Consider the following 265,694-nt stretch of genomic DNA (forward strand, 5'->3'; position numbering starts at 1 on the left):
ACGACATTGAGTAAAACATGACATTATAAAATACTGTTTTAATAAGCTTTATTCATGACAACATGTTGTTTACAAACCTTTTTGAGATCGATATTTATTGGGTTACGATTTGGCAGGAGGGGATTTGAACGTCCATCGGAAAACACTCCCTCATTCGAAAGGCCACGAAAACCGACTTGTAAACAAATGTCCCGATGGAACTGAAGTCACAGCACAGGAACTTGATCACTAGCTTATCATTCATGATGAATTTTATTTAAGAACACGCAATTGCCGTGAAATCTTGAAACCGACAGGTCACAAACATGCAATCCCTCGTGTCGTTAAATGCCGGCTCGTCTGCCGCCTAAAACGGCTGTTAAGTCCATACTCCAGTTCCATTGGTAATCACGTTGTACCAGCAGGCTCATACCCAAAACATCTACAGGTTAATGTCGAACCATATGATAGATCGGGGTTGTCATCTTGCTTCTGTAACATAAAATTCAGAGGCACGGATTGAGACTGTCAACATTGGCAGCCATATTGACAGTCGGGACGAGTGACCCAGATGTAGGTCAAGTTCTGCCACATCCCAGTTCCTTTTGGAGAGCTATGTATTTTGAATTTGTATTATTTACTTAGGGCAGCTGCTAACTAAATACTATTCCTGACACATAAAAAACACATAGTAGAATGTTAAATATTAAAGCTTGTTGGAGAAATAGGTTTGTTAAGGAAACCTCTTTTTAACCAATCAAAATCAAACATTCTTTCGATGTCATGGTTAAAAAAACTATTTCTGCAACCTGTCACCCCTACAATATGTTTTGAACCCTTATTTTAATCTAGTCAAGACTATGTGTATTATAACCTTGATATTGCTACATTTTTAACTTCCTGTGACCTCTATTCAGAATGTTTTAAGACAGCGGACCTTTGAAACTCGTGTAGGTAGTACTACGCAACGGCTCTCGTCGTCATGGTAGAATGGAGATAAATCTACTGTGTTTTGAAATTGATGTAGTCCCACTGAAGAGTAGACACCTCTTATTTATACATTTAAATAAAATGTTCCGTTCCAAATTATAATAAGAGGTATCTACTCCACACTGGGACTACATCAACTTCCAAAACACAGTAGGGTTTTCTCCGAAATAACCCCAACGGATACCGTTTCGCGTCATTCATACCGAAAAACCTATACATCATATGAATATTATATACCACACATAGTTCTCCTGAGCCATTTCCATGTCATCATCGAAATTACTTCAAACCAGACAATCACACCCACTTTACATGACATCTATGCGTATCTTTTACATTTAAAATTCTGTTGTGTTGTGATTGGTAATAACATTAGTACTGCATTAAAAAAAATTAAGGTCATGCCATTTATAACATACTGATGCGCCGATTTGTTGTTACATCATAACATATCAACCGCACTGGTAGCATATCCTCCAGCATTAAAAACATATCCACTCGCTCAAGAGCAGTTCGAGCGAGGAGAAAAATTAATTTACTCAAAAAAGTTTTAAGACATAATTGGATATGACGTTTGTGACGTTGTGAAAGGAGTCTGTGATGAGTGAGTTGGTTTAGCGATGCTTTGACTTGTATTTCAATTCTGTCACAGGATGTCAGCTTAACGTGGGAAGACGGTTGTAGGGTTTACCACTTTTGTGATATATGAGTACAGGGGGCACGGGTAGCCCAGTTGTCTAAGGCGCCGCGATTTGCTGTGCAGAGTTGCGTCCCTTGGGCACGCCAGAAACCTATGATTGTGGGTTCGAATCCTGGTTCGCCCCGATTATGTTTCTAGGTTTGTCAGCACAATACCCGTGCTCGTGGGTTTCACCGAAGTGGTAAACGTCTGAGGCCTGCATCACTTCGGGCTTTCCTCCCACATTAAGCTGACACGCCGCGATATAACTGGAATACTGTTAAAAACGGCGTTAAACCCAACTCACTCACTCATATGAGTACAGGTTTCAAGCCGACAAAATGAATCATAATGCACTTGGCTGGGATTCGAAGCCACGACCATCGTATTCTAACACACCTATATACAAGATGCACCTGTCTGAACGGATGCAATTTATGGCCTTCAATGCCTGTGACGTACACCCTCTTGTTCTTGCATCTGACGATTAAAACACCGTAGTCTGCCAACAGATCTGCACGATAGCGCCGATAACACCTTCCACGAAGCCACCAACTGTACATCATAATATAGCGTGCCCGATGCACATAATTCACGAGGACGCAGTCTGATATTCCTTCTTTGGTGGCAATAATCGCGAGCGGTATTCCAGAGCGCTCCTTATTGAGCGTGTAAGCGGCTCTCAGTCAGTTGTCGTGAGGACTATCGCTTTCAACGCTTGTACTTAACAAAAGAGATGTTCATTTATAACAAGTGGCCAATTTAGATCACAACACAACATTTCTTTTCTCCGAAACATTCTCATGAATTTATGTACATTTTAAAATGTTTTCCCTGGAATCAATTAATTATCGCACTGATGCAAAATAATGAAGTCGTTTAATTAAGATTAATGTACACAGCCGCGCTGACGAGGCTGTTTAACTTGCTAAACGACATATAAATTCTGGCTAAAGCCGAAAAAGAGGAGGAAATCTTGGGAACACCGATCATGTGCAGTACAATTAAATAAGCATGACGTTAACCTTACCAGCCAGCCTACCGTGCAACATTTTCAACAGTCATTTACAAGCAAGAATGTGCGTCAATAATACAAATGTTATCTGTCACGTTTACGAGGTACTCAAAATCATTTATTAACATGTACATGTCTTAATCAGGGCGAACTGGGATTGAAATCCACAACCCTCAATCTGTGGCATATTTTAAGGACGAAAATCTTCACAGCGTACATGTGTATTGGGGCGCCCCATGGCATCAGACAACATCGGCTTGGTAGAATCCGACCTCGGCAATGTCGGACAAGTTCATTTTATGCACAGGGGAGTATTTCCCTTATATTCTCACATATTCCTCAAGTCGATTACCTTCACCTTTTCTCCCAATGACGTTTTCCATATCTCTCCCGCTTTTGGGTGCGATCGTTCGGGTACTGGGTTTATCTGCGTAGCCCAGCTTCATCAGTTGGGAACAACTAACCACACACTCCCCTTTAAAACATAACGTCGTCCTCTATACGGCATCATCAAGTTGCGAGCGCGTGTTCGAATCTCCAGAAATGACGTCATGATTGAACAATGTTTTATCGTGAAATATTTACACTTCGTTCATCATTTTTCTCTGCGATTTATCGCATAGCTATCTTATAGTTATCAATACACCCAAATCGGCCAGCAACATACAGTTGACCGTTGCCAAGGTCATTATAAAAAAAACACCTCTGTAATAACACAATAAGGTAACCCCTCTACGTGTGTGATGATAATAAAGTGTCAATTAATGGTTGACAATGGAGTCAAAAATAGAAAACGCCAATGCCAGAAAACAGCAAGTCTCGATTATCCGCCGAAACATTGCATTTTGGGTAAAGGGGAAGATAGGGAAAGGGTGAAAGTTATATGAATGATCACTGAAAATCAGTGACGACACTTAGAGTTCGCGTGAGTCATACCTGTAGCACTCGCCAATCACACTAGTTGTATGTATTGATATTGAGTCGAATTTCTGGCTAGGGTTCAGCAGTCGTATCAATGTGGAGACGCATTAATATCCACATTTACAGTACAGTAAACTTCGTTTATAACGAACACGCTTAAAACGAACTGACGGATATAACGAACTTACTTTTTTGTCCCGACCATTTGCTGTAGTTGTGCTGTATATATGCTCATAACGAACTACGGTTATAACGAACTAAAATTGATGGTCCCGTTGAGTTCGTTATGACCGTAGTTTACTGTACTTTATATACGTAAGTGCTTGTTTGTTGAATGACCCCGCTCATTAGAACTCATGCAAAAGGCGCCCTGCAAACAAACCAGACAATGAAGTGATCCAGTGACACAATATAGTGTATTTACTGGTTTTGTTAAAACTAAAAACAATACGTTCATTTTTAAATTACGTCTACTGTGTAGAAGTGCAGATATTCTGCCGCCCAAATGTAATGAAAAAAACGTTCAAGAAATATGTTAGATTTGCCTCGGCCCAAACATTTCTCCTGTTGTTGACTCCATACACCATACAGAGAGTTATACATATATTCACACATCCTTAACCAAGCAACAGAACTACAGCCGAGTGACCTCCGTCAGTCAAACCCACTTCGTCAGTGTTAAAGATTTACCCGAGAAGATCCGGGTTAGAATTGATCTTCAGCAGCCCATGCTTGTCGTTAGAGGCGACTAACAGGATCCCTGACTTAGTTGATGCATGTCATCGTATCCCAATTGCTTAGGTCGAGGGTCATGATGTCAATCAATAGATTGTCTGGCCTAGGCTAAATTGATTACAGCCGCCGTCATATAGCTGGAATATTGCTGGGTACAGCGTTAAACCACAAACAAACAAACAAACAAGCACTTTATACAATCCACCTTCACACAGTTTCAGATTACACCCACATCATCATTGATTTACACCGCCAGTTGAACACCAACACGTGTAATTACAACTTAATTAACCCCCTCCTGAAATAGATGTCCACTATGCAATGAAATATCGTTTAGAAAACAAATACTGCCCATCTAGACCCTATGTGGCTGACCTTTTGATATTTAGCAGTCTGAAGTAAGCAGCAGGTTCGTTTTCAGTTGTTCAAATTTCGAATAACACAAACAGACTGTATATTAAACAACCACAAATAGTCAATGTCATAACTACTTAGATGTTACCATGAGAGCAGGTTGTTAAAGATATGATTAGCTATTTCACCGTTAGTCAATCTTTGTATGAAACCAACAGGTGGTTTGATATACGAGGGCTGGTGAAAACGTTCTAAGCCTAACAAACGAAACCAACAGTTGTGACAGAATCTCCCGGCTTTTCAATAGACTTCTCGTATCGATTGTGAGGTTTTTCAATTCCAGTCCGGAAGAAGTTTTCTGAAGCCACCCCGAAAAACCCAATCACGGCAGCTTGGAGGTCATCGTTGTCGTCATAGTGCTTTCCACGAATGCGTTCTGTCAGTTTAGGAAACAGGTTGAAATCACTTGGTGCCAGGTCTGGCGAGTATGGAAGGTGAGAAAGCTCTTCGAACACACATTGTCGCAGAGGAGCCTTTGCAAGTCGAGAGGTGTGAGACGAGGCATTGTCATGAAGTAGTAGAACTCCAGCAGTCAGCGTTCCTCGCTGCTTTACTTTCATAGAATTTCTCAGGCGACAAAGCAAATCAGCATATAGTAATCGTCTTTTGACTTTCTAAGTAATCAACAAGGATCACACCCTTTGCTTCCCAGAATACAGTGGTCATAACTTTCTTCACTGATCTTCAAGACTTGAATTCCTTTGGTGCCGGAGAAGTGGAATGGTGCCATTCCATGGAGTGACGTTTTAACTCGGGATCATAGTCGATTAAGTTGACGAAATCGTCCTCAATTACCTCAATTTTCTCTGTTTTCCTAAAGATCAGAATTTCAAAACTTTGGCACCAAACGACCAGATATCTTATTTATCTGTAACCGTCCATGAATACTAATCTTAATGGATCCATGACTTAGACATGTCTTCCTCAAGTTCAGGAATGGTAATACGTCTATCTGACAGTATAAATTTTTCTATCGCCATGATTGAATCTTCATTGACGGAAGTTGAAGGACGTCCAGACCTTGGGACATCATCAAGGCTTGTTCTCCCAGCCTTAAACATAGCTACCCAACGTTTAACAGAGGAATAGCTAGGGCACGCATCCCCATACACTTGTGACATGCGGTCATGAATTTCTTGGGGAGTACTTTTCTCTTTAGTCAAAAACGTGTCGACTGCTCGGTACTTATCCATTTCTGTGTCCATTTGGACACCTATCACGTTCAACTGGCTGTCCCTAACATTCAAACGGCCTCAACAGACCAAATACACTTGCAATGAACTTCTCAAACAATGTACAACATTGACCAGTTCACTTTGTTATGGCCCATAGTTGAAACTTAGTTCGGGCTTAGAACTTTTGGACTAGCCCCCGTACAGTCACCAGCAGGAGGTTTGTCATTCAGTCTTTGTACAACCAATGTACAAATATCGGATAGTTTATCTTCCGACAACTTTGTACAACCCTTTACTTATTCAGTACTTTTTAATAACTAAACCGTGAACAGCAACGGGGTCCACATATTTAGACTTGGTACATATCACATGTACAAATATAAGAAATAAGAAAGTCTATCTTCCAACAACATTATACGATATTGCTTAGTGTGGCGTTAAACACCAACAAACGAAACGAAACGTAACGAAACGAAAACTTATATTTACTTATGAATAACTAAAACTAAACCAGCAACTTGATATAAATAAAGCGACAAAACCCTTTCCATATCTAATAGAAATCTGTGCATAAAGCAGAGTCGATTGTGCAATTCCGACTATATCATTAGCATGTGTTTATGAATCACTATCAAATAGTAATGATGCCAGGTGTTCGCGAAAAGGGGAGAGTATCCTGCCCCACCGATGGCACCCGTCACAAACACATTCAAAGGCAAGTCAATTGTATAATGTACAATGTACAAAACACGTATACAATGTACGTATGTCAGACAGTCTTTCTGCCTACAACCTTGTTCAACTATTTACGTTTACAGTTGTTTTTAATAACTAAAACTATACCGGCAGCAGTTATTCAGACATGTATAACACATATAAACATATAAGAAAGTCTATTTGCCTACAACATTGCACAACGGTTTGGTTTTTCAGTACTTTTGAATACTGGACTTAAAATACTTAAAGTGTCCACTGTATCACCAAACGCGTGTCTATATTGTAGACCGCCTCCGTGGTCTAGTGGTAGAGCGTCCCCCCGGAGAGCGGAAGGTCCGGGGTTCTATCCCCGGCCGCGTCATACCAAAACACGTTAAAAGATGGTACTTGTTGTTACCCTGTCTGGCGCTCGGCATTAAGGGGCTAAAACAAGGACTGGTCGGCTCGGAGTCAGTATACTGTGTCTGAGTGGGGTATTCATGTTAAACTGCGGCATGGTATCTCAGTGAGCTAGCACTATAAATCGGCATCAGTCCGGACTAGTACAAGCAGCCACACAAACACACACACACGTACATGCACGTCGCTATATAATTGCAATAATCTTGGACGCGACGTTAAACCCCATTTCACCTCACCTGTATATTGTAATCTGACCTTTAATACTGTTATTAATCCTCTAAACAGTAGCGTTTCATCTGAGAAACCAAACTCCCTTGGCGTTGGAAGGCAAACATGTCAATAATACGGATGTAACAATACCCGTTATCGCTGTATCGTCATGGCAATCTGTGCAGCCTCAAGGAAATTAGGAGATAAACATATTTTGTTTTCCACGTAGAGCAAGGTTACCTGTAAATTTAACTGCCCTAGATTGAATCTGGATCAGAACGCACAGCGAGGGGTTTCAAATGTTAAGTTATAATCATTTAAAACGCAAAGAAGAAAGGGTTTAGTTTCTTTGAATTCACAACCATTCAAAGTGAAGGCTAAAAGAATGAAATATCTTCAAAAACTTTCTGTTCCTAAACGTTTATGATGCTGTTAAATATGTATATGTATATTATACATATGATATGTTATTGTTAGATATCTGCGCACTTGTAATATCCAGGGAACACTGAAGTATAATAATTCTTAATGTTTCTTACACAAACATATGTCACGTCTTTGCATATATCAATTTACATGTAAAAAATATTTCTCTTTTGCCTTTAGTATCATTACTTTATGACATAATTTTGTTTTATATGTATGAGTTATGTAGTCAACATTTGACTCAGATGATGTATCTGATTCTGATCATCCACAAGGCAGTATCTGCGCCGTCTCGTTGACGGTATTGTTCTACTTCAAGAACATCGAATTGTTTGATAGGCATTACTTAGAATTTGACGGATGACAAAGTAGACACAATTTATGGATAACAACTTCTTTGGCGACGTTTCGATTTAGATCTATACCGAAACCCGCCTTTACAGTAATTAAAAAAGTTGTTATCCATAATTTTCTTCTACCTTTTCAAGAACATTATCCTCAGCTTATGCCATACCTCTAGTGTATTCCCGGTAAGAATCAACTCTTCAACTTGTGAAAACCCTTTACAGTTCCCCCAAATAAGCTCATTGGTTTTGAGTTTACAATGAAAGACGATGAAAACACATAATAGAGCATGTCCTTGTTGTGCAGCCGACCCACCTGCGTCGATCTGGATAGGTTTCATTTTCAGACCCAAGGTGTGATCATGGATGACGTGACAATAGATAAATAAGTATTCAGTACCGCTAGTCAGATACAAAAAAATCTCAGAAAGAATATTCTGTCCCTAGATTTAGTTTAAACATTTAGCTTTCTGTGTGGAAGTCGCTACATTGGGCACATCTCAACGCATCCTGGCTGCGAATGCTGGGTGAATTCTGTCACAAAAAGCCAACAATATACCAACAGGTGCTTCCCTTCGTGAAAAGCAGGGACCAGGGGAGAAACTCACTGTTTTGAGATTTGTGGTTTATGACATAATCCCTATTTTAATGTTCAGAGTCATGATTGGGTTTTGGGTTGTGCGACAATACTTGGTCGTGGACATTGTGGTTGTCATTGTGGTTGTCATTGTGGTTTACATTAGGGTTCGTGAGATGTCAGTGAGCAGTTTCTGATGTTCCACCAATAGATCAATTTCCTGGTGATAGTCACGCCTTTCCTTAAAACAAGCTCACATCTATTCAATTACCCCGTATTACGGGATCCGGCGTGCAAGACAATGACATGACAATTACCCTAACCAGATGGTACCATGGGCGTTTTTTTATCTGACGATTGCCTTGTGTAGCCAGACTGTGTTATTATTGTTAGAACTATGTTGAAACACGACAAGCACATGTTATTTTATTGCCTAGATTATTAAGTCCTCTTTTCAACAGTGTACCAAAGTCTATGGTACTGTAGAAATGCAACCTACGCCGAAAAAGTATCATACAGTTTGTTTTGCCCGGTATTATTAAATTTTCATTAAGTGGCAAACCTGCATATTGATTCTATACAAAAACGCAGCGTTTTGTATGTAAAATAATATGTGCAATTATATTCATTTATCATTACTGTTTTATTTTTTAAACGTTAAACAGTCTCTGATAACTCGTGTCGGGGTGGCTTCGTTCCATGTGTTTATGTATAGCGTTTAAGACTGAGTCAAAAGTCTGTCTGTCTGTCTGTCTGTTTGTGAAATTGTTTTTATTTATCCGGGTGTCATGAAGATAAATGATTTGGAACCCCAAATAATAATAATACAGCCTATCCAAACTGCAAAAAGATTACCCATATCTTCCCCAAATCTAAAGAACGTAAACATATTTACCACCAAGACTCCAGAGTCCTAGCTGTGCACGTGGGGAAGGTATTGACAAACACATTGTTATGTGGCAGTAGAGATTGCTGTAAGTTTATTTGTTGTGATTGCCAGTGGCAGCAAGTCATTGAAGCGCGAGTATAGTGTTGAGTGCCGTAGTGGCCTTATTTCATCCGGAAGTGGGACATGTTTACTGTGAATACGATGCCCAGGACAGGTTTACTGTGAATAAGATGGCCAATATTTGCATATTTATAAAGTTTGTTTGAGATATCTGTTCTTGGGGTAACAATTGAAAGAAATTCAGGGGACCAGGACATAGCGCCATTAGTGGCTATTACTAGTTAAGTCCCATCTTCTAACGTGTTGTGGTAAGACGCGACCAGGGGACCCAAACACCGACCTTCCGCTCCCCCTATCAGTTTATGAATAATCAATACTGCATACATGTTCAACAAATGCATTATTAGTTCAACCGATAAAAGACCAGAAAGGTTTGTGATACTGAGGCACAGCCACGGATTTTGACGTTTCCCTAACACCGTCCTTTCATCGAACGTAACTGAATTTTATTCAAATTTGGTTTATGAACATATATTGCAGATGATATCAAATTTTAAAATGAGGACGCCAAAGCCGGTGCTCATTGGCGCCGCCAAACTGATCAAATCTAAGATAGCTACCAGTCCCTATTTGATTTTGCCCCAATTTCATAACCAAAATTCATAGGATCATGAATGGAGGCTGTTCTTATACGTTTTTGACCTCAAGTATTTCAAAGCTGAGCTTCGTTTTGACATAGGAGAGCGTTTTGATCAATTTAGTGGTTGAAAACATATTTTATCCAAATCAAATGTATTTTTATGGTCATTATACATCACAGAAAAGTTCACAACTGAGAACATAATATAAAAATAAAAACAAACTTAAAGGTTTCTAGCGTAGGTTAAACATCACTGTGGCAATTGTTACATGGCAGTGAATTCTGTTGTTGGACAATGGTTGTCACTGTCTTACAAGAGCGTGCCTCTCCGTATCTCTCACACATTTCATTACATCAAGACCAGCTTTCGTGTGAAGATCACTCATCACCCCGGATTCCCTGCCTAGGCCTTACTCGACAGCTTGACAACCGTCGACGCTAGGTAAATATACTATTATCACTGACCTTTGCTGTCCCCACTGTATTTTTGTATTTCATTCTGACCTCATATAATACCATTGAATAGTGTACTACCACTCTATTGTGTACCACCACTGTTATTGCTGTGCTGTAATTTATATTGATTTGTAAACCTAGTGAATTTTGTTATACATTTGTTGATTGTATAGCACTTGTTTGTTGGTTTCACACTAAAGTAACAGGATATTGTATATATAGTTTTTAGGAATATAGTTTTAGCTTTTTCATTTCAAGTAGTTGTATATATCTTCATTAGCTGTAGCGCAAGATATATATGCTTGGGTTTAGAGTCCAAGCGGTTGGTCCATTTTATATGAAGGGTGGACGGGTTAGTTGCACACTCTCTAGCTTGAGAATACAATAGCTTTCAGCTTCCGAGCTGATTAACATTATGTAACTACAGCTTTCTTCCCTATCATTTGCACACTTTTTATTCACTGTGCATATAACTTTACACAGCCATTACATGGACTACAAGCACTTCGGGTTAGTTATTAACATTATTTTTTCCTTATCGATTAAATATGTTATCAACAATGTAAAGTATTGTAAAAAACCTAGATATCTTCTATTTTATCAGTATAAAGTGTTTGACATGTAAGTAAGTGTCAGAGCATGATTTGATTGGTAGTTTTGAATGTAAAGGTTGAATTAGAAGTTTGTTTTCTATAATTTAAAGAAATGGTTGTCATGATGTATGTACGTATGTATGTATTCAGGCATGACAGTTATGTTATATTTACTTTTTATAGGAATGCCATAATCCTATATGATGTGGGTTTATAGACACATCGGGGGCACGGGTGTCCCAGTCGTCTAAGGCGCCGCGATTCGCTGTGCAAAGTTGCGTCCCGTGGACACGCCAGAAACCTATGATTGTGGGTTCGAATCCCGGTTCGCCCTGATTATGTTTCTAGGTTTGTCAGCACCATACCCGTGCTCGTGGGTTTCACCGAAGTGATAAACCTCTGAGACCTGCATCACTTCGGGCTTTCCTCCCACATTAAGCTGACACGCCGCGATATAACTGGAATACTGCTAAAAGCGGCGTTAAACACCCACTCACTTATAAACACATCCTGTTGTCACCCACAGAGTATGTATAAATCCGTTATTTTATCACTCACTTATGAATAAAATTATATGTATTATCTATGTGTTATAATTTAACACAACGTGGTAGCATTATATATATATACACACACACACATATATATATATATATACATATATATTTACGACTCCGTACGACTACTAGTATTCTTCTAACTCTATATTCAGTTATGATAAGAGACATTTAATATATGTATCACTGATTTGAAAGTTCTCCAAAATGTATATTATATAAGTTATCTACAAGGAACAGTAAGTGATGTGTAACTGTATGTGTTGCATGTATGGATTAATGTGACTGCTCAAACTAGGATATAACTAATATGCCGCCGTATCTTTGAATGCTATAGTATGTATAGTATATCATGTTATATTTTATTACAGGGTGATTCATTGGGGGATTAATTGCTAAATCATGGAATAAATGTCACCTCTTCACACAACCGCAGCTTGTCATTTCTCATAATGAACTACCCCTGCAACACTAAGTTTTTTTACGTACAGATTTCTGGGTTGACATATTGTTTCAATTTGGGAATCGACACGTAACACAATCTGTAATCAAATTGATCTAGTTATCATGATTGTCCACACATCCACCTTCACAATTACATAACCCGGTGCAGTAGACTTCAGCTCCACTACATTTACAGGTTCCGGTGCAAGACCTTTCACAAACAAAATGGGACATGCTTTATTGGCATCTTCAAGAGTTGTCCAGTATGGTCACCAGATACCACCGTCTTCCTTTCGCCATCACTATTCACTTAAGTCTGGTATTTCCTGTCGAACTCAGGCTGCTTGATTCCAGTAGAAGCTTGCCTGAAGCAGTGTCCTCTGTATGTGTTTAAACAAGGCCACCTGAGTTGGTGTTATAGTCTCTAGAGTGTTTTATCTGTTGTGAAAAGATGAGGTCTGGCTTTGGTGACTTTAGCCAAACCACACCCCATACTATACTCAAGAGAGTTTATTGCTTTGTGTCACTCGTGTTTCGTGTTTCAGTGAGTCCTGGTGTGTTTTGCAGAAGTCCACGGGCAGTCTTGCCTCACTTAAGGAGCTGTGATATCATGTCGCACCCTTTGATGGAATGGAAAAGTGGCAGTGTCAGAGACCTCGCAGGTACAAGATGGGAATAGATATGGATGGGAATACCGCTTCCCGTTTTCCACAAAAACCTAGTGTGGAGAAGAAGCGTATGCAATGGAGCACCACGCCATTATCAACGGTACGAAAATGGGCTACCTGGTGACCCTGTGCCAGATCCTTGTATCTGCTTCAGAGTGGTAACCGGGTTGGAGAGCTGATACATAACATGGTCCATTGGAAAGAACACTCTCAAATGTGGTCCTGAGAGAGAGTTTCCCCTCCCAAATCATTCTTGACGAGCTCCTCACTGAGGAAAGAGAATAATTCTCATTTTGAGAAATCCACTGTTCCAGTCATGCTTTGGGATTCATGAGTGGCCATCCATTATGTGTGAGGGATTTGAGGCTGTTTTCTTGGTTGTTGTCCCATATGGCATTTATACATGCAACTGTCTGGGTTATCTGAGACTACAGGAATGGCACCATGTGTGGTGTAGCATACTCAGCAAATGTCTTCGCTAATGTGGGCCACACCATATGAGCAACAGTTGTCATATCCAGCACAACAAATCTGATTAATTTGGCTGGAAGTGCTCGACCAATTTGTGCTTTGATGTATTCCAGAGTATCAGATTTGTTGCCGTATCGGAAAACATCACGATCAGACAAACATTTCATAGTGATAAAACTCCTCAACACCTACATGTTGTACATGTGGTAGTGATTCTAGTTAAAGGAAGAGATTTGTGATTGGAGAAATATTTTTCTTCTGTATACCACTAGTTTTATATCCTTATTAGTCAGATCAGGATGATTGGAGAATGTCAGGATTGTATTACGTCGCGTAGTGTTTGGCACTGGCAATGCGTGCGGTGTTAAACAAGAAACAAACAAGAGCGCTGTACCGGTGAAGCGGAAATGTACACGAATATTCTTTATTCTTTATGGTGAAATCATGTTTTGTTAAAATGACTGGGATTTTAGTTTTAGTTTTGTTAAAAAATATGACACAAACCGAACTTCACCTTTTCGTAATTCCTATCAAGAACCACAGGACATAGAAAGCTGAATCGTTGTGTGATTGATTGTGTCTGAAGGTTATCCCAGGTATCATGTTCGGCCGATAGGTGCAATAGACTATGTTACAAAAATAAGTTTTTCTTAGAATCTATAGCGCCAATTTTGCTATAAATCGTCATGGAGTATTATCGCAATAAGGCTGAAGCTTCATACAATCAACAAAATATATTATTCATCTTTTTCAAAATAATTGCTAACTATTCAGAATTAATATTTGTTTTCAGAAAACACATTGCGGGATTGGAGTCATCAGTACAGACGTTAAAGCCACTAGACCATATCTGTATGGTTTTCTCTTGAGGTTTGATTGTACTTATAACCAAACTTGGAAAATATAACTTGTTGGATTATCCTAATTTCCAATTTGAAACGATTTTGATCAAGGTTAATGGTGGTGAATGTTTCTAGTGCCTGAAGCCTTTTCTCGGGCATAACAGAGTGAATTATTTCGATATTTTATGTTGAGCTTTGTTTTTCAGTTTAAGGCGTCAAAATGGAAAGTTTATGTTTGTGAAACAATTGAAGACAATTGTATATAATACGTTAGATATATCCACCGAAAAGCCCAGAGTTGTGTATCGCTATACCATTGCCCAGTAAAATCATTGTTTTAGATTAACAAATGGTTTAGCAATTTGATACTTCTTCAAGTAGTCATTACCTCATCCTCGAAGAATGTTTTCTTGATATTTTAGACCGTTGCCGCATTGAGCTACAGTGTGAAATGTGAAAGACTATTATTGTGATCGATTTAATCTTCTGGCATACCTATTCGTCGCAGATAACCGGTGACAACCTCGATCCGATGTGGTCTGGCATTGTCATCTTGGGAGTTTATAATTTCTGCCAGAATTGGTCTTCAGCAACCCATGCTTGCCGTAAGAGCCGACGATGCTTGTCGTAAGAGGCGACTAACGGGGTCGGGTGGTCATGCTCGCTGACCTCGTTGATGCATGTCCTCGTATACCAATTGCGTCTATAACTTGATTGTCTGGTCCAGACTCGATTATTTACAGACCGCCATCATATGACTGGAATATGGCTGGGTACGGCGTCAAACAACAAAGAAAGAAAAGAAACGATAATTCAAGTGAATGGAACAACGACAGGATGCAAAATTACGTCAACATATCGCTGGCCTATCAAATGTTCATTCACAATACCAAATCAGTTTGCCTATTATTTGTGATACCACCCCCACCCCATATCGATCATGGTCAAGATTTGTTGCCACATCATACCGCTCGCCGCTACATCGCCAACAATATTTTCTGCCATCTGTAAATCGGAGGCAAAACCCTAATGCGTCTATAACATGATGTAATGCCATTGGCACACAACCTGTCCTTGGTGTTGCCTAGTCCACCCCAATCTTTGCCGCCTGTGGTGAGGTGTTTGGGTCACGCCTTTCACAGGACGCGTTGCTTTCAAGCCGGTTTGCATTGAGTCGGTTTTTAAAGATAGATGTTGAAATTCGCCTTCCTGTTTTTGTAAGGGATTCTCCGGATGATAATAGTAGCAGATTTGAATCTATGGCGTATTGCATTTATTTTAATGAGACGATCTTGTCGAGGTGTCGTTGTTTTAGGCCTGCCACTCCCAAGTCGCATTGCAACCTTGCCACTTTTGACGTTCCTGCCCCACAGTCGAGAAATTACTCTTTTTGATTTACCAAACATTCGGGCAACTTTGGATAGCCCCCTCCATCGCACACACAATTCGCAATTTTGTGTGTTCATTGAGATACTGTCGTCGAGACATTTTAAAGCGTATTTAGCTTAGCTGCATTAGTGATTGTGAGCTCCCCCTACAGGCGCACAAACGTTGGCTTCTCTGTGCCCGTTCATGACGCACTGTCCATGCATGATGTGAAATTTCAGTGTTTAGATGTTGCGTTCAGATGCAACGTTTCGGTATTGAAAATTTAAACCTCGATGATAGCTACATTCAAATAATTAATTCCCTTATATTTTGTCGATAGTATATGTATATAATATAAGTAATGTTCAGAGGGTGTTAAAACCAATTAACTCACCCAAAGCGTTACAATGGTGCAGGCGTTAACTAACCACCGTCGCGGAACGATGGCACAAACATTATTCTGACCTGCAACACATACGGGCATGACTTATTTCTGAATACGTATACGAAGCTACCACTGCGCAGGAATGTAATCAGTGATCACCTGGAGGTGCTGTCTGCTGATCAAAGCGTTTCTCCGAGTCATAAAATATAATCTTGTTCCTTGATTAGAATATTTTGCCAGAACTTCTTGTTGTCTAATGATACGTTTAAAATTAATCGTGAAATTGATGACTATTTCTGATTTACAACATAATGAAACTGAAAAAATAAAAATAAAAACGTTTGTGAAATGGGATACCAACGCTAAAATAAGCCTTAAGCTTTATGTACTGAAGAACACAAGTTCCTGTGACAATGAATAAGATTTAATTAAAAGTTATGTTTTTTTACCAAATCTGAAACAATTTCGGTTTGCAACAGATAAAAGACTCCTGTAAGTGTTCAAATGGTTTAATTTGCCATACTGACTTCAGAAAATGTGTGATTTCTTTAAAAACATGAACATGTCAAAATGTCAATTTACAATTCAATAGCGTGTGTGTCCACCTCTGGTTGCGATGCAAGCAACACATCTTCGTCTCATGGAATGGACCAGGCGTCGCACAAAGTCTTGTGGGATATCTGTCCATATCTGCTGGAGCACGTTTCGAAGTTCCTGGAGTGTCTGTGGAACACGTGGTTGACGTCGAAGGCGCCGATCCATCTCATCCCACATGTGCTCGATTGGTGAGAGATCAGGGAAGCGAGCCGGCCAGGGGATGACATTCGTTGTTTTGTTGAAGAGAATCCTGAACAAGTCGAGCAATATGAGGCCGGGCGTTGTCATGTTGAGAGGTAACGCCTGGGCCATGACGACGCAAAATCGGTGGAACAACAGGGCCGACGATCTCGTCGCGGTAGCACTGTCCATTGAGATTTCCTTCTACCACTATCAAACGGGTCCCCTGTCTTGCTGTAATCCCACCCCATACCATAACGCTTCCGCCCCGAACCGATCTTCTTCCATGACACAATGATTGACGTAACGTTCATCTCGACGTCGGTACACTCGAATCCGTCCATCGCTGTGGCTGAGGTGAAAACGAGACTCGTCAGTGAATTGAACTTGTACCTACTGCATGGCCATCCAGCGCAGACGCTGTCTGCACCACTGTAGACGTGCTTGACGGTGGCTTTCCTGTCAAAATGGGACGTCTGGCGGGTCTTCTGGCGACAATCCATGCACATCTGAGGCGACCACGTACGGTTTGTGAAGATATTCGTCGAAGGCCAGAGATGCTTCTTGCAGTCACTGTTGCTGGCTGGAATCGATTTCGTAGGTGTGTTGTTCGAATCCAGTTGTCTTGTCGATTATTGGTTACGGGTGGCCTGCCACTTCGAGGTTGGTCTCTGACTGCATTCGCCTATTGCCAACGTTGCCATAAACACCAAATGGTGTTTCTGTGAACGTTAAATTGTCTTGCAACATCACATTGACTCGATCCTGCTTCAAGCATACCAATGGCTCGCAGGCGCTCATTTTCGGACAAGCGTGGCATTTCGTAATGCTGAATAATTGCGTAATTTTGTTGTTTTTCTGAGTGGTTGTTGTCAGCACGATGCTAAACTATGCACATGGAATCCCGTTAACGCACATGTTGTTATACCCATTCTTGGGTAGTGAAATGCATGGGGCTTGCATAAAAGTCAACTTTTGCATTGAATGCATGCTTTTCTGTAGCAGGTTTTGTGTGACTTGATTCCATACATGTACTACAATATTGAAAACCAAACTTTACTTGTTTGAAAAATACACTAAAATATTGGTGTCACAGGAACTTTAATGTTAAGTATAGTTTCTTTGTGACGCTTCTAAATCATGTAACCTGTCACAGTGCCAAGAAGAATTGCTATGCCTATTGGATTACTGGCCTCCAAGTACCGAACTTAAGACTCATGTCTCATTTTTCTCTTGATTGTGGGTTCGAATACCATATTCGCCTTTATTATGATTCTTGGTTTGGCAACAACCAGTTTGATTACACCAAAGTGGTAAACGTCTAGGAACTGGATCACTTAGGGTTTTCACTTAAGACTTGTAGAATCCATCTCACTCTGGGCACAATTCCGTTCAGGGGACGACATTGTGCATTTATGCGTATCAGTATATTTGAGGTGGAGTAAAATGGTGGTTGTCGTCGCGTTCAAGGTTTTTACACTCACATAGTGACGTGCATGCATGTGTATGTGGCCTCTCCTTGCTAGTCCGGACTTATGCTGGTTTCATAGTGCTACTCCATTGATACACCATGCCGCAGTTTAACATGGATACCCAACTCAGACACATTACGCTGACTCCGAGGCGAACAGTCCTTGTTTCATCTCATTAATGATGAGCAGAGTAACAACAAGCCTTATCTTCTAACGTCTTGCGGTGAGACGCGACCAGGGCACCCAAACACCGACCTTCCGCTCCCGCTATCAGTTTATGAATAATCAATAATACAGAAATGTTAAACAATGCATTATTAGTTCAACTGATCAGAGACCAGTATAGTTTGAGATACTGAGGTACAGCCACGGTTTTTGACGTTTCCCAAACACCGTCTTGTCATCGAATTATTTACAGACAGCCGCCATATAGCTGGAATATCGCTGAGTGAGGCGTTAAACAACAAACAAACAAAAAATTAGCACAGTTGAAACTTCAGTCTCAGTCCAATCTGATGGGTAAGTGAGGGAGTTGAGTTTCACGCCGCATTGAACAGTTCTTCAGTAATATCACGGCGTGTCAGCAACATGTTGTAAGAAATTTAAGTGACACAGGTCTTAGACGTTTACACTTCTGGGGAAATTGGTGATGATACACAAAGGATTATTATCTTGGCAATTCTGGAATTTGAACAAACATCCAGGGACACAATAATAGATATAACGGTGGCCATGATTAATATTCAACGATTTAAATGGCTTGTTTTGACGGTGCCTGTATAATGACATCGTTTGGCCAATAAACTTATAAAAACGGTCTACGTAGATTTCTATTTTAAAAAGCGGTTTACTGTGGTACAAGATTCTAACGTTTATCTTTGTAGATGGACGTGGAATACCATTTTTACCTAAATGGACATCACGATATATCACAGAGAAGACTGTTGGTTTTATGGGAGCAACAGTAATGATGGCTCATAACAAATGTAATGATACAGAATGTCATATGCGTGCTTCGCGAGACACTGATACCTTTAGATTAATATTCTTATATAGAGTTCCTAGGATTAGTGAAAAATGCTAAGCAGTGAAAAAAACTTGGAGGTAGTCATGTTTAAGTCAGTTGCGTATGTATAGCGTGTCGAGTTAATAATGTCATTGCTTGTCATCGTCAATAATAATTATGAGTTTTTAAAATATATTTCTATATTCAAGTTACTTGCAATAGGAGACACCATATGTAACGTGTTTCAGTGTGGAACAGAATTGAAGCCCAAGAAAGTCTCATGAATCAAACTTGCATTCCATCATCCATCTACTCTTTGCTTAACTTCGTCTAATTTGTGAGCCGTGCGATGTACACAAGAACACGTGCCGCTATCAAAAGGTAGCAACGACAAAATGCATAGCCCAAACCTAACACCCATGAGAACCACGGGGTCGATGCACCTGTATGTACTGCTCGTAAAACATCAAACATTGGCTTATAAAGGTAGGGGGTTCTCGGTGGCCAAACTAACTGCCATGACTAACTGAAGTACAACAGAACAACGCCGTCGGACTATTGGAAGCAAGGGAATCACATGTCGGCTGTGTTCAGGGTACCAACTGCATCGTAAGCCACGTTGCCGACATGTCCCTACGACAGGTTACGACAGCTTCCCTTGACCTATTCATATATGATTATTTCTTTTGATGCATCTTTTACAACAGCAGCAACTCTATGATTGATCAACCGTTGAGGCAGGTTTGTCTGAGGTGTTGGTTTTGTATAAACACATGCTGAACAACACCATCTATGGAGAACGGTTTGTTTCAGTGACAAATCAAAATGTTTGCTGCGTCGGGCTTATGGAAGAGCCAGAGTGTTGCGCCGTACCGATGGACCTTTTGTCGCCAACTGCATACGGTTTGGAGAAAGATTTGGTGGTGGCAGTGAAGTGATATAGACGCAAAATATCCCTCACTAGACTCCAACAATCCTGGTACAAGTGCTGACAACTTAAAGCAGACCAATGTCCCCATAATGAACATTGACAGCATCATCTTTCAACACGACAATGCCAGACCACATACAACTCATGTATGAGCAGCATTCATATGCAACGGCACTGAAAAATAGCCTTTTGGAACACCTCGTACGACAGCGCCATGCTGAACCACAGACATGTCAGTACTTGACACTGATGGTGGACGAGATACTGAGTTCTCCTGATCTGCACCTTTGTCATTTTCTGTTTTTGTCTCAATATCTGACACTTGTCTTCTGTTGAATTGATTGCAAAATGTCATCACTAAGCAAGTGTTCAGATGTGCAGTAAATGTAGGTAACTTTCCACATAAAACTCACGTTCTTTGTTTCCATTTTCAAGGAGTATTCAGTCCTCAATGATATGTGAGGTAATTATATAAATGTCATCAGAGTAAGTGAAATTTGAATATATTTATATAATGTATATTACCAATATAATTTCGAAACATTATGACAAAGTTGTTCTGACTTTAATGGTATTGAATGTTTTTGGGTAACACGTAAAGGTCTTCTGCATCAGAAATCAACTGAATGTTGTACATGACACTGTCAGACACATTCATGAATTAGTAATGAGCCAAATCTCCAGCTGATGACAAGGGACGGCATAATGGTTCATATGAAACGTCGATATATCTGAACACTGCGCCTCTGTGCCCTGCCATTATAACAGATATAAAGCGTCCATGTTGGCGAACTGTAGAGACACGTGGGCGGCCACGTGCATGCACTGATTGATACAGTAACGGCCTGCACTGGACTGAACCCGTTTTGAGTGACTTAATGTTGTTAACCTGTGCACATCGATTACTAACCAGACTGATTACACAGGTACAATGAGGCGGAATCTGACCACCGTTTTCCATTTTATTCGGTTCTAACAAGGTGGAGGTAATGGGGACCTTTTTCTGATCCAGAATCCTCACACGGTGAATTCCCAAATTAACACGAAGTGCACTGAGATATTTTGTTTTGATATATCTTATTTTCTAATATGCAATTATTATTCTTGCATTTCAACTTCTTGTACCGTCATTTATGAAGTTGTGGTAGTGATACATGATTATTTATCAATTTTAATTGAAACAATAAGTTAACCCAGAAATATACACACAAAAGAATTCAATATGAAACCAACAAGTGATAAGGAATTGTTATACAATTAACAATTGTATTGTTGAATTAACTAGGTTAACAAATCAATACAAATTACTGCAAAGTAATTACAATTGAAGTACACATTAGAGTGGCAGTACAATTTATAATTAGAGTATAAAATACAATAGCACTGGTAATAGAAATAGAGTCAGTGATAATGATATTCACCTCGCAGCAACAGTGGTCAAGCTTCCAAAATTGGCCTTGGCTAGATATCCAGCATAAAAAGTGATTTTCATACAACCAGAGGTCTTGATGTAATGTGAGATCAGAGAGACACGTTTTTGCTGGCTTATTTAGTCTAAATCTCTTCTAGAGGTTCCAGTTCACACTTCACTCCAAAAGCAGCATCTAAATGTTATAACTTCCACACCACTGCTTACATTAGATATCACTTCATTTCTGACAACTACAACTAACCATTGTCAAATCATGCTATGAGCTTCTACAGAATGTCAACAGAAATAATGTAAAACAATTAGACCATTGTTTAACAATAACTTACACTGCCATATAACAAAAGTCACGTTCAAATACATGAATAAATGTAATCAGTCCATTAGTAAAAGCCATTTTGAGACTATAGTATCAAAGCACATCAGTTCTACTGACGATAAAAAAATATTTTCTTTGCTTTTTGTATTTTGATTTAACTTTTAAATTCCATCATTCGCCTAAGACAAGAGTGAAATGGACCAAACACCAAAATGAAGCCATGTGGGTCGCACATGTTTATGTGGATAGACGCTGTGCACGCACTGGATGGAAGTCTGTTAGACATGTATGTCACATTAGAAATAAGATAATTTCCCTTGAGTCTGCGCTGAAGCAGAATTACGTGGCCCTACAACGCACAAACGAGCTAATTGATTTCAAGGTTACAGTATCGGAAATTCCAGAAACTGTACGTTAGTTTAATTCTTAACGACTAGTCCCCGAAATCTGTAGCAAACAGGATGAACAGCGTGACACTAACAAAACTTCAAAGCAATAACCTTGAGTGGGAATCTTCGGGTTTTCTAATTTGTTTGAATTTAGAGGGGCGTATATCTAATTCAATCAACGACAGTGCGTAGTTTTCCGGCTTGTAATCATATTTGCTGTTTTTACGTGTATCCTTGTTTTCCTTGTAACTTCTAGAGGAAGCCCAGTCGTCTAAGGTGCCGTTATTCGGTGTGCAGAGTTGCGTTCCTTGGTCACGCCAGAAACCTATGATTATGGGTTCGAATCAGTTCGCCCTGATTATGTTTCTGGGTTTGTCAGCACCATACCCGTGCTCGTTGGTTTTACCAAAGTGGTAAATGTCTGAGACCTGCGTCACTTCGGGATTTCCTAACACATTAAGCTGGCACACCGTGATGTAACTGGAATGCTGTTAAAAGCTGTGTTAACCCTAAGTCACACACTAACTCCGACTATTAAATGTCTGTTGCGACACACTCGAGACTTCAACACTTTCTGCAGTTTTTAGTGACAATACGAGTGTTTTATGGCAGAAGTATACTGCGCGGTCTTCTTTTGCAAAGGTCGTTCGTGGCTAATGTCAGACTAGAATAAACAAAATATGCAGTCAAGACCATATAATATATAATGCCAAACTACACGTGATATTGGGCTGTTGCCTTTAATATTTCGGTCTGTGCTGAGAATTAGTCAGTTTACTGCGTACCAATTACACCTCTGGACTGGGGTTCGATTTTCCGAATGAATAGGTTCCTTCAATGAAATGTCTGAAGTCTATTTTGTGAGATGTCGATTAATGCAGACGAGGGCCTACTACTAATTACAAGGCTACGTATATACCTCTATTGATCAAGTGTTGATACTCTCAATCAGGTGACGCCAGGCCCACTACACACACTTATATATAATATAGAAGAAAATGTTGAGCATAAATTATTACATTATCTTCAATTCATGTACAAATGCCATTGTTTGGACATTTCGATACTTGATGAAACCGAGAGGTTTTGCTTGTGTATTGTTTAACGCTGCACTCAGCAATATTTCAGCTATATGACGGCGGTCTGTCAATATTCGAGTCTGGACCAGACAATCCAGTGACTGAAAAAACATGAGCATCGATTACGCAGGTAATACATGTAAGTTATGTAATGCCAATTAAGACGAGGATGGGCGATGTGAAAGGAGAGCGAGATCAGTCACTGTAGTTGGTGAAGATCATCAGGTTATCTCAGTGATATGATTGGATAGCGAGAATGGTCACTGTGTACGGATAGTTGGTGGAGATCATCAGGTTCGTTTTGTGATATTATTGGATAGCGAGAATGGTCACTGTGTACGGATAGTTGGTGAAGATCATCAGGTTCGTTTAGTGATATGATTGGATAGCGAGAATGGTCACTGTGTGCGGATAGTTTGTGAAGATCATCAGGTTCTCTCAGTGATGTGATTGGATAGCGAGAATGGTCACTGTGTGTGGTTAGTTTGTGAAGATCATCAGGTTCTCTCAGTGATGTGATTGGAAAGCGAGAATGGTCACTGTGTACGGATAGTTGGTGAAGATCACCGGATATTCTCAGTGATGTGATTGGATAGTGAGAATGGTCACTGTGTACGGATAGTTGGTGAAGATCACCAGGTTCTCTCAGTGATGTGATTGGATAGTGAGAATGGTCACTTTGTACGGATAGTAACTGTTGGTGAAGATCACCGGATATTCTCAGTGATGTGATTGGATAGGGAGAGTGGTCACTGTGTACGGATAGTTGGTGAAGATCACCGGATATTCTCAGGGATGAAAATTGAGAGTGAGAAAAGTCACTAGTTACGGAGAGTTAATGGAAGATCACCGGGTGTTGTCAGCAATGAAAATGGATAGTGAGAATTGTCACTGGTTAAGGAGAGTTGATCACCCAGTACAGAAGCTTCCAGTCATTAAAATCGGATAGCCACCTTATTAATGTTTGTGTCTGTTTGAAGGATTCTTGTTGCTCTCGTGGTACTGCATTGACGTATTGCATTGAGTATGTTCACCCCAAAGTTTGTTTGCTTGTTTGTTGTTTAACGCCGCACGCAGTAATATTCCAGCTATATGACGGCGGTCTGTAAATAATCGAGTCAGGGCCAGACAACCCAGTGATTGACATCATGAGCTTCGATCCACGAAATAGGGATCAATGACATGCATCAACCAAGTCAGCGAGCCTGACCACCCGAACCCGTTAGTCGCCTCTTACGACAAGCAGGGTCGCTTTTTACAGCAAGACCTATTCTACCCCGGATCTTCACGGGTCTCCCCACCAAAGCACTCTGTTTATATAGAATACAATATCCTTAGTATCCTAAAGTACATGTTTCGTAACGGTAGATATATTTGAGACGTGTATTCATCAGATATCCATCATTTGCAAATAGTCATAAGGTTGAACTGACCGTTATCATGTGATTGCCTGAAATGAAAATGTAGACCGATTAACACTACCACGATATGTGAGTCACGTCTTTGGCTATCACGAAGAAGGGATTTCCGTGTAGCTTTTGCATGTAGCTTGATTTTATTCAACGTCTTTTCTATGTCTCAAGCAGTAAGAGGTTAGGATTCTTACTTCCGTGCAAACAGTTTTCATGATTCCTTTAATAATATACCCATTTCATATTTTGAATCGGTTAAAAGCGAATGGTTTACACGCTGTTTGACAAAATCAAATTTAACGATAGAATCAGAGGTATTAAATCACAATATCATGGAACAGATGATTTAACGGGCGTCACTCCGTGACTGAAACAAGGCGGATGTCGTACTTTTGTTCATCAAAGGTTGCAGTTATGCAGGAATAAAGTGATTGTTAACAACTAATGTCTTACAGGTGACGTCTCTATAGTTGACAACAACCACCCTCGTCCGTTATTGAAATGAGGCCCAATATATCGGGAACAGCCTGCTACCACTTAGGATCGCAATGTCATTATGGATGCTGTTGAAGTATATCCCAAGAGTGAGCCAAATGAGGAGATGAACGTGTTGGGTGTCGTGTAGAGTCATAGGGAGATGTGTGCAGAGTCATAGGGAGATGTGTGTAGCGTCATAGGGAGATGTGTGTAGAGTCATAGGGAGATGTGTGTAGAGTCATATGGAGATGTGTGTAGAGTCATATGGAGATGTGTGTAGAGTCATATGGAGATGTGTGTAGAGTCATAGGGAGATGTGTGTAGCGTCATAGGGAGATGTGTGTAGAGTCATATGGAGATGTGTGTAGAGTCATAGGGAGATGTGTGTAGAGTCATAGGGAGATGTGTGTAGAGTCATAGGAAGATGTGTGTAGAGTCATAGGGAATGTGCGTAGAGTCATAGGGAGATGTGTGTAGAGTTAAAGGGAGATGTGTGTAGTGTCATAGGGAGATTATGGAGATGTGTGTAGAGTCATAGGGAGATGTGTGTAGAGTCATAGGGAGATGTGTGTAGAGTCATAGGGAGATGTGTGTAGAGTCATATGGAGATGTGTGTAGAGTCATAGGGAGATGTGTGTAGAGTCATAGGGAGATGTGCGTAGAGTCATAGGGAGATGTGTGTAGAGTCATAGGGAGATGTGCGTAGAGTCATAGGGAGATGTGCGTAGAGTCATAGGGAGATGTGTGTAGAGTCATAGGGAGATGTGTGTAGAGTCATAGGGAGATGTGTGTAGAGTCATAGGGAGATGTGCGTAGAGTCATATGGAGATGTGTGTGGAGTCATAGGGAGATGTGCGTAGAGTCATAGGGAGATGTGCGTAGAGTCATAGGGAGATGTGTGTAGAGTCATAGGGAGATGTGCGTAGAGTCATAGGGAGATGTGCGTAGAGTCATAGGGAGATGTGTGTAGAGTCATAGGGAGATGTGTGTAGAGTCATAGGGAGATGTGTGTAGAGTCATATGGAGATGTGTGTAGAGTCATAGGGAGATGTGTGTAGCGTCATATGGAGATTAGGGAGATGTGTGTAGAGTCATAGGGAGATTTGTGAAGAGTCATATGGAGATGTGTGTAGAGTCATAGGGAGATGTGTGTAGAGTCATAGGGAGATTATGGAGGTGTGTGTAGAGTCATAGGGAGATGTGCGTAGAGTCATAGGGAGATGTGTGTAGAGTCATAGGGAGATGTGTGTAGAGTCATAGGGAGATGCGTGTAGAGTCATAGGGAGATGTGTGTAGAGTCATATGGAGATGTGTGTAGAGTCATAGGGAGATGTGTGTAGCGTCATAGGGAGATGTGTGTAGAGTCATATGGAGATGTGTGTAGAGTCATAGGGAGATGTGTGTAGCGTCATAGGGAGATGTGTGTAGAGTCATATGGAGATGTGTGTAGAGTCATAGGGAGATGTGTGTAGAGTCATAGGGAGATTATGAAGGTGTGTGTAGAGTCATAGGGAGATGTGTGTAGAGTCATAGGGAGATGTTGTCATTGGTAGAATGCACAAATTCGAAAAAGAGGAAACCGAATTGGAATGAACCAATTCTATCCAAGCCAAATGTCGTTTGCATGCCCTTCGTGAAATGTGAGTAGTTGTTCCCACTGACAAATACCATATACTAGTTATACGTAACCCCCGGGCCTTCAGAAACTCATGCTTGTCGTAAGAGGCGAGTAATGGGATCGGGAAGTTAAAAACTCAGAATGGTTAACCTTTACTGTGTTCAATTACACGAAGTGCATTTTTACAACAATGTTCGAAAAACTTGAACAATGTAGGGATTTAATCTTTTAATTCGTTTAAGATAAGCATTGCTATCGTCAGTGTAACAATTAAATGACTATAAGAAGTCAGAACTAACATCGAAGTTCTATTTTTATAGTTTTAGGATACGATGACATGCATCGACCAAGTTAGGGAGCCTGACCACCCGATTCCGTTAGTCGCCTCCTACGACCGGCATAGACGCCTTTTACGGCAAGAATTGGTTGCTGAAGACCTATTCTACCCCGGATCTTCACGGGTCTGGGGGAAAGCAACACTATCCAACACTATCTCCAATGTCTTTGTGATGTATATCTGAAGACACTGTTTTCAGCCAGTTATTACCCACACCATCATCGCCATCACAATCATCGCCCATTATCCTCATTTGATTAAAGTAATGAATCAGGGGCGATGAGGCAACCAGGTTGTTGAAGCGTCATACTTTAAGTCCGTGAGGGCAATGGCATAAATGCATACCATACGTTTATCTGCCCGTGAAGATCCAGGGTAGAATAGGTCTTCAGCAACCCATACTTGCCGTAAAAGGAGACTATGCTTGTCGTAAGAGGCGACTAAAGGAATCGGGTGGCCAGGCTCGCTGACTTGGTTGATGCATGTCATCGATCCCAATTGCGTGGATCGATGCTCATGTTGTCAATCACTGGATTGTCTGGTCAAGACTAGATTACTTACAGACCACCGTCATATAGCTGGAATACTGCTGAGTGCGGCGTTAAACAACAAACAAACATACGTTAGTCATCAGTATATTTAAATGATAAGACCAAAGACAACTACAAACAAAGTGGTTGCTTGTATGAGGTACTATATCAAGCTCGTACCATCCCCGGTCATCATCTCGTCAGTGTAAATAACGTCATCAGGCTGCATACATTACTCGTACTGACTGATAGATAACAAATTCAACTGTCAAAAACGTATGCATAATCAATCATGTTTACAAGCACTATAGCGTCTTTACCACCCTCGAAAGTGAGGTTTATCGAGTTTTCAGCCACCATTAATATCACGGCCCGTGGGGATGGGGGTTAGAAAGAATTCAGCACCCCTTGCCGTTTGTAAGAACCCCTTGCCTGGATTGCGTCCCTTCGAGGATGAATGACTTGATGGTACTGGATACATTAATAGTTTTCCTTTCAGGTCTTTGAAAGGCATTTAGAAGTGATACACATAAGGAAGAGAATATGTATGTCAGCTTCTTTATTATGAGGAACACAACGTTTCGGAGTATATGCTTACTCCTTCATCAGTTGAATGAATGCCACGAGGCAGTGAGCATATATATGTACATGTACGGACAACACAATTAATAGGATAACAAAAGGTGAAAAATAACAAAGGGTAGAAACTAACTAGGGAAGCCAACAGATGATTGGCGCTGATTGGTGATTAGCAATAAACAATGGAAACCAACACTTTACAGTAATTAGCGCTGAAAGTATCGAAGCCAGTACATATGTTTTCCCCTGCCCAACACACTACCTGATCCTATTTTGAACGAGACGGGTGACAGAATTGGCCCGGTGCTATTATTCGACAATAGACACCAAGCTCTTATCGCTTATTTGACTTGTGCTTTTGACTCGAAAATATTTGTTGTTCAAGAATATCTCGAATTACACACATGTCCATTGCATTTCGAATTTTCGAATTTGCCTTAATGCAAGTGCAAAAATTCGGGAGCAGGTGGATTTTGCTATATAGACCTGCATTATATGTTTTTCACTTGTGTCGGTCTCTTTGATATCCATAAACTCTAAGTCACTGTTTATTTAGCATTCGGTGGCGGTTGCGGTGTAGAGGTGTCGAACATTTAAATGTACAATGTGAATTATAAAACTTGGCAATAGTCAAGAACATCAAGCACTGGTCACGATTCTTATTGTTTTAAACAACCGATCACTTGAACCTTTCGCAATATGTAAGGGATCTAATGGCATTGCATGCGAGGTCAAAACGAAAGGTGATTGGGATCAGGAGCACAATTAATTGAATGAAAGAAAAACAACAGCCTGATGTCAATTCATTCGTTGGTTGGAGTACGGATTTCGGTCTCTATACATAGAACTGTTAACGCAAGCAAGCTATTGTAAGATCGTGTCTGGTGTAAGGTGTGTCAGAGCTTGGTATATGAAACGAGAGTACTCATTTCCTGCATTAATAATCGGAGAAATTCCCGAAACTATCCTAACTGATACTTACGTTTTTTTCCAGTTTCAACTCCAAATAAAACCCAATCGACTTTAACAGGCTACTGTAACCTTCACGTACATTTCTTATCCTTTTCATATGTCAAACGCCTAAAGTTTGTTTTGTTTCTTAGTTTCTTTGTTGCTTAACGCCACATTCAGCAATATTCCAGCTATATGACGGTGGTCTGTAAATAATCGAGTCTGGACCAGACAATCCAGTGATTGACACCATGAGCATCGATCCACGCAATTGGGAAGCGATGACATGTATCAACAAAGTCAGCGAGCCTGACCACCGATGACGTTTTTCACCTTTTACGACAAGCATGGGTTGCTGAAGGCCTATTCTTATTCGGATCTTGACGGTACAAACGCCTACAGAGGCTGTGGTACTTGTGTTCACAGGCGTGAAGATTCTCACGTAACAGGGAAATGTGACAACAGCTTCTAAAGGAGTAGAAACTGTGCAGGAATGCATCTGCTTTACCTGAAGAAGAAGAGAAACGGAAACTACAACATACGAGTTACAACATACATGCGTCCTACGGAGGCCGAAACGAAAACCCACGACTGACAGATGTATACTTCAGCTGCCATAACATAATATTGTTGTAAGCACTGCTTCATTTGACTTGCCATGGATTACTTCAGTTAATCCTAGTCCTATTGCACCTGAGATGTTATCACCTGCCTGGATAAGCCTTCTACTCCTGCATCACGCCCCCCTACACCAATACGATCTCAAGTTTATTTCATATCAGGTTGCCAAGAGGATTCATAATAATTACAGCAGATTCATCATCTCAACCGAGGTCTCATCCACAATCTAGATTCTTCTTGAAGGAAAGAGAAGTGGAGTCTAAAGGGTGCCAAAAAACCATATCCAACTTTAATAGGTTTTAGTCCCTTGAGGAAAGTTTGTGTCTGAGCCTATCGATCATAAGACTAAAAGTCAAACAAAGGAGGTATATCCCCAATTAATCTACCAAAGAAATTGCTTTTTCACAAAAAATTCTACAGTGTGGAGAATTTGGGATTATCACCCAAATGGTAGACAGATGATGTGAATTAGTTTTCGGTAATATTTCTGTATGATCGGTGATTTACTAAATGATACATTAAGCTAATTGATTTGCTAAGATTTAACTACTTTTACATTCATTCTACCAATTTCACTATCTCCGTTGCGAGAGTATTGGATCCTAGAAGGGACATTGCCGCCCTTACAAACACAATGACAAAACTGTCAAAATTAACCAAAGCGTGACAATGAGACATTTGGGGCATTTGTCGCATTGTCGCGCTTTGAATAATATTTGTTCTTCACCAAAGGGTGACAATGCAACGAATGGTAAAATTATTGCGTTGTCGTATTGTCTCTTTGGTTAGTGATGATACATTTTGCTTGTACCCTCGAAGGAGGTTGACGTAGCGTAACACTGGTGATTAATCCTAGGGTCGTCTTAGCCTGACTCAGTTTTGACGCCATGGACATAGTTGTGATTTGTTTAAATTAAAGGGACCAAAGGGAAGGTGTAAATCCTGCTGGGATATGCTGCAGGTAACCGAGCTAATGTACAATGTACATGGAACTCCCATGGCTCACATCGGTGGCTTGGTGCAGTTGGTTGTTGGCGAACTATAGCCACAATTCCTTGTTTTGTTATTGTTTTACAGATCATAAAACTTCAGTGCTTTATGCCAGTTTTACGTGTATATAGACTATTTTAAACTGTTTTTGTATGTCCTTTCTTGAACATTTCATATAATTCTTTGTCATACGAAAACACCGTAAACCACACACTGTACATATACAGTGGAACTTGGTTATTCCGGACTCTGTTGATCCTAAAACCTTAACCATTTCATGATTTACATGTGTAGGATAGCCTCAAAAGTTTGAATCGTTAATCCGGACGATTTCACGGACTACGCTAACGTCCAGATAATCATGCGACCCGATTTGGCAATCGGATGGTCATGTTGTAGGTTGTATTTGTCGTTTTTACTTTGGAAACAGACTTGTACAAGTCCGAACCAGTGTCGGTTTTATAGTGTAAGCCAACTGAGATACCATGCCGCTGTTTAACGTGGATACCCCACCAGTATACTGACTCAGAGCCGGGCAATCCTTGTTTATTCCCTTTATGCTGAACGCCAGGCAGGGTAACAACAATTACCATTGGTTTAATTTATTTTGGCATGACGCGGCCGGAGATCGATCCACCACCCTTCCGATCTCCGGGCAGACACTATCCACTTGACCACGGAGGCATTCTTCAGAAGCAACAGGTATAGTAATGTCGATATACGACGTGACACAATAGTCTGGTACTTCATGTACTTAGTACAATGTATTTGTATACGGTGCATAATGTTGTAATTATATTAAGCAAGAATTGTAGCACTGGATGTGATTAAGAAAAGTGAAACATTATATTTCGATTTCGGCATTTCTATTACTCGGAAACATGTATGTCATTGGCTGAATCGTGTGAGGGTAATTGATTTCTAGCCTCGTTACATGTGACAGGACCCCATGGGGATTCCCAGCGGAATGGGTCCCGGTATCCCACGTTTGTCGTAAGAGCCAAATTGCCTTGTGATCGAGTGGCCACAGCATTCGACCTGACTGTGTCATGGTGACCCAACAACGATCACGGTAAATGCCAACACGTCTGGGGTATCCTTTTCATCACTTACGAGTTTCATACAACCTAACATTGATGGAAAATGCTGATTGTGGCGTAAGGAATATATCTGGCTAATTAATGATGATACGAATAGTTTGCATTAATATTCATCATAATATGCCAATCACAAAGCGCACGACTCACAGATGGGTATGACATTATTAGCACATTAACGGATCAGTGTGCTTTCAAATTGCATTCTCAGTTCACTGGGTAGAAACAACCAAAACTTCTGATAGGCCATATGTCACCTGTGACCTGTGCGCTGTGTACAAGACCACATGTCACCGTCACATCATATATAAAAAATAAAACGTCAACGCAAGAGAAAAACCACACTCGATTATCCGAAACAAAATCCATTGGGATTAAAAGGCAAAATAGTGGTGAAAATTATCTGAACGGATTACGAAAAATCAGTGATGACACCAGAAAAGTATGAAGCATTTACTGCCCTACCGGTGTCACATACTATGTTACAACATTGGCGTTGACAACTGTTTCCGGAATTCGGGACCTGCATTCAGTAGTTCAAGGAATGAGTATGATTTTAAGCCGCTTTTAGCAATATTTCAGCAATATCCTGGCGGGGGTCACCAGAAATGGGCTTCGCGCATTATACCAATGTGGGAAATCGAACCCGGACCTGAGGCGTGACGAGCTAACGCTCTAACCACAAGGCTACCACACAGCTCCCTTAGTATCACTACAAACCCCATCACAATCCTTTAGTTTTGTTTAACGCTGCCATATGAACATCATTAATTTGGGAATTCATCAACGTCTTTTAGTGGCTGAGTGAGAATGACTTTGATTTAGTACCGCCTTGAATATCATTTCCGTTATACGAGGGCTGGTAAAAAAGTTGTAAAGTCTGACAAACAAAACCAACAATTGTGAAATGTCACTGCTTTTCATTACACTTCTCATGTCGATAGGGTAGCCTTTCAATTATTCCAGTCAAGAACACGTTTTCTGACGCCACGCCGGTCGTCTACATCTAAGGATGCGATTCGCTGTGCAGAGTTGCGTCCCTTGGGCGCGCCAGAAACCTATGGTTATGGGTTCGAATCCCGGTTCGCCCCATTATGTTTCTAGGTTTGTCAGCACCATACCCGTGCTCGTGGGTTTCACCGAAGTAGTAAACGTCTGAGACCTGCATAACTTCGGGCTTTCCTCCCACATTAAGTTGACACGCCGCGATATAACTGGAATATGTTAAAAGCGACGTTAAACCCAACTCACTCACATACTCACTCAATTATTTTTCTGGCAATGTCAGTTCTTTTTTCCTTAACATCAGAATTTAGAAACTCTTGCAACCACCGAACAGATATCTTATTCATATGTAAATGTTCATGAATGATAGTTTCAATGGATCCATGGCTTAGATCTGTGTCTTCTTAAAGTTCAGCAATGGTAATACGTCTACGAGGGGATATCAACAAGTTTTGAGCCTCACACAGAAAAAGTAAAAGAATTGGATTGTTACTACTATATTTTTCAACATAGTCCCCTCCCAACTCCACACACTTGTTCCACCTAGTTTGCCAGTCACTGATGCCCGATCGGTAGAAGTCAACATTCTGGTCCCCTAACCAACCCTCCACAGCAGCAGTTAGCTCATCGTCATCTTCAAATCTCCGGCCCCGGAGGTTTTTTTTCAGCCTGGGAAAGAGGTGGAAGTCACTGGGGGCTAGGTCTGGAGAATAGGGTGGGTGAGGGAGGAGTTCGTAGCAACATTCTTGCACAGCTGTCATCGCAACACGGCTCGTGTGGACTGGTGCGTTGTCCTGGTGAAGCAGAATCCCACGACAGATTTTTCCGAGGCGTTTCACCTTGATGGATTGGCGCACCTGCTTCAATAACTTGGCTTAATACTCCCCATTCATTGTGGTGCCATGGGGCAGGTAGTCGATGTGAATCACTCCTTTGCTGTCCCAGAAGATGGTCATTATAACCTTCTTGGTGGATCTGGTGGCTTTGAACTTCTTTGTCTTTGGAGAAGTGGCGTGTTTCCATTCCATCGACTCCTGTTTGCTCTCCGAATCATAATGATAAACCCAGGTTTCATCACTGGTTACAATCCTAAAATGAAAATCATCTGGGTTGTCGTTGTACCGAGGCTCCACTGATGGTGACCCTTGATAGCTTCATGCCATCTGTAAGCATTCTCGGGACCCATCTGGCACACACTTTGGACATGTGGAGTTTGCCATGAATTATATTATGTATGGATCCATATGATAGGCCTGTTGTTTCTTCTAGCTCATGGAGAGTAATACGGCGGTTTTCCATCACTAGTTTGTGTACAGTGTCAATGTTTTCAGGGCTGGTTCTGGTTGTTGGCCGTCCGGACCGGGCATCATCTTCTAAGCTCTCTCTGCCACGCTGAAATTCCTTCACCCACCGTTTGATAGTTGCAGACGATGGAGAAGACGTTCTATAAACTGCAGTCAATCGCTCTTCAACCTGTTTGGCAGATTGACCCTCTAGGACAAGGAACTTTATCACCGCTCTGTACTCAGATTTGTCCATTTTGCCAATTCACTAGGGCTTGGTCTCTTTTACGAAGTGTTGTGACAAAATAATTGCAGCCAGCAATATGTTTCTACATAGCATCAGTAGCTAAGACATTCATGTACATCAGGTGTAGCGCATTGTACCATTCGATCAGGAATACTGTGTGAGGCTCAAAACCTTTTGATATCCCCTCGTATCTGACATTATAAGTTTTTTTTCTATCTCCTTGATTAAAATCTCCATTGAAGGAAGTTGAAGGACGTACCTAGGGTCATCATCAAATCTTGTTCTCCCAGCCTTAAACATAGAAGCCCCACATTTAACAGTACAATAGCTAGGGCACTCATCCCCATACACTTTTGACATGCTTTTTTGAGTACTTTACTCTAAAGTAAAAAATGTGATGACTGCTCGTTCTTTCCATTTCTGTGTCCATTTGGACGCTTCTTACATTCAACTCGTTGCCACTTATATACGATCGGTCGCAGCAGACCAAATACACTTCCAATGAACTACTCAAGCAATGTACCACACGGACTAGTTCACGTCGTTATGGTCCATAGCTGAAAGCTGGTCAGGCTTAGGATTTTCTTATCAGCCCTCGTATCATGACTTATATATCAGCATAATGCGGAAGAAAGCGTGAAAATGATACAGGACTTAGACATGTACAACTTTGGTGACACCTCTGATCCCTGGTATGGTTATGTCAAACCAAGGAACATAATCACAGAGAATATCAATTCGAACACACGATTATAGAATGCTAGCATATATAAGTGCAATAATCTTGGACGCGACGTTAAACCCCATTTCACCTCACCTCACCTCGTAGCTGACCATGCAGTGATTTACATGCCTTTAAAATTCATTTACATGTATTTCTGAATTTGGTGGCGGTATAGGTTAACAAGGATATTGCGTGCATAGAGCTGCGGGTTCCCCGGTACAGTTTAGAGAGAGACAATGGGCATATGAACATAATATCAATCGATAAGTTATTAGCCGAACATTTCCATACATGAACCTACGTAACCTCGTACACTAAAACGGTCTGGTGACTACAAAACAAAAGGCTTAGTCAGTTGTAACAAGTAGCATGATTTTAAAACAATGAGGTTCGCTGGTTGTCTTTTAGAGCAAACGGTTATACGGAGCGTGTGATTCCATTTCATACAAACGAGTAATCTGTACAAAATATGACCGCGAATAAATATGTACATGTATACATTGTAATAGGCCAGTTTTGAACTAGGTGTTTGCGAGTACTTACACACAGAAACGGGCACTTCCGAACCACTTACCCACCCCCCTCCACCTGTCTAGCATAAGACTATTCAGTTACAGTCACGGATAAGACTTCCATATCTTGGCCCAATAAAGACAAAGTAAGGTGATACAACTATCAATTCATTATTGAAAGTATAATTGCAACATTAACTGATAATGAATGGTACAACCACTCTCAATAATAACATTAACTTTTGATAGACACATCATTTTGCATTTGATGTGGTAGGATCTATTAAAGGGCAAGTATAAAGTGAAAAAAAATATTTGCAATTTTGTTGCGAATATCAATTTTCCTAGATGCATTTCGCCAATTTCCGAGAGAGAGAAAGTCATAATGTTCGTTGAAAGTATTTAAATGTCCATCTGAAAGGGCGGAAATCACACGCTCCACAATCGGTTACCAAAAAAGAACCTATTTGGGGTCGTGGCCTATAGCTACCGCCGCAGAGGTTACAACTGTTTTCATGTGCTGATATGTTTACGGCTTTTATCTATCTTGTGATGTTTAGACGTTATTCATATGCTGTTTCTGTTACTTCTGTTACATGTACTTCTCCAAAAATAAACATTGCATACATCGTCGAATGTGTTATTTATAATATGTATAAAAATATCAAATCATGTGTCCCCTTGCTCAATGTGGATGCGACAAGGTGAAAACTTGTCACCGTTACTATCCTCACTTTTTGTAATATATTTAGAACAGTACTTTAAAGATCATAATTGTAATAGTATTTGAATTAATTCGCACCCAAGTGCTATATGTGTGCTTTTAAATGCATTTATTGCTTTGTTGTATGAAGACGATACTGTCATGTTAGCCACTAGTGCTAAAGAACTGCACAACACGTAAGATAACTTTGAAGTGTTCTGTAAATCCAACAAATTAACAACGTTGCTGGGACAAATGTTGTTACTTAAGTGGCTCATATACTCTTCAAAAAATGAAACGCAAAGCCAGATTTGCGTGAGGTAGGAACATACATGTATACAAGAAACCGTACAAGGTATTGAGCCAAAATGTTGTGGAGAGAACACTTGGTAATTGTAGTCATCTCAGTTATAGGTATATAGGAAAAGTCAAAGGTGTTGGTCAGCTACCACCAATAACGCGTATTACCCCCGTTGGGATCGATAGCGGCCTGACATCTCCTGCCCATGGAAGAGACGAGTATGCGAATCACATCCTGGGAAATGGTAGCCCACGCGGCCTGTAACGCCAAAGCGAACTGTCTGGTCTATCCAATTCATCCCACAGGTGCCCTATCGGGGTTCACATCAGGGGATCTGGAGGGCCAGGGGAGAACATCAACGTTGTTGTTGTGTAGACAGGCTCTTGTGATCCCTGCTGTATGCGGTCGAGCGTTGTCCTGCCGGAATACACCGTTGCTGTTGGCTGCAAACCTGTCCTGTCGTGATTAGAGATAGCCGCCCACATTGTAACGCTACCACCACCAAACCTGTCCACTTCCTGTCCGCAGTTTCCGGCGTGACGTTCTCCCCGACGTCTGTAGATCCGTGGTTTTCCATCCCCTCGACGGAGGAGAAATCTTGATTCGTCGCTGAAACAGACATCTCTCCATCTCTCCATCACCAATGCAGTCGTTGTTGTCCCATGCAGTTGAAACCGATCCCATAGCCTTGTGATGGTGCTGGGCGCTACATTTAAAACCCTGGTTACAGCTGATCGGGATTCCCCTGCCTGCAAGCGGCATATGGCGTTGTTTCTTTGCACTTCTGTTAATCTTGGCATGTTGTTGAACTGTAACTGTTCGATTGACGCAGATGCCAGGCAATCAAAAACCCTGCACTTTAATATCGTTCATAGTGCTGCTTAAAGTGCAGTGCTAAAAACTCGAGGGCCCTTTTGTTAATGCACTGGGTGCGTCTTTCCGAATCGTACGTGTTTCCCGACTAATGGTTTGCATGTCCTTGTTGTGATCATTTTGATCCGGGAAATTTGTCACTGACACTATAACACATTAAACCTCTTCATTTAGCACCTTTTGGTCTGCTAATGTTGCTTTTATGGCCCCAAATATCCGTATTTCGTTTCATTTTTTGAAGAGTCTAGATTATTCCTTACTATAAATGAATCAGTTGTTGAAAATACTTAAACTATTTAGGATAAATACATTCCAAAAATAACCAATTTGTCACATGTAAGAAAAAAATTGCGGATCAAGCTACAAACGCCATGTTTGTGCTGGAACAAAGTCGTTTACTTAATTAATTATTTCAATACCAAATTATACTATTTGAATGTATGGTTAAACCACCATTACTTTACGGCACGGAAATATGAAGCGTAACTTGAAAATCTGCAATCACGCATCTTAAAAATTTGGAAAGTTAAAAAATGCCCACCACTCACTATGGTATATAGGGAAAAATCTGTATACATGAAATTAAGTGTTCTTTGTTACTTGTCGAAATAAATGCAATCAAAAATTGTCACATATCGTGTATACATTATAACAAAATGATGTGAATTCTGGCATCTGTTTACATAAATTGGTTACTAATGTTAAACCAACACTAGAAGATCTGGGATTTGGTAAAATTTGGCTGTCCAAATATGGATTCTGTATAAGTAACCAGAGATCCTTTATATCCCAAAGACTTAAAGTCCAATATTTACAGGTCTGGAACAACACACGTCTTACTAATCAGCGACTGATAGAAGAAAGTACCATCGTATGAAAGAAGCTGTCCACTCTGTAATCAAGGGGATATTGGTGATGAATGTAACTATACTTTTGTCTGTATTTTTTTCTGTAAAGAACGCATTAGACATCTGCCAGCATACTTCACACATCACCCGGTCTCTTTTCTTAAGACAAAAGGTTTGTATACTTAAAAATCAGTATTCTGTTTATTCTAAAAATATTTTGCAATTGTATTTACATTTTTTTAAGTCTTCCCGATAATTTCAATATCTCTGTACTTATGTTACTGTTGTATGCAATGTCTACCCTCTCCGCAATCTTGTATATATTAGTATACACATTAAGTACATGTATTGTAACCCTCGTATGTCGTGATTCACTGGCCTGAGTGAAAATAAAGTTCTCTATTCTCCTATTCGACCCTTGGTCTTGACTTTGTATTTATTTAAGATAAAAATTTAAGATTGGTAATTAAAGAATTATTACTAACGTTGTGTTTGGGTAATAAGCACCAGCTGCCCTTGCCCCTATTCCACACATTAAATGCCTGTCAGGTATTAATCCCCGAGTAAACAACCAGAGGCCTCTTCTGTGTTGTTGCCATGGTGCGTAAGTTGTAGACATGGTTATCAAATGGTTGGCGCGACAAAATACATTGTGTATCACAAAGCCTGAGGCAAAAGCAGGCAGACAGGGCGTCGGCCCGATCATCATCATCGTCGAAATTGCGGGGGCAGGGGATTCCACGCAGTGGGGGAATTGTTCGTTTTGGGCACGATTTCGCTTGTTGTTTTGTGTATCGTCTGTTGTACACAATTTCCGGTTTTCAAATTTAATTTGGCCAAGCATTTCTAAGTATGCCTTAAAATAATAAAGTTGCTATGTTGACTTTACTTGCCCTTTAGGATACATGTTAAGTTTCAAAGAATTAACCATGCCTCAGAAGCTGACAATTATATGCTCGTGTTTTCCAGAAAACACAATGATGAAGTTGACCGTGGAGTTATTAAAATTACTCCAATCCTGTCAAAGCTGAAGCGTAACCACAAATCTTTTGAGTGAGACCTTTCGCTAGAGATCTCATCTTGACCTTTGCTCTTGTCATATCATGTGCAAAAATGACCAATTGCAAGTCCGTGGAAGAATGCCTCCTGATGTAACAAGAAAATGTTCATAGTAGAAATAATTAAACGGCGGCTATAAAATCAAGATAACTCTTATAAAAGCAGTTCCATCTTTATTGGCCAGTCTTATTTCAAAAAATAACTGTTGAGAGAGTTTAAATATGTGGGTGAATGCGGGCGACACATGTAGATTTAGTTGGAAATCCTATGGGGAAACATTTGTCCAGACAGTTCTGTATGACTATCAGCTGACAAAGAGATAACCATGTACTGTTGACAAATACTTGTATTCAAACAAAGAATCGAAATTATGTACGCCAAATAGGACAGACAAATATAGAAGTACAATGTATACCCTAAAGCAAATCAGTGCATCATCTATTGTGATAAATTTTTGTGGAAGTCACCGATCATGTGTATGGTACTAAGGGACTAATAGCTCAATATTATTGAAGCGTGGGAGCTTTGATTTTTGAAAAACACGAAGTAAAATAATTGTTTCAGTGTCCTCCAAACATTGAGCGTCGCTGTATTAGTGCAACAATCTTGGACACGACGTTAAACCCCATTTCACTTCACTTCCCATCCTTGAATAATATGTAATGATGGTTCAGTTTCAACATGTGGTCCACGGTACACATGGTCCGGTACTGGCAATGATCTTCCACTTCTGAACAGAGATACCTGTACATTGCCATTGGAAATTTGGAAACACATGTACACTAATTGTTTAAGGAAGCAGCCTAGGAAATACCAATAATAACAAAGTTAAATGTGTATCAGATAATTTGCAGTTATCTGTGCCTATTCATATTTTCTACTGACGGACGGTTACATGATGGTTATTGCCAGTATTATGCCATTGCGGTTAACCAAAGTCTGCATCCTGCTTTTAACGACACAGCCACGGTTAGGTCAGATCCCTCGTAAAACCCGAGCCACTTACAACGTGTAGACGCGGAGAGTTCTGATTAAATCAAGAGGTGGTTTCACGACATGTATAGGTTTCGCTGTTATGTCTTGGTGAAAGGGTCCAAGATGTAGGCTATGGTGCTGAGTGGAACTGTGATTAGTACTTGACATGGCGTGCCAAAACAGATACTTATGTCCCAATCATGGTGATTTGTATAGGCTAGTAATTACCAGTCGTACATGAACTGATTTCTTGTAACGTCTCCAGGCAGTACGTACCACAGTCGGTTATCCCCATATATGTCTATCTCATTTCTCCGTTCAGTGAGTGAGTTGGGTTTAACGCCGCTTTTAATAGTATTCCAGTTATATCACGGCGTGTCAGCTTAATGTGGGAGAAAAGCACGGGTATGGTGCTGACAAACCTAGAAACATAATCGGGGCGAACCGGGATTCGAACCCACAATCATAGGTTTCTGGCGTGCCCAAGGGACGCAACTCTGCACAGTGAATCGCGGCGCCTTAGACAACTAGGCTACCCGTGCCACCCTCCATTCAGTATAAAATTCGAAACTTCAGGCTTTCAATTGCAAAGAAATTCATACTATTCTGCCAAGGGAACAAGGAACAAACATATTTGAAGCGAAAACTTTAAGCACTTCCAGTGACACATTGGCGTTCAAGGACAGGAGAACAACCACATTGTATCCATAACTTTTTAGACAATGTTTCCTGTATGAAGGAGAACAGAAGGAATTATTGATTTTTGTCAAACAAACAACTGGTCCCAGTGATGTTATACACTGGAAGATAACAGTTTGGCTGTATAATGTGTGGAATGGTAGATCTTTCGTGTGGACATATGACATGAAGTGTACATATAAAACTATTGTTGTCAATGACCCTTAAAGCTTTGCAAAAAATAAACTCCAAGCCATAATGACATACCTGCAAATTTAACCTTAAAAATCGCAACACTTCATGCGTTGTCCTTGTGCGTCGCACATGTTTGTGTCTGAGATCAACAACATTGTGACCTCGCCATTCACTCACAACAGATGTTGCAGGAGCGTTAGGAAATCACAACCAGCTCTCGAAAATCTGAGGCCATCACTATAAGTTTTAGATCGTGTTGTGAGTGTAGGTATTTTTCTTAATGTTACCGTGGTATTAATTTCATGATGAAATCTAAGCATCTCTCAAAGACCGTATATGTTTTTCAGTACTCTTCTGTAAAGTAAGTTGAAATCATCTCAATGTCTTCAAACTGAAACATTATCTAAAGGCCTCTATCGCATATAATTATAATCTTACCATTGCGACACAGAATGTCGATACATAATATGTTTTTAAGTGTCTGCATTATGTGCAAGTCGTGATGTAACAGAAGCTAATATGTTTGTAATAGTAATTGAGAGCCATTCAGCACGCTGTAATCATACATTTAATGTACAAGAAAATGATGAAATTGGAGAGTGTGCTTATCATATTGCCAAGAGGAGCTTTGGGGACATTCGTTAATGTTATCAAAATGCCAAGGCCATCTCAACAGGCACTGACGAATCACACGTTTAGACACACATCTCTCATTTGATTATGTGGTGCAGTAAGTGACTAATGAAATTCCCTTGTTTGACTTGTACCATATGATCCCGTGCTTTTTCAGAGGAACAATTAACTTGTGTTCGTGACGGAGGCCACCGATGGGGTACGATACGCTCACCCTTCGCGAACACCTTGTATCGTCACTATTTAATAGTGATTCATAAACACCTGCGGTCGGAATCGTACAATGGACCTTTAGAGGATCATGGAAGGTTTCTGTTGCGTATATTTTCGCCTCAGATTGTAAATAATCAAATAGGACAAGACACACTAAATTTATTAAATCTGATATTTTCGTACGTTTCATGATTCACTGACGTTATACACAAACATTTAAGAATTGAATGTAGTATCGTTATGTGACTCTGTGGTGTTTGCCATTATAATGACTTAATTCATCTGAAGCAATCCTCTTATATAATTAATGAGAAGAAACCACTCAACAACAGTAACCTGCATCGAGGTTGTGCACTAAATGATCACAGTAATAACAACTGATAAATGGATATTTGTAATGCGTTATAAGCCATCCGTAAATGCCTGCTCAAAGCCTTTATTTAGCCCGATCAATGGATCAGTGTGAACTTTCTCTGGAGTATACAACCCAAGCTGCTTGTGAGGCGCTAAAAGGTTGACAGTCACATAACAGTCTCATCCTACTGCGTACCCATTCACTGCAGGGTGAATAGATCCCTAGCATTTCATGCTGGTCCTGCCACAGGAGCCGACAAAACAGAGGATCGGATGGTGGCTATGTGTGATTGCTGGTAATGCGTTCCACTCGTACCAGGGTGGGTGAGTGAGTTTGGTTTTACGCCGCTTTTGGCAATATTCCAGCAATATCACGGCGGGGGACACCAGAAATGGGCTTCACACTTTGTACCCATGTCGGGAATCGAACCCGGGTCCTCGGCGTGACGAGCGAACGCTTTAACCACTAGGTTACCCGACCGCCCCCACTCGTACCGGAAGATGCGAACCCTCGCATATGTTATCAACCTTTGGTATGCATTCCTAATACTCGATTTATTTACAGGATGTTGTGAAAAAGCTTTATTACAACTGAGAAAGAGGTACTGTCACTGCCCCTCAGAACCTCTTATCGATGCGGCCATCTCCGTTGTCTAGTGGATAGAGTGTCTGCCGGAGAACGGAAGGTCGTGGTTAGATCTAAGATCTGATAAAAAAACACGTCAAAAGATTGTACTTGTTCCCCTGCCTGGCGTTCGACAGTAAGGGGATAAACCAAGGACTGGTCGGCTCTAAGTCAGTATGCTATGTCTCAGTCGGGTATCTATGTTTAAACTGCTGCATCAAAGCCCTCAGCAGAAGCAGCCATATACACACGTACACAAACAGTGGCATGCACGTCGCTAAAGAAGTGCAGTTATCTTCAAGGTGACGTTAAACCCCATTCCACCTCACCACCTCATTGTGGTCATTCAGTATCCAAAGGTCATTCGGTATTCTGACGACCTTTGAAGATCCGGGTCAGAAATGGTCTTCAGCAAATCCATGCTTGTCGTAAGAGGCAACTGGGCTTGTAACAAGAGGCAACTAAAGGGATCGGGTGCTCAGGCTCACTGACTTGGTATCGTATGCCAATTGCTCATGTCAATCCCTGAATTGTCCGGTCCAGACTCGATTATTTACAGACCACGGTCATACAGCTGGAATAATGCTGAATGCGGCGTCAAACAACAAACAAACAAATAAGAAAACAGTATTGAATAAACAAATTATCGAGTAACTTACATTCACTCATTGTCATAGGCCGTTAAAGAACCAGATTCATTATTCAAATTTACTCAAAACCTCCCACGGTGGTACTCTACTGTGTTTTCAAAGGACTAGTTTATCTTCAGATTTAACCACGCTAAACTGAATTTGAAACCGAACTAGTAGCGGTTTCAAATGTTAAATTTAACTAGGTTAGCTATAGGTTTCAAATTTAGCGCCGTTAAATGTACAGGTAACCTTGCTATACATTATACACACAGTAAGTTTATCGCCATTCCACCATGTCCGGTTTAAGAACTCTTTGAGGTGTAACGTTTTGTTGAAAGCAGGACACTCCATATTATGGGGTGGAATACTCTATCTTATGCCAACTTGAAATAAATAACAGAAGATGTATAACTTATAACAATGTAACTATTTATTCAAATTTGTATATCTTATGTGAGAATGTTCACTGAGATCTTCAAACAGAATTGAAATAAACCCATCCACCCTCCAGTTATAATGCACTCGACCAGGAGCTGCTCCCGGCGGAGCGAAGCAGATGGAAAATGTCGTTTACGTGTTTGTTCAACTAAATTGTTCAAAACATATTTCTGAAGACGTTTGTGCCATTATATTTACAACAATTGTCAATATTGGATCATGTCATGTCAAATTCTTCGTCACCCCATTCATTTGAAGGACCAAGATGGAAATCGTAAAAAAATCCCTATAACAAAAGTTCCCATTGATACACAATTCGTGAGCCCCGCCATATTGATGGGCAAACACTAAATGTAGACGATGTAAAGTGGCCCTCAAATCAGCAGTTTTAATCAGAGGGGGCTTATTGTGGTTTGAGACCTATCATTGACCAATCAAACGTGAGTATTTTCCAAAATCATGGTAGAATAAATAATTAGCATCAGATAAATTGAACAACCTAAGACATCATATACATACAATGCATGTGGGAGTTAACATCAAGATGTGGAATTAATTTAGTATATTGATACATTACCACATGAACGGATGCACGTGTGTTTCCCTCATGCACACATAAGCAACACATGAAGACAACGCAATGAACCAGTCGCCAATATATGTTGCAGGCACTGTGCACAGTCGGCAGTTTATCACAGCCGTGGTGACCATTATACAGAGGCAATCTTCACTTCATGTGCGGGCCTTACTCCAACGCTGAAGATCCGTCATTGTCTGGAATAGCTCACTTGGGGCTCAATTTCTGATTGAGGTTCGTGTCACAATAAGGCACAATTTGCATTGTTGGTGTGGTGCTTTTACTTTTAGGCTCACGTGACTGTGTAGAACAATGAAATAATAGATTAAAAAACATTCAACCTTTTTTGTGAACTTAATGAACAGTGAGTTAGTGTGTTAGGGTACCGCCGCTTTGAACGTTATTTCAGTTTTATCGCGACGTGTCAGCTTGAAGTTGAAGGAAAGCCAGAACGTTACAGGCCTAAAACGTTTACCAACTTAGCAAAACCCATTCTTAAGGATATGATGCTGACAAAATAAGAATCACAATCACGGCGCATCACAACGGATCCTGGCATGTCGAAGGGCGGTAACTTTGCAGTTGCTTATGAGACGACTGGGACACACGTGTCCCGAACATGATGAGTGAATTATCGAGCTTTTAAGAAGGTAAATGTCTGGGCATGATTTATTTCCAGATCTCTGTTTCATATCTTATCTGAAGTAGATGTCCAACAATTTCTTTACCATTTTATATAATTGGTACACAAAAGGTACATGATCTCCATGAAGAGGTACATACAAAATGTCATATCAACAACCACATATGATCAATCAACATCCAATGCCTGCACTTCCATGTGACTCGTCAATCATTTGAATTACATAATTATCTTAAAAGTATAACAATTCCTGCATGTACAAAATGCCGTTTACGGTGGAAGAAAAATACACCGTGTCCCTGTACAAAGTAAGTCATGGTCTTCCTTCCTTGTACTTCTTTGAGCATGTAAAACCTATTACTTGAGTGGTCTCCTTTCATGGCGTTCGTTCACGCAATCCATCTTGTGAGCACTGAAGGGCGCTGGAATATAAATGTTTAACACTGAATAAGTGTTAGCTATAACCCTAAAGGTCACAGAGCGTTTTCTCTCGGAAAGTATCAATGTCGATTTCTCAAAATGTCACGTGGATCAAACGTAGCATGCTCAAAGGTAGTTCATTTTCTCTAGTCTATGAATAATTAACATACAGCAGTGGGCCAGCCTGTTATAGCTGAGCAAACAAAAGTACTTTCCACACTCTCAAAGTAAATACCTGAAAAGCTATGAATACGTTCTCTAGCATATCAGTACGGTTAAGTCCTTCATCAGAACCCGTACTGAGTCACTTCATATCGAGGAGGGGGCACGGGTGGCCCAGTCGTCTAAGGCGCCGCGATTTGCTGTGCAAAGTTGCGTCCCTTGGGCACGCCAGAAACCTATGATTGTGGGTTCGAATACCGGTTCGCCCCAATTTTGTTTCGAGGTTTGTCAGCACCATACCCGTGCTCGTGGGTTTCACCAGGTGGTAAACGTCTTAGACCTGCATCACTTCGGGCTTTCCTCCCACATTAGGCAGACACGCCGTGATATAACTGGAATAATGCTAATAGCGGCGTAAAACCCAACTCACTCACTCACTCATATCGAGGATCCTATACTTCAACTTAAGACTCGCGTAGTCGTCCACGGGTGTAACCACGTACAGGTCAAATCATTTGTTTTGTGCTGGTCATTGCGTCGAATTCTATATTCACCCTGATTGCCAGCACCATTTCCGAACTCGTGGAAAAATATAAGCTGCGAACCTCAGTTTGGGTTCTCCTCCAACATAAAGCTGACATCCATGGATATACTTGAAATAGTGTTCAAAGTGGCAAAAGTGGGGCCTTTTTCAGAACTGTGCAGTCCGTATACCCACCATTTTAATAGACTCTTCTCCCTTTCGTTTAGCTGAATGTCGCATGTTGGTTGTAAGATATGAGCATGGTAAGTTAGTATGCTTATCAGTAGATAGTTGTTTTTGTCACCTCATAATCTGTTTGTTTGTCCAAAGTATAACAGTTACAGAGAGAAATATCTATAACCATTTAATATTTACTAATGTATCAATACTATATTTAAGCATGTGTAACAGACAAAAGGAAGCGTGGAAAGTAGGAACTTTTTTATCTATCAGCTTTGACCAAAGAAAGAATTGGATAGATGAGCGTTTTTGAATGTATTTACTGGAGATGAATTTATTTCATATTTATGAATGCTGTTCTGAACACAGCATATCACTTTGAGCAACTTGAATTTTTAAATGTATCTTCAGTTTTTTCAGATTGTGTAATGTAATCACACGAAACAACCTACTGTCGAGAGGTTAGCAGTGTGTTGTCCTTTGATTATACGCATTGGTAATGGCAATTACGATAATGTATAATATTAATTATTTATCACATTAACTGCTTGTATTGGGAATTATGGGCTGAGAGGCTGACATTCTGAATACATTATATTGATTGATCGTCACCTCTCAACTTTAATATATAGACACTCTCTTCATACATCCTCACTAATCTATGATCACAGCGATGTATACATAAGCTCCGTCCTAATGTCCTTTTAGCAAAAAATACCACATTGGCAATTTCGGGTTAACATCGTCAACCCTTTTTGGTATTACCAACGTCTGGAACACTTCTATATTTAGCTCCAGAATTTACTTATAGCTGGTAGGATAAACATCAAACATATACTTCGTGGTATCTGGCAAGTGTTACTTCCTGCAAATTTTCATAATTCTGTAGAATGACTGTACATGTATTCTGTTTGTACAAACACAAGAAGTATCAAAGTGTTTTGCCATTCCCGGAGAAACGTTGGTTATATCCGTTAATATCTTTACATTCTCCGAAAGGTCCTGGGTGGGTTTGACTAGGCAGCGCTTCCTGGGAGAAGTCTCATTCACTGTCTGGGCTGCGTGTAGAGGGGACAAGGGCCCTGAGCTGATGATGAGCCTAACCAGCCTGACTGTGCTAGGATCACCAAAACCCTCTTTGCTGCATTTTTGTATTTAAATCTGCAAATATTTATGATAATAAGCATTCCACAGTTTTCTAAAACGAGCCAAAGATGTGGGAATCTCAATGTCGAAGTTGATTTTGTTGATGGTTCTGTACTGCTCGACGGTACAGAAGTGTGTCAACCAAGCGAAGTGCCATATCAAATCGGCCAAGACTAAGTTTTTCAAGGAGAGGCTATCTGAACGACCACTGCATCGAGTTTATGTGCAGTGTGTTGAGGAGGTTACCAACCCCACAGATGAGGTCGGCTGGTCTGAAAAGTGAAACAGAAGGTATTTTGTTTGCTGCTCAGGGCCAGTCACTTCCCACTCGAAACCGTCAATGTGTCATTTTGCATCAAAATGAAGATATGTTATGTAGGTTATGTTATGAATTTAATGAGACTATCCAACGCATTGTCAGTGGATGCCCAGCTTTGGCACAAATACAGTATCTTAAGCGACATGATGGTGTAGCTCGATCATTTTATTACCGTCTTCGCCATGCGTGTGGTTTTGACACAGTGGTCCATCCAGGGTACGACCCAGAATATGTAGAGGACGTTATGGAAAATGATACATACACAATTCTTTGGAATAGGCCCATTTACAGCCTCTGACGTATTCAGGCTAACAAATCTGATCTTGTCCTTTTTGATAAATCCAATGAAATCATTTATATCATTGATTTTTTTCTGTCCCTTTTGACACGAATGTGATTGACAAGATTCAGGAAAAACATGGCAAATATATATGCGGACCTCGCTTTCGAAATGTCACGCTTGCATCCCAAGTACCAAGTTGTCCGACTCCCATTGTTCTCGGTGCCTTAGGGTTGGTATCTCCCAATCTGTTGACTGACATTTGGAGAGTATCCGGGTTTGCTAGCAGAAATAAAGACAATCTGGGTAATGCAGAAGGCTGCAGTGTTTGGGAGTCTTCACTTTCTCCGAAAAGTTCTGGGTAGGTTTGACTAGGCAGCGCTTCCTGGGAGAAGTCACATTCGTTGTCTGGGCTTCGTTTAGAGGGGACAATGCAAGGGCCCTGAGCTGATGATGAGCCTAACCAGCCTTGCTGTGCCAGGATCACCCAAACCCTCTTTGCTGCTTTTTTATAATTTAATCTGTAAATAAGCCAGTCTAAAGAGATAAGATTTGAGTTGTGAGCAGAAAGTATGCAGTTCACTGCAGTCACGGAGGTGTTGTGGTATAACAATCGGATTCAGGAACACAGTGTTGTATAGAACACTATGAAATATCGGCATTTTTTAATTCAAAGTTTAACACCGCTCTATTCAAAAGACATACACATTTACACACACAATAAACACTTCATGTGTATTAACAACATCATGTGAAAGGATGTTCATGTAATTTCTCGACTTTCTAAAAATACGTTGTACATACCACAAACCTATAAATAATGTTCTGCTGGCTAAGATGGACATATCAATCATACGATGCGAATATAAAATAATTTATTGGTAATCCAATATAAGGTGTTACGAGATGCTGTCAGACTGCGATGGTCCGCTCTCTACATCACAGTAACCTGTCACATACATTGACACAAAGTAGACTATAGCCCTGTCAACATGAGAGGAAGCATATTTTATCCTTCTTCGTTTGTGCACGCATACCCAAAACATGTTGTTACTTACATATTATAGGAACGTGTATTGTAATAAATGAATATATATTATTAGATATACATATCTTGCACAGACCTCATTATTTTAAATAAATCACTACATGAAGCTACAAAGACGCAATTATATAATTATATATGTTTCAATTTGTCATATTGTGTCCCGATATCCATCTCATATTCAGATATAGAGGATATTTTATGTGTCGAGTGACGTAGCCTGTTTCTCTCTCATAGAGTGACGGGGGAAAGGAGATATTTTCAGGAGTGGCGTAGCCGAAGTGAAAATATCTCCGTTTCTCCCGTCACGAGAGGAGAGAAACATGACATGTCACGAGACATATTTATTTTTGTCAAGATATCTACCGGAAAATAAAATATTTCATTACGAATGTAAAACCTTGAAACGTAAATTCTCTCCATCTAACACACAGGGACGGTTCACCACCCCTTGTATTTGCGACTTAAAAAGTAGTTTCTTGTTTGCAAAATCTTAAACAATATAAACAAAAGTATAAAAAAATATATAGGGTCGCGAAAATTCTTTATCATACATTTAGATATGATTATATACCAAATCACCCTTAACAAAAAATGAAAACTAGGAGACCGCTGTTTGAAGCGAAAGAATACACGCTGTTCAAGTAACAAAATTGGCGCTTTGTGAGACGAACAGTCTCGATTGACGAGTTAAATGATAAATAAATAGTTTATAACGAAACATTTTTGAGAGAATAACAAGCGGCAAGAAGTGATGTTAACTCCACAAATGCCCATCTGTCATTATTTTGCCTTGTCAATGTGGAACTAACGTAAAAAGGACGTCAACAGTTTGTGTACGGGTCAGACGAAGTGTCGATGAAGGGAGACAATTTAAGGGGAGGTAACTCTTGTATGACAATAGTTCCGTACAAGAGAAAGTACACCTCTAAGTTGATTTATTCATATGATTTTCAATTGAAAACATTTTAGTTAGCATTATTATATTTTTTTAAATTAAATGTGCTGGCGTTAGTCATCAGCACTCAAAAAATACTTCTACATGGTTTTATTTTTTAAAATATATTTTGATTTAAAAGTTTTAAAAATTAAAAAATGTAATTTCGCATAATACACAACTGCTTATGGGTATCTTAAACATCTTATCTTAGGAAATAAAAAAATGGCTTTTTCTGGCACACATTTACAACATTACAAACATGGTAGGGGTCATTTGGTTGCAAATTCGTTTCGTTTCCAAGTAATCATTGAACCCATTTATTTTTACACATAATTCTCTAGCCACAGATTACTTTTACAAACTAGTGCAGGAAAGAGTGATGGTGAAATAGACATTATGAAATTTACAGCAGTACTTCCCATTTTAAATTGCATAAAAATCAAACCCGGTATACTTTATTTTGCCCCTCACTTTATAAAACCATTATGGGAAAACCAATATGGGATAAACTGGAAAACTGTTACAGTAATAAAAATAAAACAGGAACTAAAATATATGGAACAAGGATGGTGGTTCTGTTTGAATATTCGAGAAGAAGAAACGATGTAATAACTCGTATTACAACTTTTTGTGATATAGTTTTAATAGGAGATGTCTCAATATTTTATATACAGTAAACTACGGTTATAACGAACTCAAAGGAGCCACTTATTATAGTTCGTTATAACCGTAGTTCGTTATAAGCATATGCACATCATATATATATAGAAACTGTCTTGTTGGTATTCATTGGAACATCCGATAAACTGTTCGTGAAACATTTCCGACAGTTATATGTGTAACTGCTTGAAACTTTGTTTTTCATCAGCCATTAAAATGTTGAAGTTTTCAACTGATGCACTCGGAGAACTCTAAATGAATGTTAGAAGCCAAAATGGTTATCGATTCTCAGTTATGTTAGGTCGTTACTGCATTATTTAGACACTAATACGGACTTTCAAATGGACAACAACATATCGTTTTTTCGTACGGCTGTTCTGGAGAAAATATTTATGAGAGCGCCATGCCTTCACTGACTTCCGCTTCGATTTGGTTAACAAAGGTAACATGTGTCGTTCTCACAGTTTTAAATACCTTTATGATATTTAACAGTAAATAGAATATTACATTCGCTTCAATTCCATGGTCCCTCGTGAAATAATGTCGAGTCTGAAAATTATTTAACTTTGGATATAAACTTGATATTTGATTAAATCTCATGTAATTTTGACATACGAGGGTTGATTGATAAGTGATGAGCCTCACACAGTAGGAATTGTGTAACAGTGAAATCTTTTGTGGACATTACATGACGTAATAAAGGTACATTCACACAAAAATCTTGAGTCAATCTTTTTGTTGTAACAAGGAAGTAACATAAGCAGGGGTCTGTGATCATTGGAAAATGGACAAACTCATGATCAGGTACTTGCAGAAAAAGGGCTTAAACATTCAAGAAGATATGAATACAATCCTAGGGAAAAATGCCCTTTCCTGTGCCACCGTAACCAGGTGGCCAACAGAGTTTAAGTTCGTTGGTTGGTTGTTTTGTTGTTTAACGCCGCACTCGGCAATATTCCAGCTATATGACGGTGGTCTGTAAATAATCGAGTCTGGACCAGACAATCCAGTTATTAATAACATGAGCATCAATCCACGCAATTGGGATCAACCAAGTCAGCGAGCCTGACCATCCGATCCCGTTAGTCGCCTTTTACGACAAGCATAGTCACCTTTTACGGCAAGCATGGATTGCTGAAGACCTATTGTACCCCGGAATCTTCACGGGTCAGCAGAGTTTAAGAGTGGCAGGGGGCCTTGAAGACAACCTGGAAGGCGGGTGACATCTCAGCACCAGAAATGACCCAGAGAATCCAAGATATGGAGAGTCCGACCGGCGGAATGACTGAACGTCATATTGCTACACGTTGTACATTCCATCGTCACAGATACCTTGGCAATGAAGAAAGCTTGTAACATCTGATGACACTACATATCTAGCTCTGTTTCAAGCTGACCCAGAAGTTTATTGAATCGATTTGTAACTATGGATGAAACCTTGGTTCACCACTTCAGTCCAAAAGACAACCTAAACAGTGGAAGCATTTGACATCGACGTCAGCAAAGACTGTCCCATTCAGATGGAAAGTTTATAGCCTCCGTGTTCTGAGCTGCCGAGGGTGTCATCATGGTGTCATCGTCTTCCAAAAGAGCAGATAATTAACGGGGCATATTATGCTGCAGATTTCAAATCCCTACAACATCGTTGACAAAAGTTGTCAATGTGCAAGGGGATTATGTTGAATTCTTTTTTTTTGTAATGTCTTCAGGGGTCAAGCCTTTCTATGTGAGGCTCAGAACTTATCATTTACCCTAGCACTGGAATTCCTCCCCACACCGGATTTGTGGTCTTCCTGACATCGTTTATTCAAAATGAATTCAATAATTATTATTTCCAGCCTTATTCGGACACAAACATCAGAGAAGGTAACGCTGTCCTACATGCAGACTGGTTTGCCTGCCCTAGAATGTTTGCGCTCCCCGCCTGCAGCCGAGAGGAAGCGGAGGGCAAGGTACCAGTCTAGTTCGATCCCCATACAGCATTTCGCTGCGGTGAAACGTTGACCCATCCGTTTAGCGGATCAACCTGTCGAGAGGATCGGGGACAGGCCTACAACCTACACTGAGGAAACATAATGGCATTATGGAGGTAACTCTCATGGCGAAGTACGGTTAATGGTTTATAGCAATTCACACTCACAAATGTTCTGGGTATCAGTTTTAACAATATCAGCATGTCTTCACTGATCTCGTTCATTACAAAATAATATGACAACAATGCAACTATAACTATGAAAAGATTGATTATGAAAAAATATCAATATCTTTGCCTCTGTAGATATACATTGTGTCAACCTAATACCATTGTTCCTTGACATCAAATAACAAATGTTTCATCATTACTTGTTTTGTTTTCATAATGTTTGTTTGCTACCTTTATAGTGCATATATTTTAATACTTAATTGTGTCATATTCTCATTTCTGATTCCCAAGGTACCACAAAATTTGTTTTACCTTCTGGCTTACACAAGTGAGCTTTCTGTAACTAATCGTGTCTGGACCAGACAATCTAGTGATTGACTGTCTGTCTGATTACCCTATAATTATCTATATGAACCCAACTGCTAAAAATGATGTGTATTTTTAGCAAAACAACAACGAGAATGTTATTGAAGTTTGTATCATTGGAAATAACTGTATCATGTTCATATATATGCCTGACATTTTTCGTGCATGAATATTTCGAATGCATTGCATTGTTAGTCTTGAATCGCTTGCATCACTGCACCCTAACATTAACGATTCCGGGGTAGAATAGGTCTTCAGCAACCCATGCTTGCCGTAAAAGGTGACTATGCTTGTCATAAAAGGCGACTAACGGGATCGGGTGGTCAGGCTCGCTGACTTGGTTGATGCATGTCATCGATCCCAATTGCGTGGATCGATGCTCATGATATTAATCACTGGATTGTCTGGTCCAGACTCGATTATTTACAGACCGCCGTCAAATAGCTGGAATTTTGCTGAGTGCGGCCTTAAACAACAAACCAACCAACCAACCCTTACATTAACGCTCTGAATACAACATCTTTAATGACAGCGGGCGTTGTTCATTCATTGTCTGATTGCAAACTGTGCTGACAGCGGCATGACAAGTTGACTTTTCCGACAGTCATAATTGGTTATAACATAATAAACTTACGAAGAGCCGCTCATGTGATGCTGGAACTCTATGGAAATGCAAAATGTTCACGTTTCTCTCATTGTGTTTGTAGTAACCATTGAGCAATGATTACAGTTGCTAAAAAAGGATTATCGTAAAACAGCGTGAAAAGGATTTCTAAAAGCAGTTGTGTATTGTATAAGCAATCGTAGTCCATACTAATATATCCCAGAAAATATATTATAATACGTTCTTTAAAAGTGTTTATAATTGGTGCTTTCGTGATGTGTCAGCATAACGTTGCATATGTTGTACATATGTAATAGTATAGAAACTAGTATGACCTATCTTCTCGAAACAACCAAGAATAAGTAATGATTTCCCCCAAAGTTTCACACAACAACACTACCTGTACCTTAACGTTAACCCTTTACCATATTTTCAAAAACGTAATGTCAGTTGACACTACTGGAAACATTTTTGTTGATAGCCGATCTATGCAGGCTAACTCGTGTCGAAAAATTATGTTGCGTCTCTCCAGAAAGAAAGGCTAATCTAATCCATGTAAAGGAGCCTGTAGCCACATGTGATTTTGGGGTTAATTGCTGAACATTGATGACATTTTCAAAAAGAAATGTTAGTCAATGATTTTAGAAAACATTTTGTAATTTCAGATAGTTATATTATGTTTGGCAGCCACTGCAGTTCATAAAACTAATTGGGATGAAGTAACGATGTATGTTGGTTTAAACAAAGGATGGGCATATTTTCAGAATTGGAATGTTGTATGACACATTTGGAAACATAACTGCTGATGCCTGATCTATGCTGTTTGAATCGTGTGGATAATTTCTGTTGTGTCTCTCCATAATAAAACGTAATAAATCAATCCACAAAGGACAAAAGTAATGCCACTGATGACGTTTTTATTGCACTTAGCAATGTTTCATCTATGTGACGACAGTCATGTAAAAAATCAAGTCTGTACCAGACAATCCAATGATTTACACCGTGAGCATCGATCTTCGCAATTGGGATACGATGACATGCATCAATCAAGTCAGCGATTCCGTTAGTCGCCTCTTACGACAAGCATGTTGCCGCAGACCAATTATTTTGACCAGAACCTTCAGGGGTGATGTGTGCTCACTTAGCTCAGACACATATGTGAACGCGCAGATAGTATAATCACTTATACTGCTGAAGGTATGTTAGAATATTATAAAAGCGGCGTATATTAAAAAAACTCGAGATGTCTATTTTTTTCTCATTATTTCAGTTATTTTCTCGAAATTATGTGTTTTTTCTCGTCACTTCGATTATGTTCTCGTTCATATCAAGTTTATATAAAAACTCGAAATTTCGAAAAATGTATGAAATAACAAGAACAAAAATAGAAATTTCGAGTTTTTGAAATAAGCTTGAAATATCGAGAAAATAATCGAAAAAACGAGAAACTAATTGAAGCAACGAGAAAAAAATAATGAAATTTCGAGTTTTGAGATAAAGAACTCGAAATTTCGAGAAAACTATGGAAACAACGAGAAATATCGATTTAAGATAAGAATTAATGCCACCAAAGTGGCACCATAGTCTTGCCTATATATAAGTATGCACACAAGATAGAATTGTATATGGTTGCGTGTTTCCCAAAGTGAAACAATATTTACGTGAACGAATTTAGTGTGAAACCAACAAACTACCAACAAATTGTATAGAATCAACACTTGTATTACAAACTTAACAAGGTTAACAGATCAATATAAATTACTACACAGCAGTTACAATGGTAGTACACAATTGAGTGGTAGGTCATTTTCAGTGGCAGTATAAAATATGAGAGCAGTGGAAATGACTCCATCTGCAGTTTATGATAGAATACGTAAATGTATTTGTGATGAGTTGTGTTATTACTTAAACAATAATCAGAAGTAAGGAAGTTCTTACTGTACTTAGAGATCATTGAGGTTTACTGAGAAGTACACCAGTCATCTGAATAGTAGTCTGGTGTCTGGAATGCCACATCACTGGCGTGATCAGTAAACAAGTCGAGTGAAACTCCAAGACAGTGAATTAGAGAGAGAGAGTTAAGCCATTTACTGCACTTTAAAGAAATCTTCAAATTTCAGTTGCGCATTCAGGTGAGATTCCCAGGAACTAGGATACGTTCACATTCATGCTGCTCGGAGAGATCCTGAAGTCGCTGCATGCAATTAGTAAGTGAATGTGGCAACCGTTGCCACGACACTTTTGGAGGAACATACGCACAAAAAAATGCAGAACTTGCCAACAAGAAAGGAACCGTATTCAAAACTGCAAGATGACGTAACATCACACTGTTCTTGAAACACATACACGACAATACCATGTGTTGTTTCTCCTGTATAGACTTGATATCCGTGGAGGTATTGATCTCAATTAGGTAATTATGGTAACGGTTCTCAGACAACCCTTCATAGATCTTTTTTGTAGAATGTATAATCCGGAAATGAGCACGACCGCCCTTTTCAGTCTAAGTCAAAGTCGTTTCTATGGAAACTAAAAAAATATCTGTTTCAAAAATCCTAAACTATCAAAAGGCACCAGTTCACCATTAGATCTATCTATGTGCCAATTTTGGTTAATATATCACTCACTGTTTTTTTCACGGTTCTTTTACTTGAACTTGAACATGTCCCTGCATGGACGTCATGTCATGAAGGTACGATGCGTTTGGAATGGAACGCATTCCATGGTTGCTGGCCAAGGTTCATCCATCTGATTTTCGGACAATTTATGTCACGTGGGATGCTTGCAACCAGGATTAAACACCGGTGCAAAAGTTTAATCAGATAGCCTCAACAATGGCCAGTATACAAATGGAAAGATGCTTCCCCATTGCCACCTTAAGTGATTCAAATACTCGTAGAAGGTCATGCACATAAAAAACATTGATAAATTTTCTTTTACGCCTTTATAATGTCTTTGTGAATTCCATGCAGATTTTGAATCTGCTTTAATATATAACAGTTCCTCAAAATGATTTCAACACTTGAATATCCGGGTTAGAATTGATCTTCCGCAACCCAAGCAACTAACGGGATCGGGTGGTTGGGCTCGCTGATGTGGTTAATGCATGTCATGCGATACTGATGAGGTCAATTACTGGAGGGTCTTTTCTAGACTCGATTATATACAGTCCGCAGTCATGTAGGTCGAATGCGGCGTTAAACAACAAGTGAAAAAACAAACGAAAAATTTCTTCTTATAACACAAAACATTTTAATCAAGATTAAAAAGATTTCAAAACATTTTAATGATCTCTCCTCGACTTTATTGTCGTGATTCACAATTTACACGTGCATATTAATGCGCAACGTACGTTGGATGTTTGCATGTTTGATGCCTGCATGGTATTCATACACATGTTTTGGTAATGTGAACAGTACACAATGATTGTTTAGCTACAAGGTACTCAATAAACCACTTTTAGTTAACTTTGAATTAACCCTTAGTTAACGCTTACGCAAATGCCACGACTTTGTGAAAATTAACGTCTACTCGCCGTTGGTATGCCGGAAATAGGGATGTCGTAAATAGATGTTACCAGACATTTTAATGTTCATCGAAACACAATATCATCTTTTAAGAGACGTTATGTACAACAAAGCAACCCTCATGGCTTTCCACAGGCCGTTTGCCCACGTGTGACGTCACGTCTACAAGAAAACATATACGGTTTGTGCAATTACGGAATCGATACCAAACTGCCACATCAATAGCTTGAACAATTCCTGGGTTAAGACCAATAAGTGGCAGAGCAGCGCAACCGGTTGAGGGTGTATAACCTCCAGCCCCGACGTCTAGCGATACGCGGAATTTTGCCGTCGACATCAGACACGCCCAGCTTGGTGTAGACAGCCTTTAGGGTTCAGAAGATAAGACTATAATAGTATACTGTTCACAGATGAGTCCAGGTTTCATCTGGGGAGCTCTTATTGTCGTGAAAGGGTCTACAGGCGTCCCGAGGACGCTTGCATATCACTCAACGTCGTCCGTGTGGTGGTGGAAGCGTACTGGTGTGGGGTGGCATCATAACTCATGGGAGAACACAACACACCATTGAATGTACTCTATCGGAACGACATCGTCCGAGATCATGTTCTACCCTTTGTGGAAATGCAGGGACGTTGCAGCAGGATGATGCCCGCCCAAATGTTGGACGTGTTGTAACACACGTTTTGAGGCAGCATAACATTGCTGTACTTCCATGGCCGGTTGTTCCTCCAGATTTCTCCCTAACAGAACATGTCTGGGATGCGAGAAGGAGACGCCCACGACAGGACCAGAACCATCCGGTAACGCTAGCGCAGTTGGGACAATCTTTGGTTCACATTTGTAAAAACATCCCCAAGGCTGTTTTAAATCATCTGGAGTCTTCCGAAGCTGTCTTGCCTGTATGAACGCAAACAGTGGTCACACCCAATATTGACATTGTTGATGTTGTTGTAACACCATCCCTCTTTTAGGGTACAAATTCAATATTGATTTAAGGACGGATTAAGGTTAGGACATGTCTCATTCCTCTAGGGATGGGGTGGGGTACTCGCATTGATACTGGGTCGCATTTTTGGCTGGGGATCAGCAGTCGTATTAATTGAGACGCATTAATTTCAAGAAAAACAGTATGTCGCTTTGTCTCCTGTCACGAAGGTATGCGTTTTGTCAAAGAATTTGTTTTGATAAAACATGGATCAGACGAAGGACCAGATATTATGTTGTTCTTTTCAATAACATAACATTTACACCTCTTTATATGAAGCACAGTTACTTTCCCCCTGATATATTCAACACTCAACTTTCTCGTTTAACTTTGAGCAAAGTTTAATGATGCTTTTACCTTTAAGAAACAGTTATATTTGCAATCATATTTACCAGATATTTATAATGAAAGTTTGAAAGTTTGAAACTCCAAAAGTAAAACTGGATAACATTTGAATGAAATTAGATCTCACCTGAAGTAGTTTCCAAGGAATGGCCTGAGGCTGACTCTAAACACAGGAGACGGAGTATTAAGTCATACAGCAAGCTGAACAGTTTGAACCATTTATTGTTTGTGCATGGATCGTGTCCATAAGAATATATACGCTCTTAAAAAAGTAGTATGTGCGTTTCCTTTTTTAAAGAGTGTATGTATCACATTTAAATTTATAATTTTGCATTATTTTCACTGTTTCTCACATTTCAAATGTATCTGACTACTCTTCTTCATCCATTGTCACAGTCTATTACCGCCAGGCATCTACTACTTACATCTTTTTGTCAGAGTTTAAGTAGTTAACGTGGATGGAATCGTCGTGTTGTCACTGCACAGATCATCCAATATAAACATGCTTAATCAAGGAATACAACATGCCTCTGAATCCCAAATGTTATGAAAAAATATATATCTGATTGATTGTTTCATGTTTAACTCCGCGCTCAGCAATGTTGCTGTAAAGGCCCGGTCTGGACCAGACAAACCAGTGAGTGATATTGTGAACAACAACCAATGCTGTCGGGGAGCGATTTAAAACGAAATAAACCAAGTTACTGAGCCTAACCACCCGCGCAACATTGCTTGGGACCTATTCTAACGCAGAATGCCCAAGAGATATAGAGTGAGTGAGTTGGGTTTAATGCCGCTTTTAACATTATTCCAGGTACAGTTAATGTGGGAGGAAAGCCCGAAGTGATGCACGTTTACCACTCCGGTGAAAACAACGAGCACGGGTATGGTGCTGACAAACCTAGAAACATTATCGGGGCGAACCGGGATTCGAACCCACAATCATAGGTTTCTGGCGTGCCCAAGGGACGCAACTCGACGACAGGGCCACCCGTGCCCCCAAGAGACATAGAAACATATAGATAGATGTACATGTCCGTGCACCGTCCACGTTGCAGTAACTGCGACACATCATATGTTCAAATGCGAACAAAAATGGCACATGCGGGATACAGAGGAGGCACAAGCGTTGGTATTTCCTAATACGGTTACATCAGAGCGGTGTTCGATGTGCAGAGCTGCATCCCATCAGGTGTCCCACAAACCTGTGATCGTGGGTTCGTATCCTAGATTCGCCCTGCTTATGGTTCACGGTTTGTCAACACCACATCCGTGATTGCTCCTTTGTACTGGAATCCAAATCTCCATCCAAATCCGTACAAAAAGATATCCCCACGTGACAAGTTTTCGAGCCCTCAAACAATACTTCACGACGAATTCAAGGTAGACGCTTCAAAGCCCACTGAAGACACCAAAGTGTTCGCCACTTTCCGCGGAAGTTATGTTGTTAATTAAGCTACACGAGGTAAGATATTAAAAAAATTATGAAAACAAACCTCAAAATTTACTTTTTAACTTATGCACATTTTAATAAAACTTCATCTGATAATAATTTTGCATCAGAACATGCACCGATAATGTATCACCTGCTGTTTGTAAACTTTCTATCTGTAATGTCATGTGACTGATAATGTTGTGCATCTATTTCTAACTTGACTGTAATGGAGGGCCTCGAAATCATGTGACTCCACGGTAACAAGAAGGCGCCTGTTTGACTCGACATTATTACTACAAAATTAACAAGACATGGTCATTAAACCATCCAAGTTTTAACAGAAATAAATGTTCTCAAAGGTAAGACTTAATTTTAGTGTATTGGGGATTGTTATCAGACACAACATTAGAAACGATTCTTAGGGGCTCGAAACCCAACAACACGAGGATATATATTGTTCGGTCCAGCAAATGTACTACCAAATCCCTGTCTCAAAAGTTAACAATAATCCTTACAATCGAGGAAGGACTTTCTTTTTAATCATAGAACGTATTTGAGACAATTGGAATTAATACCATGAGGAGTTTCAAAAACTCAAACGATTTGCATGACTTTTTTGCATTCTGAGAAAAGAACTAGGTTCAATTCTGTCAAAACATTTGATTTTTCAACTTTTTCTCACATGACAAACTTACGGACACAAACTGATTTCTCGATCGATTGGGCTTTTGATACTAAGCATGGTGACCATAGATATAGCTTCATATCTATATTCAGAGGTTCAGGATAATATGTCAAAACTGAAAGCAAATGTCACATGAAGTTTACTGAGAAACCAATATGTGAAATTTTGGCCTTCCTCATTGATAATATCTATGTAAACTTTAGGGATAGGACATTTAGGCAAGAATTAAGCTTCCCCATAGGTACCATTTGTGCTCCCCTTCTTGTTGATTTATTTCTTACTGCTCGGAATGGCAAACTCAGAATAAGGTAATTTGACTAAGACATTTAACTTCTTAGGGTATATCATGACTTTATATATGGTCCAATAACCATCACAAAGCCAATTCCTTTCCATTGGTTTATCCACCTTAACTTTAAATAAAGGAGACCAGTGAGACCACCCTGTCCGTGTCATAATTAGATATACGCATAAATATGTGTGACAGAAAACTCTCCGAAAGACTGTATGCAAAGAGGGATTTCAATTTTCCACTCGTCAACTTTCCGTTTATGTCAAGCAATATTCCTGCAGCTCCAGCCTTTGATGTCTACATTTCATATTTTTTAGATACAATCGAGCATGCACTTTCTAGTAAGATTTCAAAGAGCCTCAAACGATTCTTGCTCTAAAGTTGTTGGATCAAGGTTACAACATTCAATGCCTCCATAAAGCTTTCAAAACTTTTATGAAAGCTTTAGGGTGAGGTGAGGTGAGGTGAGGTGAGGTGAGGTGAGGTGATATGGGGCTTAACGTGGCGTTCAAGATTATTGCACTTATACAGTGACGTGCATGCATGTATGTGTGTGGCTGCTTGTACTAGTCCGGACTAATGTCGATTTTATAGTGCTTACCCACTGAGACACCATGCCGCAGTGTAACATGAGTATCCCGCTCAGACATAGAATGCTGACTCCGAGCCGACCAGTCCTTTATTAAGCCCTTTAATGGAGAACACCAGGCATGATAACAACAAGTACCATATTATAACGTCTTTTGTGTAACATGACTGGGAATCGAAACCACGACCTTTTGCTCTCCAGGCGGGACGCTCTACCATTCGACCACGGAGGCGGTCTTTAATGAAGGAGATGGAGAGGACATTTCCAAATTTGACGCATCATTGACAAAACGGGGGAGGAGGGTGGGGTTAGTATTGTAGAGTGCAATGTTATGTAATTATTATGTAGCACGTGCTAATATACTGGAACAGGTGGCGCCGTAGTATAGAGCGCATACCTCTCTTTTGCTGATTGTGATTTCGGACTTTATCTTCGTTCCAATCATAATCCTTGTTCTGTCAGCAACACCCCATGTTCGGTAGTTTCGCAATTGTCTTTTCGCGACCTGGCCAATTTAGGTTTTCGAATTACCGCTAAAAACGATGGTTAAGCCCTAATTCGCCTACGCATCGTAGGGCTAGACAAAAGGTTAAACGTAAGACAGACTCATAAAAATAAACATGATATGTTCGGCACGATAGCCCAACGTTCGCTCAATAATGCAAATCCTTAATAGATTTAACTAGGAGAAAAGGTCATGCAAAATCAATTCTCAAATTAACATGCACGATAGAAATTGCATGAAACAAATGTAATTGTATCTTTTGAATGAGAGTTTTTAGCTCTAGTGATTATTCCAGATCATCATCTTTGTTTTCCGCGGGCGGAACTGGACATTTCTTGCTCATGTTGTGAGATCACGATCGATATTAACGGCTTAAAGATGATCACTATTGTCAACCTAAATTCCAGCTGTGTCCTATGTCAACAAAAAGGTTTAAGTTGCGATGACTAACATCTAGTCTCTGAAATGAACATATTTTACAGAAAAAACAGTTGTTAAATTATAGTTATAAAATATAATAAATAGGAGCTCAGGGACTTTCGTCATCTCCTGATGCTGCAGTAATCTAGACTTGCCAAACATTATTGACTTGCATGGGCTGCATTGGATATATTTGTTTCAGGGTCTGTACCACAGTCTATTGCGATGACAGAAGTACACTTAACCATCAATATCAACTCACTCGCTCAACAAGCAAAAATTTGAGGATGATTTTCAAGTTTCAGTAAATACTAGCAGTTATCCATCGTAAGACATCTGCGTCACTGCATGTACAGACATGTTATATTACCCAAAATGACAGTATGCCCGTTTGTAATAACTTTCCTATATTTGCACATGTGCATTTTAACGATTGTCATTGCTGATTGGTCAATTGAACACATACATGTATGTCGTCACATTGCTTCATGGTGAGACAAATACGATATGAAGTCATCAACTTTTCATGACTTCATAAATTGATTACATTACGTCATTTGAACAACAGGCTGCCTTCAGTGAAGTACTAGTATCTCTGCATGGTTGACATGTCATTTGTTTTTCATTCCTGTGTGCACTTAAAATGTCCATGAGTAATATATAGAATAACCAACTCGTAATTGCGGATTATCTGTTCCTGTGAATGGATGCTGTTAGTCCCTCGCCAAAGTTTCTGGATTAACATCTCTCACTCGGGACACATAATACGTAATTCCCCGCAGCTCGTTGGTTATTCGCGAATTGATTTTATTGTCGCAATGTTTATTATGTCATTTGTTTGCACAAACCCTTGCTGCATGAGAACTACTTTTATATGAACTGCTTGTGTATATCTTTACACAGAATGTCTGGGCAATGCACCTATACCACGGCGTGCGCCACCAGGGTATCTTAAAAGTGTTCGCAATCATTTACTGACTATTCCAGGTGTTAGCGATAAGGCACCTTACAAACGCATGCAAAGGCTTGTCGAGTGGCCACCTCAAAATGGAAACATGTGGTACAAGTAAACATAAGCTCAAAACAGAAAATTACATGGACATATCAGACATAATTAATCAACTTTAAGTGTGTGACTCAGGTTGGTTAGTGATATAAATATGTCTATCACGTCCCCTTTACGATGCCAGTATTCTAATACAAAGCTGTCATTTCGTGAACTGAAACTAATCCTTGTAAGGCGCAATATTTCCTGATACATTACAGGGATTTTCGTTAGGTATAGGTTGAGAAAAATTATCCTAAAATGATAGTTTATGGCATTGACACTTTAACTAACTCGATTAAGCTGAAGACGAATATCCGGATCAATAATAGGTGAACACCCGTGTGTTGCCACTGTCTGTGCTATGTCATATGATTTACATTAGTATGAACCATTCTAAACTCAACGTCATTAAATATTCATGTGAGGGTAATTTTATTTAAGGAAGAAAATATGACAAGGCTTCGCTAAATTTTGACGTCTTAGATCTAATTACCTTCATGTAATTTACGTTCACCTCAGTGAAGACATTCTTATTGAATAATCTAGTCTCCTTAGTTCAGAATTGGAGGCCATATGGCCAAGATTATAATATAGAAACAGGTCTTACAGTATGTGGACACCTTTCTTCACAACAGTTATCATTAGTACATATTTTCAAAGTTTTTTTGAGTGAAATATGTTTATATTTGTTGAAGACACCAGTTCAGTTACGTTTTGTCGGGAAGGGTACTTGTCATAATATCTCTGGATAACCCTTTTTCTACTTTCTGTATAATGAAGGCAAACCAGAAGAAAATGATCCTCATCTTTGTTATGCCTTTGTTGATAACCATGTTCATCGGCTGGGTAATTCCCCACGTGAGAAGTGTTGTCCCAGTATCACGAGTCCCTTAGTTCAGATAAGACTTCCATTTGATTACATCATTACAAAAAGCCAACATTAACTACGTTCGACACTTTCTAAATGAAAACATCATATGAATCGGTGACATTCAGTTATTAATGAGTTTAACGCATATTATATGCATGTAAGCCAAAGAGGTTGGAAAAGATATTGAAACATTCAATGTATGCAATCTGAACGATGGAATACGAAATATTTGCCAGGATCAAGAAATAAAATCCGGGCTAGGAAAGACATACTTTGGGGCATAACATTTTAAATTGCGGGGCATAACATTGTAAATTGTGGGGCATAACATTGTAAATTGCGGGGTATAACAATGTTAATTGCGGATAAACTGGCATTTCTAACACAGCAATAAGCTGTTGTCAAGGTCATGCTCATGAAACATTCCGAGTGAGTGAGTATGTTTTTACGCCGCTTTTAGCAATATTCCAGCAATATCACGGCGGGGGACACCAGAAATGGGCTTCACACAATGTACCCATGTCCGGAATCGAACCCGGGTCTTCGGCGTGACGAGCGAACGCTTTAACCACTAGGCTACCCGACCGCCCCAGAAACATTCAGAACTTAGATGACTGATTATTGAAAATGTGTATAACGTTATTTTACAATATTCCCAAAGCAATGTGTTACACACGAGCCGTTGTCTAGGTTATGAATTATCAACGAATAATTATAACATAATATCTCATATGCCTACACCTGCTCATGCATCGGTGGTTTAAACTGACTAAAGGCATATTATTAAGGCCCGCTGTTTCGCTAAGGGCACGTAAGCTGTTTGCTAACACCTTATTCGTCTTGTGAGCATGTTAGGTTGCTGATCTTTGAAGGTTTAAAGTACTATTTCGTGTTAACGTCATCTCTGTAGGAAGGTCACAGCGAGCTCTTCCCTGAAAGTGTCAAAGTTAATTATCCTGAAATGCCTCGGCGAACAAATTCAGCTGCTTCAATATGGCAGGCGTTTGTTCTAGTTAGGTCGTAGAAAATGAACTCATGAACACCAATTTGAGATGACTGCCTGTTTATAGGAAAACAAAATGGAACGGGAAGCCGTCATTACCTTCATGTTGGTATATATTGCCCGATAGGCAATGTCGACGGATAAAAACCTCTCGTTCTGTTATTTATCAAGCTTTGACTTTGACACGTTTTTTGTCTGAAATCTGATGTGAAGAGAGTACAACAACTATCTATGTAACCATAGGCTACATATATAAAGCAGTGGACGTGGTGGCTTCCAACATAATGTTGCGGTCTTGGTTCTTCAGGATATGTTCTGAAATAGCGGACATAGTCCTATCTACAACCACCACCACCACCACCACCACCACCACCAACAACAACAACAACAACAACAACAACAACAACAACAACAACAACTGGCGACAAACAAAACTACAAGAAGCCATTGACATCAGGAGACACCAGACAGCCATGATTCGAAACGTGACCAGAGAACCTATCTGCCCAGAGCTTGGGACGTACACTACTGCCTAGAAGTTCATTCCCCTTACACGCATGGGCAACGGGTTACGCAACCCGTGTGCACCCCGTTGGTCACTCGTGTGGAACCCGTCCGCCACGCGTGTGATACCCGTGTGCAACGCGTTGAACTCGGGTGTGCACCCCGTTCGTCACTCGTGTGCAACGAGTGACTCACGCGTACTCAACGGGTTGCACACGCGCTGCACACCCGTTGCACACGCGTGTGCAACGGGTGCTCAACCCGTGTGCAACCCGTTGAGCATCCGTGTCACATGCGTGTTACACGCGTTCTCAACGCGTGTTAGGGGAATGAACTTTTAGGCAGTAGTGTAGTGCTTTGATTATTTCCTGTGATAATTGTCCATCTGGCTTCCATTTGTCCATTGCTATTTCCATTGCTATTACCTGTCGGTGCTAATTACCCCCTGCCTCCCGTTTGCCCATTGCCTATTACCAATCAGTGATAAGTTAGGTCCTGCTATCACCTATCAGTGCTGAGTAACTGTTGAGTGTTTGCTTCCATTCCTCCATTGATAATCACCTATCAGCGCCAACTAACTGTTGGCCTCCCTTGTCATCGTATGTTATCTTATTACTTTTGTTGTTCTTACATATATATGTTCTCTGCTTCATGGCACTAATTGACCCGAATTCACTGAAGGAGTAAGAATATACTCCGAAACGTTGTGTTCCTCATAATAAAGAAATTCTTTTATATTTTTCAATTGAGCAACCACTTCAGAAGATACAAAATGACCTTTTGAGCTCAGCAGCCAAAACGCCTATCGCATTTCTTCTTATATACTCTCACCAGCCTCATTATCAGTTAACGACTGTAACTATGTTTGTATAAGTGTATGGTCAATTTGAAAAAGACGCAAAAATCATATAAAATGTCACTGGGATTTACAAAAATAAATTCACTGGGATGAACAAAAATAAATTCAATGTATACGTAGGTACACGAGAATACGAGTTGAGTTCGACTGTCTGTCTGATTACCCTATAATTATCTATATGAACCAAACTGCTAAAAAATATTATTTTGTATTAAAAGATAAGATGTATTTTGAGTAAAACAACAACGAGAATGTCATTGAAGCTTGTTTCATAATGTTTGTTTGCTACCTTTATAGTGCATATATTTTAATACTTAATTGTGTCATATTCTCATTTCTGATTCCCAAGGTACCACAAAATTTGTTTTACCTTCTGGCTTACACAAGTGAGCTTTCTGTAACTAATCGTGTCTGGACCAGACAATCCAATGATTGACTGTCTGTCTGATTACCCTATAATTATCTATATGAACCCAACTGCTAAAAATGAGGTGTATTTTTAGCAAAACAACAACGAGAATGTTATTGAAGTTTGTATCATTGGAAATAACTGTATCATGTTCATATATATGCCTGACATTTTTCGTGCATAAATATTTCGAATGCATTGCATTGTTAGTTTTGAATCGCTTGCATCACTGCACCCTAACATTAACGATTCCGGGGTAGAATAGGTCTTCAGCAACCCATGCTTGCCGTAAAAGGTGACTATGCTTGTCGTAAAGGCGACTAACGGGATCGGGTGGTCAGGCTCGCTGACTTGGTTGATGCATGTCATCGATCCCAATTGCGTTGATCGATGCTCATGATATTAATCACTGGATTGTCTGGTCCAGACTCAATTATATACAGACCGCCGTCATATAGCTGGAATTTTGCTGAGTGCGGCCTTAAACAACAAACCAACCAACCAACCCTTACATTAACGCTCTGAATACAACATCTTTAATGACAGCGGGCGTTGTTCATTCATTGTCTGATTGCAAACTGTGCTGACAGCGGCATGACAAGTTGACTTTTCCGACAGTCATAATTGGTTATAACATAATAAACTTACGAAGAGCCGCTCATGTGATGCTGGAACTCTATGGAAATGCAAAATGGTCACGTTTCTCTCATTGTGTTTGTAGTAACCATTGAGCAATGATTACAGTTGCTAAAAAAGGATTATCGTAAAACAGCGTGAAAAGGATTTCTAAAAGCAGTTGTGTATTGTATTAGCAGTCGTATTCCATACAAATATATCCCAGAAAATGTATTATAATACGTTCTTTAAAAGTGTTTATAATTGGTGCTTTCGTAATGTGTCAGCATAACGTTGCATATGTTGTACATATGTAATAGTATAGAAACTAGTATGACCTATCTTCTCGAAACAACCAACAACCTGGAACTCTGTGGAAATGCAAAATGTTCACGTTTCTCTCATTGTGTTTGTGAGTGAGTATGCTTTTACGCCGCGTTTAGAAATATTCCAGCCATATCACGGCGGGGGACACCAGAAATGGGCTTCACACATTGTACCAATTTCGAGAATCGAACCCGGGTCTTCGGCGTGACGAGCGAACGCTTTAACCACTAGGCTACCCGACCATCCTCATTGTGTTTGTAGTAACCACTGAACAGTGATTTCATTTGATAAAAAAGGGTTTTCATAAAGTGTGAAAAGGGTTTCTATAGGCAGTTGTGTACTGTATTAGCAATCGTATTCCATACAAATATATTATGCTACGTTCTTTCAAAGTGTTAACTTTGTAATCGGTGTTTTCGTAATGTTTTAGCATAGAGCTGCACACGTTGTACATATGTACTGGTATACATGACCTATCTTCTCGAAACTACCAAGAATAAGTGATGATTTCCCCCAAAGTTTCACACAACACTACCTGTACGTTAACGTTAACCCTTTACCATATTTTCAAAAACGTAATGTTAGTAGACACCACTGGAAACATTTCTGTTGATACCCGATCTATGCAGGCTAACTCGTGTCGAAAAATTATGTTGCGTCTCTCCAGAAAGAAAGGCTAATCCATGTAAAGGAGCCTGTAGCCATACGTGATTTTGGGGTTAATGGCGGAATTATTATACGAGCATGTGTGTCATACTTATTTTACGAAGTGTCAGAATTCTTGTGTTTCTAGCGCGATAGCGAGGGTAATAATATAATTTTTTTCACGAGTTTTGTAAAATCAGTATGACACACATGCGAGTGCAATAATTTCTTTATTACCCATTATTTCTTAATCGTTTTAAGCTCCCCTTTAGAAAAATGCACTGATCACGACCGCCGTCTTTGAAAAGCACAGTTGTTGAATGACGTCAATAATCTTCATGACGTCTTTCTAGTTTGACGTCATGCCGACCTTACGTAACAATAACATTCGACAATGCCGTCCGCGTGACGTAAACAAAATACAGGTGCTAGTAAAGTGACATTTGCGCTAGATTTTTTAAACTCCTTTTCTTTTCTAACCCTACTGGTAATAAAAACGTTAAACCAGGCAAGCTACGGTGACGTTGTGCAATTTTATATTTTAACGTCACCACCATGACAGATCACAACACACTTTCTGACATAAAGTACATTTATGTGTGGATACATGACATATGCTTATAGCTTTGACATCCACATACGGGCAGATTCACTGACACCTTGCTGATTGGTCAGTCAGAGGTTTCATATCACAGTATACACGTGTGATTTAAATAGTTGATTTCAGGGCCACATTCCCGCATTGAAAATAGTATGAATGGATCACTGAAAGTCAGTGATGACACCAGATGTCCCGGAAAGGTTAAGCATGTCTTGCTCCACTTGAATCACATTCCACGCACGAAAACCCCATACTTAACGGCATCATGGCATTCTGGAGGACATGTACACGGTGAACACATGTGTATTTTAAAACAAAACTGATACTGTTTGGGGGAGCATGTCCTGTATCATTTATGTATTTGACAAAAAACAATTTGATCGCATGCCGATATGATCGCATATGAACGTTGTCGTGACTTATACAACACATTAAGATAACAAACATAATTGAATGTTTAAACAAACCTCTGCGTGGAATAACCATTATGTCAGTGACATTATTATATTACCCACACGAAAAAGAAAAATATAGACGCATCCCAGCGTGAAGGATGATTGACAAGCACGCAGTCATTCAGAGTATTTAAACAAAGTAAGGGGGGCCATAGCTGTCACCTGCTACACTTCGATGACAACATGTAAACAAACATTCACTGAAATCATTACGATTTGTCTGGAAATCGTCAAACCTAAAACCAAATACAGACAACCATACCACCAGTGTTTCCTATGTCGTCAAGGCTAGTGAAAGCAATTAATTCCTAATCAATCATTTGAATGGGCGCTTCTTTGCCTGCGTGAGGGTATTGTATTCTAGTTCGGGTGTACAATATACTTGTGTGATATCGGGATGCTTCGTTCTGTGGTCATTGATGCATTCATTTGATTTCCTGTTCGTGCGCGAGCGCGAAAGATGGTTTCAGCCAGGGTTGTTCGGTGGTGCTATCAGCATAAAATCTTAATCAGATAGACTAAACAATGGCCAAGAACGCAATGAGATTCACCGAATTCCTGCACGCATTGAAATGTAACGTGATTCAAATATTCCCCAAAGTAAGTTTTAAAAATCAATTCGTCTTCGCTTAGATTAACACTGCCATTGATTATAGTGTTGTGGCATTAAATGAATCGCTTGTCATAAAGTGTACTCAACTGAACATTTTTGTTGGCTTATTAGTCTCATTATTCTACAACCGCGACCAAGAATAAGTGAGTTAGTATGGGTTTATGCCGTTGTAAGCAATGTTCCAGCAATATCATTGTGGTGGACACCGGAAATGGGCTTCACACATATACCAACGTGGGAATCAAACCCAGGCCTTCGGCGTGACGAGTGAACGGTTTAACTACACGGCTACCCCACCATGCTTCTTCCATGAAGACAGAAAAACAATTACTACATTTAGGCATTACTAAATGTCTAAATTACTGTGGCAAAAAGTGAACTAAGACGAGCATCGGAACTATTAAACATGCTTCTTAGAATGTATTAAATTTAGCAGTGTAAATAAAACTGAGATAAACGAGCAAATCGGATCGAATCCCTGTATTGATCTGCACGAAAGAGAAGCTATTTTAAACAACTGTAATTTCGTCTTATCTTTTCAATGATCTCCCTTGTTAATTGTGATGATTATTTTAAATTACCGTGTACGTGCTCGTAGGCGGAAGTTCTCGATCTCCCTATGGACCGACACTTGTTGTCAGAAACATGATGATAATTGTAACTCATACATGAATGTCGTGCGTTTTGTACCTAAAATTATTACATGCATTGGCGAAGCAGGTTTATAATCGAAATATTTTAAAATACATTTTCATATCAAACTGATCTACTGATTCTTATTGACACATAAGTTGATACTACATCTTTCTCCGATCTGGGGCTAGTTTCTGACCACATCGATCCCTTCGTGTTGATAACATATTCACCTTCTGAGTGTTGCTTGCAAATAATCATTGAGGTCACCAGGGATTACAATTGGATGATCCATGGTCTGTTGCCCATTTTCAGTACAGGTCCGGACATTGTAATTAGTGCTTAATGCGAAACTAAGGCAATACTCCGATATAGTTAAAATATTCATTAACTACATGCTAGATTCGTTGTTGGGGTAACATGAGTTTTGTTTCAGATCTTATTAGTCCCTATTCATCTTTTAGATATAGCCCAGCTACAGACCTGATTGAAAGAAGCTTGTATTGTCATAGACTCCGTTACACATGTTGATACATTCTGTGTAACATACATGTACATGGACGGCATGTACCACAGAGACACGATAACGCATTTTAATAGATTCCAACATGTCTCTTCAAATTAATACTTATACCTATTAACACGTCAGTACATTGTTAATCACTCCTTCACAGAAAGGGCAAGTGTGTCGAGTAGCGGTGATCAGGACGAACTCCTGTGTCCTCTCTTTGTTTGGGTAGCACCATTGAATATCGAATTGATACATGAAGGGTCTGGCACTTCATCATGTTATCATTCTTGGTCCATGGTATTTGAAGGTTCATGGTAGAATGTTGGTTGGTGATATTTTAAAGCTTGATGGTATTTTTATGTTATGGTGATATTTTGCTAGTGGATTAGGTTTTGTTTCATTTTACCACCCTTGGTCGATTATTTGGAAAATATGGTTATTTTATCAATGAATTATCCTTGGTCGATGGTATTGAAAGGTTCGGTTATTGTGCAACGTTAGCATGGTGGTCGTATCTTATGATAAACATCCTTGGTCGATGATTTGAAGGTTAAGATAATACATCTTGTCAGTATGCACGTTCGCTGATCTTTGAAACTATAAGACTGGGAATTCTTTTTATCTTTAGACAAATGTCACACACACCAGAGTAATTGAATTTCATCTTTGGTGAGGAAATATAGCACTCTTTTATAGATTGCCCTAATAACATGGCTTCATATACATATAATGATAGCTGCTAAATTACGGTTCAGTTTCAGTTGACTGCGAAGATTGAATTTGTCTTGTTGAGGAGACGTAAACATTGGCTGGAACATACAAACATCTCAATGAATTATTGACATCACAAATAAGTAAACAAATATTTGTTTTATTGCATAAAATACACAGTCTACCGTTCCTATTTTCCCCGATGTATTTGCCGGTCTCTATCCTCAGTTCATGCCATATACATCTAAATTGAGTAAGGGCCCTTCTATGATAATGTATGCATTGTTTGGGTAGCACCATTGAATATCGAATTGATACATGAAGGGTCTGGCACTTCATCATGTTATCATTCTTGGTCCATGGTATTTGAAGGTTCATGGTAGAATGTTGGTTGGTGATATTTTAAAGTTTGATGGTATTTTTATGTTATGGTGATATTTTGCTAGTGGATTAGGTTTTGTTTCATTTTACCACCCTTGGTCGATTATTTGAAAAAAATGGTTATTTTATCAATGAATTATCCTTGGTCGATGGTATTGAAAGGTTCGGTTATTGTGCAACGTTAGCATGGTGGTCGTATCTTATGATAAACATCCTTGGTCGATGATTTGAAGGTTAAGATAATACATCTTGTCAGTATGCACGTTCGCTGATCTTTGAAACTATAAGACTGGGAATTTTTTTTATATTTAGACAAATGTCACACACACCAGAGTAATTGAATTTCATCTTTGGTGAGGAAATATAGCACTCTTTTATAGATTGCCCTAATAACATGGCTTCATATACATATAATGATAGCTGCTAAATTACGGTTCAGTTTCAGTTGACTGCGAAGATTGAATTTGTCTTGTTGAGGAGACGTAAACATTGGCTGGAACATACAAACATCTCAATGAATTATTGACATCACAAATAAGTAAACAAATATTTGTTTTATTGCATAAAATACACAGTCTACCGTTCCTATTTTCCCCGATGTATTTGCCGGTCTCTATCCTCAGTTCATGCCATATACATCTAAATTGAGTAAGGGCCCTTCTATGATAATGTATGCATTGTTTGGGTAGCACCATTGAATATCGAATTGATACATGAAGGGTCTGGCACTTCATCATGTTATCATTCTTGGTCCATGGTATTTGAAGGTTCATGGTAGAATGTTGGTTGGTGATATTTTAAAGTTTGATGGTATTTTTATGTTATGGTGATATTTTGCTAGTGGATTAGGTTTTGTTTCATTTTACCACCCTTGGTCGATTATTTGAAAAAAATGGTTATTTTATCAATGAATTATCCTTGGTCGATGGTATTGAAAGGTTCGGTTATTGTGCAACGTTAGCATGGTGGTCGTATCTTATGATAAACATCCTTGGTCGATGATTTGAAGGTTAAGATAATACATCTTGTCAGTATGCACGTTCGCTGATCTTTGAAACTATAAGACTGGGAATTTTTTTTATATTTAGACAAATGTCACACACACCAGAGTAATTGAATTTCATCTTTGGTGAGGAAATATAGCACTCTTTTATAGATTGCCCTAATAACATGGCTTCATATACATATAATGATAGCTGCTAAATTACGGTTCAGTTTCAGTTGACTGCGAAGATTGAATTTGTCTTGTTGAGGAGACGTAAACATTGGCTGGAACATACAAACATCTCAATGAATTATTGACATCACAAATAAGTAAACAAATATTTGTTTTATTGCATAAAATACACAGTCTACCGTTCCTATTTTCCCCGATGTATTTGCCGGTCTCTATCCTCAGTTCATGCCATATACATCTAAATTGAGTAAGGGCCCTTCTATGATAATGTTGATTTTGTGTTCAACCACAAACATATGTTGGAACGTTGTGTAACGAAATGTTTTCGGACGAATGTCAATCTTGCTCATGTGATAGTTTCTATCATGTGATAGTCTATCTAAAGTCTCCTTAAAAACATCAACATTTCTGAAAAACTGTTTTTACCAAACAAATCCAAATACAGACACAGATAATATATGTTTAACATTAGATGTTCAATTTCTTTTATCATTTACATGATATATATAAAGCAAAACATAACAATGTTTAACACCTGTGGTTTTCTCTTACACCAATATTTTATGGTCTTCCACATGTTAGATGCTGCAAATACTTACAGGCTGATAAAAAATGTAAATGTACCACTTCGATTTCATTTACAATTTTCAATATCCATAAAACAATATTATAAGTTGATACCAACTTCCCATAGGTATCTTCGGACTTGTTCTCACAGTTGTATTTACAGCAGTAAATATATAGCAGTACACCGGTGGCACCCGAAAATGCAGTAAATTTCCTTTCCAGGACAAGCCATGGTAACAAGAATAGTGACATGTGTCCACATGTGTCGCTTTGTGTTGGTACCAAAGGCTGGCGCAACAGTTTTAATGTTCTGTTTAAATAACAAACGCTGCTCTTTCAATTGCTGGAATTATGACAACTCCCTCAAAATGTCTTTTACACAACATTCCACAAATATTATTCATTTGATAAGGCAAACAGGACAAACTGCATGTGTATCCATCGTCGTGTTGAGTATTCATACGTTCAGGTGCACAATTAACTATCCTTTGCATGACGGTAAAATTAAGCGATTATATACCTATACTCATAAAAATTCTCCATGGTACGATTCCAATAAAATATGAAGCTTGTGTTTATGAATCCAATGAACTAATCATGATATCAGGTGTTCGCGAAAGGGTGAGCGTAACCTGCCCTCCCAGTCTCCCCATCACAAACACATGCAAAGGTAAGTCAATTGTTCACCTTAAATGTTCATTTACGGTTTATACATACTGAATACACGTATTCATTCTTTAGATAAGACTAATTGTCGAAACACGTAGACATCGCTGTAGTTTTGGCAAGAAGACTTGGATAGACAGTGTATGCCTTCCTGTGGACTAGATGTAACGACCAACGCTTACTGATTCACATACGAGATAATAAGACAACAAACAGATGAGAATAACAAACGGAGACGCTGTTTTAGTCTGAGCGTTTACGCTATTGAACATGAAGTATTATTTGATTGCATCATTATACCTTCAGAGATCCTATATATTGATTTGGTTTGTTGAAATAGCCCCATAGTCATAATGTAGTGATAGGAGTGCAACATTATTGTAAATACCATCGTTAAGCGTGATTTCAATGAAACGTTTGATCGGGTTTTATCGTCATCATATAATTCTCTTGCCGGGGATAGAATTACGTTGTCATTGTGGGGTCTTAGATTCAGTATCAGACAGAATAAATGTGCACACAGCCGAAAACCTTTGTAGATATGCACCTCGATCATATATAATAATAGTTATCTATTGAAGGGATATTGTCCTTCACCAAAGAACGATGACAGCTTTGCACTTTTCAAGAATATTCAAAGTAAAAGTAACCGAGATCGAATAATAATAATAATAATAATGATAATGAACGACCACTGCATCGAGTTTATGTGCAGTATGTTGAGAGGATCAGCAATCCTGCAGAGTCCTTCGCTAGGATGAAGTCGTCTGGCCTGTAAAGTGAAACAAGGCTTTCTGTTGGCTGCTCAGGACCAGTCACTTCCCACTCGAAACCGTCAATGTGTCATTTTGCATCAAAATGTAAATATGAAATGTAGATTATGTAATCAATTTAATGAGACTGTCCAACACATTGTCAGTGGATGCCCAGCTTTGGCACAAACACAGCATCTTAAACGACATGATGGTGTAGCTCCATCATTTTATTACCGTCTTCGCCATGCTTGTGGTTTTGACACAGAGGTCCACCAATGTTACGACCCGGAATTTGTAGAGGGCGTCGTGGAAAATGATACATACAAAATTCTTTGGAATGGGCCCATTTACAGCCTCAGACGTATCCAGGCCAACAAACCTGACCTCGTCCTTTTTGATAAATCCAATGAAATCATTTATATCATTGAATTTTCTTTCCCTTTTGGCACTAATGTGATTGACAAGATTGAGGAAAACCATGGCAAATATGCGGAGCTCGCTTTCGAAATGTCACGCTTGCATCCCAAGTACCAAGTTGTCCGACTCCCCATTGTTCTCGGTGCCTTAGTTTTGGTAGCTCCCTATCTGTTGACTGACATTGGGGGGAGTACCCGGGTTTGCTACCAGGAATACAGCCCTTCTGACAATATAGGTAATACAGAAGGTTGCAGTGTATGGGAGTCTTCACATTCTCCGGAAAGATTTCGTTGGGTTCAACGGGTCCCATTCGCTGTCTGAGCTGCGTGTAGAGGGGGCAAGGGCCTTGAGATGATGATGAGACTTAAAAGCCTGACTGTGACATGATCACCCAAACCCTCATTGCTGTATTTATTTAATCTACATATAACACAAGAGAAACAACTTCTGCTGTAGGCATATAGTACTAATACAGATGTTGCAAATAACCAGATTTCTCACAATATCTTATGTAAGGCATTGCGTGACAGATATTTTACGTGAAAGTTTAGAACAAAATTCTCAAGAATACCTATTATGTCAGTGTTAAGCTCAAATTACCACAGCACATCTTAAAGGAAAACTGTTTTCAGTTACACAACGTATTGCTTAATAATAATATTTTGCCATTTCGGGTATATGTGTTGCCTGTATGTTATGGTTCTGGCAAGTCGTTATTGATTACTGAAATAGAGCACACCCAGATAGACTAGCAAGAATATGTACATCCATGACGGCAATGACTGTGTACGCTTTTTAAGCTTCCCTATATCGTACAACTTTATAGACAGTAGCAATATAAATTTGACACAATAAAATATCGAAAGGCAATTTAGGATAATGTAACAATTTACTAATATTTACGATAAGACGCATTTGTAAACTATTTCAAATGAAAGTGTAGGACGTTACCCTTGTACATGCATTTTCATGATTAATAATGCAGTTCCTTCAGCCAAAATTTAAAGATATGAACACAGCCACTCAAGATACAAGGTGGGAAGATGAGACACTGAGAGGGAAATGTCAATAAATTAAAGTCACCATGTCGGAACAGTCATGACTGGTATGGAAAACGTGTGCAATGAGGCTGCTATAGTTCAAAGTTACTTCGGAACAGATATCAATATGCTTGGGAGCAAGGACATTCAAATTGTCTGACAAACTCTTTTTAGATACAGGAGCGGCATTTATTGCACATCTCTATGGACAACAAGAAGCATATTTTTTCATAATTCATCAGTTAGGCGCCAGTGTACATCCCCTTTATCCGCTTTGCCGATAAGCGTTTTGGGGGATATAACATGAATCAATACTATCTATTTCTGTACAGCGTCAAATGGCTAACACACTTACGCTGAGGTTCTCTTATGTCAGTAGTTCCCTAGTGTACGAATATCTATATTTTCCATCACATATATATCTACATGATGGTCCTCTTTAGCATGAGCTGACATTGCAGAATAAGAGATGTCCAGCGGATTTTTTCCTATCAATAGTTTATGAGAAACGGATTAATTTCCAGATGCGATCGGCTAGGGAATGTAGATTCTAGCTTGGGAGGGATGTTAGTGATGTGCCGTCATGATATCTTTGATAACGAGCGCCAGGGGAATCGAGAGCCTGCTCGTTACATGTCTTCACAATAGTAATGGAACATTCTACAACCACCGTGTAGAGGTTATCTTGGCGCAGTTGAGATTCTGTTGGCTGCTTGTCAGTTCATTTAGCTGTATATCTGATATGGTTTGAATCGAAATTCCATTGTTAATAACATATAGAGCTTTCTTAAAGATTGGTTCTAGATGTTGTTATGATGCAAATGGAAACTACGGCGGGGGGAAACGGTAATTCAGAGTAAATGTACATTAAGTTTATATTATCATTGGCATGTTATTTCTAATTGCGTAACCGGGGATGCTGTTACTTGATCTATATGAAACCATTCAGAGAAATTGTGTGTGCGTGTGTCGAAATTTAATCAGCGGAGAAGTTCAAATCGAAGCCAGACAAAAACGGAAAAGCAAACCTTCTTCTTCAAAGGCTTTGTTTGCAAACTCAGGTCACACGGGGCGTTAAATCCCTGCCTGGTACACGGGGGTCGCCATGCATTTCAGCATCCTTTCTCACCATACACTGAGTGAGCTGGCACAGATTCGTGTTTGCTTGTTGCTCAACGTAATTAATGAAGATTAATTGATCAGAACTTCGTTTTGTGCAATGCATTTTTGTATTACAAATATGAACTTCGATGAAAAACTAAAAAGAGACCGAAAGTAATTATTGAAAATGTGCCAAAATATTTTCCTCACATTCAAAAAGAATAGCTTGCTTAAAATATGAATAAACAAGGTATTGCTGTGATTTTCTTAATCAAATCCTTACAATAGTGACACTTCAAAGAATACACTGGATATTTCGATTAAAGCTAAACAGCTCCCTAACATTTAACTGTTTAATATTGTTCACTTTGCAAAATGTTTTTCTCTTCAAGAGTCTGTTAGTCTAGATACTCAAATCAGAATACGAGAAAGGAAGGGATCATTTAGAGTTATTATTTGTATTTGTAATATTTGTAAAGTAATGCCGTATTAGCCTTATAAGATATTGACCAATGATCATCTCCTGTCAAATCGAAATAAGAGAAAGGAATGAGATAATTAGAGTTATGGTATTTTTTGTATAGTAATGCCTCAATTGCCTCATAGAACATTGACCAATAATCAGCTCCAAGTCCAAGTATAGCTTAAGAAGATGACTGACTATAAGGTTACTATAAGATTCCACCCATATCTTAAGCAACTATAGAAATAGAAAACAAATATGTCTCTTAAATTACTACTATGATCATGGAATTTATTTCTGGGACATGTTGTTTATTATGTTGTTCGTAAACATTCTCTTTTAATAATGATTAGAAGGACATTTCACAATATGTTATTTCATAATAGTCAAGACTGTTGACGCACTGTAGACGTTGTCCCAATTTGAAACGCGAAGGTTAGCCAAAAAATCGATGCGGACAGAACTGTGAAATCAGTAAAACAAACACATAGTGAAACAATCAACACATTAAATGGAAACAGCCAGGATAATAATAGCAACAACAATAAATGGCAATAAAATAGGTTAAGATATGTGGCAGCAGCAATAATTAATAGGCCCTATTACAAAAGTCCATGTCACATTGGAATGTCCTGAATGAGGCACGTACTTCGTTCTTGAATCCGGAAATTAGTGTTTGAACAAGGCAGAAACGTAAGTCTGTTCCGTCATGTATTCCGCCCGCATTGAGCAAGTGGATTAAACGCAAGTCAGGACGGACTGTAATCGGGCTCGTCCAGCACTGTTTGAAAGAACAACTATCCTCCTAGAAAATGCTTCCTCAAACAACGTAGTTTTTTCCGGAAGTTGATAACTGTAAACAACTAGCTCTTAACAGTGGTGCTCTCTATACTAGGAGGTTAGCGAAAGTGTCAAGCGTTGGGCCGGAGTTTGGACTATAAAACAACCACGGGAGGTCACTCTAAATCAAGATTACCACCGCAACTGAACATTGTATGAACGACTCAAATTAATTGCTGCCACTTACTCTCATCAGAAAAAACCCCCGTTGCAATATACAATGCATTCTTTTCATGTTCAAAACATACGTTAGACATCCCAATGACTATTATGAAGACCCGTTTTACAGTACATGTACGTTGTAAATCCCTGGATTGAAAATGATGTGATCAAAAACATTGATATTGCATACAACTGACAACATTGACTATATACAGCGAACTAGAAACTACGCCTCCGTGGTCTTGTGTGAGAGCGGAAGGTCGGGGGTTCGATCCCCGGCCGTATCATACCGAAAGACGTTGAAAATGGTACTTGTTGTTACCGTACCTAGCGCTCGGCATTAAGGGACCAAAACAAGGACTGGTCGACTCGGAAACCCCATTTCACCTCACCACCATGTGCGTGGAAATACTAAGCTAAACGTGCACACATAGACCGGAGTATGGTCCAGATGGGAAATCCCTTCTTGTATACTTGTAGTTATTATAATTATTCCTTATTTTCTATCAATTTCGTATTCATAAAAGATTAATATCTAAATGAATTATGAGACAGACAGGCTTTTTTTATCAAAGTAGAGCTGTGTTATCTGTTAGATCTGACGGCGTTAAATTGAATTCGGAAACAAAAGCGCAGCGTTATCTGAACATGTCTTATAATTTCCATACCCATATTTCAAACTTTCCGTAACTTTACAAATTGACAGCGGACCATGAAGAGCTCTTGTTCGATATAGCCGTTTAATCTCTCAGGGGTTCGCAAATTTTGAAATACATAGTCTCAGTCGATTTCTGTCGTATTTTCGATCAAAATTGAATTTGCACACATGGTACTTTTGAATAACTGCAACTCTGCATTTCTAACACCTTCAAGTGAACATTTCTATACATATGTATCCGCCGCGGTGATGCGACCGTCAGATCAGCAGTTCCGATCAGAGGTGAGTATTGTGATTTGAAACTTCTGATTGAGCAATCGAAAACGAGAGTTTTTCAAAGACGTGCCTAGTAATCAACTGAATGTTGCTAATATTATTTAACTATGGAAGCAATTAAATCGTGAAATTATTTCATTAATAAGCTGTTGTGGTTGCTTCACATTTTAAAGAGATAACATCATATTACCTATGCCTAAAGTTTGTAAAACCGCCTCTGTTGTTTAGTGCACATAGCGTCTGCCCGGAGAGTCGAAGATCGATGGTTCATAACAAAAGACATTAAAAGATGGTAATTGTTGTTACCCTGCCTGGCGTTCTGCATTAAGACAAGGACTGGTCGGCTGGGAGTCAGTACTGTCTCCGAGTGGGGTAACCATGTTAAACGGCGGCATGGTATTTCAGTTCGCTTGCACTATAAAACCGGCATAAGTCTGGACGAGTACAAGAAGCACACATTCATGCACGTCGCTATATAAGTGAAATATTCTTGTACGCGACGTAAAAAACCCATTTCACCTGACATCACATCAAGTTTAAAGGATGATAATTTAGCATACTGAAACTGTCACAAGGACGTAGCAATCATTGAAAATGTATCATTCCGGCTTGACAGTCGGACCTGTGGGTCTTTTTATTTTAATATTTCAACTGGCCGTCATGCTTCACCAGTGTAACTGCATATTAAATGATTTCCATTTTCATACTTCAAAGAGAATTTAAGCCTAACATACATTATATATTTAATGCCCTTAAAATCAGAGTGTCTTATTTTATGTTTTAGGAAATGTATATCAATGCAATATTTGATGATGATGATGATGATGATGATGATGATGATGATCAAAATATCAATTTGAGTCAATAGTTGGTTGCAATTTTAATAACCTTGAATATTAAACACATTTGTGTTTTATTGTGAAATTGCATGTTTATCTGATAGTGTTACCTGACACAATTGAAATTTTCATGAGTTAAGAAGGTCACCTTAGTCAGATCGATAAATGATATAAACATGTTATTTGACATGTTTTATTATTTATGCATTTTCGTACTGCTCTTTAAAACCACAGTGTTATTGAGGCAGACTTGAAAGTAGTTATAGTGTTTTTTAAAGAGTTATTTCGCTCGAGTGAGATATTGATTTATTGTTCAGATAAATACGTCACTGAATAAATCATAACGCATTTATATGTGGCAACTTTTTACAGTCACGTCTCAAATTACTTCTGATAGGACAAATACAAGAACTGTACTTCCCCAGACAGGGGCTTTTCAGTGATTAAAATTGCTATGCCTCGTTATCGACACAATGTCCCGAATTCAAATGGCTCAAATTTGGTAGCATGTGCCAGTAAACGCCGTCCTGTTATATGTGGCTACTGCATAAATGAACGTCTACATACACGCTCGTGACACAGTCACAAACGTCACCGTGACAATGTCAAGAGATGATGTTCCAAACATTAATACAGGAAATCAAGAAATTACTGATGACAATCCGCCTGGTGGGGATGCTGGAACAGAAGGAGTCCTTTATAACCCATGCTGTAGCAAGTGACCTTTTACAGTCCAGACTAGGGCGTTACTCCCACGATCGCACCGGATCATTCACTGCCGATACATTCGCTTACGATACATAAGCCAAAAACGATAACTATTTTTCGGGCATCGCGGCGTAAATGTAGAGGTTCCAACTTACACGAACGTTTTCAAGATGAAAGGTATTTACCTGGAAGTTTTATGATACACAAACCACAAATAGCAAAATCTGTTTTCGTTAAATAGAATCATTTTTATCGCATTGACAGTGCGTTCTTTTTCCATAAAATAAATACACAATGTCCCTCGCAATATGACGTTATTGGTGTCAGTTGATAAACATAGGGCATCAATGGCTTTATAGAATCGTTCAAGGTGTTGTATGTGCAAGTTTGTGATTATAGCGTCTCAGATTCTCATCCTACTGTTCTGAACATGGTTCACGTGGTTTAGTGAGTGAGCTGGGTTTAACGCCGTTTTTAACAGTATTCCAGTTATATCACGGTGTGTCAGCTTAATGTGGGAGGAAAGCCCAAAGTGATGCAGGTCTCAGACGTTTATCACTTCGGTGAAACCCACGAGCACGGGTATGGTGCTGACAAACCTAGAAACATAATCGGGGCGAACCGGGATTCGAACCCACAATCATAGGTTTCTGGCGTGCCCACGGAACGCAACTCTGCACAGCGAATCGCGGCGCCTGAGACGACTCTCAGGAGAATGACTTTACAATTAGTTATTTTAATGTTCCACGGAGATGACACCACTGACAATGTACTTTAAGATTCACGATGAAGGCTGGGAGAGTCCGTTGTGTGAATCGTTTGACACCTGCTCTCGTGTTCCACGAGCGATGCCTGCTGATGTGAAACTGATCGCAAACAATTACTCCCGGATGCTGTATTATCTTATATGGAAACAGTCTAAGGGACAGCACTCTCAACGAGACCCTGATCACGCTACTATTTTTGGAAACAAACTGGTCTGTAAATAATCCTGTCTGGACCAGACAATCCAGTGACTGATATCATGAGCATCGATTTACGCAATTAGGATACAGTGACATGCATCAACCAAGTCAGCAACCATCTCGTTAGTCGCCTCGTAGGACATACATGGCTTGCTGAAGACCCTATGGACAATTAACAGATGTAAGGCAATATTTGTTCACAGTTTACAAGATAATACTAAACAACCGCAAGTACAACAGATGTGTTTCTCATTCACCTGTTCACTTCCTGGTTGTATTGATACTCCGTCATCAGGTGATCACTGCAGTAGATGGATGCTGCTAGTTTAAGCCTCACGTACACTTTGCTTCGGTTGTTGTTTAGCGCCGCACTCAGCAATGTTTTAGCTATATGACCGCGGACTGTAAATAATCGAGTCTGGACCAGACAATCCAGTGAATTATATCATGAGCATCAATCCACGCAATTGGGATACGATGACATGGATCAACCAAGTCAGCGAGCCTGACCACCCAATCCCGTTAGACGCCTCTTGCGACAAGCATAGTCACCTTTTACGAAAAGCACGGGTTGCTGAAGACCTATTCTAACCCGGATCTTCACGGGTCGCCTCACGTACACACTTTTATCGTTGTCTTAGATGCTACGTGGTAAACCAGACAGCTAATATACACGGTGGTCATTCGTCAAGTTTTCAAAACGCTAACGCCAGAGAATAATCAGTCTTGATTGTCCTCCAAAACACATTCCATCAGGCATAAAAGGCAAAACTCTAGCGGTAGCACCCGCCATGCACGCATTTTGCATAAAAAATGCCTGACACAACACCAAGCTGCACGCATACCATGTGGCGGCGGCATGACAACACTCGAGTGTGGACAAGTCAATCCAGTGTGACTATCGCGCGATTACTGATTTTTCTGAAATTGAAACGAAAGGTAAACTTAAATTTCTTCTGCAGCTGACAAACAAAGAGAATGGAATATGTTCGTTTGCAACACACTGAGGGTAAGTTTTAATGTCTCGGCCCTAACATAGTTTTGATTGTACTTGTGTAGCACCACAAATGATACATTTTACTGCGCTCATGCACAGAGGGGGGGCACGGGTGGCCCAGTCGTCTAAGGCGCCGCGATTCGCTGTGCAGAGTTGCGTCCCGTGGACACGCCAGAAACCTATGATTGTGGGTTCGAATCCCGGTTCGCCCCGATTATGTTTCTAGGTTTGTCAGCACCATACACATGTTCATGGGTTTCACCGAAGTGTTAAACGTCTGAGACCTGCATCACTTCGGGCTTTCCTCCCACATTAAGCTGACACGCCGCGATATAACTGGAATACTGTTAAAAGCGGCGTTAAACACAACTCATTCACTCACTCATGCACAGAGAAAATCACGACATAATTTTGACTGCTTTGCGGTGTGGCATCTATTTTTTGACCTAACAAAAAAGGAAACGGTTCTCGGGCACTGGCGCGTCATTTTTAATCCCGCATGTTAGTGATTTTTTATTGCCAATAGAAAAGAAATTCACATTCGCCGTCTCATACATACTTTGCTATTATGCTTGCCCCCTGGCAGTGTATAAAAGAACCACGAATGCCTGCCCAGTTGTGTTGGGTCGTGCACATGGTGGAAATAAATAATGGTCTTCATTTTGTTCAATACAAAATATAACAGCCCTTCCGACCTCTTCTGAAAAAAGTATGCACGAGAAACATCAAATTATTTATGCAGCCTAAGATAAGTTACAATAAGATGATCTTTCCCGTTTGTTTTATTCTCGTTATGCTGGCCACGCTGTAAGACTAAAATTCGGAGGTAATAATCAACATGATAGATAAAATGTCACGACAGCAGACCAATTACAACATCAAATAAGTACACCATTGCTGGACACATTGCCGTGGTAAAGGTTAACTCAATTCTAACGGTCGTAATTGTTCTACAGGCCATGTGCTTGTCCTATGAAGCGTACAGGAACATTAGTCATAAGGGAGATGCCTGACGGGAACTTACTTGTTCGCCTACCTTTAGGTGGCATGCATCTTTGATCTTAACATGCACTAGAACTGGCCATTCCTAATTGGTAAAGAAGCAGTGCAGACACGGCTGATTGGTACAACAAAGGGTGAATGATGACCACGTGCCGTATCAGCGTCTACTTCATGCACCTAAATTATTACAAGCACTAAACTAAGCCTTTTTCATTACTTATTCTGTTTTCTGATAAGGAAGATCATTATGAATGACTTATCTACTGTAAGAATAATGGTGTGGTGGTGGAATGGGGTTGAACGTCGCGTCCAAGATTATTGCACTTATATAGCGACGTGCATGTACGTGTGTGTGTTTGTGTGGCTGCTTGTACTAGTCCGGACTGATGCCGATTTATAGTGCTAGCCCACTTAAATACCATGCCGCAGGTTAACATGAATACCCCACTCAGACACAGTATACTGACTCCGAGCCGACCAGTCCTTGTTTTAGCCCCTTAATGCCGAGCGCCAGACAGGGTAACAACAAGTGCCATCTTTTAACGTCTTTTGGTATGACGCGGCCGGGGATCGAACCCCGGACCTTCCGCTCTCCGGGCAGACGCTCTACCACTAGCTATAGACCACGGAGGCGGTCGTAAGAATAATGGGAGTTGTTGACACATAAACACATGCTCATGATAAACATGAAGTCGGAATCGTACAATGGATGCTTCTTTTTGCAGAGATTTCTTATGATCTGGGAATGCTTTTTTCGCTTTTATGTAAAACAGTTATTTTTTCTATCGAGTTTCAAGAAAACAAATTTACATCACACATTATGCTTATATCAGAGCTATCAATGGCATTGTACAGCTGCTTTGCTCAACATAGCATTTGACGTTAATGTATTATGGAAAATTATATCAACTGTTTACTACAGTAACTGGAACACTGATGATTTTTTATGTTCATTGTGCTTTTTATCGGCAAACATTGTAGCAACTGGTCTTGTTTGACATAAAATAATGTTTGTTTAAAATAAATAAATATATTATTAACTTTTAGTCGTTTTTTTCCGTATCTCTGAATTCATGCTTTTTTGTGAAATATTAATTTTGTGTATATTTGTTCTGATGGTTTATTCTTCTAGTACCAGGAGCTCAGAGAAACTACCTTGACAACGAAATATGTCACATAGTAGCTGTTCTGAAAATCTACCTTTGAACGGATGTTTTCTTAATATTACACGAGTATGATAATCTTGCAGTGACTATTTTGACTCTTCTTGATCAATGATGCAGCAATTCTGGAAGTCACAAATGTCATGCAAACTGTTGATAAAAGAAATGTACGCGATTTTGTAAATTATTGATTTATTCGTTTCAATATATTAAACGCTGTCTTTGTATGTTTTAGGAATGAAACGTGCTTCTGTTTAACGAGTGGATGCCCATACACACCATCTTGGGCGCGTCTCCAGAGACATGCCGTGGCATCAACTCATTCATCTACATCAAAACCGTCATTTGGTTAGAACGATTACTGAAGCAGTAAATGAACAAATTAGCTTTGACTACGTGTGCATATCTGTCTGTACATGGTGCACTTGTGGTCCCGATATGTGACGTCGGAGCTTATTACATACTGTGCAGCCATTTTCATAAAATATCCCGAAGCCAATATGATCAGCCTGATTGTTAAATGCTTTGTTCTTCCGATGCATTAGTTTAATGCCTGCGCCCATTAGGCAGAGTGTATTCGAGGCGTATCGCTTTACCCATTAATGAGACATATCGTCACAAATCTGTCATGGAGTTCCGATGACCATACGATTAATTATATCATAAATCAGGTACTAACAAACCGTCAAAGATTGATTCGAACAGATTAGTAAAATGGACAGGATTTCACGTTGGGTATTTGACAGAACGGTGCATGTTTACTGCTGTGAGCGTGTCAGGCTTGTGGTACAGTCAGCTCTGGTCACGTGGTGCAAGGGATTCGCACACGCTGCTTCTGTTCTGTATTGATGTTTAAGTGCTCAGATTTTCCGTGTTTCATATTGTAAATGTAATTTAAAAATACCCTCCATGATTAGATCTATGTGGAATAAAACAGAAGATGATTGTATTGGATTTCATGTTGATACACCGATCAGGCTCTATGTTGCAATCGAACGTATTCAAGCACAGGGAAGGTTTACATTGACATGTAATGCTTGTAAATATTAATAATGGGATGTGAATACACCTAAAAATGATTGGTGTTCTAGCTAGCTTGATATTCATGAGGGTGTCTCTGTCGTCTAAGCCCCCGCAATTCGCGGCGCAGAGTTGCGTCCCTTAGGAACGACGGGAACCTGTGATTGTGGGTTCGAATCCAGGTTCGCCCCGATTATGTTTCTAGGTATGTCAGCACCACAGAGGTAAACGTCTAAGACTAGGGATTTTTTCCAACATTAAGCTGACACGCCGTGTTATAACTTGAATACTGGTCAAAGCGGCGTTAAACACAACTCACTCACTCACTCACTCATGCACAGAGAAAATTCACTCACTCACTGTTATCCCTGAAAAAATTAATACCTTTAAAACAAGGATGAACTGGACATTAATAATACATACATATTTGATATGCAAGAAACGAACGATAATCTTCAAGTTTAAATTGATATCACACATTTATGTAGTCTGCTGCATGATAAATATGCATAATTTAACCGAGTATGCGTATTATTTGACTCCAAACTCAGAGTGCTCATATCATAATACAGATATAAAATTGTGTCCTTCACAAAATTATCTTTTTGTGTATGAATTATTTGGGACAAAAGTCTAATGTTACCCGTCAATCAATAACAGTTCTCATTGCGAAACATTACCATAGCAACCAGGTGATGACTTGTTGCTGATAAGGTACCTGGTGCCAGTATGCTTCAGATGTTTATGTTTTAGTTTTATCGATGTGTTACACAAGTAAGAATGTGCGCGTTGCAATATAAAACTGATACCTTGAAAATATATCAAAAACACTCATCAAGAGTGTGCAATCAATCATATGGACTTTGTTATGTATCGATGAAATCAAGCCATAGAAAAGCTATCATAGTCAAATGTTTTGCAATTAAAACTGTTACCTCGAATATTGCAACGCTTGTGAGTGAATGCTGATTAACGCCGCAGTGAGCAATACGCTATCTGTATCACGGCACCCTGTAAATAATTGAGCCTGGATCAGTCAAATGGACGACAGAAAGCATGAACATCCAACCGCGCCATTGCCCACGGTAACATGCAATCAAATTACAGAGCCAAACCATCCGATCCAATTTAGTCGACGCTAACGACCAGCATGGGAGTCCTTTAGACTTTCTCGAACCTGGGTGCCCACGGGATGTGGGCCAATATAGTGGACTTACCACATATCACCATGTCACAAGATGTGTTCATATGAATTGTTTTGTTGAACTTAACCTCAAACACATTTCAGTAACAGAGCTATGGTCTCCGTCCTTTTCACCAGTAAACCTTGTATGTATCATATGGGCTTCGTGTTTATATTTACAACTTTCTTTTGGGCAGTTCCATCTGTCACTTTCTCGGACAGACGTTACTTTATAACATACCGGCGGGGAGACCGGGTTAGAATTGGTCCCAAGCCACCCATGCTGGTGTTGTAATTGATCGGGTTGTCAGGCTTTGTAACTTGTTGAGTGCGTGCCATCGCAACCGACGACAATTACTCAAAATATCAAACCTTGATTGTCTGGTCCAGATTCGATTATTTTACAAGCCGCCGTCATATAGCTGAATTTTTGTCTGAGTGCGGCATAAAACGACAAGCAAACAAACTTTATCACTTAAATTATCCGTCTTTGTCCATAACAGACCAACCAAAAGTAGTCGCTACTTGAAGACTGATCCGTCTTTAACGACCCATGTGTTAATCAAGTTGAGCGAAAGTTCATAATCAGCGGGCCGAATGACATTCAAGGTTGTGTCATTTCAAAATGTGTATCACATCACATAATGAGCAATTATAAACACGTAAATCTATTTTGAGTATACTTTTTGTCTCACGTGTAATTCCCTTACATATTGCACGCAAGAGCTTTTACTTGAATTAAATTTGATAAGTCACACTACCGAATGCCTTGGAAATGCCAAACAAACGAATCCCGTAAAGGCCCGGGTTAGAATTTGTCTTTAGCAACCGATGCTTATCGTAAGAAGCGGCTAACGGGTCCTGTGGTCGGGCTCGCTGATCTGGTTGATGCTTGCCATCGTATCCTAATTGCGTAGATCGATGTTTATGCGTTTAAGCACTGGATAGTCTTGGCCCAGACTCGATTATTTACAGGCCGCCGTCATACAGCTAGAATATTGCCGATTGTGACGTTTATATACAACAAATCTGACAAACAAACACAAATAAGGCAGATAAATCTTCAGTCGGCGTTAAAGTAGCCGTGTTTGGCCATGTCTCGGGACACAATGCGTCCATGCATGGTCGTTGTGTGCCAGGTGTCAAATGCCAGACAGAATGTCATGTTCGGAACCGCTGCTTTACAGGGGCATGTATGTATGTCCATGAAATCGAAATGGCCTGAAGATGTAAGATGGTTGGAGTATGTGAAATTCGGGTTCCGTTGGTTGTTTTGGAAACTGGGGCAGGTGTAATCCGACAATCATGTATAGTCGCAGATTACATAAACATGGCTAACGCAGCTGCTTTCCCAAAAACAACATTGATAGGGTAGGGTTATAATTGGTGGAACGATGATGGTAGCCTACTTGCTGAAGGAGGCTGGATAGGGGTATCCTATTGATTAGTAGGGCAATGGGGATGCCTGCTGGTTGGCAGTACGATTTGTTGGTGAAACGATAGGGTAGCCTCTTGGCTGGTGAAACGATAGGGTAGCCTCTTGGCTGGTGAAACGATAGGGTAGCCTCTTGGCTGGTGAAACGATAGGGTAGCCTCTTGGCTGGTGGAAAGATGGGGCAGCCTCTTGGTTGGTTGAGCGATGGGATAGGCTTTTGGTTGGTGGAAAGATGGGATAGCCTTTTGGTTGGTGAGAGATGGGGTAGCCTTTTGCTTGGTGGAAAGATGGGATAGCCTTTTGGTTGGTGGAGAGATGGGGTAGCCTTTTGCTTGGTGGAAAGATGGGATAGCCTTTTGGTTGGTGGAGAGATGGGATAGCCTTTTGGTTGGTGGAAAGATGGGATAGCCTTTTGGTTGGTGGAGAGATGGGATAGCCTTTTGGTTGGTGGAAAGATGGGATAGCCTTTTGGTTGGTGGAGAGATGGGGTAGCCTTTTGGTTGGTGGAGAGATGGAGTTGCCTATTGGTTGGTGGAGAGATGGGATAGCCTCTTCGTCGGTGGAAAGATGGGGTAGCCTCTTGGTTTGTGGAAAGATAGGACAGCCTTTTGGTTGGCGGAAAGATGGGGATCCTATTGGCTGGTGGAGAAATGGGGAGCCCAATGATTGGTGGAGAGATGGGATATCCTTTTGGCTGGTGGAGAAATAGGGAGCCTATTGGTTGGTGGAGAAATTGGATAGCCTCTTGGTTGGTGGAGAAATGGGATAGCCTCTTGGTTGGTGGAGAAATGGGCAGCCCATTGATTGGTGGAGAGATGGAATAGCCTCTTGGTTGGTGGAGAGATGGGGTAGCCTCTTGGTTGGTGTAGAGATGGAGTTGCCTATGGGTTGGTGGAGAGATTGGGTAGCTTCTTGGTTGGTGGAGTGATGGGGAGCCTATTGGTTGGTGGAGAAATGTGGAGCCCATTTATTGGTGGAGAGATGGGATAGCCTTTTGGTTGGTGGAGAAATGGGATAACCTCTTGGTTGGTGGAGAGATGGGGTAGCCTCTTGGTCGGTGGAGTGATTGGGAGCCTTTTGGTTGATGGAGGAATGGGGAGTCCATTGGTTGGTGGAGAGATGGAGTTGTCTGTTGGTTTGTGGAGAGATTGGGTAGCCTTTTGGTTGGTGGAGAGATGAGATAGCCTCTTGGTTGGTGGAGAAATGGGGAGGCTATTGGTTGGTGGAAAGATGGGGGAGCCTTTTGTCTAATTAACTGATGCGGATCAGTTTGCACATGTTTTCAAATCAATAATCCTGAAAGAAATAAAAAAATAAAACAACAAAGAGGCCGAAGATGTTCTGATACACATACTGGTTTTTGTCTCCAGATTCTCGCCTTCCTGATGGGATGACGTACGGACTAAACACTTGGCGACAACATTCGACCAGGACCATGCAGAAAAAAAGATTCCTAAATGGAACCTATGACATTACGTTAATACAAAAAAAGAAAAAAATCTACAATGGGCTTGCGAGCGGTTGATTGTCACTAGTACTGACAGAACTTATTTCTTCCTGTGCGATCAATAACGATTTGGTTCGCGCTGAAAAGAAAGTTGCATGAGGTGCCTAAGATATGATGAATTGAAAGTCTTCCTCTTTGCGCCTGCGAGAGAAAATAAGATTTATAGAAGAAACAAACTGTTTTGCGTGGTGTCTTGAGCTCTTGAACACATCTGCATGGTTCAAGCTAATCATGATTCATTGCAAATATATTTGCTTATCCGTTCACAAAACAAGGTTTATCTTTATAGAAGGAATACATATGTAATTGTCATGCAAATGGAGAAATATATGATAACAATAAGATTTCCGATTCATTATTTATGCATTATGTATACGTGGCGTCCACCGCCTGATCGAGACCGATCGATGAACATTCTCTGTAAATAGATAGACACAGAGTTGCTAAGAGGCAGATTACTAGGGAATAGTTATACAATTATCAATATTTTTACAAGTACCGTTAACGAGAGAGGCGACTCGTTATTGGCATCTGAACAAATCCAGGATATCACTTCATTCTGTTTTCTGAATTAGTGAACAAATTACATTAGGAAAGATCGATATTTGAATGTTTCTCAAGAACACATAACATGGCAATAGAAACACGCTTTGCGATGACATTTGTCACTTTTTCTTCTCGCAGTAATGTAAATCTAATATGTAATAAACACAATTAGAGCAATAGGATTATTCACGTTACATTAACAGATAGATTTTTGCCAAAATAGTTTTTCACATATTATCCTTAGTGGAGAGCCTGGCTATGATATGTTACCAATTACAGAAGCGTGTTTTATGGGCTCGACAACGGAAAGCGAGAATGTGAAATAAATCAGCTAGCACAATCCCTGCTACACTGGTTTCATGTTCCTGTAGGACAAGGAAATAGAGACCCGCTTCATATGAAACACAGGAGCCCTATTCACAGCTACAAGCTTTCAATCAAACATTGTGTTATTCCGTGTCGCTGAACATCGACACCCACTGTGCATGATTTTATTAGATAATCCAGGAAGCGAGCGTCAGCAAGAGAGAGTTGACAAGGTGGACCCCGCTTAGTGTGTGTGAATTAAAATCATACCCACGTTGTTCTTCGTACGACGGTGGGCTCGATAGTTGGCGGTATTTGCCGATTCGTCTAATTTGAGGCAGTGACGGAGAAGACGAAATATTGATACGTTGCGGAAACAGGTTGGGGGTCTTTATCTCCTTATCAAATTGCTAAGCAGTACGATCGTGAGGAGCTCTCTAGAATTTCGATACACTAGCTTAAAGGAATTTGATTGCACTTCAATACTGAGTCGAGTGTAGCCTTGTCTGAGATACTTATGAGCCAGGGTCTTGGTGCCTCTTCTATCAGTTGTGTAGCATGGCCTCTGCGTTAAAGATGTCATAGCGGTGTCAGTGGAAATATATCATCTGAATCACAGCGCTGTTGCAACAAACGGGAAAACACAGTTGTGGAAGGCAAACGGACATATTTTGCATAGAGGAAGCTCATTTCTTGTCCCAGATGACATTTGGGGATATTAAATATTAACTCTCAAGCAAGGGTTCTATTTTCAACCTTTGACGTGTCTAAAGACGGTGTCAAGGACGGGAATTACTGTTTAGTGAGGTACCGCTAATGATACAGTCGTGCCTACAGGGTCTCCACATCATTGAAGTTGGACGGGTTGGAAGCGATTCTGTGGTTAAACTGATTTATTGATTCTCTTTATCAACAAATTGTAGAGGATTAAATTATTGATGGGGGTCGAAGAGGCACCTTCATCTTTGACACAGACAGACGCTATCTTTCACTGCTGAACCCATATGTTCAAGATTATTTGGATCATGCACACGATTTGAGCGTTCCTTAGTCTAGCGGTTCTGAGGACACACGGCAAGACTGGTGGCTTAAGTGCCCCCGCGTAATGAAATTGCGTCTCCGAAGATCAATGCACTAGATCCAAACCCGTCATAACAGCGAGCCCACTAGCACCCTACTGCAGATAAAAGCTCTGTCTTGACTACCGCGCCTAGGACTGATTGTCAATTTATCCGTTCCGTCATCCATGAGTGCCTGTTGACAGATAGTCAGTGTCAGTGTTGTGTTGTAGAATCGTTATTAAAGCCGCTGATCAGGATTTGAGGAACATCGCTCTACCAACCAGTGATGTGGCAGAGCACAGCTGTAACATTGTGACAGAAGCCTTATGCGGAACTGTTGTTACGATCTACGTGACGCGAATTCCTTCATGGATGCTCATTCTCCTACAACCTGAGTCCTATTTCAGTCCTTAAGGAAGACGTCTACGTTTTTACCAAATACTCACCCACTGATAATTATCTTGGGTGAATGTGTGTTAAGCGCGGGGGTGGATCGGAGGTGTCTCTAACGTGGAGGTGAAGTGTTTCATAGACAGCTTACTCTGAATGGATCTGAGTAGGCCTATGGAAATCATTTTACAAGACCTGATTTCACACGGACAGGTATCACACATTCAGGTAAATTTGCAAGTAGTTTTATTTCCTTTCCGTCCTTAGTCCTTCCGACAGCTAAACGATAAGGTCGATCTCAGTCACTGCTCGTTCAGCACTTGAAATTTGAACGCCGTGAGGATGGCTTGATATTTAATTGAAATTTGAAAGCCTTCTTGACAGCGTCAACATCGTCTTGGTGTGTTTAAATTGAAGATCGTGGATTGTACAGATGTTTGACACCTTATTAGGTTTGAGCAGGAGCTACTAATCACAAGAAACGCCTGATATCAAGTTTCCATTAAACACAGGGACATAATCTATCCATCGTCCAAAATGTCACACACGAAGACGGAGACAATCGTCAAAGAGAAGATTCTGAAGGAACCGCCGAACATTATTGTTCATATTCGTTTGTTATATATACTTACTCTCATATTAACAACTCTGTTTGGGATTTCAATCTGGTTTGGTTACACAGAACTTAAACGGCTTGAGGAGGAGTTGAGAAGTAAAGTGTACCAGAGGCATTTTGAATCATGGAGAAAGCTCAATAGTATTTTGCGCCAGGACGATGTATTAAACTTGTTAGGACCATTAGCAGAATCAAGCCGTGATGTGTCCCCTAAATCAAGTATTAGCTCGAAGGATAGACGAGAAAAGCGCTCATCATCAGACGGAAGCTACCAGTATGATACATTTGAATGGTGGAAGAGAAAGCCCCACAATTCGGTGAGTGCTTTTAGTTTTATATAGCCGCGATTTTATTGCACACCTCGGCTTTGGTGATCGTGTCAGAGTGAAGGATTTAGTATGATACGCCACAGAGTTGATGATGTCGATGTTTCGCAGGCTAATTTAGTATTGTTTTTGTAACTGTTAAGTCATTCATTCTGTTTGATCTGCAAAGCTTGAAATAGCATATCGTGCCAGAGTGAAGGCGTTAATTCGTGTCTTATGATATCACCTCTGGAATCAGGCTTATGTTGTATGTTAAGGAAGGTTCTATTTATATAAATATACTTTCTATGTTACTGTAATATATTTTTGGTACCATACTTTTAGGTCTTAATTTATGCAGATATTTCCTCATGTAATATGAACCCATTTTTTTTGTTTTTGAAGTCTACTATTTGGTTTGTTATCATAAAGACCAATTTTTACAGAGATTGAGTTAATTACATTTTAGTGTTGTTTATATATTGAAATCCAATATAATCGTCATAAGCCAATATTAACTTTGACATTTTAAAATGTCAGTAACCAGTTAAAATTACGCCTGTGCTGATATAATGCTTCAATTTACCACAGCATACAATAACCATGACAATGCCATCAGTGCAAAAGGTGAAGCTTTGTGTAGTTAAAAAGGCAATCATGGGCGTTATTGACATAATATTTTGCCACATCAAAGAGCACAATTGTTTCACTATATCACACATTCTTTATACACTGTGTGTTTATACTATAAACACTGTAATGTAGGCACACCACTGGGTGACTATCCCATGGTTGTCTCATATAACCTCATTGATTTTTATTCCCACTGCACCAGTATAATCGACACAGACTCATTGCCTGAACTTTGAGGGATTGCGAAAAATAGGAAACATATTTAGTAAACTCCAGTGGCGGTTTTGTGACTGGTAAAGCCATTGTCCTGAATGAGATCCTAGTGATGTAATTCAATATGCGTGAGTGCCTCAACTGATCAATATTATCACATAGCGGCTTTATGCAACATGTGAACATCGTTTGTCCAGTCAAACTGATAATTATTTATCTATTGAATACTCTAAAGCTTATGTGTATGTTGGCCATTGTTTCCAACGTATTGTAACGACAGTTTAAACAATCCAATTCATGATGGACATTTGAACAGTTTCAGAATCAGTAACGAAGTACATTTTCGTTAGGAAGGGAATTTATGAATGTCAACTTTATTATGAGGAACACGACGTTTCGGAGTATATGCTTACTCCTTCATCAGGTGAATGAATGAATGAATCACCTGATGAATGAGTAAGCATATGCTCCGAAACGTCCTGTTCCACATTATAAAGTAGCTGACATCAATAAATTCTCTTCCCTATGTGTATCACTTCTAAATGCCTTTCAAAGACTACATTTTTGTCATAAATCATTTAACAATAATTCTGTTCTCACAATTTAAATGTAGCAAGGATTTTGAAAGTTGAATAAAGATGATATATAGTCTCTCCCATATGATACACGGAGGGGTATTAACAAAATGAGCTGATGTCTGGAGGAGATTGTTCCCCGACAAACACAATCATCATATTAAGATACCTATGGGGGATTGTATGGGCAATGAACAGTGATATAAATCTTGCCCAAATGAATATCAAATGAATATGGAACAGGGTGCTGCTTTATACAATTTGGAAACGATATGCTATATGTATCCAGTCCTGTTAACCTCTACAACGCATGATGAAGACAGTGAACTTTTCAAAGGGTTTTGTTAAATAAGAGTTATGCCAGACTATAGTCATGGGATACAGGAGTATCAATTACTCATATACCATTCTAAATCGTTTGTGTTTGTGTATCATCTTCAAACACTGTAAAATGATTTAGTGTATCAAAACAATTAAAACTATCGACATCGTTCCTTCAATGACATGTGACCCATACAACGCTAATGGGATGTGAAAATACCAACGCTTACATGTACGTGGAAATAGAAGTGCACGTATGCAATGGTGTAAACACATCTAGAATTTGTACTCAAGCTGATGCGAATTTAAAAGCGTTTATCAAATAGGTTTATAAAATCAAGATAAAGTCTGATTAGAAAAGTATCATTTACTGACAGGCCATTGAGGACGTTTCCGTCACACAATAACATTAACAAGTATTTTCACGTTCCACAACGCTCATCGCCATTTTTTAACTTCTTAATGGCATTTCAATTGGATGTTTTCGCTCATTAAACTGGCCTTCAATGATTTGAAAGGATAGAATGGTAGGTGTCATTGTGACTACAACATGGTATTTACATCCCAGAAATGGCAAGATTACCATGGTAACGTGAAATCAATCACAATCAGGATAATGTATTTCTTCTTTAAAAATGCTACGTGCTCTGTTTACTTTTTTTAAAAATGAAAAATAGTTTCTGGCAATCCTAGAGAAGGGAGTCAGTTTGGAAAGCGATATTGACCAGCAGTATACAATGAACTGTTTATAATGGCGACTGATGATCTGTCACAAGAAGCTGGCTCATTCTTACTCCTGTATCTAAATCCTGCTGGGGAATCATGCGAAAAGCAGAGGTACCCTGTCCCAGTGATCCCCAGTAAGGTGTCCATGTTGCAGGTGGTCAATAAACTTGTAACAGTTATATTTGATAAGACTTGATGTATGAAATAACGATGTGTTTAATATGGTGTTTAATTTTATTCCAAAAATGTGATATTACTCACTCACTCACTCACTCACTCACGGGTTCTTTGCAATTGTAATGTCTTCACGTGTTCGGGTCAGTCAACACAGATGACCAGAATGGACGGTACACCGCCCTGGACTATGTCGAATGCCCATTGACCGAAATCCCCGCCGGGTACCTTGAATCGGCTGACCTATTCAATTTGGAAATTGTTCATACACAAACAATGTGATTGGATGAGTCAGTTTATATCGGGTTTGCACCAATAAAATTGACACACAAGACAATGTGATCTATAAAGAGTAGACATTTGTCCAAAGGTCTATTGCTCCGTTATCTGTGTTATTATGAAAAGATTAAGCATGTACGTATCCCACAAACAGTAATAACATTTCTGATTTCCTTGGCGATTGTTAAAGCGACAAAACCCTTTCCATATTTAGAGGAAATCTCTGCTAAAAGCAGTGTCGACTGTCCGATTTCGACCATATCTTGAGCATGTGCTTTTTAATCACTGTCAAATAGTTACGATACCAGGTGCAAAGGTGGCACGCGTCACATGCAAAGTCAAGTCAATTGGTCACTGCTGAAAGCAGACTCCATTGTACGATTCCGTCTGTATCATAGACATGTGTTGATGGATTACTGTCGTGTAATGATGATACCGGGTGTTCGCGAAGAGGTAAGCGTATCCTGCACCACACGTCACAAAACCATGCAAAAGTCAATTGTTCATCTGAAAAAAAAAACACGGTCGAAATAGGGAATGGCAGTAGACATCAACTTTGTCACTGACGCGTCAAATTTGGAAATGTCCTCCACATGTCTACCATACAACATTTTAAAAGCTTCACTGAGGCATTGAATGTAGTAACCTTGAGTCGTATGACGATCTTTGAAATGTTCAGTTTTCAAAGGCAAGGTTGTTTCCGCTTTATAAGTAATATATATATATATATATATATATATATATATATATATGTATATATAGTGATGGTGATCCGAACGCAGGCTTAGTTTGTGACAAGCGAACACCCTGACCCTTCGGCACCACCACCTTTCCAGTTGTGGACAAAGTTAAAACTGTATTTTGAATAAGTCGTATGAGATTGCTATGTACAAGATGGCAAATAACATTGGAGAACAATAGAGTATTTCATGTTATAAGATTGTTGTATCATGACGCCATTTCGGGCGATTTGAACATACGGGCAAATCTTAATGATGACGTTATTTTCTAGAGGGGAGTGACTTGTTCCCCTTACATGTATCTGGGCAAGGCAGATAAATGCAATGGCCTAACGATCGCATCCGAAAGTGGCGAGATGTGGCAATCTGTATTGTGAGAAAAGGTACAGATAATTGCCGTGAATTGTAAAAATATTCAGAAAATACCAATCTTAACCCCCCTCTTCATAAAATGGAAGGGTCCGATATTGCCGAGATTGGATTGTATTTAGAGAGTCATCATTATTTAGATACGGGTTAATATTTCTGAAGCTCGTAAATGTCATTTACAACATAAGGGAGGATTTCCCATGTAACAACCATGTTAGTGATGTGATGCCCAACTACCCCAAAGCCGGGCTGGCCTTAATGTGTATTGTGTTTGAAATGTTTGGGCTTTTAAAATGCAATTAATAGAAAAACAGGATAAAAACTGTTCACTGTGTTTACGATTAAATATATACAAATAGTAACGTTTTGCCTATGTGTTTGTTGTAAGCCGCTAGTTGTGACGGCGGTATGAAAGTCACCAGGCCTGACCATTCGATCCGTGTGGTAGCCACGAACGATAGGTATACCTCACAAGGGACCTATTCTATCGGCGGTATTTGTAAACTGAGGCATTTTATTATATATGTGAACATAACAGACGTGGCACTAATCTCGTCGTCTAAGGTTGAACCGGTTATAACATTTCCTTCCAGAAACCATTTGGCAATACCACATGATGGTTTTGAGGTGACGTGAAATGGCTTTTAGCGTCGCGTTCAAGATTATTGCACTTATATAGCGACGTGCATGCACGTGTGTGTGTGTGTGTGTGTGTGTGTGTGTGTGTGTGTGTGTGTGTGTGTGTGTGTGTGTGTGTGTGTGTGTGTGTGCTACTCTGGTATTGAAGTGATAACCCACGAAAAATCATGTTTAACTTGTGAACGTTCCCCACTCAGACAGTGTACTGACCGGTCTTTGCTTTATCGCCTTACTGCCGAGCGCCAGGCAGGGCAACAACAAGTACCCTCTTGTGACAAAGATTGCTATGACAGGATCGGGAATCGAATCACGGACCTTCCGCTCTCCTTTGCAGATGTTCTATCCACTAGACCACAGAGGCGGTCTGAAGACACTTAAATCAATGTGAATGCTGTTATTTATGTCACCTGAAACATCGCACTCAGTTTAGTGATTTATTAATACGCATGAGCTTATTCAATTTATTCTAAAAGGAGGGTGGAGTAGATCGTCTGAGACGACTGTTTGACAACCTGTCAGATTCGTCGTAAATCGCTTCATGCTTCCCTGCTCCGAATTGGACTCGGTCAAAAGCACTAATCAATTTCATCTCCAGCAGCGTCTATCGGTGTTAAGCCGTTTACTAATACAACAACATAGAGGGAACTCTTTCATTTGCAGGTTCCACTAGAACGGAAAAGAAAATCCCCATTTCGATTTATAAAATTGGATCATTATTCACAATGAGTTTGCTAAGAGAGCGACCAAATTGAATGTATCTCCGCATTCCAACACACTTTCCAAATTCACACCGTAGCGTGTCTGTCGACATTGTCGATTCCTTTATTCCGAATTAGCAATGGGTTTTTATCGCTTAAAATTGAATATTTGCTGGTAATGATGTTCTGGTTTATTTGTTAACCGAACACAGAAATGATTTTGTATGCGAATAGCGCAATCATCGGACTCACACTCTTGTTCAGCTTCGCGTGTAGATTGTGTGCGATGATAGCTTTCTAGCTAATTATGTACATATGTATACCAAGGGTGGTCCTAGTGACCTACCAGTTTAAGGTGTCGTAAGTCGATGAGAAGAGTTGCGTACCTTAGTCGTACAAGGATATGCTGACCGTGTTTTCTCATCTCCTATAAACCTACTTTCTCCCGTTCTGTGCCTAATACTAATATTTGCATTCTATAAATCGATTTTTGTCCCAGATAAAAATAATGCATTTTTACTTACAAAACGATTTCAGCTCTGGGTTGTGACTATTTCATCACTTGAATTTCTCTAAATTTCTCGTTATGTACAGCTTAGTACATCTTAGGGGGTACAGATAATAACAGATCTTTAGTAGAAATATGGGCAGAACATATGCAATATTGATAGCATTACAACAGTAATAGCAATTGCCTCAGTGACAGCTGTACCGGTAAAGCCGACAGAGTAGGTTCTTATACATGTACCCACAGTCTGTGTTATGTACGTTACATTTAGTTGCCAACATTGTCATTATAACAGGACATGTTTTCAAATCAACAGTAACATCAAACCACAATAACTAAAGTACCTAATACATATATGGCCCTAAACCATTGCCTCAACAGTCAGACACCAGGGGTTCTTGGAAATCTTTTCGTCAGATTCTAACGTTCCACTTATAACCAAATCATGTGAAATTAACGAGCATTTTATGTCATGTGGAAGCACCATCATAAAACTAGCGTGGATCCGTCATATGGTATATGCCTACGGTACACCACAAGGGTATCAAGTGTCAGACCTTTCAATCAATGTTTCTGTTTTCATAGAACGAGCTTGTAGAACTGCGGACCCAGGATAACCAGAACTGGACTAATGATACAATTCACTTGGAGTTCCTGCTTCATGCTTTCCAACAGTTCAGGTCAATGAATTACCATCCCTCAGCGCTACTGAAGCCGCTAAATGGCCTCTTATTTGTGCGACAGTGTGTGACAAAGGGATCTCCCACTCTTTTCAACACCATATTTGCACGATGCGTAGGAGCTTTGAGCTATCTGACATTGATTAACCAATAAGAAATCAGACTTCTGTTGATAAACTCATAAAATAAGATATGACTTCCTCAAAAGCCCGACTAATGTTTACTTACCACGATTGGTTGATATTAGTGGATGTCGTTACCAGCACACTATCACGTATCTGTGGTGATTATTGCGCTCATCAGATGAAATCAAAACTTGATGACTGATTGAGTAGCGAGTATGTCGATGGACTATTTCCAGTGAAACGTACACCTGTTGTGTGTCAGTTTTTGCTTATGGCTGACATAGCTGCCACAACATGCATAGTAGTAATGGGCCAATTTTATTGGTGGATGAAGTGTCGTGCATCACTGGTGATAGAACGTAGTTCACAATACCAACAAGTGGCATCTCAGTGACACAGGATAGACACATGTAGGTAACAGCTGGTGGCAGTGGGTATGCTGCTTGTCACGCTCATCACATGAAAACATAAAACGTCAAAGATAGAGAATAATTAATCTCGGTTATCAGATCACATTGGGGGTAAAGGCAAAATCGGGATGAAAATCATATGAATGGATAACTGGAAATCAGTGATGACACCAAGTGTGCAAAGGAAGATGTTCAAAGGTTAAAAGACCGCCTCCGTGGTCTAGTGGTAGAGCGTCCGCCCGGAGAGCGGAAGGTCCGGGGTTCGATCACCGGCCGCGTCATACCAAAAGACGTTAAAAGATGGTACTTGTTGTTACCCTGTCTGGCGTTCGGCATTAAGGGGCTAAAACAAGGACTGGTCGGCTCGGGGTCAGTATACTGTGTCTGAGTGGGGTATTCATGTTAAACTGCGGCATGGTATCTCAGTGGGCTAGCACTATAAATCGGCATCAGTCCGGACTAGTACAAGCAGCCAGACACACACACACGTGCATGCACGTCGCCATATAAGTGCAATAATCTTGGACGCGGCGTCAAACCCAATTTCACCACACCTATCCAATGGTTAAAATAATAAGAAATATACAAAATATAAAATGAATCGCCAAGACAGAGACAATGCCTTCATGTGGTCAAAATAGGGCCAATATTATTAAAACTGGACTCGCTTCAATGCGTTTCTGGATTAAGATCTCACAAACTTTAAACAGAACTTCATGCCGAAAATAAACGTTAACAGGCAATTCCAAGTGAAAAAAAACAAAAGTTACGCCCAGTGTTTTTCTGAGCGCCTTGTTATCCACACCAACATTTGTGTTTTGTGAGAGTATTATATTGTTCGGACCAATATGTCGGAATCAGGGACAAAATACTGAAGCCAAATCGTTTCAGAAAGCTGTCATCTGATCAGCTCATAAACACACGGATCGTTTGGTTTGATTGGGCGGTCAAAGTTCACTGAGGGATCACTTGAGGTGACCTTCAATGGAGGTTTTGTCAGATCTTCGCGCAGAGACGTATCGAATCGAAATAAAAGCTATCTTTTAATGAGATTGGAAATAGGGTCCACCATCATGCTTGTCACAGACCTGCCATATCTGCAGAATGTCTCAGTGTATTTACCATAAAAGTTGTTGACGCTTTTATAAGAGTCCCATAATGTTATATCGTTGATCAGATAAAGTTCTAATCATCACGGCGTGATATTTGTTGAAGTCAACATAAAAGGAACGTTCTGTCAAGTACCTCAATCAATGTAAGAAGTAAACACCAAATGCTATATTGCCTAACATGAAGGGGCATTTGGCTATTGAAAAATTGAAGTCATCTTGACACATATTGCAGACATATCCTCTATCTTGCATTTCTATGCATAGGTCGAGGTATAAAAGGAATAAGCTAGACTTAGTTGTTCCTTTGATTTCCAACTCTGGTGGATAAATCATGGAGATTTATTCCAGTACTTGGCTGTTATTAAATGATATTAGGCCGGCCATGTTCTGGAAGGCTTGATACTGAAATATGAGTGGTTTCGAAGGTGACAAAGACACAAAGGTTGTATGCTTCCGGTTTACCCTTTACCGGAGACTAGTTCAACACATTCCATCTTTTCAATAATCTGAAATAAAGACACAGATTAGTTGAGTATAGTTGAATGATGGGTTCCAACGAAAACATACTTAAATAAATTAACAGAATTATCGATTATCGCGATAGTCGCCTACTCATGCGAATTGTTTAGAGAGACAGAAACGTAAATGTATACAAGATATAGAATATATCACGCACTAGTCAATTGCAAAAACATTGTATGTTTCATTTCATCTAGTCCGACAACTGAATTTCCCGATTTCACTCGATGTAATATACATACAGCAGTTGCATTTGACAAACTGACTTAGCTGATATAGGTGTAGTGATATATAGGTGATATAGGTATAGGTAGCCAAGTTGTTGAAGCGTTGACTGGTCAGATTTCGATTTTCCATCTGAGTGCAATGTGTGAATTTTATTGTTGATGTTCCATGCGTAATATGACTGGAGTGTCACAAACACAACGTAATATACTCACTCACTGATGGAAGATTTTATACAAGGCCAGTAATCCCCTAAGGCACCGCAATTCGCTGATGTGCCATGACCCACGAGTACTGGGTTCAAATCCCGTTTCAGCCTTCTTATGTTCTAGTTAAGCTTTCCTCCCGCATCAAGCTAACACGTCGTGATATGAATGAATCAAAACCTCCAGGGGTACTAAAATTCTTGTCCTAACAAGATGGATTTCTGTTTACTATAAAGTGAGACTTATGTGCGCATCGTTTAGCTGCAATTATAAGCAAAATGGTGGGTAACATTAAAACGGGGGTGTGCATGAGCAAAGACGTAACGACTCAATGCAGTTATGTATCTCATTATAGATGGCGCCATGTAGTACTATGAGCACCAAACAGCAGGTTAGGAGACTTATTGATAAGTAGGTGACCCGTGGTGCTGGTCTTCACGCGTCATACCAAAATGGTACTTGTTGTTACCCTGTCTTGAGCTCGGCATCAGTGAGATAAAGAAGGGCTGGTATGGCTCGGAGTCAGTATACACGCACGCACGCACGCACGCACGCACGCACGCACGCACACGTGCACGTCAGTATATAAGTGCAATACACCTGAACTTTGACGCTTAACTCCCTTTCACTTCATCTGGTTATACATAACCAAACTATCTGTCGTAAAAGTCGGTCTCGAGAGACTTGTACATTATCTCTGTGTTTTGCTATTAAATTATCAAACATTATAGTTTATTATGGAATCTGTATCATTATACTCGCTCTCTAGATGCATGACGTTTGCTGTACATAATTATATTGTGTGTCCGTACGTTAATCATTACGGTTAAGAGGACAAATTTCACTTTCAATTTATCATTTCATATCATTATGATCTTAGTTTTTTTGTAATATCCTAGCTTAAACATACTTAAGTCAGTTTTGGGTACTAACAATAAACGTTTATTAAAAGATTTATTACATTAGTTATTACATGCTTATGAAAAACGAAAACGGCTTGTAATGACCTGACATAGTGTGTTTGTATATGTATTTTTGTATTTATGTATGGTATTATGTACGCACTTACTGTGTGTATTTGGTTTTGTATATAGGACAAGGGCCTTCTTCCGTACACCATAATGCTCTCAGTGTCCTCGTGCCATTACACCCACACGCCCTGCTGCTAGAAGCTATCTATGTCACTCTGTGTTTTAACATCTATGGATTCATCACCAGTGTAATCTGAAATCGATATGACGTAGTTTAGAATAGAACCATAAACCCTCGAATCTTCAAATTTTCAAGTCACGAAAATCAATTTGCAGAAAAAAGGACAAGATGTGTGTTTCTCCTGTGTCGTCAGCTATCATTTTTCACGACTGACTAGATAAACAATTATATTGGAAAAGGGCGTGTTGCGCGTTTGGTTAGTGTTATCCTATAAATGAAGTCGTAATTGGATTCTGTATTTGAAATTGCAAGTGAAATCAGAAAACGTCCAATTGAGTCGATTAAAACGTGATATATAAGATTACAGGAAGCAGAAACGTTCAAAGTTAAGGTGACCCAAGATGGTTTGTGTAGTGGCACCATCCTAAAATGACTGTCAGCACCATACCCGTTCTCACAGTTTTCACAAAGTGGTGTACGATTTGCGTCAATTAGGGCATTATTCTAACATTATGCGGTAAAACACAAATCTCTAACTGTTTTATGGTTATACCAAACAAATGTTTCAAGATACGTAATTGTCGCATCGATATCTACATGGGTTATGGCTATGAGGGGGGTCACTATTAAAAATATAAGTGGCAGTAAATATACAAGTTATAATTATAGTTTACCTCTTATCTTATTGAATGTCGTATTTGAGCAAAAGTTTCTATCAGCAATATATTACTCTTTGGCGTGCTTCAATACGTACATTGTGCTCAATCGGAATCAGGGGAATTATATATATGACATGTTTACAAAGAGAAGTCAAGACGGCGTACACAGTACATATAAGAATAGAGTATTTTGGAAATGTTTACAAGGGGAGTTAAGACGGTATGCATCGTAAATATAAGGAGATGGTATTTTGGAAATGTTTACAAAGAGAAGTTGAGATGGTATACTCAGTATATATAAGGAGATGGTATTTTGGAATGTTTACAAAGAGAAGTTGAGACGGTATACACAGTATATATAAGGAGATGGTATTTTCCAAATGTTTAAAAAGAGAAGTTGAGACGGTATGAACAGTATATATAAGGAGAGGTTATTTTGGAAAGTTTACAAAGAGAAGTTGAGACGGTATGCATCGTAAATGTAAGGAGATGGTATTTTGGAAAAGTTTACAGAGAGAAGTTGAGACGGTATGCACCGTACATATAAGGAGATGGTATTTTGGAAATGTTTACAAAGAGAAGTTGAGACGGTATACTCAGTATATACAAGGAGATGGTATTTTGGAAATATTTACAAAGAGAAGTTGAGACGGTATACACAGTATATATAAGGAGATAGTATTTTGGAATGTTTACAAAGAGAAGTTGAGACGGTATGCACCGTACATATAAGGAGATGGTATTTTGGAATGTTTACAAAGAGAAGTTGAGACGGTATGGATCGTACATATAAGGAGATGGTATTTTGGAATGTTTACAAAGAGAAGTTGAGACGGTATGCATCGTAAATGTAAGGAGATGGTATTTTGGAAAAGTTTACAAAGAGAAGTTGAGACGGTATGCACCGTACATATAAGGAGATGGTATTTCGGAAATGTTTACAAAGAGGAGTTGAGACGGTATACTCAGTATATACAAGGATATGGTATTTTGGAAATATTTACAAAGAGAAGTTGAGACGGTATGCACCGTACATATAAGGAGATGGTATTTTGGAATGTTTACAAAGAGAAGTTGAGACGGTATGCACCGTACATATAAGGAGATGGTATTTCGGAAATGTTTACAAAGAGAAGTTGAGACGGTATACACAGTACATATAAGGAGATGGTATTTTGGAATGTTTACAAAGAGAAGTTGAGACGGTATGCACAGTATATATAAGGAGATGGTATTTTGGAAATGTTTACAAAGATAAGTTAAGACGGTATGCACAGTATATATTTAGAAGTTTTTGTGTTTGTTGTTCAACTCCACACTAAGCAATAGTCCAGCTCTATGACGGCATAGATAATGGTTGATATAACTAAGATAGTAGATAGCCAATAAATAGATAGATATGTTTTAGACAAAGAGAAATTGAGACATTCATTAATTCTTCCATTAACTCAATCGGACATAGTAACCACCGTGGCCGTTCTAAGCTTGAATACTTTGGTGGTTTAAAATGTAATGGGGGCTATTTTACCTTAACATCCACACTTCATTAAACAACGGTGCTGTGAGCCCGTTGAATGGGTAGTGCATTTGCTTGTCACGTCGATGTACGGGGATCGATCTCCAACAGTGTAGCACACGTGTCAAAAGCTTCCCCGGTACACGTTGTCCCGCCTTGATTGCAATAACGTTACTATTGACGACGTCAACCCATGTCCACAGTCAGTATGTTAAACAAGCGATTCATTGCGTGGCTCGTAGACACTGAGTTGATGCTGTGTATATGATATTCCGTTATGAATCGTCCTATTTACATTTGATCCAGCGTGAGTTCTCACTTGTTTTCAGGAGCTTTCCAGACTGTGGGAATCTGGCGGATTCGTTGTTAAAAGAATTAGGGAATGGCTTTTCTACTCCTTGTAGCGGACTTGAGTACTTAGCGATAGGAGACATGTAGAGCAATATTCACACTTGTGCGCACTCCCTCTGACATGAAAGACTATAAAGCTGATGATGGTAAAACGTGTTGATGTGTAAAAGCCTTGAATCAACACTTTTCTCTTAGAATATCGATTCCCGACGTACAAGAGTATTTTAGCTTACAAAAATAACACATCCAAATTTCAACTTTAACGATTTAATGTTACATTTTTCACAAGATGAAAGACGATATCAAACAAGTCTTAAAAGCTCAACATTTTTTTTAACACGTAATACCCTTCCACTGGCATTATTTCTGAATGGAGCTGCTATACGTTTCGAAGGGGTATTGACTTTACGCAATGTCCTCCATTCATACAGGCAACTGTATCACCTTAAGACGGCGGTATAGTGTACATGGACAAGACGCAGTGCGTTGCTTGTGGGTTTTTTCAGGAAACTGTAATTATATTATGTTATCTTTCGTCCGTGTGATATCTGTATAAATCATAAGATTAATATATTTGGGAATTCAGAGTTTTCAAAATGTGGATACCATGAAAATGTTATTATCGATAATCTGTTGGTAAACAGTACAACGTGGTTTATCCGGATGATGCTTTATCCATCGGATTAACGAACCTTTGTTACATGGTTAAGTCACTTTTAAGGAAGATTATCCTCGGTCAAATTGGTAGTCATAAATTTGGTTCAAGTTCTTGAAACCGCTTTGCTTGTCAACAAAGCAGTAATAATTAGCAATATAATTACACAGAGGTAATCTTCACGCTCAGTTTCATGTTGGGTGATTATGCCATCTAAGTCTCAAATAGAACGACACTGTGAAGTATAGTCCCTTCTTACCTATGTAGACGTTTCCAATTACAATTCACTTCGATGACCAAGATTCCGGATAAACGAAGTCCGGACAACCGGAATTTCGCTCTATAAAAGAAAGTAAAGATGACAAATAATAAAAAGATCACGCCATTAGCCTTATTGGGTTTGTTTCAGCTCATACGCATAGGCTTCCACTGGGGAATTGCTAGGAATGAGCATTAGATAAAAGTTGTGATGGTGAACCATTTCACAGCATACACCTTCAGACTGTCGATGCTCAATTTAGTGACTTGTTATAGGACACAAAATAGATCTAACGCAAGGCCAAATAAAGACAATTACATTCCACGCACCTTGCGATAATACGACTGGTAAATAGCGTAAAATACCATCGGCATTTTGGACAGGAAGGGTAGCAGGGTGTCACACATGGCTGTACTTAACACTTGAATATAGCACGTGTAGAAAGCCTCTATTTCCATACGGTTCCAGTATTGGAATATATCAGTCTGGTGACTTGTGCCTGCAGTGAAATGAATGTCGGACACTCACAAGAATATCTTCTCCTTAAAACTATTGATTTAGTCATGTCGAAGTAGAAATTATCGCAACCATCTCAACTTTCCTCCCTGGAGTAAGAGGTTCTTCCCAGCAGCCGGGCGTCGAAAGGTCGCGTAGCTCTACAAATAATTGCAGGCCAGCTCTGAAAGCTATTTGTTGTTTTTATCAACTTATTGTGTTCTCTCCTCACCCAGCCTGAAATAGGGGCCTCGGCGCGAGAAGTGTCTGTCTCATACCACATGACCAGTTTGATGTTACCAATAGTGTTTTAGCATTTTTTCAAACGAGAATTGATCATTAAATTGGCTTCTTGAAATTGCTTTGAGAAAATTTCAGAACGTTTACTGGCGATGTTGAAATGATTATTGCTCCTCATTGGAGGGGTTCTTTTAAACAGAACTTGTTGAAACGACGTAGAATGTCGCAATGTCAATATTGTTGGTTTAGGTTTTGGTTGAGGGATAATGAAGTGTTCCATCCTGTGATGCATTAGTGGTATTAAGTGGTAGTGAATGCGGGATCACAAACTATGTCAACACAAACTAGTTTACAAACACATCTAGATTTTTGCCATTTATCGTCAAAAGTAGCTTAGCACCTATTGAATATTCATTAATGATGCTGCGTAGCAATTCGGCGCCTTGCGTAACCTAAAGTAACCTTCAATATTAAGTACAATGAATTATTTCATTTGCTTTAAGGAACCCTAACACTTCAAAATCATCAAAGAGGCAATTGCTATATGCTGAAGCAGTTTTTTTTTCACAATGGAGTAGGTGAGTTGGGCGAAACACCGCTTTGAACATTTTTTTCAGTTATATTAGAGCGTGTTAGAGAAAAGCCGGATCTACACAGGTCGCACATGTTAATCAGTTTCGTGAAACCCACAAGCACGGAGTTGGTGCTGACAGACCAAGGATCATTATCCCGGTGAATCTGGGAGTCAAATGGGTCAGCGGTTCCTGGTTCGTCTAAGGATCGCAACTCCTCCCAATGTGAACGGCAGTTAAGACTGCTAGACCACCATGCCCATGATTTGGTACTTCCCACATCGCCTGGAAAACACACACAATAGATTCAAACACGGCTTCCAGATAAGGGAGGACTGATAGGATTAATGACACCATCAACAAAATTGGAAAAGATAAACTTCCTGTAAGTACTCCCTGTAAGTAACATTATCACTTAAAATACACCAGTATCCGCCACATTCGATATTCTGGAATACATAAACCATCAAGCCTACGATAGTGGTTGAAATTAAATTATGTTAAAGTTGAATATTTCATGAGTATTGATTTTTGTGAATCGATTATTCGAATGTGGGTTTGAAGACGCGGAAGAAGTATATTGGTATGCAAAAATGTTCCGAGACTTGAAAAATGAATTCTTTGAATCAAATAAAACATTGATGACCTGCCATAACCGTCCATATTATTTATAGTCCCAATTTGACCAAGTGTATTCTGTGACAAGCCAGTAGAACTTAGAGCCGTAGAGTTGACGGATATTTACAGCACTATTCTGGCGTTTCTCACCCCTCCAGTCAACTATGACTTCAATTCTTTATTTCGGCATTTATGGGCCAACTGCCCTTGGTAAATATATGATCCACCATAAACTATTTGGTCCAAAGTGATTACAGGAATGAAGCAGATGAGATTACAGTAAATATTTTAAATGGGGTGCTGGAGTTGTAGAAACAAAAGAAGCAATTACTGACTAGCTTCTTTACATGAAATATGAAGCTTGCTGTATTTCTCTTTAAGGAGTCTTGTTTAGACGACATAAACATATTGTATTTAACTAGATTTTGGATGTATTATATATTTGCAAGAGATACATCATCGACATAGATCGTCAGATGCCCCACAAAAAAACAGAAAGTGGTATTCTTGATATAACCCTTATTATTCACAGAGACGCACCAAGAACAATATGTACCATTGTTTAGCAGTGAGTCAGTTACGATTTCTTGCCGCAACCGCTATTTTGCAGCAAAACAAAAAATGGCTATGCTTAAAATGAATAATGGTCATTTGTACAAGAAAAGGTACTTGTATCACCATTGTAGGATATAAAAAACATTAAAGGATAATAAAAACCTCCAATATGTCGAAAGATTCATGTTGTTGTTGTTCTGATGTCCGATGCAATTCCCCATTTTGACTTGTACCATGTGTTCCTGTGTTGTTGTTTTTCAGAATAATTGACTTGCCTTTGCATGTGTTTGTGACGGGTGCCACCGATTGGGCAGTATACGCTCACCTTTTCGTGAACACTTGGTATAATCACTATTTGATCGTGATTCAAAGACACATGCTCAAGATAAGTATAGTCGGAATCGAAGAGTCGAGTCTGCTTTTGGCAGAGATTTCTTATGAATATGGGAAGGCTTTTGTCGCTTTTATTTACATCTGTTTCCAGCTTGGGTACAAATATGATTAACCTGAACCTCGTTAAACCGAATGAGATTGTTTCACGGAAGGAATTATTAAAATACAATTAGGGGCCGTGGGGTAGGCTAGCGGTTAAAGCAGCGACTTGTCACGCCGAACAAAAGCATCCGGTTTCATTTCCCACATTGCGTGGATACAATGGATGAAGCCATTGTTTTTGTATTGTCCGCCGTTGTATGACTGGATTCAGTACGAGTGGCGTAAAGACCAATTAACTCTATCATCCCCAGTAAAAACGTCCGGATATTAAATCATGAGTCTCTAGCAATGCACCTTTAATTACATGAGATTGGCATTAATCGGGCGGGTCGGGGCGCATCCAGACATTTTCTGGCGTAACGAGATCGCACCCTACACAGAGCCCTTACTTGGATATATCACGAATCCTTGAGTAGGGATAGGATATATGGATCCCCAAATATTACCTCTGCACAACCGAATTCAAGCGAGTACCTGAGTGACTTCTTTATCACCCCTTACTGAAATTAAGATTTCGCATATCCCACCTTATCATTTAAATCATTAAAACCGTCTCTAGATAGATATTTTGTTTGGAAGATGGCGACTGCCAGGTTCGCCAACGCTGTGATTGTAGCAGGAAATTACAGCAGGTGTAACTGAATTGTCCCGTTGTGCAAATATATGATACAATACCGACGAGACTGCGATTGATGACTGTAGCAGAACCTCACTGTCCCTTAAAGTCATCTGGTTTGGTCATCTCACCTTCAAACCGATCTTATAAAACCCATCATGCGTCAAATGAAAATGCCGTGTAACCAAAGAGTTGCCGGAGAATAATTCATGCAGTGCAATAAACCCCTCATGATAGCGGCCATGTTAGGTTGATTGGTGCTTGTTGACATGTGTTAACTGACCCCCTGTCTGGATAAAGGGGTAAATTACTGTTGCATTTCTCAACTAAAATGGTTCAAAATAGGAAGCAAGATTATCTGATTAATTGGACAATGAATTATTGAGAACGAAAACCAGTTATGGAAGGATATGTTTATTTTTAGGATTGTTTTGGAAGAATACCAGATAATAATGTCCCGTGGCCTGCTGCAGTAAATATTCCCGAAAAATCGTTACTGCTCCTACCAAATACTATAATAAACTAAACTGGCGGGCAAGAGAAAGGATACACCCTTGTATGATGGTGGCTAAAATGAAACAAAACAAGAAATGGTTATTCGATGGTGATGTATTTGATATGGGTATCATAGCTGTGGTGTGGACCTTCAGTTTGCTGTGTTTCGGCGACTGTTTTCAGCCTAGTACCGTTTTGATAACTCATGTAATTTTTTGTCAAATCCGATATTCAGGTGTATACTTTCTTTAGATCGGCAGTTTATATCAAATCACAAATATGCACAAATGTAGACATATGTTTTACTGTGAAGTTGATGGAGCGTAAACCGACACACGTGTTAAGGTTGATGACCGATGGGTTTGGGAGTGTGGGAAGGTGATGGAGCGTAGGCCGACACATGTGTTAAGGTTGATGACCGATGGGTTTGGGAGTGTGGGAAGGTGATGGAGCGTAGACCGACACATGTGTTAAGGTGGGTGACCGATGGGTTTGGGAGCGTGGGAAGGTGATAGAGCTTAGATCGGCACATGTGTTAAGGTTGATGACCGATGGGTTTGGGAGTGTGGGAAGGTGATAGAGCTTAGATCGGCACGTGTGTTAAGGTTGATGACCGATGGGTTTGGGAGTGTGGGAAGGTGATGGAGCGTAGACCGACACATGTGTTAAGGTGGGTGACCGATGGGTTTGGGAGTGTGGGCAGGTGATGGAGCGTAGACCGATACATGTGTTAAGGTTGATGACCGATGGGTTTGGGAGTGTGGGCAGGTGATGGAGCGTAGACCGACACATGTGTTAAGGTGGATGACCGATTGGTTTGGGAGTGTGGGAAGGTGATGGAACGTAGAACGACACATGTGTTAAGGTGGGTGACCGATGGGTTTGGGAGTGTGGGCAGGTGATGGAGCGTAGACCGATACATGTGTTAAGGTGGGTGACCGATGGGTTTGGGAGTGTGGGAAGGTGATGGAGCGTAGACCGACACATGTGTTAAGGTTGATGACCGATGGGTTTGGGAGCGTGGGAAGGTGATGGAGCGTAGAACGACACATGTGTTAAGGTTGATGACCGATAAAATTTGGGAGTGTGGGCAGGTGATGGAGCGTAGATCGGCACACGTATTAAGGTTGATGACCGATGGGTTTGGGAGTGTGGGCAGGTGATTGAGCGTAGACCGACACACGTGTTAAGGTTGGTGAACTATGAGGTTGGGAGTGATTGCATGCTGATTTAGCGTGAAGATACGTGTTTTCAAGTTGATGAACGATTGGTGTTATGAGTGAGTGAAGTGGGAGGGGTACAGACTGACACATTTGTTAAGGTGGGTGAACGATAGGTTTGGCAGAGAAGGAATGTTGTGTGACGTTGTAGTCAGAAATATTAAAAATTCAATTTTTTCACATGATAGTCATAACACCGGAATAAATGAAAATAAGTTAAAGTTCCAGGAACTCCTTTTTGTGTCTTCAGTCCATATACGCTGTAAGTATTCTTTTAGAAATCTTCATGTTCATATAGGTCATGTACGGTTAACATGCTAAAATATAATCTTACAAAAAAACATCACTCACTCACCCAGAGTATGAAACTTTGTAAGTAAATATGAAAACAAGTTGTGTCCTGAAGATCCAAGTTCGATTAGTTAGAGGATGTGCATCATCGATGCTACATGGGGTGGTGTGGTGAAATTGGGTTTAACGTTGCGTCAAAGTTTATTGCACTTATATAGCGATGTGAATGCACGTGTGTGTGGCTGTTTGTACTAGTCCAGACTGATGCCGATTTATAGTGCTAGCTCACTGAGATACCATGTCGCAGTTTAACATGAATACCCCACTCAGACACAGGACTCCGAGCCGACCAGCCCTTGTTTTTAGCCCCTTAATCGCGTGCGCCAGGGCAGGGTAACAGCAAGTACCAACGTTTACCGTCTTTTGGTAGGACGCGGCCGGTGATCGAACCCCGGACCTTCCGATCTGCGGGCGGACGCTCTACCAGATGCTACATGGTGTTGGTAATATAATGGTATCCATGATTACTCATAGGCGGAGACTTTCTTTCTTAATTTAAATCCTCGCGTCTGATGCGTCGGACGTATACACAATGATTGATGAGTTAACAGTGAGTAGTATTATTAGTCGTACAAGATGTCGCGATTAATTAAATACCACAAGATTAATACTGATGAGAAGGACCAGATTCATAATGTAACCTAGTACAGAGAGAACAAGAATGGTTGAATTATAAATATATCCTGAAAAACATTACATAGAATGAAGACGTGTGAATATATTTAAGCGTACATTTATACCATAGTGGTAAGAATAGGTTCCCAAGGATAGGTACATATGTTTGTCATACCTGTTATCATAAGCTTGTTGTTCGGAACCTTACATGTGATGGGATGGATGTACTCATGTATGTTAATCAGTGAGTGAGTGAGCATTAACGCCGTAATAATAATGATAATATTTGATTCAAGTGGTCAAGCTGGGTGATTGGAACATGCTTGGCGGGGTACTCAGACGGTTGAGGAAGTGGGACGTTGTTCATTATGTCAACCAATTGCCCAGAATCTTTGTAAAAGTGGCGTAATTGTAGCCCCTTGAACATATCTCTGTTTATTCAGAACCCCGAAGGTACCCACGATTGAATATGTCCCAAGCACCACATTGCTCCACACAATTAGTAAGTCCTTGCGAGATATAGGTCACCGCTGATGTTTTCATTCACTGTTTTGCCTGGAAATTAACAGGCCTCAATGATGTTGCCTGAATACTGCTTATAGCGGCAATTACAACATTCACACGTCCACCCGCTGTATATACACAAGACGGGTACCCGTCAGGAAGTCAGCTTTATCATAAGCATCACTCATTCTTATTGTTATTCATTGGTATAGCCATGCGAGAAAGATATTCATCGCATGTACAGAGAGTGGTGAGATAGGAAATGAAATTCCCCCATCATGTCTGCGTATATCAATGAAGTGCGTGACAACGTTGTCCTGGTACTTTCGGATATCCCAACACAATGGCTACAAATTACAAGTCGTGTGAGTTCAAAGTACCGCCAACGTCTGTTCACCATGGCAACAGTCCAAACACGAATGTCTTCACATCCCAATATGAATGAAATATGTATCGTCCTGCGCTAAAACGGATTGTTGCAATCAGTGGCAACGACTGTGTTCAATCACACTGACTGACTGCACGGACACTGTTAGGCAAACCAGTAAATATGACATAATCAATTTACGCAGTGACGTGGCGCTTTTGGAGACGCTGATCAGACATCATATGCCACCAACACAAACTGCACCTGCAGGGGCCTTGGCGTTTGATCACACAATTATCAGAACAGGAATATCGACAGATAGAAATAACATACTTACTTTGGTTCTTGTGAGACTGAGCCGATGTGTTCTAATGAAAATGAACGCCGATGAAAATGGCCACCTGAGGTTGGCTTTAACCATGATAATTATCTCCGTGGTTTGGTTCCCTCAAGACATTGTCCACCCCTGATGAAACCCAGACCCAGAGAAGGCGGATTTAAGCGTTAGCATTTGATTACTAAATGAGAATATAGTGAAAATGGAAGATACACTCGCATTATCCCCTGTGGTAATTGAAGTATGCGAGAACTCGATAAGTTGTCTAATCAGATTTCGCTCGGGTATTCCCTGTGTTTAAATTAACGTTCCCGTTGCAAATTGCGTTTGTCGAGGTCAAGTCATCTCAGCGCATAGCATCCACTGCCACCTGGGTCATAAGTTTTTTTTCCACTTTATACAATAGTTTCTTTCTACAAACATCACACTTTACTTAATTCCATTTGGAAGATGGTCTGAAACAGATTGTTGCGTTTGAGGCTGGTAGATTAAATCACATATTGCTTATGTAATGTGTGGTCGTGCCTGTATGGGTAACCATGCTGCAGTATGTTTTGCGAGTTTCCTGCTCCAGGGAAAATATATAACAATGATGAAATTAATCAATGGTTGATTCAATTTATTACATGTCGCAGCATGTTGCGTCCTTCCAGAAAATGAATTCTCGTAGGAATTTCGCGGCAGAATGGGTTCCCTGTGCACGAAAGAAGCCCCGTTGTCTCGAACTCCATTATTTCAAAATCGTTTAAGACGATGTCCTGCTGTGATATTGGCAAAATTAAATATAACATGTGGATTAATATCAGAACCTGGAACCACGAATAATTTGAGGGATCGACAGAAATTCGCTGAATTTACAAGATTTGGCTAAAATGATAATCGGATGGCTGTTTCAATCTTTGAGTGCTCATGGTAGATACTAAGTTGGTGAAGGAGTTCATGCCAGCAGACAGAGGGTGTAATCGTGCTCTGTGAGCGCTGATCGATGTTCTTATCGTCTACCCGTCTCCGACTTAACCAAGCTTGATTGAACTTTTCCTTTATTGTTGACAACGATGTAGAACCCCTGTTAAACACTCAATACAGGAACAGTAGTTCACCTTTTGAAGATATTATCGGTTGAATTATTTCATTACGCATTACCCTGTTTCCGCGTTCCAGTATGTGGCTTTTCACGCCAGAATTAACGCTTTCGCTTATTACCATGTACTTATTTTAAATGGTCGTTGGACATGCTTATCCCACAGCCTCATCACTTGAATAATCACATCAATACACTCTTCCCTAGATATATTAAAAATCATTGAAATCGTCCTTGTCCTGTATCCAAATCTGTGTGTGCCGGTGATGTTTACACACCGGTGCATGTAAACACTAATGCCAACCACTCGATGTCACTTGTATTTACACGGCAGTTTCCTGCTGAGAACCCAGGTGTAGACATTTGTAGTGTTGTCATCAAACCACACAATAACACGACACAATCCAGCATTATCATTACTTGAACATCCTGACACATACTATTCATGGGTTTCTGTCTACCGAGTGGTCCGAGGACATCTTCGCAAAGGCCATTTGCTTTTTAGTCCTGGAAAATAAAACCTGCAGAGGAAACAAATAAAATGCTCAATTCAATGTTATATCCTAAATGAGGGAGAGTGCTCAATAAACATACGAAGCGGCTGCTGAAAAAGACAGTCTGCAAGGAAAATCGATACTCGGAGCTAGAGAGCTTCCGGAGCATCTCTGGATGCCCAGACTCTGGAAGTACAATTAATGCCAATACAGCCGTACTAGTGCGGTTCGACTGTGGATTGATGGCTTGTCTGAGACTCGGTATTTGGGGTGTCTCAAACAGTATCATCATGCACTGGATTTCTAGGTAAAGTAAGGTGCCTCTACGACAGTTTACAAATGGTTTAAGCATGACAGGAGCAAATAGGAATTAGCAGTTGTAATCCCCGGAAGACTGTGGAAACAGGATTTGGACTTAGGGACCATTTTCAAATAAAGTGGGAATTAATGCACTGGGTTTATAGTGCAGTTCGATCTCTTTTACGTCTCTCGTCAATGTACTTTAGAAGAGGTATTTCAATTACGGTCAGACAACAAACGACGACTTACAAATGTTTGTTAACACTATTTATCAAGTAGGTCGAAGATGATCTATTTTGGGAATATTTGGGATATATACTACACATACATATCTATAAGTGGCATTATAGAAGCTGTATTAAAACTTGTTTGATACTAGCCTCGGTACCGAAATGTCGCATTGACAGAATAAAGACGTTACAATCCGTAAGTGTGTCTTCCTTGATACACATACATATCTATAAGTGACATTATATAGAAGCTGTATTAAAACCTGTTTGATACTAGCCTCTGTACCGAAATGTCGCATTGACAGAATAAAGACGTTACAATCCGTAAGTGTGTCTTCCTTGATACACATACATATCTTTAAGTGGCATTATAGAAGCTGTATTAAAACCTGTTTGATACTAGCCTCGGTACTGAAATGTCGCATTGACAGAATAAAGACGTTACAATCCGTAAGTGTATCTTCCTTGTTACACATACATATCTTTAAGTGGCATTATAGAAGCTGTATTAAAACCTGTTTGATACTAGCCTCGGTACCGAAATGTCGCATTGACAGAATAAAGACGTTACAATCCGTAAGTGTGTCTTCCTTGATACACATACATATCTTTAAGTGGCATTATAGAAGCTGTATTAAAACCTGTTTGATACTAGCCTCGGTACTGAAATGTCGCATTGACAGAATAAAGACGTTACAATCCGTAAGTGTGTCTTCCTTGATACACATACATATCTATAAGTGACATTATAGAAGCTGTATTAAAACCTGTTTGATACTAGCCTCGGTACCGAAATGTCGCATTGACAGAATAAAGACGTTACAATCCGTAAGTGTGTCTTCCTTGATACACATACATTATCTTTAAGTGACATTATAGAAGCTGTATTATAAACTGCTTGATACTAGCCTCGGTACCGAAATGCCGCATTGACAAAACAAAGACGTTACAATCCGTTAGTGTGTCTTCCTTGATACACATACATATCCCATGGCTTGGAGCGACAGAGGTTGTCAAAAGTCAAAGTGATATACAGAAAACTACGGTTATAACGAACACGCTTATAACGAACTAACGGATATAACGAACCAACTTTTTAGTCCCGACTATATGCCTTAGATATGCTATATATATGCTTATAACGAATTACGGTTATAACGAACTACAATTAGTAGTCCCTTTGAGTTCGTTATAACCGTAGTTTACTGTATAGGTTTTGTATGAAATTGACAATACTGAAATTGAAATGTAGCCTGTAATCGACACAGATATGTTCCCATAGAATTTCCTCTACATTCGAAAGTGCGGCTTGTGTTGTATGTTTGTAGTGAGAAATGGTTGAAGTGCAAATTCGATATTGTTATTTTCTTACAAAGACAAATCCAGTTTCAAGGAAGACGAGGTCAAGTCGATTGCCAACCTAGGTATAAATGCATCCGAAAGAGATTATGTTTGAACATAGTTCCAGCCATGTATGGTTGAATTGCAAATGTGATAATGTAAGTTTTAAACAACTTTTAAGCCTAAGCAATTTCAAGGGTAGACGACTCCAAGTCGACTGCAAAGTTTAACCCAGGACATCGTTCAGCAACGATGTGGAGGAAACATATTACCACAAAGAGGACAAATGCTGTATGGACAGGCTAATTACCCCGAGACGCATTGATTTCCAACAATAGGTGTTAAGCCTTGTTCCAACATGATAGAACCCCACGCAGTAGAAACCTCGACTGCAAATTAATTTTCTCAGAGGGCGAAACTAATGAAGCGCGTACAGAAATACCACGGTTTGTTTCTAATCAAGACCAAGAGTGCGCTGTAGGCGCTTTGCGAACATTTGATGTTGAAGACAATTTGAAGCTTGGCCTACCCTGCATACGAATGAGAGTAATGAAGGTCACGGTGGAAAATATATTGTAAAGCAGAAAAAGAGATATGGGTCACAGATTAAGCTTTTGAGAGGAAACGAAAACAATCTATTGATTAGAAGAACATTATTTAAGAAGCATTACCCTGTGGGCGATAATACTGTAAAGCTGTTTTTGATACTCTGAAGAGTAACTTGCTTAACAGCTTTTATTTAAAAGATCAATCTTGTAATACAATATTATTAAGTCATAGAACTGCCTGGCAAAAGTAAGGATGTACCTATGTTTGTTGGAGACTAAAACTGAAACAAACAAGAAGTAGTTATTAGGTAGTGATGTTTTTGATACGGGTATCATACTTATGTTTTGGACCTTATGTAAGCAGCGACTGTTTTTTAGCCAAGTAACGTTTTGATAACGTTTGTAATAATTATTGAGTGCATACTTTCTTTTGCCCGACAGTTATGTTAAAATTATGTATATTTAGTTAATTATATCTTATGTGTTAGAATCGGCTAGTTTGTTTGTACATGCAGCCGTTTGTTTACATGGTTGTGACGTTGAAGGCTGGTATTATATTGGCAGCACTCATTGATATTTTAAATCACGGCGCTTCAGTTTAATTATGGAGGAAAGGTTAAGCAGTGAATACGTTAACCATTTTGTGAAACCAGTTAACATGTACCTGGTGTTACCAAACCAAGGGTTATAATCGGGACGATCTCACGTTCAGCGGATCCAGGCACGACTCAATGGTGCAGCTTAGTGGTGCAAGTGGCCTTAGAGGGCCGAGACACCCGTGCCAACTCCACCCCTACAGGGAAACAGCGTACACGTGCTTTACTGTCTACTGTGCCGTCATAGGTACCTACAAAGTACCATGACCTACAGTTCACTTCTTCTTGGTCTTTAGGTCCACTCCACCCCCAAAAACCAACGTTACATAGAGCATTGGCTTTCTCAATTATCGAAGCACATAATGTTTGCTGAGTGAATGAGTAGTCACTAAAGTTAGTGAGTGAGTATGGTTTCACGCCGCTTTTAGCAATATTCCAGCAATATCACGGCGGGGGACACCAGAATTGGGCTTCACAAATTGTACCCATGTCGGGAATCGAAGCCGGGTCTTCGGCGTGACGAGTGAACGCTTTAACCACGAGGCTACCCGACCGCCCCAGTAGTCGCTAATGTCATACACACACTGACTAATATTATACAGTATGCAATGGTTTGTAAACATCCTTTCTGGCATCGACTGACTTTATAAAGAAGACAACCGTTCTTTATACATTCAACCTAAAATGTAATATCTTTACCCTGAAATATATTGATATCGATTAAAACCAGAAGAACATTGTTTAAATGATGATGTGACTTTTTTCTGATTTGATATTATCTTTTCAGAATTAATCTGTTAACATCCTTTCAACCTCATAGAATATTCATGATTATGTTCCTGATGTTCAGACTTTATTATCCCATAAAGCGATAGTACTGTAATATTACTGTCGGTACTCCTATTGCCCTGCTCGTGTATCTTACCAGTGAATCACAATAGGCGCAGGTTTTAAGGAGGCCATACTCCGGCAAAATACAGAGCCCAGCAAGATTGATTCTAATCCCCAAAAGCTCTCTCTCTAAGTCTGCTGAAATTATGTAGATCAATCTGGCAGTTTAAGATTACCCTGGTTACGATTGAGACGACATCACAGTTTCACACTTTGAACTAATTACATCGCCAAGACCTGGCCTGGAAATGGACATCAATGGAGCATCTTGTCTCTTCAAGGCAGCGCTGAGCAACAGGGTGAAGGTCAATGAACATATAGACAAGACGCGTTTCCTGGAAGTTCAAAACTATTTTATTCACGTCGTGAACGGGATAGGGTTAATGCAATCTGAGGGTTCACTGTGTGAATATAGTAAATATAAACAATCAAATCACACACTAATGAAGAACAAAAAAGTTAAAGGGAGATAATTAATTATACAACACAGCTTTAGGGTAAATTGTGTAATTAGAAGTTGAAATAAACAGTTAGAATCTCGATGTTTCGGGTTTAAATTATCTGTTTCAATGCAAGATAAAGCTGACTACATCCACATGCACCTTGCAACTTTGGTTATATACACACCGGACAAAAGGTGAAGAACCTCTTCCTTTATATTTCCATGTAAAATAGTCATGTTTAAACACATTTAGTTTTGTTCGCAGTGTGACATACTCATATTGCAATACCGAAACTGAAATCGATTATCCAATAGCATGCCATATAACTGTTCCGAAACAATAACAACCTGAGTACCCTTTCAATAGCTTCCTCTGCTTTTCATATCATGTGATGTGAATCAGTACGTGTGTTCATGGAGCATAACAGTGTTCGCGTCGCGGACACATAGTATCATCACTATTTGATAGACTAGTACTAAGTACATAATTCATACATACATGCTTAAGATACAGTCGGAACCGTACAATGGACTCTGCTTATAATAGACATTTCTTATGATTTTGGAAACGGGTTTTGTTTAAAAACTGTTTGTCAGGTATTGATGGTCTCTTACACATTTATGCATATGAATATGAAATCAATATCCTTTGTAAATGTTTCCCAAAGTTGCATGGAGGTAAAGGAAAATATAAGGCATTTTCCAGGTGTATTTATTGTGTACACCGAGTGCCTTGTCAAATGTCATACAATTTACGGATCTGTACTTGTTCATGTGTGTTATTAGTATTGATCTCATTGGATACATAAACATGTGGGACTTGTACGGGGAATAACGTTATGAAGGTTATAAAAGCCCACCGTTGTTGTTTATGTATACATTGATAATTAATTAACCTTTATCACTACAGTACATGTACATGTTTGTCAGAAAAGAGAGCAAGCATTTCAGTGGCAAAAACATATCCAGTGCACCTGAAACAATATTTGCATTACATCTGTAAGCTGGGATAACTGATTTTATTTGGTCATCAAGCATTATTATACGGTGTCTACCTACTTGATCAGGCCCGTGAAGATCCGGGGTAGAATAGGTCTTCAGCTACCCATGCTTGCCGTAAAAGGCGACTATGCTTGTGGTGAGAGGCGACTAACGAGATCGGTTGGTCAGGCTCGCTGACTTGGTGGATGCATGTCATCGATCCCAATGGCGTGGATCGATGCTCATGTTGTCAATCACTGGATTGTCTGGTCCAGACTCAGTTATTTACAGACCAGCATATAGTATAGCTGGAATATTGCTGAGTCCGGCGTTAAACAACAAACAAACAAAACAAACACAAACTTGATCTAATTTCCCGTGCAGAGGTACTGAAACACATATTAGATCATCGGAACATGTTACGGGTGGCTAGTATTAACTTTTAGATCAAGTGGGGAGTGGATACAGATTATCAGTATCACTGACAGTCTCTTGGTGAAATCCCCCACAAATGGAATTCGACTGATGCAGTGAGATGCTACGGTCCGGTGAACAGGAGAATTAGATCAAGTGGGTACGTCTCTCAGTAAAATATTAATAAATTACCTGGGAAATTGGTAAGTGTTGATTTTAGAACCAATGGGCTGGAACCGTTTATGTTGCATTATTCTATCAATGCTCCTGATCCTTCGATATGACGTTTGACGCGTGTGATGGTGTAATGAGAACAATGATGCCTCTAAAATCTTGAAGGGTTTCTCAACACCATTTTGCATCTAGATTGAAAATGGCATGCTGTGTATACACATTACGTGATCCGTGACAACCTGGTGTCTGCATGTCTTTTCATATTTTCTCAAAGTCTCCTTGTCCGAATCGTCAAATCTTACGAACACGTCCCCTTTTTAATTCTGGAAACCCAATAGTCCAGAAACTCTACGGTCTTTGCCCAGTCTAGGTCAAAGGTATTTACAAAAATAAACATGCTGTTTTCATGGGAACATACTGAGGAAGAAAAAATGAAAAAAGAATTGTTCAAAAACTCAATATTTACATTATGTCGAGATAAAGGTTTGGTCCATGTGCGAGATTATTTTCCTGCCCTAAAAACTCATGTTTTTGTTTCGCAAATGCATACAGATGTTCTTACAAGTTTCATGACACATCATGTAACTCATTTTAACTTAATTAAACGAGTTTATAGCATTATCGTAATATTTCGCCAATGGGCCAAACCTTTTTCTCGCACATGGGCGAAATATTTCAATATCGCTACAAAATCGTTGAATTAGGTTAAAATGAGTTAAATTTTGTGTCATGATACTTGAAAGAAATACATTTATGTATTTGCGAAAGAAAAACAAGAGTTTTGAGTAAATGAAAATATTCTCGCCCATGGGCTACTCTTCGCCCAAGGGCAGGACCATGAGCCACACTTCGCCCATGGGCAGGCCCATGGACGACACAGTGTAAATATTGAGTTTTTGAACATTTTTTTTCATTTTTTCTTCCTTAGTATGTTCCCATGAAAACAGCATGTTTCATTTTGTAAATACCTTTGACCGAGACTGGGAAAAGACCGTAGAGTTTCTGGACTATTGGGTTTCCAGAATTAAAATGGGACGTGTTTACGATATATATCAAATAAAAAGTTAACAATTTCACTGTTTTCAACGAAACAATTTCTCATTTTCACAGAGAACACTGATTATATCATCTAGATCTGAACAAGAAAGGAGATCCAGACAGTGCAGCATAGTCTTCACGTTACCTTTGTTTTTATGTGATTGACATATCACGTTTTGTCACTTCCGCTCTTGCCTGACTAGAACAACTAGCGGGGAAAGGCCCCACGAATCTGTCTATGGCGGTTAAGTCTCAACCAAGCTGAAATCGAATTCTTGATACTTGAAAGCTTATAGTATTCCCCAAGTGTCCGTGCTCTGTTAAATATCGAGAAACTTGTTCGTTTGCATGTCGTATTCCATTACTGTTGATCCGAAAGTTCTGTGCTGCATCTGCTGCCTCGTGTACTATCAGCTGAAATCCGTACTTCGGTAGCAATGCCCTCACCCAGGAGCTATGCCCCATAATGCAACATTCATATCCATGTCTGATGGTGTGCGCCTATCGGTCCTTACCATCATGGCTAATCAATACAAATACTAAAACCTTCCCCTAGGAGCAAAGAGCTAAAAATATGTACAAATCTTTGCGGCATATTTCACACACTACTTTTGTGTTTTCAAGGAACATAATAGACGTTATTTTTTAACTTATAAGCAGCAGAATCTCTGCTCTTGTACACAAGCAGACGTAATTTAAAAAATAACATCAATAAAATCAGTAAGTGCGCTTTCGTGTCACTGGATTGTCTGGTCCATCACTTGAGTGTCTGGTCAAGACTCGATTGCATGGCTGGATCACTGCTGTGCGGCCTCTGGCAACAAACAAGCACTTACCTTTGTACGCATATTGTTTGAGTGGCGGGCGCTACGGGTATGGACAGGACTTGCTTACCCTTTTCTCGAACACCTGGTTTCATCGTTGATTTTCAGTGATCCATTCATATAATTGTCACCGCTGCCTCGCCTTTCACGCCCAGTGGAATATGTTTCGACAGATATTAGAGACTGATCATTCTCTTGCGTTGACGTTTTATATTATTCGTACAGTGCATGTATAGTGTACGGAGCTGCAAGCTTCGTTAAAATGTCCTTTATAACGTATGTTGTAAGGACATAAAATATACATGGAAATCGATATTTCACTCGAGAGAAATAATATGTTTTATTACTCAAGTGCAATAAACGTCATGTCGGAACTACGTAACTCTGCCTCCTTGACACAATGGTTTTCAGAGAAGGATTATGGAGTTCAGTAATAACATTAATGATAAATTCAAGCTTTGTCGTTTCCCGTTTCTTGTCAAGAGCCATGTTTGTCTCTTCTCGTTATCTGAGAATGTTGACATATTCGCTCGTGACTGTGCCACGCATGAAAATGTCAATTGTTGTGCTGAGAAAAACATGTTCTTTGGCTAGAAAGGACAAACATCCTCTACAACTTAACGTTTCGAGTACGTCTGATACAATCTGATGAAATCGTTCAACATCCGTTTTAGTGAGTCAATGCGTCAGTCATATTTACGTCACAGGCAGTTGTATAACAGCCTACGCTGTGGATGGTTGTCGGTAACCGAAAGATTTTGATAATGTCAGAGAGACTTGTGGCGGAAAGCATTAGTGAGTGAGTGAGCTAATGCTTTACGTCACATCGGCAATATTTCAGCCATATCGTGACGAGGAAAACATTAAGAAAGATTTCAGTTCGATGTGTGATAATACACAGTGTCAACCAATACACAAAGTCCACGTTTTAGTTAAGTTATAAGCATGTGATTTGTGGTCCTCGTTCTGCACCATAATCCACACATTATAACCAGCAGAGATTATCTATCTTCTTGTTCCTGAATACCTGGGATGATCTTCCATAAAAACCATAAGGGACACGGGTGGCCAAGTCGTCCATGGTCAATCGTGCCAGAATCCGATGATCGTGGGTTAGAATCCCAGATTTGCCCGTATTATTCTTAATTTCTCATACCTGTGATCGTGGGTTTACCAAAGAGGTTAATGCAACTGCTTAAAGCACAGTCTCTCACTCACCTATAATCATAAACCGGACTCCCAACCCTGAAACGAGACCGCATGATGTTTGTGTTGTTTGTAACAAATGCAATCAGGCATACCTTGCATGTTCCAACACCTTTTTTGATAATAAGAAGAAAGGAGAAGCGAATTTAAAAAAAAATATATTGTCAGCCTATCAAAAAGTGTGAGTTAGTGACCTGGACTTAACGCCGCTTTGAACAGTAGAGCCTATTAAGTAGCTCAGAATATTTTCATGTTCATATAACATATTTGTTAATATGCTGATGTAGACACTTAAATTCTCATTATTGATAACACATTGTCAAGTATGCACATCAGTGTTGCCATATTTATAGGTTACAACATATTCTTCCTGGTTTCACAGACTCCAGACACACGTCTTTATCTGATTTAATGATGCTGGCAATGCCCCTGCAAAATGCTAAGACGAATGCATGATCTTTAATCCCATCATCTCTGCATTTTTCTGCATCCACCATACAGAGAAGCACCGGGGGTTATTGGAACCCTGCCAAACGGAGACTTTTTAGCTCCTGTGGCGAGGTTGAACGCTGGGGACACCTAACCAGGTCACGTAAGGTTGTTTTCGGATTATTCTGCCGCCAAGCCAGTAGTTCGAGTCAGCTGTTGATGCTGTTGATGCTGTTGGAGAGCGACGTGTCGCTTTTAACAAGTTTGAAGACGCCACTGTAGATTCCATGATTTACAGAACCTTTCGTAAAAGAACACACCGGAACAATTTAAGCAGCTACGTAGAACAAAAGGAATTTACACTCACATGGAAATCTTAACCTGTGAAAGCCTTGTGGTTAAAGCGTTGATTCGTCATGTCGAGGATCTGGATTTGATTCCCAGCGCGGGTACATTTCTGGTTTTACGCGTCGCAATAAGGGTGAAATATTGCTAAAAGTTACGTAATCTGGAAATCCACCTCACTCACTCATGCCTATATGTCAAATTAAATGAAAGCACAAACTTCGTATGGACCCATGACCTGTATTCGCGAAATGTATCTATTTAAATGATGACAAAACGATCATCAGGTAGAATCCGTTGTGAGTAAATGAGTTTGGTTTAAACGGTATTCCAGTTATATCACGGCGAGTCAGCTTGATGTTGGAGAAAAGTCCGAAATGACCCAGGTCCTTCATGGATACCCCTTTGGTGAAACTACCACCATGCGCTAACGCCATGGCGTCTCTGACGTTCGAACCCGCGGGCATAGGTTTCTGGCTTGGCTTAGGGAAGCACCCGTACCCCTGAATTTCTTGCGAGTGAATGCCGTGGTCACTACGACCGTCAATGCCCAAAGAAGAGCTTTCTGTCGACTAGGGTGAGATTAATAATATGGCAAAAATGTAAGTTAATCTGGTAGATGTGTCATTAGGAAGTCTGTGAGAGAAACAAGTTGCTAAGACCAGTACGACGTCTGAAATGCATGTCCTACCCATGAAGGAAAGATAATTCAGGAGAGACTTGTTGATCACTGTAACGTTAATTACATTGGCTAGGGGATCGCAAACAGAATTGCCTTGCCTCAGTTGACGTTTCCTTTCATTCAACCAGTTATGTCCGAAGTTGATGATCGTAACTCGACAGCCGAGTGTCTTTAATGAAAACTGGCATGTGATGCACACACGGAAACAACCGAGTGTGACTGGCTTTGAAGAACATGCCGGATTTATTAGCTCTGTTAATGGTTAATAGTATGAATAATCTGTTATTTTATTCACAAAGGGTTATTTCAAGGCCCAGTATCTGGTTCAATACTGAAATAAAATGCAACAGTAATCAGATAAAAACAGCTGTGTCTTTCAGTTGTGACAGCCATTGTGAAGCGTGGTAATTCTTGAGTGAGGGAATATGTTGGGTTTTACCCCATTTGTGTTCCGGCCACAGCGATGATAGTTCCAGACAAAGACTAACGTTTACTGTTCAATATCAAGATAAGATCTAGATGCTATCGAAAAAAACTGTTATTGTGAAAAGTGACATGTTATTCTAGACAAATGTATCTGATTATTGTAACGTTAAATAACCGAAAAAATGAAATATGATGCCATCGACAACAACTAACACTCATTGTGAAAATTGTAAGTCAATTCTACAGAGTAAACTAAAAAGTTTCTTGTGAAGAATAATGATTTCCTTCTGCTAGGGACCCAATTTACGACTCTCGACGCCAGATCTCTGTTTCGCACGATGTTGCGTGAACAGCGAAATTGCACTGTGGAATTAACGGACCACAGTCGCACCATCTGATCTACGACCCTGCCTTTAAAAGTCAATATAAATTTCAACCGATATGTTTACCTTTCCACCCTGCCGACACAGGAGTTATCAAAAAGTGGTAAATTCAATTCACAAGCACATTGCCTTCACTCTAAATTAAGACTTTACACGATTGAAGGTTTACTGTGGTTGACGTAACGCTCTGAGGTCTCTGCTGTACTTCTGAGTCCAAATACCAATTGTCTGAGAGCGTTGGCGGGGTCGATAGTCAGTCCGCGTCATGTGTCCGTCCATTACATTAGCCTGCTAATACATGTTCAATATATCTCCTATTAGGATTACATAGATGTATCGCAATGTGTCACCTATATTCGCTATACCTTTCATATCACGCCCTTATAGGTGTCCCTGAGGTTCTTGATTTGATGGTGTGATCATACTGCTTCTTGGTCCACTCTTGCTATCATCATTTGCTCTTTTGAAATAAGGTCGTTGAGTATCGTTGTATGGGATTATCATATCATTCATCTTTGATCATGGGTTGTAGGGCACACTCGTTACTCTAATACTCGCACTGGTATTTAATGGTAAGGTCATGTTACCTTATACCAGCAATAGGTTGAAACCCATTATCCTTAATAACTAAATGCTTCTGATAGAGAGACTGTGCTCAAGCAGAGTGACGTTATGCCCGTCACTATATAACTGCATACAAGTCATGTTCCAATCTATATACAAGCCATGTTCCAATATGTATACAAGCCATGTTCTTATCTGTATACATGTTCCAGTCTGTATACAAGTCATGTTCCAGTCTGTATACAAGCCATGTTCCAATATGTATACAAGCCATGTTCTTAACTGTATACAAGCCATGTTCCAATCTGTATACAAGCCATGTTCCAATCTGTATACAAGCCATGTTCTAATCTGTATACAAGCCATGTTCCAATCTGTATACAAGCCATGTTCCAGTCTGTATACAAGCCATGTTCCAATATGTATACAAGCCATGTTCTTAACTGTATACAAGCCATGTTCCAATCTGTATACAAGCCATGTTCCAATCTGTATACAAGCCATGTTCTAATCTGTATACAAGCCATGTTCCAATCTGTATACAAGCCATGTTCCAGTCTGTATACAAGTCATGTTCCAGTCTGTATACAAGCCATGTTCCAATATGTATACAAGCCATGTTCCAGTCTGTATACAAGCCATGTTCCAATCTGTATACAAGCCATGTTCCAATCTGTATTCAAGCCATGTTCTAATCTGTATACAAGCCATGTTCCAATCTGTATACAAGCCATGTTCCAATATGTATACAAGCCATGTTCTTATCTGTATACAAGCCATGTTCCAGTCTGTATGCAAGCCATGTTCCAGTCTGTATACAAGTCATGTTCCAGTCTGTATACAATCCATGTTCTAATCTGTATACAAGCCATAATCAAATCTATACACAAGCCTTGTATCAATTTGTACACAAACCATGTTCCAATCTATATAAAAAACATGTTCCAATCTATATACAGCCATGTTCCAATCTGTATACAAGTCATGATCCAATCTTTATACATGCAATGTGTCAATCTGTATACAAACAATGTTTAAATATATATACAAGCAGTATACATGCATAGAACGCATAAGGTCACATGAGCGGAATCAGATGAGAAGAAAAAGTTTCAGCTACTGTTGTCCAATTTGGCTATTATTAAATATAAACTACATGTACATAAACATAAACTGGCAGATATAGACGTTCACATTGAAGACTCACTTCATTTGCAATATATAGGGCAACGTTATGTAGATAGCTCATGACTTGAGAACATGAACACATGATATTTATATACATTCGAAAGGATTCATGTATATTTGATTAGTAGTTACTCCGTTGCGCGCTGAGGCGCGCGGTGTCGTATTTACATGTCACGTGTTATTAAGGCGTCCATGAAGGCAGTATGTGGGTTATTCCAGTTGACTAGCCACTGCTTACATCTTCATTACTTAACATTCACATTAAAGCCAACCACTGCCTAAACATGCATGGGATGTAAACATAATGGTCACTTTGCGCGAAAACCATGTCGCTAATTCTATTGATCACGGGCTGCAAATTAAGTTATTGAGCCCCCTTTCCTATATTAACTTTTAACCGTATTTTGTATGGCAATGTCACTCGCGAAGGTACAAAGGAGACAATCAGTAAATGAATTAGTATGCTTCAACGGCCATGATTAACTATAGTGCAGTATATATATACATGTATACGCAATATACATGATTTGGGAAATAAAGTATAAAGTAATAATAATGCTTTTTCTTAAACTGGAAAATGTATTAACACACACATAAAGCAAAGTTGATTAAACTATTAGCTTTACGGCTGTTTAAGAAAGAGGTTGTCTCGAGAAGGTAAAATGCACATCGTAGAAACTCAAATTATGTCATCACCAATGCGAGTAACATAGGACAATTTGATGGTTATGGTTTAAAAAATATGTTATTTTTTGTCAAAATGGATTGGTCAACAGGCGCTTTGTCTTAGACTATTTGTAGACCTCCCCGGTACAAGAATATATACTAGTGTATATAGCATACGATGGATGAGATACAAGGTTCAACGTCAAATATATATATATTTAAAAAAAATGTCTAGCATTCTTTTAAGGATTTCAGAGCGTTTTATTACGGTAAAATGTATGAACGATGTTTTACAGTGCATGGTGTGTTTTTTTCTAGTGATATAACATTGAAAAAAAGATGTACATTGCTGATAACATATTCCAGTCATGCACTGATGATGGTAAAAATGATTTTCTATATGTTTAAGTTGATTGCTTGTTGTTTTACGCCGCACTAAGCAATATTCAAGTTATATGACGGCGGTCTGTAAATAAGCGAGTCTGGACCAGACAACCCAGTGATTGAGATCATCTACGCAATAGAGAAACGGTGACATGCATCAAAGTCAGCGAGCCTGACAAACCGATCCCGTTTTCGCTTCTTATGACAGGCATAGTCGCCTCTTACGACAAGAATTGGTTGCTGAAGACCAATTCTAACTCGGATCTTTACGGGTCTGTTGAAGTGAGACATAAAGGTTCCTGAGGTGTTGGTTTATTGTGAACTGTGTCTAACAACATTCACTTACTTAATAATAGTAAACGCCACCCGGAGATAACAAAATGTTATCTTTACTAACTACATAATATAAATCACGAAAGCTATTCAAATCCAAGTTCATTAGGGTTTGAAATAGTCTTTCTTCATAAGTAAACAAACTTATATGATATTTTTTAAAGCTCAAGATGCATATATACAGCTGTAAAAGGAGTTCTTTCAAAAAGGGCTGCTTTCATCTGTAGCGCTAATGGCCACTTCCAGATGCTGCTCTGAGATCTTGGTCCTAGACCCTATCTTTATGGACGTGTGTTTATAACCCGAAGCATATCTTCACCTTCATGCCACGGGGATTCAAGAGTAGAATTAGACCCAGAACCACTTGAGTGTCGTAAAAGGAGATTTGACTTAGGCTCAGGTAATCAATAAGCCTCAATGGAGGGCAGTATATGGACACTCTAGCTATGGCGTGGTTGTGTTAATGTGTGATCGTACCCCGTTGATTTCACCTAACATCGACAACCACTGATTAAGCCTGCCCGATCGCAAAAACGACATTTTATCAATAACGCTGGCGCTCTGGCAGATGGCGATACAGACGATGTAGACTCCTTGATGTCACCTCCCTCTTTACTACGCGGGTCTATGGTCGTCTTACACAACAGATGAATGGCTTTTGCATGCATGGTGTTAGTGAGTGAATTTATTCATACTCCGCTTTTAACCCAGCTAACACAGAAAAACGTTTTGAAAACATTTCCATATGGTTTCAACAAGTTCGGAAAAACGTTTTAAAAACCTAAATGTGTGGAGTTTCTTTTTACGTTTTCAAAACTTTTCCAAAAATACGTTGGCAAGAAACATTATGGAAGCCTAAAATCCTTCTCAAAACGTTTTGAAGACGTTTCCATATGGTTTCAACAAGTTCGGAAAAACGTTTTAAAAACCTAAATGTGTGGAGTTTCTTTTACGTTTTCAAAACTTTTCCAAAAAAACGTTGGCAAGAAACATTATGGAAGCCTAAAATCCTTCTCAAAACGTTTTGAAGACGTTTCCATATGGTTACAACAACGTTCGAGAAAAGGGCTGGACCATTTGATATTCTGGGTAGGGTCGTCTCGGTCGGAGTACAATGACACACAATCAACCTTCATTTTGTCGCTCCTTAGGCAGCTGTTAGTACAAACATGGATTATTGGGTATCAATTCCAAAACGGGAATAGATAATATATTTAACTGGCTTTGTAACTAATTACGACTCACACCTCTACAGTACAATTTAAAAACATATATCATTTAAAATTTATTTGGTACTACATGTATTAAACATAATATAGTTCAATATCCTTAAATAAAGTTCTGTACAGTACATGGCAAAATATGGAGATTGAAAGCCGAACGAATATGTTTGCTTTCAATTTCATTGCATTTTTCATTGGTGGACATTGGCTACACCTATCTCACCTTAATAATCGACAAACGATGACCAACTCCCTGAACATATATTGTCATAACTTTTGACAATCGACTAGCTTATCACCACACCACCGAGGACCAATTGCCGCAAACACCCCGTCATAGCACGCGACGAGAGACTTGTTTTTCTTTTGCTCGTTTTCATAACAAGGGAGTCGGACATTTTTATCGTAAAATGATGAATTGATTCTTTTGGGGAAATATTAATAATACACATTGTAAGCGCCTTGCATCACTATAACTTTAGAGCACTTCAACAATCAGATGATCCATATTCAGTCAGAGCTTATTAGGCATATTCGGAATTAACAAGCATGTTTCCGTCTCCTCCCGAAAATATAATTTAATAACATCATTGAGCGCTTTAGACTAGGGCGATAGCTAGCAGCCTACAGTTAGCCTAGTCGACCTGAAAGTACCTCAGTTATTTTGATCCCCTCTTTTTGCTGTATAACAACAATCTACTCAATGTTACCAACGGACTGAAATGAGCGAAACTGTTCCACAAAAATCAAAGTCACTAGAATTGTACATGTACAGTAAACTTTAAATAGAAGTGATTTCAGAAATAACACGGAAGAAACGGCGATAACTGTCTGTGGTCAGTAGGCGATGCATACGTTAGGATAGAATGGGGTAATTTCGTACAGTGGGGGTCGAAAACCGAACGTAATATGACGGCAACAAAACGCCGCCCGACTGATTTCTGATCAAACTTATCTTGCTTGCGCTTAATAATTATTATAATTAATAATTTGTATCCAACATAATAATTATACGGAAAAAAACCTCCTTCACCACCATATACATCATGGTCTGTGTATCAAATATTAATATCAACACAGACGCCCAGTGAAAGTGACCGGCAAAGTGCATTCTAGCCTAAACCCCGCCACTTCTGAGTAACACGATACATTAACCGATTGACTTTCTGCATATACAGAAACATAACAACTAGCGGAGACTGCTTTTGAAAAAATAACACGGTTTCGGTAATTCAGTTTCAATCTAACAAAGGAAAACCTTCGAATAAAGTTTCAATAACGTTTCTACAACGTTAACGTTGGTGTATAAAAGTTGTGGGTTTTTTCTAGGCAACGTTTTTATAACGTTACACGAATCGTTTTGATAACGTTTTGAAATAACGTTCAAAAAAACGTTTTTAAAACATTACAACAATGTTTTCATGAAACATCGCCATGTGAAACCCCAAGAAAACGTTGTATAAACGTTGTGTGTTAGCTTTGAACAATATCACAGACATGGCACGGCCGCAGATACCTAGAATGGACATCCCAGTGGTGCGAGGGTGCCTACAGCTCTTTTGAGATGTATAACAAGCATTTGTACATCTAAAACTTGTATTGGTGCTCGGGTATACCAAGTGTAGATGTGTTACGACTTAAACGTCAACACCAGCGTATAATCAGTTTCCATTATCTGCCGAAACAGATTCCAAAGGGCAAAATAACCGGAAAGGTTATATGTTTGGAACACTAAAGATCAGTGAAAAAACACCAAGTGTTCACGAAAGGGGAAGACATGTTTTGCCCAACCGATAGTACCAGCCACTCTAACAATTTCAGATTGTGCCCGCCACGTAGTCATTTTGTGATAACACGACGACAAAAGACCTGATGCCTCGCGGTTTATTTGCATTTATCTCATACATATGTCATACACCTTGTAACACGAACTCTGATGAGTCTACATATTTATCTGGAAAAAGTAAACGACAAAACTAAAAAGAAAATTATGATTAAATATGTATAGAAAGATATATTGATTCTAAATTCGACTTCCCAGCAAATGTAGATGTTGGCCAGTGGTTTAAGGGGTCGAGCAAACTTCTCCTTGTGAAAATGAATTGATAAAACAAGTCGGTGGGGAAAAGTGTGCCTACTGACTATTGATAAACAAATCGTTGGGAAAAAGTGTGCCTACTGACTATTGATAAAACAAATCGGTGGGGAAAAATGTGCCTACTGACTATTGATAAAACAAATCGGTGGGGAAAAGTGTGCCTACTGACTATTGATAAACAAATCGTTGGGAAAAGTGTGCCTACTGACTATTGATAAAACAAATCGGTGGGGAAAAGTGTGCCTACTGACTATTGATAAACAAATCGTTGGGAAAAGTGTGCCTACTGACTATTGATAAAACAAGCCGGTGGGGAAAAGTGTGCCTACTGACTATTGATAAAACAAATCGATGGGAAAAGTGTGCCCCCGTGCGTATGAATGTGGCAAAAGTGTGCCCCCGTGCGTATGAATGTGGCGTATATTGAAATACAGAATCCGAAATCGATTATGTCTTGACATGTTTTGTGACTGCTTCCTGCTTCCTGTGCGTCTTTGTATTATGTGATGTGAATCAGTGTAACCATCCGGCTGGTGAACTACATTGTATGCAATGTTTCCTTCCAACTTTTCAGCAAATATCAGACGTATCTGTCACATTTATCAATATGACATAAGTGTCATATCAAAATGTGTCCACAAAATACATGTTAGTTTGACATACATCAAAATTAAGGGGCGATGTTTAACTTAATTCCACGTGTATATATCACGTCAAACGGTGTATGTTTATGTTACTGATGTATCGCTTTGTGTCAATAATGGTATTTATAAAGTGTGCCCTGACATGACAATATTTTCAAAATGAATAATTATGCGTTTCACTGAAGATAGTGACGAGTTAATTTGCTCATATTTGGCACAATGATGTATATTCAAACCAAATTCAACGAATTCAAGTTATTTAAAAAAAAGATATAATAATATAAATATCTGTTAACATTATTACAACCTATTGGCAATATCCAATATAGTTTTCACGATTTTGATCGCAATTCTAAATGAAACAAAAAGAGTGCCGATTGATGCATTTTAGATGGCCGCTTCTTTGCGTATTTGACGAACCTAAGGAGACACAGTAGAAACTGTCTTCACCCTAAGTATCAGAAACCTTGCAAGAAGACCTTATCCCACCAGATCAATAATTACATATGTGAAGGCAAAGAACCAAAATTGGCCTGGCTGACAATTGACTTTGTCCATTTTCACAATGGGTGCTAGAGACACAATCACAATATTGGCAGTTGATCTGCTTTCTATGGCTAAAACCTGCAAGGACACGGTAATGGAAATTTCATTTAGAAGATATTGATGGAACAAGTAGACTGATCCATGGCCTTGGTTTGCCTTTAAAGATGAGTAAACATAGCCCCTAACTGGATAACGAAAGATCCACATGAAAATGAAGGAAGTCTTCACCAGTGTCGATTTTCAATTCTCATCACGTCCCTGTGGCTGACGAGGGACCGTACGCTGCCACCAATATCGGGTGTGGTAACAACAAGTTTTGTTCGAGCGTATGCTATGTTCCACCGTTGGGGATATCCTTAACACTCTCTGTTTGCACAGTGAAATTGCTCTACAATGTCGCTTTGTTAGCCCTTTTTGTTTACCTGCATTGCGCCACCGAGATTATTTGATGCCCTTAACAAAAGAAGGCGTATTCTGAGAAATGTCATACGTCATGTTGATAATGTGGTTATCTGGGACGCAGTGATAAAAATAAATAAATGCGGTTCCACTCTGGTGTGTTGAATATATACCGCGTTGTATTGTCGCTGGCAGATTAATTGCATACAAAGATTACTAAAGGTTATTGTGAAATGTTAAATTACATCTTACACCTATAATAGGTTGCGTAAGCAAATACGGCATTTTATTTGCCTTGGGATGGTGTACATGTATTGAGACTCACACATTACATAAAACTGTAAAGTACATAGTGACAAATGTGTTGGACTACACATATATATAAGAATAGACATTCAGAATTATTTGTTTGATGGCATTTCCTGCAGTATGAATAAGCCATACCAGACAGAATCCAGTAACCATTCAAAAGAGTCTCATTGAACACAACCGCTGGGACATTGACCCATTGAATCCTAAAGGACATCTGAAGTACAACAGACCAAAGCTTATGAAAACACTGTAGTAAATATTAAACGTCAGTGCCAGGAATAATCAGTTTCGACTAGTTGCGGAAACATATTCCATTGGGCGTAAAAGGCAAATAATTTAATACCAGTGAAAACTATATGAATCGATCACTGAAAACAGTGATGACACCGGCGAATAATTAGCATGTCCCGCCTTACCGGTATTACCCGCAACTCACATTAAGTGATTAACGAAGAAAGAATAAAGATTGTCTGCAATATAAAAAAATGTGTCTAAATACACGTGTCTGTAATGTGTGCCTGCGCCACTAGTATTACTAGCATTTAAGAAGAACTATGCTGAACAATACAGGGGCAATTCCATTTCAACATCTTGGTGTTTTAATTAATGCCTTGTAGGTAACGAAGGAAAAGTATATATGTATTCAAGGTAGTTAATAACCTGAACACATGACAACTTGAATAACAACTTTTATATATATTGTTTGTTAAGACACTTCAGTATTGCCCATCTTCAGGTGAACTTCCAAATGCGTATAAACGACTTAGGAAATAACTGATAAAATGTCACTGAGGTGACAGACAGGAGGGGCTTCACTGTCTTTATGAAATTGGCTGGGACTGCCAAATAGCCCCAGAACGGCCGCCCTTCAATGTCCGAATAAAACATTTCCTTTGATAGACTTAACAAATAGCTTAAATGCCTCTGGTATACATTTTTTAAATCTTAGTGATACGAAATTATCTATCCATATTATGTATTGATCACTTTTATACAACCCAGGGAAGCGGTCACAGAAACGTTTTAAATTGCCTCTTAATGCACATTAAATCCAAAAGTGTGATTAGATTAAGACGTTAGGAGCATCGGAAAAAAAGATTTGGATCAATGTAGATAATGTATAACTCTATTGCCTGCCTCTGTGCCTCTGTTGGAGGAAGCATCTAGTTTGACATGGAAGACAAGTTCACACGCCTTGATGAGCCAGAATGGCTTTCTTATGGGCAATCGATACCCTCACTGATCGACTATAGATCATTTTCAAGATAGCGTTATGCTTTCTGACATTCTGTTAGTGTCAACAGTGCCTCCTAACGTGGGAGTTATTCAACAGTGCCAGATTTCGTCAGGTTTAAAGGATGTAAATTTGACAAGATAATTGCCTGTCCTTTTGAAGGTCAGCCAAGGTGAAAGTATATAACCAAGTTATTGATGAGTCTTGTACACGCACAGATTCTCTAAGAGTATTGTTTTGTTTCAGTAGAATCTGTATCATTGTCATTCTTAACCAAAGCGAACTGCCACTGAGTTGGTAACACGATGCCGATCAGGTAGATCAATGTTGGACGGATTACAGTAACGTTTCCATGTTTTAAACAAGGTTGATTGAGCCTTAGTATTTCCAGCAGTATTTTGTTTCAGACGTTCGAAATAGTCCCCAATAGTAAGTTCTAGGGTATACAAGATCTATATGTCACCAACATGATGATACGTTTAAAATTGAATGTTCAGGTTTATGTAAACATTATGAATCGCTTTTCTTCATGGAGTTACATTGATATTAAAAGATCTAGAAGAACGCTGCGTTTGTCAGACACGTAGGCGAAAACACGATTTTTGCAATGGCCGTGTCAGCGGATTCTGTGCTACGTACGTCTTACTGTAACAAAAGAATGCTTTCAATTCGCTATTGGTGCAAATATTGACATGTAATGTTTCGTGTTGTAAGAATATATTAGTAACAAATTTGTACGAGACGAGAGGCATGTGGCCGGAGCGATACAATGAACAATAAAGGTTATTTAAACCCGTGCTTCAAACAGACCAATATAATAAAACGTGAGAAAGACTATCTATGAATCCCTTTGTAAATATCAGCTCTGGTTAATGTGATCAATCGTGTGCTGAGTGATAACTGATCACTGCTAGTCTAATTCAATAAGAAGAAGAACAACCGTACTGAAAAACATAACGTGAAAACATGGCCCGCCTACGTGTAAAACTCGTTACGTTGTTAAAGACGTTGGACTCCTTCGTGTAAAGAGGCAATAACTTCATGTGGGGAGGGAAATCCTGCCCCAGTCTGAGAAAGATATCACTATTAGCAAGCATCATTGATTATCACATGGCGCGGTATTAGTTCTTAACTCCTGCTATAACTGGTGCAATTGCATGTATAGATAGAACCAACAACGAGACGTTCATTCTGTGGGATGTGCTTTATACATGCACAAGCTCATTTAAGCTAAAGTTTTAAAGATGTCCACAGACAAATGGATCACCTTCACCTTTCCTCTGTGTTCAACACGTATTGCCTGATAATGTCATATTACCGCTGGTGTTCCTGTAGCGTGTGTATGTATCATGCAGATGAAGATTTTAAGCTTACAATATTATATCGTGGTATGTGACGTTATCTTTCAATCAATCACTATGAATGTATTACGAGAGCGGTGGATTCTTTATATTCTTCGCAGATCGAGCTAGCGTTACAGAAGAAAACAACGTAATTTACAATCAGGACAAAATCAATGTTATTTCCCCAAACAATTCCTCAGTATTCTGTTTTGTTTGCTTTTTATGTGCGTTGAAACTAAACATTGACTGGCAGAATGTCAACCGGAAGGGCGATGACTTGAATAAAGCAGTTACAGGAACATGAGAGCGTGTTCAGGGAGCAGTTTGGCATTATCAACAGCCTTCCTTCACATCCGTAAACCCAAGAACATAACAATATAAACGTCATACAAACATAATGACTAAATCTATATGTGTCATAAATTGAACTATCAAAGGAGTAGAGCAGTCAAAACACGCGCTAGATGAAATGCATAATTAAGGTCCAGCACACAAATAACACAATAATTCAATGCGTCTTTGTGGTTTTGACGCAAAAATCGAATATGGTCAGTTATCTGAATCTCGCATTGAACTGGTCATGTGTGGCTTGTGGGTTGATTTAAGCTAGAGTTTGTGTATGTATATGGTTACCAAGGGCAGAAGGTGTGTAGACAATGGACAACACGGTGGTTGATTTCTATGATGCCAATACAAACAATGCCACCACCATCCTTGCCACCAACACCACCTGAACCGACGATGACCTTTCTCCAGTCTTCCAACGTATCACATTTTGCCGAATAGAGTTGTTTCCCTCAGATGTGCCAAATACCTATGATCGTTGAGACCAAATTAGTGCTGATTATGTTTCTAGGTTTGTTGGCACCTCACCAAAGTTGTAAACGTGTAAGATCTGCATCACTTCAGGTTTTCTTCCCATATCAAGCTGAAACACCGTTACATGACTGGACTACTGTCCAAAGCGGCATTAAACCCAACTCACTCACTCACCCACTCACTCATTTTGATTATAAGTTTAACCCCAAAATCGCACCAATTCGGCATTACATCTACGATCGTTGCTCTTTTTCTGGCTGATTATTGTTTTTAACGTATGAGGACGCCGTGGTGCTATCCGGACTAATATATTTTGGTAAGTGTGTAATTCCCTTTCATTTTGACGTTCCGACAGTAATCGCTCAGAAGGCGTGATGTCCAGGGTAAGGAGGTATCACAGTTTCTCCATTTATAGGATACCAGAATTTTTAAACATTGGGTCAGATTCCTAACATGCAATGGTTTAAAGCGCAGTCTTGTTGTCTCGATAAGGATGGAATCATGCCAACAGAGGGATACATTTAATGACGTACTCACATATGACGCAAGAGCAATATCCCATTTGATCAACAAAGGAATAATAGGTTTTTATGATTTAATCATGCTTCAGCTAACGTTACATATATGTGGTAGGTTTACAATGCTACCTTGATGAGCATAAGAGAAATCGAGATGGCTATGAATAATTAGGAGAAAATAAATACTCATGACGAATATGATGAGATTCAATCTTGATGGAAAGTGAACGTTGTCAAAGCTCTTAGGAGGTTTTCCTTCGCAGGTGGTCATTGCGGTTTTCTCAATCCGGTACAATCAACTCGCATTAAAACAACGCTTAACGGCATATCTGAATACAATAACCCCGTGTCAAGTGTCTCAAATAGTGACATAATCCATCAATTATATACCGTTGTATCGTGTTGAAATACACGAACGTATAGGATGGTAAGACGTTTTATGATTTTCCCAAGAAAAATATGGTTGCTTGGTAACAAGACGGTAGATTCTAATGGTTATAGTTTCAAATTTCCCATAGTGTACAGAGACGCATTAGCCATCTGTGATGATTGAGGGTTAGCAATTGCGATACCGAGTTAAACTGTAACACATCGATCAGTGACCTTAAGGTCGGCGTTACGAGTTCGATATTTGTTTAACTGTCCTCGTTAGTTTTGCGGTAACATGTTTTCGTTCCTTTTGTTTTCAAATTTGACACTTCAGTGATGTCTGATGCTATTCCCATTTGTTTCTCTCTTTAGGTGAACAATTTACTTGCTTATGCATGTGTTTGTGACGTGCCACTGCAGTTGTGTGCAGGGTTTCGTCCTTAGCCTCATCGGGGTTTGCAGCGGGGTTTCGTCCTTAGCCTAATCTGAGTTTCGTCCTTAGCCTCACCGGGGTTTCATCCTCAGTATCACCGGGGTTTCGTCCTTGGTCTCACCTTGGTTTCGTCCTTAGCCTCACCGGGGTTTCGTCCTTAGCCTCACCGGGGTTTCGTCCTTAGCCTCCCCTGGGTTTCGTCCTTAGCCTCACCGGGGTTTCGTCCTTAGCCTCACCGGGGTTTCGTCCTTAGCCTCACCGGCTCTTCGTTCTTAGCCTCACGGGGGTTTCGTCCTTAGCCTCACTGGGGTTTCGTTCTTAGCCTCACCGGGGTTTCGTCCTTAGCCTTTACCGGGGTTTCGTCCTTAGTCTCATCGGGGTTTCGTTCTGAATCTCACCGGGGTTTCGTCCTTAGTCTCACCTGGGTTTCGTCCTTAGCCTCACTGGGGTTTCGTCCTTAGCCTCACCGGGTTTCGTCCTTAGCCTCACCGGGTCTTCGTTCTTAGCCTCACCGGGGTTTCGTCCTTAGCCTCACCGGGGTTTCGTTCTTAGCCTCACCGGGGTTTCGTCCTTAGCCTTTACCGGGGTTTCGTCCTTAGTCTCATCGGGGTTTCGTTCTGAATCTCACCGGGGTTTCGTCGTTAGCCTCACCGGGGTTTCGTCCTTAGCCTCACTGGGGTTTCGTCCTTAGCCTCACCGGGATTTCGTCCTAAGTCTCATCGGGGTTTCGTTCTTAGTCTCACCGGGGTTTCGTCCTTAGCCTCACCGGGGTTTCGTCCTTAGCCTCACCGGGGTTTCGTCCTTAGCCTCACCGGGGTTTGATCCTTTGCAAAGCGGCGTTCAACTCAACTCACTCATTCACATATACGGTTTCCCAGAATAGTGAAAAAAGGAACGAAGGAGGAAGCTTCATAAACAATATTTCCGATTTGAAAGTTTTCTGCAAAGCATACTCTATCAGCTGCAGGAAGACCATGACAATAATGTTCAAATCACGCAATGGTTTCAATTTGATAACTATCGACAAAGTATATTTCATGATATAATGAACTAGCGTCATTCAAACTAATGTTTACATCACTCACTGTAAACGTCTAGTAATATTATAATACATTTCCAAACGTATAATCAAACATAATTAGTCTTCTTTGATGTAAGCTCTGGGATAATAAATCTGACATTGGGTAAGGTTTATTCCCACACGTGACTGACGGTAATCGTGTTTCGATATATAAATCAATGCCAGAAACACCTAATTAATCATCTATATCAGCTTATATACCCAAACACAATAAACAAACACGATCACAAAACCTATAATGTGTCCCACGCAAGACAGATAAGTATATTACGTCAAGGCATCCACATATTTATGGTATTCAGTATTACCAATTATTGAGACGTATAGAAAGCCCCATAAACGAACATTATTATGAGGAGCCGACAGTGAACTTTAGGATACATAACAGACAGAACAAACCATTTCGTTGTTTCTCTACCTTACGTATATACATTAACCGCGTGGACGGGTGTTCCAGCATCAGGGTGTGTCTATGTGCATATCCGTTATTGTACCGCCAATCGATTATCAAGACAAAAGACACCAGTTTAAGGATGTCAACGGGTACTTTTTAGTGTTCACTGCGCAACTCGAGCTGTCGTATGTCGGAAATGTTTTAACGACATCTTTTAAGTCAATGTAATTCAATCTGATGCTGATATTTGACGTTTTACGTCAAACGAATTTAATACCACTTTGGTTCATGTTATTGCTACCAGCTACAAAGAGAATGTGAGAAGCGCCGCGCAACGTTTTTTCGACTTTGACGACTTCACAATTTAACTGTTTGAATGATGTTAAAGGAACGTTTATGCATATTCGAAATAGGGGAGATAAATACTATTTTCCCTGGTAGAAGATCATGTGTTCGAGTTCGACCAGATTACGATCAATTGTTTTTCAGCACCAAGACATCGCTCGTGGTTTCTGTGGAGAGGTGAAGTCCACATGTGGTACTTCCTTTTCAGAATATTTTGACAAACCGTGCTATAAGTGTAATAGTGTTCGAGGCAGCGTTTAACTATTCTTAATTTCTTAAAGATCAGTCCAGATGGCTATATGAAATCAACCTAAAAAGGGTTGTTTGGGAGAGAAAATCGCATCGTGCAATTATATATGATTCCATAGACTATATAGGCTAACTGATTGGGAATTGGAACAACTTCATAATACTGAATCTGGATACTTGTATACAAACAATGATGACACCAGGGCCCACTTGCACAAAGCGATTTTAGCGCTAAGATGATCGTAACTCCCATACTTAAACATAGGCTTACAAGAGTCTTAGCGCTAAGATCGCTTTGTGCAAGTGGGCCCAGGTGTTCGTAAAACAGATGGTCATGTCCTACCGATTGTAACCGTGGGGGTGGTGGTCGAGGTCATGCGACCACTTCAAGAATTAGTTTTATGTCAAATCTAGGATGACATTTTCAGACATATGTATGTGATGGCATTATATTTTTTTGTCAGAACATTATTAATATTTTGCTTTTCAGTAGACAGAGTCGATCGGCATCATACTAAATACAGTTTAAGCGTATATTGAAATCGATCTCCACCTATTCCCTCGGAGTTGTCATGAAGACGGAGGAGTACATTTCATTATTTTCTCTTGCAGGAAACCTTCATACACACATACTGCAGACAGGCACAACTATATTGTGCAGCTGAAGGGAAGCCAGGTGAGCTAATCTAATGTGTGTGTTAATGCGTGTGTGTGTGCGTGTGTATGTGTGTGTATGCGTGTGTATGAGTGTGTGTGCGCGTGCGTGCGTGCGTGCGTGCGTGTGTGTGTATGCGTGTGTGTGTATGCGTGTGTGTGTGTGTGTGTGTGTGTGTGTGCGCGCGCGCTCATTTAACCCCGCCTTCAGCAATATTCCAGCTATACGACGGCGGCCATACAATCAAGTGATTGATATTGCGAGCAACGAGCCACGCTATCGGGGTACGATGACAAGGACAAGCCACCGAACCTGACCACCAGGGTGCCGTTGTACAAAGCGGTTTTCACACTAAGGTGATCGTAACTCCCATACCGTAACATAGACTTACGACAGTCGTAGCGCTAAGGTTGTTTTGTATAACGGCACCCAGCACTCCTACGATCACAACAGGTTGCTGGGGACCACTTCTAACCCGGAATCCCCACGGCTTCTGGGGTATATGTTAGAGAAATAGTAGAACCTCGTCAATCCGGAATCGCCCGTTCCAAGTGAAATTGCCCATATTAACAAATATTAACGCATAATGAGGTCGGATTCAAGGTGCGTTGTACAGGGTGTGATCTAAGCACTATGGTTAGTAAAGCTCTCATTCCTTAACATAGACTTACGGCAGTCGTAACACTTCAATGTTGATACTTTGTGTTGTTACTGCCTTGAAACATCACTGTACATATATACGTCATGATAGCTGGCGTCAGCTACTTCCCCTTAAACCGTAATAACCATTGATAAACATTTTCAATTTGCTATTTCAAACTGATTAAGTGGTCAGCTACTGGACATTATGTTACTAAAAAGTCAATTGCTTTTGCGATATTGATAATGGAATCAACAGTCTTAAAGCTTTGGTGGCCAGGATCACTACTGCAAAACTGCTTCACATTCATCTCCAAATAATTGCTTAGTAATCATTTATCGTTAGCCTAGTATATTATTACAACGTCCTGAAAATGACAATTCTCTTTTGTTGCCAACGGCAAAGCCTTTTCATAGCATGCACAGACTAATTACTTCCACATTCAGGCTTGCCAAACACTCACACAATCAGTCCTATAGATGGATGTATAGCGTCACCAGTTTCCATAAGACCTGCATTTCTCATAATAAATTATTTACATATTACATTTTAAATTCATACACTAAAAATGACAAGACATCGGCGTAATGACATATCTGCATCATTAAACAACAACTATGTATTTATGTACAAAACAGCCTACACAGTAACTAACGTTTAACACACTATAGAAATAAACTACACAAACTTGGCAAGTTTCCAATAAAGTTTAACAAAAAGGAACCTGCTAAATCTCATATTAGTATTGCGATACTGACGGGAAATTGCATTGTAATTGCTTTCTTTTTGTCTTCTATCCGATGCTGGTTCCCTAGAGGATATAGCATTTAAGTAAAGAAAGCAGAAGTTAGACACTTTATCCATTATGGACCACTACCCACGATGATAGCTAGATATTAGACAGTTCAAATGACAGCACAATTGGACAGAGACAAAATACAGCACTAAAATATGGTAAATTTCACTTAAAACCGATTTCTGATTTTCTTGTGAAATCATAGTGTCTTTATGCTAAATGTAGTATCTAAAGACATATTATATCATATTTCCATAAGCTGATCCCGTATTGAGCTTTATTGCACAAAAGAGAAGTGATATATCATGTGCAAATATCAATTTCAATATTTTCGTTGTGGAAGTAATTTTAACTTTGTTTTTATTTCAATTGCCACCCAAGCTTCAAACTATCAAGGCAAACACAGGCTGGAAGGCTTTATGTGATTACATAATGCAGCCTTCTAGGAACGTGACATTTAATGCGACATTCGCTTTGAAGAAGCACTTGGTATTTTGATGTGAAACTCAGAAAGTAAATATACTATCGCTAGTAAAATAGATCCGTTGATAATGTGAACAAGCGAGCTACGTGTATCATTGCCATTAGTTTGAACCCCCTTTAGAATATAGTGGGTCAGGGATGGACCTTTTGTCGCGTGTCATCTATGTATTTACTACGCCGGGGGCTCCCTGAGTGATTGTCCATTGTGTTTGAAATGCACTGCATATGGAACAAACAAATAGGATTGTTAGGACTGTAAAAGGAGTCCATTAGTTGACAATTGGTGTGTCGGCTTGAACCAATTTTCACCGCAGCCTCAGTTAGAGACAGGCTCGTAAGCACTGGCATGCAAATCTCTTAGGAGACTGTCGCAAGCTCACCAACGGTCTTCGGCAACAAAAACAGCAATACGGGGTTGCCATTTGCGATAAAAATGTCCTTGGAAGAGTGCGACTAAGTGTCAGAAGTACTTATCCGTCTTATATTTCAATGACTCCTCTAATGAAAACGTAAAATTCCTCAGAGATAACCTTTGATCTCTGAGGAACCAACGTAGACTGTCCGAAATGCAATATTCGTGAACTGTTAGAGCGCTGTCATCTCGTCTCCCGTGATCTGAAGCGCTGTGATAACAGATATGCTGAGAACACATAAGACATGTATTGCATTGTGAGTGGTATACACAGTACAGTTTTCCGTTCACGTTCACGTCCCGGGAGTTGCATTAGTCAACCCATTTCCTATATATGAAACAACAAGAAACATTAAGTCTGCTATATAAACAGCGTCTTGTGTTTTGAAGGAGTAGTCTTGTGATGTAATCTGACACACGCCTCTCCGTTGGGAGGAATTAATTCATGTATGTATATTATGGTTCTTACTTGATCTAGACCTCGTAAGGTAAAGCTCGCTTGAGACACATACAGAGAATGCAAGGACTAACTTTGCCAAAGTAATATAATTAACATAACTATTTTGCCCAAAGGTAACTGTCTCGGAAGATAATCCAGACTGGTTATTCTCTGGCGTTGATGCTTTGAATTTGCAATGAATATTGGTGTTTGTTTCTTGTTTGAGGCTGCAGTCTGAAATATTGTGTCAAAGTCTGCGACAGGCAACCAGTGTCCGAGCGAGACAGTACAGTAGGAGCATCGTCCCTGACCATAGGATACGATGACACACAATGCAATCAGTCAGGTCGCATGCAGAACCTGGCTGCCTATTTTGGTCAGCTTGTACGACATGCATCGGGTACTGTGGACTAATAAGTCCCATATGCCAAAATAACTTCAAAAACAATGGATGGAACCTATCATAAATATCTTGTCATATGTTCTGTAATGTTGGTCTTGTTTCCTTGCATTGAAGACATCTACGAGAATAATACGATTGACAGATTTCAACTTCAGTTTGTCACTGCAAGCAGAAAAATAATTGATTTGTAAGCTGTAGGTAGGAGACTAGTTTGCGGTACATTAACCTTCGCGGAGTAACTTGAAGCGAAGATCGCCATACAACAATCGATTTTGAGACCGACATTCAGTTATACAGATGCAATCAGGTTTTCGTACAAAGGTATGCTATTCTTGCATAAACACTAAATACATTTGCTGTCTGGTGGGGAGCTTACATGTAGTGTACCTTAATTTCTAATCCGAGTCAAGGTATAATTAAGTGCCTGGAGTCTATGTCATTTGATTTGTCATTTTACAGCCAAGCATGTCCAATTATGGTACTAAAAACATTGTGTTGATAGTCTTAATTGATATCGAAAAATACACAGCTACTGTAAAAGGTTCAGCAGAGTCCTTCCAGTCATGACAGCCATCTGAGGTTTAGTGGATAGAGCGTCTGCCCGGAAGGTCGATGGTGCGATCCTCAGGCGCGTCATACCATAAGACGTTGAAAGATGGTACTTGTTGCTACCCTGCCTGGCGATAGACGTTAAGGAGGATAAAACAAGGACAGGTCGGCTTGGAGTCAGTATGGCTTGGAGTCATATATATATGATAGTGATAACCCATGTACCATATATATATATATATATGTGTGTGTGTGTGTGTGTGTGTGTGTGTGTGTGTGTGTGTGTGTGTGTGTGTGTGTGATGCATGTATATGACTGCAAGGAATAATGTTGAACGCGACGTTAAACCCTAAGTAGAACACTCCAAGTCACGGCGTGCAGAGGGCTCAATAGAACATTTCCAATTATGGCATGCACAGGGTCCCACAGATCTCTTATGAAGTCAAATGTACTGTCTGGAACAGGCAAGAATTCATCACACACGTTTTTCAACAATGACACACAAATATCTTTACATATTCGATAGTCATCTTCAGCTGCACTTTCTCTATTCTTATAGCAGCTATATATTTGAAGACGTGGATACTGAAATTTGCAAGAGTAATAGTAAATACTGTACGTTTTCCAAATTTTTGTGACAAAATAGCATTAAAGTTAAAAAATACCGCTCGGATCCTGCAGAAATTGACGATGGCAATACAAAGTTTCAGAGATGTACAATTAGAATGTAACGTAGCAAGGAATGCTTGCAGTCAGAGGAGTTTAATCTTCTATCGGTTGGTATTATTTTGCATTTTATTGTTCTCACTTCTTTCAGAAAATGATTTGTCACAACGGAACATGATAACTACTGCCGAGAAGCGCAATCAATTGCATGATCAAATTGTCATAACTGCCCGATTTAGGTCGTGTTTCTTACCGAACATATGGAGAATATAAAATTAATGTTCCTCACGGGCAGCGTTTTGAGACTTGAGCAGTAAATTACGACTTTCATTTGGTTTGACCGGTTTAGTTATTACAAAGCGTTATGCATAAGAAAGACTCCACCTGTAATTCCGACCAAACGGAACATTTAATGTTTACAACAGATAGCTTTTAGCACCATATTTAAAGAGCAAATCTTTTATGAACCTTTTTGTATTGGTGTATTATTTCATGTTTCATATTTCATCCTCCTCGACATCGTGCCAGGAAACTTGCGACATAGTGCCCACATGAAGCTGAGCCAATGGATAGTCACCAATTACAATTACGAATGAACTTCCTTGTCAACTAAATAATGAAACTTCTAATTTGAAGCAGCTAATTGAACACTGCAGAAATGCACAAGAGAAGGGATTGAGCTTATGATTAGAAAATATAGCTCATCCGGCATCAAGCGTCAAAGAGACAATGGGGTCGCATTACCACATGGCTGTCAGTGGCAAAGGACTTTATATACTGTACTTCTTAATGATGCCCAGAAGTATCGCAGTGACTGAAATACATGTAGTTGTCTTTATTGTATGAAATGGCTACGTTACAGTTAAGCTGTAATCCTCGGTCATATAGGATGACGTTCTCTAGGTTTGATTAATTTGAGGGATCGCCGGGTAAACTAGAAGATAAAGCATTCGCTCATGACTCCATGCGTTCATTTCATCATATGGGTACAAGGTTTTAAGCCCATTTCTAGTGTAACATGGCTGAACTATCCACACACACTCGCTCACTGATTTGTTTGAAACAAAGGGACTTGTACAAAATAACCAAATAAAACAGCAATCAATTCACGATAACGCTCCTTTTCATTTACCAAGTAACTCGTGTGTCAAATCAGCTGCACACAACTAATGAGGAATCATGAAACAGTTATTTACTTTTTAATCATGTGTTTGCTGTAATAATTGACGCGGTAGTTCACATGACTAAATGGATCAACTGATCTTCTGTTTCAATTGAATCTTAAATCGGACGTCTTTATGCTTTGGTTTATATTTGGTTTATGGCTTGTTTTGAAGGTTAAGATTACAAAGAAGACACAATTTATGGATAACAACTTTTTTAATACGGTAAAAAGCGACGTTTCAGTACAGATCCTTATACCGTTGTCGAGCAAGACTGATTGAGGAACATTGTACAGAATATACATACATGTAGTAGGTGAAGGATTAACAGTTAAAACATTGCATGAGTGGGATAACATGAGTCAGTAATGACAACAGAAGTATAATACTGTCACAACATGATGGACAGAGAACAGATAGATGGAAGCCAATGAGACATAAAACCGATGGGACATAAAGCCAATTAAACAGGATAAGTTACATAGGTGTGCTGATTAATGCTTAATGAGTTCAGAGTAGGCGGATGGGATGAAATAGCCTTGATCTTTGTTGATTGATGGCTTGTGGCGGCGAATGTGGACTGCTTCTGTTAGTTTTCTTTTTTTTAATGAAATCATGGAGGTTGTTGGAGAGGATTTGGACGTTGTCCCAGTTGATGTTGTGAATAGGACAGATGCGGATATGGTCCAAGATGGCTGATTTACTGTCTGATTTGATTGTTGTGGTGTTGTGCTCTTTGTTTTGGGTGTTGATGGGGCGGGGTGTTTCACCTACGTAAGATTGTCTACAGTTGCAGTCAATTTGGTAAACTACACTTTTAGGCTCTTGGGATTTGGTTGTGTTCTTGTCATTGGCTCTTAGCACGGTGTTGAGGGAGTTGGAGCTGGTGAAGTGGGTGTCAATATTAGCTTGAGGACGCGGCTGATGAAGATGATGGATGACAAAGTCTGTGTCAGCCAATGAGGTAATATTGTTGCATCCTGAATTGAAGTATGACATTCTTCAAGTTTATGATGCCTAATCGAACATGGTGTTGACAAACCAAGAATCATAAATCAGGTGATCGAACTCACAAGCATCGGATTCTGGAACGCCTAAGAGACAGCTCTGCACTGCGAATTCCGGCGCCTCAAATTTAAGTTGCTCTTACATTCCTATACCTACAAAAATACTTATTTTGGTGCAATTTTGAATTTAGTGACGTCATCAAACAATGGGTGACACAATATGATATTGTGACAACAAAACATAACACATTCTGGATAACGGAATGCAGAGGACAAAGGAACTATATGTGTTTATTTAAATAATTATTAATAGCAAAATCAAAGTTTAGAACATTTTAACCAATCGAAATGCGACACACAATTTGTTTAATTTTCAGTGATCCATTCATGTAGTTTTCAGCGCTATATTGCCTTTTACGGTGGCAAAAGGAATCTGTTTCCGCGGATAATCGAGACTGATCATCTTCTGGTGTTGACGTTTTATATTTAACAATTAGATATACCAGACATTAGACATGGATCTTTGGTATGATGAAGAGGTTTTTGAATATCTTTGAAATAGTCTTTCAAGAATTTATATTTATTTTCAGGTCCCCCTGGAAGGCCAGGCAGTAGGGGTTCAAAGGGAGACTTTGGCTCTGCAGGTATGTATTGAATATAGCAAACTGGAAATCAATGGGAGTTTTCCGAAAGCAACGATCTGATCTACAGTTTGCTATATTTATATTTTACATCATATAATCGAGGCGAGGTATATCTGTGGCACACAAAGAGGTCGAGAGCGGAAGGCCGATGGCTCGATAGTATATGCAGCCACACACACACGCACCTATTAACCATTGCTGTCCATCTGCAGTTTCTTTTTTATTTAACTTTCTCTTCGATTATCCTACGAGAAGTCGTCTTGCGAAGCATCATAGTCGGCCTTAGTCTTGACCTACAACTGCATGTTCGTGTGCTGTGTCCTAATTACTTGGTCACGTGGTCAAACAAGTGATTAAAATACACCCTACATTCTTTACTGTATTGGGGCGGTCGGGTAGCTTAGTGGTTAAAGCGTTCGCTCATCACGCCGAAGACCCGGGTTCGATTTTCTACATGAGTACAATGTGTGAAGCCCATTTCTGGTGTCCCCCGCCGTGATATTGCTGGATTATTGCCAAAAGCGGCGTAAAACCATACTCCCTCACTAAAAATATCTAACATTCTTGTGTTTAGTCTGGGTAAGGCTCTGTGTTTGGCCATGATTCACAACATGTTTATGTAGCGTGAAGACATTGATCAGATAGACAGAACATGCAGTGCCTTCTTGGGGATTTCGAATGAATAGTAGACTGTCTATTAGTAGCATCTTACATCAAACCTTTGTACGGGCATATTATTTACCGTTAACAAAGACATTAAATCACGAGCGCATTCCTCGGTTCTTAGCCTTAAACTACATTCATTCCAATGCCAATAAAGGATTATTCCGGTCCGATATCGATTAGACTTTGTACTAAGTACTGAATTATCCAGTACATACATTGCAATCACTATGCTGATGCACACACAGTCTTTCCATCGTGGTCTTAAACCCTTCCGAGAATACTGAAACTGATGGCGCTTTTACCGTTAGAAGTAGGCTGCACTGAAGTGACTTGCCTTGAGGAAGCCAGAGCCCCGGGCAGTTTTTGTTCGTTTATGTGGATTCACTGAGAAAGTGGAGTGGTCATATAACTTTAAACAAACTCTAGAATATTGGCTCTTACGTTCATTCTTACATAGGAGAAGAGCTAGAGACAGTATTGATTTGCAGTGTTTGAAAATAAGCAAATGCTTATTAGAATAATAATTTGCTTGCTATGTGGCAGTTTGTGGCTTGTCGATAGTATGTTTGTTTAGTGTTCGTGATGATTCGGCATACATGTACCTACGATGAGAATGATATGTCCCTTAAAACACACGAGATATTTGGAATAGACCATTAGTTGTCTTTTTAGGTATTGTAATTGTTCGCTCGTCACGCCGAAGACCCGGGTACGATTCTGATAAATCCGACTATTTCGGCAGATAGTCGAGACTGTATATTCTCTGGCGTTGATGCTATATATAATTTCGAATGTTAATCAGTTTTTAACAAATTTAAAATATAAATAAGTAAAAACGTTCTAAACATAGCATGTCTATCTTACAGTCCTCATACAGATCTCTACTGGTTTTCATATACTTCATCATTTAAAATACACACATAAATCCGACAGCTCTGGGGACAACTCAATTTATTTTTACGCTGATGTGGACTCGACCCTGTGCCCATAAGGTACACCATTATCTCATACCCAGATGGACGAGGTTAAGCTTTTATAACACATGAAGTGTTTTTGGAGCACTTGAGCGTTTTCTTTAGCGGAGTTACTGCAGTCATTAGCTTCCAAAGTCACTGTGACGGTCTCCCTCGGGGCCTAGGCAGCACACTGAGCCGAACGGGGCCAGCCATCAGCAGCTTAAACCGAAAAGAACTGGTAACAAGATAACGTAGACACATTTATATCTGGAAACCATAGCGAAACATACTGGAACCTCATCCGTTTAGCTTTTGACTTGTCCTTGTCGCTGTCATCAATCTAATACTCTAGTGCTTGTTTACCGATGTGCTTTCAATATTGCAAAAGATACGGGCAAGAATTTGAACTTTGACAATGATTCTAAAAAATGTAATTGACTTTTAGACATGAAGTTATTCTTGAAACAATTGCAAATAAATATGAATAAGGTTATTCCATTGGATACTTGACGAACTCATTGAAAGTCTGAACTTTGATATTTTGCAAAAGATTATTATTTATTGGTTGATTGGTTTAGATTCTGACACATTTTCAAGCAAATATGCATGGGAATTTTGACTGAAATTGCTGAAATGAGCGTGAGTAGTTTTTTACGCCGTTTTAAACTGTATTTCGGTTATCTCACTGCGTTTTGGGGGACATAAAAGCGATATTACCCTTTCCATAAACAAAAGAAATCTGTTTGTCGACATGACCACGTGTGTATAAAAAATATCAAGTAGTGATGATACCAGGTGTTTGCGAAAGGTAAAGTCTATTCGTCACAAACACATGCAAAGACAAGTGATTGTTGACCTGAATGACCGAAATTATGTAGCGTCTTAGGCTTGAATCTCCGGCCACGTCCCAAATGCATGTAAGTGCAATAATCTTGAACGGACTTTCAGCCCCATCTCACCTCACCTCACCTTTGACGGAACCCAATGGAACGACATGTATTCAGTATTTTATCAACTTAAACTTTCCACCGACATTTCTTTCGTATAATAGTTCATCTTATTCCCTTATAATCGGTTTTATTCAATGTGTAATGGTGGAGTGTTCAGTCCCCCGACGCGAGACTCAGACAGTGAATCCAAGCGTTGACCCAACAGTACTGTTAACGTATTATCCTAATTGAAACCACATTACCCTTCCAGTCTAATTTCCTGATGCCAGTCGATAATATTGGATTTGCTTAGATTACTTTATCTTGCTACTAGGCTGGAGGATGAGAAATGTTTTCTCGTTTCTGTCTTTAAAAACGTTACATCCGGCTATTGCGTGCAATGTTCTTTTCGTTGTATCAGCAGGCCGGGATGTAGAAACACGAATGACAGAAAAACGCGACGGAAGAGAGCTGGATGTGGTCTATTATTTAGTGATGTCACATTGAATGAAACATTGAATAGATCATGCACTGCATACACATTCAAGATGAGTGTGTGTTTACGAGTGATGAAGGGTCAGATGGTACAAGATTGATACGATGTCTTTTTGACGCCATACACGCTTTCAGTAACCCGCCAGGTGTTCACACAGCAATCATTTGTTTCCCAGAAAGAAGGATCAGGTCGATGTTCGGGTGTATCAATTTAACATGATAGCAGAGAATCTAGGAAGTGAAATATGTTGTGCGTAAACAACTTTAGGGATAAATGACACGAATTTGCATTAAATAATTGACGTCCCGGTATTCCCGATGCTTAAGTGTGAAGAAGGGTAGAAAGTCAATTTTCACATGATGTTTACACCTACACCATGACGATCACACGCAGCAGAACCTAGAGACTGATCTCAGTTCACAGTCTAGGGCCTGGGAGGGATTGTCAGACAGCACAGTGTTTTGTCTTCACGCCCCAACAGCCTTTGTTTCAAGAACTTCATTCCAAAGTTTCACTGTTTTCAGTGGGGCTGCTGCCATTTTATTATTCCAGAGTTTCACTGTTTTCAGTGGGGCTGCTGCCATTGTATTATTCCAAAGCGTCAATCAAAGGCCTCCACGTTTATTCTATCAAGTGAGATTGTCTTGAATGAAACCATGCTTACAAAATATCTTAATTACAAGATGGATTATGTGATATTGAAAACAAATATATGTAAATACAGTTAGATAAGATGCGGCTAACGCATGTCATCGTATCCGAATTGCTCATGATGTCAATCACTGCATTGTTTGGTCCAGACTCGATTATTTTCAGACCGCCGTCATGTAGCTGGAATATTGTTGAGTGCGGCGTAAAACAACAACAACAACAAGTACAGTTAGACCTACAACTCGAACTCTTTAACCGAATATATCCTTAAGAAGAATGGAACGTCTTGTCTCAGACTACAGATTACTGGATGTCCATCACTTGTTTCCAAGATTTCCAATCAATGACGTTTAACAGTATAGTATACTTGCATATGTAACAATTTTGTGGTCTAGGTTTACCAGGCCAGAAGGGCGAACCAGGAGTGGCTGCACTGTCCTTATATTCCGGTCTTCCTGTTGAAAACCTACGGACTCTTGGGAACTTGAGAGGCCCCCCAGGGCCGAAAGGTTTGTGCAATTTACACGATATACTCAAAGAGATTATTTTTAGACACGCTTTTGTTTTGAAATAGTGTATTTGGGTGAGTTGGGTTTGCACTGCTTTGAATAGTATCTGCAGTTAAGTCACGGCGTATTGTGTGTATGTGGGGAAAACGTCCAACCTAACACAGATTATAGACGTAATAGATTGTGGTGCTGACGATTGACGTCACCACGAGAAATTCTTAAATTCGACGACAAGGCCATTGGAACTTGGCGCGGCTGAAGGAAGCAACGTTTCACAACGAGACCACCTTGCCGCCTGTTCAAACCAAATAACGTTTGCTATGGAAATGAAGGAAACAGCGTTAACAATGGACAACCTAAATGTATGTTTAATAAAGTTAGATTGGGATAATTTACATTTATACGGATTACTTAGTGACAGTATCTTTTAAGCGTAGCAAGTCAATTTTCAAGTCGTTTACACCTGCTAGAACATGACGTCGCTATATCGGTAACCCATGCTTGTCGCAAGAGGCGACTAACGGGATCGGGTGGACAGGGTGCTCGTTGATGTATGTCATCGTATCCTAATTGTTTAGGTCGATGCTCATGATGTCAATCATTGGATTGTCTGGCCCGGACTTGATTAGTTACAGACCGCCGCCATATAGCTGTAATATTGCTCAATGTGGCGAAAAAACAAACCCCTTGTGGCAGCATCCATTTCATCTGGAGGCCAATCTCAGTTCCCCGGCTAGGTGCCCTCCTGGGTTGCCAGACAGTGCAGTGAGTTGTCTTCACCTCACACGTATCTCCGAAGAGTCGCTGTATTCAGGAGGCTCATTTCCTTTACTGCTTATTGAACCACTTCATAACGTGCCAGGGCTGGGAGGCTAAATAAGCATAAAGTTGAAACAATACTTCATAGCTCGCCTGAACATTTTGTCATTAATTTTGCACTGTTACCATAACTGTTGATTCACCCCTTAAATATTAACCCAAGTGCAGTAGCATACATGCTAAAGGAATTAAATCGAGCTGCAAAGCATATTTGCAATATTGAAGAAAAGATTCCTCTGCATTATATGAACGCTACACATTCAGATGAAAGCATGTCTTGATGTTTTTGTAGGGACCGACAGCATTTTCTGGGACAATTCATTTTTTCTCAATAAAATCCCAGGCTCCCTGCTATACCGTTTCAAACGCAACTGGTTCTCCGAGTTTTCTTTTCTACAGGTGACAAAGGTGAACTTGGCCCATTTGGTCCTAAGGGGCCCCCAGGTAAGACGGGTGTGCCAGGACCCCCGGGGCCTCCTGGCCTGGATGGCATGCCAGGGATTGATGGACTACCTGGTATGTCATTTGGTCACTTCTTGTTTCAGCTTCGGCCTAATAACTCCTTGGTGCACACAGAAACATACCCTTTGTGTTGGGGTGCTACAGTAAATATAAATTGTCAATGCAAGATGATAACCAACCTAGATTTTCTGCCGAAATAGATTCCACTTGGTGTAAAGGGGCAATAGCTGTGGAAATTATAAGAATGGAAAATCAGTGGTGACACGGATAGCACGATCCTGGATAGAGTTGGGTTGGTAATTGGCATCTGAGAGCACAACTGCATCTTTGAAATGATAATGATGCTGATTCGATGTACTGTCCAACGTGTTCTAAAGAATATTTACATGTCGCGTTTTGTCTCGTATTCTTTTTCTCGGTAACTGTTAAGGACTGTTGGCATCCCTCGTGATAGAAAAGGCAATGTTATTGAAACGCGATTTACCTTTTAGACAACCATATGAATCTATGACATCATCTATACACAGAAGAACAACTTGATGGACGCTAAGGGAACATATGATTACATGCATAACCTGTTAACTAAAAACATCCTCGTGAGCCATTACTTGATCCCAAAGGCCGAGAGACTAGGATGTAGTCCCTCACCAACACGGCTGTCAACACCAACACTTTCATCAGGAAATTCATATCAGGAACCGATTTGTTTTTCTTCTTTTCAATTTGACGTATGTGATAGAACATTTGAAACACGATATTCTTGGCGTGTTCATTCCTCGGACGTCGGATTTTTTGTATCATTTCGTGGAGCCAGGGCCAACTATTGATCAACTAGTCGCTGATGACGAAATGCAAAACTTAATTTCCAGAGAGCTGCACGTTGGGGCTTTGTTTTTATTACTTCAAGGGATGCTACAACACGCAACAGATTCCTGTGGTAGCCCTGTACCTCGCACAATGGCAGTGTAAGACACAATTGCCGTTTGTCTGGAGATATATTGTTATATCATGCCTTATCCCGGCGTCTGTTCCATTGATTTTCATCCAAAGTCACCCTTTGTTAAGGCATCTCTTTCCAGTGGGGAAATTGATGTGGAATGGCTTTATAAGCGAAGGGTTGCAGGTACAACGTCGTTATTAACTGTAGCTGGACACTTGATCTTGAGGTTGCAATTAGTTTGAAAACTGTTTCTTCTGCAATATTGCCTTTTGTGTGCATTATCAATAGAAAGCTGCTGAAATAGTCATAGACATATAGGATAGAATTTCATGACCTTACTATAAATCTTTTCTATAACAAGCTCATAAAAAATGTCTGTATGCATAATTGATAGATAGACGGCTGTCTAAAGCTACTCCGTGTGTTCTTACAACCTTAATTTAATATTTGTTTAGGGCAAAAGTAAGCTGATTGTGACAAAAACCGTTTTAAACAGTGCAACATTATTTAAAAATAGAAATAATGAAATTATTATTTGTTTCAGTTGCGGATGTCTGTAGATATTTCCAGACAAATGGTCATTTTCTATCTTTTGTTCCACTTATACAACCTTTGTATGTATCGATTATTTTAATAGGTGTTCCGGGAGTTAAGGGAATGAAGGGGAATAAAGGAGGACGAGGACTGCTGGGATTCCCCGGCAAGAAAGGACCAATGGGTAGGCACAGTTAGTAATCAATACAACACCTTCATTTATGTATTGCACGCGTGAGATATTAAGAAAATAATCCATTGAAAAAATGCATACAATTCACCCGCATTGTAAATAAAACGTCCATATATGGCCCCACGTTCTTCATGAAAATATGTTATCTTTTGTTCAAATCTCAGATTCAAATTCAATGCAGCCAATCATATGATAAGTAGAGTTAGTTGTCGCTGGGTAAATATTCTAACTGAACGCTAATGGTCGGTTGTAACATGAAAGGGAAATAACAATTATTTGTCTTAGAGGAAATGTAATCTTCTTGTGTTTGAAGTGCCTGGAGGAAATCAGGGATAGGAACACCGCTGTGGTACCAATCCATCTTCAAAGTTTCACGGGTCACGATGCTACTGAAAAAAAATGTTATTCTGATGTGTGATATTTACTTAATTATTTAACCACTTTTGTAAGCGCCCTTGTGAACAAGTATTTCATCAAAGAGAATGCTAACTGTAACTCGTCAGTGAAAATTAAGCACAGGGGAAAAAACGTCCGACACCTGCTAGATTTGAAAAAGGAAATATGTTTTTGGCCGATTTGGGATTTGAATAAAACATGCCACTGACAGAGAGCAGTCATCTCGGCGGGGAGGTTTCCGCAATCCGAGATTCACGCGTATTTATATGCCCTTTTAGCTTTTTTCTTTGACAGTTTCATCCTGATCATTACGACTTGGTGACCAGTTCCTTACACAGTTAACAACCTGGTGAATTAGAAATGACATCATTTGCCGAAATACAATGCATTCAGGGTTATGTGTCATATGCTTTGTAATTGCATATATGCATTTATCATATAATGGGTAGGTTTCTCGGCAGGATAAAGCCAACAGATAAAAACGATATCCGTTTGGGTTATATGCGGATAGAGATGCAAATATCAAAGGTCAAGTAGGACTACTTTCACTGTTTATAAACAAATATGGCGTTTAGTGGATAAACCACAGGGATAATTGCTATCATTATCAAAAGAACAGTCTAATATACTGAAAATCAGTGTCTAACTGTGACGTAGCTAAGGCATTTTATAAGTTTTGGCAACTTTGGAGGTATAAATTTCGAAACAATTTTGCGAGGGCACGAGGCCTAGCTAAGCGGGATCAGTAGCCATATCTGTGTTTGTAGACCTCTGCGGCTTGAAACCTTCTCCACAAATTAAAATAGTTGGATTTTGCCGAATTATGCTTGTCTTGTTACATTGTTTCGTTTTGTCGCTGTGTGTACATCTGACTACACTGCTTAACGTTATAACAGGACAGGCCGACTGTCAACAACGCCTGAACGTGGCCTTGACGTCTCATAGATTAGGGTTAGAGTAGCTTCCCTTTGACAAAGGGCAGTTACTCTAGCGGACAGACCGATGGATTGCCGCGAAAGGCAATTAATAACAACTGTTGTTTTGCGTATATGTTTCCTCGCCACTGAATAAGAAACAGATTTCAGTTGGAACTATATTGGCTACTGTCACTGTCCGACTGACACATCACTTACCCTGTGACGAAATAAATATTAATGCGCGCATTCCAGGAAAACTCGTAATGTTTCGGTAATGTTTGTGAGAGTGGGAAAGCGATTTTAAAGAATTAAGGAATGACATTATATGATAAAGAGGTTAACACGCTTGTGTGTTTGAGGATGGTAAATATCCTGTATGAGGAATAAACACTATGTATTTAGCTCGCCAAGGCTCGCTAAATACAATGTTTATTCCTAATGCAGGATATTTACCATCCCCAAACACACTCGCGTGATAACCTCTATATATGTACGAATGTATATGGGTAGTTGGTAATTATGTTTGTACTTTGCATGTAGGTTTAGATGGGCCCAAAGGACCACCAGGACCGATGGGGCCGCCTGGAAAGGATGGGCTGGATGGATATCATGGACAGTCAGGTGAGGATCGCGCCGCATACATGTTCCCATCATAAACTACCAATAGCCCTGGGAAATATATGTACGCTTATGGCAATACATGTATTATGTATCACTTCCTCAGGAAAACAGTGAGTGAGTGAGTGAGTGAGTGAGTGAGTATGGTTTTACGCCGCTTTTAGCAATATTCCAGCAATATCACGGCGGGGGGCACCAGAAATGGGATTCACACATTGTACCCATGTCGGAAATCGAAACCGGGTCTTCGGCGTGACGAGCGAACGCTTTAACCACTAGGCTACCCGACCGCCCCTCATCAGGAAAAGAAGAATCAAGGTTTTCCATTTTGATTTTATGGTCTTGGAAGATTCTTTATCGACACATTGGTAAATCAACTTGTCTCGAACAAAGGATAACTCGATGCATTGTCCATGTTCCATGGGTCTCCATGTTAGTCGGGTCTCATAGTGGTTTTCTTCTTATGTTCTACGTTGGTTCAAGGTTTAGGTATTCAGTGAGATTTATGTTTTGACCATTTTACTGAAATATTCACGCTCATGTAATTATCGCTTTGTTTCCTTACGATTTCAGTATGAATCGTATACACGAAGACACATGTGTGTCTATCTTTTTAAAATTTTGCGGTGGGGTAGCTTAGTGGTTAAAGCGTTCGCTCGTCACGGCGAAGTCCCGGGTTCGATTCCCAACATGGGTACAATGTGTGAATCCCATCTCTGGTGTCCCCCGCCGTGATATTGCTTGAATATTGTTAAAAGCGGCGTAAAACCATACTCACTCACTCATAATATCTATCATCCTTGTGTTTAGTCTGGGTAAGGCTCTGTGTTTGGCCATGATACACAACATGTTTATGTAGCGTGAAGACATTGATCAGATAGACAGAACATGCAGTGCCTTCTTGGGGAATTCGAATGAATAGTAGACTGTTTATTAGTAGCATCTTATATAAAACCTTTGTACGGGCATATTATTTACCGTTAACAAAGACATTAAATCACGAGCGCATTCCTCGGTTCTTAGCCTTAAACTACATTCATGCCAATGCCAATAAAGGATTATTCCGGTCCGATATCGATTAGACTTTGTACTAAGTACTGAATTATCCAGTACATACATTGCAATCACTATGCTGATGCACACACAGTCCTTCCAACGCGGTCTTAAACCCTTCCGAGAATACTGAAACTGATGGCGCTTTTACCGTTAGAAGTAGGCTGCACTGAAGTGACTTGCCTTGAGGAAGCCAGAGCCCCGGGCAGTTTTTGTTCGTTTATGTGGATTCACTGAGAAAGTGGAGTGGTCATATAACTTTAAACAAACTCTAGAGTATTGGCTCTTACGTTCATTCTTACATAGGAGAAGAGCTAGACACAGTATTGATTTGCAGTGTTTGAAAATTAGATTTATTAGAATAATAATTTGCTTGTTATGTGGCAGTTTGTGGCTTGTCGATCATATGTTTCTTTAGTGTTCGTGTTGATTCGGCATACCTACGACGAGAATGATATGTCCCTCAAAACACACGAGAAACTTGGAATAGACAATTAGGGAGACTAAAGCATCACAGTCTGGTGTCTCTTTCCCGCCTAAGTCTAGATATTGTAATTGTAATAGTGACCTGTGTCACAATGTGAGACACTGTCTAATGAACTGATCGATTGGTGTTCATAATAAAATTTGAGTTTACATTCACACAACGTGAATGATTTCAATGGAACTTGCTGGGTTTTCCCAATAGCCCGGGCCTAGTTTCATTGAAAACAAATAAGGTTTTAGGGTACTGACGAAAATTGACACAAGGAAAATAAAACGAGGAACAACAGATCATTTAACATGAGTGCGTAGTGTTTTAAAAGCCATAAAAAGACTCTGATCGTTGCCACAGGCGACAGATTATGTATCAAATATATATAAAACCGCATATATAAAAACGATGCGAACTCCTGAAGTATTTTTTCTGATAATGTTACATAATGTCTAGATGTGACACAATACACGTCCGTCTATCTGTCTCAAATGATTTTCCTTTTTAAATGTTCATGATGCATTTCTTCTAAATTTTAATAATCGAAAATCTTTCGCGAACAACTCAAACACAAAATATTGATTTCTTGAAGTCTTACCCAAGCTACGGGACAACGTTTGTCTCACAGCAACAGTTTGGATTTGTGCCTACATTTTAGGCTTCATTGCCTTTGTACTTCATAAAGAAATGTCAGAGAGCAGACAAGCGGATTTCTGATTAAAATATCTCGTTAGTAATGGTTCAGTCAATATTGGATTGGACTCCGACTCCAAAGTCAGCCTGCTTAGGTTTCTCCGATTATTGAAAAAAACTATACACACAGTACTTATTGCAATTCGCCTTTCAGAAACTGCATCGTGATTTCTTCAAACTATGAAACATTTAAGGTGATGTACTGTCTGTTCGATTTGTCAGTCGATATGAAGTTTAAACTGTTTTGTCCCTCTGTCCACACTGGAACTGAATTCAAATTGCAATACAGTTTTTATTATAAGAAGTACGGTAGTTTATATGAATAGATCCTTGGGCCATAAACCAACTGTGTTTTCAATGTAGGAAAAGCTTACCTGTAGATTTAACCGCGCTCTATTGAATTTGGAACCGAACGTGCAGCAACAGTACTTCTCTGTAAATACTTTCGTCTGCGGTCATGGGGTCCTCAAACCTCAAATCTGTTTTAGTCGGAGATGGTAATTGTGATTTGAAACCTCTGATTGACCAAACAGAATCAAGTTTAGATAAGTAGTGCTTGTACAGACGGCATATTATAGTGGTAGTGATAAGTACAGACCAAATATATAATTGTACTTTCGTGTGTGATGAATCCTAACTAGGTTTGAAAAAAATGTTAGTGAACATATTCCTTGCACATAAGACTGGTGAAAATACTGTATTTTAATAGACTGAACGGTAACCGTACAGCTAACGTGTGATTATATTCTAATCTTGTGACATTTGCGTGCCATATTAATTTCTAACGTTCCATGCAAATTCATCTTATTGTTAAAGATTTCACATTGTTAATCTACATCCTTCTGAAATAACATCTAAATTTAGAAAAGAAAGGTTTGTGTACTATTAAACTATGTGCAAACAGTCAAGAGACATTGTTATTTGCACAGTTCACATAATTTTAACAAATAACATACATATGTGTCCATTCTTATCAATATTAAGGCTTAACCTTTTAAAGAAATATGTCTTGGAATAAGCACTTTAATAGTGTATTGTGCAATCCAAAAGGTCGTTATTCGGTATTTTAAGAAGTTCTATCAATACTGAATCCTATGCCATATGATGTTTTACGGTGTCTGAGAGCAAAGAACTGCCAATGTTATTGGAGGGCCTGGATTGAAGTTAGGTTGCAAGTCTTTTCTTGGTGTTAAGACGTCTACTTCAAATCATGTTGTTTGTAGCAATGCCTAATATATCCACTTCATATTTAATGATTGTCTTTCATGCAATGCAATAACTCATAAATTGCATTTTGCTGCCCTGTGACCCATGCTGAATGATGATGATGATGATGATGATGATGATGGTGATGTCATTATAAGACAGCGGTATGATGACATCATTGAAATTATCCCTCTAGACATGTTAGCCAAATGTGATTGTCAGTTAGGAATATATGAGTATATGTGCCCTCAAAATAATATAAATGGATGATATACGAATGTACATTTACCAGGGTTGCCTGGTCGAAACGGAACAGACGGTAAACCAGGCAGGAAGGGAAGAAAGGGAGATGATGGTTTGAACGGAACGCCTGGCACTAGGGGGATGAGTGGAGTCCCGGGGGTACCAGGACTTAAAGGAACGAAAGGAGACCAAGGACAGATGGGTTGGCAGGGCCCTCCCGGAGTGTGTACATGTGAGTGTCAAAACGAATTTAACACTATATAATAAACAGCTTTAAGATCGATGTATATGGATACACACGTTATCATGGAATGTGTTATTCAATGTCTCGTCACGATATGGCTGAGATACTGCCCATGTGACCATTATTTCCTTCTCACTCACTACTCGTTATTTAGTGTTTGTACTCACTAAAAACCATATATAAGCCACTATTATGCTGGAATGATGCCGATGCCACGTTAAACTCACTTTCTCATGCTATGTGTTCACCGGATATCCACCAAACTCCCATTTTAATTTAATAATGTTACCTTGTCAGTCCAATATCATGGACAAAAATTAGTGAGTCTTTTCTTTGTAAAACAACCATACATCGTTAATATGTTAAAAATGATATAACTTGCTCATTCTCTCTTCTTTTATCTAGGTTTACCCGAAGAGAACTCTGACCGACTACAAAGACTGGGATACCCATCATACCGAGGCATGTGTAAAATTTCATATCCTCCCACACCTGTCTGTTCGGCCATCAGTAAACTTGTATTCAAACCTTGTAGAGTTCAGACAATGTTGATCGATTTCGGTCACTGCAAAAAAGAGCTTTGTAAAACCACAGTGGAATATGTTTAACTGATCGGACGAACAAAAAATAATGTTAAGCAACGCATTAACTGTATTAAAATTGGGGTAATCTGCAGATCACAATGCGGTAATGCAGTATTGTCCCTTGTGAACTCATTCCTTCAAGCAAATGTTCATCGTAGGTTAATCATCGTAACAACACCTAGCCGTAAAATATGCCTCTCGGGGGACGTCTCTCGTCTCCCTTTATGCCTGTGTAGAGCGTCAGCTTTACGTATTCCATGAATTGTTCACAGAGAATGTGTTATCGGGCCCAAGGGGTCCTCCCGGACAGAAAGGAAGCAAAGGTGATTCAGGGAGTTGTGAGGGTAAGCCCCCTACATGACAATTAACCGCCGCCATGGACTTCCATGCATTATACATTGGACATCATAAAACAGCCTTTCAATGCCTTGGACGAAGATATTAAGCAAAATATTTCGTTAAGGAAATTTGTTATTTGTTATTATACTTGTTAACTCGCTGATGAGCGTTCGTCATTACGCTTGCCAACATAACTAAATTTCTTTTTTTAATTTCGATCTTCATTTTGAAAATCATTAAAAGATCGGTTGCTGACATGTTTCCTTCGTTATTACTCAATTTGTTCGACATCAGTCACGGACAAGTGATTTAGACAATGCCTTTACATTATAGCTCACTGCAATGAAAACGCTAGACGACCTAGAACGACAGCTATATTTATTAAAGGTATACTTGCATTTATTGCATGACACTATGAATCATTGCTTCTAGCATCCCATTTTCCCTCACCTTCCGCCACCCTCACAAGCATGGCCTACAATCTGACCAACATTTCATGGCACATATCCTTGACGTGGTCAGTGTCTCGTTCAGTAGACCAGCTAGACGATATGGGCCATCAAATATTGGTCTCCCTGTGACTCTGTCTCGCTTATACCTTTCTCTGCCACTTTTGTTTCCTTTCACTGATAGCATTTAGAAGGTCGTGTAGCTAGACATTACCCTGTCATCACCAAATCTATCGCCTTGAATTGGGTCTGAACGTATTTCTGTGGATAAATACTAGTCGTATATCTCCATGTTTTAGATGGGTTTATTTTGTCCTCTCACGCTGTTTCAATCGGTCTCTGTTGATTAATACGTTATTTACAGTGCCTTAGAAGATCTGAATTGATTGTTGCTTGTACCGATGATCGTAAGAATTCCACGTCTGCCGACCCTGTCTTTCGTACGTGACGTGGGGGTACTTCCTTGACGTACACTATACATAGTTGAGACAGCGCTTGTGTCAATAGAAAATAGCATTTGTTTTACACGTTCTTTGGATTAATTTTCCGTCGGATTTAAGGGTGGATGTACCACAGCTCGCTAATTGTTCTATCAACGAAAAGTAAACAGAACGTTAGTACCCTACTGTTCTTAAGGAACACATGAACACACTTTTCAACAACTGTACTGCAATCTACCGTTGCATGGCAACCTGTTGGTGAGCATTATTAGAAGTCCCTGGGGCTTGTATCTCTGGGGTTACATGTAAACGACCATCTGTTCTTACAGGAGCCAGAACCTCAAGCGTTGCCAGCAGCACGGGTCACGAACCAAGACTGAATATGATCATCATGACCTTAACATGCGTGTTTGTAAGTATTTAAACCAAGCAATGACTATTACTGGTGTACAGTATACACATTATTGGGGTCCATGGTTACGTATATTTTGTAAATAGTTATATTAAAATAAAATACAGTTAGCGTTTTGATAGAATCATGATTATTTTTTCATCATTTATACGTTTATGTAAACAGGTTTAATGTTATCCATAGCTGTTTCATTCTTTGCGAGATCCTCTAGACAATTGACTTCAAATCAGTCCATTATCGTGACTAATAAAATATAAATGTCAAATGAGGATTTTTACTCTTATATTAGCACTTAATAATAAAGATCATGACAAAAATCCTTTTATTACCGGATGACCTTTATAAATTGTTCAAAGCTAAACGGTAGCCTTTCGATCTACAACATAATTGAAACCGGCACATTTGAATACTTTTCAAGGCGTTTAAATAAGACTTACATTTATGAAAATATATATACGGATGACACTGGGTGTTCGCTGACCTGATGCATATGTCTTGCATATTTGCTGGTCGACGTCATGGAGCAGAAAACGGTAACGTCAGGGTTGGACTTACATTACTATAATATATTTTCATTATTGTATGTCGAGGTCGTAAATGTTTGTTTCAAAATCAGTCATTTGTCAACTGCAGGTTATTTATCTTGATAAGCATATCATACTAATACTTTACGACACTCGATGGGCAGATGGTTAAAGTGCTGGTTCGTAATGCCGAAAACAGAATACTTTTATGATGTTTATTCCATATGCGTTCTGTATGTCGTCTTAACATACGGCCACAAAGGGAATGTCCTGTTTCTCATCACCATTCAAACCCATGGCTTTGATCCCACCCTATATGTTTCTTAGATTTAATTCACCTGCTAAATTTGTTTCCGGTTCCGCATTTTCTTTTCGGAAGTTTCACTTTTCGTTGTAACACATCCCGACAACAAGTAATATAACCCGTGAGTTTACAGCCAGGGACTTCCACACGAAATACAATATGTTCGGTGGGTTTTTTATCAGGTGAACAATTGCTTTGCCTTTCCATGTGTTTGTGACGTGTACCACCGGTGGGACAGGATACTTTTAGCGAACACCTAATAGTGGTTCATAAACACATGTTCATGATATACACATGTAGAAGGAATCGTACAATTAACTTTGATTTTAATGGATATTTTTCGTGATTTTTGAATATTGTTTTGTCGCTTTTATTTACATCAATGTATCCATTTAGTACAAATGTCAATTTCAGGTATGAGTGTTTGGGTATTCGAAATATAAACTAAAAAAACTTCGACATACCTGCCCATTAAAAAATGATAAGTGATAAGAAACAATAATGTTTTCTGTGACCTAATATCGTGAACTGTTTATGCTTATACACCTTTCCTGCAGGTTCTGACAACAATATCGACACTAGTAGCAGTACCATTCAGCATCCAACACCACCTGGGATGATGACAGAGCGATACTGTTGTTATACATGTAGAACGTGATGCTATCAGAAATTGTGAAAAACAAAGTGTAGACATTAGGGTGCCTATAACATGTGTTTTTCAGGTACGTGTCATTTAGTTTTAGTAATGACAGGTATGAGCATTCTATGCAACATAGAATATGTAGTGTACTGACATATGAACAGTACATGACGCTATAGGCTGATGCGTAGTTGGCCGAAGACTTCCATACAGATGGCCTGTTTATGTCACGAGCATGAACGCATGTACAGATTCTGCTTCAAGAAGGATATAAATTGTATGAATCAAATTAATCCTTTGGACGAAATGTCATGGATGAAACATTGACAGGAATATGCTGTGTTGGGGAATCACCGAAAGAGTAAGCTCAACTTCTTCTCGTTTTCAGTGTACCTGTGATGAAACGTACCATATTCCGTGTCACTGTCCATATTGTGTGTACGTATGTTATCAAGTTCAACAGTCTGTGAATAGCCATGTTAATATACATTAACAACATCTTCTTAACATGTATTGGATTACACTACATTCTAGCATTGTATAATTACATAGATTTGGTTTCTTTTGTATTACAGAAATAATCAATCTGTAATACGAAGGTGTGTAAGTTTACGTCATTTTGAAGGGTAAGGACAAAATAAAAACCTAATTTTATCAAATAACTAATCTGATTTCATATGGTGTCTAACGGTTGGTGTATTGTGTTTCAATATGCATGACTTACAATTTGCTAAAATGGGGTGATTCTCATTAGTGTCATCTTGTTGAGTGTTACTGTATATAGATGTGAATATACAATGCATAAGTTGAAATACCATCCTGGAAATCCTACTTGAACTTGTCATTAGTCCTTACTGAAATTACAGTTCGATAGACAATTCTAGCCAGGAATAAGTATTTTAAGTAATACAAGTTCCCCGTTCCTGGATATAATGAATTATGTTGCTGTTTACCCTAGTATTAAATGCATATACCATTGTTTTTATATTAGTACGTTATATTTGAATTTTTAATGATTTGTTACATATATTTAAAGAGAAGTTCATGAGTTTTGTTTTGCTCAAAAGTCATTAAATATGTTGTTATATCATGTATATGATATGACTGATATTACCGTTTCATTGTCATTTGGCACATGATGATCATACGATTAACAACGTTATATTGATTGTCATACGAGTAGCAAATCAAATAATGTGAAACTGACATATAATGCTTATGAAATGATACGAAATATGACATGACACTTAAGAAGGGTATAATATTTGGCGAGACGTATCACTCAAAAAAATATAAATTGATATAGGACATTTGTTATGTAATTGTGAAGAATCTGACATGGCATACATGGGGTCTGAAATGACATGACATTACAGCAACATCAAAAGAGTTATACAAATCTGTTTTGTAAATGTATGGCATTAAGCTTGATCAAAACAAACACACGGTAAAACAAGCAGGATGGTCATTAGTTTAAGCCTCTCTGTATAAAACTCAGCTTCTGAAGTATCGTTTACTAACGTTTGCATAGAAGTAGTCATGTGATACAACCTGTAAATTTATTTGTTAGGTGGAATTAATGCGAATATTTTGAATGTGAGCACTTGTTAATGGTCTCAAGATGTATTGGTTGTCTCAATGTTTTAACTAAAGCGTACCAGGCATATTGTGATGAATATACATATTATCGCTCAACAGAACAATTTGTAACAATGCGTTGATACGCCATATCAACCATGAATTTATTTTGTCGTTACCGTTTATGCGGTCGCAATTCCGGTGTTGCTGAGATGCCATGCCCCCTGCTTATTTCAAACGTCACATCAAGGCAGTTAAAATAAAACATAAATAACGTTTATCTGGAAAGCTGAATCAAATTTATCCTCACGTAGATTTATGGTTTCTTTTCATACCTTTATCGAATCATTGTTACAGTTTGTTCTGCCACGTGTGTCAGTATATATATTCATTTCACTACTGTTTTTCACGAACGGTGTGTGACATTTACTGTGAATTATGTTCCTGATTAGTTTTATGTTTAGACCGGTAGACAGAATGTCAGAATTGCAAAGAACGATGGCTTCCACGGGCGAGATCTTGTAGAAATGCTACCTTTCATGAAGAGAGTTTGTATATTTTTGTATAAACATTGGGAGGTTGTGTGAAAGGTTGTGACTCGTAACGGAACACCGTGTCAATGGCTGTAACTCATTGTTCATATGCCTTACTGTTCAATTGATGTTTACTTTTTTATTTGAATAAAGGACTCCTCTAAGGTGGTAGAGTTCTTATCTTAGCTACATATACAGGTCAATGCAACAGAGATATAATATCTCCGTCACTTACACAAAATCGAGGAAGCGACGAAGTTGTATATGTTCACGTATGAAACATGCATGGTCATGATGCCACGGTAAAAGTTGCATATGGATACGTACATTGCTTCATTCATGAGGAAAAGTATCTCTATTCATATTTATTCATTAATAACTGAACCTTAACAGCGATTGTGATTATGAAAATGTATTGATGCAAAAGCCGGTAAGGTTGTTCTATGACACAAAAATTGAAACATGTCATTACATTTGCGCTGACAACTAGCATGTCTGACGTAAACATGGCTTTTAAAAGATCTACAAGATCTGACAAGAAACAATAACAATGTATGTCCCTTATAACAAGTAAATTCCAATTCACGCCCCACTCAAAAAGGGAATGTAATTATGTACCTCCCTCTCAAAACTGAATGGTATAAAGTCCATCAATCTGAAAAATGATTGCAATAATGTACGCCTCACGCAAGCGTGAATGCAATTACGTAAGTCCTTCCCAAAAGGGAAGTGATAATGAAATGTACGCCCCTTTGAAAAGGGAATGTAATAATGTAAACCCTTCTCAGTTGTGAATGGAATAATGTACGTCCATCTCAAAAGTGAATGCAATAATGTACGTATCTCGAAAACGTGAATGTAACAATGAAAGTCCCTCTCAAACGGGAATGTAATACGAGGGCTGGTCAAAAGGTTCTGAGCCTGACTAACATTCAACTATTGGCCATAAAAATAGTTCATTGTTTGAGTAGTTCATTGCAAGTGTATTTGGTCTGTTGGGGTTTGTATATTAGTGACAGCCAGTTTAACGTCATAAGGGTCCAAATGGACACAGAAATCGAAAAGAACGGGTACCGAGAACACTTTTGTCACATTAGAGAAAAGTACTCCCCGCGAAATTCATGACCGCATATCACAAGTGCATGGGGATACGTGCCGTAGCTAATCCACTGTTAAAACGTTGGGTAGCTATGTTTAAGACTGGGAGAACAAGCATTGAACGTCTCTCATCTTCCATCAATGAAGATCCAATCATGGATCCATTGAACCTATTATTCATGAATAATTACAGATGAATAAGATATCTGTTTGTTGGGTGCCAAAAAAAAGAAAGAACTGGCATTGACAGAGAACATTTAGAGCTAATTGATGAGGATTTCGTCAAATTTAAATAGAGATCATCGGTGCCTACTGTGCTGATTTGCTCCATCGACTGAGAGATTCCATCAAAGAAAAGCGGCGAGGAATGCTGACTGCTGGAGTTCTACTATTTCATGACAATGCCTCTACCCACACCTCTGTACTTGCAAAGCCTGTTGTGCTGATTCGAAGAGCTTCTTCATAATCAATACTCGCCAGACCTGGCACCAAGTGATTTCCATCATATTCCTAAACTGAAAGAACTCCTTCATGGGATGCACTATGACAACAACGATGACCGCAAAGCTGCCGTGAATGGTTTTTTTCAGGGTGGTTTCAGAATACTTCTTCCTACCTTGAATTGAAAAGCTTCACTAACGATATGAGAAGTGTATTGAAAAAGGCGTCTAAACCCTTCCATATCCAATAGAAATCTCTGCATTAAGTAGAGTCGATTGTACGATTCCGACTATATCATGAGCATGTGTTTATGAATCACTATCAAACAGTAATGATACCAGGTGTTCGCGAAACCTCCCCCGTCGGTGGCACCCGTCACAAACAGAGATATTTTGTTGAAAAATAACATTAAAAGCACTTTCACAATTTGTTTTGTTTGTTAGGCTTTGAACCTGTTGACCAGCCCTCGTAATGTATGTCCCTCTCAAAAGTTAATGCAAACGTGAACGCCCCTCTCAAAGGGCAATGCAATAATGTACGCCCCACTCAAAGGTGAATGCAATAGTGTACGCCCCTCTCAAAGTCAATGCAATAATGTACGCCCCACTCAAAGGTGAATGCAATAGTGTACGCCCCTCTCGAAAGTCAATACAATAATGTACGCCCCACTCAAAGGTGAATGCAATAGTGTACGCCCCTCTCGAAAGCCAATGGTATAATGTACGCCCCTCTCAAACGCGAACGCAATTTTGTACGCCCCTCTCGAAAGTCAATGCTATAATGTACGCCCCTCTCAAACGCGAACGCAATTTTGTACGCCCCTCTCGAAAGTCAATGGTATAATGTACGCCCCTCTCAAACGCGAACGCAATTATGTACGCCCCTCTCGAAAGTCAATGCTATAATGTACGCCCCTCTCAAACGTGAATGCAATATTGTACGCCCCTCTAGAAAACCAATGCTATAATGTACGCCCCACTCAAACGTGAATGCAATATTGTACGCCCCTCTAGAAAGCCAATGCTATAATGTACGCCCCATTCAAACGTGAATGCAACATTGTACGCCCCTCTAGAGAGCCAATGTTATAATGTACGCCCCACTCAAATCAATGCAATAATGTACGTCCCTCTCAAAAGGGGAAGTAAAAATGTACACCCCTCTCAAAAGGTACAAAAATACAGGTCCCTTCTGAGGGCTGAAACAAAAATGTATGTCTTTCCAACTGGATTCCACATTAACGAAGGTCGCTCCTTGAAAGAAATACTTTCGCCATATTGCCGATATATTGCGAATAGTAGCGTACGCTTGTACACTGACCCTTCCACAAATACTACACAGTTGCTGTATTGTACTGTCGTCATTTTAAGATGTTCAGTTGATTAGAAACAATATAAAAGGCTGTCTTGGAATGTTTATCACACAAGCAATAATGTATCCCGTCGGTTGGATTGATGCAGGGCAGTGTGGGATGCAATAAAGGACACAATAAACATCCAAATTCTAAAAGTTTTATTAAACGATTTCAACTGCATATTATTTATACAACAGAGTGTTTACAATAACTTTCAACTATGAGCACTGCCTGTGAAACGTGATATGCCTATTGGCATGATAATTTGATACCGCTATATGAGCTAATCACATACCATGTTCTCCACAAGTGACTATAGGTATATAGCTAGTCATACAACGTAGGTAATTTACATGGACAGAAACGTATTGGTATGCTTTTCCTTTACAATATTGGGCTACTCTGGCAGAATGTAACCAGTTACTGATGCCCGGTGGCCACCGGTTTGCATATGTAACACAATAGCCACAAGACCTTTACATGTACATTGTAAATGGTTGATTTTTATTCATGATCATCCAACAATTTTTCAGTCCTGTTTCCATACTCTCTATTAAAATCACTGACAGGGTGATATTAATTAAATATCAGGTTACTTTAAACTGTGTAATCCGATAAACACAGCCACATCAGCTATCTACCTACAGTTCACAAAAGTCAAATATTCACGCCTAACTTCCGTCAAGCAAGCAACTTGGTTCACACACTGAATGGAAGTATCTAGTAACAAAGACGAACCGTATGTAATGGACGCCTGAACTCACTTACCATATACTATGTTACCGTCCATAATATGAACATAGCAGCAGTACAACGTTGTGTGTCTCGGGGGAGTTATGATATGAAGGTAACATTCACATACATTCGCATCAGTAAGGCATAAAAATGTTGATCCCCGTACCATGCTTCTGCTTTGCTTTGTACATCTCACAGCCAATACAAAGGTGGAATAGAGAACAAAACGAGTAAGCGAATATCAATTACCCCCACGCACAATGGTCAACAGCAAGAGCGAACTCTAGCACATAAGTAAACCTACCAACAGGAAACTAAACCCTAGCAAGAGTGAACCTTAGTCCGAAACTAAACCCTAGGAAGAATGACCAATAGTTCATACCTAAAGAGCAAAATCCTGGTCCATAACTAAACGCTAGCAAGAGTGACCTTTAGTCCATTACTTAACCCCAGCAAGAGAGAAAACCGGTCCATAATCAAACCCCAGCAACGAAGAAACCCTGACCAATAATTAATTCGTAGCAAGAGTGACCCTTAGTCCATACCTAAACCCTAGCAAGAGTGACCCTTAGTCCATAACTACAACTACATTGTAAAGCCTAGCAAGGGCGAACACAGGTCCTTAACTAAACCCTAGTAACAATGACCCTTAGTCCATAACTAAACCCTAGCAAAAGTGACCCTTAAACCATACCTTAACCCTTGCAAGAAGGGACACCGGACCTTAACTCAACCCTTGCAAAAACGCTAAATTTCATTTTCCAATTTTCTGCAGAGGCGTTCGCACCAGATATAATTTATCATGTCCATCAAATCTACACTCAATTCAAAAGATGAGGTAAATTTACTTATTACCTACACAAGGAAGTACCGATGTGACGCTTGACATAAATTCGTAGTTAGTGTATTATACACAAGCTAGGATAGACATACATATGCACAGGGGTTCTAAACATCTAAACACAACTATATTTCATTAGCTCTCACACGCAAGTAAGCATCACAACCCTCAGCTGTATTTATCACAATGTTTTCATCACCTTGTTAACATGTAACAACTCGACATGGGATACTGAAGACAACGTTAACGTACACATGTTCCACGCGGTGACAGAAAGAGATCGTCGTTCTAGCATACCTAGAGGGTCTATAAAACAAACCCGCATGCTACAAACATTAATATAAATTCATTGTTATACATACAAACAAACAAGGATTGTGTAGAAAAGAATCGCACATAATGACTGGGTATAAAAACAACAAGGATATCTATGTTGCAAATATTTCAGTCATTCAACGCATGTACAGTTTGGATCGTTATGGTTCTTTCAGACGAATCCCCAGTAATCCGGAAACCCCACATTGCGGACGATTAGTGTCAAAGGCTGTGGAAATGTCTGCATATATACATAGAGGCAGTTCTGTGACTTGATCCCATGTCGCGTCATACCAAAGACGTTTAAATGGTACTCGTTGTTACCTTTCCTGGCGCTCGGCATTAAGAGTATAAAACAAGGACTGGTCGGCTCGGAGTTTACTGTGTCCGAGGGGGGAGAGCATCCATGTTACACTCCAGCATGGTATTTCAGTGGGCTAGCACTAAATAACCAGCATTAGTCCGGGTTAGTAAAGCAGACACACACAGACACATTTACACAATCACACACGTACACATACACCTCTCTCTCTCTCTCTCGCTGTGTCTTTCTCTCTCTCTCTCTCTCTCTCACTCTCTCTCTCTCTCTCTCTCTCTCTCTCTCTCTCTCTTGCGCATGCAAGTCGATACAGGTGCAATAATCTTGCACGCGACGTTAAGCCCCATTTCACCTCACCCCACATAGGAAAAGGGCTCCATACTTATGATTCCTTAATAAGGACATTTGGCAATCCGGACACTGGGAAAAGACAGTCCGGATTAGCGGGGTTTAGCACTGTGTGGAAAGAAAGATATCACCATATCGATCACTGCAATCAACACACAATGTGAAACAAACAAATATACCTTAAAATAATAGTGTGCATAACATCATCCTAATATTCCTAATGCATCTCAGCACAATGACATGGTAATCTGATAATACGATAATGGATTGCACTGAGATAAGACACAATTTGCATATGCCGATACTTCAGCATTATACACTTATTAGGTCGCATAACATGCATAGCATGGAATCATGTTGTACTCTTTCCTAGCTGGTAACAAACGAATGATTGTCCCAAAAGGTGATGAAAACGAATAGATGAATAGCTGAAAAAGGGAATTTCGATAATACACCTTAACGGTACTACTGTGGCGTGTATGACGAAATACGCTCACTGCTCTACATAACGCTTAATACATGTTAAACACACCTGAAATACATACTGTGTGCATTAATGCAATGCACCATTCTGACCAAGCCATCACACAAAATCATTTCCAATTCCGCCTCGGCTAAGTGTTTCACATCTTTCACTGAATAAACAAGGCATTTAATGTACCCATGACGGATCCAAAATAATAAAAAGTCATGCAGGCATGAAAACAGACATGAGTTTGTGATTCATTTCCAAATTCCCTTCCCCTTCAATAGTTCATAATAATATGATCAGGGTAATGGTCTTTGGCGACACCATGAAACCACACATACACACACATCTGTGTAGCACACACATCATGCCTCATGTTATATTACTATTATCATTATCATGCTTAATTTGGCAAAATGCAACGGTCATAATATTTCTGATATTCGATCCAGAGGTGACTGTGGACATGTTCACAGATATGCAATGCTGTCGGCAAGTCGACAGTCATGTGTGGACGATCCCATCGCCTGCTGCAATGACATTGCGTAGGTTCATTTTAGCAACATGGGGTATTCAACCTGTTTGCCATTGTCCCAGCCGAAAATGCGTTGACGTTGCGGGTTGAAGGACACCATGTTATTATGTCCGTATGGGTTTATAAAACGTACATTAGCGTTCTTCCCCTTTTCTTTGTATATGTCAAACGCATAAACAACCTGCGTGATGGTTACGCTTGTATCTCGTATAAAGTACAAAACACCACATATCACAAAACTGTTACCATAGTAACCTGACCGCACACCCACATTGATTGACTTTGTTATTTTCAGTGTATTGGGGTTAAGCATTGCAATATGAACCAAAGAATCATCAGCGTCCTTTCCATAAACAACCCACAGTCCATTTTTGTCAACAGCAAAATCGTAATAATTCCGCTTGGAGGAATATAAATACATTTCATGTGAGTGTGCAGAGAATTTGATTGACCCGAGTTCTTTTATAATTTTCTGTCCAAGGTCAAACTTGACGATTTGGTTTCCTCCTCTTACATGGTAGTATAAGTAGCCGCTATACACCACGTGGCCGGTACCAAAGAACCTGGTTATTCCCAAGTCGGCGATGTCCATAGGATTATTATTCCGAAATGCATGATCATTCTGGTATTTGTATACCTTGTTCCCGGTATAGTTATACGTAACCCATATGGCGTTTGCATCAGCTGGGGTAGTCGGGGCGGTGTCATACATCCAAGCACCCCATTCGTGGGCTTTGTTTGATTTGAACAAAGGTTTACCAATTACTCGCAATGAACAACCTGAAAAAAACAAAAGAAGAGTTCCTTTGAACCAATACTTCATTATGTAGGTTACATTACCAAATGTAATCATGTTTAAGAGTAAATCTTATGTATCATATTGCAAAATATGTTTAACTTTAATCAAAACACTTGCATATACGCATCTTGAACAAAAAATGTTGATCAAATTTACCATTGAAATATCACTTCGTTACCAAACTCTATCACCATAGTCCGTAATAGCCGAGCATTTTTCGAAATGGAAGTCATAGTGAAATCCCATTATTTCGAACTCGATTAAGTCGATATGTCGATCTTCGCAAGAGTGTCCACCAGCCCTTTCTAAGTCTAGTTTTTCGACCTTGTCATTTCAAGCCTACTTTTATGTGCTGAAACAGATTCGCTTGGGAGTGGACTATCGCACATATCTAAAAGTCCAATCAGAGAACGATTAGCAAAATCAGCATCCGGGTTCCGCTTATTCGAACAATTTAGCAAAGACAATATTTTCGAAGTCTTTCCAAGATTTCAATTAACTCGGCCAAACACTTAGTGCATTAAATATATTTGAGTTCAAACTTCATTGTATTTCAACTCGAACGACTGAACGCTTATTGCAGTGTCCAAGATGCAGTGCTATTTTTAGACGACAAATGCTGAGCGTTTCGTGTTACCGCGATGTCCAGTGTTACTTGATACTGTGTACTCCGTGAGCTTGTCACAGCGAAATGCGGCATCAATAAGTATCTTTACTGTAGCAATCTGTCATTTTGTATGTCTGTCAGGGATTAAATCTGGAATCTTTTCGTTATCTGATCGACCAGGTCGTCTGCTATCCTATTAATGGTAGTCGTCACCTTGAAGCCATTCGAAATAAAAACAGAGATCTGATTTGATATTGCGTTTTCAACGCAAGGGGCACAAGACGTGCTCTACATGGGGATCGACCAAGATAAGTAGGCTTGTAATGGCAAGTGTGAAGACTAGGCTTTGATATAGGCTAGTGGGCAAGTTCCTCGGAAAGATGATATTAAGTTTAAGATGGTGTTAGCTTCCGACAGAACACGTCATTGTTGTCTTATATCGAAACACACTGTGACGTTAATGTGGCTTGTTTTCGAAATTCTCTGGCACTTCCAAATAAAGAATTTATCTGTGTGTATGTGTATGTTTTTGTGTATGTTTGTGCGCGTGCGTGCGTGCGTGCGTGCGTGCGTGCGTGCGTGCGTGCGTGTGTGTGTGTTTTCCAGCTACATGTATATAACTGAGTTAGGACCAGACAATCCAGTGTTTGATATGGTGAACAACGATATATATATAATTTTTTCAAACAATCAAGCAAAGACAAATATTTTCTTTCCAAGATTTAAATCAACTCATCTAAGCACTTAGTACACGTAATACATTTGCGTGCAAATATATATGTAGCCAAAACATAACTTCATATCAGCAATTATCAAATGAATAGAAAACAAAACGCAGTAAGGCAGTGCATTGACATAGAAAACAGCAAAGACGACAACAAGGATGTTAAACATGCATGTTGTTAATGCATTATTAATCAGTGGATGGGGATTAGTATGCAGTGATAAAACGAACCCTCACATTACTAAATGCACTGGCACTTGCACTTTCTTTATAATAAATAATAATGGGGAGTCTTCACATTCTCCGAAATGTTCTTGGTGGATTTTACAAGGCAGCGCTTCCTGGGAGAAGTTCCATTCGCTGTCTGGGCTGCGTGTAGTGGGGAAAAGGGCCCTGAGCTGATGATGAGCCTAACCAGCATGACTGTGCCAGGATCACCCAAACCCTCTTTGCTGTATTTTCTATTTTAATCAGTACATAATAGTAGTTAAAATTCACTGCATGTCCTGAAAATAATTGCGGGTCACAAAAACATTAATTGTTGCTCCCTTTCAGGGAAATAATGTGTATGTGTTGATTCAGCAAAAAAACATGAACTGAAAGGCTACATATGCCTTAACGTAGGCTACAACAATAATACAACACATGTGTCCTACGTGAGTGTACTCAGCAGATGGGGAAGCACATGGTGGCGGGTTGAATGGAATGTAGCACCGGAGTTTCTGGAGGATCTAGCACCTGAAAATATTACATTTATAACTGTTATGGTAGTGTCCCCAATCCATACAAGACTTAGCGCATTTTGGCAAAACACAACCACAGTATTTTGAGGAAAGGGTTAGACACGACACACATGACTACCAAGTTACACAAGAATCTCAGCGTCATGTTGTTTGCAGGTAGGCGAGGCTTCCAAATTGATTCGAAGTACCTGTATGTTTAATCTCATTACTCACCTGTCAGTATTATTTCCGATTTAGAACGGATTTGCTATTATCAATGACACAACTGACGATAGCAAAATCACATACGTTTTACACCATACATGTATCTTTCAGATTACAAAAAGCAGAATACTGCACGGTTATGTGATCATTGAAATAACTTCATAGAATACCTGTGTCTGGCTCTTTCACACTACCTGTCAGGATAGCCATTAGCAGTGACAGATTTGCTGTCAGGGGATGTGTGATGCTGGTTGGGAAGATGTTGTGTTATAGTGCTCCGGTCAAATCTTCCTATTGTTGTTTTCTGGGTCTCCCCCACGAACAAACGTTCATTTCTTCACGATACCACAATATTTACAATGCCCACAGACGGGTCTTTTCCTTGTTGAGTCTCTCCCTCTCCTTTTCTACACGCGGGATTAAAGTCCTCACCGACGTGACGCCGACTTACATCAGGTGTTTTTTTGTCATCGCCATGATCGTGTGATTCTGCCCGATATGCACTGCCACGATCACGTATGATTATTTTTTACATGAATGTTATGAAAGCCACGGTAGTGAACGCTGAAGCGTTCGGATGCAATAAATTGCAAAAAGAATTGAATGTGCCATTTCGAAATACAGAAAGTTTTGATCACGTCTTCATTTCAGTGACCATAGAGAATGTGATATTTAACTTACATTGACATATGAGTGACGACGACATGCCTGCGACAGGCAAACCAGAAACTGATCATGAAAAACTGTAATGTATAGGGGATACCCAAGGGAGACAACCATGTTGTAATACAGTCCGTGTCTACTTATTCAGATTTCAGTTCAACTCGTGAAATAGTGCAAAGTACGCCGTGATTGTGATCATTAAACACAGCATGACGATGGACAGTATACATTTGGGTTGCTAAATGGACAGATATCGGAACCTATCTACCGGGCGATCCTGATAAGAAATATTTCCATAAACTCATATCTCGCCATATGGAACGTTATTTTCACACGGGGATCATGCTCAATTTGGCTTATGGAATTGTGGCGAGATTTGAAATTGTATCAATTATTCATTACCTTACCAGTGTCCGCGAGAAGGCTTTCAGCATCATGCATCATCACGGGTACATGCAATGTGACACTGGTATCTTCAGTCAAACACTTGTGCTTTGGAATATTAATGGACCAAGACCCAAGAATACAGTTGTCCTTTTCTTACAATGACTTTGACCTTGCACGACAGTTGCTTGTCATGGAAGGACACATCAACCTGGGTTTTTTTCGAAGTGTCATTTCATAGTGTCTTTTCTGTCATTTTACGATGATAGTGGGTTTTTTACTATCGCACCCATTTATTTGAATTGAAGTGCTTCGTGGATATCCTTAGGGGTGTTTCTGACCAAGTCGTGTAGGTACAATGTGTCAAATATAATACACATAAAACGTCAACGCCAGAGAAAATCAACAATCCGCCGAAAAGGATTCCACTGGGCAAGAAAGTGGTGACAATTATATGAATGGATCACTGAAAAGCAGTGATGACACCAACTGTTCGCGAAAAGGATAAGCATGTCCTGCCTACCATGGCACCGTTTCACACACAGACCATAGTCTCAGTGTCAAGTCAGTGTTGAGGTATATGAATTACAAGATTCGTAGCGTTACGACCCCTTTGTGAAACAGAGCATTGACCTTGGAGACTAACATGATCCAATCATGTTACATATTTATTTGCTGGATACTCAGTGTAGAGTTAATATTGAATTTGGATGCTGTTAGTTTGGAGACATACACATGCTAGTTAGTTAAGCATCTGAAGGGAAGTACTCACTACTTTTCCTTGGTGGCAATGATGGGATAGGCGTTGTGGTCGTTGTTGTTGCTGATATATATATGATTGGCAGAGGTTTTAATACGAGCATCACGAAGGATATAGGCATGATGAAGTGTAAGTGATAGCATTCTATCGAGATGACAGTGACGTTAGCAACATGAGTTAGTGGCTGTAAACATATCTTGCTATGAAATTACTAACCCGATGACCATAAACCAGTCCATAAAATGGTAAAATGGGTTCTCGTTGGTACTGTGTAGGTAGAATTACATTTTCAAGTAATTTTATATGAAATATGAGCACGGATGTCTAAAGGGCATAGCGCCACACGTTGTTTCGAGTTCATTGCAGCAGTCGTGATTAAAATAAGCTGATCGCTTGTTCGAATATCGGAACTGCCTCCATTATGAACTTTGTCTGTGAGCACCATACTAGTTCTGCATATCACCAGATTCTGCGTCTCTTCGGGCTTTCAACCCACATTAAGCGGATAGGCCGTGACGTCACTGTGAAAACCCAAATCACACACTCACTAATGCTTAATATCACTTCTGCAAATTTCACTCTGTGAAACTGCTCCAGCCAGTATAACTACTTGCCCTCTGCTTTCCACCTGCCTTTGCTAATACTAAACTTCCGATTCTTCTTTTCGTTCCAATTTCTAACACAGTTATCAGCATATACACATATTGAAGAAGAGTGTGATGATATAATTATTCTCACCTAACGTTGTCGCCGCTGTAGTTGATTTGCCGATGCATCGGGCTGAAAAAGAGATAAACGCGGTTTTAATATGTAATGCACAATAACGTAAAATAATGTAACAAAATTCAGTCAAGGCGTCGCTATTGGTTATAAGCAAACCTGTGTATTTTCTGGGCATTCCTTAGTTTCATAACTGCAACTAGGAAATATCTGGACTCAATATAGAGCACATACGCTGCAATATCAAAAAGAGGTGTCTGCAGGTGCTTTCAGAAGTAGAACAGCCCTTTCTCTGCCATTTCTACTCATCCTCTATAACCTTTACGTACCACCATGGCCTCCCAGTTAAAAACTATAACTTCCACTGCAACCAATGCAACAATTACTTAGTCTAAAGGTCCTCATGTCACAACATATTTACATTGGTAACCTTTATCCAAAGTCCAAAGTTTACACCACTGTTAATATGATATATGATCAAAATGTCTCTTTGAAATGTATCAATACTCAAAGATTGTGCCTTTGTACAAGTGAAAGTAGCTGACAATGACTAATACAACCTCGTTCCATGCTTCTGGGGGTAACTGAATCATGCCGCAGGGACAGAAATCTGAACGCTTATGTTTTACTTGTGTAAAATCTTCACAAAGCAGCGCCCGATCGTAGAAAGGGTATGTTTGTAGCAAGTTAGATGACAAATGCACTACTTACTTTTGAGAAAATGTAATCACAAACTAGAGATAATATAATGTCTCGTGACACTGACACACTTTTCCATGGCATCTGCCAAAATCTCAAGTGTCCATGTGGGATATCCTCTCATGTTAATAATTGTTGCGCCCTATTCAGTAGAACGTACCATGCTTGCCGTAAAAGGCGACTATGCTTGTCGTAAGAGGCGACCAACGGGATCGGGTGGTCAGGCTCGCTGACTTGGTTGATGCATGTCATCGATCCCAATTGCGTGGATCAATGCTCATGTTGTCAATCATTGGATTGTCTGGTCTAGACTCGATTTATTTACAGACCGCCGTCATATAGCTGGAATATTGCTGAGTGCGGCGTTAAACAACAAACAAACAAACACTAAAACGTACGATACATCTTTTCACAACTGCCTCAAATGTCACCTTGACCTTTGACACAAATGCAGTTGACATTTGGAATAGTAGAATTTGCTCAGATACATGCCTGAGGATATATATCAAGATCAAATGCATTTATCTGAGATTTGAATGTAAAATCCAGCCACAAGCATTTTATGTGTATCTTGTGACATTGACGGGTTTATTTTGCTCATGGTATGTGCAAGAATTTCGCATATTTCGAGCCACTTGAAAGAAGTCAATTGATGAATAATCACTGGATTTTAATGATTGCGTCGTTGACATTATAAAATATTTCCGACCAAATTTTAAAGCTTTCCCGTTTCACAGGGCTGCTAATTGTAAAATAATATTTTAAGTTTCGTTACAAAACATAATTAAGCATCTCACCCGGACATATACCATCACTGCCACGGCTTCCTTTAAATCCCTTTGGGCCCATTGGTCCTGCAAGATATATGTGCATTTAACATTCAGACATGCATAGATAAGTATGTAAACACAAAAGGACACTATCACATGAAAGAGAAAATTACTTTTTGTAAATTTGAAACTTCATTAGCTTTATCTCACATGTTGTCAGAGTGTCGATGTAATGTAAACTCTCAGACACATTGTGAAAGGTTCATATGATTAAACATTTGCTGTCAATGAAAAACACTAACCCATTTGACCAGGGTTCCCCTTCTCACCTGGAAAGGTAAACACAGAGAGTTAGCTGTATACACGGTATATTATTCGGTCTAAGGATTAAACATATGACACACCCTTGACGAAAAGAGATGACGTATTTATCAAAACGATGGGTGCATTACACACGAAGAAAGGAAGGGAATACCACCACTTCCAGACAATCTGCTAGGTCAATCACACCATGTGACCTTCAACTATTTCCTTAAATCCATCATTAATTTGATTGTTTTTATCAAGTAAAGCCTTGCAACATTCCTTGAACTATAGGTATATTTTATCTAGGCAATGAATAACACATAATGCTCCAGTGAACAGATTGCGATAAAAGCCTGACATTTAAATTTTTTGTTCATCATATGTTGAAAACATTTGTATGTTTCCAAAGTCTTGTATAACTGGTTTTCAGAAATACATCAATCACACCTTCCATTAATGATGCTTGCATGGATCTCATCAGTAAGTAGTAGTTAACATGTTTTTGTATTGTGATCGTGCTACGCTGCTCTCTTCAAAAACAATTATCTTGACATTGGCAGAAAGGCAATTATAATAAAACCTTGTTTATCAAAACTTCTCTAAGTGATGGATTTTGAGTGACATTCCAGTTAGCCAAACCCTGCTGTTCCCTGTCATCGAATCTAAGACCTGTGCTTTATTATAAATATTGAGGTGCCTGAAGCTGGAGCGACCCTGTTGTATAAAGTGTATTCATTAAATCCGGAGGTACCTGTTGTATAAAGGATACTTATTTAGTCTCGAGGTGCTTGAAGCTCGAGCGAAAATGTTGTATAAAGTGTATTTATGAAATCTCGAAGTGCTTGAAGCTCGAGGGATTCTTTTGCATACAGTGTATTTATTAAATCTCGAGGTGCGTGATGCTCGGGTAACCCTGTTGTCTAAAGTGTATTTGTTAAATCTCGAGGTGCGGGATGCTCTGGTAACCCTATTGTATGAAGTGTATTCATTCAATCTCGAAGTGCTTGAAACTCTGGTAACCCTGTTGTATAAAGTGTATTTGTTAAATCTCGAGGTGCGGGATGCTCGGGTAACCCTGTTGTATAAAGTGTATTTATCAAATCTCGAGGTGCTTGAAGCTCGGGTAACCCTGTTGCATAAAAGTGTATTCATTAAATCTCTAGGTGCGTGAAGCTCGAGCGACCCTGTGGTATAAAGTGTACATGTATTTATCAAATCTCGAGTGGCATAAAGCTTGGGAAGCCCTGTCGCATAAAGTGTATTTATTTAATCTCGAGATGCGTGAAGCTCAAGCGACCCTGTTGTATAAAGCGTATTTATCAAATCCGGAGGTGCGTGAAGCTCGACCGACCCTGTTGTATAAAGTGTATTTATTAAATCCGGAGGTGCGTGATGCTCCGGTAACCCTGTTGTATAAAGTGTATTTATTAAATCCGGAGGTGCGTGATGCTCCGGTAACCCTGTTGTATAAAGTGTATTTATCAAATCCGGAGGTGCGTGATGCTCCGGTAACCCTGTTGTATAAAGTGTATTTATCAAATCCGGAGGTGCGTGAAGCTCGAGCGACCCTATTATACTAAAGTGCACGAAGTTAGAACGTCCTTTTGTATGAAGTGTATTTATTAAAACTCAAGGTGCATAAAGCTCGAGCGTCCCTTTTAAAATCCGGAGGTGCTTGAAGTTCGATAGGCCTGTTGTATAAAGTGTATTTATTAAATCTCGAGGTGCATGAAGTCCGAGAAAAGTTTAATCAATGCTTCGAGGCTGATGGCACCGTTGTATAAAGTGTAATTATTTACTTGCGTACATTTAGGGGTGTAACTGTTCTGTACAGGCCCTAAGATACAAATACTCACTGAACAAGAGATTTTCGTCATTTTCGATAACTCGATATATCGTTATCGAGTTAACATTGTTATTACCAGAAATGTGTCAATCAAAAAGAATATTTAGACACTGACAGTGTCAAAACTCTCCCTGAAAGTATTTAAATTACAGAAATATACCACTTAGACTTATGACCTTGACTTTAACTGGATATAACACAATTGAAGGTTGAGGCAACCGAATAAGGTCAGCAGTGTAATCAGGTGAACTGAAATCAATAGGGAGGAGAATAACACCATCCGTTAGGATGTAATCTCTATTGACCTTGGCCTAAAACAGAACTCGAGCACTTTAACGATGTCATGTTTGTTACGAACTTTACTCAACAGTACTTCATAAATAGTGACCGTAACTTCACAGACGTGAGAAAGTGGATTTTGGCAATATCCTACATATACCACGGTGGCCTGTATATAATCAAAGAAGTGACGCGACACGATTACGCACAAACAGTCAATCAAATTGCATCACAAACCCACACAATTTAATCGGCTTTCTTAAAGGGCAAGTGTACACGCAAAAATCACTTTCTTTCTTTTTCTAAAGAAAACGCAATTTTAGAATTAGTTAATATCTGTGTTTGAAAATGTAAACTCATTTTTTTCACAGTGAAAGTAGGAAGCTCACAATAGTGTGAAAATGATATGCCGTTATGAGGCCTTCGTTTTTCGAGCTAAACAGGCCTGAGTTATCCCCCTTAGATTATGACGTAATTGGTGCCAATTCAACTGGATCCCTGTCTATTCTCAACGCAAAAGATATCAAGTACCAGTTTTCGGTAAAACAACATGGCCTACGACACACTCCGGCGCAGTGGTGACTCAGCATAACACTATGCTGGCTGGCATCTGAGACGCTAGAATCACACAGCTGTACCTACACCACGTGAAGCGGCTCTAACATAGCATGATGACGTCATAATGTTTATCAATTGGCACCAATGACGTCATATTGCAAGGGGCATAAGCCATGGTGTTTTTGTTATGAAAATAGAAAACTTGGTAAATGTGAAAAATATAAATCGTTTTAATGCAAAACATATGTTAATTAATTGTGATATTTTTATATTTTTGTCTATGACACTATTAGGTTAACACTTTTAATGTGGAAAAAGTACAAGAAAAATAGGTTCATTTCCGTGTGAACTTGCCCTTTAAGAAGCATGACGATACAGGGGACCAATTGAACCGCGCATTTTAATCATGTACATTAGCTGTGTATCTTATATAAGATCACTAAACATTTTTCATTTGTTTTTGCTATTCTCATAATTGTGTCTTTGACAGTTACGTAACATGACAGAGGCCATGCTCTAAATTTTTTATTATTTATAATAACGTTCATGGAAATGCTCTATGAAAATGAATCATTATGACATCCGAATCTGGTTTACGCGTATTCTGTAGGCAGTAAGGAAGGCTCAACCGCCTACCCATATGCATGTACATGATACACATGATATACTCGTTTAGTTGATGGTTTGACAAGAACTATGATTAATGTTTACCACGAGTTTGCATCTATTCACGGTGACCGTTGGTGAGGAAGAGACATCGTGGCAGATACGCGTTGTGCATATTCAGTGACGTCCATGTTCTGGCTAATACATAATGCATTGTTGCACTACCATGCTTTAAATTGAAGTATTTTCACCTATTGTGCCCACATTAGTTTTGCATAACCGAAGAATGCTTTCAACGCCATATTATAAGGAATAATAGAATGATATATGTCATGTCCTACCGACTTTAATTTTGGAGATATTTTGTATTTTATATATCTGGTCTAGGGATCTTGCTTAAAGCGACCGTATGGCGACAGCTGCTGTAACTACCTTACTAACTACCCAACTTTGGATATGCAGATATTTCGTCATCATGTTTGCAACTGATTTGTCCACAACTTAATATGCTGGGATACAGAGAGTCCCTTAATAATCCCAGCGAGTGAGCGAATGTCGTTTAAGGACCATGAAGCACTATTCAAGCTGATAGTATATAATCGAAGACATGTCACAGAGCCTGTCCATCCGATCCCAATTTTAGTATGATGTACTCTCAGAAACGGCAACCAACGTGTGGACTAGCTGCCACTGTAATGTGTACGCTATATGCACGTGTGAGGTATGTTATCCATAGAATACCTGGAGATCCCCTGTTCCCCGGCTGTCCAGCGTCGCCCTGGCGGCCAGGGCGCCCTCTCCGACCTGCAAACATGCATTCATGCAAGCACACATGCCGATAGGGAAACCATGCGTTAAGGGGAAGAACACGAATTTATAAAGTTGATTGACTACGGATACATGAATATGTGGGGTTAACCAGGGCTAAGTCTAACATGCAGGTCAGGTAGAAGGGTTAGGAACCTTTGGCGCGTATAGCAAGTCAGAAGGAATAGAAAACAAAATCTAGCATTAGAGTAAAATTAGGGTGAAAATATTGTAGAAGTAATATGAAAGTATAAATGGAAATTATTAAGGTATCTGATGAACTAAAGCGGTAGTCAACAAAGAGGATTAAAGCCGTATTCAAAAATATGTAATAAGTGAAATATGTAGTTGATAGTAAATACAATTTGGTTACTCACATGTGCATGATGCAGCCACACCTGTCCACCCCCTCACGCCTTGGTCCCCCTTTGTGCCCTTCAGGCCGGGCACTCCCGGGACGCCACCGCTTCCTCGTTCCCCATCCTTTCCCGGCTCACCTCTGTCCCCCTTTTTACCCCGCCTACCGGGGATCGCATCAGTGCCATTTACACCTGGTTCGCCTGCATAAAACAATGTAGAACATTAGCCCTGAATGAGTGTACAAGATTAATAATATAGACAAATATTAAGTTCTCTTAAACTATCCATTCTATTACATTAATCCTCATTCTGTGATTGCCATCAACTTGAATTTACTTGAATACAAATGCATTTAATTTAACATATGACTATATCAATCTGGTAACTTAATAGTTGCACAAGTCAAAGACCTGGTATGCTGCTACAGAGTCTGTTGTCCAATGTAACATTTTCTGGTTAAATGTCAACGGTCTATCCTTGCACAAATTAAAGATGACAGCTGACACTTGTCACCAAACGCTACCGTATATCAATAACTATTACATCTGCTGGCTAATGAAGCTGATATCTTGAAGCGAATGAAAGAAACTCAATACTAGTACGAATACCACTGAAATAGCCAAGATAAAGACCGCTATTGTTGTACCCAGTATGTAAAATGCACAATGACGAATGTAACGATAAACGTGAGATTCCAGCAACTTAGGATCTTAGCATCCATACAGTTGAAGTAAGCCACTACAAACGAGTACCTGTAGACTCAGTTCCATTAGCTATTACAATGCGCGTGGCACTAATTGCTCCTTGCTTCGTGACTGAATGAGTTGGGTTTAACGCCGCTTTGAACGGTATTTCAGTTAAATCACAGTGTGTGAGCTCGATGTGGGAGGAAAGCCCGTAGTGATGCAGGTCGTAGACGTTAACCACTTTGGGTATGGTGCTGACAAACCTAGAAACGTTATCAGTGTGAACTGAAGATTCGAACCAACAATCTGTTCAGCCAATTGGGGCGCCTTAGACGGCGGCCTTAGGTCCTTTCCTTGACGGGAAATGCCGAAACAGATTCCATTGGACGTAAAAGGCAAAAAAGAGGTGAAAATTATATAGATAGATCACTTAAACTCAGCGATGATGCCAGGTGTTCGTGATAGCAGCTAAATGTTGAGTTAAGGCAAATAAAGAATGTACTACTTATACACTTATATCATTACTTGTTACAACTCACCAGGTATCCCAGGTATTCCGTCTATGCCATCCTTCCCTGTTACGCCCCTGGGTCCAGAGGCGCCTTGTGGACCGACTGGACCTGGGAAAACAGGCACTGGTAAAATAGATCCGTCCCGTATTGTGATCTAGAGTATCAGTGCTTACTGAAAACTTGTAGACATCGTTCACCAAAGTAAAGGGTATACATCTGTATACTTGTAATTCAATATACGTGAAAACATCAACATTAGACAGTTGTATGTTATTGGTATGATTTAACTATACGAGGAAACCACGTTATTACGAACAGTATCGTTTCGATAAACTCGTCCGGATTAATAAATGTCAAATGTAACATTTTCTGGTTAAATGTCAACGGCCTGTCCTTGTACAAATTAAAGATGACAGCTGATCTTGTAACCAAACACGATCTTATATCAACATCTTGTTATGTATGAAACTCAATTGGAGTATGTATACGACTGTAACGGATTGAAATAGCCAAGATAAAGACCGGTATTGTTGTTCGTAAATGCAGAATGACGAATGCAATGATAAATGTGAGATTCCAGCAACTCCAAACAGTTGAAGTTAGCCACAAACAAACAAGTGTTATTTGAATGATTTTAGTACAGAAGGAAACCCCGTTATTCCGGACAGAATCGTTTCGATGAAATCGTTCGCATTAATAAAGATCCGGATTATGTTTGTTTGTTTGTTGTTTACGCAGCACTCAGCAATATTCCAGCGACATGACGGCGGTCTGTAAATAATCGCGTCTGGACCAGACAAGTCAGCAAGCAACTGAATCCGGATTATGGAATCCCGGGATATGTTCCTATTTTATAGGTGTTCATATATGTTCTTCCGGGTTTTCTTAACTATCTGGGTTCATACTACCGAGGTTTCGCCGTTTTTAATTAACTGCCGGCCAAAAGAATGTACACACTTGAAAATTTGATTTGACAGAAAAATTACAAACGTTATCAAAACGTTACTAGGCTAAAAACTTAAGGTCCAAAACACAATTATGATATCAAATACGTCATCGCCCGATTAACCATATCTTCTTTGTTTCATTAATTTCTTAGCACCATCAAACATGGACGTAAACTTTCTGTTGACCGTCATTTTATGTATAATTAAAGGCAAATGTTATTGTGACACACAAACAACTAACAGAATCAGTGTTAAACTTTTACTGCCGCGAATATGTATTGCCTCTTGCAAATTTCGTGAAATTCAAACAAAAACTGCTTGGTAGCGATTCTTCGACCATTTTAACACACTCTTTCGCTGGTTCAAATTCAAAAGATCATTCACAAGATTACCAATAAAAACGTCCAAGTCACAATAACTTTTGTTTGCCTCGAAGTATTGTTAGTTAACAGTGTGGTAATGATATCACAGCGGTCTAAGTAAACATGCATGGTATATTTCTGGGTTGTCATGCATGGATGTTTGATATTCGTGATGGCATAAATCATTCAGCTTCAGTTATCTGTGTCCAGGTATCCAGTGTGTTGTCAGTGTAAATAAACCTGCCTACCCTGATTTCATGCCCAGTTGTACTGAACCCACATAATCTGTTCGGTAAAGGTTATTTAACACAAATGAGGCAGCAGGCATGGAATTGGGCCAAGTTTGCTTGGGTTTGTTGTCGACTGGCCCGGTTTTCAGTTGTACGACAAATGAAAGCTACTATTTTTAATAGAAACAAGATCGTGATTGGATGACTGACTCAGTATTTAACGAAGCAAATATAACCGGTAACCTGACTCACAACCCGACCCATGCTATCAGTGCCTTATCGTCTAGAACAGATCATGTTCACATCATGAACCAGTCGTCCTTCAGTTGACCATACTGTTGATGTATGTCTTCATTTGATGTCGGTGTTTGAGGCCGTCATGCGATAGCTTTTACAATAAAGGGAGATAACTACGCATAACTCATTTCAGTGATTTGCTCATGACCACAGTGTAACATGAAACGAGCATGATCCACATTTAAATCGGTCTGGGTCAAAGTGATCCTCTAATGCTTGTCCTATATTGCCATTTCATATATATTTAGAGCATACTTAGACTCTTGTAACTCGATATTGTAGGTTCCTGTTTCTGTAAAAAGAACTATTCATTTAAATGCACGCTGTTTTCCATAAGAACAGCATATACCTGCTTGAAAAAAGCTTATGTTGTTTTATAACGTTTTCTGAGACATCAGTTTACATTAGTGAAGGCAATATCCTTTATGATGAGAGAATGTAAATAGTTATATTTCAGCTACCGAGTAAAAACGTCAGTTTCGAGTATGCTGTCTTGATAAAAGCCATGCGTTACACAGATGCATGCTAAAAACTCATTAAAACTCAGTTTACGAGAATAGATATATACATTGTGTTATACTTCATAACAACGCCATAGATATGATATGAATTACGCAATAACGATTCACGCGTTAGATCTGCGCTGTGGGATACATGTGCCTACGAGTAAATTGATCGTTGTATGCCTTGTCAGGCTGTGTTATTAGACGTGTTAGTATTGCGTGATGTGTGATGAGAGGCACATGCACCTGGGTCGCCTTTCTTGCCAGGAAATCCTAGGAGTCCCCTCTCCCCTTTCACTCCGCCATCCCCAGGAATGCCAGATTTTCCTGGAACAGATGTTATTGGTGCAGGGATAGGAAGGGTTAGGTCATAGCACAGCAAGCATAAACTAGGGGCATATGGAGGAAATGTGATGATTTTATTACATTCAAGCAATGTTATGTTGGGTGAAAAGGCAGTGTTAAAACTGTTGCAATGAGGGCTACATGATTATTTATTGAGCATATTACTAATCTAATTGTATTTTGAAAAGCTATCCTCTATCTAGAAATGATCATTACGTATTACTAATTAATTTGTTACAGTTCACCAATATCTCCTGAAAGCATCTCCTGTTGAGCGCCTAGAACCGCAACAATACCACAGCGGGGACGCCAGCCATAGATTCCCAACTGTCACCCATGCAGGGAATGGAACGTATTGCTTCTGAATAAACTTTTTGGAAAAAACCCACCTCGTTTTGGGACATTACGTGTACGGCAGGTAACGAAAGAATAACTTTTGATTGCACAAAGGGGAAACGGTGCAGTGGGACTCAATGCACGTGTCTGTCGTCGACCACGTCGACTCAATGCATGTAGTGGGTTTGTCCACATCACTGGCCCACGAGCACACCTTTCATCCCTGTAGCTATCCACTGCAAGGCTGATGCAGATCCGCAGGTTCAATACTGGATTTTCCGCTCTTTTCGATGTTCATTTGACCAAGGACATGCTTAATACTCATACTCGAGTGCTATAGTGAGTGAGTGAGTGAGTATAGTTTTACGCCGCTTTTAGCAATATTCCAGCAATATCACGGCGGGGGACACCAGAAATGGGCTTCACACATTGTACTCATGTCGGGAATCGAACCCGGGTCTTCGGCGTGACGAGCGAACGCTTTAACCATTAGGCTACCGACCGCCCCTCGAGTGATATAGATACATATATGTACCAACAGTTTCATGTATCATGGTGACACCTCGATAGGAATATACGAAGTCTACATCCCCCGATTACCAGCTACTTAATGACAAAGTGGGAGTCAAGAGGTGTGTAGACGGGGCGTGATTTCTCTCGCCGCAAAGCGTTTCTTGTGTCACATGATTAGCAAGTCAGACTCACGAGAGATCTCGCTGACTTGAATATGGACTATTGTCAGATGATGATGTTTCTTAATTTATTTAGTATTACCACAAGTCTACCCTACCTAAATATGACCTCCCATCATTGGCGTGTACTTTAAACATGACCATTCCGGCGTGTTTTCGAGGTACACGCATTGCTTACCCAGGCGTCCGTCTTTACCATCTCTCCCGGGTGTTCCGGGTTGACCATGTGCTCCCTTCATTCCGTGTGGTCCAGGCGGTCCCATGGGACCAAGGTCCCCCGGTTCCCCATGATCTCCTGCAGACAGACAATATGGCAAAATTATTTTTTTTCATTCGAAACATGTCATTATTGTAAAAAAAAGATCACACATTGGTTGTAAGAGGCGACAAGCGGGATCCGATGGCCAGGCTCGGTGACTTGCTTGATTGCGTGTCATCTTACCCCGGCGGCGTGGATCGCTGCTCATTATATCAGTCATTGGAATGTCTAGTCTTTTTTTTTTACAGGCAGTCGTCTTATAACTGGGATATTGCGACGTTATTCAACAAACAAAGAAATAAATGTCAACAATGCAATATTGTGTAATATTGACTAGATATGAAGCTCCATGATTGGAACAACGTTTTTCAAAACTAATTTCCTTGACCCGAACATTGTTTTCGAAACCTTTTTTTGTTCTCTGGAGCAGTATTCTTGTCGGGAACGAACTATATTAAGCTACATAATTACATTATTGTTTAAAGATAGATAGTAAATATACACTCTCAACGACTCGTGGACGTTGTTTATGGTATAATAAAACACTGCAGGGAGAATAAACCATGAGAGGTGAGCCCTGAGTGATTTATTATCCCTGCAGTGTTTTATTGTATGATAATCATCGACTACGAGTCGTTTATTTCTTATATGAGATATCAACATTGCGTACAGCCTCTTTCAGGATGTTAGTAAAAAGTACACGCTTTAAAATTATTTACTCGTATTCAAATAATGATGACTCCCTGAATAGAATCCGACAGTGGCAATGTCGGACAAGTCCATTTTATGAACGGGGTGGTGGTGGTTACATTTGGTCTTTCCCGCATATTCTCACAATTCTGACGTCGATTATCTGTACTCCTTCTCCCAATGCCGATTGTCATATTGTCAGGCCATTGCGTTTATCTACGTTGCACATCTACATCTATGGGGAACAACTCACTAGACACTTCCAACTTCCAACAACAATTTGTTGTCACGAACAAACAGTCGTCCGAAAGTATCATCATTTGGGGCGAGGAGTCCCAATAACACATTAAGATTTGGGTGTAACCTACTTGCAGTAATGTTAGTTTGATGAATGAGGGGCCGAGCATTGTTGGAGACACGTTTGTATTTTGGGTCACTTCTTCAAAACATGTTTTTTTGTCTGAAAGGAGGAGCAGAACAATGATATTTATTTCACAACACATTTGTACAGGACAATGAGCATGCCCCAGCAAGCATTGTGTTGTCTTTTTTGAAAAACCTGAAGGAAACCGACCCCACCCCGAATATCAAATGCTTGGTGCCTAAGGTCTCTACACATCTGACCCGTGAAGATTCCGGGGTAGAATGGGTCTTCAGCAACCCATGCTTGCCGTAAAAGGTGACTATGCTTGTCGTAAAAGGCGACTAACGGGATTTGGTGGTCAGGCTCGCTGACTTGGTTGATACATGTCATCGATCCCAATTGCGTGGATCGATGCTCGTGATATTAATCACTGGATTGTCTGGTCAAGACTCGATCATTTACAGACCGCCGTCATATAGCTGGAATATTGCTGAGTGCGGCGTTAAACAACCAACCAACCAACCAACCAACCAACTCTACACATCTTCCCACTGTTCATTGATGAGCTATTTATTTTCCTTTATTAATATATGGATACCTATTTAATCGCCTGAGTAGGTTTATTTGATCGGACGTGTCAGTTATATGACGAACGGAATTGTTATTTGCATAAAGGAATTTGTAGGGCAGAACGTTATTTGACAGGAAACTAGATGCAAGAAGAGAGACACGAGTTAACATGTATACATAAGGTCACTGTCCTTATTTAATTTACGCAAACAAATAGTTCTAGAGTATCACAGAAATGCCTTTAATCGGACCAGCGATGGGATCGCAATGGCGTGGCTCAATTTGGATTCCAGTTTCGGATTGTTCTTTACATGAAAACGTCAAGCGGATGGACAGGTATGATTTACACAAGCCCCTGTGTATTAATGCAGTGAAACCTTGTTAATCCAGACGTTATCGGTCGCAGTGAAATCGACAAGTTGAACAAATGTCCGTTGTATCAAATCATGCGTACGCTGTAATGTATAGATTATACATCTGAGCGTTTATCGTCCGGAAGGCGGGGTTTCCGGATTAAAGGGGTTCGGATAAACGAGGTTTCACTGTATAGCTCTTTGAGCAGCTGACACGACAACGTTGTTTTGTACGGTAGAATGTAAATGCTGGATACATATTTACCGCTCCAATTTACACCATCAGCTGGGCTTTAGCTACTTTAGCTATTTGCGTGCAGTTTCCAAGGCTCTGCATTCGATCGGAACAATCGCATTATACAATGTCTATATATTAGGACAATACTTATCCGGCCATGAGGAATTACTGCCGTGATTACCTGTCTCGACTGTATGAATATTCATGGTCGGGATCCCTTGGCCACGAGGGACACATAATCCTTCAAGCCAAATTGGAGTCGATTATAGTTTTCACTTATCATTTTAGAAAGCCATTTGAAGCATTTACCCGCAAAAAGTCCATCGATCTAAATAGCCCACAAGTTTATCTGTGCAAAGTTTAATCAGAAGTATAATCATAACAAATACAAACGTCTTGAGCAAAACGGTTTTTTTCTCCACCAATGATATTTTTTGTAAAATACGAATAGTTTTGGTTTATGTCTGTATTTCATTGGACATATATTCTTCACATACCTGATCCAATTTCGAATATGTGATATCGGAATTAATGCAAGAGATTTCGCATGACTGGAGAGGACTTTAAAAAATCCTAAGAAATCTCTGCTAAAGTCCATTGTTGGATTCCGACTTGGATGGTGTTCCTGAACACTACCACATATCAAATATCAATATATAAAAAACAGATCAACAAGGTGGGGAACACAGGTGATGCCCATGGGGATGCTTACGTTTGGCCTAAATGTCCTATCCCCAGACTTCACATCGATGTTATCTGTGGGGAACTCCAGCATGTCACATGTTGGCTTTTATGTAAACTTAAGATAACATTAACTCTCATCGTTGAGTGAGTGAGTGAGTTGTGTTTAACGCCGCTTACGCCTTTAACGCCCACGAGCACGGGTATGGTGCTGACAAACCTAGAAACTTAATCGGGGCGAACCGGGATTCGAACCTACAATCATACTTTTTTAGGTTTCTGGCGTGTCCAGGTGACGCAACTCTGCACAGCGAATCGCGGCGCCTTAGACCACTGGGCCACCCGTGCCCCCCCCCCCCCCCCCCCCCCCCCCCCCTCTCATCGTGGACCGTTCGCGACAGAGATGTTTGTTTGTTTGTTCGTTTGAGAAAATTCCCCTTTGGGTTAAGGAGTGAAGTATTTCCTTAAGTTTATCGTGTTGGATAGTAATGTCCAAAGTTGAAAACAATCTTATTGAGCTTGTTCCTTACTCAGATTGCAAAACTTCAAGCAAACACTTGTCTTTTTTTTCAGAATGGACATGGTATTGATTCCACTTGTCTCAAACAATGGCCGTGAATATATAGATAGTCCTTCCTTGATTGTGTGATGGATTGTGCTTCAGCTGTGAGGCGGGTGAGGAACTCAGCAACATCTCTCCCTCACTTTGTGCGGATTTGTATGGGGCTTTGGAATCCAGTACAAAAAATGAATGGGCATGTCTTAGGGTTTTAGAATCAAACGAAAAGTTGATGGTACTGATGCGTGGTTTGGGCAGACATCTTCCTCAGTTAACATCCTGGACTAATGGAAAAGTTTTTAAACAATAAATGTAGTGACTCCTGGCTTTGTTATTGATGCCTTCTCCGTGGGAAAAACTACAAACTTTTTATAACTTTTGATGACTGGGGTAGAATGGGGTTTTTTCAAGTCTGTTTCCTCTTTTTCAGTTTGTGCATCCTGCAAATGATCTATCAGCATCCTGCACTGACTAAACCTATTCTGAAAGACACTCAACAGGTTCATCTTCTCTGTTGTGAAAAGCGACGTTAAACCCAACTCACTCACTCATCTTCTCTACTGGACCATGTTTTGGCACACTTCACTGAAGGAAGCTCAGTGGATAAAGCGTTTTCACATCAGGCCGAAGACCCATGGCAACACTCAACATGGGTATGATTTGTGGACCCTGTTTCGGGAGTCCCTGAAGGATGTTGCTGGAATATGGTTGCAATCCCCTTACACAAGCTGCTTCACAAAGCCTTATTTACATGCGTTACAAGTTACCTCCTTACCTAATTAATAATTAAATGATTTTGTCCATTTAGTATCCATATGACAATTCTATAGATATATCCCTCTTGTTTATGTCAATTGATATATTGAAAGGCAGTGAATCATGTCAAGTTAACGTTGCATGACTGTTTTAGATATAACGGTATGAAGTGCCTATGTTAGTGAGCGACTGTGATTATCATCTGTCAGGATTAGGAGCAGCATGACAGGGGTACACCAAGAAAGAACTGTGCAAATAATATACATGATTATGTGTATAAGTGAGTGACAACCCGAAGTGATGCAGGTTGTCTATAAATAGAAATGAGTGAGTGATTTGAGTTTAACGCCGCTTTTAAAAATATTCCCGTTATATCACGACGTGTCAGCTTAATGCGGGAGGAAAGCCCGAAGTGATGCAGATTGTCTATACATAGAAATGAGTGAGTGATTTGGGTTTAAAGCCGCTTTTAACAATATTCCAGTTATATCACGGCGTGACAGCTTAATGTGAGAGGAAAGCCCGAAGTGATGCAGGTAGTCTATAAATAGAAATGAGTGAAAGACACACAGACTATATCAGTTTGATGATACACAACGCCAAGATCTAGGCTGCAAATGGACATCGGCTATTGCAGCATACACCCTGTTTAGGTCTTGTCTAGGTGTCCTGTTACAAGAATTCACAGACTCTGACAGTGTCTGGTGATGAATCCCTGCACACATAGTTCATTAATTCATACCACTGCATAGTCATTGTCTCCCTTGTTTGAAAGATCGATGCCTTGTTCCCCGTTAAGCAAATAGTTCAATGTATTCAGAAGAGAGTGTAAATAAAAATAAGGCGTATATTATTTGATTGTATGCGTCTGGTGTTGACCGTGCGTGTCAATGGATAACGAATTTTAACAACGCCCTTGTAGATACTGCCCTTGCAATAACTCATTAATGATAGATGGTTGATGAATGACATAACCGTCGGGCGAGCACTGACAAAGCAAAGTTTTAATGCATGTATAACGTGACAATAAACAGTGTAGAACAATCACTAAGGGTGTCTACTCAGTCGCAAGAAACATGGACTGTCAACGCTAATTGTCCCCTCGTATGTTGCTCTATGTTGCAACCTTGTATTGATGAAGGGGCACAGTTGGTCTGGTGGTGAGGTTGTGGTTTGGTGTGCGTGTCTATATCAGAGTGTATGTGTGTGTATTGTGTGCGCGACAGGTGCGTGCGTATGACAGTGTGTTTATGTGCGCGTGCTTGCGGTCGTGCCTGTGTGTATATTAGTTTGTGTGCGTGTGCGTGCCTGAATGTTCGTGTGTGTGTGTGTGTGAGTGTGTGTGTGTGTGTGTGTGTGTGTGTGTGTGTGTGTGTGTGTGTGTGTGTGTGTGTGTGTGTGTGTGTGTGTGTGTGTGTGTTTGTGTGTGTGTGTGTGTGTGTGTGTGTGTGTGTGTGTGTGTTTATACGCTGGTATGTATGTGAGGGTAGTGGTAGTTCATAGCTTTCAGCATGTACAATGAACAATGTTCTGTTCTATGATTGTCTTTATCAAATATTATCAAATCATCGTACAACGACTCCTGGTCTGCCAGCACTATACTCGAGTTTGATGGTTTAACGTGGAGAGGAGAAATGGGGTTTAACGCCGCTTTCAAGATTATTGCACTTATATATCGACGTGCATGCATGCGTGTATGTGAGTGCGTGTGTGAGTAGGTGCATCTGCTGGTACAAGTTATGCCGGTTTTACAGTGAAAACCCAGAGATACCATGCCGCAGCGTCAGGCGGGGTAACAACAATTGCCATCTTTGACGTCTTTTGGTATGACGCGGGATCGAAACACCGACCTTCCTCTCTCCGGGCGGACGTTCTATCCACTAGACCACTGACGCTTAATATCGTAAACATCTGAGTTACTTTGAGTTTTCTTCCCCAATTAAGCAGACAGGCCATGATGCAACTGAAACAATGCTAAACCGGCGTTACATCCAACTCACTCATGGACCTACTGATTACAGATCCGTTTTCATCGGTATTTGGTACCATTTGAATGTTAGAGGTAAGTGACGTTAGTCATAGGCGTTTTAATGTTGGAGAAATTACGATCACAGGTATATCTGTTGCTGATATATCAAGACTTGTTATATGAGCGGATCCTGGCAACAACGAGAAACAATTCGCCATAGCAAGTTGCTGCGTCTTAACCCACACGGCCGCTCGTCCTTTATCACTGACTAGTGTAAAGTACCAGATTGCATTTGACGGGTTTTTTAAATAAAGTTAATTCAATACATGAAAGCTATAAATTATCATTGGGTGGAATATCCGACACAGATCAAAGATTTTAGCATACCTCTCTGAATATGAATATGGCATTCAAACTATTACTAAGTAAAAACCCTCTTCGATTTATGAAAGTCTCTGAATGCGCAGAGACAAATCCGAAAGAGAAAATGACTGATATTCCAGAATAAGGTATAGGCGGTATAAGTCTTACAATGGATGCACCCATGTAGTTGCTTAACTGGAAATGGTCATGTACATATCTTTCCACAATTTGTAAGCCATTAAATCAAGAAAACGTGTACATTGCCACATTCAACATACAAGCAAATCTAGCTTTAGACTCAGTAGAACATCCGAATGGACTTGGCTGTAGGCTGAAGATTGAAAGTGGAAAGCGGAACGTGCGAATCCATTTAATATAGTAAATCATTTACGACAGAATCGATGATTTTGAACTAACATGTTAGTGACGCTTGGACTCTGAAGTCTGGATTCAGACAGTGAAACCGATACTAGAATTATACAGTTTCAGGCATAATGGACACTGGACAGTGATACGTTTGCTCGAGATACACACATGCACCCTATTGCTAGCTCCAGGCAATGTCACTGGTACTAGATACAAATGGAAGTGCAGGATTACTTGAGCTGGCACCTGATACAGACAGTACTTTCTTGACACATACTTCGACAGCGATAATAGATGGATACAGTGACAAATCTACACCACAGACAGAATTGTCATTAGCAATAAACCGTGCATACGTAGTGCTATAAAATGCCGTGAATATTAGACATAGGACAAAATAGTACATTGACATTACTCCCAGCCACTCGGCGCAGGCAGTGACATAAGTTACATGCACTAGACACAGAAGCCATCGAAGCTACACTAGTATAAGACACATATAGCACAAATCCATGACACTAGTCACAGACACTGATACTGGTATTACACACAAATAACGTACACTGATTGTAGTGCATTACGTTATTTACAGAAAATGGCACTAGTCCTAAATGCAAGTCACTAACACTGCCAGTGGTTCTAAATAAAATCGAAACTTTTCTATAATCATACAAAATTCGTCCATTGTCCATTGTAAGGATCCGACTATATCATGAGCGTTGTTTTACTGTCACATAGCAATGATCCCAGGTGGTTTCACTAGTCCCTAGTGGGTAAATCAGTCGAAGGGGATTGGCCTCACTAGTCACAGACACTCTCGGTAGTTTGAAACACTATACACAGACAACGATATTATTCTCGACACAATCATAGTATACATCCACTTGTTCATAAATTGTAATATGCCACTCCAAAACCTTAATTTATAATATATTGAAAAAAATACTGACGTAGATATGTATTACAATACGGAGAGCTACACGAAACATATCGATCAGATTCATATTATTTACTATCATATCACTTACGTAGGATCATCTGAGATTACAGTCATACATCTATTCATTATTGTTCGTAACCACTCACGTTGACCTCAAGGGCAATCAATTGTAGATATTGCAGAAGTTAATGTTTTCATACATTGCAAGTATGACATTTGTTGTCAGCCAGATTGTCATTCGTCAAACTCTCTACCCTGCATCAAGCTCTTCTGCCGCATCAGATAGAGTGTCATTCGTCAAACTCTCTACCCTGCATTAAACTCTTCAGCAGCATCAGACAGATTGTCATTCGTCAAACTCTCTACCCTGCATCAAACTCTTCTGCCGCATCAGATAGAGTGTCATTCGTCAAACTCTCTACCCTGCATCAAACTCTTCAGCAGCATTAGACAGAGCGTCATTCGTCAAACTCTCTACCCTGCATCAAACTCTTCAGCAGCATCAGATAGAGTGTCATTCGTCAAACTCTCTACCCTGCATCAAACTCTTCTGCCGCATCAGATGGAGTGTCATTCGTCAAACTCTCTACCCGGCATCAAACTCTTCAGCAGCATTAGACAGAGCGTCATTCGTCAAACTCTCTACCCTGCATCAAACTCTTCTGCCGCATCAGATAGAGTGTCATTCGTCAAACTCTCTACCCTGCATCAAACTCTTCAGCAGCATTAGACAGAGCGTCATTCGTCAAACTCTCTACCCTGCATCAAGCTCTTCAGGATCATAAGCCAGAGTGTCATTCGTCAAACTCTCCACCCTGCATCAAGCTCTTCAGCAGCATCGTCTCATTTGTAATGGTTTCATTTTGTTCGACTGTGTTAACAAGTTTTTATTACCGTATATATCGCCAGAACCATATTTGACCGCAATATACTAGCCTTGTTTTGGTTGATTTTGACAGTTAAAAGCAGTTAAGTTATAAAGATGCTTAACTTCTGATCACCACTTTATGCAAGATATCATTGAAAGGTGTAATACCGTGCTCAGAGGTTTCTCCAAACTGGTAAGTGTGCAACGCCCGTGTTACGTCGGGATTTCCTCTAACACGGGATTTAACTGACACGTCGCTTTGGGGTGGTTGGGTAGCCTTGGGGGGTTACTGCGATCGATCATCAAGACGAAGGCCCGGGTTCGATTACCTACACCCATTTCTGATGTTCCCCGCCGCGATATTGCGGGAATGTTGCTAAAAGCGGTGTAAAACAATATTCAATTCTTGAGTTTCACATGACGAATGGACAAGATCGGAATAATCACACGTGTTAAGTCCTTCAAAACATATCTTGATGTAATTATATTTACTTCAAAAGTTACAGTCAGTCCAGTCCAAACATATGTTCAAACAGGTAAAACAAACAAATCATTGTTGACATAAATACAGCCAGCGGCTGAAGGCGATGTCTTTTTTATGTTGTTTGCATGGCAGACAACATATCGTAAAGTCTTTACTTCCTTTCCGATAAAAAAGTCGATGAGAGAATGTTCTTTGTCTCTTTCAAGTAACATCAGGTGAATTCCTATTAGGACATTTTTGTGCTTGTCAGGCTGCTACCTTTTAAATCTTTATCTACACTCGTAAATACTTTGATTTATACAGCTATTGAAGACTATACAACAGTATCAACTAAACAATGTAAGCTCAATACAGAGTTTAGAAAACTAATCTCCACACCAACACAATCAGGATCAGGTCAAGTTTATCTGTTCATGAAGAACCGAGTGTATTAAGGAACACAAGATAAAAAGAAAGGAACAGGTTCTTACGAATGAAATTTCACAGGAATGCATTATTTTGATCGGATATTTATGCATTTGAATGTTTATCTCCATATTTACATGCATGTTTCGTTGCTTGAAGATCTACTGGTTCATTTCTAAAGGATCACTTTCATGATGACTGTTTTCACTGTCAGACGCCGATCTCCATCCTAGATTTACACGTACTTATAGGTGTTTTTTTTGTGTAATTGGGTTAATCATTCATCAGCTTTATATAAATATCACAAACTGGAAGACAAATACATTTTTTATTAATTGTTTGAATCATATATTTGTTTGGGTTGTGTACAGACCTGAGCCGTGTAATCCTTCAATAAATGAAAGCGACAAAACCCTTTCCACAATCATGAAATCTCTGCCCAAAGCAGAGTCTGTTGTACGATTCCGACTATATGAAACTATACATCGTTTCATCCACCAACTCATCCACGTAAAACCACGCTACCTTTAGGCCCGGGGGGTCCTCGCATGCTGTTGTAACTCCGAAGATTCTCAGCTACTAATCCTGGGTCAGGAGTGTCACCTTTGATCCCGGGGTCGCCTTTTCTGCCGGGGAGACCTGTGTATAAACATACATAAATGGTAGAGTGAGTGGGCTGCAATATGTCAATGTGTATTATGATGTGTGCACATCCGATTGACTGCAGTCACAGCAACTGCTATCAATAAACTATTAAATATATGTTATCTGTACACTAATGTTTGTCCTCAAACGTGCACTTGACCGACATCTATACATTTCATGCTGGTGGTAGCCCATGATTCTAAGCCTTGGACCAATTTTGTTATCAAATGTTATCTGTGTTTGATTGTGAAATCCAAGCACTATAGTATGATTTTCTACCTTTGGGCACGTACAGTTTTGTTATGAAAACGAACTGTCAATTCACCCATCCTGCCTGAATCGACAGTGAAATCTCGTAGTCACGAACAGTGTTATTCGAGGTTAAACAAACCGTTTATACAAATTTCCAGATTAATTAATCATTACAATGTAAGTTTAGTCGATTTAGTAAGAAGGCCAAAGGTCCAAGTACATTATACATGGAAGTTGTTTGGCAGACTGGTACAAAATCAATAGGCAGATAGTAATAGAAATTGTAGTTTAAATTACGATAAAGAATGATAACTACACTAATATCGTGTGATGATGTCTATCGTGGATAAGAAATGGTTACTAAATAAATTCTGACCGGAAAGCGAGGGATTTGGACCAATGTTGGGTTTGATTGCACATCAGGACAACATGTAATGATTTCTAACATTGAAACAGGTTCAGTTTTTGTTACCGAGATGAAATGGCAATGTCCCTACCCAACAAGAATCTTAGTCAAACTACGAAATCCTTTTACCGTATTAATCTATAACCTTGAATAAGTATAGGTTTTGTAAACGACTCCAACTGGTAATGTCCCTACCCAACAAGAATCGATATGGAAACTACGAAATCTAGTACAATAATGATGACCAAACTTTAAGCAAGTGTAGTTTTTTTACTGACACAAACTGGAAATGTTCCTATCCAACATAAATCAAAATAAAAACTACCAATTCCAGTGGAGCAATGATCTTTCCTGTTTTGAAATGAACTGTAAGTGTTCTTTCCAAGGATGAATCCGTATCAAGACCAAGGAATTCATAGTTCTGATTCATGGTTTGGGGCTTTTGTTTACCGAGACGATTTGACACTGATATTGTTCCAATGAATTCATGTAAATGTCGCCTCCATCTTGTCTAGACCGTGTGACAAACAGCCATTAAGAAGGACATTAGCGTTTAATTTAAGCCAAGGTGAGTGGTAGTAAACTGGTAGGCAACGGAAAGTGTACACTCCAAAATTAACACTTCACTCTACTCAATATTGTGTACTGTGAAAATGCGACCGTTATGTTTCTTGTGAGATACTCATTGAGATTATGCAAATCATATCGCCTATGGTACCCGTGACAAATAGATCACGATCGAACAACCAAGTCTTGTTTGTTTCAATTCTAGCCACCATCAAACATAGGTGAATACGTTCATTGGCCTGGCATTGTATTATCCCGAAAGATAATGTACACAGGTAACTTAAATTAACATGGTTTATAACCAATGTGTGTAAAGTGCACCTGGAGCCCCCGAGTCCCCTTTTTCGCCTCTTGATCCTGGAACGCCGGGCGGACCTACAAATGAATATATACATTGTTAAGTCGGTATTTTTATACATCAACATTAATTGTTTCACATGTGGTAATCGGAATTCGTTTCATTTTCTCTAATCGCTCATTGGTCATATTTAGTACTCGACATTCATTGTGAAGTTCTCCATCTTCATATATTCAGAACGTCTTGCTCTTCTCCTTGTTCCTCTACTATCTTCCCACACAATATCTAGGCCACAAGGGGCCACGTTGACGTTAGTTATAATACTTTAGGCATCAGAATGATTCAATGTATGTATATACATATATATCACTCCAAAAATGTATGATGTCCTCAAGACGTGGTATTCTCGTTGTTGGCCACATTTGCCTGAATTTTAGAATTGATTTTTTTTTTTATATGGTTCGCGTTTATCGAGGTTTGTTGTTCATAAAACCATATCCGCAAAGAACATATTGAAGTCAATTCGTATACATACATACGTCAGCAATAATAACTTCTCATGTTACCTATTTAATGATTACAAATATACATGTAACTGTAGATTACAATACGAAATCAGTGGCATTGTTCAGCACAATAATGCCCCGCCAACTCTTATATCAGCCAACCATGAAACAATATCCCGTTACCAGATATGGCCAAATTCCATGTACTAATAAATACACTCATATACACGAAATAGTGCTTGGTTAGCCAATCAAATGCAACGGAATCACATGCAATTTATATATTACCACATGACAAGGATACTAAAACACTAACCACATGATATGAAGCTTGAGAAGGTAACTCAAGAAATTAGTTTCCAGCCCTATCGTTGCCCTAAATCGAAAAACTACAACTACTTCATGAGTTATGATTTACATTCTATATGCCATACTTATAATTAAAGAAGGAAGAAGAAAGGAAACATATATCGATTATCCAAAAATCTCCAAACCAAGAAAGTAATTACATGTGTTATAAATAGGCATTTGCGATGGTTATGAAAACATCTAATTGATAGAATGTTCGACACACATTTAACATGCAATACACCTACTTTTTGTAAAATATTTCAAGTAATATAACTTCCTACCTTGTTGTCCCTGTGCAGAACAATACTCCTTAGCATCCCGACAGTAGGAATGTAAGGCCACCAACTGGAGGGAAAAAACATAAGAAATTGGCGCACATGCAGACATTGACATCCATTAAATCTATAATTAAGACTTTGGAGCCTTTCCTGCTCAGCAGGGTAGATAATTAGATATGCATTAAGCTACTGGTATGCAAAGGATGAAATACATGTAATGATACCAAAAAAGTGATACGAACCATTGCTATGTGGGAAGCAGATTCTCATATATGTATCCAAAAAGCGAGGCAACGAATGTTCACTCGGTGACATGTTATATATAATAAAATAATAAAGTCCGCGTTAGTCCAACATCTTCTTTATATCTGTTTCAGGCCTAGTACTTCCACTGTCTCATGACAGCCCTTAGTGTAATTTACAATGACATATGAATGATGTCATACTTATGATGACGTCATAAATTACAACTGTGACGTCATAATGTATTTACACACTCTAGTATTTTAACAATTGTAAGGAGACATTTGAATTAAAATCTACAGTATTTGTAAAGTAGCAGTGTTACATTTACGATTGAAATGACAAATGTATTAATGCACTCAAGAGATCAATTTGGGTTTCACCAATCGGATAAACATTTGGTTTTTTTCCAGTCTCTGCTGCTTATTACAGGTATACAATTTATAAAACGGAAAAATACTAAATTTCCCGTTTCCGCAATTATTAATGTGTTTGCTGACACCTAGGCATCGAACATTAGGGTCTCTAATTTGCTGTTTGTGTACAGTGACTCCATCTTTTAATTCCATGCCGGTTTCACCGATGTAGTTTTCGCCGCATCCCGAACATCTCATTGCATACGCCACATCTTTGCTGTGGAAGTTCATGTCGGCTTTCACACTGAAACTCTTGCCGTTTGCAAAAAAAGGAAAGTAATACCTACACTTATGATGTTACATGTGCCGCATCTTGGTGTGTTACATCTACTAACACATGATACACTCTCTGTACAAGAATATTTGGATGGACAAAGAATTTGCTTGAGATTTTTGGGTTGCCTGGTACTTTTAAATGTTAAAGAAGATGTTGGACCAATGTGGACTTTATTATTTTATTATAATATAGTCCACAGACACATACACACAGACATGCACGAGGTGGGTCATCTTTTGTAAAACTGTTTTCTTAAGCGTGTCTGTGTACAAAGATATATGCATGGATACGAATAGTAACATCTTGCACACAATTGCAATTTACATAAGAATCATGACATAAATGAACACATAAACATTTGTTTCATAAAACATGTGTGTGATACGTACCGGGTCCTTAGCCCTCTGAGAGTGCGTGTGAAGGAAAAGAGGAGTCAGTCATACAAATGTTCATTTATTTATACAGAATTCATTGTCAGCTACTGAAAACCTTGACTCAAGCTGACAACCTACTTGGCTTTTGTTTTATGACCAATATACCGGGCATGTCATATATAAAGAGACATTTAATTTCACAAACATATTTTCTTGGCAGCAAACTGAAGATATAGCCACAAGTTTATAACATACTAGACCTTCTTTTACAATATGCAAGTTTGTTGGTTTAAAAACATTTCTTTTCCTAAACTTATTTTATTGTCAGCCAACAAAAAGGCAAGGCACAAAATGACAGATTATTTAGGCATACTAGTTGTATATGTTGTACGGATATGTTAATACCTAATGTACAGGTATGTCATATGTACGGAATCATTCTGAATTGCAAGTGGTAATATTGTAGTGTGAACACGTGCATTACAAGCTCATTTAAACCATTTTTGAGCAACTGATTAATTGACGGGCAGTGTTTGATTATATTTAAACATAATTGTCTCCACATGTATTCCCTAAGCTGATTATAGATATAATATATGTGTTAACATATGCGTTGTGATTTTCCCAAACAAATGTGTTCTGATTCCTATATCTGTGTATGGAGAAAGACAATTTAGTTTTAAAATGTTAAATATTGTTGCAACATATTATAAAACGACCTTGTGAATGTAACCTCAGTTACCTGGGCAATGTTGCTCTGGACGCATCACGTCCTCGCTGATAATTATCAGTGACAAGATAGAAGAATCCCGTTATAACGGTTGATGGAAACCTTGGTTAACTACATGACTCTAAGTAGATAACATGATAGCGGCACTGAAATATCAGTGTCACTGTTCTCTATCCTTGAAGGAAAACTAATCTGAACTGCTTCAACATCATTGACATGTTGATCTGTGTAGCAGTGCACTGGTTGCAATGAATTCATGTGATTCATTTTCCGTGTACGTGCAGAATGTTTTCTAATTCAACGTATTGTTTTTATATTAACTTCTGTAACTTATGTTGTTTTCCCATGTCAAACACATTAACCACATTTGTAAACTGTGTCAAGGCAATCCTTGATGTGGTCATGCTCAATACAACGGCAATAACTGACGTTAAACTTTACTCACACAATAAAGTTCAAATTAAGTAATTGTAATATTGTGTTAGCACACAGTGTTAAAACTAGTCTAATTGATCACTATGCGATTCTATTTCGATCCTTTCGAAAAAAACTTTTAAGGATTATATTACCTCAATCTTAAGATTTAAAAAGCTTGGAAATATGCAACTTTAAATGATATTTATAACACCGGTACTACATTGACAGAGTGAGTGAGTCTGTGAATAGGTTTGGTCTTTCGCCGCATTGAATAGTATTTCAGTTATATCACGGCATTCCATGGAGGAAAGCAGAAAGTGAAGCAGGTCTTTGATGTTCACTACTTCGCTGTAAAGGTACTCACGAGTAAAGGTATGGTGCTGACATACCTAGGAACATAATCAAGCTGAACCGGGATTCGAATCAAAGATCATAGGATTCTGGCACGCCTAAGAAACGCAACTCTGCACGGCGAACTGCGATGCTTTTGACGGCAGGGCAACCAGGTCCCCCGGTACTACACTGACATGATTTAATCATATCTGAACCACAAAGTGCAAACTGCCGATGTTATCTAGGCTATAATATTTCGAACCTTCAATGCAGTTTACGCTTCCCTGGCAGTGCACGGAAAGACTTCTACATCATTAGAGCATCTGCATGCTCATTAGCAGTGACCATTACATCCCAGCAGTATTTTTTCACCTGGGCACATCAGCCATTGTTAGGAACTTAGGTCCCATATCACTCCAAGTGTCACAAAGACGGAATGATGGCCCTAAATGTCTTTCTTAATTAGGTCTTAAGGGATGTTCTAATATTTTCTTCAGTCTGTGTCTTCCCTAACAACTGTCTGGTGGAGCGTCTGTGAACATTTGTTCTGATCAATTTGTTGCAAAATGAGTATTCCTCCACAGGACATTAGTGCAATGGAAATGGGTTCTGTCACGTCATGTTATTGACACATTCCATATTCCAGTTTAAATTAGTATAAAGCATATATGTAACATTTATAAGATTCAAAACCTTAAATTCATCATAGAGATGTATGCTATTCGTGTAATTAAAGAACAAACATTATGTAGGTTCCCACGCTAAAAGCATATTTTCATCAATCCTTGCATTATTCATTGTCTTGTATGACTACGAGTACACAAATGTCATTTGATATTTAGAGAAAATGCATAAAGATCGGAGGAATTTTGTATTTTCTCAAGTTTTAAAGCAAGAGGATACATTTTATCAAAATAATAAATATAATCAATAACGTTTTCAAATAGAGCTCATCTGATTTTACATTGTCGTAGCTCGTAATGTCAAATGCAGTCACAAATGCATGTTATTCTGTTTAGATTTATATTATTGTCCATTTTGTCATTGTTACTTTTCATACCTTCATAGTTAGAAAATGTCAGGGACTGTCTTAGAGTAAACGCATCAATTAAAACAATTTGCTTTTTAAAATCATTTAAGAGACGAGATATGCACTAGTAAAATAAATATATCTTCTCTGTGTCAAAATCAAGTTATATTATTCTACATGATACTGAGGATACGATCAACCCTGATCATCGTGAGGCCATATTCATTATGTAACCTGGTAAGCCTGGTGAGTTCCATTATAGTTTCACCGTATGGCCTTCTTACAACAAAGATCAAGGTACACTACACATAGAATGGTCTCACATCTATAAATTTAAATTGTTCTCGCGAGTACTCCAAAAACAGAGCAGAACTGAAAACGATGTCAATGTTAATTGCTACTGAATTCAATCCTTTTATTAAAAGGTAACAATATCGCGTCACGTTCCCTTTTTATCTCGTGTCCGTATGAAACCCCTTCAAACATACATGTGATACACAACAGTATTAAAACTGAATTTGTAAAATAATCAACTGAACTATTGCATGCACACAACTTCTCCACAAGTCAGTCAACATCTACGCCCCAAGCGTCCGCTACTTACTGGAACAATGTATTTAATTATTAAGCAGGCATAGAATTAGGCAGTAAATCAACCGCAACATCTGGCGTTTCACAGATGGGAGGTATGGGAGTTTACCGCTGGGTAGCCTAGTAGTTTAAGCGCTCACTTGCCACTCTGAAAGCCCAGGTTCGATTCTCTGCATTAGTACAATTATGTAAAGTTGATTCTGATATGACTTGCGCATTGCCAAATGGCGTAAAAGTTTATCAATTCACTATTTTGCAAAACAGTAAAAGGCTTACGGGTGGCTGTCATGGCGCAGCACATATGTTCTTATGGGTCAAAATGAGTGTAAATGGCGTGTTATTGTGACAGTTTCGTGTTAAAAGTTTACCTATAACCTAACTCAATACATGCAGATGTCATCATTTCACTCGCATAAATGAACTGCTTTTGGTGATTGAACGATGTTCGATTTTTGTTATTCATATTGTCCATGTACGTCGCATTAATGTCTTCAAAAGTCGTAGGTGATACCGATTACATGATTCATACTCGGACTAATTCTAGGTCATGTTCTCGCTTTGACCTATCGTCTGAAGGTGGTGGTGGTATTATAGAGTAAAGGCGACGTGAGCCAACAGAAGGCACATTGCGCTTAACACACACTTAACTTGATAAGGATCACAAGGTATTATATTGTAAAAAGTATTATGTTGTAAAACACGAAATCGTTTATATAACATAAAGGAGACGTCAGCATATTATTCATTTGGATGCATACATTATTACACATGGAAATTAATGATGGGGGGAAAGAAAAAAAGAGACCCAAGAATAACCTCTGCTTCATGATATGGAATAACCTTAAGTAGACACTTTCATTTCATATTGCTTATATGCAGTATCAACCATTTCATATTCTGGGGGAGGGTGCCTGGCATTTTATCTAAAACAATAAATTGTCTCCAAACATTCTTGAAAAAATAATTATGCTTCAGGTGGTTTTAAAATATCTGTTTCTCTAGCAGTAGAAATCTAGATGCGTTATATCTGAGGTTTTACAAAACTTGCGACCTAATTTATCGAAATATGAATACAGATATGATGTTCCAATTTCAATGTTCAGGTCTCTCGAGACACAAACAATAACCAGTTAACTGAAAAGCAGAGCACACCAGCCCCGGTGCTAATTGTATTAAGCTGTTTTCCCATTACAAATCCTTCACCGGTTTTATGTAGTGTTTGGATGATTTACCGTACATTTGAATCAAGTTACAACCTGAAGATACTCATCACACAGGAAACCTAGGCTTTTCAGAAGGAATACATAAAATACTTCTGACACGGAGCGTTTTAATTTGTCAAGGGACCAACGTTAACGTATGACAAGCCTAAAGTAAAGGAAATTAAACTTTCTTGCTTGTGGTGATATAAAGTACACTAGTCTTACAGTTTCTGGAACCCACAAAAGCAAATATTTGCATGTCAAAATAGTATTATTCAAGGAACATACATTTACGCAAACAAAGCTAATCTTAATAAACAAAAGCAACATTCGTAAGACGTCTCTGCTAAAAGCCATTCCGACTATAACACGAGAATGTGTTTATTAATCACTATCAAATAGGGATGATACCAGTACCAGGTATTCGCGAAAAGGTGATCGTATGAAATGATACTTTAATTGTAAAATTTTGGAAATATTTACAATGGGTACACTTCCTTATGGGGACTCCAATTGTGAAATGAGTTCAGTTTAGTTATGACTTCCTCGGGACTGCTGTATATGCATATCTATTCATGGGTGGTCGTTCCGTTTTTAGTTGGCATGGATACATCCTAAGTACATTCGGGTTTTAGACGTGACCATCGACCGTCGAATTTAATTGTTAGTTTTATATTTGAGCATTGAACCGCAATATGTCAGCCAAATAAACCAGGTTGGATAAGACAAACCGGTTGTTGGTAGTACGATCATCGTTACACACCGTCCGGGTACGATGTCACACAATCTGCCACGTCACAGGCTGACAGCCCGTCTTAGTCGGACCCAATAGTCCACTGCTTTGAACATGTATGTGCATGGTTTTCCACATTCTAATTTTACTATAATGATGTTTTCCTAATGTATAATATCTATAAGTATTAATGTTTTAGTATGTAAAATACGGTTTTACTGCATACTAATGGAATCTAAAATTATTATGCCGTTGTTTATGAATGTGTGACACGATGTTTTCCAAAACCATGACTGTCTTGATCGTATTTCTAAATTAGATATTATATATTTCACAATATATGCACAAGCACCAACGTAAAGTATGTTTTTTTTATAAGTAAGTTCATCCTCGGATAAAAGTGAGAACCTCCACAACAGTGTGTGACTCTCCACACAAAAAAGTTGATATCCACAAAAGTAATAAGTACCACTGTAAATGCTTCCTAAATAGTTTGAGGGTGTATTTGCTTATGTAGTTTGCTCTTTTGGTATGTTTTAGAATGTGTGGCATAAGGTTTTGCAATGTTTTAGAAGCGTCTGACATAAGGTTGTGCTAATTAAGAGAATGACCACATGCTGGCTTTGATTTGTTTTAGAATGTCCGCATTGTTTTTATTACGTTTCAGAATGTCTAGCCTTCTGCAATGGTTTGTGTATGAGTGTTCGCGTGTTATTTTGCTATGTTTGAGAAAGCTGTTTTCCTATCGGGTAAAATGTCTGAAAGCTGCTTTGCTGTGTTTTAAACGTCCGCGAGCTGTTTTGTTACGTTTTAGAATGTGCGCAAGCTGTTTTGTTACGTTTTAGAATGTGCGCAAGCTGTTTTGTTACGTTTTAGAATGTGCGCAAGCTGTTTTGTTACGTTTTAGAATGTGCGCAAGCTGTTTTGTTACGTTTTAGAATGTGCGCAAGCTGTTTTGAATGTTCGACAGAACTCCACAATATTGCGTCTCCATCACAAACGTTGACCCATCATAAACGAATACATACCACTTTGAAATTCTTGTAAATTATTTCATTTGTAGTAATTAGTGATGGTATGTAATGATTACCATGCTCTGTTGCTATGGTTTAAAATGTTCATCATTCAAGGTTGCTATGGTATGTAATGTTCACAATGATATGGTGCTATGGTATGTAATGTTCACCATGCTATGGTGCTATAGTTTGTAATGTTCACCATGCTATGGTGCTATATATTGTAATGTTCACCATGCCAGGTAGGTACAGTTTGTAATGTTCACCATGTGTGTTGCTTTGGTTTGTAATGTTCACCATGTTGGGATGTTTTGGTTTGTAATGTTCACAATGTGTGATGTTTTGGTTTGTAATGTTCACCATGTGTTATGTTTGGATTTGTAATGTTCACCATGTGTTATGTTTGGGTTTGTAATGTTCACCATGCTGTGATGTTTTGGTTTGTAATGTTCACACTGTGTGATGTTTGGGTTTGTAATGTTCACCATGTTGTGATGTTTTGGTTTGTATGTTCACAATGTGTGATGTTTGGGTTTGTAATGTTCACCATGCTGTGATGTTTTGTAATGTTCACAATGTGTGATGCTTTGGTTTGTAATGTTCACCATGTGTGATGTTTGGGTTTGTAATGTTCACCATGTGTGATGCTTTGGTTTGTAATGTCCACCGTGCTGTGTTATTTTTGTTTGGAATGTTCGCCTTGCTGATTTTCTATAGTTTGGAATGTCCACCATACTATGGTGCTATAGTTTGGGACGTTCACCATGCTGTGTCGCTATAGCATGGAATGCACGACATTGCGTTTAATTACTGCTCTAGTTCCGTATGATAATGTGTTATGTTTTAGAAGAAGCACAATTGTGTTTTATAAGCATTGGGCTTTTGCCATCAGTGTACCAACAAAACGTAGTTTAGACAGATGCCGTTTAATGTATATAATTAGCTAGCCGTCTGACGATTAATTACACATCTGCTGAACATTAAACTATCACGATTTCACGGCTAAAAGGTGCAGTATCCGGTTTAGTTATATATTAAGCAGTTATACCATTTTTCCAGCCAGATGATATATGACACCTGATCATAACCACGAGTATCCAAGTTGGATTTTATTTCGTCTTTATTTTAGCTGCGTTTAAATTCCCAGCACTGTTGCACAAAGCGTAAAGAGATACTTCACGTAACCATAGTAACAACAGTTTGAAAAAAGTGTCAATACTCAAAACAGACAAAAACAGCTCGAACGTAGAAATCCAGGGTCGATTAGATGAGACGGAGAACAGCATTCAGAAATACATAGAGGCGATTTGTTTGAGATGAAATAATTAACTGCCGCACCGATACCACTGGGAATTACAGCGATAGTTGAGCCAGAATCTGAACTTTTCTCCAGATTGCGAAAATAAAAACCCTCATCTTACAAGCAGATAACATGAAATTATCAGACTATTTCTGATTTGTATGAACACACTGTTGGTTTTGCATGTGTTATTTCCGTCCGGGAAACACTTAGAGAGGGAGAGAGAGAGAGAGAGAGAGAGAGAGAGAGAGAGAGAGAGAGAGAGAGAGAGAGCGTACCTCTTACAAAAATTACCTGGATCATTCGTATTCCGCATGGCCATTGACACTGACGGTGCAACGCATTCTTTACAGTTTGACCTGCATACATGACAATTCACTTTGCATGCAAACAAATGGTTAAAGACGAATTATTGATTTATAACAGTTGGACGAATCTGTTAGATATTACACCGATGCCTAACGGCACGAGGAGGTTGGAAAATTACCTCAAATTGGTTGATATCTCCTGTCAGGTTAAGTACATACTTCCTGATTAGAGATAATACCGTAACAAAATCACATGCTTGCTTTGACATTTAATAAGCTGTTGAGCTTAATTTACCTCGGTATATCTGGTCAAGCAGGCTGTATGGAAAGTACATACCCTACCCTGTCACCACCATGCCAATCAGGGCATCTGCTTTGCAAAGGATAGTTTCATTACCGATTTTTTATCAGTGTTTATTATCAGTATTATACTCCCAGGGGAGATTGCTCTAGACGGCGTCATAATAAGCAGTTATCCCAATATCAAATCAAACTGGTAATCGTTTTCTATTGATTTCTTCATTGGCACACAATAAACGCGCTGAGAAAGTCTGTAGACGGGAAAACTGACGGAAGAATGTAGTACCATAACCTCGCGATATTTTCTTTCCAGTTAACTTATCCGCATAAAGACAATTAAGACGAAGGTATAGCTATAGTTATATAGAGACAATGACATGTACATCCATTATGAACTCATAGTTTGTCCAAAATGCTTGCAATACTGCTCGTTAAAAAGTTGCAAACTTGGGAGCCGACTTAAAACTTCAGGAGAGCAAGAAGGCTGCAATTTGGCTCGTACCTAATACATAACTCGTAGCTTGCAAAAAGAGGTGCCCGGGAAGAAGCCGCCATCAGTGAGTGAGTGAGTGAGTGAGTGAGTGTAGACATATCACTACAGGGGCAACAAAGAAATGTACATTATACTCATGCGATCTACCGGACCCAGTATCCGCATAGGTTGCCATCTACCACAAACATGGCATACTGGAAATCGATTATGTCACTGGAAATGATGCGGCTTTCTAGTATGCCTTTTACTAAGAGTCATTAAAATCGAATAAAAAGTGCTGAGTTTATATGGGACGTCGCTTACAATACATAAAAAAACAAACATCAAATTTACGTCCTTTTAGTACCTGCAGGACAGTATACAAACTTTTACGGAATGCTAATTGAATTTCATATATAAAGAACATCTTCGATATTAAGAAAATCTTCTATATATATCTGGTGTCCATTCCAAGCCTGGTTCTAGTTCCATGTTTGAGATTGGGATGAAGTGTCTGTATAATTAACGTTAGCATTCACTGCTAACTGATAAACATATTAAGGTTTGAGTTATCAGATAAATAAAACAGTGTTCTAAGTACCTTGGACTGCCACATGGCTCAAGCATGGTTCCCACTTAAATGTAATTCCATGAGAAAAGGTCCACAACCTTTTGAGATATACAAGTAACGTTATATGTAATATTCTACGGACAAGGGCCCTTGTTAACAGTTCTATAAAACTGCAACGGCTTCATTTCAAATAATTAAAAAAACGTAATTAAAACAATAGCAATATGAAGGGTTCATTCCGAATGTGCCTACATCCCAACTTACCTTCAGACATAACTGTAGGCACATTGGGAACTCAGTTTCATCCCTATTTATGTAAATGAACTGAACCACTTTTGTTTGACTTATTTTTGCTCCAAGATAAGCGTTTAAAATTAGTTTGTCAGTATGTGTTTCCCAACAGGTTGATGAGACTGAAGGATCACCTCGAGACTGAAGATACCCATGCAGTTCCTGGTCACTTATTCAACTAAGAAAAATACCTTTCTTTGACTTGCCCGTTCATAAGGGAAGACTGTCTTGATAATTTCAACTTGATTGAATGTAAAAGTACTGCCATCTCAAAAAGTTTCTTCTATGTTTCATTATAATATAATAAATCCCTTACAGTCATTATGTGTTCTTTTCTTATTTCATTTTACAAGTGTTTCCCATTGTGCCTACATTGTTTCGTTGAATGTTGACAAATTTATCTCATATTACAGGTGAAACAGGAAACAGTCATCTGGCCACCAGACAGTATCATTTCATGATTTCACTGTAGTCACATTAGAACTGTAGGCACATTGGGAAGACATCATGTGAAGTCATAAGGAGGTTTAAATGTTCAACATCAAATACATGATTGTAAATATGACCATTATTGATTTTGTTATGTTACTACCCCAGTGCATTATTTATTCATTTACATTTGCAGTTGTCTATTCATATACGACAGATATAGGCTATGAACTATGACAGTGATTCTCAAAGGAATACTGGCGTGAATCAAGAAGAGTCATTCCTGAAATAACGACACATATGACAGTGAGCAAATGAATCACCTTCGAAAGAGCATGGCGTGTGAAACACATCTCAGCCAATACCTAGCGACGTATAATCCCAAGCCTGAAGGTACAATTAACATGGTGTCACGGGAATCTATGCTGGATATTTTCAATCCGGTAACGAAAACCCGTGATGAAGATGTGCCACCGATCGCTGTCAAGACGTCACTGGTAACGATATATCTGATGCATATAGTGTATACCTGAAGGCCAAAATAATACACGCTACATTGTTGGGTACATCACATTAATACCTATGGGTTAGAACGTGAACGTGTATTAATCATGACAGATGTATGCCTGATATGGATAAACAAGTGTATTGTTGCACGGTGCATTTTGGTGATTGATAGAAAGGGACGTTAAAGCCATTGGCGCTGGTGTATTCTGCTTTGTCGATAGTCATTAACTAACTAAGAATAGCGTTCTGAAAGCTTCCTTCTTCCTTGACTCCCTATTTACTCGGACATCATGAGTGAGTGATTAAATTATTTGGATTTAACGCTGCTTTGACCTGTTCTTCAGTTACATCAAGGTGCTTCCTCGTAAGCTGGAGGGAGGGGACGTGACGCATTTCATAGACGTATATGGCTTAATTTGTAAAGGTATGGCTATGGTGCCGACAAACCAAGGATCATGATCAGGGCGCATTAGGACTCAAACCATAAACCGAATCCTGGCGCGACTAAGGGAGACAACCCCACACAGCGAATATCGGCGCTTTAGACCACCTGACCACCCGTGCCGTCGAACCATAATGAAAAATTAAGACATAACACGCATCCACTCCGGCATAGAGAGACCTATCACCCTGGTGAATCCTGCCACGCTGATTCATACCCGCATCAATTGTATCTGCATCCTTTGTCTAGATATTACATATGACAGGCAGGGTGACATATCCTATTTGAAGATATAAGATTCAGAACGAAGTCAATATGATTTCCAGTATATTAGATGATTTGAATGCTTGAGTCAGATTTACATCAATGGATACCCAGGACGAGACAAATGCCATTTGCAAAAGGCGCCACATTTCATCAATAAGAAGTCAACTATTACAGTCTAATGTCTCGAGGATCACGGTAATAGCATTCACTATATAAACTATCTCGGTTATGTAACCAATGCTTTTTCAAACACATTTAAGGCAGTGCAGTGATATCCAATACTATCTCTTTCTGATTGCGATGTAATATTTAGATTATGGTTAAACCACCTTTTCAAGCTTGGCGCGGTGTCAGTTATCAATTCACTGGCGTTAATTCGAAGAATTTACACATGTCGAATCGATGTTGTACGCTGGACGACCGGAGTTCTTCAGAGAGCTTTTCTATAGCCCCGAGGACGGAATTTCAATAATTCCTGACAATTGATTTTGTTCTGCTGTAACAGGTTCAACGCCTTTCAGAAATTCCACACCATCATGGTTATCAACCAAGGGCCTCTGCCATTAGAAATCAAGAAAAAAGCTAATGTAGTTTGAATAATATTTTGCTGGGATAAACCCCTCGGGCTTTTTAAAACTCGCTTTAAACGCATTCTTTGTTCAATATTAGACATATTTATATGCAGCCTCTTTATTGAACATTTATTACATATTAAAATACAAACACCTTTGAATAGATAACGACATTTCCTTTATTGCATTTACAGGGTTCAGGATCGAATAAGAAATCTCTTGACAAACAGGACTCAGGAAAACCAGTGTATCAGTTTTCATGTATGATTGGAGTTGGTCGATGAATAGCTTACCTTTCATTTAGTTCATTTTAATAAACCCACACACAAAAGAAAAACAGGCAGTTGAATTTGAAATTGTATTCTGTCGTTGTTCTATTTAAACAATGGGATCATGTGTGCATACTGCTCCTGGTTTGCTGAAGATATTAGATGGAATTCGATTTACAAAATCAAACAAAGAAATTTAAGTAAATGTTACAGTGTCACTCGACGTAAATCTGGTGATGTGCCATTGAGGATGAAATAGCAACCAGATTTATAACATGATCATTACTTGGTCTATTTCTCACGTTGTCATAAAACTCCTGGTATCTAACATGCATATATGTACACTATGGGACGACGAAAGGGGCAATATCTCATTCAGGATCAGCTTATTCACATTGCATTGTGTCAGTATGCCTTGTAATACTAAAGTTAACTTTGATAAAATCTAAGATCAAATCCTGAATAAATCGCAGCGTGTCAAACCTTATAGAAGTTAATGGTACTATATTGATACTATATTAATAAGGGAATACTTAGTCATTGACACAGTAAAATGATATTCTGTCCTGGTTTCCCAGCCTTGTCTACCAAATACGCGTTTGAAACATTGCACACGAAAACATCTCAATATTTGATTCTGACATGTGTTGAAGTTGTTGAATTTGTTTAAATGTACTGACAGTGAAGCTTATTTCCCCATTTTTCATTGTTCCCTTATTCGTTTCCATCAATATATATTGATGCGTTTTTCTACATCAATTGTTTATCTTGCTGGTTAATAATAATCTTACTGGTCAATATTTGAGAGGAAGGTGCCATATGAGTGCGTGCATGTGTGCGTGCGCGCGTGCGTGCTTTACGTGTACCGCGTTAATCATGAAAGGAGAAGTATGATCGAAAAACGCCCCCGCTCATCCCAACGTCACAACTTCTCTGTTCCTAAATACAGGCCATCACTAAGAACGCGCAGGCAGGAAGAAGTGGGACAGGTTGACAAAACAGTTTGACAAAGTTATATATGTATATATGTATATATGTATTTTCGGATACAGTGTTATAAAGTATGTAGGTACACGCAGATTGTTATAATTTCTTTATATCTGTACTGTTATGAAACGTGTATTTGAGCAATGGAATTCATAGCTTTAACTGTTACGCCTCTTCGATTGTTTCACGTGTCATTTTGTTGCCTAAGCTGTTTGTGCAATTCGATCAAATAGGCTGTCACTTGAAAAAAGTAAGGATGTCTGCTGGCTTTTTTGTTCTTCACTTGATCAAATTTACGATGGAAGACAGCAATCTGCTAAAACACATGCTCTTCATCAGCGCATGTGTTTCCAGACTTCTCTCTCCAATCGCTGAGACAGTTAACGGCACGGCTAAAGCTAATTGCTAACGTTACGGCCCAGCGTCGACCCCTGGCAACCCAATCTGCTCCGACATGTTAAGATGATAATGGAAATATATTGGAGACCCCAGTTGGCAAACATATAGGACAATGGCCTGTTTAATTTATTGTCTTTTAATTGGGTATGAAGATGCCAGATAGAAGGAGCCTTGGCTTTCGAAAACCGAATTATCACTCCCGGGGTAATATCATACCGAATTCTATCGCGAATTCGCACCAAATCATCGCCGAAGCAAGAGTCTGTGTAGTTTCATTGCCTCTTAAATTTTGTAATTGTAATCTGAATTGAAGACTTTCTGTCCGACTAATTTTGCTGTTCTCCGTCCTTCCCTGCTGCTGTCAGAGGCAAATTTGATTACATAACTGAAAATTGTGTTTGGCCTGGGGCATAGAAGATGAAATTGAAGCGACTTGGCTTCCATTCACAGTTTATGACAAGGGGAAATGCCACCCAATTCATTTATCTGAAAGTCCGGATTTAATAAGAAAAGCACAGCTTGGAATTAGTGCCTTCTTTTTTTCATAATGTTCATTTATCACGTCTTCCTTTCATTTATACAAATTTTCCATATGTCTCTATTTGCGCAACAAGCTATAGCATATAGATATAAAATCGCAACGTACCAGTTCGGCATATCACGTACAACTGAGAGAAATGTAATTTGACAATGTAAAGTGTTTATTTTGTATAGTTCCGATGGAACGTTGAAAATGACAGTTATATTTTAATATTCGAGTATAATCCTAGATATTAAGTATCCTTATCTTTTGCTTTATCTGTAATTATCTTAGGCCATTATGTATGCACTAACACACATATATAATATGATAATGTCATACATGGTAATACCAGGCGGGACATTTATACTAGTACTCTGCATTGTCATTTGCATAAATCAAGACCTCTCTGGTGGTTTTTTGCGTTGTGAATATTTTCGAAACTATCTTTCAGCTACACGCCAGAGATATCGAACCATAGACCAATACTAGAAACATCACAAGTATTTGTTTTCAAAGGAGGTATAACTAACCTGTATGCCATTGGCAATGCAGGCGAAAACAGTTCATTTACAATAACACAATGCCTTCATATCAATTATATATCCTTCCATCTGTATGATAGTTATCGCTCAACAGTCCATAAACATCTATAAATGCCATAAACAAAATAAGAATTACCAAACCACCATTACGCTGTATTTCGTGTTACACATATATGAATTCGAAAAGTCAGATGTAAATTATTAATGTTTCATTTTCATATCACATGTGTTATTATTTTCAAACTTTAATATTAACTACTCGCTTGTTAAGTTGTCCTTAACTTCTTAATCTGTTAACCCCTCTGTGGTCAAGTGGTAGAGCGTCAGCCCGGAGAGCGGAAGGTCCAGGATTCGACACCAGGCCGCGTCATATCAAAAGACGTTAAAAGATGGTACTTGTTGTTACCCTGCCTCGCACTCGGTATTAAGGAGTTAAACAAGGACTGGTCGGCTCGGAGTCAGTATACTGTATCTGATTTGCGTATTCATGTTAAACTGCGACATGGGCTAGCACTATAAAATCGGCATTAGTCCGGACAAGTACAAGCAGCCACACACAAACACACGTACTAGTACGTCGCTATATAAGTGCAACAATCTTCACCTCACCTTCATCTGAAGGGTAGCGATCTTAACAGGAATAGGGCCCTGACACATGGTATGCATAGCATGCATGCATTGTTTATAGGTTGAGCATCATCCAAATGCGCACATATACAAATACACCTATTGCACGTTTGTATCACCTTTCCTAAATTCTAGTAAAACAACTAGCATAGAAACACGTCTATATATAACTTTATATCAAGGACAAACCAAGTCGAACCAGGTGAACGATTTCGCAGACAGGAAATCATGAAATATACATGAATATTCAGTATCGACAACGAGAGAATATAAGAAACGCGTCAGGTAAAACTGTTTATGACAGTTATTTCAACACTGAACTCTATAGAAAATTAGGTATCACAATGTTATGCTTCGGTTTTATCTATCAGCAGCTTGAAGAAAGCTTCCATATCAGCTCAAATACTTACAATTTATCGTAATGATCAACCATGACCTGCTTCCTCATTGACATACAAACTTCAGATATGATTATTCTTTGAAGGAATCCCAAGTAAATTTGGCATTTCTGATAACACCAACGCAAACTGCCAATAAATTAAAAAAACTATCGCATTTTCTATTCTTGTAAAAAAACATTTTCAGAGAATTAAAACTATTTATACTAGTACTCTGCATTGTCATTTGCATAAATCAAGACCTCTCTGGTGGTTTTTTGCGTTGTGAATATTTTCGAAACTATCTTTCAGCTACACGCCAGAGATATCGAACCATAGACCAATACTAGAAACATCACAAGTATTTGTTTGGCATTTCTGATAACACCAACGCAAACTGCCAATGAATTAAAAAAACTATCGCATTTTCTATTCTTGTAAAAAAACATTTTCAGAGAATTAAAACTATTAGGGGCTTTAATGTATAGTAAGTGTTTATACAATAAAAGCTGGTCTTTTGATAAGTAAATGACAAACATGACCTTGCAATTGCATGTATCTGCAACAGTTTAATATCTAGTAACTATAGATGCATTATACTTTCGCACACGTTTTAAAATGAGGATCGCTATATAGGAAAGCCGCCTTACTGAAAGCATTGGTTTGGGTTTATCAAAAAGAAATTCCAATTCTGACACAGGACACTATGAACATTCAATATACAAACATACATATGTGGATGAAGCAGATAATGTAGACGTAATGTGATAATGTGATGTAGACATCTATTCCCGCATAAGTATTTTATCATGTGTAATGACTTCTTTGTCAGACCCAGTTCGTTTGGATATATTAAGCCCCTGAAGCCGTGAAGCGTGTATCAATCTCAAGGTAAAGCCGCATGTATTACTCGTGTCATAAGCATATGCATTTGTTTCTTACATGTGGTTCCCGTGTTTAATATATGGCAGAGATACGAAGTGGGTATGGTGGGACAATCATATTGGTACTTTACATGCGGTACATTTTGTAAATGCATTTGAGCGGTACCACCCTTGTGCAACAAAGATTACATGGAACCACATTTCTACATGCAGTTCCACTTGCGATTATAAATAGGTTCCGTCGTTGTTTAAACAAAATGTTTGGAGGACTGTTCAAACGACTCACGTGATCTTTATTATATGCTCACGATTGATGAACTCAACCCACTGGTGCATATGATAGTTGTGATCATTATATACGAAAATAAAAACATATAATTACTTTTTGATAATAATCTATAGCAGAAGTATAGCAGAATGTCGATATTACGAAAGTTACACATTCAATAATTTAATATTTTATAGCTATAATTCATTGTTTCTATATTTCGAAAAATAGTTCGTACTTTAGCTGTCACAATAACATCGAAGAATGTCGTCCACAAACTCACTAACTCCTTAATGTCGGAGAATGCGTGTACAGACACAATACACGTGATATATATATATATATATATATATATATATATATCCCCCAATAGTATGTACCGTGAGAAACCCCAAATAGTGTGTACCGTGAGATGTAAGGACATGTAATATCTCAGTGCAAGTGAAAATCTTAAACTTATGAACATGGGCAGGATACTATGGCTAGTAAAATACAATGTCGGGCCATAATACCTAGAATTTAGAATCAAAACATGTAGTCAATATTACTTTATCTTTGTTATTCCATCAAATAATCTGATATATTATCGAATGCCAAAAATCAAATCATTCTTGTTTCTATAAATATATAAATTGTAAATAACATATTATATAATATAATTGGAACAAATAAAATATAAGAAAATTTAATAAAAAATATGTCATATATTTGAAAACATTTTATGAACAAAAAGAAGGAAGAAATATCGTTCTTCGTAGACCACTGTCAAATAATCCTTTTGTTGTGGCCTAACGCTGCATTGTTCTGCTTCGGTCTGATACCATTGTATTAAATAGTCAGCGTGAAACTTATTTTGCAAAAGTTTCAAATGGAACATGAATGTGATCAGCTTAAAAGGTAGATAACAAAAGGGTTTGCAATTTCAGGTTTCTACTTTTGTGTAATGTCAGGTGAAATCCATTAGCAGGCCTGAAGGAATTCAACCCTGAAAACTAGATGTCACGCGACGTTGTGTTATGTATGAACGACCTAAACATATCTTCCCCAAAAAGGAAACATAAGATCGTGTTATATTTTTTCAGGATTCTAACTGCCACTATTGTAGCAGTTTACCGGAACAAATCTTCAAGGTAACAGGTAAAAGATATTGGGTCCATCCGGCCTATACATTTCCTGAGTCTCAATACATACACTTAATGCAAAAACATAACATGCAAAAAGGCAAACTTTAAAATACATTAAAAAAAATAGAATGTGAAAAGAATAATATGAACCTTTACCCTGTTTTATGACAAGAAAAAACAAAAGTTAAATACTAACGCATAAAACCATAGTGTATTTCCCTCTTGCTTGTCTATGTTAACAAAATATATCAATAAATGTAAGCAATGATTTCCTAAATACAACGTGTCCGAAGACAAACGACAAATACTCAGCGACTATTTCACTATAATTAGGACGTAACGTCGGATAATTAGATAAGGCCAGATCACGCAATATATTTGCTCTCGTTTACATTGAGTTGTCTTTTCAAGGCTTCAGATGCATTTGAGAAGAATAAAAGGCTGATTTTCGACCCAATTTGATCGATAAAGAGGCGGAAAGCGGAAAGGACGAGTCACGGAAGCCCTCATTGTCGAACAATGAACCGAAACTCCATGGCGGTCCTGTGGGAAAATAGCGGTGAGGTCGGAAGGCGCTCTTCCGCTAGACGTTATTCACACCGCTTAAGTTAAGTTTGGCAGGCAAGTTGCGGAGTTATCAGTTTACGTTTATTTTGCACGCACACACTATAAAATCTATAAGGGTTTATGTCTGGGGACGTTAAAGACATACATGGCATTACATAACAGTGGAAACAGTAGGAACACTTGAAAGGAGAAATAGGTTTTGTGATTAGTTTTTTTATTGTGTAATTTGATTTCTTTCTCCATTTGCACACGCGAAAGTGAATAACAAGCATTTATGATGCACATAATTCATATAGTTTGGAAAAAACGATATGAATTGCAGATTATTAAGTCGAAGGGGAGAAGTGTTACAATAAAATGAGTGGTAGCACACAGAGTTGTTATATGCTGTAAAGGGTGTATTAAAATGTTTACATAATATTGTTGGGTGTATTATTTCAGTCAGAATGTGCAGCCAAAGGAAAGTTGTCAGTTGCCATATTGCCCAGTTTCATTCAAAAGATGTATTAGGCAACTGCAGTATTTTTAATGTTATATCGAATTTAACCTGACAGGTGTTGTACGTTATATCGCTCTTTACTTAGAGAACCTCTCAGCAAGTAATATAACGTCTCCATGTAAGCATTCTACAACTCAGCATGATACAGATATGTGCCCATAGTATCATAGTATCATTAGAACATGGCCTTATATCTTATATTAACAAGGTAGACAGACACTAACTAACTTAATACTTAACACGTATGAGTTGTTGTTGAGTAAACAACGTGAGCAACTAACACTCAGGTCAGGACTAAGTCAGCACACAGTGAGAGAGAGAGAGAGAGAGAGAGAGGGGGGGGGGGGGGGGGGGGGTAGTGAGAGACAGAAGGAGAGAGACAACCTACAAGAGAGGGAGGGTATGGGATTTTCTTGTTTGTCTGGGCGATTGATCTGACAAAAGTCATATTTACATGAGCGGCGTAGTCACGAACTTTTAAAGGTCACTAGATGAGATAAACATGTTTGACAAGAAAAGCCGAATGATTTGATACGAGTCTGAAACCCAAAGTGTCAAATAACTGTCAGTGAGGCAACCGGAGGTACTTCCGATATAGAGCGTTATATCACCCGAGTGAAATATCGATTATATATTATCAGAAAAAGATATTTCATAAATATATAACAATAAAATATGTTTACAGTCTGAATAATGTATGCATTCATATGAGAACAGATAGGAACACAATGTTTTGAAGCAATGTTTTATGCAAATGTTACATGTTTATCATATTCATTAGGTACGGTCCTCTAACCGGATACACGCTGTTTATGTCAACAAAAGGCCAGCTCAGTTTTCCTTTAATTGAATAAATCATGGTCGCTGTTTAATTCTTACTTTGTTTATATTTCACTTAGCATACGTAACAAGTCACGTTACACAACACAGAAACACAGCACGAGCGAAAATCAATACACTTCGGGAGATCATTACAGCAACCTGGTGACTTGTTGGAGAGAGAAGTTATTTAGTAAACGATATATTTAACGTTTAAATAGGAAATACATCATTGGATCGCTCTATTGGTTATTTGTTAGTTTTGAATCCAAGGCATTGTCAAATCAATTACTGCAATATTTTGTTTTCAATCGGAACTTTTTTCGCGGGAAGGTTTTTGATAATTTGTGAATAAACTTACCGGTATTCTTGAATAGGTGTTCATAAGAACAAAATCATCTGGGAGACCCGACCCCTCGGGATCAGCATGACGTTTTGAACGGGTACTCTCGTCGTTTCTATTTTCAAATTCTGTTTTATCGAAATCTTCGCTGTAACTCCATTCTGGGGGAGATTCCAAGTCCTCGAAAGGTCTGTGCCATATACGAAATTCCGCGACATCTTTTTTCGATATTTTGTTGCGCATATCACTTCGAAGTTTCCGAAGTTCTGTGTAACCATACCACATGACAGTAGCCATTAGTAATGTTAAACACACAGTTGTGAAATACAGCAAGCGTATGTGAATTCGCCATGGAGTTTCTTGCACGTTGACGGCCATTGTCTTTATCCTTGCTTCCATGCATGTGACTTGTCTACAACACTTGGCCTTGTTATTGCAATGTAATGTAACACTCTTGTATCTCCACTTTGCTGATACGCTTCGGAGGTGTCTGGGTCGTATTGCAATCCATTTCGTTTGACATAATTATTAACATGTGGAGAAATCCGAATGAAAAGAAATAATAAAACCTTATTTTAACCAATGAAATTGACGTCACCTTCTATATTGAGTATGGAGTTACATATGATGCATATTTCATACAAAGTAGTCAGTGGATGAGGTGTATTCTTTCCTCTGAAACTTGGAATAGTTTTATATGTGCGTATGGGATAGAGGAGCTATATAAAAACCAAGGAAAATATGACGGTTCGATTTCATTAGAAAATATATCCATTGTTGATAGAAAGCAATGACCTACATTGCCACGTTGTCACAACTCCCACCGGAATGCAACTCCGCCATTACACTGACAGCCATTATAACATTAAACATTACACTTAAGAGTAGGCATTCGGGTAAAAACACAGAATGATAGGCGTGAGAAACTAAGCACACTGTTCAATCATTCTCATATTATGCACCGTCTGTATCGAGGAGTTTAACCAAACCGTGTTCCTTGTTCTTTAACAGATGGGTGCAGGTTAGGAACAATTTCTGGTGATGAGGCCTGGAGGTGTCTGTCACTACAGGGGGAGATAGTTCCACGGGGGCTGATTCCACACTGACAACAGTTGGATGTACTTCCTATGAAAGGTGTGCCCTCGCTGGACGACTTTCGCAGTGGAGGAGTTCAGACGAGCAATATTGGCAAATAATAGCGCTGGACCATCCTTACTGACTCACGCCGGGCACTTGTGTCGTTAACACCAACTACTCCCTACTCCGTCGATAACAATTAAAGAAATTCCATTAAACGATTCTGCTGTGGATAGTATCACTACACGGAGCGCATGATCTCCTTTCATGCAACTTTTGAAATGTCTGACAACCTTCCGAAACAAGTCTCCTGACGGCGGCAAACACCTTTACTCTAAATGAACATAGATCAAAGGCACTTAAGTGAGACAATTAAAGAGAACTGTCAATGATCACTGCTGAGAATCCTTGCATCAAATCCGTGTTTCGATTCAGGAAGATTTAGGCCCACAAGAGGTATAAAATGCCGATTTATTGATAGGGAAATCTCATTCACGATCCTCGAAAAGTTCTCAAGTGCTAGAAGTCTCTTGAGAAGAAATGCTAACTGAATGAAATTATCGTCCAAAACATCAGGAAAAAGTGTTGGCTTTTCTCACTTGTCCGGCCAGGTCTTGAGAATGTTTCTTTGGTCAGTGAGCAAGGGCAACTGACTGTCCAGCACGGCTATGCACGTATTAATTACCGTGCATCCATGCGCCTGGTTAATCAAAATATAGTAATCCTCAAAGCAGGCTTGCCGAGCACAATCTCTGGAGCCGTATTCTTCGCACGACAAGAGCTAAGGCCCTATGATTCTAGGGATGTCATTTACTTGTTTGAAATGTTTAATAGATTGATATGGTATCTCTGCTCTAACACTCGCCCAGTGAAGACAGTTGATCGAAAACCTTGTTAGGACAGAAATCGACAAGACTCTAGCCTGGCTACTTGCATACTGCATCACAGTACAGACGAATAGGTTTTAATAATCAGCATGCTAGATGAATCATTTTTATGCAATTACATTTGCAATGACAGGTGGTTCTTCTTGTATGATTTATGAATTCAAATAAATGGTATTTATAGGAGGTTTTAAGCGTCTATTTCACTTATGCCATGTGCAGACAAGAAGATCGATTTCAATTTTCCAACAGCCTCTTTAGAAATTTAGTTTTCACAATACATGTTGGGACAAGCAGTTATAGTCATGTGAATGTAATATTGCTGTTAGAGTGTACATAATTTTTCCAGTTGGTTAATAATTGAATACCAAGACATATTGCATTACAAACAGGTTGACGTTCGAAGAGGTAGTTTACCTTCGACTCTCTAGTTCTTCGTTGCCCATCATTATATATGCATAACTCCGTCTTTGCAACATAACGGCACCACACCGTAGCCAATCAATACGGCGAATTACAGACCGGAGCAATGAAATCTTGGATATGTTTCTTTTTCGAGCAGTTTAATTACTGTAGTCTACAGACCGACTTCATTATCAAGGCGAATTATTACTAATTACATGGTAAATACTTCAAAGACATCACTCTTTGTCGTTGCGTTTCTGTTTAATGCCGTATATTAGTTTAGTTTTATGAATTCATCTCCAATACAAACGTGTCACGAACATTTTTAAGTAAACATCAGCATAGTTCCTTACTAATAACTCTGCTTAGCAAGACATTGACTGCGGTATCATAAAGACTAGATTCAAGTAATTTAACCGATCATCGATCCCGCTCAATGGTAAACCCTTTTTTAGGTTACATTTCCTTAATTACGGGCTCATAAGATAGGTTGGATTTGCGTGTGCTACCGGTAGGGAAGGACATGCTTACCCTTTTCGCAAAAAAATTGAGGCATCAATAATTTTAAATGCTGTTTTGCCTTGAACATCCAATGGAATCTACTTCGGTGGATCATCGAGACTCTCTGGTGGTCTTTATTACATTTATTGCAATATTGCAGTTTGGGAATATAATTATCATAATTCCTTTTCCCCTGTCCATGTATCATATTCAACAAATCGTAAGGTATCGAAAACTGTATATGTTTCCAATTCACAATATGTTTCCCCACAAAACGTAATGTACACCGTGAACCTTACAATACGCCTGGTCGGAATACACATGTGACCTGTTTGTGCAGGCAATACGTGTTTAATGTTTTATTCAAGGACGCGTATATGATATTTGTTGATATTCAAAAAATACATTATTTAGGAATAGTACGATGCTCAGGCAGCAAGTTTTATTAATGATAAAAATGTATATTTTGTATTGGACACAGGACAGGTTCCAGATATCCGATGTTTCATAACATGATGAGTCTGCTGAAAAACTCTCTGTGAAGTTAATGGACGGGAATTGCACTTCATCTGTAACAACGATGTATGAGAACGTAATTGTGACTGATCGTCGTTCTCCCAGTAGGGGTAATTAAGCATAAATTACCTTCTGTTTCGTTCACTTTTGACATGATCTCCCGATCCTTCGATCCTTAATTTCTTCATTATCTTATGACGTTGGCACAAGTTTCAAGAACAGATGTGTCCCTTTTAGGGTATTTATTAAAAAAAACATAATTAGGCCACGTATTGCAACAAACCCTCTCTGTAACGTACATTACAGAATAATATAGATTTAGATCTGATAGTCCCCACGCAAGGAGCCATTGCACAAAAACGGCCAAGACTTTACAAAACAGTTTTCTTGACTTCACAAATTTATTTTCACAAAGATTTTCCTCCCCGTAACTCTAAGGATATTGGTGTATATGATGTTAACCCCGTGTTCGCATTAATACACTTGTTATTAAGTTAAATATTATTTTGTCTTGATCTTATTGAATTTACATGTTCTATATGGTTTATGAGAATACGATGATCGTTTACATGATTAATTTGTTTTTTAATCGTTTTAAAACATCATTTATATGTATTTAATACAAATCAAATTTTGCGAATTGTAATATCATTGCAGTATTTCGTGTGTAACATGATTGAATTATGTCTCGTTCATTTGAACTATTTAAGATACGAAAGCCAACAAACGTTATCGATGGCAACTGCTTTTATTCAATATGGCGTTTCAAGGCCACGTTTTCCTCTGCACCAGTTTACTCAGTATACTAAAGATTATGCATTTCACTAGCATAGCCTGAAAATATAATTCCACTAGGCATAAGGTATAATATATATGATATGTTTGGAAAGCTGAGCGAGTGATATATGCTTGTTTTATGCGTGTCAGATTTTTAATTTGATGTAACGAAAGGAATTTCTATGGTAAATACAAACATAACACTGTAAAGAAAGCCCCAAGAACGCTTTACCGGTAAATATGTCAAATACATCATATTGCTTATATGAATCAATATGACGTTGTCAATATGGGCCAACATACACATATTTCTTCAGAAATTCAAATCTGTGGGACAATATATCTTTTCTGTGATAGCTGCTATAAATACAGTTTGCTTAGAAAGGCCAAGGTGATCGGGAGATTGAGGAGTGTGATAAGCTAAAACGTCGGTAATGTAAATAAGATAAGATACATTTGTAGGTTTACAGTGACTTTCAATCCAAGGAAATACACTTTCACAAAGTAAATGAATATTTACGATCAGGGTTTCATCACATTTAAAACATTACGTACCACCTTGCCTGTGTCTAACAGACACAAAAGACATGTGTAGCAGATTATACAGTCTTTGAACAGTGTCTGTCCGTCCCTTGCTCACTGAGACATTTCTCCCCAATTATACACGTGATTAATTGGCCAGATCCCTCGTAAGACGCTGAGGTGATCACATGGTTACTTAGTGTAATTGGGCTTCTGTTGGAACAATTACCAATCTTCATTCTGAAGAACCAACCTTTCACCGTAGGCATCACAGATCTTGGTATAGGTGGCCGGGGAGGGAACCACTGGGACTGACAAGATGCATCGAAAGTCAGCCAAACCCTCTTGGAATTTTTCTCTAATTCCTTCTTGGGTCCATATAATGGATTGCCTGTCTACCAGCTTTCTGACTGATCAGAGCTCTTTTCCAACTAACATGCACTAAGTGGAATTGGACTTTTCTTTAACTTGGCATGCAATTCCTATTCTGAGAGCCTGCACTTTTTATTGTCATTTGCACAAAAAGACAGGGAAATTAACCGAACTTGATATATATGTACAAAATGTACGATCTTGGTAATTGCATTCCTGGAAATTGAATTAAAGCATATATTATTATCATATTAAAGTTTAACGATAAGGCGTACCGTTGTCTACAGCAGTACTAGGGTGATGACTATAAAAGTATAATACCGGGTTACCAAAGGGTTGGAAGCACTATAGGGTCATGGTAAAAATTGATAGAGAAATATTATGTCTTTCCGTATACGGAGGCCTCAAAATAGTTACATATCGATACTGAATAAAATCTAAAAATTATATAATTTGCTCCTACAATTAACAGGACCATGGTCTTAATAACCCAAACGATCATACAAGAATATCTCGATTCATAGTGTCGATTCAAAGTCTCTCCCAATACAAGATCTACACATCATTGACAGACATCCCACTGACAGACGTTCTTACCAAGTGTCATTGAACATATTATCTCCTTGTTATGCTGTATTAAGTTTTCATTAGAAATATGAAAGATCTCTTAGTGTCCTCAAGTTACGTCTCAGATACGTGTTCTTCCCGCCATGATCTGTCATCCCTGATGAATCGGACCGCTATTTTCCACAGTTTCTCTGACATTCCATGCACCCTTTGAGTTTGCGTGTTTCTCCAACGATAAGGAAATAAAATTACTTTACAAACGGAGGTCGCGGATTCCGTTTCCTTCCGGAGGATTTTCCAACTAATCATTATCGATTCAAAACGTCCAAAAGAATGGTATAATTTGTTGCAGTGTGTTAATGCCTCTTTTTCATGTAGGAGAAACCCTTTCCTTGCAGAAATCGATTACAGTAATAAATTTGGTAATTATTGAATTTCGATTGGTTCCAAGACCAGACCAAATGGTTCCTCTAGCATAGTGCCTGATACTTCCCTGACATCATATATGTCTTTTGTCCTTAATATAATAGGCGGTCATATTATCAGAACAAGAGTGCCATTGTCGAAAATTAACAAACGTTTTATGTCACTTATGGTACATTATTGACACCATTTTATGCCGAAATTATTTCTTATTTTGTGCGAACGTGGAGTCAGGTTTGGTTACAAACGTTGTGTGTTCATAGGAAATTGACTAAAATGCCAAGGTAAATACAACTCTATAATTGTCACGTAGTCCACAAGAACACCACCACACCTGTCACGATATTCCATTGTATACCATTCATTAAATAATCACATAGTAATCAGAATAATTAAATAATTATCGTCGGTCAAGTACATGTGACATGGTACGAACGTGATCACCCTTGCACTCTGCAAGCTGGCACCATGCACACACTGATATTGGCGACACAGATATCGAGGACATTCCTTCATCATTTGATTGCAATTGGTAAATACACGCCCATGAAACATTCTCATATTTTTAGCAGCTTGTCATCACAAGAATGTATTGTCAGATATTAGAAATAACACCAACATTTGTTCGAGGTATATCACGACGGCCTGCAAAAAATGAATAATTGTCCAGACAAACAAGTGGTTGACGTCACACGCATTCGGGTATGATGGCACGTGTCATACCTCCCGATCCAATTTAGTTGCCAGACACGATCTGCAATATGGTGCTGGGCCGACTTTTTGCGACGTCCTCAGAAGAACGGTAGGTGTATGCCGTACAGGGCTCTTTAATGACGTAAGTTGCTGCATAGAACTTATCTGGCAATTTAGTGGCCAGATACGATCTGCACTATGGTGCTGGGCCGACGTTTTGCGACGTCCTCAGAACAACGGTAGGTGTATGACGTACAGGGCTCTTTAATGACGGAAGTTGCTGCATAGAATAACCTGGTCGTAACTCTGAATTATGGCTTATCCCTACCTACAGGATTAAAATCGCAGAAGTGATGCGCCCGAGACAGATAATCCATATTTCCTTGTAACTCATACATGTAGGTTCCTCAACGTGCTTCAGCGTGGCACGAGTAGCTATAGGCATGTGAAGTTGATACTGGCATTAGTAGAGTATCACAAATGGCCACATGGAAATAATGATGAAACGCTTGATAAAGACATTGTTTTTAGATTGCCTAAAATAAAACGTCTTCCTGTATTCAACGCAGAAAGCCCCGTCATGCCGTGTCCCCGCCTCTACATGTCAGGTTTGACAGGATATCTTTTCAGTCAATGTTTTTACACACAATATTTCTGAAACAACGAAATTGTTTTCACGACACATTTGTTCCTGACATCCAGCATTCCGTGTAAAGCCTGAGGATAAATTATTTATTCAAATTATATTCTGTAATTATATATTATACAAATTTAGCCTAGCTCTCTTGTTGATACACTTTTTTTATTTAGGATCCAAAATAAAAAAGGTAAGCTTCTCTGGAAAGTTTTATCTTCTTTTTTTCGAAATATTTGAAATTCACAAGTTGTTCATCATCTTTTTTGTACATTTCTTGAACTCTCTGCACTGGTCACTTAGTACAGCTGTCCAACCATGTTGCAAACAGTAAATGTGCACGAGGGATGAGGAGGAGGGTTACAGCTGTGACTCGGTCATACAGAAGGTAACAAGAGACACTTCGACATGTTCTTTCATGTTATAAATTGATATCTGTCGATAAGCTTGGCGACGAGCAATTTTTTTTATTAGCCCCATATTTTATTCAGGAAGTAATTCAGTGAAAACTAGTCTTTGTTCAAATTTGCTACAAATCGCTAATTGGATATGCATGTTGAATATAATGAAACAATAAACATTGCTCCACGTGGGCTTTTGAGTTTTCGAAGAATAAACATACCAGTGCTTAACGTTTTGATGTGTGTAAGAATCACGAAGAGACCTACATTAAAGTGAGTGAGTTATGCTTTAAGTCACATCGGCAATATTGCGGCCATACCGTGACTCCTACATTAAAGAATTACTATAATTGCATTAGGTCAGTAAACTGCAGTATAAAAGTAAAAGTAGGTAATGGCTACACCGGACCTCATGCACGGAAGATGTTTGGCTAATATTGCAAAATACAATATTAATGTCATCTCGGACCCACATGAAGACGCGAGTTGGACAAGTGGTTTCGCCACTCATAAAATATCAAATATATGCCAGAACACTCGAAACAATGTAATTTGACAAGGTCATATGAGTAAAATGAGTACAATAAGTCTTATGAGTAAAATCCACTGTGTAAGATGCCAAAATTATTGTATGTATGAAATTAGTTTGATATTATTTTTACAAGAAAAGGCAACGTTCTTCTTTTATGCACTTCCATACTAATATTTGTCAGAAAACTGTTTTGCGGCAAACTGAAAGTTTGGTAAAAAATGTTGTTTCACACGACTGAAAATGTCTGAATGACTGAAACGGAGGAGCAAAAGAAACTACATGTACTCTTGTCAGCTGATTTTTATCATATATTTGATTATTTGATATTAGCCATTTTTTTATTCAAAAACCGAACTGTACTGACGAAAAGTCATCACTCAAAGAATACTTCTACGTGGTATTATTATTTTAAACTTAAAATATCGCATAATACACAACTATTGATGGTTATCTCAGACAACTTCTCTTTTTAAATCAATAAATTTGCTTATACAAACTTACCCCGCCAGAGACTACCTTTAACCAACTGTTGCAGTAATGAATGTTGATTAAATAGACACAATCAAATTTAGCAGCAGTTTTATAAACATTCAATTACATAAAAAACAAACTCAGTCCACTTTCTTTTGACTCTCAGTAATAAAAATTAAGGTATATCAAAACGAATTAACAGTATATATATAATCGCTTTGGGTGCTTTTCTTGGGAGGACGTATTAGCAAACAAGATACTGATCACGAGGCTCTACTATAAATTGCGAGGTGGAGACACGGGCGAAATATGACTTATTTACTAATATCTTTCTGAATAAATTATGCTTATAATGTTTTAAGTTGTAATTATAAAATGTTTAGGGCGCAAGTCATATATGCATTTCTTTATTTCAACTGTAGCATTTGTGTCATAACTAGTTATTATTATTATTATAAATAAATAATGCAGCAAAGACGGTTTGGGTGATCCTGGCACAGTCAGGCTGGTTAGGCTCATCATCAGCTCAGGGCTTGTCCCCTCTACACGCAGCCCAGACAGCGAATGGGACTTCTCCCGGGAAGCGCTGCCTAGTCGAACCCACCCAGTACTTTTCGGAGAATGTGAAGACTCCCCAACACTGCAACCTTCGAATTCTGCATTACACAGATTGTCAGAAGGGCTGCATTCCTGGTAGCAAACCCGGGTACTCTCCCAATGTCAGTCAACGGCACGAATACCAGTGGCGAGTCGGACAAATGGTACAGAACAGAAAATTCAATAACGAAAAAGGATATCAGGTTTGCTTGCCTGGAAAGGTCTGAGGCTGTATACGGGCCTCTTCCAAAGACTTTCGTATTTATCATTTTCTATGATGCCCTCTACATATTCTGGGTCGTAACATGGATAGACCTCTGTGTTAAAACCATAAGCATGACGAAGACGGTAATAAAATGATCCAGCCACGCCATCAGGTCGCTTTAAATACTACATTGTGCCAAAGCTGCGCATCCACTGACAATGTGTCAACAGTTTCATTAAATTCGTTGCATAATCTACATTTCATGTTTACATTTTGATGCAAAATCACACATTGACGGTTTCGAATGTGAAGTGACTGGTCCTGAGCAGTAAACAGAAAGCCTTCTGTTTCATTTTTCAGGCCAGCTGACATCATCCAAGCGAAGGACTCTGCAGGGTTGCTGATCTAGACTCAACACATTGCACATAAACTCGAAGCAGTAGTTGTTCTGATAGCCTCTCCTTGAAAATCTGAGTCTAGTAGTCCAGGACCATCAACAAAATCAACACTGACATTGAGATTATGTCCAACATCCTTGGCTCGTTTAAGAAAACTGTGGAATGCCTTGTTTTCATCATGTGTCTTGACATGCTTCACAAGAGGATCATCAGACAAGCATATGAGTACAGAAGTGCACATTACAATTCCATCATGAAGAGCCTCCACATTAATTTAAACCACGCCCTCCCATAATGATAAGTAAATATAAGCGATTGAGGGAAGAGCGAAGGTGGTGGGATCTATTGTCTGACGTGACAATTATTATTATTAAAAGTTCTGAATTTTGAACGCCTGTCAGAAAGGAATCTTGCTTCAGACAACCATGTTGAATTATAGTCACGATGCTTTGACAATGACATATCATTTAATCTGTGTTTATGTAAAACAATTCCCCACTAATTAACAAAAATTACGCTATGTTGCCAAGCAAAATGATGTATGTCGCCGATCTATATAGTCGGACCAACGTTAAACCAACATTCCAGTTGCATGTGTCCATTATTTACATCTGTTATCGAATTTCTTTTGATGAATAGCGCTTGGATGGTATCTAGCTGAGTCATTTCGTGTCTGTTATCATTAGATTCACTTTAAAAAAAAAGATTACTAAAAAAGACATTTACTCTTAAACTTTGTACAGTGAATAGTTCTATGCGATAGTTTCGTATATAAGTCTACGTACCCTGACATAAACCTGTCTGCTAACGAACGAAACGGTTTCGAAGCGTAGGGTCACAGCGTTATTCAGACAGTCTTTTATCCTACTACAGTAAACGACGGTTATAACGAACTCAAAGGGACGACTAATGTTAGTTCGTTATAACCGTAGTTCGTTATAAGCATATATAAAGCATAACCACAGCAAGTAGTAGGGACCAAAAAAGTAAGTTCGTTATATCCGTCAGTTCGTTATAAGCGTGTTCGGTATATCCGTAGTTTACTGCATAGGGTATTCTGTTTTGGAGGTAGGAAAATTTTCCCCTAGAAAAACATAACCTGTTGCCGAATATCATGAAAACAAATCATTTGTCCTCCGGTGGTACTGTCGGAATCATACAGTGGACTCTGCGTTTAGCCGATGTTTCTTTCGATTATAGACAGGGATTTGTCGCTTATATTGTGTAAGTGTGGCATTCAAAGTTGATGATTCCACCATAGACAATTCTCTCAAGGTTCAACCTGGCAATAAAGTTCGCAGCTTTTTCAGAGGTTGATTACAAGAAAACATATTGCTTATGATTACGGAAAGGGCTTTTTCGGTTTTATTTGAAGCGGTGACTTTTTTTCTAGAGAAACAATATTCTGTCTCAAACAATAATTCCCAGTTCCCCGTCTCGTCCTCTTCTTCCTCTCGCCTCCCTCCTCAGAATGCAGTTTGGTCCTCACTGCACACATAAACAGTTATATTGATAGCCGATACCGCTTCGACCCATGCTTACATTACATTCGTGTAGATGTGTTTGCAAATCAATTTAGAGGGGCAATATAGACGTGTACTTATCATTTTCAAGTCCGGTGGGGAATGTCCACCACATTAGAATAATGGAATGTGGCAGCAAGATGTTCGCAATATGTCCGCATATACGTGTATCTCCGCCGTTGAACTTTTAAAAGGAAAATTGACGACGCACTACAGCAGCGGACTAATGAGGTTATGTATATTGTGATGCAGTTTGGTTTTCTAAGAAGCCTTGGCTGGTTGTAGGTGGTCACGTCACGCGGATATCGTGCCAGAAAATATAGCGACTTTAGAACTTGTACGTTTTAGCTATTCTTTGCTGATGTAAGAGACGACTGAATTCTTATAACTGCCCGTGTTACGTTCGTTTCGTTTATTAATGCATGTAGAGACGCATTGTTTGTTATCTCTCCCTGTGTATGTAGATCTTGTGATTAACCATTTTATGACTGTTGCCGTTGCTATGACAGTAGTGTGCACTGGTTTGAGGATGACATATAGGTAATCTACATGTCACGTGAACATGAATCGAGACAAGTACCCTTATCTTAATAACCTTTTAATCATAAAACAATTTCATTTTGTGCTTCAATAAAGATTACCTTTGTACATATACATGTATATGTATTTATTTTTGTGTTATTTTGTTATGTTTGAGTCATGGGCAGCCTGACAATATAGCACCAAGTGGTTGCATTATATGAACTGCGATAAGTAACCTCAATAAGCATTCCATTTTGACGATATTGGAAATAATAGTGAAGCGTGCATTGTATAGTAAAGGTGAGGTGAAATGGGGTTTAACGTCGCGTCCAAGATTATTGCACTTTTATAGTGACGTGCATGCAAGCGTGTGTGTGTGGCTGCTTGTACTAGTCCGGACTAATGCCGATTTATAGTGCTAGCTCACTGAGATACCATGCCGCAGTTTAACATGAACACCCCACTCAGACACAGTATACTGACTCCGAGCCGACCAGTCCTTGTTTAAGCCCCTTTATGCCGGGCGCCAGACAGGGTAACAAAAAGTACCATCTTTTAACGTCTTTTGGTATGACGCGGCCGGGGATCGAACCCCGGACTTTCAGCTCTCCAGCTGCTCTACCACTCGATCACGGAGGTGGTCGTATAGTAGAGAGTCTGTCAATAGTTGGATGTTCAGTTTGCAGTGTATGCTCAGTAAGTAGTGTAGTCTTAGTAAATAACAGCGACAAAAGCATTTCTATATTCATAAGATATCTCTACTATAGCAGAGTTCATTGTACGATTCCGTGGTTCCGTCACTATCAAAAATTGATACCAAAGTGTCTTCGAAAACGTGAGCGTATCCGTCCCCAACGGTGGCACTCATCACAAACATATCCAAAGTCAAATATTCACCTGAAAATAACACGGGAACATACATCATGGGACAAGTCAAATTTTGAAATGTCTTCCACATTTTGAACCCTCAACTGAGAATGTTGTAACCCTGAACATATAGTTCCTGAGCAAGACTCATATGACGCTCTTTGAAATCTTGGAAGAAAGAGCGTGATCGATATTGCCTCAAACGTTGTGAAATATAGATACAAAAAGCTGGAGCTGCTAGAATATTGCTCGACAAAAAGGGAAAGATGAAGTCAACTTGTGGATAGTTTTTGTGTCACGCTGAATCTTGCGCACTCGGTTGTTGCGGTCTGCATGAATTACAGTGTTTGGTTCCCTTGAAAATTTACCGGGTTCTCATAGGGACGCAATAGGGATTGTGTCTTGTTTGTAATTTAGAGTGTGTGCTCGTTCTATAGTTTGGTTGCTGTCTGTTGACTATTGGAAAGTTGAAGTCATCCCTCTTGTCATACAGTCTTGTGGATAGGTTTTGTTAGTGACTCCTTATGCACAGATATAAATATGAAACAGACGAGATGGTTTCACTGGTGTCGTTTACCTCTGTGTGTTCAAAATGTGTGTTCAATAAGTAGTGTAGATTTGGTTTGATTTATTTGTTGATTTACGCCGCCCTCAGCAATATTGGATGAAACCAAGATGAAACAATAGATGTTTTACCAGCATGTTGCAGTGTGAATAGTATATGCGACCCACATATATACGTGTACGTCCAGATATAGCCAAGTCTGCAGAAACAGTCAGCTCTAGCAGGGTCAGTGCGACTTGTCGCCACATCCCTGTAACCATGTACAGTAAGTGTGGGAATCGGATATTATACACGTGTACGTCCAGATATAGCCGAGTCTGCAGAAACAGTCAGCTCTGGCAGGGTCAGTGCGACTTGTCCAGATATAGCCAAGTCTGCAGAAACAGTCAGCTCTGGCAGGGTCAGTGCGACTTGTCCAGATATAGCCAAGTCTGCAGAAACAGTCAGCTCTGTCAGGGTCAGTGCGACTTGTCCAGATATAGCCAAGTCTGCAGAAACAGTCAGATCTGGCAGGGTCAGTGCGACTTGTCAAGATATAGCCAAGTCTGCAGAAACGGTCAGCTCTGGCAGGATCAGTGCGACTTGTCCAGATATAGCCAAGTCTGCAGAAACGGTCAGCTCTGGCAGGGTCATTGCGACTTGTCCAGATATAGCCAAGTCTGCAGAAACAGTCAGCTCTGGCAGGGTCAGTGCGACTTGTCGCCACATCCCTGTAACCATGTACAGTAAGTGTGGGAATCGGTTATTATATACGTTGAAGGCAAATTGTTTATGAACTTCCAAGGGTATCGAACTCCACATTGTCTGCAGATTTTATCTTCAGCGTGATAATACAAAAAGGATGCAGAAGTAAGACAGTACATACATGAAACATGCGCTTTCGTTATATTTTTCTATCTGCTTCAGCAATGAAACTGAATATTACTTTTATGGTTCGTCATCGTCAAATCCAAAGTCGTTGTTCCTGGTCTTTGGTTTTGTGAGTTTAACTTTACGTAACTATTTGAGTCCAAATTCGAAATATATTTACTGTAACATGAACCACATAATATCGAGGCCCTTATACTATGCATGAGTAAGTTTATACTATGCATGAGTAAGTTTATACTATGCATGAGTAAGTTTATGCCGCTTTTAACAGTAGTTCGGTTATAACATGGGCGTGTAATGATCAGCTTAAATAGCAGAGAAAACCCATGAAGACAAATATGGACACTGAGCACAAAAGATTTATTATCAGGGTAAAAGCACGATTATCGGATTTTGGCACGCCTAAGGGAAGCAATTCTGCTGCTCAATTTACAGTGCCTTAGACGTCTGGGTCCCCCGTGTGAAAATATGCAACACACACACAAACACATACACTACTGCCTAAAAGTTCATTCCCCTAACACGCGTTGAGAACGCGTGTAACACGCATGTGACACGGGTGCTCAACGGGTTGCACACGGGTATCACACGCGTGGCGGACGGGTTCCACACGAGTGACCAACGGGGTGCACACGGGTTGCGTAACGCGTTGCCCATGCGTGTAAGGGGAATGAACTTCTAGGCAGTAGTGTATATATAATATCTGAAGACGACACTGACAATAAATAACTCTCATAAGGTTTCCTCATCTTGAGATAAGTAGATGAACATAATTAAATATCACAAGTGTACAAATTAAATAATATGCTCGCAGTAACCTCTGCGTATAACGAATTAGGGTATAGTGAAGTTACGTTGATATTTGAAAAACAGTATTGTGTATTTCTCTATTCATTTCAAGCATAAGTTATCAGCAAAATTTATATAAAATTAATAACTAACACACAAAATGGGTACATCAGGGTTCTGAAAGACGTTCTCAAATTTCAGAAAGTGTCTAGTAAACTCAGCAAAAAGAAGAGAACCAGGTTCTCGGAAAACGGCAGCTTCATCCATCCCGTAAGGGCAAATGTTGTCTGGATTCCCGCGTTCATCATGTAGCGATCTATTGCCTCCTTTCCTCCTCAGTTACTTGTGCGTTATCCTTAACAGATTAACACACACACACACACACACACACACACACACACACACACACACACACACACCCGCCTTGTTCTGATCTCGGGAGCGATGCAATGTGTTGATTGTTTGTCATCGTCAAAAGAAGACGACGCAGATGGCTGTCCATACTGTCACCCCTGTTGTCCCTTATTCAGACGCGAGAATCTTCAGGCCGACGTGTGATTTCTAACTTCGCCGTAAAACAACATCAAATCAATTGATCGATACTTGTCTGAGTAGATGTTACCCCTGGCAATCTACAGTACTTTGAAAGTTCGACAATATTATTACGAGTCTGAAAATATCGCTTTTCAGCGGATCTTCATCACAGAGTTGTCAGCACAAATGTTTCAAACTTCATGCTATAGGCAAACATTGTGGGGGTTAACGTCGCGTCTAAGATTGCATGCACTTAAAACTGATATAGCCACGTGAATGCACATGCGTGTGTGTGTGTGCACGTGGGTGCTTGTATTAGTCCGGAATAATCAGTTTTATACGGCTAGCTCACTGAGATACAATGCCCGCAGATTAATATGGTTACCCCACTTATACACAGTATACTGACTCCGAGCCGACCAGTTCTTGTTTTAGCCCCTTAATGTCGAGCGCAAGGCAGGGTAACAACAAGTACCACCTTTTGTATTTTGGTATGACGCTGCCGGGGATCAAACCCGGACCCTCCACTCGCCAGGAGGTCGCTGTACCACTAGACTACGGAAACTTATGTTATCCCAAATACTACCCATAGAGAGAGCTGTCCGTGAGCATCATAAAGCAGTACATCGCTAACACAGGAGGAGAACAACCCAACGCTCGAGAACCAAGTTCAAACGTATCAAACCAGACCAAATATATCTGTCTGGTCCTAAACTAATAATACCATAAGCTTCCTCCACATTACCAACATGTACTCTTTGAGAACAATTCCTGGTTTTTGCTGCACCTCTGACGGCAGATAGCACTGGTTAAAATGTGACAAAAACCAACGACACTTGAGTAATGAGCGGCAATAGAAATGAGACAGGTGATCATGAACAGGCCGCATTAACAGTGCACGGGCGATGCTTTTTCTCAAAGGTCTATGGAAACTACCATTTTTCCCCAGTAGCTACTGTGTCACAAACAGTTTGTTTGTCACTTATTTTCTTAAATCTACTTCTTTGGGGGTAAAATGTGAAGGGTATTAAATAGCCTTTCTTGAAAACGTACACACGATCGTTGTCAGCTTATTCCTGTCTCGTACTGGACAATTTGATTACCCGTGACTAGGGGTATTTAGATTCCCGTTAATCTCAATAGTTTCAGGGAAGGGACATTAAGAGACTATGAATTATGTAAGGACACAACTTCAAGAGGGTTACTCTTCAGCATAAATGTCACAATGGTGATGTGAATCATTTTTAAATGCAGAAAGGCCGCCATTAGTTGGCCCATGGGAAGTAGGGCTATGTAATATATTTATCTCTCTTGTTCTTTTTATCAAGTGGGTTATATAAGTGATGACTAGAGAATGATTGTTCTAGGCCTGATGGAACGAATATTATCTGCCGAGACAGTGAAGAGCAATTGGTCATATAACACGCTCATGTTAACGCAATTGTTCTTTTGATGCGCGTTTGCGATGAAAAACAGCTGTTCGCTAAAGCTAGGTTATGATTGCACTGTCTGGTAACTATCGCTTTCAATTATTCACATATGCAGCCACTGGGAAAAGAAATACACCGTCAGTGTGGATGACACTCAGCATCTCCGCCTAGAATCAAACCTTTGTTATGCACAATCCCCTTGAGATATATATATACGTTGTGACCTGTTATTTGCAACGTTCAAATCCGCCTTTGCAAAAATATCTCGAAAATTAAAATAGCGAAAGAAGCTCTTCAAGAGCTATTATAAACCGAAACCAAATTATCAGATGTCTGGAGTTTCTTGTGAAGGTAATGGACTCGTTTAAAAAAAGTCAAAGAAGATGAGATCGTATTTACTATCAGAACGTTCAAGATGTTAACCTGATATGTAGTTTAAGATCCTAGAAGTGTCTTCATATTTATATTAATTATACTTTGCAAAAAATATGTCTTACGAAATGCTAAAAGTGTTCCCTTGTGTTGGAAATGTTCGGTAAAGCTCACTTAAAATCTTTGCGGGGTACTCTGCTTCCTAAGCTCAGGGGGGCACGGGTGGCCCAGTCGTCTAAGGCGCCGCGATTCGCTGTGCAGAGTTGCGTTCCTTGGGCACGCCAGAAACCTATGATTCCCGTTTCGCCCGATTATGTTTCTAGGTTTGTCAGCACAATACCCGTGCTCGTGAGTTTCACCGAAGTGGTAAACATCTGAGACCTGCATCACTTCGGGCTTTCCTCCCACATTAAGCTGACACGCCGTGATATGACTGGAATACTGTTAAAAGCGGCGTTAAACTCACTCACTCACTCACTCACTCACCCCTAAGCTCAGTGTTTGTCACATGTCTTTCTGTGGTACCTTCTCGGTTTACAAATATTTATCATATACTTCAGTATGAAAGAAAGTTTTCTGAAGTTGAGAAAAGTGATATTGTCGTCGCAGTGAACATAATACTTGATATTTCACTGCAGTGAACATACCATGTGTATGTTTAATTGACCTCCGTTTCCCAATAGGTCAGTCATAGATTGGACTATTAAATGACTTAAACTAAATGTATAAGGGATCATCAGAAAGAGCTTAAACTAAAAAGGGGACGAAAACGGTAGAAACCTCAAAATCGTCGAGGCCAACACCAGGGATTATATTTTCTGAGTCCATTTGTGGGTCATCAGCGACAACTGCATCAGGTATTTTTGGAAGAATAATGCGAACGTTTATCAGCAATTTCGTTTCTGCAACTGTTGGAACTGAGCGTGCCTGACGAGTGGTGGCAGTTAGCTCACCAGGTTCACGGCGCATATATAACTTTAGTCGCCGGAGCTGGTCGCGAATATTCTGCTCTGTCAGGTATACACACACTGGTATGGGTTTGTCCCAATGCTGCTTCAATAATGTGTGATTTATTCGTGGTATTTCTGCCCATACTGTAGCTGTCTCAAGTCCTCAATTCTTGTATGTGCGAAAGCAACAGTTTGGCCAGAAATACCACGAAGGTTCTACAAGATATATTTGGCTGGGTTCTGTGCCTCCCCCTGGAGCAAGCCTCATCTCCAGTCTGGTTGGTGTGTATGCCGGAGGAAGGCTGGCTGGGCTGCGGAGTTAAAAGATGGCTTTTTCTTGGCGTTCTGTAACCCACATGTACAGATTAAAATATAAAAAGGAGCAAAGAGGGTTTGGGTGATTCTGGCACAGTCAGGCTGGTTAAGCTCATCATCAACTCAGGGCCCTTGCCCCCTCTACACGCAGCCCAGACAGCGAACGGGACTTCTCCTAAAAAGCGCTGCCTAGACAAACACACCTAGAACTTTTCGGAGAATATGAAGACTCCCCAACACTGCAGCCTTCTGCATTACGCAGATTGTCAGAAGGGCTGTATTCCTGGTAGCAAACATGGGTGCTCTCCCAATGTCATTTAACAGATTGGGAGGTACCAAACCTAAGGCACCGAGAGCAATGGGGAGTCGGACTTGGCGTGACACTTCGAAAGCGAGGTCCGCATATTTGCCGTGATTTTTTTCTCAGTCTTGTCAATCACATTAGCGTCAAAAGGGACAGGAAATTCAATGATATTTCATTGATTTCATTGGATTAATAAAAACGGAAAAGATCAGGCTTGTTGGCCTGGATACGTCCGAGGCTGTAAACGCGCCTATTCCAAAGAATTTAGTATTTATCATTTTTCATGACGCCCTCTACATATTCCGGGTCGTACCATAGATGGACCTCTGTGTCAAAACCACAAGCATGATGAAGACGGTAATAAAATGATTGAGCTACACCATCATGTCACTTAGGATAGTGTGTTTGTGCCAAACCTGGGCATCCACTGACAATGTGTTGGACAGTCTCATTAAATTCATTGCATAATCTACATTTCATATTTACATTTTGATGCAAAATCACACACTGACAGTTTCGAGTGGAAAGTGACTGGTCCTGAGCAGAAAAAAGAAAGCCTTCTGTTTCACTTTTCAGGCCAGACGGCTTCATCCAAACGAATGACTCCGCAGGGTTGCTGATCTTCTCAACACACTGCACATGCAGTGTTCGTTCAGATAGCCTCTTTGAAAAACTGAGTCTGTGCCGATTTGACATGGCACTTCGCTTGGTTGAGACTCATTTCTATACCGTCCAGCAGTACAGAACCATCAACAAAATCAACACTGACATTGAGATTATGGCCCACATCCTTGGCTCGTTAAAGAAAACTGTGGAATTGTCTTGTTTTCAAGTCTTGATATGCTTCACAAGGGGATCATCAAACAAATGATTGTGTGCAAAAGGGCACAATACAATTCTTTCATGAAGAGCCTCCACATTAATTAAACCACGCCCTCCATTCATTATTGGTAAATATTAGCGATTCAGGGAAGAACGCAGGTGATGGGATCTATTGTCTGCCATGATTCGTCGTGTATCATTATTATTATTATTATTATTATTATTATTATTAGATACTATTAGTTTTAGTCAGTTTATGCTACGAAACAAGGCCACGCATCAGCGCTATTCTAGATTGAAAAACGTTTTTTCACTTTTTATTTAAATATAACAATGATGAAATGTGAATGTTGAATGTGCAGAATGTCGAAACAGTCCGAGTTTATACACCTGCCTGAAATGTTCACAAAATCACGTTAACATTCCAAAAGCTTTTTCAGCTGAACTGAACACAGCTCCTAGGCAGTCTGATCTATTACATTGTACATAATGTATGCAGGATGCTCTTGTTATGTGAACTGTTAAATGTTCAGGAAGCAGAAAGCATCGCGAGGATACTTCATTATTGTAAATCGATCCGAAAGAGCAGGATTTAGAACAAGTTTTAGAAGTAAAAATATATCACTACCACGGGGCCACACAGACTGACAGTTTGTTGCTGTGCCTTGTCAAGCTTTGTGTTAGAAGAAAGCCTAAAAGAGGCCTTGAGCGATATTGCTGCTGTGTTGCTACTTAATGTACCCTATGTCCATAGAGTGATGCCAGTGAAAAGGGAAGTCTACAAGTCTCTGTAACATTGGGGTGATTTCCCTAACGTCAATGGCCACTACTCATTTGCATCCATTAGTCTGGGTGAGATGGTAATTTGCTAAATCTGTTCCCTTAACAAACTGACACCGAGCCTTTCTTCCGAGATTCACTCAACAATCCAGCAGACACCAAACAGGGAAAATCTTTAAACTTAATTTCTCAAGAGATATGCTTTGTCGAATGTGTTGATTAACCCTAAATGTTTTAATTGCAGACGAAATAGATTTGGACATTTGCCTACGACAAGTAAACATTATCCAGAGCTTTATCGATGACCTTATTTGTCAAGAGAATGAGCAGCGTTTCCCTGCTGTGTGCACTGGCTCTTTGTCAGTTAGCAGTCTAAGAGTCTATAGTACTCATGTAAACCAAAACTATTTAAGCTTTACCGATAAATTATCCGTTCGATATTACTCTAAAATGCTTTATGAAGAAATCCCACTTTGACCAATTTATAGCATATTAGTCTGCGCATGTTAAATGACTTGAGTATATCACATTCACCTACCACAGGGACACTAATAACGATTTCTAAAACGCTATATCTGTAAGTCTGTAATCCGAGATTTAACAGCATCGTAAATACTGGGAAAGGAAAAATCAATAACGCAATTTCTTGTTGGAAGAAACCGCGCACAAATTGAATGTTTTGTCTTGTTTTGAGATTACTAAACTGCCTTTCAGTGATCACGAAATCATGATCTGTTAGTGACTAAGTTCCTAGACAGTATTCCGCTGCTTTTTCTGTGACAGTTCACGAGTTTGTCTAGTGCGACACCTGATTGCATGACATTTCAACTAACACTGACTGCGATGTAGCACTAAATTAGCAGTAGGGATCACGCTCTGAACAACTGAACTTTGTACAGGGCGGTTCAAGTGCTTATTTTCTTTGGGCTTGATATGACACAGGACACAGGTACTCTTGTTTAATGTTGTTTGGATACTCCTAATGAATCGACCGGTACACATAATTCTCTGGAAGCCATGAGTCTACCAATTCTATTTCGTTATTTGTAACACCTTTAAGGCATCAAGAACTACGGTCTATTTATCGGGGAGGGGCCCCCTGATCAGAACAGAACAATTGTTCTTCATGCCAATTAGTCCACTCTTTTGGTAGATAATTGTGAATTAATGTTGTTTGACCACTTCATGGTTTTTTTTCAGAATTTCGAAAGCTCTTTTTTCAATCTGTTTTTGTCTACTGAAAATATTTTATTATAAAACGTCAACGCAAGAGAATAATCATGCTCGACTATCTGCCAAAACGTCTTCCATTGTGCGTAAAGAGCAAAATAACGGTGAAAATTATATGAATGGATCACTAATTATGAGGGATGACACCAGGTGTTCGCGGAAAGGGCTAGCATGTCCTGCCTTAAAGGCATTTATCGAGTGACTATTGACTTACTTAGAGAACCGTTATGTCGATCAATTAAATGGCAAATCCTATCATTTCAATGATTATTTGTCATCTGATAATCCGGAAACTATTTTATTTGTTTGACCTATTGATCCTATTTTATTCTTTTAAAGGTGAAGAATATGAATTTAGTTCGCGTATATCATAGTCGATGTAATCATATAGTTTTTATAACAGATTTCAATTGAACAAAATACAAATTTAGTTGTCAGTTTATGTCAGCTGTACGTAATATATGATCAACTGTTCTAAGAGAACAAAACTTTATAATAACTAAATCTTATTGATTCATAGTTAGACTTTGTCTTTAAAATTAGCCTTTGTCAGTGTAGGATCCCAGCATGAACCATTGGGGTTCAAATGCGAGGTTCATCCCGACTATGATCCTCAGTAAGAATTTATAGTGTGGGTTTTATCAAAGTTGTGACCATGCGTCCACTATATGTACCTGAAGCAACTAGAGATGTCCGCCATTTTTTAGCAGGTGATATTAACTAATAGTTCCTGGTGTAGCAGATGATATTAATATTGAATATTGTTCCTGGTGGCATGGAACCCCGCTTACTCATTCGCATGGCTCCAGAGGTTTTCGTTATCTATTTGTAGGGATACCCTCTTTTATATATAATTACTCCATTGTTCTTACCCCTGGAATACAGAATCAGTATCAGATGTAACCTGGCCTCACTTGCTTCTTTAACAGTGTATTGTACTGTATATGTAAAAGAGTAGACTGATGCAGTTACTGCAACAACCGTATCAATTATAAAAAAAGATAATATAATTAGGAGATGTTTGTCCTGGAATGAGTATGGTTTTGTACCGCTTTTAGCAATATTCCAGCAATTGCTACGGTGGGGGACAACACAGAAAGGAGCTACAAATTGTAGCCATGTGGGGAATCAAAACGGCATGACGAGCGAATCCTTTAAAAACCAAACACTTAGTGTCACCACTATTTGGTTCATAAACACATGGTATATGCTTCTGCGTTTGCTGTTAGTACAAATTCCTTATGATTAGGAGAGCGCTTTTGTCGCTTTTGTTTACCACCATATCAAATAGTGTGAATTGCAATAAAACATAACTCTTACACACGTCACATTAGGCTTTGTTACTAATGTGAGGATATCGTATACATTAGAGACGCTGTCTACATTAGTTAGTACTTGAAATGAGATAGTTAAATGTCAGTCAACCCAGAAAAATAGACAACCTTGTTCTCTGTTAAATACCGGGGCAGAAGGTCCGCGGTACTACATGTGTATGTTGCTTGTCGTAAACGCCGACAAAGGGGAGGATTTGGTGGCCAAGCTGTGTGATTTGGCTTATTGTTTGTTATCGTAGCCTAAGGGGTTATTTATAATGCTACTAGTCTGCCTTGCCAAGACGCCATTGTTGCCAGGGCCCTGGAACATTCCACACTAAAGCCTCAAACAAGACACTTTGGAATGTATAGATTTGTCATCCAGAATAGGCTTCGACATGAGAAATCGCTTGGGTGAGATAAAGGAGAAATTGCGTCATAATGCTTTGTTGGTCATAGTGACGTCATGTTTTATCTTCATGTCACCATCAAATGACATCATTATTGTCTCTGCCTCTGAAGCCGGTTAGCTGTACCAGTTACACTCAGGTCACTGCTTATTTTACTGAAAAAGTTGGAAGAAGAATTTTTGATGATAAATAGTATCTTACTCTCATGTCTTTTGACATCAGCTATGTCAACACTGGTCGATAACTCGTGTCGATAGATTTGATATTAAAAGTCACGTCTGTATATGTCGCTTTTTATTGTTTATGATTATGTATATGATTTAATCCTTGCCAGATGACATTTTAGCAATGGTCATGACCGGAGATTAAGAGAAGTCATGTCAAATTTCGTCACAAGTGTTGGCAAGAGTAGAGAAGGCGATCTGTTGCCCTCGTGCTGTTGCTGTGACCGGTAGAATGTTACGGTCAGTCAGTACAACTGACTGAAGATCCGGGTAGAGAATAGGTCTTCAGCAACCCGGAAGAGGAGACTAACGGGATCGGGTGGTCAGGCTCGCTGACTTGGTTGATAAATGTCATTGTATCCCAATAGCGTGGTTCGATGCTCATAATGTCCATCACTGTATTCTCTGGTCCATACTCGAGTATTTACAGACCGCCGTCATATAGCGGGAATATTGCTGAGTGTGGCGTTAAAAAACAAACAAACAGTAACTGACTGGTGTTCCACCAAACCTTCAGGCAGCCGTAAAATGACTACCACATTGGGCCATGTCGCTGGACGACCCATTTTAAAGCATTTTGTCAAATTACTGAAAGTACTCACTTGTAATATCGCTAAACTTGTATTAATTGAATTGGCCTATCACCGCCTGTCACTCAAACTACATGATTGACCAATCAGGAACTTCGGAAGTGATGCAGACTTCAAACCTGTTGGACCACATGTTTTATTGAGGTCAACACTCGGGATAATGATCACTGAAGGTGTACAAACAGCAACATTTCCGGTTAATATTACATACCATGTTAATAGTTCTATACAGAACAAACAGAGGCGTAGGCAATCGATTAATTCTAGGTGGGTGCGTTTAAACAGCATGTCAGTTGTTTTCCGGAGTATCAGCTTACTGTAGGAGGATAGCTTGAATGGTCACTTCGGTGACCCCCATGAAACACGAATATGTTGCTTTCAAACTAATTATCATAATCAGAACGAATTTTTTCAAACACACGATCATAGAATCTCGGCACACCTAAACTATGGATCAGCGCCTTGTTCTACCGAGTCATCTCGGTAACCAATGAACCTACGTGCAATGTATTTTCGACTACGTACAGTGTCCCAAACTAAATTAACCTATCGCTACTGTCAATCAAACAACATTTGTCCATTTTGTGTGAATTATTTAAACCTTTAGACTTTCATAAAAGTGATAGATATTTTAGGTCAACTTTCAGGAAAGCATTAGTGTTAGTTTAAATAGTTTCGTTCAGCGCAATTACATATACCCATGTTCCTAATTATTGTCACCCCGATACTAAGACGAATAAATCTAGGGGTGACAATATCTATAAGCATGGGTAGATCATGCGTGTATAATAATAATCTGAAAACATTCGAACAATTAGAAAACGTGAAAGATGTTATTATTGATTGATGCGAGTATGGGCGAAATACATTCAATGTGGTCATATAGGGTGTTGAAACTATTATTCGGAATATGTATGTACGAATGAAAACGAAGTAATACTAGTATGTGAATTCTAATTCTCGCCTGATTGTTTGGGGTATTGTGAACCTTGCTCTGGTTGCAGGTTAATTGCCTATACAAGTTTACACAATCGAAACAACTGTGTATGATAACAACCGTTCAGTAACTTAAATCGCGTTAACTCTGAATTATTTTTAGGAACAAACACTCTTCATGAATATGTAATCAAGAGAGATGTGTTCGTGTCTGCTGACAAGAAACAGACGAACATTATAAATATGGGATATGTGACAAATAACTTTTGAATAAATCATTATAATCATATCATGGGACGTCGTGTTATTTTGTATATAGTGTAATACAAATGTCAATACGTAAAATGCATGTGTAATATTTAAAGGCCAAATAGTTGACACGGCAACAGATATGTTTCCCTCAAATTATTTTTATTTTCCATTTCGAAGACTAAAACTGGGAACAGAAGGAATCTGAATGAGTGCCTGGCTTCTGGCTTGTTCTGAAACTTTGTGCTAAACAGTGAACCAGTGTGTCTGTACGTTGCGACGCTGATTTGAAAGTATGTCAATTATATACTATGCCAAAAAAGTAGGGGATAGTGGGAATCATCAAGACATATCATTTGATACATAAGGTATTGGCAAATGGGCATACGATCAGAGGCGCACTAAGTCGTTAAAGAGGTCGGCGGTCAAATTCGAAATTTGCATTTTGCAACCATATGGGGTAAAACCACCCCTGTTGCTCTGACATGCACTAATGTTTAGTGGCATGCTTCTGATAAGTCCACACAATTTGTTCCACTCATCAGTGAGAACAACACCGAGTTCATTGAGAGTGGATCTTGACTTTGTCGTTTTAAATGGGGAAAACGGCTTAGTGCTGGCCATGGCAAGACAAGGAGTTTTGCTGTTGGAGGAATTGGGTCACAATCCTGACACGATGGGCAGGTGCATTATCACCTTGGAAAATGACACGTTGCCCAACACGTTGCGCAAATGGCACAGGTACAGGGATGTTGTTCCAATGGTTTGACCTGTGATTCAGCCATTGACAATATGGAGCGCAGTTCGATCAGACATTGTGATACCAGCTCATACCATTATGGATCCGCCCTCAAAACGATCATGCTATACGACATTTACGTCAAATAAACACGCACAAAGGAACGACTCAAAGCTCAATTCCCTATGTCATGGAAGTCGAGAGTAAACCTCGATTCATCAGAAAACATGAGTTAGCCCAACGTCGAGTATCCCAGTGCTGACGTTCCCAACACCACTGCCGCCTCTGATGTGCAGTAAGTTGTCGGATGACACGTGCACGCCAATGCCATCTATACAGACGATATCGCACCGTTTGGGCATGTACTCTTACACATGCTGCCTGCTGCAACCGGGCCAGTATCTGAGTGGCAGTTTGCAACCGATTTTTTAATGCCATCGTTCTGACTAATCTGTCCTGGGCTGCAGTTGTGGCCCTTGGGCGTCCAGAGCGGCGTAGATCATCGACGTTTTGTGTTTCCTATCGGGCATTCTGCTGGTAAAAGATTGAAACATGTGCCGCGTTTTGGGCAATAATGTTCTGACGTGTGCCCGCCTGCAACAAGTCTATTGCATGTAAACGTTCAGCAAGCTTGCTTCCTTAATGATTAAATACGTTTCATAAAGTGTTTTGAGCGTTTGGTTCCAAGAAAACAATATGCATCTGATCACAACCGAATCTGAGTGAAAATGGTATATCTGGCATACCACCCCTTGTACGTGCTGCCCGAGGTCTCGTGCATCCTGACTGTCACAATGCTCTTGCCACATAAATCACCTACTTTCATTGCCAGACATTGGTGTATTGTCCTGTAATTTCACCTCAAAACAAAATATCCCAAACTTTGTTTGTACGGTATATCAGTATCTGCTTAATGTGTGAGAAAAGCCGAATATGATGCAGATTAAAGATTTTCACCGCTTTTGTGGAACCTACCAAAAGAGTATGGAGCTTGAAAAACTAAGAATCGCAACCAGGACGAATCTGATATTCGATCCCGTGACCATAGGAATCTGGAACGCCCATGAGGCGCTTCTCTGCAGGGTGAATTTCGGCGCCTCAGACTGGGACGTCCGTGTCCCCTGTACGACACAAATACCTTCACAGCATGGTATACCATCCTTACACCGTGTTGCATTATTGTTCATGTGATTCTTGGTGTATCAATTATGGTTTCCTTTTTTTAGGTTTTGGTTGAAATTACAATGTTCATTACTTATTTGTGATTGATCGGTCTATATTTTCGAAACCTTAATGGACAGAATAACTGTCACAAATAAATATTCAAAAACAAAAAGTAACTGGAGCTTTGCTATAATATCGTTACATCAAGAATTGAATGAAAATATATATATAAATGTAACATAGGTAATTGATTAAGCACGAAAATATCTTACCGGTTTAAAGAAAGCATTCTGGCTTTGCCTCCTTCAGATGTCAACGACCTCTGAGACCGGCAGTGCTTGTGGCGCATGTTTAAAAATGCATTTCTGTTGAAGGTAATGAGGTATGACGCGAGGGAAAAAGCTGCGTGGAGATTTTTTTTCATTATCTCGCCAATACTATGCAACCTGATCCTTTGAGCGACGATCAAGCTGAGACATTTCACAATGATAACATGTAACTATAGCTTTTAACCGCTTTGACATTATATAGAAAAAATACTGGTTCAACTCTGAGGGCTTACTTCACACACAAAACGTTACCCGAATATCTTGTATATAATTCATGTTGCTGTATAATATACACGTACTGTATACAACAATTTAGAATAATCTCAGCTTTTCAAATCTTTAGGTGTCAAGGTAGCTTTGGGCAAGCATACATTACATTTTTTATTATTTTTTGCCAAAACATAGTGATACCAAGTTGATGGTAAAATATGTCAAACTGTCGTACACACTGGAAAACTTCAACTATTTTGTAAATTCTTGTAAACTACAATGTATTTATTTATGTTTCTTCCAGAGATAGTTGTTTGAATGAACGTCAAGGTTAAACAGTACATTAAACAGCCTTTGACTACGCTTATATATAATGATCATTCATTCATTCATTCATTCATTCGCCGTAATGGTCTTGCAAATGCACACACCGTTTCATTCGCGTAGCGTGAGATTTGTCACTGCATGTTTTTTTAGCTTTCTTTATTCTACACGTTGCTGCTGCAGTATTTGCAAACAGTCAGAAATGAATAGTACATCTATTCTGAATGCCAATTGCCAGAGAGACATATTCGAACTTACGGGGACCTATCCTTGTTTTTCTCCACAAACATACAAACAAGATCTATTACAGACTACAATACTTTTTGCATCTATGGTGAATTCGGACACCTTGCTTTCCTTTGTGCTTCATTATTTATGTTTAATATTCCGCAGGTTTGTATATTTCGGTTAAAAATCCCTGGTCCCTTACAAGTATAATCAAATTCAGGAAAATAAAAAATAAGTGAGAACATAGACCAACATCTAGTCTCTGAAATGAACATATCGTACAGAAATAACAGTTGTTCAATTATCTTAATAAAAAATATAATAAAAGGGAGCCCAGAGACTTTCTTCATCATGATACTACAGTAATCTAGACTTGCCAAACATTATAGACTTGCATGGGCTGAAATTTGGTCTATATTTGTATCAGGGTCTGTAAGACAGACTAGTGAGAACAGTATTTATTATGATGGTTGTTAAGGTTTTGCCGCTTTTATTCAAATCAAATAATATTTGTCGCAGGCCCATTATCTTAACACCTTAATCACCATGCTCTGTCACGCCATGAGGACAACGAACTCGGTGAACAGGCTGGGTACAAAGCTATCAAATAAGAGCACATACCCGGGTTCGTTTTCGTAAGATTTGTATTTTCTGGTGTGCCTGGCTACGTTAACACTTTTTGTAAATGCATATCTAGTAATATGCGGAGGAGAAACATGGAACATGATCATGCTCATCTGCACTCAACGCACTGCACGTGTTGTGTGTAATGATGAGTTAAATTATTGTTTTAGAAATAAAATGGTTAAGACAGCTGTTCAGTTCGCCTTGACGCTACGTGGAATGAGTGTCGGCCACTGGTTTCGGGGTAACCTGCGATATATATCTAGAAAATAGAAAATACTCTTTATTGGTAAATGAATTCACAGTGCTCATCGATTTTCATCAATATATATGTTTCTAAATATTGTCTTGTGAAGGTGTTGTTTGTCGTATTGCCTGTCCATGATGTCGCTCGTGCTTTTGACTTGTCGCGAAAACATATATGAAGTTTTGCACTTGATTCAAAAGCTGAAACAAAATCCGCACAAAGAGCGATATATTGATGGGTCAAGCAATTGTAGCATCAAAACCCGATCTGGAAGATTAACCATAATCGTTAACTCAATAAAGGAAGTACTTTCATTATATTTCACAGAAAGAGTTTGAGAGTTTGAGGAATTACAACCATGTTGAATCTAAAAAATCGAAGGATTAAATTTTGCTGGAATCGGAATTTCTGCTCGGGTTTAAAACTCCAACTTTTCAAAGGTCAACTTTTCCTTTGTGTCGAGTATTATTCCAGCAGTTTTGGCCTTTTGTCTCTACATCTCTCAACTAGTCAGATTCAATCGAGCATGCTCTTTTTATGAAAATTTCAAAGAGCGTCAAATGACTCTTGTTCCATAGCTGCTTTACAATGCTTTATGGTAGACATGTACAGAAAATATCTCAAATTTACCAGCATCAGTGGTCAAAATGACAATTGACTTGCTTTTGTGTGTGTTTGTGACGGGTGCCACCTTGTAGGGCAGGACACACCTGGTGTCATCACTATTTGAGAGTGATTCATAAGTACACGAGAGAGAAATGAAGAGTTAAGGGAACGGAGGGGGTACGGCACAGGAGAGGGTGGAGGAACGGGGTGGGTAGTGGAGAGGGACTGGGAAAGGGTAGGGAACATAAAAGGTGAGGAAAGGAGAGGGTTGGGGTGGGATAAGGTGGTGGGGTGGAGAAGGTTTGCGGACGGAGAGGTTTGAGACGGGTGCAACGGAGGGAGAGGATACGTTTACCTTTTCGCGAACACCTGATATCCCTATTTGAGAGTGATTATAAACACATGAAGTGAAGTGTTGGTTTGGACAGTTTCATCTTTCAGTTCGTGTTTTGAACATATTAAAAAGAGGAGATGTAATATAGATATTCGTTTAGGTGACGATGCCAGATATATATTACAGTTCGCCGTAATAGGCGGTTTTAGTTTTGTATCCTACGTATGCGAGGTGTGTTACCTCATGGTATGTGAGAGGTCAACCATTAAAACTCCCTGGATAATACTGACTTATCTTGTGGTGTTTAATGCCCAATTATAGGTAAGTACAAAACAACAAACACGTGAAAGGCAAGTCAATTGTTCATGTGGAAAAACACGGGAACTTACAGGAAATTAATCCTTTCAGGTGAACAATTGCCTTGCCTTGCATGTGTTTATGAGGGGAGGGGTACGCTTAGCCTGGTATCATAACTATTTGATAGTGATTCAGAAACAAATGCTAATGATAAAGTCGGAATCTTACATATAACTCTGATTTTATTAGATATATCTTATGATTATGGACACAGGTTATTTTTTCACTTCTATTTCTTATCAATATCAGAATCAATTTCGTTTTTGATCGAGTGACGCTTCACTCGCAAAATTACAATACGAGTTATTTCCCTTTGTACACACACCATACCCAAGCTCCATTCCAGTGCGTTGTTATCCTCCATGTATTAATTAGCTTCAGGAGCGGGTTATCGCTGTGTGGAGTTTGGCTACGTACTTAGTACGGAAGTGCGTATTTAAGACAGCATGACACTTATTTCAAAGACCTATGGATAAAGTATATAGATTGCTCAACGAAGCCTCTCTTAGATACCGTTTCTATTACAATGCGTTTATTTCAAAACGTATGGGCGATCTAAGGAAATACACGAGTTGTATTGAAATTGTTATCTAACGGGAACGAGTGTAGAAATCAACTAACACTTAATCTTTGCACGTTAAATAAATCCAAACGTTGAGAAAAAGACGCCGCTTGAAAAACGTAAAGAACCAGGTCAATTATGTCAACATATTTGATTTATTAATTATGCATTATCCGAAGCGACAAACATTTGTGATGATGGCTAGTGCACGTTCCTATATTGATTTGTTCCATGTGTTGCCGTGGTTGTTTTCGGTTGACAATTTGATTTGCACATGCATGTGTTTCGCTACTAGTATTTGATAGCGCATTAAGATCAGTATTTAGACAGAAATATCTTGCATATTTATTTCTCATTTCGTTTCTCATTCTCGGTTCCGTTTAATAATGTTATTGTGATTGTACCACACATAGAGTATCACATATAGAGTCACGATGACTGCACAATAATAAATATTTGTTTGCGCAGGTAAACTAATCTCTCAGTAATAATTTTAATGTCAGTCGACACAAAATAGAAAGCTGATTCATTTATTAACATAATGCATAAAAATTGTTGTGAATGGCCCACATGAAAATATGTAATATCTACATATAAGTGACCTCGTACATCCATTCGAAGTTGCAAATGTTGTGTTGTCATCTGGAGTGTACATAAACCATAATGTGTTTCGGTCTATTATGCATATAAAACCATATTGAGTATTAATTAAGCAGAATTTCGCTTCCGCTGGTCATGGCAGATCTTAATATGACCTGAAATCATAGGAAATTGATAAATACAACCAATATTTCTCTTGTGTACAAACATACAATACCAATCAAATTTACAATCCCTTTCATCCGTTTTTGTCAAGCAGGTTTTTCTTTTCGTTGGCACCATCTGTTAGGCAACATCCGGGTCAGCTGTACATCAGTCTAGGTGAAATCGCGCATTGCCATAACGGTACATCGTGTTAGCAAAAGCATCAAATTGCGTCCACGGTAACGACCCCTAAAAGCCTGCGCTCACCATGTTGAGGCAGATATAAAACGGCAAACATTGAAAAAGCCTTGCAATTTTAGGAGACATCTGCGTTTATTTAAATAAAGCTTTCTTCCGGCGAGCTTTGTGGTGAGAATTCATTACCCCCTAGCTGGGTCCTAGTGCTCAATTACATGTAGTAGAAAATCCTACGGTTGTATTTCTTCATAACGCAAATGGATTGGGACAGTTTACCAAATGTAATTGGAGATCTAAAGATTCCATCCCATGTCCATGGCAATACTGAGATATTGCTATTGGCCGCGAGCAGGAACATCGCCTTCTAAAACAGATCACGAGGCACACGAGGAACACTTTAGATTAATAATGACACAACCCTTAGAAGAAGCCCATCTGAATTCCTCGAAATCTTACCCTTTGAAAGTTCTTCACTGCAAGGCGCGGACGTTAATTTGAATTATGATATGTACAATGTAACCATATGACTCGAGCAGGTGGGATTATTCGACAAACTAAAGCCTGGTGTAATCTTTATCAGGAGTTATTTCTTCAAAGCAGCCTTCTTCAAATATGCTTTCTGGTTTGTTTTTTTGTTTGTTTACTCGGAATGCCCTTGACCTGTAGCGTGTTGTAAAAATTACTCAAAAGCTTTCAAGTATGGTGATTCATAGCTGGAAGCCATGACAGATTTTGATCTTTGCCACAGCAGAAATAATATGAAATAAAGTCACGTCACTGTCACCAAGCAGGAAAGCATTTTGTGTATATATGTTTCAAATATTTGCCATGACTTTCAGGTCGTTGAAGAAAGAACAAATTTCACTCACTTTCATTTAGTGAGAATGTATAGTTTGCGTTTAGAAAAACGTGTTTAGGACACAAAACAGGGTGAAAAGATAAGTATCATTTCTCATCCTGATGAAGTTGAAACAACTTTATAAGGATAGATTCTCTCTAAACAGAACAAACATTTGTTATCTTGATAATCAACAAATTGAAAAGTAGGCGACCGAACTCATAGTATTAAGTTTTTATGGCAGTTTTGTGGTAAGGTTTAGGTTTATCTCTATGGCGAGTAGCCCTGTGCAATATCAGTTCGTATCATCCGACACCGACAGCCCTGTATATTGTCAAGATGCACGTAGTTGTGGACATCCGCAGTTGTGCCTCTATCGTCACTGACACCTCCGTCCACCTACGACGTACACCAGAAGCAAGCGATCACTCGGAATTATAGTAAGAGGTCACGGTGTCAACAACTGACCGCTGCACCCATGTCCAGCTACTGGACATTTCTTTCAATTGTTATAAATATTCATGTGTGTTCCATTTTGGAATGTAATAAATGCTATATTTTTCTACTTCTCAAACTGAGTATTCCTGCTCTTTAACTTACTGTTTGGGTAGTTCCTCCATACACAATGACTAGTTATAGTATAATTGATATGAATAATAATGGCGTGCCTTATGTCTCATAGTCACAACGATATGACTATAATTGTTAATAATGATGTGACCAGTGACGGGTGTTACCGGTAGGGTAGGACATGCTTACCCCTTTTCGGAAGACCTGAAATCATCACTGATTTTCACCGCTATTTTACCTTTTACGCCCAATGGAATCTGTTTTGGCAGGTGATGGAGACTTTGGCGAGATCTCTGGCGTTGACGTTTAATAGTGGTATATAACTGTATGACGTTGTCATTGTGATATGACGTTTATGGCTAATTTTGATGTGACTGTACACACCTACGTGTAGTTACCGTCACGAACAAAATTCAATTAACTATTTGCAACAAAGAATGTTGCCCTTATCAAACGTGGTGTGTATATATATGGAACAAATATTATATATCTCAATAAAATTTCATGTAGCATTAAGCAGGCATATTTCTTTTCACACATAGATATATATGTGAAAAGAAATATGCCTGGTCAATGCATTTATGTATGATTATATATATATATGTGTGTGTGTGTGTGTGAGAGAGAGAGAGAGAGAGAGAGAGAGAGAGAGAGAGAGAGAGAGAGAGAGAGAGAGCGATAGAAGAAATATGCCTGCTTAATGCTACATTAATATTTTATTAAAAGCTTTGTCGTATTTATTGTACTGTTGGTCATGTGGCCTTTGATACCCAAAATACTATATTGAACATAATACTGATGGTTCTACTATGGCTAATTGTGATGTGACATACATGTATATGACTCATGATCAGTATGGTTTGACTGTCATGTCTCATGACATATATGACTCGTGGTCCCTGTGGTGTGACTACTAAGGCGAATCTGTTTTATCGGATAATCGAGACTGGTTATTCTCTTGCATTGACGTATTATATTTACTAAGGCTAATAATGATGTGACGTTTCTGACTCATGGTCACTGTCATGTTATTACTATGGTTAATAACAATGTGACGTATATAACACGTGGTTACAAGGATATGACTACTATAGCAAATTATGATGTGAAGTGATCAATTTGGTGTGACAATTTGGTGTAACTATTATTATGATGTTGTCGTGTGACTCTTCATCGCTACGATATGGATATATATTCTGTAGCATATGCCATCCACATATGCTTACTTGCGGTACAGGTGCAGATTACTGTAGCAGAGGTACTTATAGACAATAGAGTAACCATAATATCATGGCTTGATATCCTGATTATTCATGACAGTAACCAGTTTTATAAAGGTAGAGTTTAGTTACAAAATAGACATGCATGCATTTACCAAAACATTGTATTCGAGATTCTATTGATTGTTTTACATGTCTTTAATTCAGTGGACAGCAATGTTGTATATTGTTACTATTTTGCAATTATGAGGTATGCCAATCTTTTAACTCTTAAACAGCACTTAAAAATACTTGTAGCAAATTTGAAAACATTGTTTCTTCATACAACGTTTATAAATTCTTGATGTGGTCCCATTATAATCTATTATGGACAGATCAGTATATTTTCTGTATAAGGTTGGAATGACAGTAATCAGTATCTTATTGGATCAATCACTTTAACGAAAGGTGGTAGTGACACCTCGTTATTCCAAACCCGTTAATCCGGAACGCCCGTCTTCCAGACCTTTACCCTTGGGAACGTCTATACAGTTAAAGGTCATCTCTACTTACCAATGATTGTCCTATCCGGACAATGTCACTGTTACCGGCACCATCGGGCTCAACGGGATTTCATTGTTGATCATAATTTACACGTGTGTGTGCTTGCATGGGTGCCTGGATGTGTGTATATGCACTTGATTGTAGGAGGATGGCTTGCTATTGATTCATAAAATTGACATATCGAAGTGACGGGTCTGTCCAGTCTTGATTGCGCTGAAATTCTGCTCCCGTATGTGTATGACTATTCGCTGATAATACTCTTTCTGAACTTGACCATCTTAACATTTAGCTTTGTCATGTTGAGGCAGACACATTAATACCAATGCATCTCAACAATGGTCCGACATAACGGCATGTGTTTTTTATCATCGATCAGGACGCACGTCAGTGTCCAATTGAGAAATAATTCGGAGATAAACATGTTGTGTTTTCAGATTAATTAGCGAGTGATTTTGCGAATTCGATTCTCAGAAATTCCATTTGGAACCAACGGCCTAAGCAAATCTAAAAGCACATAGTGATATCGACATTGTAAAATGCAAAATGTATCAGCAATTTTCCTGAGCTTGCTGTAATGCTTATACGTCGTGATATAATGGAAAACGTCATATGCGTGCGAGGTAAACAGCCTTGCTATCAGAAAGGGAAAAATCGCAGTCCTTCTGATATATATTATGAAACGTAATTATAATTAACCATATACCCATATCGCCAAGCAAATTGGCATGGTATTCCAACCCAACGTTTTTCAATCACTCAAGTTTATGTCAGCACCTACGACCATTAATGGTACATATTTTCCTAATCAAACATACGTCACATATTTCCGTAGATATTATTACATGAACGTGTCTGTCATTCTGATTTAAGTAAGGATAATGGCAGATTGTACGTATTTTCGAGCGAGATCTAAGAATTAAAAATATAATGATGAAAAGTATTTTATATCACTTTGCCTGTAATATATTCTATATAATGTTTATGTTATTGGTGGCTTGACAAGTGAAAATGTTCTTAATGTAATGCAGTAATGCGGCTTTACACAAACAAATTGGTTCCTATATTTTTGTCACTGATGAAGATACTATTGCACTGATAGGAGAAAATATATGTACATGCTCGAAATAGAAGAAAGTCATTTTGAACCAGGAAAGGCCACAATGGCCACAACCAGGACAGCGAGATGGAATATACTGTAATATGTCTTTCAAGAACAGTCATGCGACCCGAAAGCTTTTGTGAATGTTTTTCCTTCGTATTTTGTTACTCGTGCTTTGGCTAAGCTTGGGTCTTCTGAGAATGATTCAAGTTATGATTGGGCTGGCACTTTTATGGATCGTTCTCTTAACCTGTTTAAATTGTCGAGGGAGAGTACTCAAAATTCTGGCAGTTTGCTGTTGGGGAACCAGTTCAGGGTAGGGAGCAGTTAGTTAAGTTACAGGGGAAAGACCCAGAACTCAAAGTTCTTGCCAACAGGACACTCTCTTTGGAAGAAGCTAACAAAACTGGTTTGCTGCGCAAAAAGGAGAAATTTGTTTGGGACATCAGTTGTCAGGCTGCTTTTGAGAAAATTAAAGCCATTCTCGTGAATTCTCCTGAAGCACCAA

The 265,694-nt window shown here is 39.3% G+C and overlaps 3 protein-coding genes across 7 annotated transcripts; 1 reads left to right on the top strand and 2 right to left on the bottom strand.

Annotated features, from left to right (window-relative positions):
• Positions 1 to 34,077: 34,077 nt before the first annotated feature.
• On the bottom strand, positions 34,078 to 34,515 carry LOC125371982 (protein GVQW3-like). The gene has a single exon (XM_048380744.1). The coding sequence runs from the start codon at positions 34,513 to 34,515 to the stop codon at positions 34,078 to 34,080; it is 438 nt and encodes a 145-aa protein (XP_048236701.1).
• Positions 34,516 to 93,271: 58,756 nt separating this feature from the next.
• Positions 93,272 to 171,434, top strand: LOC124145062 (collagen alpha-1(X) chain-like). 2 transcript variants are annotated; one of them, XM_046514730.2, is made up of 13 exons: positions 93,272 to 95,424; positions 145,216 to 145,279; positions 152,407 to 152,460; positions 156,554 to 156,667; positions 157,886 to 158,002; positions 159,526 to 159,606; positions 161,469 to 161,549; positions 165,266 to 165,448; positions 165,866 to 165,922; positions 166,317 to 166,388; positions 166,717 to 166,770; positions 167,602 to 167,684; positions 169,070 to 171,434. In XM_046514730.2, the coding sequence occupies exons 1-13, from the start codon at positions 95,029 to 95,031 to the stop codon at positions 169,130 to 169,132; spliced, it is 1,419 nt and encodes a 472-aa protein (XP_046370686.2). In that variant the 5' UTR covers positions 93,272 to 95,028; the 3' UTR covers positions 169,133 to 171,434. The 2 variants fall into 2 exon arrangements, with proteins under 2 accessions (XP_046370686.2, XP_048254793.1); XM_048398836.1 differs by lacking the exons at positions 166,317 to 166,388; positions 166,717 to 166,770.
• Positions 171,435 to 176,641: 5,207 nt separating this feature from the next.
• On the bottom strand, positions 176,642 to 230,348 carry LOC124145060 (gliomedin-like). Of its 4 annotated transcripts, XM_048398837.1 has the most exons (14): positions 228,699 to 230,348; positions 208,957 to 208,971; positions 207,635 to 207,698; positions 206,520 to 206,573; positions 204,854 to 204,967; positions 194,642 to 194,758; positions 193,337 to 193,417; positions 190,779 to 190,859; positions 189,571 to 189,753; positions 185,094 to 185,120; positions 184,819 to 184,875; positions 183,341 to 183,382; positions 182,615 to 182,665; positions 176,642 to 178,498 (listed from the first exon to the last, which is right to left on the bottom strand). In XM_048398837.1, the coding sequence occupies exons 1-14, from the start codon at positions 229,077 to 229,079 to the stop codon at positions 177,735 to 177,737; spliced, it is 2,031 nt and encodes a 676-aa protein (XP_048254794.1). In that variant the 5' UTR covers positions 229,080 to 230,348; the 3' UTR covers positions 176,642 to 177,734. The 4 variants fall into 4 exon arrangements, with proteins under 4 accessions (XP_048254794.1, XP_046370684.2, XP_048254799.1 ...); XM_046514728.2 differs by lacking the exon at positions 208,957 to 208,971 and having other exon boundaries at positions 228,699 to 230,344; XM_048398842.1 differs by lacking the exon at positions 193,337 to 193,417 and having other exon boundaries at positions 228,699 to 230,342.
• Between the last annotated feature and the right edge of the window lie 35,346 nt (positions 230,349 to 265,694).

This window comes from Haliotis rufescens, unplaced genomic scaffold, assembly GCF_023055435.1.
Source record: "Haliotis rufescens isolate VD_foot unplaced genomic scaffold, xgHalRufe1.0.p SCAF_1, whole genome shotgun sequence".
NCBI classification, from domain to species: Eukaryota; Metazoa; Mollusca; class Gastropoda; order Lepetellida; family Haliotidae; genus Haliotis; species Haliotis rufescens.

Coding starts and splice junctions, on each gene's coding strand:
- LOC125371982 (XM_048380744.1), bottom strand. CDS start 34,515: ATGGACAAATCTGAGTACAGAGCGGTGATAAAGTTCCTTGTCCTAGAG.
- LOC124145062 (XM_046514730.2), top strand. CDS start 95,029: ATGTCACACACGAAGACGGAGACAATCGTCAAAGAGAAGATTCTGAAG. Junction 95,425..145,215: donor AGAGAAAGCCCCACAATTCG/GTGAGTGCTTTT, acceptor TTTCTCTTGCAG/GAAACCTTCATACACACATA. Junction 152,461..156,553: donor GGGAGACTTTGGCTCTGCAG/GTATGTATTGAA, acceptor TTTGTGGTCTAG/GTTTACCAGGCCAGAAGGGC.
- LOC124145060 (XM_048398837.1), bottom strand. CDS start 229,079: ATGGAAGCAAGGATAAAGACAATGGCCGTCAACGTGCAAGAAACTCCA. Junction 204,968..206,519: donor AGGGGACTCGGGGGCTCCAG/GTGCACTTTACA, acceptor GTTTATACACAG/GTCTCCCCGGCAGAAAAGGC. Junction 182,666..183,340: donor TACAGCGGCGACAACGTTAG/GTGAGAATAATT, acceptor TATATATATCAG/CAACAACAACGACCACAACG.